At 38.3% G+C, this 255,257-nt stretch overlaps 6 protein-coding genes and 1 long non-coding RNA gene across 17 annotated transcripts; 5 read left to right on the top strand and 2 right to left on the bottom strand.

Annotated features, from left to right (window-relative positions):
• The first annotated feature begins 28,210 nt into the window (after nt 1-28,210).
• Nucleotides 28,211-44,074, top strand: LOC108274537 (uncharacterized). Its single transcript, XR_001814490.3, has 4 exons — nt 28,211-28,542; nt 37,730-37,812; nt 38,856-38,999; nt 43,741-44,074. It is a non-coding gene; the product is annotated as an uncharacterized LOC108274537 (long non-coding RNA).
• Nucleotides 44,075-57,835: 13,761 nt separating this feature from the next.
• Nucleotides 57,836-83,669, top strand: ush1c (Usher syndrome 1C). 3 transcript variants are annotated; one of them, XM_053685959.1, is made up of 21 exons: nt 57,836-58,010; nt 61,676-61,743; nt 62,927-63,070; nt 65,400-65,538; nt 67,133-67,241; nt 67,402-67,426; nt 68,911-68,968; nt 69,065-69,168; nt 70,441-70,525; nt 70,633-70,692; nt 70,815-70,871; nt 72,138-72,280; nt 72,659-72,724; nt 72,808-72,947; nt 73,250-73,296; nt 80,018-80,059; nt 80,665-80,718; nt 80,980-81,079; nt 81,217-81,326; nt 81,883-81,938; nt 82,287-83,399. In XM_053685959.1, exons 1-21 carry the CDS (start codon nt 57,975-57,977, stop codon nt 82,399-82,401), a joined length of 1,758 nt encoding a protein of 585 aa, XP_053541934.1. In that variant the 5' UTR covers nt 57,836-57,974; the 3' UTR covers nt 82,402-83,399. The 3 variants fall into 3 exon arrangements, with proteins under 3 accessions (XP_053541934.1, XP_053541933.1, XP_017340099.2); XM_017484610.3 differs by lacking the exon at nt 82,287-83,399 and adding an exon at nt 83,416-83,669 and having other exon boundaries at nt 57,844-58,010; XM_053685958.1 differs by lacking the exons at nt 80,018-80,059; nt 80,665-80,718; nt 80,980-81,079; ... (1 more) ...; nt 81,883-81,938; nt 82,287-83,399 and adding exons at nt 73,540-73,589; nt 73,843-73,871.
• LOC108274437 (harmonin) lies at nt 73,596-74,564 on the top strand. Its single transcript, XM_053685960.1, has 2 exons — nt 73,596-74,010; nt 74,183-74,564. Exons 1-2 carry the CDS (start codon nt 73,876-73,878, stop codon nt 74,318-74,320), a joined length of 273 nt encoding a protein of 90 aa, XP_053541935.1. The 5' UTR covers nt 73,596-73,875; the 3' UTR covers nt 74,321-74,564.
• Nucleotides 83,670-85,972: 2,303 nt separating the features above from the next.
• Nucleotides 85,973-142,885, top strand: abcc8 (ATP-binding cassette, sub-family C (CFTR/MRP), member 8). Of its 4 annotated transcripts, XM_017485444.3 has the most exons (41): nt 85,973-86,171; nt 89,339-89,501; nt 90,430-90,571; nt 91,135-91,256; nt 92,756-92,922; nt 96,371-96,613; nt 97,908-98,096; nt 99,619-99,783; nt 101,221-101,376; nt 104,674-104,808; nt 105,633-105,795; nt 105,888-105,928; nt 106,428-106,573; nt 108,394-108,502; nt 108,618-108,734; nt 109,604-109,676; nt 109,951-110,056; nt 111,136-111,201; nt 113,505-113,537; nt 115,073-115,102; nt 116,208-116,306; nt 117,222-117,306; nt 119,118-119,198; nt 119,729-119,866; nt 120,293-120,418; nt 121,636-121,732; nt 126,638-126,885; nt 129,663-129,829; nt 132,138-132,207; nt 134,849-135,006; nt 135,364-135,456; nt 135,598-135,700; nt 136,120-136,233; nt 138,461-138,581; nt 138,841-138,971; nt 139,161-139,239; nt 139,345-139,453; nt 140,028-140,131; nt 140,737-140,870; nt 141,916-141,978; nt 142,614-142,885. In XM_017485444.3, exons 1-41 carry the CDS (start codon nt 86,151-86,153, stop codon nt 142,749-142,751), a joined length of 4,845 nt encoding a protein of 1,614 aa, XP_017340933.1. In that variant the 5' UTR covers nt 85,973-86,150; the 3' UTR covers nt 142,752-142,885. The 4 variants fall into 4 exon arrangements, with proteins under 4 accessions (XP_017340933.1, XP_017340937.1, XP_047016127.1 ...); XM_017485448.3 differs by lacking the exon at nt 111,136-111,201; XM_047160171.2 differs by lacking the exons at nt 111,136-111,201; nt 113,505-113,537; nt 115,073-115,102.
• A 718-nt stretch (nt 142,886-143,603) lies between these two features.
• On the top strand, nt 143,604-147,371 carry kcnj11 (potassium inwardly rectifying channel subfamily J member 11). Its single transcript, XM_017485450.3, has one exon. It carries the CDS (start codon nt 144,275-144,277, stop codon nt 145,421-145,423), a length of 1,149 nt encoding a protein of 382 aa, XP_017340939.1. The 5' UTR covers nt 143,604-144,274; the 3' UTR covers nt 145,424-147,371.
• An 828-nt stretch (nt 147,372-148,199) lies between these two features.
• Nucleotides 148,200-194,943, bottom strand: mob2a (MOB kinase activator 2a). 4 transcript variants are annotated; one of them, XM_017485453.3, is made up of 5 exons: nt 194,477-194,943; nt 154,480-154,640; nt 152,903-152,996; nt 151,499-151,623; nt 148,200-149,591 (listed from the first exon to the last, which is right to left on the bottom strand). In XM_017485453.3, exons 1-5 carry the CDS (start codon nt 194,491-194,493, stop codon nt 149,317-149,319), a joined length of 672 nt encoding a protein of 223 aa, XP_017340942.1. In that variant the 5' UTR covers nt 194,494-194,943; the 3' UTR covers nt 148,200-149,316. The 4 variants fall into 4 exon arrangements, with proteins under 4 accessions (XP_017340942.1, XP_017340943.1, XP_017340941.1 ...); XM_017485454.2 differs by lacking the exon at nt 194,477-194,943 and adding an exon at nt 173,433-173,711; XM_017485452.3 differs by lacking the exon at nt 194,477-194,943 and adding an exon at nt 170,297-170,654.
• Nucleotides 194,944-204,194: 9,251 nt separating this feature from the next.
• Nucleotides 204,195-249,176, bottom strand: dusp8a (dual specificity phosphatase 8a). Of its 3 annotated transcripts, none has more exons than XM_017485456.3 (7): nt 248,636-249,176; nt 239,372-239,730; nt 231,183-231,321; nt 208,808-208,974; nt 208,369-208,528; nt 207,965-208,088; nt 204,195-207,763 (listed from the first exon to the last, which is right to left on the bottom strand). In XM_017485456.3, the coding sequence occupies exons 2-7, from the start codon at nt 239,600-239,602 to the stop codon at nt 206,707-206,709; spliced, it is 1,878 nt and encodes a 625-aa protein (XP_017340945.1). In that variant the 5' UTR covers nt 239,603-239,730; nt 248,636-249,176; the 3' UTR covers nt 204,195-206,706. The 3 variants fall into 3 exon arrangements, with proteins under 3 accessions (XP_017340945.1, XP_017340946.1, XP_017340948.1); XM_017485457.3 differs by having other exon boundaries at nt 248,825-249,176; XM_017485459.3 differs by lacking the exons at nt 231,183-231,321; nt 239,372-239,730; nt 248,636-249,176 and adding an exon at nt 213,354-214,300.
• Nucleotides 249,177-255,257: the final 6,081 nt, after the last annotated feature.

Below are 255,257 nucleotides of genomic sequence, written 5' to 3'. Positions count from 1 at the left end.
AGAATGTCCTTAACGTCATCATTCCATTAGCATGGATGCTAAAAATTCATCCCTGTTACTTTAACTCTGTTACTAATTAAAGTGCAAAATGCGATCTTTTGTTTGCAATTGAAATTAGATATTGTTGCCTGGTGTGGATTAAAATGTTTTTTAAATGATTAAATACATGAATTAAATTATACAAAGTACAATTTTATTTGTTGCAAGCACTAAATAGCACCAAACCCACAGAATCACCCACGTGTATCAGTTTTACTATGTAACTACAGCAACAAGAACAAAACTGAAGCAAGACAACAAGCTATAACCCAAGGAAAACAAGAGAAAAATAGTTTAAAGTTCTCTCAGACTCCAGACATAATCAAAAAGGATGGCCAATCAATCAGGCCAAATTAGAACAGGTATATCAGGAAGGACTGGAGGCAAGTGGTTTTACTAAGAGCAAAAACAATGCTGCCAAAAGATATGCAAGAGATTGGAGAAAGTTATAAAGGGAGACAGTGGATATAGAAGTTTTTAAAGATTAATTATACTGCCTTAAGAAATGACTCAAATTCCAATTACTGTCACCCTTCACGAAAATTATATATGCAAAAGAGAATATATTAAAACTGTATATAGTTTAGGTCCATTTGTCACCTTATACAGTCCTGTCTGAAAGTTTTGGAATGGCAAGCCTAGTTCTTTTGTTTTTGCTATACACTGAAGACATTTGGGTTTTATATCAAAAGATCAATATGAGATGATAGAATTTCTTGTCCTGATATTTACATCTAGATGTGTTAAATAATTTAGAACATGGCACCTTTTGTTTCAACCCACCCATTTTTCAAGTGAACTAAAATATAGGAATAGTAATAAGTTTCTTGTTGCTCTGGTGTGACCTGTTAGATGGATTGTTTAAAAAAAAATATATATATATATATATATATATATATATATATATATATATATATATATATATATATATATATATATATATATAATTATAGTTATTATAATTATAGTCTTGAATGTCTACTCTTGGTTTGAGCCCTGGCTTTTGCCTGTGAAGACTGCATTTGTTGTTAAAAAGGATAATCCAACCTGAAGACCAGTAAGCTGTCTATGGGAGAAAAGCAAACCATTTGAAGCTGAGAAAAGAGGGAACACCATTGGTTAGAGGCATTCCACAATTGGGCATAGGGAAATCAAGAATTTGGAATGTCCTTAAAAATAAGGAAAGCACTGGTGTCCTAACAACCAAACATTGAGCAAGTCGGCCAAGGAAAACAACAGCACTTCATGACAGAAACATTGTGAGAGCTGTGAAGAAAAACACAAAAACACAAACCACTCATCAGCAGTAAGAATCTGAAGGTCAAATTGGAATTTGCAAAAAATACAGAGATTAATTTTTTATCCACAAATTGTGGATAAAAAAGGATCTGCTCATGATACGAATCATACAAGCTCATCAGTCAAGCATGCTTGAGGTAGTGTCATGGCTTGGGCTTGCATAGCTGCTTCTGGAACAGGCTCATTAAACTTTATTGATGATGTATCTCATGATGGTAGCAACAGAATGAATTCAGAAGTCTACAGAAATATTCTGTCTTCCAATTCACACAAAATGGATCCAATCTAATTGGGAGGAACTTCATCATGATGCAAGATAATGATGCACAACACACTGCCAACACAATATCTGGGAGAAAAAATGGAAGGTTTTAGATTGTCCAAGTCAATCACCAGAACCAAAATTGAGCATGCATTTCACCTCCTGAAGAGGAGACTGAAGGGAGAAATCCCACCCAAAACAAGAAACTGAAGGAAGCTGTGGTACAAGTCTGAAAAGCATCGCAAAAGAAGAATGCAAAAGTTTGCAAGCAGTTGCAAGCAAGGGATATGCTACCCAATATTAAGTTCTATTTACTTTAATTTACTTTAAGAACGTCTGTTCCTATACTTTTGCTAATCGAAAGATTTCAAATTGCCAGTTGTTATAATAAATAGTTAATTGGCAGTGCACATGTGTGTGTAAAAGGCATATCTTTAGAGACACTGCCTTTTGGACCATGGAAAAAATCCAATCAACTCGGCCAATATCTCAGAAAAAGTCAATTGTAGACCTCCACAAGTCCAGTTCCATCTTAGGAGCAATTTCCAAACAACTGAAGGTATAATCTACTGAAGGCATGGCATCAAGGTTTAAATGGAGCACAAGATAACAACAACTCCTGTTGAAGGAGTTCTAAGCATCAAGTTCCAAAGTATGTACATCCTCCATTAACAGTGTCCTACATCTCCATGGCCTCCATGGTCATGCAAGGAAAAAGCCCCTACTCCAAGACTGGTATAAAAAAAGTGTTTGCAGATGATCACTTGAACGAATGCCTAGCCTTTTGGAGGAGTGTTCTGTGTGATCTAGATTAAAACTATTGCTATGGAATTTATATTTCATTCTGTAAGAATATTACAAACTCCAAATTTTCTAAACCATTAAATGATTCCATTACTTTTTGAAATGTATGTAATGGTCTCTTGAATTTTAAATATTGTTAAACCACATTGCTGTTGAATTATTTTGATCAGGAAAATTCAATCTTTTATTCAGAAAGTGTTGATTAATTTTCTAAATCAGCATTTACAATATTGCTGGCTCTAATTCAAAAGCTTTATATTAAATATTTATATAAATGTTAATTGTTAAATATTAATGTGCTCATTATAATACCTTATCCTTTCTATAGTAACTGCTCATTGTGCCACATAATCTAAAGCTAATATTTGTGATTGTAGAAATGTGTTGTTATTAATAAATATGTATAATTGTTGATATTGTACCATAATGTAAGGAGGCATTTATTTAACATTTATTGAAGGAGTCTTTAGTGTCAGCACTTTATAACAGTTACTAAACAGATACTTATTCTTTTCTGCCCGAGAATATTTCAGGACAGAAGACATTATCCAGTTTCTTTGTAACATGACCAGCACCTTTTTTTGTCTTATTCACTTCAATAGAGAGAAAAAAGAGAGAGGTTGGGGAGGGAATAACTGTTTTTAGCTGTAACTTTATTGATAACAAAAACAAACTTGTCTCATGGGCGTTCCATAACATTATATGTATGTGTCATTCTACATTAAAAAAAAAATAATTAATTACTGGCGAGTTTGGGCATGCAGTTATTGTAAAATAATGAAAGCCTCCACTTCATATCAGGCTGCATTACATTGTGTCACCCTGAAAGTGACCTTCATTCACCCCGCTCTGCTTTTGAGCATTCATCCAATTAGTGCCAAATATCAATAACTGGCTGTTATAACCATGATTCTTTGTAGCCATGAGTTATCAGGCCTCACACTTATCAGGACACACACTGATTAGAGATGCAGTAAGTGATAAAGCAGTGGCCCTCTTCACCCATGATACTTAAGATAATATACTTCTGTAACACTTGCCCTGAGTGTCCCAACCGTTTCTCCCAGAAGATCCCTATCTTGTTTCAGACATGGCCCATGTTTCCTTGGTCTCCCTGGATGGGATGATGGACATGAGGGACTGGCCAGCCCCTTGGGGCCCATTGGGTCTGGGGGGAAGAAAGGAGAACACCCAGCTTATGGTCAGCCCTAGGTCACCAAGACCTGCACCCCTGACTTGACCTCTGGTCCTTTAAACACGTTTATAATCACCTTGTCCAGATTTATGTAAGTGTAACAAATTGTACACCCAATGCAGGGACACAGCTTTGATGGCTTGTTCTTAGTTAATCTCAGACTTAAAACATTGATAATTGGACTTAGTATACCCGAGATCACATTTCACACAAAGGGTTTATTGCAAAAGCAATGTTATGCACAGCAAGAGCTGTGTGTATGTGTGTGTGAATGTGTGTGTGTGTGTGTGTGTGTGTGTGTGTGTGTGTGTGTGTGTGTGTGTGTGTGTGTGTGTGTGCATATTTGTCTGTCTTGTGGTATGCACAATTGTGTTTTCCAGAAGACCTGAGAGACAAAGTTTGTCAAACCTTGCTGTAGACCTCCTTATAGACCACCACCTGCCTTTTGTCCATGTTTTGTCTTTTAGCTGGAGAAGTGTGTCTCCGGGTGCAGCTGTCTAAAGATTTCCAGCATTTTTAACCAGTCTTTTTTTTTTTTTTTTTTTTTTTTTTTTTTTTTTTGCATTGCGGACACTTTCATGTTTACATTTTTTGGACTATTTTCAAAATGAGGTCATATATAAAGAAATAGAGGGGAACATCTGAGACAACTGAAATTCATGGACAGTATATCATGATACATGTTATGCTTGAATTAATGCCTTCTTTTAAGTAAAATAGTAAAACAAATTGAAATCTTGGCATTACAATTTTCTAAGTTGTGGGGTTTTTTTTATGTCTGTTTGTTTTTTACAAGTTAACATCATAAATGTTCCTTTTACATACCATTGACCAAATATGAGAATTTTTACACCAAAGTGGAAAAGTTGCTGCTTTGACCTTATGAAAAGTGTTGAGCTCAATATTGCAAAATCACAGATTTATCAGATGAAATTATACTATATTTCTCAAGCTCTGTGCTTGAATAGCCTGGACTCCAGATTACATTACAGTTATGCTCTAGACAATAATGAAAAGGGCATGAGCTCTGTAGTGGCGTAAGGATTACTGGTCCAAACCCAGATTTGTGTTTATGCTGTTCAAGAGTCAGTCAGAGGAGCTGTTTAACTTGCCTAACCTCTGCTCTGAAGGCTTGCACTGCAGAGGCCTCTGCTCACCATGTCTGCCCTGGCTAAAGGAGTCACAGGATTGTCTTTACTTATTGATAATCTGGTATGACTCATAGTGGCTAGACATCTCTCGTCTTAATGCTATCCAAACATACCCGGGTTAGACTGAGAGGCTTTGCTGTTTCTCCCCACGGGATGTATTTTTCTGTCCAATCAGAAGATTCTGTCATTGGGTTTGAATGGGTTTAGCCAGCTTCTATTTGGGCATAGATTTTTTTTTTTAATTATTTGTCTAGCGTCTGTATTGCCTTATTACTATGGTGGTGATACTGATTACTTCTACCTGCGACTGCACAATTTCCAGTACTATGCACCCATGGTAATTAACTCTTTAAAGTTCCAAGTTATTATTCAGTTATTCATCTTAAAGCATTTTATTCAGTATCTACTGTGGATTATTCATTAACAACAGTGAAGTAGTTATGCCTGAAAGTCACTGATACTGTAGTACATTTATTAAGAAAATTCAGATTAATTTTCTCTCAAAGTTCACTCACATTCACAGTTTAACCTTTTGAAAGCATTTGAGCCATATAAATATGTGACAGTAATTTGTCTTCTTGGGGTTATTATTTCATTTGTTGAACTATTTTTGTCAACGTTGATTGCAGGCATCAGCGAGTGTTTGAGCGTGTAAATTCTCAGTACGCCGGCGTCAGAATGTGGCCTTTTCTATTTTAATACCACCTCTCGCTGTGAGAGTCAGAAAACAAAATTTAGCTCATGCGTAAGCAGAGGCCTTTGGATCCCCTCGGTGTTCAGTGATGGTGGAAAGCATGAACAGTAGTTTTTTGTTTTTTTTATGGGCCAGTTTAAATTTAAATCTAAAATTAAATTGAAATGATTGTCATATTAAATGTGTGTGGTGTTGATTCTCTAAATAAAAAACTTTTTCTAATTCTTTTCAATGATTAGGCTCAATATGTTTAAAAGAAACTGGCACAATTAGAGAATGAGAGATTATATTTTAATAAGACCCTATATGCTGTCTTTTGTTTGTACCTTGTAACTTAGGGCACAGATTAATGGCAATATGATGAAAACTTATAATAATGGTAAATTATGGGAGTACAGTTTTTATTTCTTTGTCAAGTTGACAGAATTCTGTTGTACTGTGCAACAAATTGTGCACTACAGTATATGAAAAGATATATACTTATCGAGTCAGGGTCGAGGCCATGACAGAGTGCGAGAGGCCGCGCAGGGCTTACAAGCGCAGCTGGTAAATACATCAGTGCGCCTTTGCTTTTACCAGGACCAGCAGCTGTCTGGTAGCTATGAGCAGTAACGTCACTGGCACAACTTAGCACGATCCGTCGGCCTGCTAATTGCTGCCCAAAGTGGGTAATGAGACGAGCAAAGGAAAATACAAAAGGAGATCATAACACAAAAAGCTGGAAAGGTGATCCCTCTGTCAAACGTCATAGGCAGTACCTGACACCTTTGCTAGAATGATCTGCACTGGACTAACTACGTTATTGGGTTCTTTACTGTTGTATAAGGGGAGTTGGAGTGTGCCCTTCAAACTATTTATTTGGCTTTTGTAGTTCTGGTAAAGTTGTTGTTAAAGTGCTGTGAATGAGATGTGTTACGCCTTGTTGACACCCAGCATGTGTGTAGGGGTATTCTCTATGTGTGTGTGTGTGTGTGTGTGTGTGTGTGTGTGTGTGTGTGTGTGTGTGTGTGTGTGCGCGTGTGTGTTCTGGCCAGAGCACATTTGTCCTAGGCATTGCGATTAAAAAGAAACCCCCTGGAACTCTAGCCCTGAATAAAGAGACAAATATAGCATGCTGCGTTTGAGTATGTGTAACATAATCATGTGTTTTATGAAGCATAAATTAAAGAATACTAAATCACAATTGTTGTTGTTGATGTTGGCAATGAGGTTGATAAGGATGAAACTACAAAATCTCTTTTAGAGTTGAGATGCTGAGGAACCAGACATGGATGTTTTCTGAGCAGTGTCAGTTCCTCTAGAAACATTTCAGTGAAATCCCTAAAATCTCATATCTAATAAAAAAGAAGAAGAAGAAGAAGAAGAAAATGAGATATCAAGTCTGCATTCTGGTACAATATTCAGATATGAAAGTCATAGGTTTGATGAATTCTGAGACTTATATTTGCATTTATTCATTTGGCTGAAGCTTTTTTCCAAACTGAGCTTAACGGTTAAGGGCCTCACTAAGATTGGTGGTACTAAGATTCGAATTCTCAACTTTCCATTCAGTAGTACCAAGCCCTAACTAACCAAGTAGTTGATGGTTAACAGCTGACAACCATCTGATTACAAATGCAGAGCCTTAACCACTGGAGCCACCACTGTAAGACTTGTTCTTGTTAATACAATAAATACTAGCACTTGCTTTTGCCCACTACCAGTCCATATGTGTATGTGATAGTATCTGGATGAAGTGTTGGCTGTGAAAATGATCAGGAGGTTCCAGCAACCTGATGCTGAATAAAATGTGTGCCATGCCACGTGCCTGAAGCTACACAGCAGGAGAGTGTAGCAGTGAGTACCCCAGGGCTGGTGTGAATGCTTGGGATGCAATGCTGTGGCATGGTTGGCCAGCACACCAGCTTGGGTTTCAGGTTGCTCTCCTCTCCTGTCAGGAGTAGTAATGATCCTGACACCATGCGAAAGTCAGCATAGCTTTCTTTAAAGTCTGTGTGACAACAGGCGTTCTCGATCTTTCGACCACACTTCTCATGTGTAGCAGTACAAGTATGAACAACCCAAACGTTTCCATTTTATCTGACTGATTTCACAATGTATCAAACCTTAGACTATGAATAAGTATCAAGTCTCACCCTTGTCTTCATTTAAGCTGCTATTAGTATTCGTAGCTCACTTTAATAAAACCATGTAAAAGTTGTGAATGAAACAAAGTCAACATTTGGTGTGATGACCCTTTGCTTAAAAAAAAGTAGTTTCAGGTACAATTAGTGCAGTTTTATAAGTAAATGAGCTGTAAGTGTTATTGAGCATTTTGCAGAACTAGCCACAGTTCTTTTGGAGACTTTAACTGTTGCACTTGCTTCTTATTTTTGCAGCAAAATGCAGCAGCTTTCATTATGTTTTTTGTCTGATAAGTGGTCTCTTGCATAATACGCTGCTTTCTTTACTGACATACAAACATTTTGGTAACATTTAATTTTGTGCTGGAAAACTAATGTTTGGAAATCTACAATGTATGTGTACCGACTCAATAATGCAGAAGTTTGTACTAAAAAAAAAGGGTTCCTAAGACTTTTGCACAGTACTGTAGGTGTGCAACAATTATTGGCACCCCTATGAATTCATATGAGAAAAATATATTTAAAGTATATTTCCATATATTATACATATTCCATATATGTATAAAACCACAAAACTACAATCTGAAGTCACCTACATCACCACAAGTTGTTTGGAAGGGTTTCAAGAAAAAAGCCTCTACTCTCATCCAAAAACAAACTCAAGTGTCTTCAGTTTTCCATACACTACTGGAACTTCAAATGGGATCAGGTTCTATGGTCAGATGAAACCAAAATAGAGCTTTTTTGGCAATAAACACCAGAGGTGGTTTTGGCGCACACAGAGAGGTAGCCATATGGAAAAGTACCTCATGCCCATGGTTAAATATGATGGTGGCTCTTTAATGTTTTGGGGCTGTTTTTCTGCCAGAGGACCTGGACATTTTGTTTGAATACATGGCATCATGGACTATATCATATATCAACAGATATTAAATGAACACCTGACTGTCTCTGCCAGAAAGATTCAAATGGGCCGTGGTTGGATCTTCAGCAGACGATGATCCAAAACATACATCAAAATCAACACAAAAATGGTTTACTGACCACAAAATCACGGTCTTGCCATGGCCATCCCAGTCCCCTGACTTGAAATCCCATAGAAAACCTGTGGGGTGAACTGAAGAGGAGAGTCCACCAGCGTGGACCTCGAAATTTGAAGTATCTGGAGCGATTCTGTATGGAGGAACGGTCTCAGATCGCTTGCCATGTATTCTCCAACCTCATCAGTCATTATAGGAGAAGACTCAGAGCTGTTATCTTGGCAAAGAGAGTTAGCCCAAAGTATTGACTGGGCAGTGGGTGTGCAATAATTGCTTCACACCTATATTTAACAAATATATATATTTTTTATGAACCTGTGCAATTTTTTTTTTCAGATAGTCTTTAAGAATTACGATTAAGGTTACGATGGATTTTAACAGGAAACATGGCATCACAAACGACACTGTTGCCAAACTTATTAACAAATTCAAAAAGCCTGGAACTCTGGCATACACAGTCTCCTATGTATACAGACTTTTGGCACACCCTGTATTTTTCATTCTTGAAATCAAAGCTCAAATCAAAGAAATCAAAGAAATCAGAGCCCCGCTGATGACATCCCTACATAAAAAATAACGCATGGCCAGGATTTAGTAACAGTGAACATCCGAGTACTATAGTTTACAATAACTAGATAAAATAGATGATATAGTAATGGTAAGAGCTCTAATCTAATGTTCTTTACTATAAAGTCAGTTCACTCTGACAGTTCTGAAAATTATGCAAGTTTTTTTTAATAAAGACATGTTTTCAGTTTTGAGACTGATTAAAAGATAAGCTTCAAAAAGATCTCAACATGAGTTCATATTTAATAGCAATAGAGTAGATATCATTACTACTTCACCTATTTTATCTAGTTATTGAAAATTAAATAACTGAAATGTTTATTCAATTAATTAATTGAAGGAAAAAGATGCTGCATACAGTAATTAATTACAGTGGCCATGACTTAATGATCTCATTCCACATCCCAGGAAGTGGTGGGGGTCTTCTGCTGTGTCTATAGTGGAGGGTTTGACTCAGACCACATATGTGTGTGTGTGTGTGTGTGTGTGTGTGTGTGTGTGTGTGTGTGTCTGTGTGTGTGTGTGTGTGTGTGTGTGTGTGTGTGTGTGTGTGTGTGTGTGTGTGTGAGTGAGCGAGAGAGAGACAGAGAGAGAAATTGGGTGCCATGGCCTGGCTCCCCCCATAAACACTTTGAAGAAGAGCTCTTTAAAACAACAGGAGCAGTCATTAAGGCACACCTTTACCCCAGCCCACCCAGTCTCAATTCTCTGTGTGTGTCACTCACATTAACGTGTCCTCTGAGTTTTCTAATTAGTTATGAAACATAACATCAACTATAAACATTTTCTAGTTCACTCAGTAGTATTCATATTTTTATATGATTATGTAAAAAAAACCCACAAGCCTTCATTTAATCTTTTAAAATAAATGTGAAAAAAAAATACTAATGAGAGTCAGATTACACTACAGGTTATGTACAGGGTCAGGCAAAGTGCGCATCCATGTGCATTCGTAAATATGTACGTGTATGTGTGTGAGTTCGGGGGTACTCTCTGTGTGGTCTGTTTGAGTCTCATCATTCCCAAAGCCATGGGACCTCCAACACTCTTTGGATCAGCTCCGTCAGTGAACCCCAAATGGAGCAATATATTACCACACATTTTTACCAATTATACCTACATTATCTACATGCTGGACAGAGGCACTGCAGCTGCTGCTGGGGTGTCCATCACTTAGTTAGAGCAGCCTAACTGTTTAAGAGGGAGTTAGTGTTATGGCTGAGTAGTTCTCCAGTTATTTGTTTCTTTTGTCATCTTTTGCCTCTGCAGTAGACCATTTCATGAAAGTTTTAACTCTGCATTTATGTATCCTTAGCTAGTGAGCTCTTGACAATTTTAGACACTACTATATTGCTCTATATACTCTTCCAAAATAATTTCGTTTGGCTGTCCCTAGCCGTGGTGGCCCTTGTCAGAACATCACTGATGCTTTAGCGCCTGGGGCAGGATCACAGCTCAACAACGTTATCTTAGTCTTGTGGCTTTGATCTCTCTGTGTTGGCTCGCATCCTGGGGCAGGAGTTCCAGGAGGACACACACAGGCACAGCCGTGTGACAACAGGTCGTTAAGACACTTGCCCAGAGTTTGGGACTGTTATGGTGATGGGGGTGGCAGGTGTGAAAACCAAGCAGAAGACAAACCGACTTCTCCCAAATTTAGCTGAGATTTAGGAGGGGGGCTCCAAAATAGTGTATCTTGCATCCTGAAACCTCCCCTGCTTTGTGGCTTTTGTCTTGGTGGTCCTTTTCGCTACATTTCTGTCACATGCAAATGGTCAATGTTTGAGGTGCATGGTGGCCCAAATGTTGTGTATCCTCAGTGAATGTGACATGTCACCAATGCTGCAAGCTTGTCATCAAGCTGTCACTCCTTTGAGAACCAGAAAAGAGGAATTATTTTCAAGAAATGCCGTGGAATACGTTAAATACAGGGTGTCCCAAAAGTCTCCAGGAAATGATAAGTTTTTAGCAAAATGTCTTAGTTTAAAAGTGACAAAAGAAGAACGTATTGATATCATTTTCATGGCTGGATCAGGAAGCTGTCGCAAGCTTGGGGTGGACTTTAACCCTAAACATAGTAAGCACCTCACCCGAGGGGCTACAGACATCAAGTCAGAAAAGGAAGCATTATCACAGAACCTCATGGATTTTTATTTTATTTCCCTCTTTGGTCTGATGAACTGTTCTGGTCTAGTGAACTGATTAAAAAAAAGTCATGATGAAAGCTAGAATGTTGAAAGACAAATGGACAAAGAATTATGTATTCAGACGTATCTCATCTGTACAGAGTCCACGACTCTAATCAGAAGTGGGAACCTGAAGCTCCACTACAAAACAAAATGCAACAATTTCAAACTGGCTTATTCATAACCATGAACTAATCATTAATGGTTAAGTGTTAAATAGCATTTGTCTCTTCTTAGTTGCTTATCTGGACTGTAAAAAAGTAATTTTATGAAATTTTATTTGAACACAAAACTGTATGTCCTGTATTCAGTATGTTTGTTACCTAAACAATTTAGAGCATTACCATATTAAAGCTAAAGGCTATCAGGTCCTGGTGTAAAAACAGAAGGCGTTGCTTGCTAATTATACTCATTTAAGGTAATTAGTGAGGGTGCAACATGCCTTTATTCTCTGCTTCTCAATAGGCAGTATTTAAGTACTATATTGAGGTGTTGCTGCCACACAAAAGACCCAGGACCCCCTGCCTCTCGACAGACCCCCAGCCAGGGAGATGCTTTGTAAAACCTAGTGATTTAGACCGGTCAGATTCATGCCATTAGTTTATATTTAGCTCCAAAACAGTAGCCTTGCAATAGCCTACATTATATTACATTTTGTTTGTTTATTTGTTTGTTACAGCAGAATTGTGTATTGACTCCTCTATGATTAGTGTCTTATTATGTTTGATTCAACACCGAATGGTTTCTGTAAGCTTTAATGTTGTATATGTTATATATAATGTCTTGTGCATTTGGTTGTAAACTGAGAACGCACACAGTTAACAGTCCCAGCTTTGTGTCTCCTAAATCACCTCCATTTTACCTCTTAATTCCTCAGGTTCCTCCTCTTGCCCTTTCTGTGTCCATTTGACTGAGTTACTACCCAAATATCATAATGCTAATGCGAAGCATGGCTGTGACGAAGGTGCTGGAATGTGCTGTCTGTGGACACTTAAGTGCTTACCTTGGTGTTTATAGCCAGGGTGATGCAGTTCTGTTCCTAACGGGAGGTGCCAGGAGCCCTGTAACACTGCTGGATAGAGTTACACAAGAGCATGCTCTGAGACCTTGACCGTGGAGACCATGGTGAGAAGAAAAGTTATGATATGAAATAGCTGCAGACCATAACAGTCTTTTTTTATATACATTGAGAATTGGATAATGGGGAAAGGTCATGAGTCTGTCCATGCAGACTGTATCACGAGGCATGATATTTATTTTATTTATTAAAAATAATTTCTTATGTAATGGATGTCCAAATGTGTCATGTCATACACATGACTCCACATTATTTTTCAGCTACATTATTCTGTTCCCTGCAATTGTTTTGTGTGCTACTGAAGAAACATGGAGCACATATGGAAATTTGACCTCCTTCATGTCTGGGGCATCTGGCATCTTTGAACTACAGCATCCTCTCATATCTGCCTTCATGTCAGAGTCGCCATTATTGAAAGTTTTGGTGTACGTGCACAGCGTTATGGCATATGTCCTATCAGCACCTGCGCTCTCTGCCAAGTTTCTCCAACTGGCTTCGGTCAAATAGGCATTTTAAAGTCCTCCGTCCACCCTGCTACATTAAAGTAAAACCCCTGAACTCTAGAAGCACCATTGGGGCTCTGAGAGACGAAATTGGAACCTTTGTTTTTTCAAAACAAAATTATCTAGAAAGGGGGGAAAAGAGTGGATTGGAAATGATGTTATTAACATGTTGTGCTGGAGAGCTGGAGAACATGCAACCATAGAAGGAGGGTTAGTGTAAGGGGCTTTAGGCTTTGGCCGTGAGGCATATTGGGTTCTTTGGCAGAACTACTCTGTTTCCTATGACACCACCATTTGGCTTGTCTCATGCTCTCTCCATTTCGCATAAAATGCCATGCAAAGTATCTCATCACAGCAGCTTCCCAGCAGTCCCATGCTTCAAAACATTCTCCTTCTCTCATCAAGTTTTTTAATTATCATTTCAGGATCTTTTCAAATATGTAAACATACTCCAATGCCTTCAGTTAGATCGGATGTCTTACAGCACTGAGAAACATTTTAGGTTCCTCTGTTTTTATTGGTCATTTCATGCCCATGCCAGGTGCGAGTATAGCTCTCGTTCCAGGTCTGGATCTATTCCCAAGTGCTGGGCCTTAAAACAAGTATACTATACTGGGCTTAAAACCCACACAAAATTTGCTTCCCGTGCCACGGCCTTTAAAGAACTATACCAAGTAATCCCAACTCCCACAGCCTTGTGAAACATTAAAGCACAGGCGCCACCCTGCCTGTCCTGCACTTAATTCAGGCACTGTGCCAGCCCCAGGGTGGGAGGTCCAAAGCACTGGCACTGAGTTTGGAAAATAGGAGTGTGATGTGCTAAAAGAGGGGAGTGTGAGCCCGAGAGGTGATCAGGCCCGAATGACTAGAGATAGTGAGAAGGTGTGCAAACCCCCACCTTGACCCTTAGCCCATTGTTTTTTCTTATACAGTGATCAGTGATTAGCTCTAGGACCCTAAGGCCCTGTTTACACTAGTGCATTTTCATTTTAAAACGCATAACTTTTGCTATGGTTACGCCTGTTGTCTACACTTCTCCAGCGTTTTCGACCCTCGAAAACAGACTTTTGCAAACACTGAAGACCCAGCTTTAGTTTGAAAACTCCGCGCTCATGTTTCAGTGTAAATAGACCAAAACGAAGACTTTTGAAAACTAAGGCGTGCCTTCGCCCACATTCGCTTCCTGATTGGGTGTTCTGGATCATTGCATATCCTTCCCTGATTCGTCAAGCCCCTACCATATGACCATTACGCTACCTTGATCGTATACAACAACATGGAGACTGAACCGCAAGCTTTGCTGGCTTTGTTGTCATTCTTAGCAGCCACTGTGCTGTTAAATTCTGTATTTTATAATACGGCAGCTGCCTACATGCACAAGAGGTGAGCTATGATTAGAGCAATCGGCAACAAATCTCATTTCAAGCGGTGTAAGCCCTACATGGAACGCTGGTTTGTTGTGATTGCCGGTAACTAGCAACCAACTTCCTGTTTACACTTGTACGTGCATGCCCAGTGTGCATGAATGGTCATGAAACATGCGTATTCCGTCGTGTTGTGTGGACAGAGATCGTTTCTGAAACACAGTGGAAATGCCAGTGTTGACGAGGATCGTTTTCATTTTAAAATGAAAAGGCACTAGTTTAAACAGGGCCTAAAGCACAAGTTCAGGGATAAAGCAGTGGCAAGGCATGTAACAGTATTAGTAGTCACACTGTCTTAAAGACAGAAGAATTTATTTTCTAATAAATTCCTTTTATTTAATCATGCACAGATTTCATGGTACTTTGCTAATGACATCTCCCATTGCAATAATTAGGAAAGGAGCTGTGAACTTCTGACAGTGGGCTGTCAATGCTCTGCACAATCCCATCCATGCTACATTCATATGGTCCATTATCATGTGGGATCATCACTGCCCTCTCCTGCCTCATGGCCTCCAAACACAGGCATCTGTAGGGTACTGGTGGTCTTTTATCTGTACTGAAGGTAAAAATTCTGAAATGATCCAATAATAAAATACATGCAATAGAACAAAACATTTCTAATTAGAAAATTACATTCTATTGGAATTATTGCAGGTTAAATCTAGAACCGTAAAAGTTTCTTCAGCATGTCCCTGTGCAGAAACCATATACGATCCTAAAAGCTTGGCATTCTGCGAGAACCCTTAGGATCTATTTAAAATCCTAAAACAACTAGTGACTGTTAGGGCCTGTTCACACTGGGACGATTTTCGCAGCGTGTTTTTTTGTGTTCACACCCAGGCGTTAAACGTGAGATGCGCTGTGCTGAATGAAAGTGCAGATTCACTCCCTGACAATAGATGGCGCTAACTGAAAAGCAGAAATACCCCGGTACACAAGGTGGCACTGCACAACGTTCTGTCTCTGGCACCTACTTATCACTGAGAAGAAGAGAGATAATATTTACTTCTTTAAGCCACTCACACAGTTTTTGCAAACTGGTTAAAGCACGTATGCACTTTTGTGAAATGGAAGATATTTGGTCACTGCAACAAATACTTCTTTAAAGTTAAATCCTTAAAGTTCTCATTTTAACAATATACTCTTTTTAAATAAGTAATGATTTGAATTATATCAAAGTCATAGCAGTAGCATTCACATACTTATGGGAAGAAATTATTTTATTTTTTAAATCTAATTTTCTTTGTGAGCGGGTGGGTATAATAAGGCAACTATTGTTGTGAGCAAAAATGTTAATGTTCCTGCAAACTGATGAAGGGCTGAATATGAATAGTCTTTTTTCTGGTCAATATACAAAATATAATTATGCAGTAATGGGGCACTTCGCTATTTGAATAAGAGGTCAGGAATACTTAAAATAAATACAATAGACTATCAATTATCATTTGCATATTTGCATTGAAGAGACAAAGAAACAAACGATGCTATTTAGTGTAGAAAACAACACTGAAAGTATTAAATGGTTCATTTAGAATATGCTTGCATTTCATTGTCGTCAAAAAAATAGCCACAACATAATAAATACTACAAAAGAAGGATTTATTAGCAGTGAGTATATTATTTCGGGTATGTCACTTATACACTCTCACTAAAATGGTGGGTGCTTGCATCTTCTTCGTCTTCTTTTTCGGATTCTTCTTCGTCTGTAAGACAGTTTTGTTCTTGAGCGCCATCAAGTCTCATTTTTATGTAACTTCAGCAGTTCCGGGCGCTTGAACAAAAGCACGAATCTCATTGGTCGGCCAGTTTTTGATGCGGCGCGTCAAAAAAAAACGAACCCCGTGATGTTAAAATTTCTTTTTACGCTTTGACGCCTGGGTGTGAACACTCTTATTGACAGCCATGGAGCATTAAATGGACCGTTCCCGGTGTGAACAAGGCTTTAGAGAACCCTTAAGTTCTGTTTATGATTCAAAAACAGCTTATCAGTATGAGAGGTCCTTTAGGTTCTACAGCAAATTATCACTCTGAGAGAACTAATAAATTATGTTTATACATTTAAAACAATTAGTCACTCTAGGATAACTCTGAATTGTAATACACTGCAAAGTACCAAAAGTCAAATACTAGCTATTTAATACAAAGAATTAGCCCATTCTCACAGGCGTATGCTGGATAACAAAGCAGTACAGTTAAATCTCAGTGGACTTTACAGCTCTGAATCGATCTGTCTGGCTGGCTAAACTGTAGCTGGTATCAGATTTTATAATTTAAAAAAAAATCACTGTATATCTCTGCATTTTCTGTGCTCGTAAAGAGCGTGGAATTGTGACCTTGGCCATTCCACTGAAGGAATCAGAGCAAGTGTGAATAATTGCACAGTATCCAGGTGTATTTAGTCAGTGTGGCAGACAGGGTTGTAAATTGGTTGGTCTGGACGGTGGGGCATGCTTTGCTGTGTCCTAAGAACCATATAAAAATTGGATAAAATATCCAGATGTTGGACCATGAGAAGAAAAATAAACTTGTGCCTATACTGGATACACTTTTGCCTTTGGCTTCTTTTTAACATTATTCAAAGAACATTCAAAGAGCATTTTGCAATGTGGATTTTGTACTATGTCTAATTTTCAAGAAGTCCCATGTTAGGCACAATTAAAATCCAAAACGCACAGATTTGAGAAGATGAGGGACCATTGGAAGATTATTTATATATTTTGTTTACATGACTTTAATATAACTACTGCATACATTCTAAATTATATTAAACTTTAAGTAACATTATTTGCTTCTAAGTATTGCCATTGACTTAAACATGATTATCAAACTACTATTAATAAATAACTTAGTTACTATATTACTATACATCTGAACTAGCAGTTAGTACAAGCTGCTAGAATTCATTTCACTAAGATGACTTTATGGATCCAGACATTTTGTTATTTACTTATTGTTTTGACTTCACGTTTAAGACATACCACTATGGTATCTTTTTAGCAAAGGTACTCCCAACACCAATTATTCATTTTTAACAATTATTAGTCAAAATAATAGTCAATAGTCCAAGGTATCAAGTTACACCAACTCAATTATTCATTCTAATCATCCATGTCATCAGCTGGATATTGTTTTCCATAAAAGTGTTCAGGGATTCCATTAGCCTTGTGAGTCAAACTTCACTCATTATTCTATATATGCTCAATCAGTGTGTTTGCGTAAAAACACAACACTTGTGGGGTAGTTTTTTGTCATTTTCCTAATTGTTGAAACAAAATATAAAAATGTCTGTGAATTATAGCTTTGAAAATCTTGATGAGATGGTAATACAGGTACTTGAGTTCATTTTGTTGTTATTCTTGGCAGCAAATTCATAAATGTATAGTACTCAGAAAAATGCAATTAGTACATATTAAGTACATAGATATTTGTTTTATTCATTTGGCACAGTAACAACACTGTTATTGAGATATTTTCCATTGATAAAAGATGAAATTACTTAATTACTTAAAATACTGCTTAATCTTTGTCTTTTTTATTTACACTATTTACTTTGAGCCTCCTCCATAAATGTAACACAACAATGCAATCATAATTTAATTCATTTAAATTCATTCAGTAAAGGTTATTCTTGCTCTCAACAATTGTTCTAATGGTGAGTGCTGCTTTCAGATTCTACACTCGAAATGATCTTCTATTGTCAATTCATTACTTTCTCATGAAGCACAACTGAAGTAGTCTACCACATTGAGCTCTTTCTAAACAAATCAGTGACCCTGATTAGTGTACCCTCAGTAGCTTAGAAGAGTGTTCCCTGTGGGAGTTTATGTCCTAAGGCCTTCCCAATCCCAAAACAGCTGAATGGAGACAGCACAGATACACTTGAATCTCTTAGCGCTGATCTAAGCACAGTATATCTTATGGTGGGTTTTTAGGATCTGGGCTGCAGAGCTGACTCTTGATCAGTGTGTAAGTGTAGTGTAAGGGGGCTCAGAGTTGACATGTTGTTCCTGCCTGGGTGTTAATCACGCTGGACTGTCCCCACTCTACCCAGGCTCTACAGGGGGTACGAGGAGCATTCGTGGAGGGTGGGGGGCTTCAATAAGGTGGAGTTAGATGTGCTTTCCAGATGATCTAGGGGGTTTCTCCCACTGTTGTGTTGTTGTTCTTACTTGACATGGTGTAATTCATGCTAAACGTATTCTGTCAGCACAGGCAACATAGTAAATTATCTGGAAAATATCTAGGTAATAGATTAGTCTGTTCAGTATTGTTATTATTCATTGATCACCTACATGTGTAGGCCTCTCCTTCACCCTTCACCTGGATTGTGCATTGTACTTTGTTTCTCACTGGAAGACACTGTGACCTTCCTGGACAGGTTATCCTGGAACAGGAAAAGAAAGCAGGTGGCCTGACCACTGACTGACCATCTGCAAAACACATATTTGGCACAATATAAGTAATGCAGTCCAGATTTACTATGACACAGATGTAAAGATATACTCTTCAATAGCTTTACGGTGTCATATATACAGTATGTTTTCATTTATACCACGGCACTTCTGAATTCTCTATACTGATTGGTCAGAAGGTATTGATTAATTTTTCGATAACAACATAGCTCTGCAACGTTTATAACAATGTGCTCGTTTTAAAGTTAAAGTTTCTACAGTAACCACTTGCATAATGGACACACCACAAACATGGAATAAAATCATGCGTACTATAACTGTTGATATGGTGAGAGGTTTATTTAGCATTTTTGGAAGGGTCTACAGTGTCTTTTAACAGTCAGAAGTAAAACTATAACTAAGTTTTCTGACACAGGAAGGTTTTTAGGATGTATGGCTTTTTGTGTTTTTTTAGTCACATAAGCTGCGTTTTTTGAACTTATTAACTTCAAGGGAGAGGTGAAAAAAGACAGCCTGGAGTGGGAACGACTGCTTATGAGCTGCTATAACGCATGAATAAAGTAACAGGGGCAAACTTGTTTTGTTGATGTTCCACAACGTTAAATGTAAATATATTTAGCACAAATAAATCATGACATGTCGTTCTTCGATAAATTAAAAACGCTAATTTGCACAAAATTGCTGTGGTACATGAGGACACTTTGGAATATGCTGTTATTGGAAAATAATCAACTGTGTTGTAGTAACACTAGCTCTGCATCACATCATAATGATTATTTCCTATATCAGCATGCCCTGTTTGTTTTGTTCCTAAGAATTTTAAAGTCTGCATTATGATGTTTAACTCTTAAGTTCTGATTGATTAGATTGACCTGTATTGCTTTTTTAATAACAGCACATATATTTAACTCTGATATACGTATGATGAAAGGCAAGGAATAAAACACAAATGGACCTGAGATTATAGGAAAATAATCAACAAAAAGGGTGGTGTGATGCAGCCATACGTGAAGCTAAAAATTTGGATGTACTCATAGAGTTTCCCATTAATAATTTTACAGATATTCATTTGAATGCCATAAATGCTCGTTGTAGTTTAATATAAAATCCTCTCAAACTCTAATGCTATGAAGTTTAATAAACATGTCCCCGCATTTAATATTGCTATAATTTATGCAAGAAATCATATTTTGTAACTAGAAAATTAATAATTATTAATTATATACTGGCTATGTTAGTGTTTTACTTTTACTGCCTATTACAGGTGTACTTTTTTTTTGGGGGGGGGGGGGGGGGGGGGGTGGAAGAGCTGAAATTGGCACTCTTTGCCTTTAAATTGTACTTTTGCTTCCTGTGTCTCGACCTCCAGGTCCCTGATCCACAACTGCAATGTATTTTGTGTGACTAACAGCTGTAATTCCCCAATTATCACGCTGTGTTGTCCAACTGCGCACAGGTTCAGTTACCAGGAGGCTGCAGCCAAGAGCTGAACCTCTGGGTGGATCTCCCACCAGGACGAGCCAGGCTTCCTCATAGCTTCTGTTCTCTGCCTGGTGCTCTGCTCTGCTTTATATGGATTCTTCAACCACATGTCCAGATACAAGTGAGATAATACTATGAGAGCTACAGTATGTGGGGTACTGTAACTCATTGCTTATGATCTTACACTTATTTTTTAGTGAAACATCCTATGTCAAATATTAGCACTCTCTTTAAATATGAATCGTCAGTCCCCTAGATCATCAATTGTGGATGTATAAGATGTAGATGTCTGCAATACATTACGTACATCTGCCTGATCTTTACCTCTGATACCATTAAAGGTCTATAAATTGGAACAGATAATTAGAATTCTTAAAAAGAAAATTTGATGTCCATTGGTGTGTTCTTTTACTGCATTAATGCTTATTGTTACATTATTATTCAGTTATTTATTTAAAGCACATTAAATCACATTAATAAACTATGTTATCAAATAAAACAAATGCGGAAATTAATCTATGAAGTTCTGAGGGGTGATGAATATAAGTCTGGTATTTGATAAGCCCTGAAAAGAATTATATAAATAAAAAGGCAAAAGCAAATTAGGATTATATAAATGTTTCGAAAACTCTGGCCTATATTATTGTGTGTTACAATAATGATTTAGTTTTGATTTCTGATTCAGTTTTAAAAGAACTTGTGTATTTGTACTATATAAAGCAATATAGTTTACTGAAGATCTTTTTTATTCAAAAATGAATGAATTCTGCATTAAGTGGTTGTTCTAGTTTATTACTGGACATGTCTGGCCATTAATCTGCTAATAAGACCTTTAAAGGAGCAAACCCAGAAAACGACACCCCTCACCCTTTCCCTTAACTTTAGACCCCTCATTCTCAGTTGTCCCCTGGGCATGATGAGAACCATGACATTACACAGCCTTCTCTCTAATTAACCAGTGACTTTCTCCAGGACATCAATCTGAGTCATTGTAGCTCAAAACAAAAAAGCCAAAGATCCTATTAACTGTCAACGGCAAGGCTGCCCTTGGCCCTGAGCGGCTAGACACAGGAGAGCAAAATGCAGTTGAACCTGTTGAAAACACTATTTACACTGCCAGCCTGCTACATATGGCTATTCCATTTTTAAGCAGGACTCTTTTAACACTTGGAAGGAAGGTGTGAAAGAAAAGTTACCTTCGGAGGTACGGGACACGTTATAAATAGGTCCCAGGGGTCTGTTTCCATATGATGCGGCCCAAGCCCTTATTGCTTTGGCATAGAATTTTGATGCATCTTTGTAGATAGGGGTCTGTAGTGAGCTGTGGAAGCAGACCTTTTAAAGTGCATGGACATGACTATAGCCTCAGCATCATTCCAATATTTTATCAAGCCTCACTGAAGTGCAGGATTGTTAGTGAATCAGAATGTGATTGGGGCTAAAGCACCAAGGCTTTATATGTGCAAATTAATCTTGTGCATTCTGAGTGTCATTTTTTTTCTTGCTATATATACACACAGTAATTCTGCTTGGTCTGATCTAATTAAGGTCTGTGTTTCAAGTTGACCAAAAAAAGGAGGGTTTCGAATTAACCTGGCTTCACATTATTCAGGTAAGCAACTAGGATCAAAGTAAACCTTTGATATTCAAGAGCTTGATTGATAGTGATGCACTAAAATAACAGCAGTCCCCCAGTCCTCACAAAGCATAGATATCAGTAGCCACTGAAGCGCATTCAGAGTGATGGCAGCGATGAAGTGAGGGGTCGTTCGTCCTGTCAGGACTTAGACCAAGGATGAAAATCCTTGTAATCTAGCCAATAGCTTAGCATCACCAGGCTTCAGGTTTGTGGTTATGAAGAGAATTAATGAGATGTTTAAGAGCTGCATTGAGCTTAACAGATCTTCAGTTCATCTTCATGCGTATGAATTTCTGAAAATACTGCTTAAATGTTAGAGCTCTGATGACAGGTATGCCTACCATCTAGAATGTGGGTGTAAATGAAAACCATTTTCCTCCAGGAGGAGTTCTGATACCTGAGTGTCTGGCTGTTGCTATGCTCCTTTCTGTCTCTCACTGTTATGAATGTTTATCTTTAGGTAAGCGTAGTCGTACCAAGTCTTAAGAATGAAAATGGATACAGCAGGATGATCATGGTCACTATTTATTCAACTGCTGTGCCCTAACCTTATGCCTGTGACTGGGTCTTGACATGATCCATGCTAATACTGACAAATGACCCTCTGACTAGGAAGTGTGCAAACCACTGATATGGGGATAGTGTGGCACCTATAAACCTGAACCAACTATACTTTGGCCAGAGAGAGTACAGAGCGCATTTTCCTAATCGAAAAATTACACTCCATGTTTATCTCTAATGTAGTAACTTAAAGTCTCAATTCATAAATGTAGACAGAAATATATGTTTAGACTACTCTGCATTAAAAGCGAATAATAAAGTAATAAAATGGTGGGAAAGTCAGTGTCTCCCTGTGATTAAGCTGTAATGCCATTGGAGTGAGAGCAACATGGGCCTGATAACAACTTGATGAAACTCATATCATATCATTGTCAGTGATGGTGCTGTTTCAGCTGTCACGCTGAATCATGCTTAAAATCACCAGTTATTGTCATTATTACCCAAAGGATTATATACGTCCTGTATTTATCACTGTAAAATTATATCATCTTTCAAGAATAAAGCTGTTATAACTTTGGAAATAGGCTTTTAGAAAACTGGCTGGGTGGCACAGTGTTTTGCCTTGGAAGATTTCTCTCAGATCAAGTGTATGCAAGAAGCATTGGCTTCCAAAATGGCGAAGGGCTGTCTCCAAGTTCTGGGCTAATGTGCATGCTATCTTCATATGCACACTGTATATAAGGAAACTTTCAGTCAGTTAAAAGCACATATGGATCATTTAGCATGATTGCATTGTAGTTGTGCAGGCGACACTCTTCTTAGAGTGATTTTAAATAGAGGCAAAGAATGTGCATGGGCAGACCTAAGGCCTTATATTCTCAGCATTAAATCTGCTTTGTGAAATGTTACCATGGCAGCTGGACAACCTGAGTATGTTGTAAGTAATGACTCTTCATGCAAGTAGCTATCAACTGTCCCATAAATTTACAACATTAAATGACCTTTGCCAAAACAGAAGAACAAAGCATTCATTACACACTTCTGTCCTTCAGCTGGTCACAGGAATAGCTTTGGCATATCAACTGTAACCTTCGAAGTAGTTTAAGGACAAGCCATCTACAGTATGGTGTCCTCAAGAACAGAGCATGTTTCCAGAAAACATAAGTCATAGTAGTGTTACTGTAATAGTGTAGTAGTGAGTAAATGGAAAAGCCCTGCTTATGGTAAATATACAGACTAGTGCCTCAGAACACCAAATGGCAAAATCTGTTTGTTGATTCAAAGAGTGGCATTTGTCCTTTCTCAACCTTTTCTTTATGTTTATCATTTATTTGAGTATAATTGTGCATGTTGGCCTCAAGCCCCTCATAAGGCCCTCTCTTCCTGAATCATTAGTATTGAGTTTCCCAGTCCAGCTTCCTTAATGGAGCCCCGGTTTCGGCCAGCACTCTGTGTGATGTTGGAGAAGGACCAGATGGGCCGTCTAAAGCACACTTCTGTATTTCCCTGTTCCCTAAAACCTCCATATCCAACTCATAGTGACAGACTCTGTCATAGGCTGTCAGCACTGACAGTGGTTTAATTGCACACATCATCAGACACACATACAGAGAGCAGGGGACCATGGTGACCTCCCACAAATGGAACTGTGATTCGGCCTCTAAAATGTATCAACAAATTCATTGCTGCAAAACAGATGGGCACTTTTGTAGCATATTCAGGGCATATACTTTACAGTCGCTCCAGAGCTAAGAAATGTATATACTAGTCATTAGAAAGATGGTGAAAACTAGCTAGGTTTTGCTTCATTTTGCCAACTCTGGATTTAGCCAACAGTTGCCAACTGAGGATGTTTTAGATTTTTGTCAACTCAGTTTTTCAAATTTAACAAGGAGTTAAATTAGTTTTGTTTTATTGATTTTTTTTATATTTAAAATGATTGAATTATTTCTAATTCTATAAAATGTATAATCTATTCCAAGACCTGTAGAATCATGTGTAACATCCAAAATAACCAAAGCAGCTTTTTGTAATAATTTCCCACAAACTGGTTCTGCAAACATCAAAATCCTTCCCATTCACACAGATCATTATTGCCAGTTTCCCTGTCAAAGAAGTTAGTTAAGGTGATCCACACTCAAAGCAACTTCTTGTGTGGGTGTGTAAGAGGTGGCAGGTCACTTCCTCCTGAGGTAAATGAGGGACAAATGTCATGCTCTCTGGTTCCTGTCACATGGTCAATCAGTGTCTTTTCCTTCCCTTGACGCTGCATGTGCCAACTCTCTATTGCTAACTGCTGCTCATGCTGGTGTCATTAAAGAGCCTCCACCTGATTCTGACATTAGGAGGAGTTTCCCACACCTCCCCCTTGAGCAGATCTGCAAATAACCCCAATCAGACATTTTTAGGGCCTGGGAAGAGGGCATTCGACAGTTAGGTCATCGTTGAGGGAAGGTTTCTCAGCTGCCTCAAATGTAAATACAGTTATTAATCATATTGAAATGTACACTGAATCTATATCAGAGTATTATTCATTTGCTATATTTAAGAGGAGTGCAAGTAATAAAATGTTGGCATTGCCAACATTGTATGACTTTCTATAGCTATGGGTCCATTAAGTCCGTTTGGCTTCTAAGGCCAAACAGACTTCATATAGAATCATAATTAACTTTTTTACACTATCTGTTGTTACCCTGATGAGTATGGGTTCCCTTCTGAGTCTGGTTCCTCTCAAGGTTTCTTCCTCTTAACATCTTAGGGAGTTCTTCCTTGCCACCATCGCCACCGGCTTGCTCAATTGGTATAAATTATCTGTAAATATCTGTATACCGTGTTTATATATTTCTGTAAAGCTGCTTTGAGACAATGTCTTGTAAAAAGCGCTATACAAATAAAATTGAATTGAATTGAATTGAATTAAGTAGTATCAAAGGAGATAGAACATTTATTAAAATGTTCACCTTTTTCAGGAAGAAATGTAGTGTTTGATATCACTTATATCATTGGGCATCTTTTACATAAGCTTTTCATTTATACTGTGCAGTCAGAGCTGGATGGACCGGAGGCTCAGTAGATTTATGGAAGGTTTAGCAGCAGCGGGCCTTGTCCAGCTGCTGTTATAGTCACGGGAATCAGAGGGAGCAGTGCACTCCTCTGTCTTAAACAATGGAGCAATGAGTGCCAGGGAAAAAGATAGACAGAGAGAGAGAGAGAAAGAGAGAGAGAGGGGTGCTGGGATCATGAGGCTGCACTAAGGGTAAGAGTCCAAGGTTCTGTAGCGTCTGTGGAGTAGATCAGGCCTGCTCAGGGCGGGAGAGCTCTGCCCTTATCGTTATCATTTAGGCAGGTGCAGGTTGTGTGTGTATGTGTACTGGTGTAACGATTTGAGACATTGTCCTTAATGTTGTTCTCAAAGTATTGAGTATTTCTCTTGATGTGGTTCCTACAGATTCTTTTTTATTTTGTTTTCTGATTGGGTAACATTAAATTGTGAAGAACCTCACTTATACTTTCTCAGGGTGCATCTTATATTAATATTTATTTAATTTACTGAAGTATAAGGCAAAGTAATACATTAAGCATGTGATATCAAAAAGGGCACGTTGAAGAAGTCCATTGTAAAATTACTAACATATTCTCTGCATGGTCACATATAAAAATTTCAACAATAAATTATCCTTTTTCTGTTTCTTTACAGAGACACTTTTGGGAACTTTCTAGAAAATTCTTGTACAATCCACAATATCCTCTTTATAATTCTTGGCTCTGGTTTGGTGCAGATCCAAGCACAATTCCCTGATGTTATTTATTTTGGTTGGCATGCAAACCAACATTTTTGTTGCTATTTTCATGGTCAAGGGTGGAGGAGCTCCAAAGGAGATGTTACATTCAAAATCAGCAGATGTAGGACACATTTTGGTCCAAAAGAAAAAGCATATGCCATCATCTCCCAAGATCCTCTTTTACCGCAGACACAGTGATAAGGCAGCGTTATCTTTTTTTTCCTGAGCCATTTTCTAAAACCCAGTTTCATGGATGATCACTACATGTCATCCCTCTCCAGCATAAAAAATCGACTTCACCTGATTGCTAACTAAATACAACAGTTTTAATTGTTTTATCACTAAGATATGAACAAACAAATCAGCTGTGATTACTGAAGGTAAAATTCCCAACCAAAATAAGTTAGTATTTGTATTAAGTAGTACATTTATGTTGAAGTAAAGGAACATAAATAGTGACAGGATTTATAATGCTGTTCATGAGGTCAAGAAAACATCTTATCTCTGCATCTGGGCAGTTTTTGATGAAAATAGGTTTGAAAATCTCACTGTCAGCAGACTTTTAATGCCACACCCCCTTTCGCACCACTCCACTCATGTCAGCGCAGTGTATTTATTTATGATCACAAAATATATATTTTGTGTGTGTGTGTGTGGATATATATATATATATATACACACACATAGAGAGAGAGAGAGAGAGTGATAGATAGATATATTTGCCAATTCTAACTATGAGTGCTGCATATCAAGGCTTCCTATATACAGCAAATATCTCAAAAGTAAAACCCTATAAACAACCAGGAACCACCAGGAACCTTTTTTTTTCCAGCAACATCCTGCATGATCTGTATGAATGTAAGCACATAGGCTGGAGAGAACATGCTGAGGATTGACTTGGGACTTTGTACACTGGAATTTTTTTTTTTTTTCTCTACTAATAAAAAAACATTAGGTTTTAAAGAATTTTTTTTTCTCTACTAATCACTAATCACTAATCATCTGATCATGGGTTTCATGATCAGATGTTTTCTTATTCTGACTGTAAACAATGCTAAAATTGATTTTCCTGTTTTAAGCCATACATTTCCTTTAAAAAAATATTTTACTACAAAGTTTGTTTGAAAGAAATATCCTGCATTTATTATAACTTTTAGCAAAGACAGAGATAATAAACTTCAATGGGCTAACACTGCTTCGGCGTTTCTTAATGACATGATGACAATGGGTGTGCCCTATAACATCACAGAAATTGAGGAAGTGCCAGGATGTATACGAGTGACATGGGGCCATGCTCTGGCTTGTCCTGCTGCAGATCCTGGAATGGTGTTTACTGTTCAAAGCCAACTGGGCCTTCCAGTTCTCGGCCACTTGATCGTGTTCAGCACAGCACAGCTCCCCCCCTTCAACACAGCACTGTTCCTCATTGGCCACTTGTGTCGTCACGGAGACAACAGCTGTCTCTGGGATGAAGAAGCTACTTTTGGGGTGCCAGCCAGTCTGACTGCCTGCAACTGGAGAATCCCAAAGTCCCTCATGGCCTTCAAAACACACGCTCACAGGAGAGCATTTGGCCTGTAGAGAGAACAGTGCCCTCTAGAGGCCTGACAAATACCTTCTCCTAGTACAACTGCAGATAATCCTAACCCAGATACTGGTCTACTGACCAATTTAAGGGTTATAGATACTTTATAAGTAAACCATATCAATCATATATTCCCAATTTATAGTCAGTATAGCATTATGGGTTCAATACCAGTCTAGTTGCATTTATATTTATTACATTTGGCAGACACCCTTATCCAGAGCAATTTACATTGATCTCATTTATACAAGTAAGCAGTTGATGGTTAAGCTTCTTGATCAAGGGCCCAGCAGTGGTGGTGCTGGGATTTGAACTCATAACCTACTGGTCAGAACTATATCTCCTATGTGTGTGTCTGTGTCAGTTTGTCCATGTGTGTGTGTGTGTGTGTGTGTGTGTGTGTGTGTGTGTGTGTGTGTGTGTGTGTGTGTGTGTGTGTGTCTATCTATTCTGTGAGACAGTTGAGCTGCCCATCATACTCTATGTAGAAGACCTTTCCCTAAGCTGCACCTGCTGCTTGCCCAGCACATTGGCCCAGCCGACTGGTCCAGGCTCTGTATAAGAGTCGGAGTCGGCACAGCCGCCCCACTGGGCTGATACACCCTGGCCTACAGCATAAGAGGACGCCAGCTTTCACAAAACCATGGATGTATGGACAGAATATTGAGGATTACACTTGGAGTAGGAGGAAAGACAGGAAGAAAGGCCTGAGAGTCTGTGTTTGGCCTCTGACCTGGATCAGCAGTCCACCTGGATTGTATTGTTTTCAAGAAGTATGTTAGAAGAATTGTATAGTATTATTGCTAATGGATGTTCAACTAAAGCTTATGATTGGTGTTGTTAAAATATTATATCTTATTAGTAGTTAGTAGTATATCTTACTAGTATTAACAATTAAATATAGTTATCTTGCTATGTTTTATTGTTGTTGTTTTTTTGTTTGTTTGTTTTTTGCTGATACAGTTTTAAAGCAATGGACGTTTAGACGTAAAGTTTCAGGTCTCTGGGAACTTAGCAACTGCATTTACCGATATCACTGTACATATAATATTTATGGCTAACACTGTATCCTTGTGTCAGCAGAGCTTTTTTTTTCTTCTTTCTATCTCCATCATCACAGAATATACTTCTATGAAGACAACCAGACATTTAAATATGGACATAATAATATAGTTATAATATCTTGATAGTGTTAAGATAATGTCACAATATTTTTCCCTCTTCCTAGAAGTCAGCAGCCAGAGCAGGCAGGGCAGGTTATATAAAAATAGACAAATGGTTTAGGTTTCAGTCCAGGTCATCATGAGACAGATCTCCAGTAAAGAATGCAGAGCCATTGCAGAGGAGAAATAGTTTGTGCTGCAATGTCACTGTAGGCCTGAAACATGCTATGACGCTGTATTCACTTCACCTCTTCAGACATACTTGGATAGGATTCTCTCTCTGTATTTCTCTCTCTCTCTCTCTCTCTCTCTCTCTCTCTCTCTCTCTCTCTCTCTCTCTCTCTCTCTGTTGATTGACAGACAGGGCAGGTGTGGGTTGTCCCACAATCCCCTGATCTCCCCACCTGTTCACCGCACGCTCCCTTCAGCCCTTGACCAGATGACCAACTTTTATTTTTTACCCAGAAGCCTACAGCAGCAACTGTGGCCCTTCATAAATAATGACTCGTCCAAACACACCCTACCTAACACAGACTCTCTCTGTATGAACTGTTAACCAAAGGTTACTGGTGTAAACCCTGCTCATGACCTCTGACTCCTGACATCATATTTTATCTCATTGAAATACATTGGGTATGAGCATGGCTAAAAAAACATCTAGAAAGAGTGAGTCATAAACATCAATTCTTCTTTCTATGCATATTCACAGATTATCTCCAATATAACATTTAGAATCATTTAAATTTGCATGTAATAAATGAGCTACATTTAATATGAATGAACAAATAGCCTAATGTGGGTAATTGCTTTGTAAGTGAATATTTGACCCCACTTTAATTACCTTTCCTCACCACTGTAATTACCTTTCTCGTCAATTAGCTTAATGAAAGTCATAAAATGGCATATTATATTTGTCATATTTTGACTAACTAACCTGAAAACCAAGCATAATAACTCTTTCGATAAGGCAATTTAGAGACGAGACAAGATATGATAACACAATTTAGTCAGACATTACTCACTGTAACATTGATATAGCAACAATTAACAATTAATCCCTATATATTTCTACTTATTTAATTGGGAGGACAGACATCTTAATAGATCATCAACAACATATTAATAGCCTAAATAATCACCACTCAAATCACAAATATTTGAAATGTACTAGGTATGAATCATGATACAGTATTAGGACTGTAGTATGGGACTAGTATGTTAAGAATGTCCTGCGTGTGGCACTTCTTATAGTCATGCTGTCTGCCTATGAATTTAAGTACACAGTGTGTGTCTGAGTGTAAAATCGAGGTTAGGAGATAAATTTGGGTTCCCCTAAATAAACAATAGAAAACTATGAAAGCAGATCTTTGCAAACATACCAGTGCCAGTTGGAGTCATGTTTGGCCCTCTGAGGGTGGCCTCATTATGATTTGAGAACTAAACTGGAAAGAATGTCTCTGTTGAACAAGCCAGTTTCCTCACCGTGCAAAATCAAGTGAGGTAATTCGCACTTTAACAAGCGATGACACTATGCACAAAGTATGAGAACAGTCATGGCCACTATCGATGACAGGCAAAAAAGATTTTTACCCTTAGATTACAGACAGTGCTGTTCACACATTTTAAAGATGCACTGATGCTCCGAACACAAGATCCTTTTTTATTTATGTCAAAAGAATCCAGCAGATTTGTCTTTTTACTATAGGGCCATCACTGTAATTTTAGAAGGTGAGGAGTTCATGAGACATTCAGTCAGGCAACAGCACAGCGCCGGCTGCATGCAGTCTCTCTGAATCTATGCTCAGCTTTTGAGTCAAGACTCATTCATGATGATATATTATACATCATCCATCTATAACAGTGCAGTCATTCGCTTAGTCATTTACATTCACTCATACTGAAACTGATGATGGATTTGAAAGAGTATAATTTGACCTTATTCAAACACTTAATCAAACAAAAATCCAAACAGATAATGTAAAAGTCTGCCAACTGTTAAAATACATCTGAAATCAAACATGTCATTTTTATGATTAAGTGCTCTTAGATGACTGATTCCAATTATATAAATTGAAGTTCAGATCAAATTTGTTAAGACACTGCAAAAGCCACATTTAAGACAGAGACTTTCTCAGTTCCATAAAGAAACAAATAATAACTGTGCTAGTTAGCAACTCAACAATTCATGTCTGAGAGTAAAGGGTAATGTGGTTCTTTTATCCACAGTGTTTGCATGCTAAGCTAGCTAAACTCATTAAAGACACATTTAAACACAAATTCAAAGTGATCATTTATAAGTATGCCAATTGTTAAAGTGCCCATAGAAGGACATTTTTTCCTCTCATTTTTATGGTTAGGCGTCTTTTATAGCTATTTCCAATTATATGAATGTTTGGTTCCACACTTTTAGACTAATCATGCTCAAAATCACAGGATAAATTGGTAAGGGTCATTCCATCTCAAGTGGTCCAATACAGGCTGCTTAACTGTTTTTAATTTTCCTCTTTTTTTTTTTTTCTTTTTTTTCTTTTTTTTTTTTTTTGAGTGATTACCTCTGTGTATTGGCATTGCAAAACCACCAGTTGTTTAATTAATTATTTTATTTTGCTTGGTGTACCTATGACGGCCATCTTTGTGTCATGGCACCCACCAACTTTTGGCTATACAGCTATTTATGGAAACCTCAATATCTCAGCCCAGTTTGGTCCTAGCTCCTCAGAACAAAAACTGATCTCTAGAGCACATTACAAATACATGTACATGTACATTTATAAACATTTTGCACATTCATGTTCCTTTCACTTAGAACTTAAGTCCAAATGTAATGCTCAGGTTTGCTCACAGTTCCACATTTAGGGTCAATTTTTAATGTGAAGGGTTCGAGTCTCAGTCTTAATTTTTTTTACCTAAGTATGGTACACAACATTTCAGGTTTGAGACTTTTCTTTTTTTTTATGGATGTGAGAAAGTGCATTAAAAAAAAAAAATTTCCTCACTTTCTGGTTGAATATCTCTGCGGGGTGACCAGATACGAACCTGAACTTTTCACAGAAAATCTGCTGTAAAAATTGTGGATTTGAATTTGGAAGTAAACTCTGCATGACAGTGGACCTTGATTTGATGAATCAGCCTGATTTACTGAGCTGTAGTAACTTGCTGTTTTTATCAGGTGAAACAATACCATTGCTCTGTTTATGACACTGTTCACTTGTAAAACACCCAACTGAACACTGTACCCTTCCATATTGATAAAATCCATTCACACATACCAACTGTACACCTGTACCAACATGATAGATCAGACAGTTTTAGCTACTGTTAAATAAAAATACAAATCAATACTCCTATACTGAAATCACACCCATGTGTATATAATTATTGCAAACTACTTTATTAACATTTGGCTAGCCACATAGCTATTTGGGACAATAGACCAAGTCCAGATTGTAGAAATATGGGCATATTTGGATTTTACAGAATTTCTCAAGAAAACTTTGACCAAACATTTGTCAAATCATTTCCAAGCAAATAGAAAGTCCTTATGTGTTATCACTGACAGACACGGTGGAATTTCATAATTTCATATTTATATATAATCATAAATTCTGGAATTGTTCATGTAGAGATTTCAGTAGTTTATTGGGTGTTAAAAACAATTAAGAAATTTGTCTACATTTAATGGCTTAAAACATGCGTATATATTTATATTATGTACTTACCTAATAAACCAAAGTGACCTTTTTGATTCTTTTGTATTACTTGGGTTACTCTTGTGTTATAATGTGTGGCCATGAGAGAACAGTAGATACTTACTGGAAATGTGTATACTAATGTTTTACTGGTATGAGCACTGAGAGTGTATGACTCTGCCTCTATCTGGGTTTGAAGTCTGAGTGTGCCATGTTGGAATTCTATTCTTTCAACATGCCACAAAGCCTCACTACACACGGATTATCCAGCCAGTTTGAAAAAGATGTGTGAAATTGTGATGAGCACGGAAATAATAGAGGAAAGTGTGTGTGTGGAGGGAGGAGGGGGGTCTTGGTGTGGGTGTGTGCATGCATGTGTAACGTATGCCGGGTGTCGCACGCTAGTGTGTAAGTTGATATGTAAGTGTGTGTATGCCAGTGTCATAGGTGTAATGGTAGAGCTTCAGCATGTTCCTCTTATTCCCAAGGCTTTATTGAAAGATGCATCATAAAATATTTTTGCTGATTAGTTCTACTTTTAATTTTGTTTTTAGAAGGAAAAAAATGAAGAAAAAAATCCAATTTTACACAGTGAAATGACATGAGAGCTCATTGGTTGAGTTAGATCAATTAAATGTATTTCATATTGCCTATTGCCAAGCAGCCTTGATCAATTTAACCAATAATAAATATAAGATCAGTGTGAGGATAGGCACAGGAATATTATTATGTATGAATGATTTATAGGAATAATTTTAGGATCTTTCTGGAACAATATTTATTTTGAGTATTTGTCTAAAGTAATGTGCATTTTTGTTGACCATGTTTGTACTGCATTTGTGATTATTATCTTAACTTACTAATAAAGAAGAAGTTTATAGGAGTGTGGTGGGCAGCTAATATTAAATAATCAGGCTATATACCATATAAAACACCTCCAAACTATTGGAACAGACAATTAATTTGTTTGTGCTTTACACCAAAGACATTTTGATTTGAGATCAAAAAATGGATATGAGTTTGAGATTTCAGTTTTATTTCCTTGTATTTACTTCTAGATTTGTTCTAAAACATGAAACATAAATTATCCATCCATCTTCTATACCACTTATGCTTTTCAGCATCACAGTGAACCTGGAGCCTGTCCCAGGGAGCATCGGGCACAAGGCGGGGTACACCTTGAGCAGGGTGCAAATCCATCACAGGGCACACTCCCATACACACTCACACACCACGGACACTTTGTATGTCTTTGGACTGGGGGAGGAAACTGGAGTACCCTTAGGAAAAACGGGGAGAACACGCAAACTCCACACACAGGGCCACGGTGGGAATCAAACCCCCAACCCTGGCGGTGTGAGGCGAACGTGCTAACCACTAAGCCACTGTGCGCCCTGAAACATAAATTATGTAAAACGTAATTTAAAGTAAATAACACTTAATATTTGTTTGCATATCCCTTGCTTGCAATAACTACATCAACCCAGAGACTAACTGACATCACCAAATTGTTGGTTTCTTCTTTTGTGATGCTTTTCCAGGCTTGTACTTCCACTTTTTCCCCCTGAAAAAGTCATTTGTTGAGTCCACAGTGTGTTTTGGATCATTGTCTTGTTGCTTGTTAAAGTTCCTACTGATTAATTCGGATGCATTTCTTTGTAAATTGGGAGACAAAATGTCCCTGTAAACTTCTGAATTCATTCTGCTGCTACCATCATGAGTTACATCATCAGTAAAGAATAATAAGTCTGTTACAGAAGCAGCCATGCAAGCCCAAGCCATGACACTACCTCCACCATGTTTCACAGATGAGCTTATATGTTTTGGATCATGAGCAGACCCTTTCATTATCCACACTTGTTTCTGTCATCAGCTATTGTTTTTTTTGGCTGACCCATTCGGTGTCTGTTTCTCAGTACACCAGTGGTTTCATTTTTTTCAAGACATTCCAAACTGCTTCTGCAATGCCTCTGATTGATTTTCCCTCTTTTCATAGCTTCAAAATGACTAGCTTTTCTCTCATCTTATCTCTGATCTTCATGTTTGCTTATCCTTTTTAAAAACAAATGCAAACTTCACAGTTGAACCTGAAGGCTAAAACCAAGAGTAGATGTTCAGAGCTATTTATTGTTTAAACAATCACTTTAACAGGGAACACCTATGTAACAAGAAACACCTGTCAGTCCTATATTCCTATATGGTTTATATATTTTTGTTCACCTACAAATTGGGTGGTGTGATACAAAATGTTTGATGTCATTTAACACATCTACATGTAAATACCAGGAAATAAAAGCTGAAATTCTCATATTCATCTTTTGATCGCAAACCCAAATGTCTTCCATCTACAGCAAAAACAAATCAACTGGCCTTGCTATTTCAGTAGTTTCTGAAGGGAGTGTATATGCCTTAAAATGTAATGAGATTTTGTTGCACAGAGAAAAAAACATGTTAATATTTTAGAAGCACAAATCTTAGGATGTTACAGTAAAGTGGTATGGTGACTATGGCATGCTGTGATCATTTCATCAAAAATAATGGCTTACTGCTACTTTATGCCTTACTGGTATGGTTGAGTCCTGATATAGACTGACAATTGGGAACTTAAAAATGTGAAATCCAAGCTATCAATCTATTTATGATTAACCGAGAGGTTTTCTGTCAAGAGACATTTATTTACATTGAAAGAAGGAGTCTCCAGTTTTCTTAAGTTTTCTGCCACTGGAAAGTCTTCAGTATGGAGGACTTTGTGCTTTGAGTTTCTAGGTAGAGACAGAGAAAAAAGGCTGCTGAGGGAATGACAGTTTATAGCTGCCATAATGGAAGTGATGACTAACTTGTTTACATTAAATATTGGGTTGTACAGTTATTCCTCATTAATTGTTCACCTTATTTCTTCATTATAGATCAAATGCAAGTGTGTAGACTAATTATGGAGCAAATAATCTGGTACGTCACACTACAGTTTACAAGAGCAATGCACAATGTAATGTACTCTTACTTCTTTTTATCCTTGACTTACAGTATATACTTGACCTTTTATCTTTGACTTTGTCTGTTCTGTGACCCTTTTTTATATTTTCTTATGTTACTGGGCACATATATTAAAAAGCAAAGTGAACGCCTTCATGAACTATCATTTGTCATATCATTATAAGGTCTACATAAAGTATACATCCAGATATTTTATTTGAATTTATTTTTTTTATTTTTTATTTTTTTTGCTTTTGTGAAAGAAACATTTGCAGAGCTCCAAAGCTGCGCTGTTGACAGATCATCGTTTAATTAAAGGAAAGCTTGTGAGATTCCATGTGACCATAAATACATGTCAAATACAGGATGTCCTGTAAATATAACTTTACTCTTACACCTTATTGCAGGAAGATCTGAGGGCTTCTTGCACAGCTGGGCTTCTCGAGAGTGGCTATTCGACAGGCATCTAATTGGGCTGCTGTGTGAACAATCCTCAAGTGACTTTTAATCAGGACATGTTCAGCTTATTTCCTCATTACAGATAGTAGATAAATGATAAATGCAATCCAATTAAAAGTGACTGTGCTTACTATAGAAGGTTTAAAAAATATATATTTAGCAATAGCAAATATCCTTCATTGATTAAGGGACATGCTGTAGTGTGACCCGTTGGATCGGCAGGATTAATTGTATGTGTATTTTCCTTGGTGAACCTGTCAGGAGCAGTGTTTTGATCAGAGAGGCAGATTAAAGGATTGCAGTGGAATGTAAACTCTAATTGGCCCTGCAGCAGGAGGGTGAGAAAAGTCTCTGGACAACAACTGACTATATCTGAGTTGAAAGTAAAATTAAATGCTGTATTATAGATACTTTGTAGGGAAGAATTATCTTCAGAAGTATCTTGGCCTGGATGTAAATAAAGAAAAATGTGTATTAGCTCATTAACATTCCAACTTCAAATTGTTGTATTGTGTTTTGTGTTCCTATTCAATGAATGCATGCATGCACATAGACATGCACCCACACACACATACACACACTCACACACCATGAGGAGCTGATGCAAGTTGTTTTATTTCAAAAAACTGTCAGCAACCACTAGCAAATCCAGTTGAACATCTGTACCTTCTCAAACATGGCTATACTTTTTTCTTGGTCAATAAGTCTCTCTCTCTCTCTCTCTCTCTCTCTCTCTCTCTCTCTCTCTCTCTCTCTCTCTCTCCATCCAGTGGTCTTCTGATGGGCCAACACAGCTTTCATTTCAAAAAGCTGGTGAAAATGGTCCCATGGTCTACAGCTGGTCCAGAGGACCTTACTTTGAAATCAGAGCCGGCTTTCGAGTTGTTTGCATACCACATGTAAGCAATGTGCTGGTTCGAGGAACCGCATTAATTAATGGACAGGATCATGCCGGTCCCTCCAAGAGACACAGTCTCTCACTTGACTTCCACTTTCTGTGACTGAACACATATAAGAAAAATCTTGATGTTGACTGTCTAACCATTCCTATAGGCAACGTTTATTTTTTAACCATATGAAGACACACAATGTAACATTTAATTTGTGTAAATGTCATCTATTTTTGTGTTGAGGAGTGTTCTGGATGCAACTGTAGTCTGATTACAAATGTATCCCTTGATCTAACCAACAGTAGCCCCTGTGAATCAGAAGTGAGTGTATTCAAGGTGTGGATCCTGTTTCCCATCCCAGCCTCCTCTGGAGTTCCTCTAACAAATGGGGCTTCACTCTTAACCATGTATTAGTAGCTCATTATCATCCAGCTGAGAGCCCTTCACACTCTGACTTTTTCACTTCTGAATATCTGGGACATACCACTTATTATACCCACCACCCTTATATCCCATAAACACTGTAGTTGCTCAGTGTCAGGAGAATTGGAGGTCCTGCTCTAACAGGCTGAGTGTGATATCCAACAGTTCTCTCTCTTCTTTCCTCTCTACCCCCCAGAATGATGCTAGAGTATTAAGCAATTCATTCCTTTCTGTGGTTCTCTTAAAGCATATTTTTCACCTATTATTTAAATTCCTTTACCATGGTTGTGCAGAGAGGATATCTCTAATCTGAATAGTACAGTATATTCACGTTTCTTTCTTATTCTCTTCTTCTCTGTTTAGGACAGATGCCGAATGTCTGAAGTGTCACAATACTTCCCAGCCATCTCTCATTATCCCATGCAGATGTTAAACAGCCAGCCAGTGTGAGTATTAAATGGCCTCAAATCTAATCGATATCAAAACCCTATTAAGACTCAAGGGAAACCCTAAGCCCTATGCTAGCTCTCAGATTTCACCCACTCGTAAAACTCTAGATTTTTTCTTTCTCAAAAGCCAGTGTTGCACAGATCACACGCTGTCCTGACTTCAAAGCTGACTTGGCATCAGAGGGCTATGCTTCCACGGCCTCAGAAGGTCTCAGTTCCACCTATTCTCTCTGTGTTAGCATCCCTAGATAGTCTGGCTGGTCTGTGTTTGAAGTGTATAATCAAGTGAATCACGCATTAGCTTTTATCTCACCGTGAGGCCCTTCGTTTTGGGCCCCTGAAACAAAAGCATTAATAAAACACGTTGGCAAACAGTGTGTCCAACATGGAAAAGTGATCCTGGACTGGTATTACTAAGGCATGGTTAAGGGGAATTGAAAGATTAAATAATGGTTGTGTCCACAATGACTTTAAAGCAGTTAATCCTCTCCATCTGGGTCTGGCAATTGTTTGATATTTATGGTTGATCATCAGGCTTAATTGGTTTGTTATTCTTTATGAATGGCATATGAATGGAAGGTAGTGGAGTGTTTAGTTTTCATTCAGGTCCTTTATTGTTCACACCATGATACTGGTTTCATCTTGTGGGGGTCCCCCAACCCATTTTCTGGTACTTTTTTATTAGAGGGAATTGTATAGGTCTGTCAGAGGGTCATTTAGAGCAGACATTTTAAGCTGGATGGTAATGCTCAGTGTGTTTCAGCGTTAGAGAGGATTACTGATATATTAGATCAGAGAGAGTTTCTCACAGCAGAACAGAACTCAGTTTATATCTGTATGAAATATGAGTATATGCCTCCTTCCAGCTTGCTTCTTTTAACACAGCTAGATCTGGAATGTGTTAATTAACCATTGTTGTGATTGACCTTTCTCTGGCTTAGTTCATGGTTGAATCCAACATTCATATAGTATTTAATGGATCTACAAAGCAGTCCACACAGCATTCTTAAGACTTTTTCCTGTATGACTCTTGATTCCAGGGTATTGCTCTGAGTGCGTCACCGCATGTGTCTCATGGCTGATGGCTCTGCAAGACTCCACCTTTAGCCCATTTATGTGATGGATGGGTTTATGGCTCTATTCTTGTCTTCAGTGTCAGTAGGAATCCAACCATGCAGAACTTAGTAAGTGACCTTTCTTTATCTCTCTCTCTGTTTGTTTGTTTTTTAAATGGGTGACTCGTATAAGATGGCAGAGTATAAGATGACCCGCTATATTCAGTATCTTTTTAAATAGCCTTTTGGCATATTAGTCTGGTAGACGATCCAGCAAATATAATAGTGTGCCTGCTCATCTTTATTGCTAAACATTGTATATGGAGGTTGTGTCATGCTTGTACTGTATAATACTTAAAGAAATCTTGCATCGCTGTTGTCATCATTAAGGAGAAAAAAATCCAGAAAACTGTGTTTATCTACATGCATTTGATACATGAGATTCTGAGGTATGTGTTTTTATGCTTTCATGTATTTTTGTCCATCTCTCTGTACTTCATAACCTTACAGGCACATCACTCTGTAGTAGAATAAAAACTGACCACCAGAGGGCTCTGTGCAGCATCAGCGGCCTATACGCCAATGTTTCTGAGAACAATGCTGAATATTCCATCTCCAGTTTTCAGTTAAAATAAAATCAACAACGTGATAATAGCAGTGTGCAGGCTTAACCTGGGAGTCTACCCAAACATCCCAAGCATTAAGAACCCACATGCATTCACATCCACAAACAAAACTATGAGCCATAATCAATAAAAACAACTTGATCCCAGAGCCATGCAGTCTTCAAACAAGTGCTGACAGCCCTCACTGCATGTTCAAGACTTTAAAATGGGTTTTAATGTTGGTGGAGTATTAACCATGTGGGATAGAGATAGGTGACATGGGACATAGCTGGCCCTATCTGTAGCTTGTGTTCAGTGAGATCTACGCTGTGTTAACCTGCTACAAGTTACTGGCCATGCAGGCTTAACGACCACCGGGGCCTGTGTAATGCTAAGCAATGGTAATAATAATAATAATAATAATAATAATAATAATAATAATAATAATAATAATAATAATAGTAATAATAATAATAACAATAACAATAATAATAATAATAATAATAATAATAATAATAATAATAATAATAATAATAATAAACTGATTAATTTATGTAGCACATTTCCATTTCAATTTTTTTTCCATTTTAAACAAATCATTAAGATAAAACCAATTGACACTATTCATTAATGAACGATAAGTTTATGAAAATGTGGAGTGCACCCCATATTAAGGTCCCTCTCTAATAGTATATATTATCATAAAATTCATTTTTACTTTCAGTTCCATCCTTTACACATGACCATATATAATATTGCACATGTATTGTACATTATATGTTCTGGTAGGCTATAGAAGGATGATGTGAAGCTGCTGTGTGCCAGCATGGAGGAACTTGGCCCCTCTCTGCAGTCATCACAACCCCTCCATGCTCTTTGTCTGCCATTAAATCTCTGAGGCTAAAATCGTCACAGTATGCTTTTCCTCTATTCGTTTGGCTCTCTCTCTTTGCTTGTGCCAAGCAGCTAAACACCAGTGAAGCCTCAGTCAGAACAGCCAGTCCGCCCAACAGCAGCTTAAGGCAGTGGGCTCACAGCTGCCCGAGTGTCTTGTAAAACACAATACAACACTGAACAAATGCACCAGAAAAGGAATGTGAAATGATAAACACAAGGGTAAAATTAGATTTGGTTGTGAATTGCTTAAACTATATAAAGTACTGTTTAAATGTTCAGTGCTGAAGAGCTTAAAATCAGTGTTCTCTTTAATAAAAAAAAAAGAACATTTTGTTGCAGATACATAAACAGATTCTATGCTACTTATTAGGATTCAAAACATTTGAAGGAAGCTGTTAAAAAAACGTTTGCAAAATAGTGTAGCAAAGGTTGTTTTTTTTCTATGTGAATTGTGCTACCAAAAATTACTACACAAAAATATATCATTATAACAAATGAACTCAGCTTGTGTACTGTATTATGTTTGTTAATAGCAAAACCCCTTAAATGTGTTGTAGCATGTATGTGAAAACATTAACAGAATTTATATACCTGCCATTAATGTGTAAATGATTAACCGACATATCATGGATCAAATGATCAATGTGTAAATGATTAAACAGACTTATTCTGCATTCTCAAATATTCTCATGATATTAAACCTACATCATGTATATTGTTACATATCTCACAGTTGTATCAAGCCCAAAATTGTATTTATGTAATACAGATAAACAGTTGACTATAATGCAGTTATTAATACACCCATAGTAATAAACAATGGATAATAGCTATGAAACGTGAAACCAGTAATGATATATACTATGAAAATGCATGGCATTTTATACACTGCAATGTTTATTATGCATTATGAATTGTTTAAAAAATGTAAACAGTTACTATAGCCTTCCTGTCTGGCCAGTCTCCTCTAAGCTCTCTGTCATTAACAAAGCATTTGTGCCCACAGAATTGCCACTCATTGGATATTGTTTGTTTTTCACACCAGTCTGTGTACCCTCTAGAGATCAACTGTTTCTGAAATAGTCAAACCATCCTGTCTAACACCAAAAGCCATGCCACGGTTAAAGTCACTGAGATCACATTTTTCCCCCATTCTGATGTTTGATGTGAACATTAACTCTTGATCTGTTACTGCACTATTTTATGCATTGTGCCGCTGTCACAAGATTGGCTGATATTTGCACACACTAACCGTCCACTTTAATAGGAACACTTATACTTCTGCTCATTCACACAATTATCCAATCAGCTAATCATGTTGCAGCAGCACAGTTTTACAGATTTTTTTTTTTTTTTTTTTTTTACCATGCCATGACAATTATATTCATTTTCTTATGTTTTTATTATACATGTTCTATGTGTAATGCATAGATACATATGACAGTATGACAAATCTCTGCTTCTCTGGCACCTGTAGCAATGAGCTGTCCTCTGCTGCGCGGGCAATTAGAAATGCTGGTTAAGCATAGAGTCTCCAGGGAGAGCCGCAGGCACTGTAAAGCCTCTCAGTGAACTCACACACTCACATGCATCCAGCCTGACGCCCCCATTTGCCAGTAATCCTTCACAGTTCAGGCAATGTAGGCGTTGCACGCGAAAGCCTCGACACCCCATGCCAACCACCTTTAACACCACTGACCTAAAAGCATGACAGACACACATGTGCATGGATACACACACACACACACACACACACACACACACACACACACACACAAACACACACACACACACACACCACATCACCCCGTACACATGCAGGCCTTGTGTGGAGGATTTCTCTTCATCTCTCTTTTTTTCCCCTCTTTTTCATGGGGGCATCTTTTTTTTTTCATTTGCTCTACAACATTTGTTCATGCAGCTGAACATGTGCAGCACAATTTCTTGATTCTTCCAGGGGCAGACAGCTGCAGTGCAAATTACACTAAAGCCGTTTGCTTTGGGAGGATTAGGGCCATACAGTGTGTGTGGAGTGGAGGCAGGGGGTTCAGGCTTCCCCATGGGCCATATTAACCCCATCCGGACCAAAAAACACAACAAAACTCATGCACACTCAGCACCCTCACTGAACACTGGAACAGGGCATGAGACTCCTACTGACCCTAATAAAGACAAGAGAATAGCCTAGATATCAATAAGTCACTCTAAAATATTAAAGGAAGTAAAAATCATGATCAAACTGATTTCCTGTGACGAGATATATGGAAATGTGCTCTCAAATACGTCTTATCAGTGATTTTTAACTATAAGTTTATACTGTATGGGTTTCCTGGCCTTGGAAGGGCAAATTCTAAGCCACCAATCCACCCCACCCTTGAACATGAATCATTTTAGCACCGAAAATATATTGATTTCCACAGGAAGACGTTAAAACCCCCTGAAAAATTGTGTCTGTAATATGACGCCTTGCAGCAGAGTGAAGGGATTTTCGTTGTACTAAGAGACTCTTGTGTGTATGGCTCTTGCTCCCCCTTCAATTTCGTCAAATTGGCAAACTGTGCCAAGTAAGGAGCCTTTTATTTTGGCTTCTCGTGACTGATGCAGGGCCAGGAGTCTTATCCGACTGGGCAAGGAGTATGATACATTTGTTCTGTTGACAGACTTCGATTAGACCTTCACTGACCTGAAAAACATGAAGAACGTGCTAAATTCCCTTTGATTCCATGTTAAATGGCTTGAGTTTGATCAGAAACAGGGTAACAGATCAACCATTTACAAAATGGTTACACAGTTCCTGATTACAGAGCATAGAATTTTATAGAAAGTATCGAACAACAAATCGGTTTTAGAATAAAGAATACATAAATGATATCACTATTGCCAATGTTGAAGAGGTTTTAAAGCATTTGTAGTATGCTTTCAAACAATTTGATATGTTTCCATAATTTTTACCAGGGGATATAACTCAGTCAGGAAGAATTCTGACAGAGCACCATGTCATTGCATTTGTATGCCAATTTGGGTTTCTTCCTCTTACTAAGACTGAAGGAATTTGCTTCTCACCTTTTGTAAAGGCCGTTTTTTTTTTTTTTGTTTTTTTTTTTTTTTTTAGAAAAGTAGTGTTAACAGACAGATTCCATGTGTTTTAGGGTCTGGGGCCACGATTCCATGCTTTACTAAGAAATCTTATTAGACCAGATGAGGTAGAGAATGGTTAGTGCCATTAATCAGCTGTTTTCATTTCTGTCAGATTAACAAAGGTCAGTTCACATATTCTAGTAAACCTTTTAAATATGTTTCTATTTTTCCAGACATTGTGTAAGCAGGTTGAGACACTTGTTTCCCTTCTGTGAATCTCTCTCTGTTAGAGTCAGCTTGATGAATCACTACAAAACAACACTTTTCAAGAGGCTTACTGAAGATGTGTAGACAACACTTGACCTGGGCTCAAGCAGTGCGAAACCTTACACCACCTCTCTGGTGAAATGGAACCTGTTAGTACCCCACATCTGGGTCATGGCAAGTGTAGGTGGTGTGTATAGAAGTTCATGTTTGTGGTCATGTGAATATGTGTGTGTGTGTGTGTGTGTGTTAAACCTGTATCACCTCAGTGATTAGAAAACCATCTGCAAGTATCTAGGTGTCATTATCTCTTTGTGGGACTGTGTAGACATACGAGTGTCTTTATGAACGCCCACACACGCTGACAGCTTGCTCATATTTATTTTGCTGTGCAGTGCTGTGTTTTCGGATGCCTTTCTTCATCATCTATGCTGGGATCCTTATGGATTTGCTGTCAGGGCTCGGGAATGGGCAATATTTTGGGGAACTGAAATAAGTAAAATACATAATGCAGAAACACACAATAAATGCTATTTTGTAATTTTGTCTTTCCTGAGTATGAAAGACAGTATGTAATTTGTAGTCAGAATGCATTTGTGTTTTGTATTTTTGTACTTTTACAATACAGAAAATGCAGAAAATACAGAAAAAGTTTGATGGCATCGTTTAATTGACGCTCATGCGAGTCTGGTAGATTTTAGATCAGGTAATCACAATCACAAGAACTGCTCTATAGCTACAAACTTTGTGCAGCACCATAAACTTATCTCTGAAGGCAGTACTTTCCATTTGTGAGCAAGTCAAGAACAGCACAGCAGCTTCCAAATGTCAAGAAGGAAATGGAGACATGTGCTGACTTATTTGTTTCTACTGAGCATGTTGGAAAATCCTTAACTGCTGTTGTTTGATATTTACTATATTTTAGTGTATTAAAAAAATTACCATGATCAGTAATTCAATTAATTCAATTTCGTTGTGTATTGGCTTTAACGAAAGACATTATCACAAAAACTTTACAGAAATTCAGGTCTAGATCTACTTTCCAAATGAGCGAGCCAGAGAAAGAAACTTTGACAGGAATCAAACTCAAAATGTAACCCATATCTCCCAACTGACACCAGATAGTGAGAGTTAGTGATAATGAGAGTAATTGCAGGATATGTAATACAAGGGAAAAAATTGCTGATATCACTAAAAGATTAAAACAGAATATTAGGCATAAACATAATGTGAATAGGAGTCTTAGCTCTAAGACAGGTTTTTAGTGGACTATAGTACATGCCATTTTGAAAAGTGCAAATCTCTAGGGAAATATTATCCATTGAAGCATGAAGGTGAGTCATAAATGCAAATCAGGCCAGTTATTAATAGTGTACATACAGTTTGACAGGCACCAATATATAACACCTTAAATAACTGGGGGGAAAATGATGGTAATAACAAAATGTCCTAGTTTACCAAAACTCCCTATGCACAGTAAACATCACACCTGTACTTTTATTTAAAAGAGGAGCTGTTAGCAGATTGCATGACTAAAGAAGAAGATTTTTACGCTAGATGTAAAGATTGAGACTGTATCTGATCACCAAACCCAAACGTAGGAAAAAGTAGATTATTTTCATTATTCTAGGATACAGGATACCCTGTAGAAGCTGCACATTTTGATCATTGCAAATATGATGGATCATGATATACTGTAACTTTGCTTAGGTACTGTGAGGTGAGACTATTCAGTGCTTTAAGGGTTGGTTACAGTATTTTGTCGTGCAAAGTGAAACTTTACTGGGACCCAGTGTAGTGTTTATTAGATAGAGGGAATATGATCAAGACATTGCATTAGTTCAACCTAGAGGTCATAAAGGCATAGATAATTTTTTCTGTTATGTAACAACATAATATTTCTTAGCTTAGCAAAGTTTCTGATATGCAAAATGGTTATTCTAATAATATTATCTATGTACATGAGAGTCAAACATGAGACTGGAGTCAATATGAATGTTCTCCAAGCCTCATTGTATGAAGTCTGGTGTTGTGAGTGAGACTTCTTTTAGTGAAGGAAGGACATTGCCATTGACCTTTACTGATAGGTGTCAGGCTGGTTTTCAGAGTGAGACACAGCGGCTGAGGGAAGCCAAACATTTCCTAACAAAGCCCCTCCACTGGGGAATTCAGCCTCGGGAGCAGCTGCAGAAACAAGAGCCCTACCTGCAGATGCACAGAACTCAATCTAGGAAGGAGCTAGCTTCTAATCCTTGAATGTTCCTTGGAGAATTGTCAACAACTTCAAACAGCACTACAAAAACCGAGGCCAGGATTTTATGTCTGGGACTTTCATTGCCAAGATTTTTTAAGGACATGCAGATGCTTATGCAGTACAATGGAAGGCACAATGTGTTAAAATTGTTCCTGATACTGAGGACCACTGCCTATGTTTTTTTTTCTTCTTCTAATTCTGTATAATATACTGTAGACATTCCTATAAGAGCCATAACACAATTGTAAGCAGCTCAATTTATTTTCCCAAATAGCGCTTCTTAAATGATGAGCCTGAAGAGTATTAATATCATAAGCCACTTGTAGAGTCACAATCTTGCTAGTATTTGCATAAATATTGAGTATTGTATGCATGTCAGGATAATGATAACCTGCCTAAACATATTGAACCTCTACACACAGCTTTAATCCTCTTGTTTAGTTTCAGTTTGTGAGCAATTTTAACATTTTTTAAATTCCCAAATTTTCTTAAATTGCTATCGTTTATGAGCAATATAACCAATATCTATGGAAACAAACACACACTTTCGTAGTCATGGCGATCATAGATGTCAATAAAATCTCAGCCCTTAAACACAAGTGCTATAGTATAAATATTATTTTCAAAAATGAAATGATATGATTATGAAGTCATCTACAAAAAAAAAGTATTGCTCCGCAATTTACCCTAAATGGGTCATTTTGGCTCAAACAGTACATCAGGGTTAATGAAGGGTAGAGAGTCTTCTGCTGAGGAACGGTTAGTGGTTTATGGTGTTGGAGGTGTGTGGTGTGTGGCGTGAAGCGTGCCATGGACAGGGCTGCAGTATCCGTGGCGACCGCAGAAATGACAGCTGCAGGTGCCGACACAGGGCCTGGAGGAGAGCGGACGGCCCAGTGGCAACTGTTGGCCTAATGCTGCTGGGATAAATAATAAAACAACTGTTAGATAAGGACTCCTATTCAAGTGAAAAAGACAGGGAGAGAAGAGGAGAGATGGGGGAGGTGAATGAAAGGCATAACCCATGGCAGAACCCTAAATCCGATCATCGCCCTTTGGCAAGAGATATCATGGTTGAGGTTTAATTAAACAGATGTTGCGATGAATATTTCAACTTGGGAGAAACTAGATATGGAGCGAGGTGATGTAATTTACAGAGGGATCAGTAAATAAGGCCCAGAGCACGTGTGGATGGGGTGCTGAAGCTGTGGTAGTGTCATGCTCCTCAGTGACCCCGTGTCTGTGTGTGTGTGTGTGTGTGTGTGTGTGTGTGTGTGTGTGTGTGTGTGTGTGTGTGTGTGTGTGTGTGTGTGTGTGTGTGTGTGTGTGTGTGTGTGCATGTGTATGTGTGTAGAGTTCCACTAAGAGATACATAAAACTCTCTTAATGACAGGTATTGTACAATTTTCTGTAATTCAACACATATTGAATATCAAAAATGATAAATTAAATTTATTTTGTAAATATGTAAAAAAATAAAATAAATAAATAAATCCATAATTCTCATAATTTTAATACAAGCTGATATTACAGGTGACTGTTGTGCTGAAAATGGAATGGACAGAGAGAGATTTATGTAAGTGTGTAAGTGAAACATTTGAAAAAAGGAGTTTATGTAAGATTAAATATTTATATATCATACTACATGATAGGTGACATCACATTTGCTTTTTGAGTGAGGAAGGGACACACACACACACACACACACACACAGAGAGAGAGAGAGAGAGAGAGAGAGAGAGAGAGAGAGAGAGAGAGAGAGAGAGAGAGAGAGAGAGAGAGAGAGAGAGAGAGTCTAATTATTATTATCTTTGTTGGCTATATCAGCTGCCGTGTATTGATGTAAGTTAATAATGCTATGTCTAATACCATAATGCCATCTGACCCAAACCCAAACCTTAACCATAGTCCAATATTTGTTCAGGTCATCATGCAGACTTTTGGTCCCCACAAAATAGCAAATACATGTCCAGACAAATACTAACACCATCGCCCTCTCCTGGTACTGAAATTGTAATACATGCCAAGTTTGTCTCCTGTATTAAATTCAGTGTATGTAATTCATATAAATTATGAAATTATACTTTTACTATTATTACTACTTCTTCTACTTCTATTAGTAATAATATTACTACTATTAATACTGCTAATTCTACTAATACTACTATTACTACTTCAGTGCTACTTTTACTGCTACCGCTACTGCTGCTAATAGTAGATCTACTGCTGCTACCAGTACTACTACTAGGGAGAAGACCATGGAAATTTTTAAAAAAGCATTCAAACCATGTTAATGCCAATTCCATTAAATACAGTAGTCAGAAGGTACTTAAGTGCTGGTGTAATATGACCCTGTGGTGTGGTGCATGCCAGAATTCTAGCAGTATCATTCTAAACCTGTTGTAAATTTATAACACAGCTCTATGGCAGGGTAAGAGAATCCTGTCTAGTCAAGTGAACTAAGAGAAAATTCAGCACAGTAAACCTAAGTCACCAGTGTTTATTTAACATGCACCTAAGCAAATTTCAGGTTAAACTTAGGGTTAGGGTTATGATGCTCCACTTCTGGACATGAATGCTGCTCAGTGTAATTAGTGCTGCTTTTGAAAAGGTTTCATACTTTATTTGATAATGAGCAAGGTTTGCATGGAATGCAGATACGTGATCTTATATCAGCACTCCCACTGTGAGATGTTTTGTGGCCTCAAATGTTGTGTGCTGCTCTTAAAACAGTCTTGTAATGCATCTCTTAATATCTAGCCAACATGGACTGTTCAGCACCAGCTCAGACTGATGTGCTTTCTCCTTCTCCTCTGGGTTTCTTTACACGTTGGCCCAATATGCCTGGCATCTAGCGAGCTCAGCAAAGAAACTCTATCTGCTTTTTGCCTTGGGACTCTGGCCCTGAGTGTAACTTTCCCATTAACTAAAACAAATGCTACCATATTTTTAGCCTGTAATTACCCTGCCTCAGCATCCTGGCTCTCAGAAGAAGCATTTATATATATATATACCCTCCACTGTCACCCTGCTGGCTAACCCCCTACCGTTGCTTGGACACATCCAACCCTCCCTGTAACATGAATCTGGAGTAAGATCATTAAAATGAGGTGGGGGGTGATGCCGATGTCCCTGTGACGTGAGCTGCAATATAGAGGTGTGATTTTTCCACTTGGATCATATGAACATGTTTTAGGTATGATGATGACATATTGCGCGTCTGTTTTTTTTTGTTGTTGTTTTTTTTGTTTTGTTTTTTTTACGCAGCTATGTATGCATATTGCTTTTAAAATGATAAAAATAGACATGAATTCATCTACCATTGCTCATTTGCTTATTATAGTATGTAACATTACATCTCCAGTGTCAGAGAAGAAAGCCACATAAAAAGTGCTACGACTGCACAACAGATTCATTTTAGCTGCTTCAACACAGTGCGAGCGTGTCAACCGTGTCCACTCATCTCAGAATCCCTGTGATTAAAGGCATTCTCCGTCCCTTAGAGGCCTCTTGGCACTGACAAAAGCTGTCATTCCTTTGCGAGGTCGGAGTGTGCCAGCCAACAGCTGCAAGGCTCAAGCCTATCCAGCAGAACTGCCGCATGACCATTAGTGCAATCCCAGCAGCCGCTGGGCCACCGGGTGGCCAGCGCCATGCAAGTGTTAGGCTCAGGAGCCTGAGCCACCAGAGGCCCAAACTAGTCAATACCACCATTGTTTCATGATAGTACACCCAGCAACACACTGAGGTCCAACACATGGTGCAATATTAATTTCACCATCTTATCAAAGGCAAAGAAAACTCAGCGCACCCGTACTTACCATGATGTGATATTTAATTACATAGGGTGACCAAAGCTGGCTTGACAAAACAGAAATGATTGATGCAAGCTGTTGGATGAAGCTCTAATGAGTCAATTAAAGCACTAAATCCAAAATGATAGCCTGTCTGGTTATATAAGAATAAAAAATGAAGGTGTATGCATTTTTTTCAGAACTTGAGAAGGTTATCTGACCACTCCAGTTAACTAACACTGCCACAGTGTCAAGTGTAATACAAGTAAATGCCAATGAGTTGAAGGTCTGTTGATCTTTGACCCGAAACTGGCACGTGTGCAGTGCGTTATCAGAGCTTTTGTGGGCTAGTCACTGTGGACCTCTACAATAAAAGACTGGCATAAGTGACATAATTTCTTCAGTTATGATTTACAAAACATTGTCTTGACAGACATACCAAAGTAACTATGGTATAAGCTATAGTTTGAAAATTATAGTTTCTATTGTATTAGTTGTTGTTTTTTTTTCCATAAGGGTCACTTATGAACAACAGAAAAACACTTACTGAAACTTGCATGACCAGTATCCTACGCTGTGACTGAATTAATGCATTTTTATTATCACAATGGCAGTCAGAGCATTTACTTTGTCCTGCAGCGAGCTGGATGAGTGCTGATATTTAGAATGCCACCTGATATATCCAAGCTACCAGGAGCTGCTGTGGACGTGTCACTAAATACTGTAGCACATGTCTATTTACCGAGGTCTTAGTACACACGTCTCCCACTTCCTCCACCCATTGGGTTCTGACCTCAGAGAGAGATCGGGAAAATGCTTAATCAGTCGTCTAAAGATAACACAGTATGGGAAAATACATGAGCCTTTTTAAATGAGTGTTTCAATTTCCTTGTTATTTTGAGATAGGAGAAGTGATCATGTTACAAAAAGTAGTTCCAAGGTATCCTGTTTAAATTTAGCTGTAAAGGTCAACATGGTCTCATTTTTGTACATTTAATATTTAAATAATGTTTTTTTAAAATAATATAGTTTTTCCTAGTTTATTTATATTAAATCAAATTTAATCCAACCATATTCTTATTTCTGTTCATGAATGTTTTGAATGAATGTCTCATGAGCTCAAGTTCACTGAGCCATAAGACATTTTGGGAAGGCATCAAGTAAAGGTCTCATAAATAAACAATCATCTACTTTTGACTGGTGCAAACACAGCAAGTCATATTTAGCTTTATATATGTATAATTTTTTAAATAGAAACTATTTTGCTTTGATAGAAGGTGGTACATTAATCTGTGAGTGCTGTGAAGAGGGATGACTTTGGTGTAGAGGAGAGGAGTTTGAGAAATATTACTGCCTTTTGATCATTTCATTGAGACATGTTTAAAACTTTTATCGGAGTCACAGGCATTCATACATTCATAAATACATTGAATGAATTAATGACTTAGATGTAGGAAAATACTGGGAAAAAAATTTAATCTATGCACATTTACTGACACCTAGAGGCTAAATCCTGAATTGCAACAGCACACATTACTGTCATTAAAAATGGTCTTAAAATGAAACACGAGGGGAATCAGTTATGTTTTAATTAAAACTTAAACAACATAATATTGTCTATAATGTCTCCAATTTTGATAAATATTTTAGATCGATAGTGATAGTGCATGTGACTTAATTAACCGTGTTAACTATACAATAGTGTAGATTCTAAATTTTGGACTATAATAATACGAATGATCTGAATTTACTGCAGTTTTTTCCTTCCAGTGTAGTACGCTCTCTCTCTCTCTCTCTCTCTCTCTCTCTCTCTCTCTCTCTCTCTCTCTCTCTCTGTGTGTGTGTGTGTGTGTGTGTGTGTGTGTGTGTGTGTGTGTGTGCGTGTGTGTATGTGTGTGTGTTGATGTTGAGTTTATAGGATAGCATTACAGAGTGTAATCCTTCCCTGTGTACCCTGTGGGTCAATACCCACGACCTCCTCACCTCCCCCTAAAGCATTACACTACCAACAGCTGAATCAGCAGGGACAAACCTGGCTGCACTCCATGCAAAAATGAGCACTCCACTCATATACCCACACACATACACACACACACACACACACACACACACACACACACACACACACACACACACACACACAGTAGGCCTGATCTTCAATATGTGTGTCAGACTTTACATTTATTTCTGTATAAAAAAAAATTCTTAGGTGGAAACTGAAGCCAAGTTCAATGGGCTGCTACTGCAAAACAATTGTTCAGTGCAGCACTAAACACGCCACACATGCTCACAGAGAAACTGTGGGTGGTCTTTAGGCTTGTCATGGTGGAACAACTATGATAATTACATAGTCTAAATAGATTAAAATATGCTAGAGCAGACTCAGAAAAGATAGAGATACATTTTCAACACACATCGCAAAGACTAATGGGTGACTTTTTAAAAATGCATTACAGCCTTTTTATACCTTATTACTTTTACTTTAACATCTATCCATCCATCCATCTTCCATACCGCTTATCCTTCCTTCAGGGTCACGGGGAAACCTGGAGCCTATCCCAGGGAGCATCGGGCACAAAACACCTGGACAGGGTTTTTACTTTAACAATACATTTAGAAATTGTTCTCTATGCCAATTTTGACATTTGCGTGATAGAATTCTAAACTACATGCACATCTCCACTCGAGAATTATCATCCAGGAGCTAACCTGCTTGCATGTTCTATCAAATCCTTCTGCCTACTTGAATTTTAAATTAAATGTGCATTGTTATAATTGACTTGCCTATAATAAAACAATATTTTGTAACATGTTATGATGATATTTTTGTGAAATATTTTTGTGAAATGTGTCTTCACACATTTGTCTGGATTTCACAAAAATATCATCATAACATGTTACAAAATATTGTTTTATTATAGGCAGGTCAGTTATGGGGACAGTTAACAGTAGTTGTTAGTGTTATACAGTATACTTGATAAAACACAATGGCAGATGCTCCTAAAGTCCTGCATGGGTTTGGTGAACAAATTCAGTTAATACATATGCTAACAGACCTACACTGACACTCACTAAAATTAATTTCTGATATTGGTTATTAACAATTGAAATGATTAAAATATTTAACAGGAACTAAAATATATGCAATATATGTAAGCTGCAGGGACCAACCCAGACACTTTCACAGGCCCAGAATTAAACATGGTGGCTCAGCTGCTAGGTCACTATCAGCCAAGATCATAGATCAGTAAATTCATGATTAAAGCTAATGGTTTAAATATTCTCTTAATATTTAAGCAAGCACAAACACAATAAGAAAGGAGGCTCACAAGTCGCTCCATATCATGAACATGTAGTCAGACAAGTGTTGGTGAAGCTACTTGGCCAATGTAACTTGTCAAGGTTCATATTACATATGATTTACAATGGCTATGTTACACCTGTAATGACCTTTTCATAAAGCAGCACTAAGGGAGAGACAGACAGGAAACCCCAGCAGCACAGCAGTGGGAATCGAACCCCCAGCCCTGACGCTCTGAGGCAAACATGCTAACCAATAAGCCACCGTGCGCCCCTCATTTAGTGCCATGCTACTAAAATGTAATAAGGCTAGAGCTCAACACAACTGAGTCTGACATGCGCACAGACAAGAAGGAGATGGCTGTATGAGAGTAGATTCTTCACAAGGGGGCGCCGGAGACTCATTCACTCACATTCAGTAAACGCTTATGGCGGTGGAGCCGGAGTCTTTCACTGGATTTGAGGTGGAAATCAATCCTAGATTGGATGCCGGTCCATCACAGGGCACCACACACACATTCACACAACAGTGTTTTAAAAACAACAACAAAAAAGGCACCACACTGCACCACCTGATGCACTAACAGTAATCTCACCCTGAAGTTAAAATACACTCATAACCTTCCATTCTATAAAAAAAAAAGAAAGAAAAAAGTTAAATACCCAAATATGACACTTTCAATTAATCATACAATTCCTGTACATTTTATGTATAATATACAACATATTGTACAGCAAATAAAAAACACCACCAGCAGCAGCAACAACCAACAAAAGTAAAAGCTTTTGCCAAATGATAATAAACGTAAATGTAAACAGCCTTGTGGAAATGTTTGAATGCAGCACCACCCTGTGTCTACAAGGAGCAGGCAACTTTGGCATCTAATACATGGTCATTGTGATGCTTTGGCATTTCAAAAATTAAGATAAAAAAATCTGAAGCTAAATTGCATTAGTAAAATATTAATACATGCATATGCATAGAACACTGTGTGAATGGAGTGAAAGGAGAACAAATTGAATATAATAAAAAAAATTAAGCACATTCATAATAAACATCAGCAATCTGTATTCCATCCATCCATTTTCTATACCGCTTATCCTTCTGGGTCATGGGGAACCTGGAGCCTATCCCAGGAGGCATGGGGCACAAAGCAGGGTACACCCTGGACAGGGTGCCAGTCCATCGCAGGGCACAATCACACACAAATTCATACTGCAAACATTTTGGACATGTCAGTTAGCCTACTATGCATGTCTTTGGACTGATGGAGGAAACCAGAGTACCTGGAGGAAAGCAGCACGATGAATGGTGAAATCTCATTGTTGTGAAAATCACAAGTTTATCAGCATGATAATGAAAGCCACTGAACTCTTCACATGCATGTTTGAGCCACAAGGCAGAAGCATTTCCTGCTGAGCAAACAGTCAAGTGATGAATCTTAAGTTGATTACAACATAGCAAAGTTATAAAGCCCAGGATAAAACCTTCCTCTGTTTATGTAGGACTTTCTGTACTTAATATAAACGCTAATTCAATCAATTTCAATCACTCAATCAATTTTTATTTCTATAGCACATTTAAAAACAACACTTGTTGACCAAAGTGCTTCACATAATAGCATAAGCGGATCATATACATGTAAATGTAAAAAATACAATAAAAATATAATACATAAATAAAAATATATAAAATAACCCACATTAATCACAATTGAAAGCAAGTGAAAAAAGATCGACTGATGTACAGGACCTGATATGTATGTAGTGGTAGGCTGTTCCAAAGGCATGGAGCCACCACTGAAAAAGTCCAATCTCCCATTGGCTTAAGACGGGACATGGAAATTGTTAAAAGTAAACTCTGCGAATACCTTAATAGTCTAGATTTAGTGTGTAAATTAAAGGAACATCACATGTTCCTTCTCATACAAATGAGATCAGTCAGAGCCTGCTATGTGTTCTTATGAGACGAGCAAACATTTTACATCATTACATTGTTGAAATTAGCTTACTTATGTCAATAATCAGTTTGATTGTAGCATACTTTGAGGCTTCGTATCCTCGCCAAGGGCTTGTCGGGCAACGCAGTCATACGTCACCAGACTAATTTGCCTAATCTTCATGGTACTTTAGATCGTGATGGAAACACAGACAACAAAGGTCTGGAGGAACCAAATGTTCCCTTGAAAAAAGTTCCTGGGACTAATTGTTCCAGGTAATTTTGGTGGAAACACAGCTATAGTCTACAGTTAGTACCTCTATCAAATTGCTTAACGCAGTGGTCTCATCACATTTCAATAGGCAACATAAAAAAAAAATTCCAAAGAAACACCTGCACCTTTACACTTATTAAGAAATTCAAGTTGTATAAATCTGTAAACTGGAAGCACTTTAACTCTGCATGTATAATCATATCTTAGATTACTGTAGTTCAAAATAGCCATGACAATACACCATCATCAAGATTGCACAGGCTTGCACAAAACTTTACAGCCCATCTTGTTCATGTAATGCGCCAGTGAAATGAAATAATCTGCGAGTGCTTCTTGATTTATTGTTACTGAAATTTCTGACACAACATGGCCAAACATTTGTTCATTTTTGTTCCGCTAACGAAAATAGATCCCAAAGAAGCTGCACTGGCTAGCTTGCTGCCCACTGGGCCCACGTTGATTTGTACATTCTCTTTAAAGGTACATCTGGAGAAATTAGCTTTGCTTCTTCCTTTTCATCATCATCTGGCAAGCTTTGATATTGTAAGTCTAAAGTTATATTCATTAAAAATGTATCCTTTGTAATGTCCGCTGATGATGTCGCTAACTGTACTATACTCTAGTAATGGTTTCAGTTAACTGTTGCTAGAATTGTTGCTTGTTTTGCATGGCAAACATGGCACTGTGATACACACTGTGAAACGTCCCAGTATGGTTATAATAAATATAAGCACCCTTGGAACACTATTCAACCAATCACATTAGTGTACTGGAACTAGCTGTTGTATAAATAGGTATTATGTATAATAATTAATGGCATAAAATTAGATTTTATATAAAGGTTCTATGAAACACTATTTGGTTTCTTTTTATAGCTGGTTTACTGACCTTTTTTGTAATTGACAAATTTACCAACCTTTGATATATGTTGACAACAGAGTATAATACATATGGGTACTGCTAGATCATCCAGGAAAAGAGTCAGTGTGAGAGTTGAAATTTAATATCTGGTTTATCTATCTGGCTGAACGTAAAATACCAAAGCGCGGTTCAATTCTCCAATCTGGTCAGTAGGTGTGTGTTATTTTGTATAGCAACACTGCTCAGAAAGTAGTACCGGCTGTAACATGAACAACAGGTTTATATTAATGTGCTCCTTGTAAATTGTTATTGTTGCTATAGTACCAGTTCATTCATGGGGACTTATTCGGGAACTAATAAATAACTTTTTTGTTTGCTTGTTTTAAAAACGAATTGTTGTTTAACAATGTCATTTTTTTTTTTTTATAATTGTTGATGTGATGACGTATTTATTAGGAGACATTTATTTAACATTTACAGGAGGAGTCTCAGTTGTCAGCTCTTTGTAACAGTCATGGTGCTCTTCAAGGGAAAGTCTTCAGGATGAGAGAGAGAGAGAGAGAGAGAGAGAGAGAGAGAGAGAGAGAGAGAGAGAGAGAGAGACTATAACATAAGTGATAACAGGAACTAACTTGTCTCCTGGACGTTCCACAACATTAAGATTGTAGTTTACAAACACTGGGCTCGTGTGAAATGCATCCTTTTCCTGCAATTCTGCCTATATTTTACTCCACTCAGTATGAGACCTGAAACTGCAACCACCTCCCCATCACTTTCAGTGCTCCACCTCCTTCTAAACTTCATTTTAACCAGCTATGCCTAAACAGAGCCAAATTTCCCATGACCTTTACAAAGGGTAGCTTTTAATACACTCAGCGGCAGTCACCACCACGTCCTGTGCTAGACTTAGTTTCATAAAATTTCCATGGAGAGGTCCACAGAGCTCACCTCTCTAGGAGTAAACTGCACAAAATATATCCCAATGTTCCTGACGTGTGAAAAATGCAAACTTTCGCCCTGTAACCTGAGTCATATGTTTGCACTCTGTCCCAAACTGCAGAACTTTTGGAACTCTTTCTTTGAAACTATGTCCAACGTTCTTAAAATCAAATTGGATGCCTGTCCTTTAATTGCCATCTTTGGTGTTTCATCTCAGCGTCAGCCTCTGAACCATAAACAAGCTAGTGTTGTGGCCTTTGCATCGTTACTTGCTCGGCACAGAATATTGTTGGACCTCTAATCTTGAATATTGTTGGACCTCTAATCTTGGACCTCTCCACAACCCCCCTCTATATCAGTCTGGTTTAAAGACTTAATGTTCTTTTTTAAACTTGAAAAAATCAAGTACAACATCAGAGGCAGGGGTGACTCATTTTGGGGAAAATGGCAACAATTTATTACCTACTTCAATGATGTGCGCACCCTAGAGGTAGATTGAGGAGAGGTAGACGGTAAACACTAATCATCTTACCTTCTTTTTGTGTGTGTGTGTGTGGGGGGGGGGGGGGGGGGGGGGTTTCTGTGGTTGTTTTGTTGGGGTTGTCGGGTGTGGTGTTATAATGTGTAAAATGCAAATTTCCAATAAAAATTCTATGATTAAAAAAATAAATAAATAAATACACACAGCGGCTTTGCGTGATGAACAGCCCTGTGTGCAGTTATTCTTCATCAGGGAGTGAAAGCACAAGAGAACGCGCCCTCTGGCCGCTACACCTTCCGTCATTCAAACCATCGAGTGAAACACACGCAGACTCTCTCTCTCTCGCTCTCTCTCTCTCTCTCTCTCTCTCTCTCTCTCACACACACACACACACGGGGGAAAACAAGGGATTTTTAACATGGAGAGGAAAGTAGCTCGAGAATTTCGCCATAAGGTAAGTGTGTTAGTTGTTATTTGTATCCCCACACATATCAGAGTAATGTCTGCGGATGCGGGAAAGTGAGCGGTAGTCCTTTAAGAATGGCGGAAGACTAGCTGCGCACCTGATATAAGCTATCAAATGTTAAAAACGGGGTTAAAATTGGTTTCTGTCTCATAGTAGCCTACACAAAGGAACGCCTGTTCAAGTATCTTTACATTTAAGGTGTTTAATTTCTCTGATATGCCCTGGCTCACCTGTGAGTGTGTGGTTGAACTGAGTTACCTGTACACACCTGTACTTTACCTGAAGTTTAGAACAGACTCCCAACAGACGGCCAGTTAGTTATGGTTTATGGGGATAGCTTGATTATAAGCATTCACTAAACCTTTAGAAGGCTACTTGTAAAATGTTTCCTCTTAAAACAGATTGCTCTCTATATAAATTAAGCGATCTACACGTTCTATGAAGTTTAGGTCCTTTGGATTCTGTCTATTCAACATAACCATTTAAAGCTGATTTGTTAATTTAAAAACAAAACCAAATTTTGAACATGTAGTTAGACTTTCCATAACAGGAGGATATGCACAGAGGGTTTCTATTGTGAGCTCTGTGCAATGATCTATCATGTCCCATCTGCTGTGTGTGTATGTGAGTGAAAGGAGGGGGTGGGGGGATCACACAAAGGTCTCATCTTCAGCCTCCTGGATAGATGGATTTTCAGACAAGGCCAGCCAGGCGAACAGGATTGCTTCATTTTCTTTTTCACGATTCCTCTTTCTGAGTAGGCCTGGGACCTACCATAAACCTTTCTGTCTTAGTTTAATGTCTACATGCAGAGCCTCTTTTTTGTCAGCTGTTGTGAATTCATCATTGATTTCATCGGTTGTATCCCTAGAGTATTTTATTGAAGGACGTTGAGAACAGTAACGCAAAAATGATTCATGCTCGGAATTTCAGTTTTATTGGTTTATGGTGTCAAAGTCCAGGCTAAATGACACGTGGGGCTTGTATAATACATATTTATTACACCATCTGTCCTCTCCACCCAAACCAGATTTTATTATGTACAACTTACTCTAACCTAATCTATTCTCTTCTTCTCGATTGGATCTGTCAGCTTCGTCTAAATGTAGAAAAAGAATATATTTGATGACAAAGACATTTTGCTTAGGAAAACCTTTCCATACATTATTGGTCAAAGACTAATAGGATTTACAAAACATAATTCATTCATTCATTCATTCATTTTCAGTAAGTACTTTATTCTGGTCGGGGTCATGGTGGATCTAGAGCCTAACTACAGGGTACCAAATACAGGGTGTTAGGTAGGAAGACACCCTGAATGGAACACTAGTCATTTATACACTAGTCATATATATATATATATATATATATATATATATATATATATATATATATATATATATATATATATATATATATATATATATAATGTTAGTATTCACAGCGCTTCACTTTTTCAACATTTTGTTATGTTACAGCCTTATTCCAAAATGGATTAAATTCATTATTTTCCTCAAAATTCTACAAACAATACCCCATAATGACAACGTGAAAGAAGTTTGTTTGAATTCTTTGCAAATTTATTAAAAATAAAGAAACAAAAAAAGCACATGTACGTAAGTATTCACAGCCTTTGCCATGACACTCAAAATTGAGCTCAGGTCCAAAAGGCACCTGAAGGACTCTCAGCCCATGATGAAACAAAGATTGAACTCTTTGGCCTGAATGGCAAGCGCCATGTCTGGAGGAAACCAGGCACCAGTCATCACCTGGCCAATACCATTCCTACAGTGAGGCGTGGTGGTGGCAGCATCATGCTGTGGGGATGTTTTTCAGCGGCAGGAATTGGGAGACTAGTCAGGATCAAGGGAAAGATGAATGCAGCAATGTACAGAGACATCCTTGATTAAAACCTGCTCCAGAGCGCTCTGGACCTCAGACTGGGGCAAAGGTTCATCTTCCAACAGGACAACGAGCCTAAGCACACAGCCAAGATAACAAAGGAGTGGCTACAGGACAACTCTGTGAATGTCCTTGAGTGGCCCAGCCAGAGCCCAGACTTGAACCAGATTGAACATCTCTGGAGAGATATGAAAATGTCTGTGCACCGACGCTCCCCATCCATCCTGATGGAGCTTGAGAGGTCCTGCAAAGAAGAATGGGAGAAACTGCCCAAAAATAGGTGTGCCAAGCTTGTAGCATCATACTCAAAAAACTTGAGGCTGCAATTGGTGCCAAAGGTACTTCAACAAAGTACTGAGCAAAGCCTGTGAATACTTATGTACCTGTGCTTTTTTGTTTTTTTTATTTTTAATAAATTTGCAAAGATTTCAAACAAACTTCTTTCACGTTGTCATTATGGGGTATTGTTTGTAGAATTTTGAGGAAAATAATGAATTTAATCCATTTGGAATAAGGCTGTAACATAGCAAAATGTTGAAAAAGTGAAGCGCTGTGAATAATTTCCGAATGCACTGTATATGTTAGAGATGCACCGATACTAAATTTCTCAGCCGAAACTGATGACCGATTATTCAGACTTTTTATACCAGAAGTGAGCATCGAGTCTAATTTTTTCCCCCACACTACTCGCGCGCTGCTCATGGTGCTCCCACGCTGCTGCTCGCGCTGAATTAAAGGGCCAGTACACCATTGAAAGATTTCAATGAAGATGAGTTTACAAAAACGTATATCTTCCACAGAAAATATATTTGTAGAGTAGTGTATTTCATATCCAGTTAATGTTAATATATAAAAAAGTTTATATTATATATTACCAGTTTGATGTCAATGATGAAATAGAAATGCTTTTGTTTGTGGTGAGTGAATGTGAGACTAACAGGAGGTTTTGTCATCATTCCACACAAGAGACATCTTTACACACAGCATGAATTTGATGTGTTTTCCCCACCCTCTTTTGATTGACAGGATACAATCGGCCCTGATCATCGGATGTTTGTAAACTATCAGACGATAGCGGGAAAAATAGCCTTTATCGGCTGATACATCGGTGCATCTCTAATATATATATATATATATATATATATATATATATATATATATATATATATATATATATATATATACATAGTAATATATTCTGTAACGTTAACAGTGTTCAGGGGCAAAAAATGGTACATCTTGTATTTGACCCCTTTATGATGATACAATTATACAACCTTTAATATATACAAGAGGGAGACTAACAATATTATTATATGGACATCACTCTTATTCAAGGTTTTTAGTTCTGTGATATTATGTCTTATCTAAACGTTTGCCGTGATGTACCTTTGGCCTTGCGCGTTTGTGTAAAATGAGCCGCTCGGTGTGAGAACATGGAGCACAGGGGCATGAGCAGGTCTAGTGGAGCAGATCAGCACCCAACTATTTCCACCTGACCAAGAACAATAGCATGTGTCACATCAGTTCCCCAGGTCACTGAAACACACCTCCCACATCCAACAGCAAAAACCTTTCTCTTTGCTGTTGTGTCTTTCTGAGAGAGATGTGTGGCATCATTGACTGGCCAAAGCGTTTTCTTAAAATCTTTCTACAGCAGTTCAGTCACCACAAGGTGAGTATGCTTGTCCTTGCAGTGAGCCTGATTAATAGGAGCTTCCAGTGATTTTATGTGTTGTTGTTCTTTGCAGGTTGAGTTGCTGATTGATAATGAGGCAGAAAAGGATTACCTGTATGATGTTCTGCGCATGTATCATAAGTAAGTTTAATCTTGATCTAGTGTGTATTACTGATTGGGTGATTTGGTTTTTCTATCATTCATTGTGGATAGAAGACATGCTTTAACAAACACTAAAAAGTGCAGTCATGAAACGTTGTCATTTTGTTGCTATGAGAAAGGTGTAAATATTTTGTTCTTTTGTTGTTTCTCTATGGTTCAGGTTTGTCACTGTCACACACATAAAAAGTACACTTACGTCAAACCTCTGAACATCCTTTGACATGACAGTCAATTTTACTTGTTTGTATTTTCAAATGTATGCAAAAATATGTGGCTGTGAAAAAAAATCTAAGGCAAAACAGTATTTTACTTTTCATAGAAAACTTTTTTAATAGTTAATAATTCATGAAAATTTGTAGAACAATGGGGGAAAAAAACATTGTCACGTGCAGTTGAATTATATATTGGCTTTCTTTTTATCTTGAACAATAAGAACTGAATAGGTTTTTCCACTTGATCTTTGTGCAGTTGTGCTGTTGGACTGAAGGTTGTCCTATTGGATGGAGATCTGATAGTTTCCAATCTCCACTCGGTCACATGCAGCCATTCACAAAAGACCCTTTGCTGCTGATATTTGAGTCAGTAGTGAAATACCATTCATCAAAGTTTCATAGACTAGGGCAGAACACTAAAACCAAAAAGCATTATTTTTAACAGCTGCACCCAGTAAAAAATTTGGGAATTTATCATTAATATGTCTTACTTCATGCCATAATTCATTTGTGTTGGAAAAAGGCAAGAAAATATTTAATATAGAACATTAATAATGACACGATGGCTTGAATGACTGCTTTCAGTAATTTATATAGTCATATTTCTGAGATCATCAGTATTAAAGGCTATTAAACAGTACTGACTCAACAAGGTGGCTGTTTTCATATCTATCATTATGGGGGAGAATATTATTGAAGCAGTGGGCAGTGTACTCAATTAATTAATTTAAATTATGCCTCTGAACCACATCTGAATACAATTCCATTTAAAATGCTGATTTTTCCCATTATTTTTATTACGGAAACTGTTTTACAAATCAAAATGAGATCAATGTAGTTCACTCAAATGACTTGAAATGCTGCTTAATACTTGCTCTACTGTCTTTAAGCCTGTTCAGATCCAGGTTTGTGGAATAGTCTTTATTCCTCTGCTTTTTTTTTTTTTTTAGGTCTATGGACCTGACTGTCCTGGTGGGGGATTTGAAGCTGGTGATTAATGAACCGAACCGCCTGCCCCTGTTTGATGCCATCCGGCCTCTTATCCCTCTCAAACACCAGGTGGAGTATGACAACCTTACACCAAAGAGATCCAGGTGAGAAGATGACATAAATAAATAATTATAGACAAATGAAATGCTAACAAACAGAGAAAGAGAGAGAGGGAGGGGTGATCCACTCTGTCGTTGTGCAGGGGTAATGTAATTGCTCTCTCTCAGGCTCAGTGAACCATGTCAGAAGAATGCTGGTTATAAACCCCAGGAGTATAATCCAGTGTGACACACAGCTCTAATAGAGCAGAACCTGCCTGTTATCAACTGTAGTCAATACAATTATCCAAAATGTGCAGTCTAAGCTCTGAGATATAGTGATTCGAAATGCAACATAATGTTTGAGACCAGAATGTTTTGGTACAAAATTGTATGAACAGGAACCACACTAATAGTAAATAATTGATTTTTTTCCCTCAGTAATAAGAGTACATCAATTCACTCATAAATTTTACATGTTTATGTCTGCTGGGGCAGTCCAATCTTACCAAAATATAAATAGTAGACCCTCTAAGGATTATACGTCCTAAAGACTCCTTTACACTTGGCCGATTCATGGGTCTTAAGTATCAGGATTATATCTGAATGGAGAATATCCACATAACAATAAAATCATAAATGCATCCAAGACACATTATAAACAGATTTAAATCCTATTGCATAAAGTACTTCAGGAGGTGGCCTGAGACACGTTAGCCGCATGTTATACATTTGTGAATGTGTCTGCTTCTGCAAGACATATTTCACAATGAAAACCCTTCTAGTAGATACACATGCTCCAGTTGATCTGCATATTAATGAGAAATACAGTGTATCAGATTTCAGTCTGGACAACCGGAAATGAAGTGTAATTGCTACTGTTAAACTTGAATCAAGATACAGTCCAGATACAAGAATCAAGAAATGGCCATGTGTAAATGGGGTCAGTACTTCCTTTTTTCATAGAGATGCAGTGCAAACAGTGCTCTAGTGTGCATACTTAACCCTCATCTTACCAACATATTTAACATACAAGGACTACCGACTACCAAGAATAAACTACTGTAATAAACAACCATCATAGCAAAATGTTAACTCATTTCTTCTAAAACATTACTTGGTATGTAATTAATGTTATCTGGAAAAAAAACAACAACCACAGATTATTATTATTTTATGAAAGTTACAGTTAATTTGCATATTGTGTAAAATGAAAATATATATTTTCTTTAATACAAATTGCAGCTTTTATACCAAGTACAATCCACATTAGTACTTAAAAGCTTATTTACCATCCTTTGATTCTGGTATCATTTAGTTTTCAGTCATTTCAAGTAAACATTATTTGTGTTATTTTATATGGTAAAACCAACCAGGGTCATTTTGACCCCAATATAAAATAACTGAAATAAACCCACAGTCATTCAAACTTCAACATTATTTTTATTTTATTTGTCTTTCAATATAAAAGTAGATAGAGATCTTGGTCTCAGTATGACCCCCTGTCAAAATAAAGTTTGAAAAATGTAATTCAAATTTAAATTTTTCAATTTTACATGAAAATATTTTAAATGAATGGTGTTTACATTACTATGAACTATGAACACCACACGCTACAGGCAGTTATAGCACACGATTTGGCTCATGCTATGCTTAGGGTATACTGGCATGTGACAAGAGGAGCAAACATTTGCTACCTTCCTGTCTGTGTTTTGGGAGCAAAGACTGCACGTTTTTCAAGTAGATTTTCCAGTCGATCGTTGGATGTCCATAGCAGCAGGTGGAGTTTTCCTCACTCCCATGAAGGTCATTGCTGCTCAGATTGGGGCTTGGAGCATGGCAGTATCAGCTCTCCCCTTCATGTGTGGCATGACCAGGGCTTGCCCCAGCTGTCTCAGGTAGATCCGGCGATGTTGGCCACATTCTGAAACCTTCCAGTCTGGGAAGTTCCCCATCCAGATGATAAAGGCATCTGTGTCTGCTGCATCTGTGTCTGTCTCCTTCAAAATGACAGAGTGCCCCCCCCCCCCCCCCCCCCCCCCCCCCGATAGTTTGTGATACGTTACATTATGACCTATGGGAAACATGAACTCAGTAAATAGTTCCATTTATTAAAACTGCATCGGCGGAATTGAGTGCTTTCGACTCAGGTCCCACATGACCCCAAACCATTGGTATTTTTAAAAAGCACTAATTAAAACAGAAACTGATAACAATGATATGAAGTCATTAGGAACAAATTGATTGACAAAGTCATGAAAAATTGGAATGATAGAACAAAGCACCTGTGAGATATGACAAAAAGTACTCCTCAGGGGTCTGCGGGTACCCCAGTCAGTAGGATGAGGGTTAAAATAAATGCCTCTGGTGATGTGAATTTCCTGTGTGCATGCAGGAAGCTAAAGGAAGTGCGCTTGGACCGCACTCACCCTGAAGGCTTGGGTCTGAGTGTACGAGGTGGCCTAGAGTTTGGCTGTGGACTCTTCATCTCACAGATTGTAAAGGATGGACAGGCTGGAACTGTGGGCCTGCAGGTAAGCAAGAGAGAGAAAGTCAGAGAGATAAGAGAGAGGAAGAGAGAGGGAAAGCGAGAGCAAGAGAGAGAAAGAAGTGGTAGCACTAATATACAACCTCAATTCTGAAAAAGTTGGGACAGTTTTTGGAAAATGCATGGAAAAGCATGGAAAATGCAAAAAAAACAAACAAAAAATATCGTTTGAAAATTCAAGCCACCCTGTACTTTATTAACACATTATTTGATGTTTTACTTTGTGAATTTAATTTAGTTTTCATTTCAATTCTGATGACTGCAACACACACAAAGTTGGGACAAAATTTGAATGTTTATCACTGTGTAACATTACCTTTTCTTTTAATAACACTTATTAAGCGTTTGGGCACTGAAACACGAGTTGGTTAAGCAAGCGAGATTTTCCCACATTCATCCTTTATGTATTTCTTCAGCTGTGCAATTGTACAGGGCCTTCGTTGCCTTATTTTGCGCTTAATAGTGCACCACACATTCTCAATCGGAGACAGGTCAGGACTGCAGGCAGTTCATGCTAGCACCCGCACTCTCTGCTTACGCAACCATGTGCTTGTAATCCGGGCAGAATGTGGTTTGGCGTTGTCCTGCTCTGTATGGCAGCATATGTTGCTCCAAAATGTGTACATATCTTTCTGCATTAATGATGCCCTCACAGATGTGCAAGTTACCCATGCCATGGGCACTGACACACCCCCATACCATGATAGACGCTGACTTTTGAACCTGATGCTGATAACAGCTTGGATGGTCCTTTTCCTCTTTGGCCTGGAGGACACGACAGCTGTTTTGTCCAAAAACTATTTAAAATGTTGACTAGTTGGACCACAAATCACGATTCCACTGTGCTACTGTCCATCTCAGATGAGACCGAGCCCAGAGAAGTCGGTGGTGCTCCTGGACAGTGTTGATGTATGACCCTGCATTTGAACAATAGTAAATTGATAAGAAGCAAGAACAAATAATGCACAGATCCATCGTATTGATGTTAGGGCACCCTCACACCACTAGGTGGAGTAAAAAGCGATGCTTTGAATCAATTTAGCAAAACCCGCCCTTTCAGCAGTTTTCTCTTTTCATATATTTGCTGCATTTTGAAAGGGTCATATTCATGACTCTATGGAAGAGATTTATGAGTATGCCCAAATTCTATATTTTTACTTACAGAAGAAGAGAGAAAATAATCCACAGAAAAATATATCGATTCGTATGCTGGTACTTAAAAATGAGCTTTATTAAAATATTAATTAATGTCTGGGAAGGTTTACTCTACAATTGGAGGCATCTATCCACCGTTAGGATAGGGTTCAAGTAGTAAATAACTATTTCCTAAAGAATCATCTTTTAATAGGGATTTATACAGAACTGAGTTTTACTGTAATTTAAAGTTAGCTTAAGATCACTAAATGCACTAATATCATTGACAGAAATTTATGGAGAGCTCTTAAAAGAAGCCAGTTTAATGCAGAATGTGGATGGACAGACTGATAACTTGTTTAATTTTTAAATGCTAGATACTTCAATGACTAACCAAGAAAGAGAAACTCCAACATGGTAGTACTGTTATTATACTGTTTTGGCAGCTGGGGGATGAGATTGTGCGCATCAATGGCTATTCAATTTCCTCATGCATCCATGAAGAGGTTGTCAGCCTTATCAAGACTAAGAAGACTGTGTCACTTAAAGTCCGACGTGAGTCCGGATCCTGTCCTCTAATAATTTATAATTCATTAAAGAAAGATCAATGAATATTTGCACTTAAATATACAGTAGCATTTGGACTGATTCATTGTTTAGTTTATACTGAATTAAGTGAATGAATGCTTATCAGTTTACATGGTTTCATTTACAGATGTGGGAATGATTCCAGTAAAGAGGTAATTTTACATAATGTCAGCATATTTTACCATAATCATGTCTTAAAATTTTAATGCAGAATAGAGAGTACATTCTGTATTCATTACAGATGGATTGTAATTGGACAGGGATACAGTTTTTGTTGTTTTGCCTCTGTGCTTCAGCATGCTGGATAATTACTGAAGCAGTGGGTATGAGGTTAAAATGCTGCATGTCAGCTTTATTCAGTATCACTCAGGTGTATACTGGGTGAACCTTCTTTGAGTCCTTTTTTCTATATTCAGACACTTTTTTTTCCTGTAGTCATGTCTTTTGTAAGTGAAATGCTGGCTCAGTGGGTTTCACTTCTGATGACTAGTCTAGAATCATCCTTTTTCACTCATGAATAACTCTATAGCTTTTACAAATGATTTTTTTCTGCTGTCAAAACCTCTGAGGATGACAAATACATCAGTTCCCCTGGCAGCCATAGTATAAATGCCCATCTATACTTTTTTCACAGATGAGGTGGTATGATTTGGATTGTTCCTTTTTTTTGTTCATACCTTCTTCTTCCCACCCCTGTGGTAAAAATAAGCAAACCATGAACAAAAAGGCTCTTATTTCTTCATGTTCTACCCCATATGGACATACATTGTTTCACCATGGGGTAGGGGAACTACGTGGCACGTGGTAGCTCAGTTTGCATTGTACTTCTGATCGGAAGGTCATGAGTTAAAGACAAAAGACTACTGTTGGGCCCCTGAGCAAGGCCCTTAACCCTCAACTGCTCAGTTGTATAAAAGAGATAAATGTAAGTCGTTCTGGATAAGGGCGTCTGCCAAATACAGAAAATGTCAGATGTCACCCAGAAGATGATTTGTTCCCTTTTGAGTCTGGTTCCTCTCAAACCTTCTTTTCAAGTTGATAAATTGTCAAGAATTGAATTGAGTGCTGTTAAATTAAAACTGAAAGTCCGAATTTTCAACTTATGCACTATATGGCCAAAAGTATGTAGACACCTGACCATCACACTAATATGTGGGGCTTCCCCAAACTGTTGCCACACATATGTCTGCTGTTGCATTACAATTTCTCTTCACTGGAACTAAGTGGCCCAAACCTGTTCCAGCATGACAGTGCCCCTGTGCACAAAGTGAGCTACATGGTTTACCAAGGTTGAGTGGCCTGCACAGCTCCCTGACCTCAATACTACTGAACACCTTTTGGGATTAACTGGAATACCGACTGCACCCCAGGCCTCTTCACCAAACATCATCCGACCTCACTAATGTGGCTGAATGTGCAAATCCCCACAGCCACGCTCCAAAAACTGGTGGAAAGCCTTTGGTGGAATGGGATGATTAACAAACATTTGGCCATATAGTGTATTGTGTAGATATTCTCTGCTGGAGAACAGAACTAAAACAAATATTGTGCCCCTGTTTGATTATACTGAATTAAATGTAAAATATTAGACTTCTTGTTCAGTACTGAGATTAAAAATTCCCACTGTCTCTATCAGTTCCGCTGATGAACCTCTTAAATGGCAATTTGTGGATCAGTTTGTGTCTGAATCAGGGGTAAGTCTCAATCTCCATTAATACTTTATATCTCCATTAGTCGTTTATATCTCCTCCTCATTATGTTGTTACATAGTTATTACTCTTGACTCTCAGGAGAAGAAGAGCAGTGTTGCTGGCCTGGCCTCCATCGGAGGAAATGATATCAAGGAGAAAAAGGTGTTCCTCAGCCTGGTTGGCACCAAAGGCATGGGCATCAGGTGAAACAGAGTATTAAATGTATCCCAGTGTTTTTGATCTAGCTACAGGCCTACTGTAAAATTTATTTGTTCTATCATACTTGATGCAGTTTATCACCTAATCATTACAGGTTACAGAAACACTCCAGTATTTCCCCTACACCGAAGAAAAACAGAAAACATGTTTACTTAAAATTCACTTAGACAGTAGAAGTATCAACATCTACAGTTTATCTGTAGCAAATAAAACTACACTTTTCTGCTTTATCAGCTACTGCAGTGCTCAGACCTTACCCAAATAAAATTCATTTGGTGGAAAAGCCAGGCGAGACATGAAAGCTGCATTTTCGCCTGGTAGCAGTTAATTTTGCTTTGTGCCAATGTCATATAAGTGATTTTGCTAACTGTGTATATTGGCACCTCTGAGAATGGAAGTCTAAGGGCTGTTGTTGAATATGGAAATAAAAAAGTATGATATTGTAATATTTTCAGTGAAGGCCAAATTATAACTATATATGGATACCTAAATATTGATGTTATAAAAATATTATAAATATAATAAATATAATTTATTAGAATTTAATATAATAATCTTCTGATAATCTCTCATTTTAAAAGGAAAAAAATTCTAATGAAGACCTGTTTCATAATGGGTTTAGTTGTGGGTGATATAATGTGTCATCAGCACTATTTTTAATGCAGATTTTGTTAATAACTCATCATGCACAATAAGTAATGCTAGAAAGTGCAACGCATGTTCATGAAATTAATTAATTAATTAATAATTCATGAATAATAACAATGCATGTAATGTCTTGTAAATGCATTTTACCTGATATGAATGTGTTTATAGTTCATTATAATTATGAGCGTCGTAGAAAATGTTACCTTTGATACTATCTCAAGATAAGTCAGGACCATTAGATCTTACAGTTAAAAAGAGATTTTCATGGAACGTGGTGCAGGACACACCATTACAGAAGCACATCATAAAGATCTAAAATTAGTGCAGTTGTATCACATGCCAGTAGGTGGTTTGTCTAGACTAAATTGAGTAAACAGGGTTCACCCCCACCACCACATTGCAGGGAAAAATGTTCAGTAGACAGTGATTGATAGAAAGATGCTGGAATATTTATGTGAATGTGTTAGAGCAGAGAAAACATGAAACGTTGCACTTACATTGAAACGTTGAAGAGGATTTGCAGGTCTAGCATTAAAAGAGCATTTCTGTAACCAATATAGCGCGTGAAGCCAACTGACTACCAAATTCATTAATGCTGTTTGCTACAGTATCTCGAGTGGACCAACTCAAAAGCCAGGGATTTATATCAGCAATGTAAAGCCTGGCTCTCTGTCTGCAGAAGTGGGCCTTCAGGTGTGTGATCTAATCTCCTTGTTGCACAGAAACCTCTTTAGCACAACATTACTGATTTATTATCTAAACAGAGACATTGACATATTTATTGGTTTGTGGGGATGTAGGTTGGTGACCAGATTGTCGAGGTCAATGGGGTGGAGTTCAATAATGTGGACCACAAGGAGGTAAGTCTCATCAGCATCATATTGAAGTGTGCTTGTTTTTCATTTCTAAGTTGTACAAGTGCTAAACCAACAGACTTTTTGAAATGGGGATTTGATCAGAAAATATTATGTTGTATTTGTAGGCAGTTCGAGTGCTGAAGAGCAGCCGGAGTCTAACTATCACAGTCCTCACTGGAGCTGTAAGTTAGTGTAATTCTGTCCACCTCATTCACATTAGGCTCATGCAGTTCTCCGCAGTGCTCATTAGCACATAGCAAATGTGTAACTCACAGAGGAATCCATTCTGCAGTCATTCCCTAAGGCTTCTCTCAAGGACAGGAAATTAAAGTGTATGATAAGGTGGTTTCTTATTCTCCAAGATTCGAGTACACTGGTGACTATTAAATCTGAAGACAGTGTGACCATGAAATCTGGTCATTTTTTTCTTCATTTCCTGCCTCATGTGAGAACGATAAATTGAGATGTGTGATAAGGTTATAAGACCAGTGGAACACCAAGAATTATTGGTGCAATTTATCATGGCCTTCACTCTATTTGCGTTGATGGTTGATGTTGAGAAGTTTTTATATTTTTTTGTTATCTTTGTAATCTTCAGTGGTGTCTGATTTATTTTGTTATGAAATTCTGGAGATTATATTTTAACTTCTTTCAACAATATATTGGTCTGTTTTCACTTCGCTTAACAGTTTCCTATATTACCCACAATGCTGAGTGGTGCCAGTGAGATCTAGAACTTGCATCAAGTCTATCTAAAGAGAGCAGTGCAGCAGCACTTTAGCGTTTATTCAATGGTCATGCTGATACCACCGTCAAAGCTTCTCTTCTCATAGATCACTAAATAATGATCTGTGTCTCTGCTGTAACTCAACGCATCTGTGTCAGATATCTGCATTGCATTCTGGAACTTCTGAGTCGAGCATTTGCTTTCTTCACGACTTTTGCATTGGATTTCTCATAGATATGACATGGACATTACTTGACAAAAAGTTCTTGCACTTTTCTTTTTTAGTAGCTAACAGTGACATCTGACCATTATCCCTCATGATCGAGGCCGCTGAATTATTATTATTATTATTATTATTATTATTATTTGGGCTGGTAAATGTCATTGCAAGTACACTAGCATTGTGCCCCTGCGGCGGCAGACGTCAGTTGATGAGAATGATAAAAATATACAAATTGGCACCAGAACCACTTCAGCACATCACACATATTTCAATATAAACATATTTAATGTGTTTCGGGTGGACTTTTCCTTTAACATTAAAGTAGTAAATCAAACACTAACTTCAATAAATGTAAACTTCACTTCTGACTGACAGTTAAAATATTTAAAAATATAGTAGGTTCAAAAGATGAGGTTTATAATCAGTGTCTCTGTATGTGTGTACATGTTTGTGCAAGCCCTGAGAAGTTTTTTTTTTTTTTAAATGCATTTATTTCAGGGCAAAGAGTTGTTCATGACAGATGAGGAGAAGCTGGCAGTAGAAGCTCGGCGAGAGATTGAGCGCCAGGAGCTCATGCAGCAGAAAAGAGTGGCAATGGAGACCAACAAAATCATGAAAGAGCAGCAGGAGAAAGAGCGTCTGTCAGTCAGAAAGCTTGCTCATCGCATATAACCTATACAGCCCACACCAACACAACCTACTCTATCACGAACTGATGCCAGAACATTCACTTATATGACAAGAAAATGGATTTTCAAGTCAGATTTATGATTTGTGTATCTAGTTCTTTATAAAAGATTACAAGATCGTAATACATCTAGACAATGGATATATTAAATGCTTCATAATAATCACAGGACTTCACATTTATTAGATAATATATGGAGGTATAAATAATTCAGGAACCATCTGTGGCTTTAGAACACTGACGTGTGCATTTCATTTGCACATGCCTCGTTTTTGACAGACTCTTGGTTGGTAATCATTTCTTTTTTTTTCTTTTTTTTGTTCGCTTACAGGAGAAGAATGGAGATTTCGCAAAAGGCTGCAGAGGAAGAGGAACGATACAGAAATGAGATGGAAAAGTATGTCTGCTAAGTGTTAGGTTTAAGCAGAAGTCAGATGGACTGATTGAAGTTCTTGTTTCATGTGCATGTATATGTTTTAGGATTGAGGCTGAAGAGAAAAAGCATAACAGACAATGGGAGGAAGACTGGGGTTCCAGAGAGAAGTCCAAAAGTCCATCTCCTGTCCCTTCTCCTTCACCTCCATCACGTTCTCCAACTCCTTCGAAACCCAGGAGCTCAGGTATGATCATAGCATTGATACACTGCAGTATGCTGCGTTACCATGCATGAATGTGGAGAGTGAAGTCTTACTGAAACTGTCCTGTTCTTCACTGATGATAATATTCTCACAGCATAAGTCATCTAGACATCTACTTACCTATTTACTTTGCTTACCTTTTTTTACTCATCTGTCACATGACTGGATGTGCATTGCATTTTTATGAATGCAATTTCTTCCTCTTTTCTCTCTCTCTCTCTCTCTCTCTCTCTCTCTCTCTCTCTGTCTGTGTCTGCTGTGGTTTGCACTCCTGACCTGTACAGCTGCTGAAGCTAACACTGATGAAGATGAAGAAATAGAGGGCAGAGAAGTGAGTGGAGCTGAACTGTTCTCTAAGGGAAATCAATCTCTACATGGAAACGTTTTCCATTTTGACAACACTTTCCTTCACTTTCTCTTCTAATTATGCATCACAACGCATAAAAGGATGCAAGACTTTTACTTTCTTTCTATCTTTTTTTTTTGGTTGGGTCATTTAGGAAGCTGTTGAATTTAAGTTGCTCGGAACATGTCACTTCCTGTTTAACTCTTTTTAAAAACTTTGATCCCATAGATCGCAACTGGTTTTACCGCTATGAAGGAAAGTTGCCTACACTAAGAAAGGTACTCTGCGTGTTGGAATGGAGAGCAGTGTTTGATACAGTCCCTTAAATTTCAAATCAAAAATCTATTCAGAAATGAGTAATAAATTTAGTAACAGTAACATGATGAAGGCATTGCCCTGTAGTGTCATTGTGAAAACATCCTATGTAGTATCTGTTGTGTTTGGATGACAGCATGTGGATGGTATTTTGTGTGGTTTGCATAAAACCAAATTTGCGTGCAATATAGAAAAAAAATCATTGTAAATATTCAGAAAGGAAAAGAGACAAAGAAGAAGAAGAAGAAGATGTCCAAGACAGACACACTTCCAACAGAGAAAAGGAATAAGAAAGAAATGGAGTTTGAGCTGAAATTGGCCAAGGAAAAGGAAGAGATACATGAGCGAGAGAAACAGATGAAAATTAATCGGCTCTTGCAAGAGGTACAACCTACACTCAAGTGTAATTATAGTGTAATTACCAGAGTTTAATTTTGTTGTTATATTATCTCTGATATGATATGTCCCAAGGCCTGTTATGGAAACTGTAATAGGCAAAAACAGCATTTGTTATACAAAGAGAAGCCAGTGCAATGGTCTGTGCTGGTTTGGGCAGGTAACGGAGACCGAGCGGGAGGATTTGGAGGAGTCAGAGAAAGTGCAGTACTGGGTGGAGAGGCTCTGCCAGACTAGACTGGAGCAGATTTCCTCCGTGGAGAATGACTCTCCCGAGGTAAAAACGGAGTCCAGATGAAGATTTGCAGAGCTTGTGTTGGTCTCAAGTTTATGTTGTGTGAATTTTGCAGTTATTGTGTGTGAGTCTTATGAGTAGGTTGAGTTGGGGTTGCAGTGCTTTCTGTGTGGTTGAGTGGTTATGATTTTTAACCAAATGAGCTGTTTTGTGCAGATGAGTCCATCTCGGTCTCCTATGTCCACTGTGAAAAGATTCCCTGGAGGTTTTCAGCTTGCCACTACTGACCTGGACGATATCAACCTGGACGAGGTGGACCAGAGTCTAAGACAGCCTCTGAAAAAACTGGCCCCAACTTCACCCACCTCAAATCAGTTCCCACCACCTTTACCTTTCCCACTACCTCCACCTTCACCCCACTTCTATCGCAAATCTGTCCACCCTTCTCCATCCCCAAGGCCATCTCTCAATCCCTCCTATCCTCCCCCACCTTCACATCCAGCTCCACAGCGCCCACCTACTCCACCTTCTCCCAGAGTGCCTCCTGCTTCGATCAATCATGGACGGCCACCCCCTGCCATCCCCCGAGCTCAGAATCAGGCCCCCTGGTCTTCATCTTTCTCTCATCCTCCTCCTCCACCACCTCCACCTCCTCCTCCTCCTCCACCACCTCCTCCGCCACCTCCTCCACCTCAGCATTTAGATTACCAAACGTTCCCTCAAAGCTACCATCGACCCCACAGCCTCTCAGAACACAGGAACAAATGGGAGGACAATGGCTACAGGGAGCGAGGGGGCTACCATACAAACACTTCAAATGAGCCCTCCTACCGTGGCAGCGCACAGGTAGCAAATATTGGTTTAATTCATCAAACCAAAGTGTGAGCTCCAAAGAGCAAACCTAGCACCCTTTGTTTGACTGGATTGTAATCATGGGTGAGATTTGTGCGTTTGATTTGCTGGTTGCAGGTTAAAATTGTATGAGTTGGGGTAGAAAAATCTGGCATGTGGAGTTTGTCTGTCATAACAGTGGTGTTGATTTTTTTAATATTGCTGTGTGTGCTAAAAGGAAAAAAGATTGATCTGTTTAGAGGTGGACAAATCAGTAGCCTTGGTACCCAGGACAAGCGGATTTCATGTCTGGGTTATTTGTTCTGGGTTATTTTTTTGTGGTTGCCCATTTGACGAGAACTTTCAATAACCAGACAAAGTATGTTTTCATTTAGTGTGTAGGTTTAAAATAAGGCATCATACCTTGAACGTGTTACTATAAATCATGCCACCTGCTGCACTACACACATTGGCTGATGGCAGAGCAGTTTTTACTAGGTGGATTAATTAGTGTGAATGGGACGATAGTCGATCATTTCAGAATGTGGAAAACGTAGGTATGTGAGAGCACTGATAAAACCAAGCAAAATAAAATGCAGCCCAAAGCTGTCATGTAAGTCTCCTTCTAGCGCAACAAGCAGTAAACTCCTAGATAAACATTTCAAGAGAAAATAAAGACGGTAGCCTAATGCAAATAATATATTTTCTTGCAATGCAAGGAGAGAGTGCCAAGCACTTGGTGATTTTTTTTTTCAAGGCCTCATGATGCACTACATTAAATCGTAATTATCATGTCACATATCACGTTTATCATGCTTGGCCTAATGAATTTATGATTTGTCCACCCCTGTGTTGTATTCTAAAACTGGAATCCAGTGTTAACTTAAGTTCTGAAATTTAGATTTGACATTATGTTAATATTGTCTAGGTTATGAGAAACACTTCTAATGTTAGCAGAATATCAACCTCCATCAGTCCACTGGTGAGCTTCACCTTATACTTCCCTATTCCCATAGTAGGGCTGTGACGTGCCAGCTTTTGTTGTGTTATGTTGTTGCGATGAGAAACAGCTTGAGGGCGCTGTGGGATACAGAATTGTGATTGACCAGCAAGGGGAGAGGAGAAGGAGTGGATAATAAAGAGATGGGCTGTATCCGAAATCGCGTACCGTGACAGTACGTAATGCGTTCGATGATACTGTATGTACTAATCCTTATGTGTGTGTAGTATGACTACAATCCCTGTTTACTGTTTCTCACCTACTGAGAATTCAGGCATACTACTCCTCTGGCGTACTGCTTTTCGCCTACTGTGTAGTAGGGTAGTACTCGATTCTGGACACAGCCACTGAGTGAAACACAGCCGCATGTTTCTGTATTGTGTAATATACCACAAGCCTATAAAACTTTGTAAGAAATTCCAGTAGGATGCTAACCTAAATATGTTAAAAATCTAAATATGAAATAAAATGTAAAAAGTGCGGTAGGGTGACATGCCTGGAGATGGCTCCTGAGATTTGTAGTGTCTGCCCGTTTAACACTTTTTTCCCCCCACAAACCCGAGATATGGCTTCATCCAAATTTATTGGTTCACCTTTCTCGTTAGGCATGAATCCCAAATTTTCCCAGATCGCCGATATAACATTTTGTCTCCCAACAAGATCCATCGCTGCGACAGAACCCGAAGTGAAATCGCAGAATTCGCCTGACTGGATTTTGCCAAGCTCAAACAAACCTGTGCCAAACTAACAGACAACACCATATAAGGCGTTTGATTATGATTACGTAATTGTGTATTAATATAAAATCTCCTGCTATATGGTAGGCTATAAATACAAATTAATATTGCAACTGTTATTATTATTATTATTACACTTGTATACAAAACATTGTACTTTGTACTTGTCATAGTGCCCACTCAAGCAGAAACATTAACGTGCCGTGTGGTGCGACACTACCACAGGTGGCACTCCACCACCTATCATGGAGATCGTCACAGCCCTATCCCATAGTCCTGTTTGTCTTGTTTTTAAAGTGTGAATTGCATAGGTCAGAGATTACTTTGAATTGTGATTTTCACCACATGGTCATTCCGTAGCAAATAGCACCCAGTCCTCCTATTCGGAGGAGGCAAGTGAACCCAGTCATGTCAAAACCTGTCATGCTGCCCCAACCCAAGACCTCATACAGACCCGTATTACGGCCGGAGCCCACGGTAAGTCTGAGTATGTGTGTGCTTGTTGATAGAAATATCAAGGTGTTAGCTAATGTTTTTTGGTTAACTGGATATTATTGTGGAGATTGCTTTCCAATTCATGAGTGATGAAAGTGTGTCTGCTCGTGGTGTGTCACCTTAACTGCATGATTTATGAGGCCAGCATCTCAAAATGAGTATTTCTTCCTTGAGGGAAAACGAGAGAGATCAAAACCTGTTGTGCGCTAAATGAGACTTTGCATGCAATCTAAATGCTGTGATTGATAGACTTTTTAGATTCCGACCCAGTCGCCTCATCCACACCTCCCAGCCTCCCAGCCGTCTTTTAGTAAATCAGAGAAAAACACTACTTACTTTGCTCTGCCTCTATTCTGCCATGGGGCTTAGAGCTGTCACATATGAGTGGTTAGTTCACTCGAAGCTGACGGTTTGAATCACCTGGCCGCTGCTTCTCTTTGTTTGTGCTTGTCACATAAATGAAATAGGATTAAACAGACATGCAATACTTCCCAATTACAGTCCTACATGGTTTGATGTCTTCCCAGCTGTCAGTGTACTGATAGGCTTCACAAAGGGCTTGAGAATTAGTTGGATCAGGTATGAGTTCTAGAGAAAATGATACATTTTGCAGGCGCAGTATTAGATTTAAGAACCCCTGTCTAAGAGCCTATCACAAATTCTGTAATTTCAAAGTTAAAAAAAAAAACCTCTTTGGCATTTCCAGCTATTTTTATTTATTATATTTTCTACACTTAATGACATTGTATTAATGACAAGTATTTTTGACAAATGCATGTGTACATGTGAATGTAAATGTGTGTGAGAGAGAAATATCTGTGTTTGGTAATGCTGTTCTGCATCTGGTTCTACATTGTAGTCGCCACAGATGCTTAAGAGGATGGTGGTGTACAACACATCATTTAAGTCCAAGAAAAAACAAGTAATCAAAGACCAGTGACTGGTGCACTTTCCATATATCTGAGTGTTTCCTGTGTGCTGCTCTTTGGTGTCTGGGTGATCTGTATATATATGTCTTATTCTTAGATATTTTTATTTCTATTTTCCTTGGGAATAGAACATGGTCCCTTGTACAATCTTTTGATTCTGGTTTTCTTTTCACAGGAAGTTTCTCCTTGCCATTATTACCTCTGGATTGCTCATTATTGAGCTAGAGCTTCTTTGTGACAGTATATAGTGAAAGCACAATACAAATAATTATGTAATTAAATGTAATTAAATTACATTCTGGGGAATCTGCTTGAGGGCTTGTACAAGGGATGACTTATACCAACAGAGCTTTGACTCTTTCCTGCTCATCTCTTTTTTCCTTTCTTTATTACCCCCCCCCCCATTTTTTTTTGTATTTCTTACCTAACCACAGCTGAGCCTACACCATATTGCTAGGGTTAATAAAGTCCTCCATAGTGATGACCAGCGTGGCATTTACAAAGTGCAGACTCTGTGTTGTCTTAGCACACAAAGCTATAGACCAACTGATAAATTACAGCACTCAAACTGTGTCTTGGATCAGGCTCTTAAAGAAACCATTATCTTGTTAAACTTTATCTTTTTGAGCCTTGTAAAGATGTGCGAATCATAAACCCAAGTGTCTTTCTATCTACAGTATGGTGACACCGAGTTTCTTTAGTGTATTTTCTGTCTTTATTACAGAAATATCAAGTAAAGCTGAATATAAAGAGCGTCACTACTGCAACAGGTCTTACCTGAAGATGTATCAGTATCAGTACAGTATCTATTGGGATTTTTTTAAATGATCATATACTATATTTTTATATTAGCCTCCTTTATATGTGTAACTCAAGCACCTCAAGTTTGAAACACAAGTTTTTACTGTTGTTGCTTTAAAGCCTCTGTCCTCTTATTTTCACAATTACCTCCTAACTTTTAGCTTCAGCTTCTGTGTATCTTCAACTGAAAAAGAAATATTCTTTTTCAGTTAAGGCATTTCTGAATTTCCTGACTTCATCGTTTTCTGTTTTGAAGGTCTGTGTTTGTCTCTGTGTGTGTGTGTGTGTGGTGTGTGTGTGGTGTGTGGGTGGGTGTAATAAAACAGTTATAATCCTTCACTATGACAACATGTAAATGTTGCAGATTGCAGTATTCACTCTTTTTTTTTGATGAACATTTGTTACTGCCTTGTTTCCGTTTGTGTTCCGTATACCAGCACAAAGCTTCCAGTGATCCAACCAAATAAATTCCTTAAAACAAGACTAAATTCTTTAGTCTTGTTTTCCATTTTTGTCATATATATATCTATATAGAATGGAGACATGAATCATATGTATGTTCCACAGTTACTTGTTTATTATAAATTACAACCTGTTTATAATTGTTTTCAGTTTATAATCACTAGTCACGCTGATTTTTCTGATTTGGAAAATTAAGGGGTTGTCATTGGTGTTTCTTATTTACACTGACTTAACTAATGCTGTAATCTACAACAGGCAAAACTCGGAAATTGATTAAGGGGAACGAAATATGTTTAACTGTTAGCTTGACAGTTTGTGCAGCTGAAGCAGGTGAGGAATATTGATTAAGTGGGTGTAAGGCATGTAGTGTTCATGACATGTAAACTTTCAGAAATCCATTCACACTAGATTGTGTGCTGTCTACTAAGATGTGTCCTCAGTTCGCCTCATGACATAGAACAACCACAGAGACCTAAAATGTTTCTTCTATTATTTATTTAATCAGGGCTTCCAGAAATATGTGGATGACTTCGATCCCTATACAATGGTACAGTATAGCTTACATGTTCTGACTACTGTAAAATACTGAACTGTTGCTTTTAATCTCAAGATTATACTATCGCTGTACCTGCAATCTTCAGTTCTCTATTGGATTAGAAAATATTTTTCCAGGAACTATCATGGCTTAGAATTAGAATGAGTAATATTTGCTGAAATACATCCATAGCTTTATATTTAGAAGAAATGTCTTAAGGGTTTTAGTACCTTATACTGCCAATCTAGTATTTGGGATAGTATTGCACAGTGCTGCTGCTCAGCTTCCTCTTAAATTTATTATAGTGAAATTTAAAATGGCTGGAATCAAAACTTGTTGCAGTTGTTCTGGTATATCTAATATAATGAGGAGATTTGGCTATGTTTGCTATTTAATGCATTCTTCTAAGCAGCATAATGAAAGACATGAAATTAACCAGCTGTCGGATTATGTACACTTTCTAAAAATAAATAAATAAATAAAAACTAAGTGTGGAATCTGTTTGACACCAACTTCATTAGAGCCCATTTCTGGGCCACATAGTCATTACCCCATTGTTCTGTTGCTGTGACTTTTGGTACATGCTCTGTCAATACCATTTGTGTCTCACATTACAGTTCACCCCTGAGCAGATAGAGGGAAAAGATGTGCGGCTGCTGAGAATTAAGAAGGTAAACTTATATCCTTATCAGTTTGATGATTAGCATTGCAATTGTTTATTTAAACAAGCTTCAGTGTCTAGATTTTTTAAACTGTTACGCATTTCCACTAAGGCTAGCCATTATATGCTCTGGCTCCAATTTTCCAATTCAAGGGACTATTTAGAATAGTTGATGAACCAGAAGGAAGTCAGCAAACTATGCAGGGACATGTCCTTCTGAATCTGAAATCATTTTCTGCTTGGCTTTGTATGTTGTATGTATTTTGTGCAGGAGGGCCCACTGGATCTCGCTGTGGAAGGGGGAATAGACTCTCCACTGGGAAAACTTGTGGTTTCAACTGTTTATCAAGGAGGCTCAGCTGATAAGCATGGTGAGATGATTTAAATATCATTACTGCAGTAATCCGATCATCTTCAGGTCCTCATGCTGGTCATCAGATCTTGTTAAACATATGTACTCTATTCTTTGCTGTCACTAATTACTAATTTTTATGCATGGCTCTCTCAGGTGGAGTGGTGGCCGGTGATGAGATTATGGCAGTAAATGGAAAAATCCTGACAGATGTGACCCTGACTGAAGGACAGAACTCTCTAGCTCGGGCCTGGAACAGTGGAGGGGTCAGAACTTTCAAACTCACTGCTCTAGATAATACCCACAAGGGTATTTTGGTTACTTGTCTGGACGCAACATTTTTTGAGGCCAGCTGTGTGTTTATGGGAAACTTTGTACCAAACTGATTCAAAGGCCCTCCGCTGGTTGTAAACATATCCTTATATGAGGGATGAGTCAAATTGAACTCTCCTGGATAGGCTCCAGGCTCCCCACGAGCCTGTGTAGGATAAGCAGTACAGAAAATCAGTGGACGGATGGGTGTCCATTCTTGTGTTAGTTCAGTTGAAAGCAGGGGATTTGAGGCTTATTGAATTGGGTTTGAGGTGTTTTTTTTTCTGTTTATCATAATTGGAATTGATTTGAGTAGAAGAATAGAAGAAATCAGTAAGCTTCTCAATTTACTCTAAAGGATTGTGAGATATCAATTCATATTAATTTTCAATATAATTAAGATCACAATAGTATTTTTTCCAATGACAGTAACAAGTAAAGTATAAGTGTATATTACAAGTGTTTACTATTTGTGTGTGTGTGTGTGTGTGTGTGTGTGTGTGTCCTCAGGACTGGATTGACCTTGTGATAGCAGTTTCTGCACCAAAGGAATATGAAGATGAAGTGTATGTACCCTGTCTTTGTTATTTCTTCTTTCTCACGTCCCTACAAATGATTTTTATATGAGATCAAAAGCATCTAAATTTGCTCCATGAAGATTCATGAAAACATTTCAGCTCTTCTTTGAGCTAATTTAGCTTTTACTTTCTATTAGTTGATCTAATTGTTCCTCTTGGCAGCGTCTTCTATGTCGCCAAAATGTTTCAGTCATAGTCATGTCTGTTGATTAATCTGAATTTGCATCAGGAACAAGTGTTCACTGCTTTGTTTATTGTGTGATGTAAAGCAAGCTCTCTGTAGTGTTGATGTTGTCTGTGCTGAATGTGCACCTGTCCCCTGTGCAACGTGTCCAGCCCTAAAGCAGCATCAGTCAGTTCTACTGCAAACAGAAAGTTTTTCCAGGGCAGTGCCTCTGTGTACAGGCAGGGCTATGTGCTACAGATGAAAACACCTCACACCACACCCTGATCACCTACAGTACACTCTCCTGGGTAACCCCTTTGACCCCATTTAAATTAGAGTGAGCGTATGCATCATGTACATGTGACGGTCTCTCGGACAGTCAAGAGTACCACGTGAACCGTCAAATTAATTTTCAGCTCAAGATTTCATCGTTTGTTTATAAAGCAGAAATTATTAATGAAGCTTTCAGTCAGTGATATGCATTGTAAAGTGTGTGTGTGTGTGTGTGTGATCTAAAAGATCTACTCACATCTTTTAATTTATTCTACATGCTAAATGATGGAACTCAATGGTTCTGTGTCCCAGCCAGAACCTTTAGCAGTCCTTCTGATTGATGTTGTTCAACGGGACTGTTACATGTCATGACTCATACAGAAATGTTGGTGTTGATGGTTTGATCTCAGCCCCTGATGCAACATGTTGCTATTTATTCCCTCTAACCCTTTCATGCATAGTGATCACTACAGTGGACATATAGTCAAAAGCCATTTTCTGGCTATTGCAAAGATTTCAATAGAATAACTGCATAACAGCCACTAGAGTGGGCACTAATTCTTCATTTGAACACATGCAGTCCACTGGAGTGGACACTTCAGTAACTTTTTGAAGAATGTATGTAAAAGTAAAATGAAGGTAAAATAATTTTTGTGTGCCTAAAGAAGAGTAAAAACACAGAGAGAGAAAAAAAATCAGGATTTCATAATTCATGCATGAAAGGGTTAACACAAGAGAACACAAGAATGGTGAAATAATGTAGATTTATAAAAGTTGCGTGAAGGAATATGTACTAGAAATCAGAATATCTGTATCCGTTGACGTGTGATCTTATATGAGGATTCATTACATTTAGCAACATGCTTTGCTGTTGAAGTGTTTGTATCTTTGAATCATCTTTGGTGCCTCTGTTTTCAGAAGTCTCTATTTTCTTCAATTTTCTCTAAAAGTGTGTGAAAGAGTGAAAATTCCTCCTTGTTTATACCTAATATTAACTGTAATCTATTATCTGTTATTTTTTTGCAGGACATTCTTCTAAGATCCAACCTCCAGGAGATTCTTTGAAAATCCTTTCTCCTTTACAGAACTTTTTTACCCCAAGTAATTTTGTAAAACGTAAATATGTATTCATAAAATAATGCCATGTTAAATGCTTATAAAATGAAACAAATATATACTAATTAAGAAATCATGGCATGAAACATACTTGATCTTTTTTTCCATAACTAGTCATGCAAACTCAAGAGTATTTCTAAGGCCAATAAAATATGTATGTCCTATGATTGTGGTTTATCTGACTATTGTGTTGAAACACCTGGTTAAAGGGGCTGGACAAGGCCTCAGTGACTTGCATAGAATGTGATGTGGAAGATGTTTCCTGTGCTTGGTGTGAGCTATGTCCTGTGTCAGTAACTCACTCCACGTCACTGAGTTTGAGTAACTCTGAATTTCTGAAACCAGTTTTGTCTGAAACAGAGCCCGCTCTGTCAGATTTTTTTCTTTATTAGACAATACTCATCCTCATACTTTCTTCAGTACATTTTAGGGGGCTGAGATGAATAGTAGGAAGGCTACAACAAGCACAAATATGGTAGGTAGCATTGCAGTTCACCTTAGCTGAGATTAATCATACTTTAAGGATTATATTGATAATACCTTATCACAGCCACACCATCACAGGGCGAGAGTAGAGAGAGGGGGTTTTTGGGGGTGTTAGTGGGTGCATTTAATGATAATGAGTCTTTATTGATCACATATACATGTGCACAGTGAAATTCTTTTCTTTGCATACCCCAGCATGTCAGGAAGCAAACATAATACATGATACATGGCCATGATACATGAAGGTTAAGGACTTTGCTCAAGGGCCCAACATTGGCAGCTTGGCAGTGCTGGGGCTTGAACCCCCAACCTTCCAATCAGTAACCCAGAGCCTTAACTGCCAAGCCACCCCTGCCCCCATTTGTACCACCTACTGTGGGTATTAAAACTTTCTTCCTGTTTCTTTGTTCATTTGTTTACAATTAAATTCAGCGTGCCATGATTTGGATATTTCCTCTGTTGGACATCTATTAGACATTTACTTTAGATCAAGACATGGCTGCAAATCAGTACATGAGCATTTTGGGCTGAGGTTCTGTCCATTGATGGAAAGTCCACGTGCACTAGGACTAACTGTCAATCAACTCAACCCTTACCTGAAAATCATCAGCCACGCCCAGGTAATTACTGAAACAGCGCTTTAGTAATGGAGGAGGCGTGGCTTTCCTCCCTGTCTGTATTTCATATTGGGGCGGTCAAGGGATGAACTACCGACTAGAACCCAAAGACTCGAGAGGTGAACTAATAATTTCTGTTCCCGGGGAACAGACATGACAAATGTGACGTGACAAATGAAAGAATGACTCGTATCGGGAGATGACGTGAACTAACAGACTGCATAGCCTGAAGACCAGCTAAGCTGGACCAGCTAAACTTCCCATCAGTAATGAACGAACGATTCGAACCCCAAAACTCCAGACGAGAACTAATCATTTCTGTTTCCGGTACTGAACCTCTGGGAATGTTACAGCGCATGCGCGGTCAAAAATAAACGCATCACTCGCTGAGACAACTCGGCAAACTTTGGTCGCTTAGCTACTGGTTTTCCCAGTTTCTGCTAATTTAGCAGTGTTTATAATAATTAATACATTCAAATTAGATTTTTAGATTTAAAATATTGGGTGAGAGATTATTGCTAAGTAATCTCATTTTAATTTAAAAATAAAAATAAAAAACAACGTGAGAATGGATATTTTGGCGCTGGATCCTCTCACAAACTGTACAGCAGTCAGCCACTAGAGGGCGTCAGAGGTATTTAGCTTTGCTTTTCCAATCGTTGCTATTCTGTCCACTTATTTACAGTCAAAATGCTAATATATGAGGGTTTTTTTTTTTTTTTTTTTTTTTACATTAAAATAGTTTAGTATATTGATTTATAAAGCACATTTAAAACAACAGATGTTGAAAGCAAAGTGCTGTACAAGAAATATACAACAGAATTCAAACAAATTAAAAGAATAAACAAAACCAAAGAAAAGACCACTGTAGCCTATTCATTGCTACCTGAAGTTAGCTAGCTAACAAAACCAACAATAATAAAGGGTGGATCAATTAATATAAACATGGCAGTAGTAGTGTCAATATAAGGACAAAAGACAAAATGAATTGTAGCAGTATGATATGTAGGGCAGCAAGTAGCTATATCAGAGAAATGTGCAAAATATGCTAAATATACTGGTGCAGTATATCAGAAGATTGTCCGTGCGGTGAAAAATAGCAGCATGATATTAAACAACAGTAATATCAGCAAGAGTACATATGAAAGAAGCAGGTTATTATATAAGGTAAAAGTGCAATGCTATGTGTGTTTTTCAACATACAGTTCATTAACAGTTACAGTTCTGAGATACAGACAGAAGCAGCGTGGATTTCAGTGTAACAGTAACCTGTAACTTTCTGCCTCATGAGTTTATTCATGAGCCCTCGACTTTTTTTTTCAAACACCATGGCCAGCTCCAGCATGAACAAACAGTGACCATATGCCACAGTAAATCTGCTGCTCGTCCATCATTTCAGCGGTGCTCACCTTTTCCGGTGGATGAGGGAGAGTTTTACAGGTCGGACAGACATCATGTAGTTAAGCTTTGTGTTTTCACGCGCTCTTTACAGATCTGCTTTTAAAATCTACTCTGGAATAAACGTGAAGTTCCGCGATTAGGATGATTTCCCGCTACAGACCGGTACGTATTTACAGTGTCCATTAATATTGGCACCCTTGGTAAATATGAGCAAAGAAGGCTGTGATAAATTGTCTTTATTCTTTAACCTTTAGACACTATATGTCTAGATTTATGATGATGGAGTTATTTTGAGTTTGCTTGTGAGTAATCAATAGCAACACAGCACTATGTTTGTGATAAATCCACCCCCCCCTGCTGAAAACAACAACAACAGTAGAAACCCTCATAGAATTTCTAATGGATTGTAATGAGAATTGTTTTGGTTTTATTGGAAATTGTAAACGTCCCTGTGGCTTTCTACTGATAATTTGTTGCATTCTATTGGTGGCATGTTTATATCTAGTTTATACCATTAAGGACCAATGGTAATGGTTTTAATGGTTAGCTGATGGGTTGCAGTGGTATTTGTAGTGGAAACCATTAGAACCATCCCATTCTGTGATGGTTTCTATTGTTTTGTTTTTTCCAGCAGGGCTTTAAGTGTCAGAGCAACTTGTGACACTTACGCTCACTTATTGAGTACATTTACATTTCACAGTTCCCTCATTTAGCTGACTTACAGCTGAGACAGGCAGTCCCTCCAGGATTATGCGATTTTGTGAAAGCAGAAATTAATGCAAAGTCAAGGAAACTCTCTAATATTTTTTTTAAAAAAGTGCGTCAAACTTGAGTGCAGCTAAAAGGTCTTATTTACCAACAAACATTACTGTGAAAGACCATGCAAAACAATTTCATGCAACTGCAATTTCGCCAATTCAAGTAGTTTTCTGCAAAAAAGCATTTAAAAAACTGCTGTAGCAAGAAGAAGCTGTAGCAAAATCAAGCATTTTTGGCCACAACAATAAAAAAAAAAAAATCTGAAAAATCTTGTATGGGCTGGACAGGACACTGAAGAGATGCCTAGTTAAAGGACTTGCCCAAGGATAGAACAATGGCATGGCCATGCTGGTTTTTGAAGTCACAACCTTATGATCAGTAGCCCAATGCCTTAAGCACTGCACCGGCCACTTTTACACAGTTAATGTATTTAGATGTTTTAACTGCTTGATCCTGTGTGCTGGAGTTAGAAAGTTGCTGAACTCATTGTAAAACTGTAGTCATATGGACGAGTGCTCATGGGAAGGGAGTTGTGGTGCAATAATGCACTACCATCAGACTGTATAATCAATTCGGCACACCACAACAGTGTTGCTTTCCTCACTATGCTTCATTACACACATGCCTGAGTATGTGTATCTGTGTGAAACAATGACACAGAGAGAAACCAGAGTGAGATTCACAACAAACAAGAATGAATGTGGATCCAGAGAGCGTGTCAGAGCTCAAGGATGCTTCAGATGCTCTCTGAGTTTATAAGAGGCTCACAGTCATCTTCACCTGTGAATTCTAATTCGTTTTGCAGCCCAGTAAAGTTCCTGCTGGGATGACACAGAGCTCGTCATCCACCTGACCATAGAACCTGATCGTGTTAGAAGTTCCAGTAGTGTCTGGCAAACTGAAGACATGTGAGTTTGTTTTTGGATGAGAGTAGCAGCTTTTATCTTGAAACCCTTGCAAGCAACTTGTGGTGATGTAGGTGATTTCAGATTGTAGTTTTGAGACTTACTGACCTCATGACGCAACTAACTACTTATTTATATATATATGTGTGTGTGTGTGCGCATATATATATATATATATATATATATATATATATATATATATATATGGGGAAGACATTTCGCTAGGTATGGAGACATTTCCCCTATGTATGGATACTTCTGGGCCACCCTGTAAATACAAATACTACAGTAGCACTCTTGTCTTATAGCTGTATTGCACTGGCAGACAGATATAGCAACATAAGCAGCAAATGCCATTCATTCACCGAATGAGTCATCCCGAACAGAGTACACTGTGTGTGTGTGTGCGTGCGTGTGTGTGTGCGTGTGTGTGTGTGTGTGCGTGTGTGTGTGTGTGTGTGCGTGTGCGTGCGTGCGCGCGCGAGCGTGTGTGTGCGTGTGCGCGCGAGTGTGTGTGTGCGTGTGTGCGTGCGTGTGCGTACGTGTGTGTGAGAGAGAGAGAGTTACCAGACACCTCTACTCACCCTATACTGTTACTTATGGGGCTACCTGATAGTTATTCCTTTTTGTGTTAGTGTGTCTCTGTATGAACAATGGTTCCCATGGGTGGTTTTTAGGTGCAGGACTGTAAGTGACAGGAAGGACAAGAGGAATATGTATGTCTGTGCATTGATTTCTGCATGGATCCTGTAATCAAGTTAGGCATAGGCTGTAGAAATGTACTGTAAATTGGTTTTAACATCTTTGGTAAATCTATATAAGAATACCATAAAATCTGAGAAGGTTTGATATTAAAATGCATTATGTGGAGTTATGCATTATGGAATTACACATAATCCATGCATTATGGAGTTATGGATTGATTCACTATGGGATTATGTGGACCAGTCATTTAAGGGTTGCCAGTGTGGATCTCCTATTCTGCTGCATTCTGTGTGTCCTACTTCCCAATCTCAGGAAGGTTCCAGAGGGATTTGTGTAATACTTGTTTAATTTGCAGATAAGAATATTGTGGAAGGTTTTCTATTCAAACTGACGATCTTGTTTTGCCTGACACATAATGCATGATGTGTGAACTCTTTTATGATGCGGGTGCTGTGTGCTCTCCCTCCCCCTCTCCTTCAGCACATGCTCTCTCTCTCTCTCTTGCTCTCTCTCTCTCTCTCTCTCTCTCTCTTGCACTCACCCTCCCCCCTTTTAACTAGCCGTCCTTGTCATGTGAACACAGACAGATGCACACACGCTCAGGCACACAGCACAGATACCCTCACAAGGTCAGCTTTGAGCTCTATCTGAAAGGAGCTGTGACGTTTCTTTGTCCTCAGAAAGTGTGTATGAGCATCCGTATTTTTTCTTTTTGCACTGAGCTTGAACAGTTATTAAAGGGATGTTTTTGGGCTGTGCAGGTGCCTTGGAAATCCGATGCAGGCATGTCTTAGTGTGCATGCAGAACGTGAACTTACCTGCTTTCTGCTCTCCACCTGCAGCAAGGATGTAACTGCCTACGGATAAGATTCAACACCTCCTGAGCATCTCTCCTTTCCTCCTTCCCCTCCCTCTTCCTCTGGTTCTCTTCTCCCTCTCTTTCCTCTGCTGCTTTTGCAGAGCCCAGACTGCACCATGTCCCTGTCTTTCTGTGGCAGTGAGAACAACTCCATCGCCTACAATGTGGATCGTGGCGTGCTCAACAATGGATGCTTTCTCGATGCCCTCACTGTGGTGCCCCATGTCTTCCTGCTCTTCATCACCTTCCCCATCCTCTTTATTGGTAAGTGTCTCCAACAAATGAGCACCAACCTTCAGGCAACCTTCTGGTGTAAATTTATTTTAGTGATGCAGGATATTTCTTGCTGTATTACAATACCATAGGGATGCTATAAATGTTGTCTCTAAAATGAAAACATATAGAGCTCTATGTGGGACAGAGGGAAAAAGAAGTGTGAAAGTATTGTAGATTGTAGATATGTAACCTAGACAAGGCTTAAATGGCTTTAAATGTGGAATTTAGAGGACATAAGCTGAATGCATCACTGTGTAGGGCTAAGTTACAGTCTTCCCTTGTAACCACACCAGACATGGCATAGCATTATAGTCTCATACTGATCTCATGTCTTACAGTCGCAAATAATCAGTATAGCTAACAGATCTTCAGACAACAATGCCACAACCCAGCCAGACTGGGTTTTCTGTGTCAGTGTATTACAAGCTGTCCACAGTAATTCATCTCATTAATGAATAATTAATGTGGAATTATTCAGATGAGAGAGAAATGAGATGAGATGAAATGACAAGGGAAGCTCTTGGAGCCTGGAAGGCATTAGAAAGAGGAGTTTCAGTTACACAGATCTGCAAGATGGAGTTCTAGGCAATGAATTACTCTCTCTAGGATTAAACTCAGCTCTTCACCTGGGAAAGCCTCAGCCTCCCAGTTAGCATAATGATATTGGCAGGTAATTGGCCTTGGCACTAGAGTAAAGCATTGGCTCTCTAGTCAAACATTACCAAGGTAGTCAGCAGCCAAAATACTGTGAGCAATAAAGCTTTATTCTTCAGGAGTGCATCTGGATGTGATAAAGCTAAGTGACAGATGTTGTGCCCTTGTGTCTGCATAAGCCTGGCATTAATATGCTGGAAAGTCTGCAAATTGCTAAATGCTACACCAATAGGGAATCAATGTCCTGTGTATCTATTCATAGGTTGGGGCAGCCAGAGCTCCAAGGTTCACATCCATCACAGTACATGGCTTCATTTCCCTGGACACAACCTGCGCTGGATCCTCACCTTCATCCTTCTGTTTGTGCTGGTGTGTGAGATCGCAGAGGGCATTGTCTCTGATGGGTGGGTTTTAACTCCTGAACTCTTGCTTACAGTGAAGGAAATTTCGTATAAATCTGTAAGGATATGTCTAGCAAAAATCTATTGAGCCCATTGAACAACAATATTGACTGCTTTGTCCCTTCAAGCTAATCCCTATGCTCTCCACTCGAAATTAATTGAGGTGAAGCTGTTCAGCGTCAATCAGTATTTTCATTCAAGTGTAGGTGATCATATTGAGAGACACCAATTCATGAGAGTATGCATGTTAGAATGAAAATGTACATTAATTTTTAAATATGTTTTTAGGATTTGTCTGCCATATAGGTCCCTGTGAATTAGCTGTTAGCATAGAAACTATAAAGAACAAGTGTATTAATCTAAATCTAAAAGTGATTTGGCTTACAGTCCGAACTGCTGTCAGAGCTGCTGTTCTAGATTAATTGACACCTTCTGGCCAATCAGAATCAAGAATTAAACAATGCTGTGGTATGAACTGTTTCAACCCCTCTATGTATCTCCATATCTTGTCCTCTCTCTCTCTCTCTCTCTCTCTCTCTCTCTCTCTCTCTCTCTCTCACACACAGGTTTACACAGTCTCTTCATCTACATCTCTACATGCCTGCATCCTTGGCTTTCATGGCTGCTATCACTTCTATAATCTACTACCACAACATAGAGACCTCCAATTTTCCCAAGTTGTTGCTAGGTAGATACTTTGCTCACATAACACATTACACAAACAGAAACTGGAGAAAGAAAGAAAAAAACCCTCATTATTCACTATTCTCATTTTATGCTTGGTCAATTGGCTGTTGGCTTGACCTTATTGAACATGTGTAATGAGTTCATTATTACCACTTCAGGCCAAGGTTCAGCAAAGAATGACATCTAATGCTGTAAATACCAAGGGAATATATGGGTAGAGGATTATGAATGGCAGTATAAATATCAACATTGTGAAATATTTTTTTAGATATTTTTTAAATATGGATTAGCGTTATAGAAAATGGATGGATGAAAAAAATTTTGTTGTCATGACAACCACAACGACTGATAGATAGATTTATCACATTAGAGCAAATTCACAAAGCAGCATCTCCAGTAAGCACAAGCACACTGGATAATTAGGGTAATTAGATCAAATTTTCTACATTTGCAGGAAGTGATGTTTTACATTCTGTAATACGCTTTTACCTGTATGCACATGAGTCAACCCTTAAAGTGCACCTATTTTGGTTTTGAAACGTGCCTAATTTTGTTTTAAAGGTCTCATATAATAGATTTACATGCATCCAAGGTCAAAAAACACTTTAATGTTCTCATAATTTAAATTGCATCATTGACTTTTTTCCCCCAGTGTCAAAAACGACTCGTTCAATGATCCATTCTAAAGGATTCGTTCTAAACTCTTCCTTTCAGAGAGCATACTTTGCTCTGATTGGTCAGATGTCCCAGTCTGTTGCAATTGGTCTACCGCTGTCAGCGTGTTTCAAAAAGGAAATGCCCACTACCATAATGAGTTTCAGCTCTGTCTGTTTACGAGCGGCCGATGAAGACCAGAGGCGGGGCTTTTTGTTACAAACCTACTAAGGTTTGTGCAAGAAGTAAAGTCTGGAATCACTAAAGATTCGTTTCAGTTGTTCAGAATCGGTTCCTTCTTTTGGGAATCAATAACTCAGTTTGTCTTACGCATTTTGAAACTTTGCAGATTTTTACATTCACAAACAGCTATATAACACACTTAGATGAAAGGTAATATTTGAAAAACCATAATAGGTGCAGTTTAAACAATTCTGGAACATCTACGTGTTATCTGTGCAATTCCCCTATAATCTCTTTTAGTCAATATTGTATGTACAACAGTATTATTATCAGTAAGTTGTCACATCTGCCAAATGTGCGCATAGAGCATGTTGGCCTGTGTGTTTCATATCATGAATATAATGCCATGAAATGTGTGAGATGTGGCCCTCATTTAACAGACATCTGGAGAGCTCTCATGGTGAATGCACAGAGTGGGATGTATTAAATAGGTTTATAAATTCTTATTATAAACCTATTTTTAAGAATAGCTTTCTTATTATAAACCTACTCTTAAGTTATTATCCACTCATCTTACTTCCAGTGCTCTGAAGAAGTGTTTTCAAAGCTAACACTGATTATAAAAAGGCAGTAATTATTATTTATGGCTTAATCTGTTCACAGCGTTGCTTATTTATTGGACCTTGGCATTCATCACTAAAACTATCAAGTTTGCAAAGTACACAGAGCACGGCATTGGTATGAGACAGTTGCGCTATTGCTTGACCGGCCTCCTCGTCCTGCTCTACGGCCTGCTACTGGCTGTGGAGTTCAATGTCATACTGGGGCGGGTAAGTGACATGCTATTTGTGTGTGCTTGTAAAGAAGTTGTTGTGAGCAGTGATGGCTTGGTCATGAGAATGAATGGGTGAGCTAAAAACAAATGTGCTACCTATTATTGCCTATAAGTGGAGTCTTAAAGCACTGGGTCTCTTTGTATATAAAACTATTATGCAGACGCACAGGAACATGCACACATTCACTGAAAGATAATTAATAATAATAATAATAATAATAATAACTTTTAAGGTCAAGTTTTTCAAGCCCATAATCATGCTGTGTCATTGTTACTAGCAAACAGAAAAGCTGCTTCTGCTGTTAGCCAGCTCTTCTGTGATTAGAGACTATGCCCTCCATGCATTTACTTCTAGTTTCTCTTCCAAAGGCAAAAAAAAAAAAAAAAAATATCAAGAATGTAATTTACCTCTTTCATGATTATTACAATTTTATTTCACAAGATCCTTCTTAGTCTCTGCTGATAGTGTGTTATAAATGTATTCGCACCGCAAGTTTGAATAATTGAGCTACAATAGATTTGTGTAATCACCTGACAAATCTGTCAACAGTAGTCTGTGTGAACCTACAGTCTGGGCTACAAAGAAATCAGCCCCAGCACTTTACTTTATATGTGTGGGTTTTTTCAATGATGCCTGATATTATTATTATTCTTGGTTCCACAGTAAAAAGTAAATTAATTAATAAAAAAAAAAAATACATTTTAATATTCCACATCAAACCATTTGTTATCAGTAATAAGGATAGAGTTTATTTGGATGGATTTATAGTTTCTTGAAAGAGGGTATAAATAGGTGCTGCTAGTTCATTTATCCAGCCAACCCTTGTTGTGAAGATTTGTTCACCAGTATAGTGAATTTGACTTTTTACCTTGAAATTCAACATAAATAAATCTGTACTCCCATGTAGTTTTGTGATCTGATTGGTGTAATTGTACAGTTTTGCTTATGGCTGTTAATGATCCCTGTCATGGTACTAGTTATAAGCAGAAATTGTGCCTGTCGTCTAGCTTAAAGCTGGGGTCAGTGGGTTTTAACTCATCAGCATTTCAGCATATTATTCAGACACATTTCAAAGCATATCATTATATATTATGAATTATTCAGTGACTACACTGAAATGGATGGGAAATGTACACTTTTTAAAAAATAATTAAGAGTTCCCAGAACCACCTCTGAAATCGAAAGCATATGTTGTGTGGTTCTGCACATCGTTCTGTTCTCCACAGAGTTTATGTAGTTACAAAACTGACAAATGTGTGGTTGGACGCATAATTGGCTATTCTCACATCCTGGCAGCTGTCAAAAATTTGCTCAGAGGAAACACTCTAGTCTCCAGGTTCTGTAACAGGAGGGGAAATAGAATATATGGACCTCCAAGGACTTGGACACTCCTCTGTTTGCCTGTCAGTCCTGCTTTTCACACTAGAATTCAGGGGTGTCTATCCTAGACAGCACACAGGCATGTCTTTTGAGGACACGGATTTAAAGTGGCCATGCTAGGCAAGGGCTGTATTTGTGGTTTTGGATTTGAAAACAACTAGTTATAGTGCCCAAATTTGATGACTATATAGTATCACGTCTTATTTTTTTCTCTATTAGCTCAAGCTGTAGAAATTATTATTGTGTGATCTATGATGGCATTAATTGTCTATATGTAACTCAACTTGGACTGTGCCTTGATTAAGATCTGAGAGGGTGCTTCTGAAAAATGACTAGAACCAAAGAAATAAGCACTATAGTTGATGTTATACTGTATGTGTTCACACTTATATGAATGAGTGTGTATGTTTGTATGTGTGTGTATGTGTTCTGTATATGTATGTGTGTGTGTGTGTGTGTGTGTGTGTGTGTGTGTGTGTGGGTGTGTGTGTGGGTGTTCATATGAATTTCTTTTATCTCTCTCCAGAGTATATTTCAAAGGGTATGTTTATTCCTGTCAGATAGACATTGCCTGTGTTTACACTAAAATCTCGGTCCTTGCACATCTGTGTCCTCTCTGAGTGCAATCTAGCCTTTTGGCTTTTATCAACATCCTTTTTTCCTTTATCAACTCCAAGGATTCTCTGAGATTGCTCATTGCACTGATAAGTAAATGCTTCTCCTTGAAGCTTTTTCTTCTTCTTCTGGTATTAATGATGCACTGAAAGCTCTCTTGTGAATCTCAGCATTGAAGACACAATTACACGATTTGTCACTGTAAGTAATTACAGAGGTTATGCAGAAGTGTATTTGCTCTGGACCAATATTGGCAGATTGAGTCGATAGTTTCCAGCTCATCAAAAGTTCAAAATTTGCACAAAAGGCTTGATGGCATGTCTTAAAATGCGCAAATATCCCAAAATCGATATGCAGCTGTGGCAGTGCATACCTTATCTCAATAGAAATGAATAATTTTTAGTTAGTAACATGTTAGGCGTATGTTACTGGGGTTACGGTTAGGGTTAGATGTGTAGGCGTAGCATTACATACTTGCATTACAGTAATAATTGTCAATGGAAGGTCCTCACAAGGAATTGTGTGTTTAATAATCTACTGGCACAATCCAGGCAAGAGTAGGTCAATGAGAGAAATGTCAGCTACTTGAAAATTGTACTGTAACCTGCTAGTCTCTGACTGCTGCTAGCTAAAATCAGTGCTGCACACCAGAAAAGCAGAGACAACGGAGTTGTTTGATGGTAGATGTCTGCTATCTAGTAGTATAATCTTTTTTTTCCTCTTCTGGTTTCTTTCATTTCTCTGTGCATCAGTCTTTTATATCAACAGTAATCCAGGTTTGGTTAGTAGCAGTGAAGGGAACATAAACAAGCACCTCTGGTGATGTCATCCAAACATCTGTGCCTTGCTTTATTATCTCTGACATGGTTTGGTTTGTTGATGGTATGCATATTTAAAAGACATTATTTATGCTGCCTTTAGACACTCTCAGATGCTATGTGTCACGTATCGAGATTGAGGCAGAAGCAAGTGCAGATAATGACATTTATTTAAACAAACGTACTATGAAACAAAGACACTAAGACAACTTGGTATAACACTGTGGCATGAAACAAAACACCGAGACGTAAACGACAAGAGTCTAGGACAACGAAAGGCAAGCAAACAGTGCAGACAATGACTATATATACACACGAGTGCTCATTAACAAAATGTGAATCAGGTGCAAGTGGTCATGTGACAGCTAGTGCAGTGCAGTGGCTGATGGGAACTGGAGTCCAGAGTTTCTTGATACATGACACTATGTATTCTTCTGTTAAACACTGATATATAATATCAGGTTTGTGTGATATTGCATACTGTATAATTGACATATTCTCACAATGTACTGTAATTCTGATTACTTATTAGATATTTAATAACTTCAGACACTGGTATTTTTTTTCCTGCATGTCTTATATTTCCTGTGATGCAGACTGATGCTCTTTCTTTGTCTCTGTGTGTGCAGCGCTATATGTGTTTTGCCCATCCCACTGAGGTAAAGCCTCCTGAAGACCTTCAGGACCTGGGTGTGCGTTTTCTGCAGCCATTCGTCAATCTGCTCTCTAAGGGTACATACTGGTGGATGAACACTTTTATCACCTCTGCTCACAGACGTCCCATTGACCTGAAGGTCATCGGCAAACTGCCCATTGCCATGAGGGCACTCACTAATTATTTGAAACTGCGCAAGGCCTTTGAAGCTCAGAAGGTACCACAACTGCTGCCTGCATGTCTGTCATTAATATTGAGAGATTTATTAGGAGGATTGAACTTGAATGAGGGCCAATAGCTTATGCATGTCTTTGATAGTGGTAATAGATGTCAGATGATTCGGAGAGATCACACTATTAGCTTCTAGCTACCTGCTTGAAAGAAGAGGTTTGTATTTTCCAATTACGCTTCCTTCCGGGTGCTGGGAATGCAAGGATTTTCCACCGTAAATGTAGTGAGCTTTTAACTCTCAGTAGGGTGAAAGCACTCTCTGTCACTGTTTGTTATTGGTAATGGGCAGGGCTGTGTGTGTATGTTTATGTGGAAGGGAATTGCAGGTAAATAAATGTGACTGTGGTAATGTGTCAGTGCTCACATGGTGTGGGAGTAACGTGATGAGAGGCATGTCTCTGACTCGCCCCTCCCACATCCGGATTCAACTTGAGACACTGAACTATTTTATTTATTTCTTTATTTAAATAATTAACTGAAATATATTTTTATTTATCTTAATTCATGTTATTTAGTATCAACAATAAATTATTGAGTAACAAAAATGAAATAAAAGGTATTATTCCTTTCTTACATATAAACAATATGTAAAATTGGTGAAGAAAACATTTTTTGAGAGCATTAATAAATTATGATATAAAACAGCAGTAGCAAAAGATGATAAATATTATTAAATATTTTTGTAGAGCAAAATCCTTGTAGAAGCAATGAAACTTGCTTATGTTTGTGGTGGTACAACAGTACAACAATGTTTGTATATTTGTAGAAGAATATATTGATAAAGGAAATTGAAAATGTAAAACTAAAGAAATGTCATAACATAGTTCAACCAAATCATTAATTAATTTGTAGAGATTCATTTGTATTTTGAATGTGACTTTTATAATAATGACATGTAGAATGATAGTTACTTTTATAAAATAATGAGACCGTTATTCTGAAGTACAATACTGTACTGTAATATAGGCATGAGACAGCAGAGAAGTAAGGGTTGAATGATGTCATTTATTATTAACGCATAGTAATAAGTTTCTGTGAAATGAACAGCCTTCAGACACAAAAAAGCCTCCATATACAGGAATTTTATGTTATTAACTAAAACTGCTATGGTACTGCATTACCAGAAAATGACTTCCTTATGATTTACACATAAACCACCTTCACTCTGCAGAAGCATTTTGCTCTTTGTGTTTGATTACAGCTCTGTTAGAAGGTCTTCTGGGAGTGCCTATTCTGTCTCATTCTCTTTATGTCTATTTACCTGTCTTCCTCTGTAAAAGAGGCCTGATGGCCTTCAGCGGCAGGGACCTCAATGGATCTGGAGGGCTCTACGTGAGGCCTTTGGGAAACCCTTGATCCTGAGCATTACCTTCCGTTTCCTGGCTGACCTTCTGGGTTTTGCTGGGCCATTGTGCATCTCGGGTATTGTGCACCACATCAGCAAGAAGAACCACACCATCCAGGCACCGGTAAGAGCTTCTCAACGATATGTTCCGCAGATTGGCACGCAATAACCGCACTTACACATACTTACTTACTTTCATTTACATTGTTAATCAGTGTGCTGCAGTACTGCTAATTGGCCCTTTTCTTGCTGAATAACCTGTTCTTATTTCTTTTGCTGATTGTCCTGGTGCTGACTTCAGGGTCAAGCAACCCCCACCTTTGAGAGGGTCTTTGTAATTTTGATTAGATTGCAGCATCTGCTCTCATTCAGCTTGCGGAGATGCTTCAGTTCTGCATTTCACTTCCAGGACATCCTCTCCTCCGTCTTCATCAAATATTTACTGGATGAATAGAACGGTGGCAGGCTCTCGGATTTCTCCTTGTTAATGTACCCGATATAATATCATGATCAATCTAACATCAATAATCTCTCTCAAAGTCTCGACAAAGGTTATCTCTCCTGCAACTGTGATGTGATGGGGACAGTATCTTGCACAGTATACATGTTAGCTTCCTGTGCTCACCCATAGAATGGCTTTCACAGACTCGGTTCGTTACTGTAATAAACATTACACTAATGGTTTGGCAAATCTAAAACAATTAGAATAGTGACTCAGACAGATATACACCAAATGTGATTACTGTATTTTCTGAAGAATGATGTTCTATCATATGCATTTGTCTGGTGAGACATAGCAAAACAGGACAGGTCTGAATTATTAACGGCTCTATTTCCTAATTCAGTTGTGGTAACTCCTATTGTCTCCTTTGCGGTTGACTTCACCTTCCTTTGAATGTTTGATTATGGCTGCAGGCTGCAGGCCTTATATTAAGACCTTTTATTATATCTTTGCTAAATTGATCATATTTTGCATTTGAAGTGGTATAAATAAAACAATTTCTTTACATTAGGAAAGACACCCTAATGACAAAGACAGTGGCTAATACTTTGGCAAACCCTATTTTTAAGTACCCCCTGCCCTCTTAAGGGATTGACTAATTAAGGGATAAATAATTCTGTGAAAAGGACATTTAAGTGTTTGAACATGTGAATAGACCTAATTATGAAAAAGAGTAAATGATTTTCTGATTAACACTTTGCATGAGTGTATATATTACCTTTTTGGAAAATAGGTTTGAGTTTAGCCCCCTTTTACTTATTTTCTGCAGGTTTTCTTTCTTTTGCTATATCTAAAGCAGAAGTATAGAGTGCATTCAGTTTCAATTTTTATTCAGGTTCAGCCATTTTCTTTCTTTCAAGATTACTTTTAATGATTGTATATATGTGCAGTTTTATTTATTATTACTAAGCAAATAATAAAGAAAAATAAAATAAGATAAATAAATAAATAAATGCCTAATATTATGCATAATAAATAACATGTTATAGCAGTCATTGCATTCTCCACAAGGCCCTGATTGGCTGAATCTGTGTGTTTGAGTGGTATGTCTTTCTTCCTACTGCTTAAAACATGATGACCTTGAAATGCAAATAATGGCACCAGTACTCTCAACCTGAGATGTATGTATTTATTCTTTTTTCAGGCACAATTATTGGGGGTCTATTTCATCTCCTCGCAGGAGTTTCTTGCTAATGCCTATGTACTGGCTGTGTTACTGTTCTTCGCATTGCTTCTTCAGAGGACATTTCTACAAGCCTCCTATTATGCAGCGATACAAACTGGCATCAACCTGAGAGGAGCCATGCAGGTATATATAAACTTGTGTACATGCAAAACATGCAGTACATAAAATTTTATATCTAATTTAATATCTAGTAATCTTTCATATATTGTTTAGTAATGTACTTTTCAGGTAATGCTAGTAATGTATGGCCTACATTTTTGTGCAAATGTTTGTGCACCCGTGGAAAAAATTACATATTCTGTTGAAGGCAACACCTTGGCAACAAGTTATTTATTTTTTTAATAAAAATTTTATGCAAATGTTAATGCACATTAGAGTTACTTTATAGTAGTTACATAATAGTTACTTTATTATTTTTATATATTATGAGAGAGAAAGAGAGAGGGATTTACTTTTAAAAAATTTGGACACACTACTAAGTCAGAACTTAGAAATAGCCCCTTTGGCTCATATCCAAGCTTGCAAGAGCTTTTTGTTAGCCATCTGGTAGTCATTATATTCTTGTTATAGGAATTTGCAACCTCTATTCCTTGCACAACACTTCTAGTTCTGAGATATTCTTGGGCGTTCTTGCATGTACAGCAATATTAAAGATTTTCAATGATATTCAAGTTAGGGGACTGTGAAGGCAATTTCAACAGCTTCATCTTATCTTTCTTGAAGTAGATAATCATGAATTTTGATGTTTTCCTTTGCTCTTATATGGGAGTTTGGCTTTGCCCTTCTGGCCAACATATGGGCAGTTCCATCTGAATATTTTCTTGGTGTTCCCAATCTTGCTCGGATTTGAGCTGCCATTTCTTAATGACATTTCGGACAGTGGAAACTGTGAGCTGGATAGCTTTTTATAGTCTTCCTCTGGTTTGTAGGCATCAGTTGCGTTCATTTTTAGATTCTCAGTCAGTTGCTTAGAGGAGCTCATAGTTGTGGGTGTTTGAAGAGTCAGAGAATTTATTTATTGTACTCTGGAACTGTCATCAGCTGACAATTCCTAATTGCAATTCTTGACCTGCCTAACGAGTACTAATGAGACAGTTAAGACCTAACAAGTTAATTAAATTTGGAGACTTTCCAACTAGACAGGTGTTCATAATTTTGTACATGCCACAATTCCTTTTTTTTTTTAAAGGTTCATCAAATATAAAGTAACTGTGCATTAACATTTACAGAAAAATGATGTTTCTGAAATTAGGGCATACGTCATGGAAATGCTGTTTTTCTGAAATCGCAATTTTTTTTGTACAAAGAAAAATGTCACAATCAAAGATTTTTGCAACTTCTGAAGTCACCGCTTAAGGGACAACAGGTCTAGCATGTATTATATGGGCTTTTTTAATTTTAATTAATTTGTTTATGTAAGATGCCAACATAAACATTTAATGTATTCTTTCTGTATTTCTGTGTGTTTGTAAGCAGCTTCATATAAATAATAGACCACAGAGGTTGGATTTGCTCTTTATTTACTTACCTTTCCTGACTTTGTGGTCATGTCTTCGGCAGACGAAGATTTACAATAAGATCATGCGTCTGTGCACCTCCAACATGTCTATGGGGGAGATGACAGTGGGCCAAATCTGTAACCTAGTTGCAATAGACACCAACCAGTTGATGTGGTTCTTCTTCCTGTGTCCCAACCTGTGGGCCATGCCAGTACAGGTATGTGCAAAGTTCTCTTGCTTTGTATTTACTGGTTATTATTACTGTGTCATATCATGTGTTGCTGCATCTTAATATCCCCTCTATCAGGAGCAGTGAATGCATTTTCTTTTCCATTTCTATTTCATATTTCTATTCCATATTTCTATTCCATTTTGCTGTACATATGTTTCAAAGGTGGCAGAAAAAAATAGCTTTGCACAAAGAGGTATTCCCAATGCAATACACTCACTTGATAACATATTATTGCTGTATAATATACACTGGGGTATTACTCATTTACTGCTTTTGAGTCAACAAGCACAGTGTTGAAATCTTAATGTGTCTTAAGTGTTGGCTTTGTTCCAGTTAATAAAACAAATGACAGCTGGTTGTCTTCCTAATTTTCACTGCCAGTGAAAGGTCTTTGAACACCATAATATATTAACAGTTTAAAGATTCTAATATTTGGAAATATAACCAAGGAAGTCAATATAAGTCGATTGATAAATATTTATTATTACATAATTAGTGAATTGAGAAATTTTAGAAACTATTTTTTATTGGTATAATCTAGATTGTTTTATTTACTCAGAAAAGTCCCAAACTTATATCACTGTAATTAAGCACAAATATGTAGCCCACCACATATTTATTTCTTACAATTAATACTAGCCTTGTCTATGAGTCTTTTATTTATATGTTTAATGTTTTTGCCCTACAAGTGCTCCTGCCTTGAATTAAGCACTCCTTTAGTCCCATTATGATCTGGGAATGAGCACTTAATAAATTCCACAAAGATTAAGCTTTCCCTATTTAATTGCTATTCTGTGCCAATTTGTTTTGTCTCTTGATTTCCCATTTTTCAAGTCTAACATACCTACAAGTACATTCATACCTGTCAGTTGAGAGGTTTATATATGTTAATTTAAACCCATTATTAATTTGTTTATTTTTACGCAGTTTCCTTTTTTTCTAAGCAGAATTGTGCATTATCTTTGTTCTCCAGGCTTCTTGACTGCCTTTTTAGACAACAGACTTATAAGAGTGCTTCTGTTGACTCAGTCCTTCACTCTGACTTTGGGCTGATACTCTTATCACTTCTATACTCAGTGCCTCATTGAAATAGTTGACTTGGAGTTTTTCCTACATGGTATTGCCTTTACCGTTTTGAATTAGAAACATAAATGGCACACATCCCATATATTATGGAGAATTTGTCGCAGTGGTTTAATGAAATATCACTTAGCACTTTTCTTAATCTTTACTGTTTATGGCTGTCTTGAATGTTTGTCACACCTACCTCTCTTGAGGTTTCAATGATTTGAATTGCTACATACATCAGCAACACACTGGTTTATAGTCGTGCCCTCAAAGGCCTTTTAGCAATCAAATGTAATTTCTCCTAATCTGGTTTCTGCTGTGCCTCCACTGAGGTTTTCCAATGAGAAGTGACTGCATGCTATTTTTAATTTGAGTATAATTGTGTAAAAGTCTTACCATTTCCTCTTATTAAGCAATAAGTGGGAACGGTAGTTATGTCTTACCTCCCACTTTTATAACAAGTGACTGGTGATTCTTTCTCAAAGTAGGTTTTTAAAAACACATTCTAGACACAGTCATTGTATAAAAACAAAAAAACTCTCTTGTGCTTTTGGAGCTTTCATAGAATTGGGCAGTGGTGACTCAGTGGTTTAGGCATTGGGCTATTGATTGGAAGGTTGTGCATGTAAAAATTGGGCCCTTGAGCAAGACCAATTTTAGGCCCTTGAGCAAGACCCTTATCCCCTTTACTGTTCATTTGTATCAAGTCACTTAGAATGAAAGCATCAGCCAAATTAATAAATGTAAATTTAATAATCCTTAATTGAAATGTTTATATGCCTATATTTATAAGCATATATAAGCTGGAAGGCTTACAGCAAAGCTTCAATAAGTACCATTGATGTTAGGCAAACACAAACCACAATGTAAACAATCTGTTGTGGATAAAAAATGTCATAAAATAAACATAAGGGAGGTCCAGATCCAGATCCAGGTCCAGTAACGGTGAGAGAAGGGACTGACGACGGGCACCGGCACCTAGACATACAGAAGCGGTTATACCATATAGCAACATTTAGATGGTAACTGCATGTATTGATATTTAGAATGCATTAGAGTTTCATCAACATTGACTAAGTTCAAATACCTCCCTGGTGTATACCCCTGTCTCCCATTTCACTACTAATTCCACTACTAAATCATCTATGTAGATGATTTCAGCTAGCCTGCACCTGAACCCATAATGGAAAACCTGGAGCTGGTGATGTAATGGGGAAAAGGTGTTCTGTAATGCAATCATGTTGGCAGAGATCTTTCTGGGCCCATAAGTGCCACACCAGCTACTGCTTCATAATAACCTATTTTAACTAGCTGTCATTTATTCATTTATTAGTGTTACATCGCAGAACATAGTCCAGGGACATGAGGGCTGGTGATAATGAAATGATTGGGCTGCATCCTACAATCCATCCTAGTCATTAAGTACTTTAGTGTGCTTTAAAGAATGTATGGGAATGATTTCTACAGCTGAATGGAAAATGTACCACTTTTAAGGTTTTATTTGAAGTCTTGTTAATAAATTATTCATAATCCCTAACATGTACTTCACTATTTATTTTCTAAGTCTTTGTTAAGATATTCATGAGAATGAATATATTCATTAATTAATGCTATCAACTACAGTCCTAGGGAGACACTGCTTTTCAAAAATGTGGGTTTTATTATTAAATGTTATTTAAATTAAAACTTTATTGGAAAGTTTATACTCTTATACCTAAATATTAATTTAGTATATGAATGTATTTATGAATGTATAAACCTCTCACTACTTGCATGTAACTGATTCATTACTGAATCTCACACAGTATTGTAGAGTCCTCTGCCAGCTATTATCTCAAATAAAATAATATGTTGAAGAACACTGTGTATTTATGGTCTTATACTGTGCCATTTTTCATTTCACAGCAGTTATGGGGGTGGGAGGGTATCTCATGACATAGAACAAACAAAACATTACAGAGAACATCTAAAAAGTCTTTGGGGTATCATTTGATAGTAGTGAAAAATTGTGTCTTGTTTTTCTTCTTTTTTTTTCCTTTTGAAATGCTAAAAAATATGTGCACAATTAGTCATCCCATTTACTAAACTTTTCTTATAATTAAATATATCAGTAATATTGTTATATTGGAATCCTTGGAATTAATTGAATGTTTCCCAAATAAGCACTGAAAATGAACCAAAATGACTAAATTAGATTCTTTTACTCTGTGTTAGATTGTAGTGGGGGTGATTCTGCTCTACTACCTTCTGGGAATAAGTGCCTTGATCGGGGCAACCATCATTGCCCTCCTGGCTCCTGTGCAGTACTTTGTGGCTACCAAATTGTCCCAAACACAAAAAACTACCCTGGTGAGTTATTTCTACTGAGTTATCCAATTGATGCCATGTCCCATTTAAATAGCAAAGATTAAGAAAAAAGAATTAATTCAAATCTAAATAAAGATCTATCCTTTTCATATATATTTTATAGTATTATATTTTATCAGTAACTTAAATTATTCGGATTAGTTCAGTTCATGTAACTGAAGGATCTCTATAATGATTATGACTGATGTGAACAAGGTAAATTCATGATATGTTGCTGTCTACATAATGTACACACTGTTGTCTCAAGTGTTACATTGCCAGATAGCTTTGACGTTTATTTGATCTTTACAAACTGCTTGTAGATAATAAGTATGCTATATGCTCATAGAATTATAAATTCTTTATTCTAATATTTTGAGATACATGGATGTCCATGAGCTGTAAGCTGTAATCATCAAGATTAAAACAAACAAAAAAAGACTTGAAATTTTTCACTTTATGTGTAATGAATCTAGAATATATAAAAGTTCCACTTTTTGAATTAAATATGGGGGAAAAAACGGACTTTTCCACGATATTCTAATATCGTGATGCACCTGTACATAAGCCATTTCTACAGGCTATTTCATAGAGAAAGATGTAAAAGGTCAAATATGGAATAATCTTTCCAGATGCTGAAATCTGTAAACAATTTCAGTCCCAAATATGGCTTAAATCGAGACTCAGTAATAAATATGTTACCTCACCTCCCTATGTAAACATAATCGCGTATGAAAATCTGAAAATCTCAGTGTTTAGTTTATTTTACATCCACCATCCCATTTACAGTATAAATTATGAGCATGACTCTGATGCTCTCCCTGTAGGAGTACTCCAGTGAGCGGCTGAAAAAAACCAACGAGCTGTTACGTGGTATCAAGCTGCTGAAGCTCTACTCGTGGGAGCACATCTTCTGTTCCAGTGTGGAGGAGACCAGGGGAAAAGAGCTGACCAGCCTGCAGGCCTTTGCTGTCTACACCTCCATCTCTAGTAAGGAAGATATTTTCTACTGCAAATCCTACACATGTGCAGGCAAAATGGAAAACAAACCTCTCACTTATATTTTTAAATTTATTTTTCAGTATTCATGAATGCAGCTATACCAATTGCAGCAGTTCTTACTGTAAGTATGACTCTCTGGAAAGTGCTGGATACTGGCAGAGTGTCAAATGTATTTGATTCAATGTTTATGACTGGTTTATACCCAAAGCACCTAGAAACATTATTTGTAATTTATCAAAGAAAAATGTCGTTGTTGTTATTGTGGTGATTTCTGTAAGGGGTTGTTTATATAACTTTTATGTAGAGAATCTCTACAGTCAATTGAAAACAGTCAACCAAGCATCTAAAAAAATTATAATATTAAGAACAATGTATCTTTACAGTGTTATAAAGCAGTATGCGTTACAGCATTTGGGGGAGGGGGGGATCCTTACATAAACCAGTGTGAAACAGCCTCTGGGGCATCATTTGGTAGCAGTGAAAAATGTTATGTGTTTTAGTTAGTTCCTGAAATAATTTGTAGTTGCAGGCATATAAACAAAAACATTAAATATTTATAATGTGTGTGTGTGCGTGCGTGTGTGTGTGTATGTGTGTGTGTGTGTGCACATTGCTCACAGACATTTGTGGTCCATGTGCACCTGTCTGATGATGCAGATTTATCCCCAGCTGTAGCATTCGCCTCGCTCTCCCTTTTCCACATCCTGGTCACACCTCTCTTCCTCCTGTCCAGTGTGGTTCGCTCCACGGTCAAAGCCCTTGTCAGGTTTGTCACTGATTGCCAGCCTACTACCATATATTGCTACTATAGCTGGCCTCGAAGAATCTTTTACTGTGTTCCAAGTAGCAAGTTTTAAAAATGAACCATATTTGGTTCCTGATATTACATCTGTCTGTGATGAAAATGGTTTTGCTTTCAAAACCTCAGGTTGTGAGGGAAAGGTCTATTCATGCAAGAGAAGTAGACCAGAAACATTCGTCTCTGTACATGTATTGCACCCACAAAAAAAAAAGTAATTCTGCTTCTAAAAGGTCATTTTATAAACTTAAAGAGTCTGCAATCAATCTTGTAGCATTATTAATCAATTCTAGCATTGATAAATGCTGAATAAACAGCTCTGAGGCTCTAGATTTACAATATACAGGGAGCCGGCGTGGGTTAAGATCAACTGGTCAAGCCATTTTCCTTTGGCAATGTCCAATAAATCCTGTCAGCTTCAGTGGAGTGCTGAATATGCATTGCTTTGAGGCCACAGGTGCACTCTAAATAGAGAAATGGAAACTTCATGCAGTGCCTCATGAAAGCAAAGGATGTAGAAAATGCTTAGACCATAAATGACATATTTGTAGCACACTGTTGCTGTTTTGAGAAAGCAAAAATATTAAAAAGAAAAAAACGTGCATGTCCTAGGACGGGTTTGTAGCACCAGTGGTTACATATCATTTAAAGAACTTCTAATTGATGGACAGAATTTAACCTGACCTAACCCTTTGATAATATATATATAGTGGTAATCAAATTGTGGAGATCTTTTTCTGTTGGGGGATACAGGGAAACTGGTTTTAGATATTATTTAGGTTTGGTAATAAATATGACATTTTTAAATATATTAAAACAATGTATACATGATTTTTACTACTTATAGATGCATTTAAATGAATAGGCCTATCGGCTGTTATTTTAGCACTAGGCAGAATACAGTAAGAAGTAGACCATGCCTATTTGCCTAAAAAGATCATATATACAACAATTGTATTACAATCAGTGAAAGATTTATGGATGTTCATAATCATAAACACCATGATGCTCACACTGAACAGTCTTTCAACGCACTTTTGGCTTTATATAGTATACAGTTGGGGAAGAGTAATGATATATAATCCCACTATCCGGTGTCACCCAGAAGATTTGCGATCTGGTTCCTCTCACTATTTCTTCCTCATGCAGTCTCAGGGAGTTTTTCCTTTTTGCTGTCACCTCTGGATAGTTCATTAATCTAAATTTACATCTACATTCTCTACATCTGTAAAGCTGCTTTGTGACAGTGTATATAAATAAAATGTAGTTGAATTGAACCGCATGTTAGAAACTAAAAATCTGATTTAACTGCAAAAGCAAAAATAGAAGCAATCAGTATAAGAACATCTTTCTTGTATATGGATTCATAGCACTTTTTTTCGATTTATGTTTAATGTATGCACATCTATGTAGGTTTGTTGTGGAGAAGTGTATGGGGGGAAGATTCTATATAGTGCTTTGAATCCCAGTGCTGTTGAAATATCTTTTAAAGAAATTGCTGTCTTTCTTTTACTCATCAGGCTAATGAAATAATAATGTGTCATTTGCCTCCCTCGTTCTCTGCTTGTCAGTTGTGCTGAGAAAGGGTTTATTAAATTACACTATTATTTTGAAGGGCTGGCACTAAGAGGAGCTGTAAGTCCTACATGGGCGAGATATATACAAAAATGTAAAAGAGAGGACATTGTGATGTACTGTTGAGGAACTATGCATCCTTATTTTCTAAATTAATTGATTATAAGAGAACAGGACCACATTAACTCTCTTGAAATACTTGTTTGGCTTAGTGTGCAGAAGCTAAGTGAGTTCTTCTCCAGTGATGAGATCGGAGAAGAGCAAGAGCCTAAGGCCACCATTCCAGCGGTCTCCACCAACCACAGCAATTACCAAGCCCTTGTGAGGAGTCACTCTAATTCGTTCCCTGTCCTTCATTCTCCCACTTTATATATAAACACTTTAAAAGACTCAGAGTAGTCCTTGCTGTGTCTAAATGCCATGTCTGTGTTCATAGCCACTGAAAGTTGTGAACCGTAAGCATCCAGTGAGGGATGAGTGGAACAGCTTTGGGCTAAAGAGTGAGCAGTACATTGAAGCAGCAGCAGTGGAGGATGAAGATATCTGCATCAAAGTAAGCCAGATGGATTGCTGGGATTTTTTAGATCATCATTCATGAAGCATTTGTTTTCAGTGATATTAATTTCCACTGATATGCCATTTGACTCAAAGAGTTTGTGTTAAATGTCTTCATATAGAACTATATTTGAGCAGTTTCCATATAACAACACTACATAGGCCTATTAAACATTGAATATTTTTGTCACTGCTGAAGCAGAGATAGACATTGCATTTGTAGCATTTGACTTTTCACAACTAGTTTTTTTTAACACTACTTTTATTTAATGGATTGAATTTTCAGCTTTTTCACATTTCAAATTGGTCTATGCTTACTTTCTTTCAAAGTCAATAAAGAAATATTTTAGTTGGAGGAGGGAATTTTCACATTTTCTATAAATGTGTGTGCTAAAACTCATCATCACTGTTATCTATAGGAATAGGAATGGCTATTGAACATTTATGTGTCCTTTATCTGAACAAAATACATGCACAGCTTTATGTGAGGTAGTCATATCACCTCCAATGCAAATCAACAGAAGATTTTTTTCTGGGAAATTCACTTGCCAAATTGGGTAATGTGGATCATTTATTGTATGTTATTGTATGAAAGAGGAGGACTGTGCAGATTTTCTTTAAAGCCACAAAAAATCCACAAATACTCTAAATAGTATGTTACCATATGACAATGTCCAAGTTAAAACCCTTGTTTTATATGGTTTGTCTGTTTGAAGTATATAAAATAAAATGACTTAATCGATGTCACAATTGCATGAATACCCCACTACAATTTACATACTATGTGTTATGCAAACATCCTTTGTATAAATTATTACATAAGAATTTTGGAGTTGAGGGTAATTTGTTGTGTGACGATTTTGACAGATAAACAATGGATATTTCAGCTGGACTGATGGAGCACCCACACTCTCCAGTGTGAACATAAAGATTCCATTCGGTGAGTTTCCAAAAATGTCTATAAAATTGCAGTACATCATGATAATGGGTCAATTGTATGTTCTTTTTCCTTATTTGTTTGTGTGTGTATGTGTGTGTGTGTGTGTGTGTGCGCGCCCACGCTTGTGCATGTGCGTGTTCGGGGAGGGGTGGGTGGATGTGTATGTGTGTGCTTTTGTGTGCACGTGTGTGTGTGTGTGTGTGTGTGTGTGTGTGTGTGTGTGTGTGTATGTGTGTGTGTGTGTGTGTGTGTGTGTGTGTGTGTTTCCCACCAGGTCAGCTGACTATGATAGTGGGTCAGGTGGGCTGTGGAAAATCTTCTCTGTTACTGGCTGCACTGGGAGAGATGCAAAGGATCTCTGGCACTGTGACGTGGAACAGGTACATATGCAGCACCTACAGTAGTGCATGTCAAACACATCTTGCAACAAATCAACGTTTATTACATCCTTTTGACTTTTTGCCTATTTTTGTTACTGCCCTTCTCAAACATGACTCTTAAATAACAGGGCTGAAATTGGTCTTGACTCTGCAAATGTTTAACTGAGTGCAGCTCACTGAGAATAGAAAGGTAGGCTTTAAATAAATTCGCAAAGCTCTGGTAATTGAAAAGTTGGAATTGATGGATCATTCGATGGATCGTTCATTCAGTTGAATGTGGGTGCATTTATTTATGTGTTCACTTAGAAATGAGAAATTGTGTATGCATCATTAGCTGCACCTGAATTTAAAGCAAGTTCATGTATACATTATATTTTGTGCAATATTTTATTTCTTCCGATATAGCTATCTAAAACCTGAGCTTGTGATTTATTTGCTGATATTTTATTCTGCAGAGATCTGCAAAAACACGAGATAAATATGTTTACACTGCAAGAAATTATATATATATATATATATATATATATATATATATATATATATATATATATATAAAGACAAAATATTTAGAAAACAGTATAATGTATGTATGCCCTATCTACTACTTCTCATTATGACATGATAATCAAATCAAAAAGATCTAAACCTTGTTCTACTGTCAAATGAATTTGCTTTTTTTTTTTTAAAATAAAAGCTTAAAGTAAGCAAATAATAAAAATTTACAATAATAATGTGAAGCTGTAAATGAGGAAAGCATGTAAATAGGTTTAAAAGTCCTTTTTTGTTTTACAGTAATCTCATAATGAGAAATATTAGATAACACTATATTCAGTGCATCTGTAACTCTGTACCTCACATTTTTAGTTTATAATGCAAACTACAAAATCAGGATAAAACTGGAGATTGTTTTTGCTGGACTTTTGAAGACCAACAGTTTACCAGTCTCTGTAATTGCAATACCCTAAAATGCTTTTTAGAGGAGATTTTGTATTCAAAATAGTAACTGATTATAATTGTTTGTGTGTGCTTATGTGACTTTGTGGCCCGTGTTATATTGGTGTGTTTTTATATTTCAAAAGGAAATGGTCTTCAGATGGTTGCAGGGGACAATCTGTGAATCTGGGATGTAGCAGGAAACCTTCCATGTCTGTCTACATCATTGTTCAAAGTTTATTTTCTGAACTTTCTTTTAATTGTGATAGATTGCCTCAGTCTCATTTCTCGTCTGTAAAGCAACATAATGATGGCACTATAAAGATGAAAGTTTACTGGCATATCTTTTCTGCTAAATGCTGCTTAACAAAGGTTAATCATTTAAATGTGTTTACAGCTAAGCATGTCTACCTAAATTTGCAGTGTTTTACTGTTTTTGTGAGTGTTTAGGAAGATACATGATTCTGACTTTGAAGTTAAATCCATCTTTCTTGCTTTATATCAGTTTGAATGAGGAGCATTATTAAATTTGTTCATTAAATGTTAATTAATTAATAGTATCCTTAAAGTCAACAACAAAGTTTTCTTTTCATATAGTGTAGATGAGAATTCAGAGCAGAGTTAAACAGAGACATTGCTTCTCTTGAGGACTGAATTACCTATGGGCAAAATTATGAACTACACTCAGGCCTGGGCATTAGGGGCTGTAGATTTTTTCTTTAACCCCAAATAATTCTCCACTTGGAGTGGTTTGTTACTACATAACTTGAACGTCAGTAAAAGAAGACCGCAGTGTTGTAATTTTGTATCTTCAGTGAACAGAGTGTTGTATATTATCTTCAGTGAACGGAGGCAATACCAGTCAGACAGGGTTTCATACTCGTGTCTTATTGGTTGCTTAATTCTGCCAAATGATAGCTCACATAGTCAGTTAGTGTGGGAAAATAGATATATGCCGATTTTTTTTACCAGTAAAGGGGTTGAAACTGAAACACTAACATACTCTCATGCTGAGCACGAAAACAAGATGTGTAAATGTCTATATGAGTTTCAGTTTATATGAACATTATATGAGTTTCAGTTTATATGAACATGATACTGTGTGAGCAGAGCATAAGGACGGCTAATGTACTTTACATGGCACTACAGCAGCTAAACCCATACAATGATAGCTTAGTTGTGCCTCCCCTTGGCTAGTAACAGCAAACTAGCCTGGTCACATGTTAGATAGCCAGAAAGTTTTATATTTTATCGGTCTGGTAGTCCTGCAAACAGTGATAACACCTGAGGCAAGTTTTATAATATAAAAAAACTTTTTGACCAACTTTCAAATTTTTTATGCAATTAGCCCTCACATGCAAGAAAAAAATATGGAAACAGTCTGTTTAGAAGTCTATTAAGAATGTGGGCTCAGCTTACGCACCTGACTACACTTACAGTGCTGTGAAATAGTATTTGCCTCCATCCTGATTTCCTCAGTTTTTGTGTATATCTCAAATATATTGTTTCAGAAATTAAAACAAAATCTAAGATAAAACAAAGGCAACCTGAGTAACCTGAATAAAATCGCAGGCACACATTACAATTTCATGACCTCGTGTTAATATCTTGTGGCTACATAAAGTTGTGTAAACGTTTAATGTCAGAGAACAAAACAAAAAGCCAAATGCAAAATAATGGGAAATGCCGGATCAAGTGCTATTTCATTAGCTGCTGAATAATAAGGGTGGAAGCCATGTTATTACCTTAAATCAAATCTGCATTGTGATTGATGTGAGAATTTATACTAGCATTATTCATGCAGCAGTATATTGTCAGGATACTAGATTATTCAAATATTAGATTTTTTCTAATAAATTTGAGTCTTTTCTAATTTTTTTATTTATAAAAAATTATTTATTTATATACATTATAATACATTTAACAGCAAAGAAAAAATGCTATTTGCTTCATTAGTCCACATTTTCTATTAAAATACCCTGTATTGGACACAAGAAAAAAACTGGCAACCTTGGATTATTTGCATAATCTGAATGGGGGTTCCCAGAAAATCGATTTAATTAGCTGTGTAACCAGACTCTGAATACACATAACATAACTAGGTTTTATGCCACCAACTATGAAATAGGCCCAACATGTGGAATCAGTAAACGTTCACATGAAGTAGTGTTTATGATACTAATTACTGTTCATGTTATTTACGATCATTTATCAGAGAAACAAACCTTTTCAACTAGGACCTGCATTTCCTCTAATTCACTGAATTCAAATTGTTGATGACCTAAAAATATAAAAACTTGTTATATTTATATATTTGAGCTCATAGCTTTAATTGTCCATAATATCTGTAACCACCCACATGGAGGCTGAAAGTTTTTTGGGTGTTAACAATTTGGAGCTATTCATTCAATTAGAACTAAACAGAAGCCATTCATCTCCTCCACAATAATTATAATTATTGATGTGATTACTTATAATGTGTGCTGAAAATGTTTCTCATTTAATCTCATTACAGTATTCCAAAGCTGGATTCAGAGGGAGATGAAAGGTACACATCCTGTATTCATTTGCTAACAAATACTGTATATGATAAATGTTTTTGTGTATGTTTTTCCTGGCGTAGGGTTTAATTTCAGTTGATATATACTATGACAGCGCTGCTTTCCTGTGTTTTTACATGTGTGTGTGTATGTACTTGAGCATTATGCGCTGCAGCACGTTTCTCTCTGGTGGGTCATGGAGGGTTGTAATCTTCTCTCTTTGATTGCCTCTGCTGGTCTCTGTAATAACCTGGCTAAGTCCCAAATCTAGTACCACTCAAGCAGTGTGCTCAGCTGCAGTCTTACTCTCACCTCCTCCTCTCCTGTCTATTCAACAATACAATGGAGTATTTTGGAAAAGCTGGGTTAGTAACGCTCCTAAGTCTTGGAGAATATAATAGAACATTTTTACATTTTCTGTTATTTCTGAAAGCTACAGCCTTTCCTGAATTTTTGCGAATTGCAAACCTAATTTTTTTTTCAGTTTGACTGCAGCGATATTTTGACAGCCGATATCTGATAATTAGGCCTTTGTCCATTTCACCACAGCACATCGATATACCACAACTTGATCAAAGCGTAACATTCTCTGTGTGAGGAAATCACAATTAGCTAGCAAGGTTTTACATTTCTGTAGGCAGACTGACTGCTTTTAACCACCATTTTTTAAAATGATACCTTACCCAGCATGATCTTTGTAGAAACATAGCCAAGTAAAGGTTAATAGTAAATAAATCCACTTCCATGTTGTTTTGGTTAAATATATTTATGGTTTCTTAATGTATTGTAACATTGAGGAAGAATACATGTTGGCCAAAACTGACATCTGGCAAGTTTTTTCCAGACCACCACAATTTATTCATTCATTAGCTGAATTAGTTAGTTATTTTATAACCTCATGAAATTGGTGTACCACTAACATGACCTTGCTCATAGATTTTTTAATATAGTGCTGCTGTATTGATATAAAGTGCTACAGATAGTAGGCCTTTAAATGGGTTAAAGAACTGCCAAAGAGCTTTGAAAATAGACTGCTAGGTTTTTTATTCATCATACCCTCTATGACCCTAACCTGAGACTGTACTCATCGTCTTTCAACAAGTACTGTGTGTGTGTGACTGTGTGTGTGTGTGTGTGTGTGTGTGTGTGTGTGTGTATGTATGCGTGTGCCCTGTGCCTCTTTGAAAATACTAAGCAGCAGCCGGCTGTTTCTGGCTGTATGACATTTTAAGGCTCTAGGGTTTGCAAACGAGGACACCTCTCAAACGAAACATTTTCCATGATGTGGATCTAAACCTAATTTCAAATCACACCTGAAATCAGATTTCAGCTTACCAAAACCTTAATACCTTAAACCTTAAACCTTAATTTCAATGTTGTGATTTACGATAAATTATCGTGAACAGTATACTGTACTTTTCTCATCTTAGCCTTATTGATGAGTCACTCAGACAAATTCGGGCATAATTATATATTTGTGTGTGTGTGTGTGTGTGTGTGTGTGTGTGTGTGTGTGTGTGTGTGCGCACACTTTTATTTTTAGTCCAGATGTGCCCGGTGATGAAGAATTCCGGTATGTATACACACATTCTCACAGATAAACACAAAAGAAATGTATAAATAAGATGTGATTTTATTTACAGTAGTTTTGAGTATCAGCCATAGATGTAGATTTGGGGGTTGAAGTGTTTCTTCCATTGCCCTTTTACTATACTGTTATGATTGACTATGGGTGTTCAGTTTGGCCTTACTTTTTTATATTCTTGTAAAAAATGACAGTTTATATTTATATATTATATTATAGACTTTCTTTGCATTCATGTACAGAAGACAACTGAAAAACAGCCTAGAGCCTGTTTTCATTTTAGGGTTAGGTCATATACCACAGGTAGCATTGCCACCATACAATTCCAGGGCTCCCAATTTGATCCTGATCTCAAGTTACTGTCTGTGTCTAGTTTTGCATGTACTTCCTTGTCAGTGTGGGTTTCCTCTGAGTTCTCCGGTTTCCCCAAAAACAAACCAGGTGAATTTGGCTACACTAATCTGTCCCTATGTGTGAATGTGTGAGAGCATAGTGCCAGGGATGGACTGTCATCCCATCCAGGGTGTGTCCACACCTCATGCCAGTGTTCCCAGGATTAGCTCTGGATCCAACGCAACCATGACCAGGATAAAATAGTTACTGAAGATATATGAAAGAATCAATCAATTAATCAATCAACCCACCAATCATTGAAGTACTATTATATTTAACCTGAATTGAAACCTACACCTCTGGCATCAGCAGAATGGCAGTATGATAATTATTCATGAGACATATCCACTCATTCCATAATAACAAATATGCTGCCCAGTAAGAATTTATTCATGTATATTTAGAATTTAAAAAGCAGCATTTAAATTACAATATTTACTCATTTAAAATTTAATTGTTTACCAAACAGCTAATCCTAGCCTAATACATGAACAGAATATTGAAGGGTTTGGATCAGGCTAATCTGCATTGACTCATGATAAACATACATTACTAAAATAAGAGTCCCATTGCACATGTGCAGGCTGATGTTGGCAGAGTAGCTTCTCTCTCTCTCTCTCTCTCTCTCTCTCTCTCTCTCTCTCTCTCTCGCGCGCGCGCTCTCTCTTTCTCTCTCTCCCTCTCTATCTCTCTCTAACAGGAAAAGATGTGCTGTTGCATATGCTTCCCAGAAGCCCTGGCTTCTTAATGCCTCTGTGGTAGAGAACATCACTTTTGAAATGCCTCTGATCAAACAAAGGTATAACTTGCATTAATCTCTTGTGGCAGTCAGTCATTTTATTTGTTCAAGTTTTGCTGGTGGAAGCTTTCATTTACCCTCCTCAGAGTCTCTGTTCCTCATTTTATAGTTCACAAGGTCATAATGACATTTGGATTATGCTGGTGCATTCGAGTGCTTAGTGATGCCTCTGTGTTTTGTTCTGTAGATTTCAGACCCGGCTTTGTATCATGAATGCCTTAAGAACACAAATTGACACACCATATGTTGCTGTTTATCCATCTGGGTACCGCTGGCAGGGTTTTCTCTTATCAGTCCTCCAAATGTTGTTTTTGAATGACTCGTTCAGTTTTATTATGGTGCTGTCACTAGTCTGTGTTTTTAATGGACTGTCTTTCAAAAGACATTAAGCAACTTCCGGCCTTCTGTTACTGTGGTGAAATTAAGCTAAAATGAGCTAAAGTGTTTACCATGTCTTTCCTTCTCTCTCTTTCCCTCTTTCTCTGTCAGTCTGTCTCTCTTTTTATTATTTGGTATAGGTCACTCTGGCTCATTTCTAGTTCATCTGTAAATTGCTTTAACAATCATGCAATCATGATTCAGAAATGCCTCCCCCTTCCATCTCTCTTGCTCTTTCAGTAAATATGCTGGCCTGCGTGCACCTAAAAGAAGTGACAAAATCAGTCTGTCTTTAGGAGTGGCACAGTTTAATATGCTAGAATGGATGATTTAGATCAAGACATTTTCTTGTTATTATCAACAGTTTGATGCTAGTGTTTTTTATTTGTTCGTTATTATCATATTTAATAGTAAGGTGGAAAATTTCATACTACTCATCAGTCAACAAAGCATCATATTGAAGAAAATAGGAATGACTTTTTCGTGAATAAATACTGTGTTGTGCGGACAGCAGCACTGAGTGTGTTGTTTGTACAGGTATAAGACAGTGATCGAGGCATGCTCCCTTCAGCCAGATATCGACATCCTACCACAGGGTGACCAGACGGAGATTGGTGAAAGGGTGAGTGTGCTGTTAATCACAACACTCTGCTACACCCCCCACAGTAAACCATAAAGACTCAGATATAATGCAAACTTTTTGTGACAGTCAGCGTACTTTCCTAGTAGAAAATGTAATGTACAATCATAATATTGTGCACTTAAGTGTTGCAGTCTCACGTTGTGTGAAAGCTTATATCGATTGGTTTTCAGTAATCATCTGCCCTTTGTAGCTACATTCAGAGTTTTTATTTACCACAGCTGTAAGTCTTCTCGGATATGTCTGTATCTCGGCTATGCCCATTTTTCTTGGGAAAATTGTTCAGATTCTCTCAAAATCGAAAAAGACCATGTTTCAAGTCTTGCCACAGATTCTCAATCGGATTGAGGTCTGAGTTTTGACTAGACCATTCTAACACATCTAGGTTCTTGGTTTTGAACCACTTCAATGTAGTTTTGGTTGTATACTTAGGGTCATTGTCCTGTTGGAAGATGAACCTCTGCTCTGGTATCAAGTCTCATGCAGAGTGGAACAGGTTTTTTACTAGGATTTTCCTGTATTTGGCTCCATTCTTCTTGCCCTTAACCTTGACCAGTTTGTCAGTGCCTGCTGATGACAAGACAACATCATGCTACCATCACCATGCTTCACTATGGGGATGGTGATCTTAGGGTGATGGACTAGCATTGGGGTTCCTCCAAACTTTGTTAAGTTAAATTTTGGTCTCATCAGACCATAGAACCTTTTTGTTTGCTAAGACTCCAGGATACATTTTGGCAAATACCAAATGGGATTTCATACAACTTTATTCATGAATGGCTTTCTTCTTAGCACTCTTCCATAAATGCCAGCTTTGGGCAGTGTCCAGGCTATTGTCCTGTGAACAGCTTCTCATATCTGAACCGTGAATCTCTCTCTTCTTCAGAGTCTCCAACAATATTGATTTTTTTAAATGTAGTTTTTTTAAGGAACTTTTTTATTTTCTTTCTATATTTGCCTGCAAAATTTGGTAAGGAGCACATTTAAAAAATACAGTTATAAAAATCTCTCACAGTAAATGTCAGGCTTTTATCCAATGTGTAGTGGAATGGAGATAATCAGTTCAGTATGTAAAAGGATACCGGCTGTCAGATTTTCCATGATGCCCCTGTAATCAATGCAATTTTTTCACTTTTGGGTGTAACTGCACTTTAATATATAAAAAGAAAATGTATAATAAAAAATATCAAATGTCATTGTTCCATATGAAGGGATTTCCTATGCTGCCAGACACTGAAAAAAAAAGTTAAGTACATTATATGGCCAAATGTTTGTGGACACCTGGCCAGTTCTTCCGCAAACTGTTGCCATAAATTTGGAAACACACAGTTGTATAGGATGTCTTTGTATGTTGGAGTATTACAATGCTTCTGTGCACAAAGCAATGTCCACAAAGACACTTGGTGTAGAAAATCTCAAGTGCTCTGTACAGACCCCTGCCCTCAACTCTACTGAACAACTTTGAACTGGAAAGCAGACAGTACCCTAGGTCTCACACCCGACATCAGTACTTGACCTTGCTAATACTCTTGTGGCTGAATGGGCACAAATCCCCACAGCCACTCTCAAAAATCTATTGGAAAGCCTTCCCAGAAGGGTGGAGGTTATTATAACAGCAAAGGGGGACTAAATCTGAAATGATATGTTCAAAAAGCAGATATAGGTGTTATTGGTATATATGTATAGGTAGATATAGGTTTCTCTTACTTTGGCCATATAGTGTACATTACAGCAGCGTGTCATACATTATGTCTCATTCTTTCTCTTGATGAACCCCTTTCTTCTCTTATCAGGGAATCATTCTCTCAGGAGGCCAGAGGCAGCGTATCAGTGTGGCCCGTGCCCTTTATCAGACCACCAATGTAGTCTTCCTGGTGAGTCCAAACATCATTCCATATACTCTAGCGTTAGTACAGACAGCTGCATACACAATGAAATTAGAATAGATGAATCAATAATAACAAAATGACCCTTTGCACACTAAAATGTTTCTACTTTGAAACCTCTCTGAAAGGGGGAATCTGGATACCATTTTTTAGCTGTCACACTTTTTTTTACGCTGCCTCCCAGATTCTTGGATGTAGTGCTGTCCTATTTATTACTGACTGTTCTGAATCCTGTAATTAATTAATTATTAAACATAATTGAAAGTCACCAATACACTCTTCAAAAAAAAAAGTTTCTCAAGGGTTTCTTTAAGTTGTGTTTTTAACTTGATACAGTGGATTTATTCTCTGATAATGAAATGCAATGCCTTTAAGGTATCTCCAGAGGGACAACCTGAAGAACCCTATAGGGTACTGGTTTTACCCCAAAACCAGTTAAAGTACAGTATGCAAATCTGCTTAAGGGATTTAAATTTGATGTTAGGCTGGATTTCAATCCTTTGCCATATTTTTTGCAGGACGACCCATTCTCAGCGCTGGACATCCATCTGAGTGATCACCTGATGCAGGAGGGTATTCTGAAACTGCTCCGAGAGGAGAAGAGGACCGTGGTGCTGGTCACACACAAACTGCAGTACCTGCCTCATGCAGACTGGGTATTGTCATCTTTTTATCTTTGATAATGGATGAAAACATCTTGCTTTTATTTAGTGGTTTATTTTTCTCTGGTTGGCATTTTCAAGCTTGGATTGCATCTTTCCAACTGTTTGTTTTATAAAGTTCCAGACTGATAGATTAGAGGCAACACACTCTTGCTCAGTGACTAGCATAATGAAAGGCTTGCCCCTACACTTATCGCCCTCCTTGTTGTGCCAGTGACGGATGGCAGCTATGGCTGTTTACTCCTCCAGCAATGCGTATTACTCAGCTTTTAATTCGACACAGCAGACACCCCTTCTGTTTTATATACGGCTGCAGTACATCAATCACATCCTTTCCCATCTCTTATATATGGAATAGTAAGACTATCTGATTGGAAGCAATGTGCTTATAGGTTGGATATTTGCTTGGAATGTTGATAGATCATTGCGATGAAGGATGGTACGATCCAGACAGAGGGCACGCTGAAAGACATCCATAAATCTGAGCCGGAACTGTTTGAGCAATGGAAAGCCCTCATGAATCGCCAGGACCAGGAATTTGAGAAGGTACAGCCCACAGAGGGAGCAACTGCACCATCCTAGATGAGGAAAGCAAGACGATTTTATTATATTGGACATTTGTTTTTCAACCCTAATGCACAAGTCTTTTCTATTCAGTCAGCACGGCTTTCTTATTAAAGTTGGATTTTATTAACGAGAAGCTTATAATGGGTGTAGATACCTTCTAATGATATCTTCAGTTATGATCGTACATAAGAGGAGGCACTGAGAGGGTAGTGCTCCCCATGTTGCTTATTGTGGCACCTCAAAATACATTTCCAAATTAAAGAAAAACTTTATAATATCATTATTTCAGAAAGGTAGTTTTCCTGACAGACGAGTGTAATTTCAGACCTTTATGCACACAGTTACCTAGCTTGTAATATTGAATACTCTCAGATAATAAACTTGGAGATAACACCAGTTTAGAAATACCAGAGGTATGGAGACAACAAAAGGCATAGACATTGACTAAGTTACATGCGCCAAGGTATTCAGGAACATCATCATCAGTTGTTAGTGGACCTCTGTTGCCTATTGGACTACTGCAATTCTGTTGCTTTCAAATATATATTGGGCTTCACTGATTATAGCCAATGCAATAAATTGAATTCTCAAATCTGATTCGTCAAAAGGTGTTCATTAATGTTCCACAACATTTAACAGTAGTTTCAGCTGGAAGACAAAATCACAGGTTTATATTAATGTGGACATTCTAATGTATTATCATTCTATAGTAACAGCTAATTCCTAGAAACTTGTATGGAAGATACTTCACATAAATTATTTTTTTTTAAATGTGTAAGTCTTTATATGGTGACATTTGATGACATTATATGGTGACATTTATTTAGCATTTTTGGAAGGGGTCTCCAGTGTCTGCAACAGTCAGAGGGTAAGGCTCTTCCATTAAGTTTTCTGACACAGCAAAATATTTAGGACGGAAGGCCTTGCTTCTCAGCAACATTTTTTGTCTTATTACCTTCAAGAGAGAGAAAAGGGTGCTGGTGATTGAATGACTATTTAAAGCTGCTGTAACATAAGTGAGAACAAGAACTAACTCTAATACTAACTCTGTCTCTAATCTTGTCTGCCCTACCAAGAAGCCCAAGTATCCCCCCAATTCCAAATATTATAGTTCTGCTCTTGTCTAGTAATGGTGTCTCTGCATTGTGCAAATTGTCTACTTCATTAGTGAATAAGCATACCTGGCTGTGTTTTAGGAGACCGTAGCAGAGGGTATGACAGTATTGGAAAGGAAGAACCTGAGAAGGGCCATGTACTCCAGAGAAGCAGTGAAGACAGAGGAAGAAGAGGAAGGTAGGCGGAAACACACTATAAAGTCTGGACTGGCATATTTCTGTTGAACATTTCTCCATCTCTGTGCTGTCAGTGTGTGTTGTTTGCGTTTATGTATGGTTTGGTTAAAATGGCATTGTAGTAAGATTGCCTGCTATACAAAGAGCCTCAGTTTAAATGGTCTGAAGAGACAGTTTGCTTTCATGTTGTGACATCTTTATTTAAAGACATCCTCTCTACCTTACAGCCTGTTAAAGTTTGCCCAATTTCCACATGCCCTTCTGAACTGGCATCTGCCATTCCTGTTGTCACTCAGTATTGTGTTTTTGCCCTCTGTGAGGATAATGAGCGTTGTGACCCATCTTTAGATCAAGGATGGATGTTCTTGGGCGACTGCCGGACGCCTGGCATTCGGCCCAGCTATAGTAATGGTATAGTCACAAATGTCAGTGTCATAAAAAAAAAAAGACCAGAGCAACCTTTCACAGCATTGAAAAGCTGGCAGTGATTTGTCATATTCTGCTCAGTCTCCATTCCATGGCCAGTTTTTCTCCTTTCTCAAGTGCAAAAATTAATTCTTATGCAGTGAAAATATTTTGAATAAAGGAATATGTATCTAATAGACCCATGTATGTTGCGTTCATTCGTTTTTGGTTTCAAAATTGAAAAATAAAATACAAATAAAGACATGTTCATTAATTTTCTGTTTTACTATTGACAATTATATTACTAATTAACTATGTTTAAAACCCATTTTTGCTCAAAAATGCAAAATATTTCAAATATGCCTCGTTTATAGTTTCTTGCCTTCTTATTCTTTGAATTGGAGATATTTCGATTTATGGCATCTTTGCAAAATAGTCTGACACAGTAGCACAACGCAATTGCCTAAGGGACCGTCTGGCAATTCCACCCACTGAGTTAAAATGTCGACGTTAGCCAAGCATTAATTAAAATGACAAAAGTTTTAACATACAAAAGTCATTTAAAAACACACATGGTTACATTCTAAAGGCTGTAGCAGGATCACAATGAGATTCACCTCATCTAAATGTTTTAGAGATATAATTCCCCTAAATGTTTTTTTTTTTTCACATTTCAAAAGTTGTAATAGGTTCCTAATGGCCAGAATGTACTACAGGCGAGATTTTGCCAATACCTCCCTTTATACAAATACTCAGATACTCAACTATTTTAATAGGTCAGGCACCTCATTGTGACTTTGCTACTGCTACTTAGAATGTAAAATGGGTCTTTTTTAAATGACTTTTGTATGTTAATAGTTCTAAGTAATTTTAATTAATGCATGGACAATGTTGATGTTTGGGGCTGGGGGCTGGATCTGGGCATGGGAAGGGGTGGGCTGAGCCCACCCAAACGTCTGTCTTGCCCACTCAATCAGAACATAGGCAAAGACAACATTATTTTTATTTATTTATTTATTTATTTATTTATTTATTTTACAATTCGTGTATTGGTTAAAAGTAATTTGAGACAGGCTGTGTGTTCAGAAGTTTGAGGAAGGGCAGTGTACTGCCACAAGCAATCACAAAATAATGCCAGAAAATTGTAGTATCTTTCTATGTTTTTATTGACTGAAAGCAACTGCGCATTCTACACTCACGAGGCGGCTTCAGTCTGCCCAACTTCTTTAGCTGGCAAGAACCGGGCCTGTTGACATTTTAACTCAGTTGGTGGAATTGCCAGATGGTACCTAAGGCAACTTGCGATGTGATACGGGTCAGAACATTCTCAGGTGTAAATATGCAGCTCTAATACACGCTGGCATTTTTGAGTAAATATTTTATGTCCGTATATAATACCTGAATGTTATTAAAACTAAAAGTGGTATTGATATCTGTGTAAGACTGTCGCCTCTATAGAACAAGGGCAAGGGAAAGTAAATATCCAGCGAATATCGAACCTAAAACTAGCTTTATCGCAGTGAAAAACTTGGCTAATTTTCCGTGGACATGTCATCTTCCCTTACTGTAAACTTCTTACTGCTTTTGAAAAGCAGGTAATGAACTTCTCAGAGTGAAGGATGTTTGACAAAGCCTCTGATATATTCTGCTCGTTTTTCAGTGAGTTAAATCATTCTCAGGTTATGTGAAGATGCCACAAAACGGAATAATTCCAACTAAAAAAAATAAGACGGGAAGAATGTATAAATGAGGCATATTTTAAATCTGTTGCATTTTTTAGCATAAATTGGGTTTAAACATAGTTAATTAGTAATGAAATAGTCACTATTAAAACAAAAAAAATAATGAACGCGTTGTCATTTAAATATAGTTTTTCAATTTTGAAATCAAAAACAAATGAACACAGCGTACACGGACCCTAATATTTCTTATTATGAGATTATTCAACAAATATAAGATTAATAATCCTAATTATTTAGACATTTTACTAATTTCAAGCTTGGCATTGTCTTGTTCTATCTGTAGATAATTTTGCTTCTTTCTAGAAATAAATGCTTGAAATAAGCTAAATTATCTACCAATAGAGCAACCGTGAAATTAGTAGGGATAATAACTAGAAATTTGTGTAATAATGAGGAATAAAGATAAATTTGCCTTTACTCAAAATATTTCCATTTGCTTAGCTTTTCCAGTATTGCAAACAGCTATTTTTGGTCTTCTAGACTTTTACACACAGAAAACACACTTTTGGTTAAAGGTCCCTGTTGCATTGGGGTAAATAAACCCCAGACAGGCATTACAATTGGGACATTATTTATTTTCATCATTGTGGGTGAACTAGTGGAACTAATTTGACTTAATTCAGACATATAAAGTCAGAACTTCCTCATTTTTCACCTCAGTGCATTGAAAGCTTGTCTTTTGTTAGCAACAAGCTAACCAGGTAATGTTTATGAGTGAGCTTTAACATTCATGATATGTTTACCTTCTGAAAATACAGCATTATTTTGGCCAACTAATTCTGTATGTCTGTATGTTTATTATTCTAAATCAAATATAAATTGTAATTGAATTAAGAAGTTGATAAATTGCACTTCATTTACTGTTGATCAAGTGAGCAGCTATGTTGATATGATGTCATATACTGATCTCAGGCTTGAGGATCTCTCCAAACTTTCCAAGTAAGAATTTCAAATTGAGGGACAGTTTGCCAAATCTTGCACTGAGCAATGGTGCATTGAACAGAACTGTAAGGCTGTAAATGATAATTTTTCCTGCAAATCTACACACTATGCTGCTGTCAAATTAAGCCTAGATAAAAAAGCATAAAGGTCAGCTGAATAGGACAGCCTTTATCTTCACTGCGCAAAGTGCTGCTTTCCCAGTCGAACGCAACAAGTGTGATGGCACCACATTATTTGTTCTGGGACTAGATAAAGAAAGTGGACTCTTCATTACATGGCAGACTGCATTAACTGATGTTCCTCTTATATGCTGCTCATGTGGAGTGTTATCAAGGCTGTGTTCTCTGTCTCTGTCTGATGAATGTCGCTGGTTCTCTGGTCTATGTGTCCCTGCAGCACTGGGGATTGCACTCACAGGTGTGGGTGGACAGTGGCTTGGTAACTGTGAATCGTGTAAAGCTTGTGTTACATGGTGGTGTGTGATCTGTCACTGCTCTTGGCTGCATGCCTCCACTCATGTACAATAAAACAGTTCCTATAATAATACACCTTCAGCATGAGCATTAAAAGCTACCTGCTTTTGTGCCACACTGTGTTTGATTATCTCTGTTTCTTGTTATCTTTATGCTTCTTCATATCTATCTCTATGCATTTTTTCTCTCTGTTTCCCTCCCACTCCAGTCCCAGCACTCTCTCCTATACACATAAAATTACAGCATGAGGTTGCGTCTAATTTTAGAATTGGGAGCAGTTGGAAAACCTTAATGTGAGCTCTGGAAATCTGTGTAGGCGCTCCTCCCAGAGAAACGTAAATCAACATTATATATCTGTCATGGATATAATGCGGACCCTGTCCTATTCTGTCTCACATTTTAAAGCTCTATTTACCCTCTGTTGTTCATATTCTTATTTTTCCTCTGTTATATATTGCCAGATTTTAAGCCTGTATCCTGATCTCCATTGTTTGTTTTTTTTCTCTCCTCATTACTTCATTACCCATTTATATCACTAACCTGGCAGTTTGATTCATATACTGTATCACTGCATCAGGGGTCTGGGCCTTTATGTTGTATAGGTGATGTAGAGAGTAATAATGTACTCAGTGCTGTGTATTTACAGCTTTGCAGTAGTGTGTGTGATATTTATGTTGTAAAGAGTATGTCCTGTTACTGCATAATATAAGCAGCTGACTGCTTACAAGTGACAGAATCTTCATGCAGATGACAGGTAACAATAATAATAATAATAATAATAATAATAATAATAATAATAATGATAATACATTTTGTTTTGCATCCAAAATCCAAAGGTCAAGAAGTTCAAAAAGTTATTTAAAAGTGTCAAATATAAAACAAAGTATTATCAATAAATCAATCAGTTAACTATGAAATTTATTACTAATTATAAAATATGCTTTTAAGAAGAAAAAATACCCAAGAACTATACGCATACCCAGTTTAACAACTATTTTAAAAACACATACAGTATAACGCTTACATTACTAAACTGCACTGGAAAATTATTCCAAAATTTTGGAGCATTTCTGTATCATCATTCATCAGGTCAAGATTCTGTTGAAGTTGCATGAGAGCCGGCCAAGAACAAAACCATGCTGCACTTTTTGATACTCTAAAAAGTGCATAGAATTTCAGTAGTTTTCATCACTGAATTAATAACTGCTTGTAGAAACTCCTTCTAGCAAAGCTTGCACACCCTTGCTGTATTTGCTTAATATCATCCAGTGGCAGCCAATGCTTTTCATCTTGAACACAAAACAAGCAGTTTGTCCCTCATCTCATGTTGTTGTGTACTTGCAGAGGAGACGGTGGAGAGTGATGATGAGGATAACCTGTCACAGGCAATGAGGCACAGAACCACCATCCCTTGGCGTTCATGTGGGAAGTACCTGAGCTCAGCTGGTCTGCTGCTGCTGCCCTTATTGCTGCTGTCCCAGCTCCTCAAACACACGTTCATGGTGTCCATCGATGTCTGGCTTGCTCACTGGACCTCCGACGTCATCCATGCTAAGATCAACGCTGTTCGACACAACTGCACATTGGTGCAGGTACAGAATAATCTCTCACTAGCATATTTTATTCATGTGTTGATATTTTCAAAAGCATTTCCATACCATTGTGTACCTTTCCACTGAAAAACTATAATAAATATGTACCTCCCCTAGGTTGGTTGATTTTGGTCATGTAGATTTATACTTGGGGTAATTTTTTTTACATAGCCCTAAATTCATATAATAATCTATTAATAACATTGTAATCCCATATGCAGAAGTAAATGTAAACTGTCTTCCATAAATTCTGGGTTATTCCATCAGTCATAAACATCACTACAGCAGTCCTTATAAAAAAATTAAAAAATTGACAAAATCTTTTCAAGCTATAGCAGTATGACTGTGTGTTACTGTGTCATTAACACATTAGAGTCACAGCAGGTGGGAAGGTGTTATCTGAGAGAGCGAGAGAGGTATTCAAGCTGTGCTCTGAGATGTGCCAGATACTGATCTCACATCATGTGCTGTAACAGGATACTTATTACAGCGAGTACAGCCCTGTCTGCGCTATTCTAAATGTGTCTGTGTGTGTGTGTGTGTAATTCAATCTCAAACTTCCCTAATCCACAATTTGGTACTTTGATAAAGAAAACTAAAGTGTGTAAGTCCACCAGTGCAGTGTTCTGTTATCCCTCAGGCTTTTCACCATAGATGTTCAGTGCGAACAGCCACAGCTAATCATTCTGATTTATGGTCTGCAAAGCAATGTGCAGTAAGAGAAAACAGGACAGGGATTAAACTAATGGGTAAACAAACGCTTCTATAAATTAGACTGTCAGATGTTTCATATGAAAATTGTAAATTGCATTTTGTTTGTATGCGCATTGTTAGGAACTGCTAAAAATACATAAAAATGTCTTTTGATACTCAACAAAGAAGTTTAACACATTTGCTTAAATGTTAATGAAATACACCTGCATATACCTGACTAGTGTTTATTCAATCCATGACTAAAAATTAAATGACATCACATTTTAAAATGTTGATCTTACTGAACTCTGGTCTCTATTTAAGGTGCTGGTTCATATTAGACATTGTGGACTTACTTTTTACTCATTGGTGTTATAAACAGTGGTAAATGCAGCTTATATATATATATATATATATATATATATATATATATATATATATATATATATATATATATATATATATATATATATAATGTGTGTGTGTGTATATATATGTATGTATGTATGTAATACAATTTAGTTACTTGGTTAGTGTTATGCTGTATTAATGAGGAAGTTAAGTAAGGAATATAACATGACAGGTCATACTGTTACACTAAACTAATCCACGTCAGGGTGGTAGGATACCCCAAAGTCTATTATTTTCTTAAAAGGGCACAGTCAAAAGTATGCAATTTCATTTATACCACATCAGTTGGTCCGTGATTACAGGGAGATTTTTTTCATTATTAATGAATGACCGCAATTTTTAACTGGTTATAGTTACACTGAATGTTATTGAATGTCCACAAGACAAGTTACTTCCTGTTATCGCTTACATTGTAGCATCTGTAAACACAACTGTCTTCCACTCACCAGGCACTCCTGTGTTATCTGTCTTGAACTTAATACGAGAACAATATTACATTGAAACCAGAAAATGTAAACACCTCTCTTCTGAAGACTTCTCATGTTGGGAAATGTATTGATTGTTACAGTGCAGACGCCTGAGACTACTTTCATAAATGTTACATAGACATAGTTTTTTTTTTCTTTGTCAAACAACAATTAAAAAAAAAAATCTGCTTATTATTAGCCATAGATTATGTGTAGCATCCACCTGTGTACCATGTGTACCTGTGAATAAGCTATTGTTCTAGGAAGAATAACATATTAGTATGAGTGCATTAGACCTGTGATTTATGTTATAGCCAGAACTATTGGCTATAGCATAATATAAATATAAAGCATCACCAATATATATATATATATATATATATATATATATATATATATATATATATATATATATATATATATATATATATATATTTGTTAAATAGTATTTATAGGGCTGATAATGAGAGAAAATGTTAAGAGAACATGAGAGTGATGTAGTAGAATAGTATTACTCTGTAATAATGGTTTAAACGTTAAAAAAAAAAAAAAGTGTCAGCAATGGCAGTACAGAGAGCGATGTATAGTTTTATTGAAAGCAAAGCAATAATGACTCTGTAGAGGATTAACCTAATGATCCTCGGACCCACAACACCATGATCCAGCCAAAGCCCCCAAACAAATCAATGCTTATATTTACTTATGCCTAATACAAATTTTGTATTTTAAATTAATACACGTTCTAGAACTCATCCCTGCATGCGGAGTAGAATTTGCAGATGTGGGTGACATTTTAGGGTGGTTTATTGATTTATTTATTTTTCATTTGTCTCGTATTTTACTTGTGGTTTTTCATTAGAATGCATTGTAAGGCCTAAGTAAATATAAGCATTGATTTGTTTTGGGGCTTTGGCTGGATCATTAGTGTTGTGGGTCCGAGGATCATTAGGTTAATCCTCTACAGAGTCATTATTGCTTTGCTTTCAATAAAACTATACATAGCTCTCTCTACTGCCATTGCTAAAACTGTTTCTTTTTTATGTTTAAACCATTATTACAGAGTAATGCTATTCTACTACATCACTCTCATGTTCTCTTAACATTCTCTCTCATTCTCAGCCCTATCACACACACACACACACACACACACACACACACACATTTGTAAGAAAAAAACAAACAGATTGTATGTGCTGTTGATTTCAGGATTGTGGGTTCAGTCACTCGTCGTATCTGCTGATGTTCAGTGTGCTGTGCTGCCTGGGCATTGCGCTGTGTTTGGTCACGTCTGTGGCTGTGGAGTGGACAGGGCTGAGTGTGGCCAAAGAGCTACACCATAACCTGCTTAATAACATCATACTCGCCCCCATGAGGTATGAATCTCCTCTGTTATTATTACTTTGTTTAAGCTCTTTGTGTGTCAATGTGTTAATGTGTTTCTTTGCTGTGTGTTTCTTTGCTGTGTGTGTGTGTGTGTGTGTGTGTGTGTGTGAGAGAGAGAGAGAGAGAGAGAGAGAGAGAGAGAGAGAAAGAGAGAAAGAGAAGATGACAATAAAACCATTAACTGGTTATACAGTCAGGCTCCACTGAGCTATTAGCCTGATGACTGATGTGTCCCATCTGTCTGAGCTCGGGACAGCAAACAGTGCTTTTGCTTTTAGTTCCATGGCAACAGCACAGGGCTGGTGGCTAATGAGGAGAGTAATTACACACTGTGTGTGGTCAGTTGACAGATGATCTCTGACCCACTCACCCCTCATATTGTTCAGAGCCGTTGGACGTTAACCCAAGACATTATTGCACTGTAAATAAGGTACATGGATGTCATTACTCAAATCTGGTTTCAGAATCTAAAAATTTTGTTTAGAATACAAAGCACCTACCCTTGTTTTATTGTCTAATTTCACATGGACACTGTAAATTTGTACCTTCTAAGAACTGCTGCTGTAATCATAGACTGTCCCATGCTCATCCCCTTACTCCTATTCACAATAACCTTTCCATCACATTGAGTACAGCTTACCTTTACTCTTCTACATCTGTATACTGTAATGATTTATCAATACGATCCCAAATCCGAAAAAGTTGGGACAGTATGGAAAATGCAAAAATCAAACAAACAAAAAGAGTCATTTGAAAATTCAAGTCACCCTGTACTATATTGAAAACACATTATTAACACATTAGTTGATGTTTTACATTGTGAATTTAATTTAGTTTTCAAATCTGATGACTTCAACACACTCCAAAAAAAGTTGGGACAGTCGACTGTTTATTACTGTGTAACATCACCTTTTCTTTTAATAACACTTATTAAGCGTTTGGGTGCTGAAACACGAGTTGGTTAAGTTTAGCAGCAGAATTTTCTCCCATTCATTCATTATGTATATCTTCAGCTGTGCAATTGTACGGGGCCTTCGTTGCCTTATTTTACGCTTCATAATGTGCCACATATTCTCAATCAGAGACAGGTCAGGACTGCAGACAGGCCATGGTAGCACCCACACTTTCTGCTTACGCAACCATGTGCTTGTAATCCGGGCAGAATGTGGTTTGGCGTTGTCCTGCTCTTGATGGCAGCATATGTTGCTCCAAAATGTGTACATATCTTTCTGCATTAATGATGCCCTCACAGATGTGCAAGCAACCCATGCCATGGGCACTGACACACACCCATACCATGACAGACGGTGGTTTTTGGACCAGTGATAACAGCTTGGATGGTCCATCCTTGGCTTGGAGAACAAGACAGTGTTTTGTCCAAAAACTATTTGAAATGTTGACTCGTTGGACCACAAAACACGATTCCACTGTGCTACTGTCCATCTCAGATGAGACCGAGCCCACAGAAGTTGGCCGTGCTTCTGGACAGTGTTCATGTATGGCTTCTGCTTTGCATAGTAAAGTCTTAACTGGCATCTGTGGATGCAGCGGCGCATGGTGTTGAGCCCATGTCAGGATATCCATTACAGACTCATGACTGTTTTTAAGACAGTGACGTCTGAGGGATCGGAGATCACGCGCATTCAGAAGTGGTTTTCAGCTTTGCCCTTTACGCACAGAGATTTGACCAGATTTCTTGAAACTTTTAATTATATTGTGCACTGTAGAAGGTGAAATGCCCAAAATCCTACCGATTTGTCTTTGGGTAATGTTGTTCTCAAAGTGTTGGATTATTCGCTGACGCATCTGTTGGCAGATAGGCGAGCCTTGACCCATCCTTGCTCTTGAAGGACTAGGCCTTTTTTGGAGGCTCCTTATATACTATGATTAGACGATTGCCTCACCTATTTCACATCAACTTCTTATTTCAACTTGTCTCATTGCTCTTAGTCCTGAATTGCCCCCGTCCCAACTTTTTTGGAACGTGTTGCATGTGTCAATTTTAAAATAAACATTTATCTTCAAAAAACTATGCAGTGGATTAAGTAAAACACAAAATACCTTGTCTGTATATGTTTTTTGTTTAAATACAAGTCAAAGTACAAATCACTCCTCTTTGTTTTCATTAGCGTTTTCCATACTGTCCAAACTTTTTCGGAATTGGGGTTGTAATTTACTACAATGATTTATCGGGTGTCACCCAGAATTAAATATCTTGAAATCGAACATTCAACTGGAAACACTATTTGCAGGTTATATTTGTGTCTTCTGAACGATGGTTTGCACTTTTTTGACCAGACTCTTTGAGACAACTCCTTTGGGAAGCCTTCTGAACCGATTCTCTGCTGACACAAACACAATAGACCAGGTATGTTTCTGGGTCACTGCCCCTGAGAGACCTTTTCTCATCAAATATCACGCTGACCTTTTCTACCCAAAGCCCTCTGCCCTTCCTCAGAGAGGTACAATGATAAAAGCTGATGATTAATGATAAATGATAAAGTATGATGATAAAAGATTCAGTATTTCACAGTCATTTAGGTCATTTTTGCTAATATGACAAATAATATTTCCCTGTTTTAAAAAATATTTTTACATTTTTTTTTTTTTTTTTTTAAATAATTTCCTGTAGCAGTAATCCTTTGAAAGAATTTATATTTCTCTGTTTTGACTGTAATTGTAATGCTGTTGGTAAACTGAAGCATGTATTTTGTTTACTGATGGTGTATTTAGTGAATTTATAAAATAAAAAGTCTACAATTGAGAAACACTGCAACACTGACATAATAGTGTGTGGTGCTGGTACTCGTAGTGATCCTGGAATTTGTAAGCACAGTGTCAATTACTGTCCCATTTTATTAGACAGAACCACCCTGGTGGTCCACCTTGTAGTTAATATTTGTTTTCATGTACAGTTTGTGTTGATCTTACTTAAGACATTCAGCAACGTCTGTTAATCACCTCAGGACTGCTGTTAGTTGGATATTTTTGGTTAGAGGCTATACTCAAACCAGCAGTGACATTAAGATGGTTAGAAATCTCTGCAATGCTGCTGTTTTCCAAACACACACACACACACACACACACACACACACACACACAAACACACACTGCCATTAATGCAGTTCCCTCCAAAAGTATTGGAACAGGAAGGCCACTTCTTTTGTTTTTGCTATGCACTGAAGACATCTGGGTTTGAGATCAAAATATACAAGATGATAGATCTGAATTTCAGCTTTCATTTCCTGATATTTACAGCTAGATGTCTTAAACAACTTAGAACATGGCAGTCAATTTTTAGGTGAGCAAAAGTACTGGAACAGCAAATTAAAGTAAATCATAATAATGACTTCATATTTTGTTGCACATCCCTTGCAAATACTCAAGCTGGTGACCCAATGACATCACCAACTGTTGCATTCTTCTTTTGTGATGCTTTTCCAGGTTTTATACCACAGCGTCTTTCAGTTGTTTTTTTTTGTTTTTGTTTTGGCTGGGTTTCTCCCTTCAGTCCCCTCTTCAAGAGGTGAAATGCTGCTCGACTAGGTTAAGGTCTGGTGATTGACTTGGCCCATCTGAAACCTTCCACTTTTTTCTCCTGAAGTCCTTTGTTGTATTGGCGGTGTGTTTTGGGTTATTTTCTTGCTGCATGATGAAGTTCCTCCAAATTATATATACTAATAATTAGGCAGACCGAATGTTTCTGTGGACTTCTGAATTGATTCTACTGCTACCATCAAAAGTTACATCATTAATAAAGATTAGTGAGCCTGTTACAGAAGCAGCCATTCAAGCCCAAGCCATGACACTCCCTCCACCATGTTTGACAGATGAACGTGTATGTTTTGGATCATGAGCAGATCCTTTCCTTCACTTTGATAGAGCTTAATCTTGGTTCCAGAACTTTTGTGGCTCATCGCTGTATTTCTTTGGAAATTCCAATCAGGCTTTCTGATGATGAGTGGTTTGAATCTTTTTGCATGGCCTATATTTCGGCTCTTGAAGTCTTCTTTGAATGGTGGATTGTGACACCTTCATCCCTGCCCTGTGAAAGTTGGTGATGTCTGACTGTTGTTTTTAGATTTATCTTCACAGCTCTTACAATGTTTCTGTCATCAACTGCTGCTGTTTTCCTTGGCCGACCTGTTCCATCTCTCCTTGTTAGTATAACAGTGGTTTCTTTCTTTTTGAGGACATTCCAAATTGGCTATGCACAATACTTGTGGAATGGCTCTGATTGAAAAATGAGTGGGTTTAAACAAAAGGTGCCATGTTCTAAGTTGTTTAACACATCTAGATATAAATATCAGGATATGAGAGCTGAATTTCTGATCTGTCATCTCATATTAATCTTTTAATTTCAAACACAAATGTATTCAGTGCATTGGAATGACTACAAAAACATAACTGTGTAACTTCTCCCATGTTCTTTTGTTTGTTTATGCTGTTAATGACTTGTGAGTTGCATCAATCTTACATGTAACTGGAAAAGAGGGAGAATGTTTCTATATTGATCACTTTTTCAATATATATTTATCATATTTGTTATTAACAGTAAAACAAAAGTTCTTTACAAATTCATTTTATATCAAAAGTACAATCCAGATCATATGTTTTGTGCCACTTGGAAGTCTGAAAGTCTATTTTGATGCAGCCCATGGCCTGACTGATGGCTATTGAAAATGTTACATTATTATATGTTTTTGTATTTTTGTTTTCATTGTTTTAGTAGCAATTTTAGGAAATTAGTCAGACGGTCTTTTGTTGCAAGTAAAATTACACTTCTTTTAACAACATCTGCATCAAATTTACACTGGCAAAAGCTGATTCTCATTCCAGCTGGAACTCAGTTGCACATAAAATGGCAGATTATGTGATTTCTCAGTGACCTTGCTGCACTCAAACATTTCGAATAAACAAGAAAATGACTGTGATTAATGTATATGCTTTTTGTGTCTTTCTTTCACCTTTTCCCTATCGCCAATCTCTCTCCCTATCTCACTCTCCAGCATATTCCTACTACCTTGGAGTGTTTGATTCGCTCCACATTGCTGTGTGTGTCTGCGCTCGGTGTTATCTCATATGTCACACCTGTTTTCCTCATCGCTCTCACTCCACTTGCCATTGCCTGCTACTTCATCCAGAAATACTTCAGAGTGGCGTTCAAGTATGAGAAGCACTGCCTTTCCCGTGGGATAGTCAGTATATTTATAGACATAGAAAGAAATGAAATATCAAGCTATTTGATGTTATCATTGACTCTTAATACAAATGAGATTATTTACTAAACTGATAATATAAAAGATACATATATGTACTTGGTAATGTTCATATGTTCAATATGCCAATTTCAATTTAAATTCAATTTAGTTTTATAAAATATAAGTTTAAGATATGATCATGTTGGATGAGATATTAAGTATTGACAGTTGTTTAATGATGACCTCTGTGTGTGTGTGTGTGTGTGTGTGTGTGTGTGTGTGTGTGTGTGTGTGTGTGTGTGTGTGTGTGTGTGTGTGTTCAGAGATCTGCATCAGCTTGAGGACAGTACCCAGCTTCCTTTACTCTCTCACTTCTCTGAGACAGTAGAGGGTCTCACCACCATCCGGGCCTTCAGGTGAGGGTCCATTCCGGTGAGCTTACTACCGACAGAAGTGTTCATTTCAATGAAATCAAATTGCCATTGTTGGTAAAAAACATTATCTAAACAGTGAACAATATAACTTACAACAATAATTCGTATATTTGTATGATATAGGTATGAAGCCAGATTTCAGCAGAGACTTCTGGAGCTCACGGATGCTAATAATGTCGCATCTCTCTTCCTCACTGCTGCCAACCGTTGGCTGGAGGTCCGCATGGTTAGTATCCCTACTCACACTCAAAGCCAGCAGTAGCTTCAGCAAACATATTATCTTTCAGTAATATCTTCCAAAGAGAAAACCCTGTTCCTTAACCTTCACTTGCTTCTGTTAGTCCATATATAACCAGTGATTGTTCTGTTGTGTATTGTCTGAGTACATACAGTAAATCATATATAGTACAGCTCATTCATGCAGTGGTTTCTAGTTTTAAATATATACTTTGGTATTATTTATACACCACTCTGTGATGTCTGAATTTCTAGTATAGAATAAAATATATAAAATATATTTACAGGACATGGAATGTTCAGAACTGCACACACACACACACACACACACACACACACACACACACATATGTGTGTCTCAAGCTGTTACTGCTTCTTTTCTTTCTCTGTCTACACTATCTCTATCAGGAGTATATTGGAGCCTGCATTGTCCTTGTAGCTGCAGTGGCCTCCATCACCAACAATCTTTACAACCATCTGTCCACTGGCCTGGTGGGGCTGGGACTGACCTATGCTCTGATGGTATACACACACACACACACACACACACACACACAGGCACAAACACAAAAGTTTGTCTTACTAAGGACCATCCTCTGCCATAATTATTAAAGCAGTGAAATATGCCTTTTACACAAAAAACTAGGGTTGTTTTTTTAACACTACAGCTTTCCTCATGAGGATCCTTTCAAGTCCTCTCAAGGAAAACTTTCAGATATTTCTAAACTTGCAGGGAAATTTGGTTTCTAACCCTAACCCTATTTTTTTTTCAGTAAATATATTTCCACTGAGGTTATTCACATGTAATTTTCATCAGACATCAGTATTAACTCAAGAAATTCAGAAATATAAAGAATTCACAACATTAAAGTCCATAAATAAAGTTATGTGTAATAAAGTGGAATGAGACAGGAAAAAAGTATTGAACATCCTAAGATAAAGCAGTTCTCCACGGCAAGGTAAGGCAAGGAACCAGCTGAAATCCATAAGTAATTATACCTTAATATCATCTGGGTTAGTAAATTAATGGTCTATAAAAGGGCTTTTCATAACCAAGGTATCACACAAGAAACATCTCATGATGGGTAAAAGCAAAGAGCTCTCCAAAGACCTTCGCAACCTTAATGTTGCAAAACATATTGATGGAATCGGATACAGACGTATTTCAAAACTTCTGAATCCTCCAGTAAACACCACTGGGGCCATTATCCACAAGTGAAAGCAACATCACTCCATCATCAACCAGCCACGCACAGGAACTCCTCACATGATTTCTAACCAGGGAATCAGAAGAAAAGTCAGAAGAGTAGCCCAAGAGCCAAGAAAGATTCGGAAAGACCTCCAGAAACACTTGGAGGCATCATCACAGAGAAAACAATAGGCAATGCACTCCACTGCTTACGCTCACCCTGCAAGACTCCATTACTAAAGAAAAGGCATGTCGAAGCTTGTTTAAAGTTTGATAAAAGTCATTTGGACAAGCCTATGATATACTGGGAGAGTGTAGTCTGGTCAGAAGAGAGCAAAATTGAACTTTTTGGCTCTCATACTACACACTATGTTTGGAGAAGAAATGGCACTGCACATCACCCTAAAAACACTATACCAACAGTGAAGTTTGGAGCTGGAAGCGTCATGGTGTGGGGCTGTTTTTCATCACATGGTACTGGCAGACTTCATATAATTGCAGGAACGATGAATGGAGCCCTTTACCGGGAGATTCTTGAGAAGAATTTGCTGCTATCCACCAGGATGATGAAGATGAGACGTGGGTGGAGCTTCCAGCAGGACAATGATCCAAAGCATACAGCAACGGAAACTCTCAACTGGTTTCAGAGGAAAAAAAATCAAGGTGTTAGAAGGGCCCAGTCGATCACCTGACTTGTATCCAATTGAACAAGATTTAAAGACAATTTGTTTAGAAGAATGGGCCAAAATCACACCTGAACACTGCGCCAATTAATTTCTTCATACAGGAAGGATGTTGAAGCTGTCATTACAAACAAAGGCTTCTCCACTAAGTATTAAATAAATTTCAGTTAGTGTGTTCAATACATTTTTCCTGTGTCATTCCGCTTTATTACACATAACTTCATTTATGGACTTTAATGTTTGGATTTCTTTATATGTGTGGATTTCTTGAGTTAATACCAAAGTCCAGTGAAATTCCAATTGAATAGCCTCATTGGAAATATATTTACTGAAAAAAATGTTGATGTGTTCAATACTTATTTCCCCCATTGTATGAGAGTGAGGAATGTGAGGAAGCTGGATCCACCATCTGCTACTGGGAATTTAAAATCCTGTTTTTGTACAATAGCAACACTCAGCAGGAGAGTAAGTGCACTCTGGGAATATTTTGAATTCAGCAGCCTTACCCAATAAAGGTGCCTTATTAGAAACCATGCAGTTCTAATAATAGCATACTGTTGCAGTGCCAAAACCAATAGGAAAAACATCCTATCAAGTTGAAAGCAGACACCCACAGGCTTATAAAGTAAACAAAAATGACTCAAACTATGAAAACCTTTACTAAAATACATAAGGACTAAATGTCTTTAAAAAGAAATACTCATAGCAACTAACAAAACCGAAAACATTTGAATAAAAACTGAAAATGAAAATTAAAATCAATTATGAAAAAATTTAAACTATAATGATCAGTCATCAGCACTGTGATGAAATTATTTTTGGACACTTAGATTTGGACAACAGTCCATTCAATCCTTGCCTCTATATGTGTTGTCAGGTATCGAACTACCTTAACTGGATGGTGCGTAACTTGGCTGATATAGAGGTCCAATTAGGAGCGGTGAAAAGAATAAACAACCTGCTGAAGACCGAGCCAGAGAACTATGAGGGGCTACTCTGTGAGTGGAAAGCCTTCAGATGGGGAAGGGTCACTGATGCTGACCCACATCGACATCTTACACACAGGATACAAACATTAGCTGTTATTCACTACATCTCTGCAGGAATGCTTTTACTAGCCTTAATGCATACCACAGCTTCACTCTCCTGTGAGGTTTAATGCACTGTCTGTCTCCAACCTACTTTCTCTTTTTATTAATTTTTTTTTCATCTTGCTATCTTGTCTCTGCCTCCTCCTTCTCCTCCCCCCTCTCTCAGCTTCATCTCAGGTCCCTGAGGGCTGGCCACAGCACGGTGAGATTCACATCCAGAACTTGAGTGTAAGGTACGACAGCACACTGAAGCCGGTCCTAAAGCATGCCAATGCCAACATCAGACCAGGACAAAAGGTACAAACAAACCTCTCTGGATCAAATACCTGCACAAACACGGGGACAAGCACGGGACTCAAAGTTAATCCTTGTTCAAATTTAGCCTAGCCTCTGCCTCATCACAAATAGAGTTGTTGTTAACTGTGCACAGTGTGCGTGTGTGTGTACATGATTAAGAATTCAACTTCCTGTGCGTCTGTACTGTAGGTCGGCATCTGTGGCAGGACAGGAAGTGGAAAGTCGTCTTTCTCCTTAGCTTTCTTCCGTATGGTGGATGCCTTTGAGGGTACAATTTTAAAACTAATATTGTTCACTGTTGTTATTGTTGTTGTTGTTGTTTTGTTTTTACCATCACCATAGTCTTCACTCTTTCTATGCTTTCTTTTAAAAGGACGGATAATCATAGATGATATTGACATAGCAAAGCTGCCTCTTCAGACACTGCGGAGCCGTTTATCTATCATCCTTCAAGATCCCATTCTCTTTAGTGGAACAATACGGTTAGAACCCATTTTTCATGGAATGAGACTAAATGATTCACATTAATGAATGTATAATTCAGTTGAATTTCTAATTTTGGTCACAGTGAATGCAAATTGATATCCTTTAATCATTCTCATTCAAGCCATATATGGACACATTTAGTGTATTTAGTCATATGTCCTTGTCCTTCAAATGACACAGTTCCATTTAGTACTGCTCTACTTCTGTGAACAATGCCAAACCCGCGGTTAAGCCATATGCCGTCGAAGGTTGGAGTCTCTGTGATGATCTTAGATGCATTAACAGTGAACAGGAACGACAGCAGGTATACGTCAATAACCACACCCCAGGCAGTCTGCTACAAAATTACATCTTCTCCTTAAAGTACTTAATCCTCCGACTGCTTCATCATGCTGCTTTTTGGTCAGTAGTGTTGTTAGGGAGCTTCGCACAAGAGGCTTTGATTCTCCTTCCTTCTTAAAACATTAAGTACTGAAGACCTAGAAAGAAAACAGGAAATCAGGCAAATTTATCTTGAACATTACTCTGAACTTTCTAATAAAATGCTCTAAACATCATTATTGTATTCAGTTTTAATCTAGACCCAGAGATGAAGGCTACAGACAGCATGCTTTGGGAAGCTCTGGAAATTGCCCAACTCAAACCACTAGTGCAAACCCTGCATGGAGGACTTGGTAAGTGAGATCGAAATTAATCTGAAAAGACAAATTCAGATACAACTTTTTCTATCTTTACTCTAGAGAGCTTAGGCTAGCCAATGTACAAACAGTAAAGCTTTTTGAGAAAAAGTCCACTGAAGATCTAAGGGGAGCCAGTTAACCTTTAAAACTTGTTTTAACATTTTCCTTATTTTTATTGCCATTATCTATTCTTTTAACTTTGTCTGTGGCCCTAATGGTGATTAGACTATACACTCTATACTATACACAGGGAGCAAAATATCCATAAGATCATCCTGCACATTTACTGTGAAATATCTGGATAACCAGCAGGATTATTAAAAATCATATCCTATCTTCAAGTCTGAAATTTTTTAAAAGTTCCTCATAAATACTGCCCCGTATCTTAGAACAAAATCATCTGTGTTTGATTAAGGCAGCACAAAATGGTCTCTCCTGAAATGGGCACGTGTCACGCCTTACCATACCTTGCAAATAGTCCCAGCTTAGCATCACCCACAAAAACAAAAACAAAAGAACAACAAAATCTCTTCAGAGAGCAGAGATAACAGCAGATATAAATCCTAAACTTGTCCTTTTGCTTTTTCGCTCCATTTTAGATGCCATGGTGACGGAAGGTGGGGAGAATTTCAGTCAGGGACAACGTCAGCTGTTCTGCCTGGCCCGAGCTTTTGTGCGCAAAAGCAGTATTCTGATTATGGATGAGGCCACTGCCTCCATAGACATGGCCACAGTAAGACACAGATAATGGAAGAGATTACATTCTTTTCTATATTTAGTCCATTGATATTTATAACCCCAATTCCATAAACGTTGCGACACTGTGTAAAATGTCAATAAAAACAGAATGCAATGATTTGCAAATCTCATAAACCCATATGTTATTCACAATAGAACATATGAAACATTTCAAATGTTTAAACTGAGGAAATGTACCATTTTAAGGAAAAAATACGGTAATTTTAAATTTGATGGCTGCAACCCTTCTCAGTTGAGACGGGGGCAACAATAGGCTGGAAAAGTTGGTGTTACTAAAAAGAAACAGCTGGAGGAACATTTTGCAACTGATTACGTTAATTGGCAACAGGTCAGTGACCTGATTGGGAATAAAAAGACTATCTTAGAGAGGCAGAGTCTTTCAGAAATAAATATGGGATGGAATCTGGATGGAAGCAGATGTTGCTCTAAAACCTGTATATACCTTTCAGCATTGATGCCTTTCCAGATGTGGAAACTGCCCATTCCAACCCAACCTCTAGCTATTTCTTTTTAGTAACACTTACTGTTCCAGCCTTTTGTTGCCTCGTCCCAACTTTTTTGAGACGTGTTGCAGCCATCAAATTCAAAATTACCTCATTTTTTCCTTAAAATGGTACATTTCCTCAGTTTAAACTTTTGAAATGTTTCATATGTTCTATTGTGAATAACATATGGCTTTATGAGATTTGCAAATCCTTGCTTTCTGTTTTTATTTATGTATTTATGTATCATCTCTATAGTTATGTTCCTGTGGCTACAACGGTATAATTCAATTGATTTCTCTGTCACTCATTTTCAAATTCAGTATTTGTCATGAGTTAAGTATTCTGATGGCAAATAGAGCTGGAGAAATTTAAATCATGGCCTTAATATATTCATTTGTGGCCACACTTCATCAAAAAAATAACCATGTTGAGCTGTCAAACTAGGATCAGTACAATTCAACATTCCATTTGTGTGTATACACAACACTGGGCATGTGCACTGTCCCTCATTTTGAGCATTTGAACCTGTTTCAGGAGAGTATTCTACAGAAAGTTGTAATGACGGCCTTCGCTGACAGAACGGTGGTCATTATAGCGGTGAGTAAGCGCCAATAAAGCCCTACACAACTTACACTGCATTTCTGATAAGCTATAATGAAAGGACTGCATGATGTATACAAATGTGCCAACATGGGTAACAAGAAATTCCTATCAAGCAGAGAAAAAACTGGATTTTACAAAAAAAAAACAAGAATATGTCGGTGTACATATCGGCTCTGTGCTAACATTAAAAATTAACATTACAAATGATAAACAGCACAACATTCAACACTGCACTTTTACCAACCAGAGACCACAGTCCTACCTTCTGGGTTTCTGTTGGCTTACAAAACTGAGGTTTGCGAATTCACAGGTCAGAGTTCACCCAGATAAAGTTGTTATGAAATTAGCTTCCACCAGGTGAATTTTGCTGATGTTTGGTATGACTGCTTCTATATCTGAGAAAGCAGAAAAGCATAGTTTTAAGTGTCTCCTTTATCACTATAGTATAGTAGGGGGTCAAAAATCAGATATGCTCCAGCTAAACCATAAATTCTAGCACATCTCTCTATCTATCTATATTTGTATGTATGTATATATGTGTGTGTGTGTGTGTGTGTGTGTGTATGTGTGTGTGTGTGTACTGCATGGATCAGTTTCAGCTGACTTGTGCATGCTTTTGATCTCTGCAGCATCGAGTGCACACCATCCTGAACGCAGATCTGGTGATGGTGATGAAAAGGGGGGAGATTCTGGAGTTTGATAAACCCAAGGTCCTTCTCAGTACAGAGGGAAGCGCTTTCGCCTCTTTTGTTCGGGCAGACAAATGACTATTGATGACCTTTTCTTTAAAGTACAATTGTTCTATGTATTATTGTTTTATTTTTTACCATGTAACATATTTGTAAATATGATATATAATACAATAAAGGACGACTACTTGTATGTGTAATATATACACACACATGCATATTCTGAATTCCATTTGTTATATTTCTTCATATAAAGGAAACTATCTAATAACAGTTGTGTCCTTTATAATTGCATTGACATTTTAAAAAGGAAACAGTTCAAATGTGACAAGTTGTTCATTGCAGAAACACAGCTGAAATACTGTAAACCACAATGTTTTTACAAATAACATTTAAAAAAAAAAAATCATGAGACATTGATTTAAAAAGTAAGTCATCTTCAAATAAAACAAAATGAGCAAATAAAAGGAAACACAGACACAGTGAAGAAATGATCAAGATACTAAAATGTACCAAATGTAGAGCAAGCTGATGCAATATGCATTACTGAAGGCTCCATCTGGAGAAAATCAGAAAAGAGGAGTTCTGAGAGATTTGACTGGGGATGTGAGGGGATAGCATTCCTTAGTCAAATTAAATAAATAATCATTGTAAATTCCTCTTTTCCACCCTCTTTGGATTAAAGTTAGGTGATATCAGTATATCATTATTTCAGATTTACACATCAAGATTTTTTTAATGTCAAACTAAATTAAGAATAAGGCAATGTACATTTTTAGTACAACGTGATCTGGTGTTCTAGCTTTAAAACAGATACAATAAGCAGTACTGACCTATTAACACGCCTGGCATTTAAAATCTTGTAGGATTGCTTTAATAGATAACAAGGGTTCCATAAAACTGTAAGGGGGGGATGATCCCAAGGTTCCTGTTTTGCTGTCTCAGCATGGAGAGAACATGGACCTAACTGCGTCTTCAACAACAGTCCAGTCCACTGCAGAATGTCCTTGTGCGTACACGCGTCTCGTTTCTCCTCAGCACTGTTCTCAGCTGTGTTGAATTATTCACTGAAGAGTATGAGTTTGACCCTCCACTCGGTGAGGTCAGTTTGAGAAGGCCACTGGAAATTAGCGCTCATCCGGGACTTAAAGGAGACATGAGCACACGGGTCTCGTGGTTAGTTCCCGAGCTCTTACACATACTTATCCAGAACATCGCCAAATGGAAGCTAAAGGATGCTGGACAGAAATATCTTGTTTGGAGTGATGGGCAGCAGCAGCTGAGACACTGAAGGTCTGCGCCTGGCCGCTTAACGAGCCCCGGTGTCGCGCGCATACTTTCTCTGAGCACAGGAAACGATGTCATGGGACGAGAGTGTTTTCAGATCCATTTTAATCTTATTTGGTAGGACAAAAACGCCACGGAGTGTTTCGAAAAGTTCTTCTTTGAGATGTTTTATAGAATGCCATTTTTGACGTGTGACTGGACTGTAAACATCGTGTCCAATCTGGCAACCCAACATCCTCGTGCCCATTGAACGCTGAGCCGTGTGCGCTTGGCAATCACCGAGGAAAGTGTGGAGGCTGTAGTATGGGACAGCAATGTTGTCCAGGGAAGGTGTTATTCCTGACGATTATGTCCTGACCCGGTTGGCGGAGGACGTCCTGCAACCCAAATTCAAGACTAAACAGAGGAAGTCGCGCTTTGTGGACAAGAACGGCACGTGCAACGTAGCGCACACGAACATCCGCGAACAGGGCCGCTTCCTGCAGGACGTGTTCACCACGCTGGTGGATCTAAAATGGCTTTACACGCTGATTATCTTCACCATGTCTTTCCTGTGCACTTGGTTCCTGTTTGGCATGATCTGGTGGCTCGTTGCTTTCGCACACGGTGACCTGGACACGAACGCGGACGGATTTGTTCCGTGCGTCACCCAAATACACTCGTTCTCCTCGGCGTTCTTGTTCTCCATCGAAGTTCAGGTGACGATAGGATTCGGAGGGCGCATGATTACGGAGGAGTGCGTGTCCGCAGTTATAGTGTTGATCGTACAGAACATTGTAGGCCTGGTGATTAACGCGATCATGCTGGGCTGCATCTTTATGAAGACTGCGCAAGCGCGCCGCCGCGCTGAGACCCTGATCTTCAGCAAGCACGCGGTGATCTCGCTGAGGAACGGCAAGTTGTGCCTCATGGTGCGCATCGGCGACCTGCGCAAGAGCATGATCATCAGCGCCACAGTGCACATGCAGCTGGTGCGCCGCAACACCACGGACGAGGGCGAAGTGATTCCGCTGGAGCAGACCGACATCCAGACTGACAACCCGGTGGGCGGAAGCAGCATCTTCCTCGTGTCTCCGCTCGTCATCAGCCACGTGATTGACAAGAGCAGCCCCATGTACGAGCTGTCAGCTGAAGACTTGCAGCGCGAAAACATCGAGGTGGTGGTGGTGTTGGAGGGCGTGGTGGAGACCACCGGCATCACCACACAGGCGCGCACATCCTACGTGTCTGAGGAGATCCTGTGGGGTCAGCGCTTCGTGCCCACTGTGTCCGAGGACGACGGCATGTACGCCGTGGATTACTCCAAATTCGGCAAAACGGTGAAGGTTCCCACGCCGATCTGCAGTGCCCGGAAGTTGGACGAGGAAGACGGCGTGGTTTGGTTTAAACCGCGAGACCTCACATCCGCCAGAGGTTCTGTGCGAAGGCGAGTAAAGCGGCAAGCGACCCATCACGATGCGTGAACCTTACTGTCATGGGGAAAATTCCTTTTTAGATAGGGATACTGCGTGCACTTCATCTATATCCTATAGATTAAATCAGCTTGAAACTGATTCTATATGTTCTTTAAAGTTTTGAATTGGCTTTTTTTTTAATGCTGATGAAATGTAGGCATGCAATAAATAAATTTAGCCCGTGTGAAGTGTTAATACATACAGTGCCCTCCACTAATATTGGCACCCTTGGTAAATATGAGCAAGGAAGGCCGTGAAAAATTGTCTTTAACCTTTTGATATTTTGTTTAAAAAAAAAAATCACAAAAATACTCTCGTGGATATCAAAGAATTGCAAACAAAACAGGTTTATAAAAAATATATATAGCTTTGTTAAATATAGGTATGTAACAATTATTGTGGCACCCACAACACGTGTCAATGACCACAACACTTCTCAAAAAAGTTGGGACGGGGCAACAAAATGCTGGAAAAGTAAGTGTTAATAAAAAGAATTCATATGAGAGAAATAGTATATTTATATTCCCATAGATATTTAACTTTTTTGTACACTTCACTGACTAGGAACAGGAAATTGTTCAACCATGGTTTCCTGTTTCACAGGGGTATAAACATGAGGTAACAAAAAAAAGGCCAAATTCCCTTAGTCATTCATCACAATGGGGAAGACCAAGGAATATACCTGTGACCTGCAGCAAAAGGTTGTTGAGCTTCACAAAATGGGAAGTGGCTATAAGAAAGCAAAAGCATTGAAAATACCCATTTCCACCATCAGGACAATAATTAAGACGTTCCAGTCAACTGGAAAGGTTATGAATCAACCTGGAATTGGACGCGTGTCTATATTGTCTCAACGCACTGTGAAGAGGATGGTTCAAGTGTCCAAAAAACAAGGATCACAGCTGGAGAATTACAGAATTTAGTTGCGTCTTGGGGTCAGAAAGTCTCCAAAACTACAATTTGAAGTCACCTACATCACCACAAGTTATTTGGAAGGGTTTCAAGAAAAACGCCTCTACTCATCCAAAAACAAACTCAAGCGTCTTCAGTTTTCCAGACACTACTGGAACTTCAAATGGAATCGGGTTCTATAGTCAGATGAAACCAAAATAAAGCTTTTTTGGCAATAAACACCAGAGGTGGTTTTAATGCACACAGAGAGGTAGCCATATGGAAAAGTACCTCATGCCCACGGTTAAATATGGTGGTGGCTCTTTAATGTTTTGGGGCTGTTTTTCTGCCAGAGGACCTGGACATTTTGTTTGAATACATGGCATCATGGACTATATCATATATCAACAGATATTAAATGAAAACCTGATTGCCTATGCCAGAAAGCTTAAAATGGGCCGTGGTTGGATCTTCAGCAGGACAATGATCCAAAACATACATCAAAATCAACACAAAAATGGTTTACTGACCACAAAAATCAAGGTCCTGCCATGGCCATCCGAGTCCTCTGACTTGGAATCCCACAGAAAACCTGTGGGGTGAACTGAAGAGGAGAGTGCTCTAGCATGGAACTCAAAATTTGAAGGATCTGGAGAGATTCTGTATGGAGGAATGGTCTCAGATCCTTTGCCAACCTGATCAGGCATTATAGGAGAAGACTCAGAGCTGTTATTTTGGCAAAGGGAGGTAGCCCAAAGTATTAACTAAAAGAATGCCAATAATTGTTGCACAGCTATATTTAACAAAGATTTTTATTTATTTATTTTTTGGATAAAGCTGTGTTGTGTTTGTTTAAAATATTTTCAGTTTTCTTTGCTCATATTTACCAAGGGTGCCAATATTAGTGGAGGGCACTGTATGTGCCAAAACATAACCTATTTGTCAATTAAATAAATACAGACATGCATGGTATTTTTCTCAGGGGATCTAACGATCACATTTTGCTATAGAAAAATGTCCCTCCACACTGGCCTTGGCATGCAAATAAACTGGATTGTTTTCATGACCTATAGTGCTCCTGTCCATTTATAAACATTATCACAGCGAAGAACAGACATGTGAACTCCTGTAAAGCCTACAGCACTGTTTAGTCAGTCCAAATTACATAGATTAAACTACAATTCCAGCAGCAACTGAAGCTCTAGCCCCACTAATCAAACATTTATTCCCTAATTAAAATGGAAGTATATAAAAAATAATAAACAAACAAACAAAAACACACACACACACACACACAACACCTCCGCTCTAATCATCTAGGCTTGGTAGAGTACACATCACGTTGAAACATCAATTAAGATGATCCTAAATTTTCATATACTGTTAATAAATTAATAACACCTTAGACATTCTTTATATTTTTAAATTCTGTCTTATGTTGACATTTACGTCTCTTGCATTAGCATCAAGAAAAAAAAAAATTCATTTTACAATTATTTTTTTTTTTTGCATGTTGTTAAAGAAAGGAACACTAAACATACCATATTCATATACAACAGATTGGAGGCATCTGGAAACAGACCTCTGTGTGCATCAAAAAATGTTTTCAAGTCTCAAAAAATGGAAAAAACCCACAAGCCATTTTCCTTATAAAATTGCACAACAGTGTGAATTATACATGAATTATACATTTATTACTAGTTTACTGCCCTTTACTGTCCATATTTAATTTTCCAAAATCTTTCAGCTAATTACTTTTGGAAATGTCTTTGCTTTACTGTATTTATTTACATGCACTTAAGACTTTTCATGACCATATGATAAAAGACTAGCAGAGCCTCATTTGCTTTTACAGAGAATTGATTGGAGAAATGATGGGACAAACCCACTTGAATCAGGTTGGCATTTTCATGTTTTATTAGATTATAATTTGCAGAGCTTAAAATAATAAATTGCTTTAACTTAGATCATTAAAATACATCAAATGAAAGCCAGAACTTAAAACCCTGCAAATAAACAGTCAAAATAAATAAAATGAAGGGGAAAAAAATTCCCCTCCATGGAGGCGCTATTTTGACGTAACCCACCTGCGATTTCGTTATATAGTTATAATCTGTTTTAATAAAAATGCAAGCAGAATGTGCATGTGCTACACACGTGTAGGCTGATATAATTTTAATAACCTCTGATAGCATAGATAAGAAGATAAAAATAAAAACCCTGGAGGATGCATCCTCTGTATGATACAGCATATCGATTGCCACAATAATGGTGAACTCTGTGTTGAGGTTTTCTGTGCAGGCCAGAAATGGACTGTACCATCGACATGCACATCAACAGTCTCACCGATAGCAACATTCTACAGCATTAAGCTGGACATTCATTTCTGCTGTTTAATTATTGCATGACCTCTCAAAACTTAAAAACACAAACAAACAAACAAACAAAAAACACCAGGAGGAAACTGATCCAAGAATGTGAGAATAAAAGAGAAGGAGGATACAGGGATAAGTACATGAACAAAGAACTGGTCACAATGTGGATCCAGGTCCCAGTCATGAAGTATTAAGGTCAGTACAGCTGGCACCATTTTATAATTCGTCCCTCCACATGGGGGCACTGGGGTACAAGAAATTTCTTTACAACAGTATAATATCAGGGGACTACGCTTTAGTCTCATGTAGCAGACATTAAGGGCCAAAGCAGAACCCTTGTAGAACATCACATCATTCAAGAATGTGAGCAGAAATAAATACAAATAAACAAAACATAAAAGCAAACAAAAAAAAAAACAAGAAAAAATTTTTCTTATTTAGACTGCAAAGAAGGCAGGTGGGCCCCCCACTAGTGCGTGCTGAAGGGAGGCACTGCCGTCCCCTCTTTCCCCCTTTGACTAGTTCTTATGGTGGTTAAATAGTCAAAGGGTGTGAGAGTTCTGCGAGCAGTCCCAGCCTTCCTGAGGGCCCGCACTCTCAACTCGTCCTCCTCTTCCTCACTTGGGGTCTCATGGCTCATCTCTCAGTCACGTGGTTCTGTTGGGGGGAGAAGGGCAGGGGAGTGCACAGCACCTCTGACAGGTCGTCCATGATGCACGTCTCTTTAGTGTCGACCAGATTGAATTCCCTCACAAAGACGATGAAATGTGCATACAGAGTGTTTAAGTGTCCATGTAGATCTAAAGCCACCGTCTCCTTAAAGTGCGCCCAGTAGATGTGTGCCAGCACATGGAACAGGTACCGGCAGATCTTCTTCACCAGAGACTCGAATGAGTTGGGGAACTCTTTACCTACAGGAAGGGGACATTGCAGAGGACACATTTCTCTCTCAGTCTAGGCATAGGAGGAATTAATATTGTATTTAGACATTAGACAAACAGTGTTAATTACTACAGGTGGTGAGTGTAATTACAAGCTGCTGGTGTTCTCATTCAGTTATAGCCACAAACTATGGAGATATTTCCTTTGTAAAAAAAAAAAAAAAAAAAAAAAAAAAAGTACTTTAAAAAAAAATGCAAAAAAGAGATTTTAGTTTTCATACATCATAAATCCATACTTGTTACTGTGGATTGTAACCCATGACTGCAATTCTCATATTATATCACAAAAAAATCCAAATATAGGTTTTACAATGTACAAATCATCATGTACATACTCAACATTTCCATCTGTTAATTAATGCTACCAAAGCTTTAGTGCCTCAACTGAAATCTCATTCAGTCCATCCAGGATTTTGTGATCACAGTAATTAATGCAAAATCAATTTTTCAAAATTTCCACGGATTTGGGTAAAGATGAGTCATGTGACATCATTGCACATTCAGCCAAAGCCCTCTGTGATTCATGTGCATCGAACATGAGTACAGCTAAAAAGATCCAATTTTCCAACAAAACATCACTGTGAAAAAACTATTTCAGCAATTTCATCAATTCAAGTGGTTTTCTGCATTTCTGGCCACGACAATCAAGGGGAAAAAAGCGAAATCCTGCATGGACTGACTAGTGTAACATTAAGGGGCAGGACCAGGTGGATGGCTTCTGTAAGATGAGGGGCGGGGCTGAAGAAAGAAGTTTTTTTTACCCTGTTTTGTCCTACATCAGTTGCAGTACATAGTGTTTGCATAATATTTTTCTCAGGGGATTCAATATTCACATAGTAGTTTGCTATAGATAAATGTCCCTCCACACTGGCCTTGGCATGCAAATAAACTGGAGAGTTTTCATGACCTATAGTTCTCATGTCCATCTTACACATTAACCCAGTGAAGGACAGAGACATGTGAACTCCTCTAAAGCTTACAGCACTGTTTAGTCAGTCCAAATGACGTTGATTAAACTACAATTCCAGCAGTGACTGAAGCTCTAGCCCCACTAATCAAACATTTTTATTCCATAATTAAAATGGAAGTATAAAAAAAATCTTCTAGGCTTGGTAGAGTGAACATCACAGTGAACATTCTCCATCAATTAAGATGATCCTAAAGTTTCATATACTGTTTAAAAACAAAAAAACTTTTTTTATTTATAAATATGTCTTATGTTGACATTTGTCCCCGCTCCCATGCATTAATATGTCAAAACATTCAGTTAATAAAGTTCTGTTTTTGTTTGCATATTAAAGAAAGCAACACCACTGCAGTAGTTAGTGTTTGTTTTCATATTGTTAGTTCTCACATTAATTTGTATCATTTGTATTTACTACCTTTAAATCACTTTACTTACTACCTTTAACACTAATGGTCTCAGTGGTCTCCCCAAAGAGGAAGGCTGTGGGGCGGCGTAGTACTTTGGATGTATTCTTTATTGGACAACTGAAGCATCAGTATTCTTATAGTAATAATAAAAAGCTGCTCTCAAAAACAACAAAAAAGACCTTAAACTTGCAACAAGGATATAAAGTAATTAATAATAATAATCACAAGAGGCAGTCATCCAAAATGAGTTGCCGTTTTACAAAACTGACTACGCAACTACGGATTTATGATTAATACATTTAACACAGGCACTGTATTCATATATGATAAAAAGGTCCCAATGCAGAATCTCTAAAGCTAGAGGATACTGCCCTTTACTCTCATCAAACACTAGGAGGTGCTACTTTTCCAAGACTGGAATAGACAGGAGAGGGGAGAAAACAAAAACAAAACAAAAAAATTATTCTAGTCATGACCACAAGACGGCACTGATGTCCACTCACCATATTTTGTTGGGAAGATTTCATCATCCGTCACAAGTTTCTGTACTAAACTCATGACAAAGTCGACATACTGAGGTGCTGTACACTTGCTCTTCTTCCCTCTCTCATCGTACCAGTAGTATATCCTGTACGGGAAAGAGGCAACACAAGGGACTTACTTGAGCAGAGCAATAGGACCCAAAATAACTCTGCATCAATGTGTATAAGGAGGCATGAAGTGGGAATAAACACAGCCTCTAAAGTCTGATAATCCCCAAATCCCTAAAACAGATGCGTAGCTGATGATGCTACAGCAAACACTGACCACTACGCAGACTGGGCATTAAAAATGCAGTCTGCTAGGGCAAGAGAAAGTTCAACTGAAATAATTATCAGCACTTAAGGGGAGTTGGTAATGCATAAACATTGCCCTCAGTCTGAGACCTGCTGAACAGGCTGAACTGCTGGCTTAATGCCAGAAACAAACACAACAAGTGTTAAAACACAGCAGTACCTTCATGAATGTTCAGTAAAATGTCATTCATTTGACCAGGAAAGAGATACAAAAAAATTCCCCTATAGTTATTAACTAATTATGTTCAAGTGTAACTGTATTACAAACCACTGACAGTAAGTGACTGGTGTTTGAGATTTTGTTTTGAGTAAATTCTTTGCTAGCTAGCAGCGGCAGAGTTTCCTGATGGGCTGAGGGTGAAGCAGGATTTCTGTGAAAGATCAGGTTCTACAGGGTCAAGGTGTGGTGATTAATCATCTTTACCTGCCATACAGGTACAGGCTCAACACACAAAGCCTTAAACTCTACCACACAGTACACAAAGCCTTTAACCCTAACAGCCTCGTTCCAGCCAGACAGGGCTGACAAGTTAGGTGATGAATTTGAATGGGGGAAAAATCCAGCAAAATGTCAAGCTTTGCAGTTTACTGACATTTTTAGTGCAGAACATTTTCTCCACACACAAAAAAACATTCCTTAAGTGATGTTCCAACATAAAGAATCAAAGACGATGATGATGATTATCTGGGTTTTTGATCTCAGCTTAGCCATAACGATGTTGGCGAAGGCTGTACGCATTGGAATCCGGCTCCCCACCTATCATCACCTGAACAATCAAGGAAAACATGTGACTTCACACAAAACCTGCCACATCTAGTTTTGCCTTGAGATGTGCAAAAGTGTATTTTTAGAAAATGTTCTGTTACAAGAATAGCACCCCCCCCCACAGAATTTTGAAAGTGGTGACTTATACTGTACATCCAGACCTCCTAATGACTTCCAAACCTAATGTCTCGATATACAGAATCAGAATCCTCATCTGCCTACACATGAAGTTTAATAACTAAGAACAGGAGTCAATCATGAATCATGCGACACTACTGATCAAAGTAAAGGTTTCAGGTACTCACGTGTTACACGCTGTCATGGCTTGACATGTGTCACCAGTGCAAAACTCTGAGATTGTGCTATACTGCAGGTTGATGAGATTGAAGAATGTTGTTGCTGTGGAAGACAAAATTGAGAGTTGTATGTAAAACAAGGAAGACCTTGTAACTGCCAAATAGCATAATGCTGTTTAGAATTTACACTTGGTCCAAAAGTATAGCTAAGTCTTTCTACTTGGCCACCATCTTGAGATCATACTCAGGCAGTTGTTTTTCTAGTCATACCAGACAAGACCAGGCTACTCTCTTATTGAATACAGAGACACCCATAAAACCCAAAACATTTTAAACATGGATTTTATACCACTGGTGAAATCTGACAGAACAATATAAATAATTTGTAGTGTTTGACTCTAATAACAGCAAAAACATTTTCCAGGTTGCTCCAGTTACTGCACATGCACATTTCTCCACAACAAACAGCAAGCAGATGCTCGACTCCTTGAACTTTATTTACGACTGTTTCTACTGTAACGATCAGCCCAGGAAAGTTGTTAAACCTCAAATCCCTACATATACATGACACCCTATGAGGTGCACTATATGGCCAAATGGAAGCCACTTTGTGGCTTGGTTAGTTCAGCTAACCTGCATTTTAATGTTTGTTTCTATTACAGTTCATAAACATTGGTCATGGTCAGGATTTAAGCCAAAATGCAATAGCCAAAGTGCTGCCATTACATAGACTATATTTTATGGGATAGGAGCTCATGTGTGCTTGGATGTGCTCTGCTTTTACAGATATATCCATGTAGCTAATTCACAATAAACCATATGCCTCTGTATTATCATCATATCAAGCTGACAGCTTAGTTCTGATGACTGGCTACTCCTTTGGGCATGGAAAGAAAATGACAGGATAATGTGTCAATTATGAAAAGGTTCAGAATATTGTTCCAAAACCAGTCTGGCCTGTCGCAAATACAGCCATGCCTTATGTCTGAACAGGCATCAGTGTGGGAATTTGACAGACCTGCCACTTTTCGTTATATCTCTCCCAACAAGGCGACTGGTTCTTATTTTTTATTGAGGACATCCACCATGCTGAGCATTACATGCTACCCAATTCATATTTCAAGCAGTGGCCTGTCTCCATAAAAATCTGTCTGGACATCATGGAATATATTGCATAAAATATGATTTGCAATGTTGTTGAAGCTACTTAGCTGTAATATTCCCTGAGGCTCCGAATAAATTTTGCACATAAAAGCATGAAAAAGCTGAGCTTATCGGAAAGGTGTGAACATAGGGAACATTTTACATGATTCATTTCCTGTTTATCAAAAGCTACCAAGGAAGCGTCAATTACTGATGAAATATTTTCACTTCAGAGAAGTAACTTTGCTCAAAGTGCACTACCTGAGGGAAAACAAACCCAACAACTAGATTATACAATAATCTTGCTTCCCAGAAAGCTGTTTGCTGGTTAACTCAGCCAAATAAAGCCTCAACAAGACAAACAAACATTCCTGACGACTTTAACATGAGAAACTGAATGGGATCTGTTTATATAGTAGATCAGAAAGGTGGGGTTTACTCACTGTTGCTGGCCAGCCATTCATTAAGATCTATCTCTCTGGGCAACACCACTAGGTCTTTGAGGTCAAAGTCCACCACCCGTACTTTAGTGTACTCCGGCTCCAGATAGTGCTTCTTCTCCTCAGCAGGAGGCTTCTTTCCATTAGGCTTTGTTTTGGACTTCCTGGAAAACACAAGATTTTTTAAAAAAAATTAACAAATAGATAGAAGATAATGGAACTACATAATGCACCCCCAAACCTTATTTGGCTTCCAGAGGCATCTACAATTAGAGGAAAGTGCATTCCATGCTATTTGAAGCTCAAGTATGAAAACAGCTTTATGCTTCCAGAACTAGTTTTAAAGCATAATGTTAAAACCACACAGTCATGACAGTTCCCAGCCATAAACCCAAGGGAAGGCTGGTGAATAAGTGTCCTATGAAAAGGTGTTAACAGGCTAATAAAGCAAAAGCAGACATATAGCATTATACAGAAACATGTAAAGAACCAAGAAAACAAATGATCACTAAACAATTTGTCTCAACAAATAGTACTCTTTAAGCAGTTTTCTGTTTTTAACGTACTAATCATTCCCAAGGCTTTTCTCTTTTTGACCTCATTTTCCATTTCTTTGGGCAACACAGTCAAACATTTGTTGCAGAAAAGGAAGTTCAGTGTTCACTGTAATTATCTACCGCTCCCCTTGTTGACCTTAATTTCTGGCTTTTCAATGTGTAAACGCCTATTTGCCAAACCAGTCCTGCCTCCTACTCTTCCTCCCCTTCCAGTCTGCCCCAGAAATAACACTTATAATTAAAAGTCTGCAAATGGCGTATTGATGTGGTGGCCAACACAAACGAACTCTGAAGAAGTTAGCTTTACTTATATTAGGACTCTACTGTAGACTGGACAGGCTTTTAGTAGTGCAGAAGGAGTTTCTTGTGTGTTCTGATGGACTGAGATAATCCACTCTCTCTAGTCTGTTAACACTCCTAAAACAAGTTGACATCACCTGCTATGATGCTGAATCAGACTATGCGTTCTGTGGCAGGCTGATAGACTGGTGCATACTGCTTATAGCTACTGAAACACAAGAAGTCTCTTCCTGTCTCCCTTGGACCAGCTCAGTATACAGAAATCAAACCCTTGACCATTAGTATGGCTGATCTCACATCAGTCAGGACAACTTCCAGTGAAGGGCAGGAAGACAACTGTCGTGTGCCCGGAATCGCTGAGCCAGAGTTTCTAAATGATCAGCACAGCTGAGGAAACAGTAAAGATAACCTAGCAGACGTTACAAATTTTGTAACAAAAGCTAATGAGCATGCATGGTGCAACCACCACCCCAGCTGGAATTCTGATAAATGAGCCAGTTTTGCAATGATAATGTCTCCTGGGAAAGAAAAAAAACAACAACACTAAACTGTCCATAAAGCGTCTTACAGTGATCCTATGAAAATACTATCCCTCTGTACCAGCAACAAAAACACTCCTCGCAACCGTGTTCCCTGGACAGACAAAAGCCAAGGCTATGTGACTACACATGGTTCTCTGGTCAAACCCCTCTAGTCTGGACTATGAGCAATAATACAATACCTTTTATGGCAAAGAAATGTTAAGAGCATATTTGAATAAGAAACAAGCAAGGACAATAACAGTTGCCAGTTAGATGCTTTCATTCTCCTAAAATAACTAGCTAATGTCTTAAGAATTTGCCTTGCTCCATGTAATTGACACACAGAACTGCTTCCCAGAAGAAAAGAAAAAAAAAGGGAAACGGTTAAATAAAACAATGTGTATTACAAAATCCAATAATGGCGCCTGTTGGCGGCACAAACTGTTCCGTCCTCACTGAAAACATGAAGTGGTCATGCATACAAACCACATTTTTCCAGCAATCATATTTGCTTGTGCCGTGTATGTGTGTGTGTGTGTGAGAATGCATGAGACTGCTTCGTTTATGAAGAGGTTTCTAGAAAAGAGATGCGCATACCATGTATACGGAAATGTTCAGGAGTGTTACAGAAACGAAACTAGAAAACCAGGGTGAATGTCATTTGTTTATACAATCGGAATATTAAGCACAATTGAGTTTTAAACCTTCTATCCAAATCTCACTGCAAAATTTCACAGACAGTGAAGCTGAACAATACTCTACCCAGTCTCAAAGACAAATGACAGGAGATGAGCAGCAACTTCTCTGGCACCATATGGTTGGCATTAAATTAAGCAACGGAACAGGCACAGCCCAATCATAACAGCAAACAAGCTGTCTTTAAATCTATTTGGGACATCTGCTGCGTTTATCAGGATATGATGGCTATCAAAGGAAAAACATGGCTTATGAACAGTTGTTTTTTTTCTTTTAAAACAAAGCTAGCAGGCTCTTAACGCAGAGGTTAAATTACATTAATCAAATTAACCACGTTATGCAAAGTCTTGAGCATTCAAACCTATATTCAAAACTATTTGCACAGACCTCACTACTCCATTTACATAATAACGAAACTTTTCTTTGTCTAGAGCACTACAAGTGTGTGAACAGCAGTGAAAACATCGATAGTGTGCGTGGCCCCAAAAATTTTTAAAAAAAAAAAAAAAAAAAAAAAAAAAAAAAATATATTCTTTAGTATTGATGTCGGGGGTCAATGCAAGTCATGGTTGAACTGCCTCCAGTAAAAGAAGGTAGTAAAACCATACTACATTACACTACCCCTGCAGAAATGGTTTATGGGTTATCAATACAGACAAGCTATACAGACGTAACCTTACCTGGAGTTCAAAGGATTTCTAAGAACCGAAGCACAATGAATCATCCTTAAGTTTAACAAACAACCTGCACTTCCGCCTGCTGTCACTTTAGACAAGCATTCAGGACTCCATGGTTCTCAGTGTAAACAATTTTAACTTTAACTACATTTTTAATAAAAACCAGGAAGTTATGTTAATGAGACATTGTTTCAAATCTACCCCCATGAATTTTACGACTGCTCCTCCAACTTAGCAGCTTTCAGGAACACACACCTGTGTGTGAACAATAAACACAAGACAAAGTGAAAGTGCGATAATGCATTGTGCATTTATGACCAGAGTGAAGGTGCCATGCAGAGTAGTTTACTATAAAAATCAAGTTTACCCAAATAAAAACAAGTTATCTTTCAGAACCAGCATCGTGAAATAAATGCACGTTGGAGTAGTTTTATTTCTCCTTTCAGTAATCTTTTTTTAAGTTGCAGGCAACACGATATGATCACACTAGCTTTTACCCCTGATGAACAGTGTGTGCGCGCGCGCGCTTACTGTGCCACTAAGATGTAAATGCGCGTGCACGCACACGATCTTACTATCGCAAAAAAACAATCAGGGGGAAAAGAAGCTACTTTAAAAGGGTTAAAAAAATATTAAAAGAAATGGAAAACGTTGATCTCCTTTCCCACCAACGCTGATCCCAGTCTCAGCAAACACACTACTGCATTGAATATTAAGTTGCAATAGTGTTTTGCCATGCTTTTAGTACAACATTATTATTTTTATAGAGAGAGAAGTACTCTACCTTAGGACCTTGCCTACGGCTTGAAGGACCATTTTGTAATTTAATCCGCTTTTTGAGGTTTTCTGAGAGTGCATATCCAGTATGCCACGATTACAGATCAGACCTGGACTCAAAACTCAGAAACTCGTTCCCGCTGCGCCGCAGTCTCGCGCGTCCTGCTCTCTCCGCCGCTTTCACGCGGGCACAAAAGTTTGGAGTCAGTCAAAGCACCGCCCAGTCAAAGGACCAATGAGGAGACGAGATGGGCGGGGCTTAGTCTAGTCACCAAGCCGTTTGGTACACTTCAAGGATTCTCCAAAAAAAAAAATAATAATAATACTCCAAAAAAAATTCTTCTGCATCCAGTCATCCCTCAAAAATGCATTCACACACACACACTTTTTAAACATTGATATTATGCAAGTATGCATCATATTTACTCGTTGGAACCCACAGAAGCAAAACCATTCATACTATATTAAATGATTTAAACCATTTTTCAATTTTGCATTCTTTAGGCATTAAATTAGGAAATAAACAACTTCCTATAAAGAAACATCACTGTGACTGGTTATTTATTTGAGTAATTATAAATAACTACTACAAAATAAGACAATATACCTAGTAGGTAAAAGTGGTGTAGACATCACAAATATATATATATTTTTAATTATTTTTTTCCATTTACAGACCACCAGAGCTCTAAGTGTTTTACAGTATATACCACTACTGTAGCATACAGTACAATGTGACCAAATCCTACTGTACAACTGTAGCCTATATACAGTATATATCTGGTAAAACAACCCATTAGAGTATCATTCACCAAAATATTTTTGCATCCAACATTGATTAAGCTTCATACCTCATTTCATAGTTTAAAAAAAAAAAAAAAAAAAAAAAAAAAAAAAAAAACAACTTCCTATGGAGATTCCTTATAGTTGGATCAATATGCAGTCAATACACAGCTTTTTATTTAAAAGAATTTTAGTCAAACAAATGCTTATTCATGCTGCCTTTAATCATCATTTTATTAATAAACAAAGTAATAAAAGCATTAAAATATTGCTCTAGGGAAAGCACAGGGATAGAGGGTTGCTGTAAAAGGCATCTGATCGCTGTGGTCAAGGATCAAGCCGATAGAAAAGGCTTTGAACATAGCAGGCATCAGCACTCACAAACCCAGTGTCTCCCGGTGAAGTATTTTCAAAAACTATGGTTCAAAAGCATGTTCAGACAACTGAAACAACAATCATGACAGTGAACCTTGCCTGAAGCCTTACTCCACAAATGCCTGTCCAAGGCAAAGGAGGAAGCATGTCTTTACTCGACTCTGATGGGGAAGATTAAAGTGAAAAAGAAAGAGGCTTTAACATTAGACACTAATTGTGGAACATTTAAGACATTATTAAACTTAAGTGATCAAGCAGAATGGAAAAGAAGTAAACAGTACCTTTGCTTATTATTGGGATGGGAACATCAAGGGTATATCTTTTGTACCACAAGTGTGTATCTTTCTCATGGTAAAGTGAATATAGCAAAACTTTAGAAATGCTTCAGGAAACATAATTTTGCCCTTAAGGACCACTTCAGTACCATTAATTAGCTTTCAGAGTAATACTTTAAAAAGCACGATACTTTAAAAGATACACAGTACAAGATACACAAGATGTACCCTTGAGGATTTTCATAGGTACAGTGTATCTGAATCAACTGAAACGTCGATTCATTGTACTGCTGCATGTTAAATTTTGTTCTGCTGAAAGTACACAGAGCTATGACAATCTGAGGTAGACAGTTTGCTCTAGTTCTTCCAGATAAAGATGAACTCAGAACTTCCCATTAATGATTTGAAACCATATATAAAAATTCCCTCTTGTCATCACAGGTTGAGGCTTTATCTTTAGTCATGTTATTCAACACGAACACCAAAGTTCATGGCATTTGATGGGCAAGAGTGTTCCCTGAACCTGTTCTCTTATTTCAAATAGACCTTTTGGGGATTTTATTGATTATAAGTGTGACTGCTTACATTAATTGGGAATAACTGTTAGTATGTTGTGTATTTGGGAATTTTAAAGCTTGTTAACCAAGACAGTGTACACTTGTGCCACTTCTGTTCTCTGGAACAAGTATGAATTTATTTTTTTGCTCTCAATAAAAACTAGCTAGCTAACAGTAAATCCCCAAATGAAAGCTAAGATATAAAAGTTAACATATAAAAACCTCAAAGCAAGATAGTCAGTCACTGCTGGCATGCTTGGTTACAATTCAATAATATAATTAGTTATTTTTTTGTGGGACAGGGGGCGTTTATACCATCAGAAGATGATATTGGTTGTAGTTATTATACTGTGATTATTTTCCTGCTACTTCCTGAAGTAGTTCTAGTTCAAAGTCAGTTGAGACTATGGCACAGCTATAAATTCATTTTAAAACTAAAATACCATACATCTCCGTGTCCTTTGGGCAGAGCCGAATTCTGATGCTTTATCAATACACAAAATCTTATTCTCTAACGCACAAAAGTGTCGCGTGAAAAATGTTACTTTCCAAATCTTGTCCCGTCACTGTAGGCTAAGAATAGAAAATCCCTCCAGGCAGTTTTAACAGTGTGTGAGAATTTTTGACATCAATGGAATCTAATGAAATTACAGCTGAACACACACGAGAATTTACATTTACTTACTCACTCACCATTTATTCACGAAGTGATTCACTATGTGAACAAACTGACAACAAACTAAGCTGCACTTCTCATGTCATAACAGTTTCCTGGAAGTTTTAAAGGTTTTCATTTTGAAATGCGGAACTGCGGTCAGTGACGTGATAAATGATGCAGCGATGAAGGTCATTCCATAAACAAAATCTCGGCTAAGTCACAGTTTGTGAAGCACGAGGCCAGAACAGAAACACGCTGTGCACAGATTAATTTAAGGGACACCATTTACACCACTGACGTGACATCACTGAAAAATGAACCATAATTACAGGATGTTTGAGTGGCAGCTTGAGAAAGCCCTTCACATGGTGAAACTGACCCGTTCTATTATTTCAATTTAGGAACACTACAGGTTTCCTGACAAGAAATATGCTCATATCTCAACAAGTTCTAACATTTTAAAACCTGGTTAACCCGAAAAGACAGAAAAGTGTATTTAAAGATTTTATTCCAACGCCACTGAAAGAGACACATGCTCTGACGGTCAAAAAGCAAACACGATTCAGTAATTCCAGTTGCAGTTAATCTGATATGTAATCAATATACAAATTAGAAACAGGACAAAGAAAAATGTGATCTTTATAATGACTATTATTTTTAGCCTACTGACTGATGTAAATATAATGTCTATGCAGAAGTCACTCCATGTTTAAAAGAGCAAACAGTTCTAGATTATTAAAAATTACATTAAATGTTATAAATATTTCAAGAGAGAACTGTTATCTCCATTATCTCAGTTGGAATGATTTTAACCTGATTTAATAATTTCCTGAGCTGACATTACTGCCCTCCTACCTCTGCATTACTTAGAGGAAAAATTGCATTAGTGACACTTTATCAAAGATTAAGTTTTCTGATGGGAAATGAGCCATCACTTTGGTCATCAGCCTCATTGAAATTATTCTGTTTCATCACTTGACTGATTACGGTTCACTCATATCAGTGCAGAAATAAGTTCTGTTGAGTCTCCATATTTTGATCAGGCTATTCAAACATTTTAAAACTGAGTAGCTTGTGTAAGGGCTCTTCCCCATTTTGATGATGCAGACACTGTGATAGTCAGTATATGATTACTAAAACTGAGCTGATGTTCATTAGGCTTATGTTCATTTTGCTATGGTGTGGTGGTCACCACCATGAAGGATGGTGAACTAATAATGCAGGAAGAAAGTTTAGGCAAAGATGATTTAAATTTAAATTAAATTAACATTTACATACAATAAAAAGTAAATTAAACATATATAAACATTGTTTAGGTTATATTTATGGTTTCTTAATGTTGAAGTCATTATATGGTTTGGGGGCAGAAAAACCCAAATGTTGTCAAAGCTTGATTTTCATGTTTGGCAGAATTCAGCCACAGTGACATCAGGTGGATTTTCCCCCAGACAGACACGTTTTTAACCTGTGTGAGATGACATAAAATTTGTTCATGCAACCTCATTACACAATCATGAGGAGTAGCCTTAACATTCTAGCCGTTTTACACAGTATACACGCATGATTTATGCTCAACAGCCCGACATATTTTTAACACTCTTACATTAGTCATTGTATTCCATTGTACAATTCTATTATGCATTCAATGAGGTATTCAACATCACATCTGAAAACATTTCACAGAAGTACACTCTACCAAATGGCAACCATGGCTAGTCTCTCATAACAAATGTGTTATTTTATTGCTAATACTAAGAGCATAAAACAAAAACAATGGGAATCAGATTTAACAGTACATCTGTCTCTTTAAAATTTCACTTAACAGCACATTGTGGAAGGAAAAGGCCCAACAGAAGTTTACTGTTGACAATTAAAGCAATCTAAGTTTGTGCAAAGAAGATGGTGTTTAAACCAACACAATGCAAAGAGCAATGGGGGAAAAAAAAAAAAAAAAAAAAAAAAAAAAAAGACAGCCATATAGCTACCCCCTCTCCCTTTGTGTGTGTGTGTATGCAAAATTGGTCTGTCTCTCTGCCTTGCTGCCCTGGAGCTCTGCTGGAAGGCGGCCATGGTTAAACCAGTCCTGTATCTATGTCTGCATTCCAGGAGAGGTTAGGGCCTGCAGGCAACAGCACGCTCTGTTGCCTGCTAACAAAACACACATACAAAATGAAAGTCAGACAGACAGCTGGACAGATGTGTTTCAATTGCAACTATCTTGGCATCAGTATCTTGTTATGGATCCAAGTAATCAGTGTTTTCAGAACAAGCCTGATCAAGCTGCATCTAAATGTTTCCCCCCCCACTTTGGGGAAGCAGATGTGCTCGGTGCAAAACCAACAACATAGAAGAAGAGACCTGTTTTGGCATGTTCACAGAGCTGTGCCACACTCCCCGCATTCCTATGGTTGAAGACTATCTGCATGGCACAGGGCTGCACCTGGGGCAAACATCTCCACCATCCGCCTACAGCCCTCACTACAACATCTGCTTCATTAGCAGCTCATGTGACCATGTTATTGGTGAAAGAATGATTTGACACCAGATTTGGTGTGAAGTAAAATTCTGAAGATTTGGAAATTAAACAATGCTCCACCTTCCATCCATAGTGACTTTAAACTGAAAGCACAATCTCTATTTGCTCATCTCTCGGCCTTGTAGAGTACACAGTTACAAAATCAACAACTGCAGCAATTACACAGCTCGCATTAAGGGAGAACACCAGTGTTTCCCCCAGTGTTTTCCATCTATATACACACACACACACACACACTAGTACTAGTAATAACTTCTTACTGCTTTACTGCTATTTTGGATGGTTTCACTTACATAAGAACATCTATGGTAGGAAATTCTCTCATGTCTCTCTCATCCCACGACATTTATTGTTAGTGTAGGTCTAATGGTTATAGTCTTGAATTGTGCATCCAACAACTGCCTTTAGACTTCCATTTTAAGGGAGCATAATAAATAGGCTTTTTTACTCAGTAAATGTGACAAAAGTATAGCTGTGATAAATAAGCCACTCTACAGTTGCAGTGAAGAGAGATTAGATTTAAAAATGCTGGAGTACTCCAACACAGCTAGATTTTTTTCACACAGTTTAACAGTCTGGTTTGTAAACCTGTACAGCTCTACTGTACACTTTACTCAGGACAAACAGCAAGCAAATATGCATGAGTGGAAGGATAGTTCATTTAGCACAGGGTGCCAGCAAGGTGAATTAAAGTCACATCAGCGCCCCAGCGTGGAGGACACAAATACACCACACTGCTGACTGGTTGAGGCTCCAGCATGAAGCCACACTACACACCAAGCCTGCACACAGATCTCCATCTAATCATGGCTCATTGCATTAAAACATAACAGGTTTCTCACATATAGCCCATTCAGAGGATTCATACAGCACAGGGAGTACAAAAAAACAAAAGCAGAACACTGCTCAGAAGTCATTTCTCCATAGCGGGACGTCTCTAAACCCCTGCCCTACAGGTAAACCTCTGATCAAGAGAACTAATCTGTAACTGCTCTGCATCAGTTCTAATCTATATCTACGAGATAATTTCAGCTCCAACTTCAAAAATACACCATGCTGCCTCCTAGTGGCTGCTGCTGAAAAACAAATACATTACAAAAACCATTGAAATGGAATAATCTCCAACTAAGTAACTTTTTTTTGTTGAAAAAGTTAGACTAAAAGGTTCATGTAAGAATTTGCATATAACAATTTCCTCCTAAATTTGAAATTATATGTATAAGCAAAAACACCTATTCCACTTTCTGACCACTATTTATTCCAGGCTTAAAGCAAACAGAGGCATTGGTTAAACAAAGTGAATCGTTCCTCATCATTAGGTGAAAGAGTACACACGATACGGGCTGTGCTGTAAACACAAGCATTCATAACATGAGGGCCAAAAGGAGCTGAACTCGGGCCTTGAGCGAGTGAGTGATGTGAAAGGAAGGACAGAGAAAGACTTTGTGTGTATGAAGGGACAGAGCTCTACCACAGACCACAGTTGGCCATATCTTTACAAGACTGAGTGAGAGGAAGGAGAGAGGCCAGGAAATCAGAGCCAAGTGTAGCGCACACAAAGAGAGTGAGAGAGATTGATGACTATGGTCAGTTTTGTTGTCTACAATAAACTGCACCAAACCTCAGAGACCTTGGAAGGCTTTGTGAAAGCTAAAGAGATGTTGTTCTTAACAACTGTAGTAGCTATGCAAATAAAACCATGTGCAAAATAATCTCTGGGATTGCATGATGCTGGATAAATTAGGAAACACGTTTTTTTTTTGGCTTATGATTCAGAACATTTCTCACTCAACGTTCCTTGAGCAATTTTGTACGGAACAACATGGATATTAATTCAATTCTTACATTACTATAGCAGACTGTGGTACATTGTTCTAGTCAAAAGTTTGTAACAGACTGGCTAAAATTGGTGATGTTTCTGTTCTTTCTGCTGAGAGCAGCTCACAAACCACTAGAGGACAAAAAACTGGTCTTGATAAATGCATAATCTCTCCCTGGTAAGTATTTAGCCAAGACTACGAGTGCAGCCCTTCACACTTCCCATTCATTCATTTCATACATTTTGAAAATTGTTTACATTCACATTTGTATATTATACACATGCATTTGTAATTTTCTATATGTATATTATATTTTTGGAGCATTTAACAAAAAAAAAAAAAAAAAGAAAAGAAAAGAAAAGAAAAAAAAAAAAAAAAAAAAAAAAAAAAAAAAAAACCTCAGACGGTTGTTGTTTGTCCCCTTTTTGTTCTGTAGACTTGCCATGTTTCTGGTGATGGGTCATGTGGTACAACAAAAATAAGGGCTATTATGTAAGGGTTAGCCAAGGACAAATGCTGCAGAATTTACCCCGTCATTTATTATTAGAATTGCACTGAGAAACAAATCAAGACAGCAATTTTTCTTTTTCAAACTGTTTTTCTGTGCAGCACAAATATGTATGAGAGCAGAATATTATGCAGCAAAAACAAAGCTGATAAGTGAACTTGAACCAGAACAGAACATTTTTATACCTCAAGTAATTTCATTTGTCAGAACTTTAAATCAGACTTCAAGATCTGTAAATCACAGGTCACAGTTGTTTTTAGCAAAAATATTTCTGTTCATGAAAGCATTTTCCCACCCAAATTTAGTCCTGCAGGAGAGGAGGAGGCAGGATGAAGTTTATTAAGCTCAATAATCTCTGTTTATGAATGATTTATCATCTACAAAACCCCCTGAAGGGAGGTCACTAACCAAAAACCAAGCTTCAGTGGTACAGCCTGGTTCCCTCCATTTTGGGGAGGTTTTCACACATTCCTCAGCGCACTGCAGAGTTGATAATTACACGTTGCTCACCAAAAACAAGATCAGCACATTTGGGTTGAAGAAGCCAGGGATACCAAGCACACTCGAATGTTTACACCAAACACAGCTAAATACTTGGGAACATTAGTCACTTATCAGCCATTGCCAAACACTAGTGAACAAAACAACTGACTCTCTCTGCTTATTGCTGCTGAGATGCATAGAAAAACAGGTACGCCATGATGGGTGGGTGGACTTTTAGGCATGCATCTGGAATGGCTGCTGAAACCACAAGAGTGGCCTGGTTCAGGTGAGGCTCGTGGAAAGTATGTTGTGTTTGTAAGCAGCTTACAGAGCCGCTAGGAGACAGGACACAGGAGAGTAAATCATAGTGAGTCTCTGCAGAACAGCAAGTCCATAACAACAGCATGTCATGCTATACACCCCAATCCCAGTGAGGCAAAGCCAAGGCCAAAAGAAAGCAACCTCTAATGAGGAGATTAAAAGAGAAAATATCATTTCAATTAAATAAGAGGGCAGTTTTGGCTGTGTTCAACACTTAAATCAAACAAACTAAGTTAGGGCTGTTGATTAATCAAAAGGCTGTTAAGAATTAAGTCAACTACATAAAAAAGTATCATCCAGACCTCTATTAAGGTAATTTAAAGTATCATAATTTTAACATTTATGCCAGAGTGCAGTGTAATTACTGATCACTTGATTCAGAAATAATTTACACAAAACAGAAGCTGAGAGACTTGAAGTGGGAGCATTTTACAAAGATAATGGCATGCATTGCCTGTACTGTGATGCTGTGCTGAAATATTAATAAATAACCAAGTAAACAAAATAAATATAGGTTGACAAACTTGCAGTTATGCACAAATGCCACTGCGCCAGCACCTGAACATGCCAACCTGCTTAAATAAAAACCAGTAGGTCTGTGTTTTCAGTTAAACAAAGCTACAAGATGGCGAGTCCAAGTTAGCCTACACATGTTAACTTCCTCCAGATTCTCTGGTTTCCTCACACCTCCCATAAACATGCCAGCAAGTGTATCAGCTTCTTTAAGGTGAACCAACTACTACAAATGTGTGCATGCATGGTGCTCTATGATGGACCAACATCCTATCAGGGATGAATCAGAATCAGAATAAAGCACTTCCTGAAGATGAAGGAAAGAATGTTAAAATAAAGTTATACTTCAGCTGTGATTTAAAAAAAAAAAAAAAAAAAAAGTGTCATTCTCCTTTAAAGACAGTTTTCAATAAATGGATGCCTGAGGGAAAAATATGCATTTTGTATTATCTGTATAGAGCTTACATTCTGCCTTGTGTTTTTCAACTATTCATCAGAATTCCTTACATACTGCAACCCTGGTGAGAATAGGAGAAATTTGCTAATTGTGTGTTATTACAGTGAATAAGCAAACTCATCAACTGGGACTGAACAGTATGTGGAAAAAATCAACGGTGCAGTACAGAGACCAGCCTATATACTCAATAAGCTGTGCACAATCTGTCCTGTAAAGCTTCCTAACTCATCAATTTACTTAATTTAGTGTCACAGAGATTTGGTGTCCTGTGACCTGTATGCAGGAACATGCTTCAGTGAGCAATACCATGTCCTTCCTTGCACTTCTCCTCAACTTACAAGTCGCTTCATGATAGAGAGAGAGATATATATATATATATATATATATATATATATATATAGAAAAGCCTGGCAACACAAAAAAAGGAAGATCATTTCTACTTTGAATGTCACTTAACCTAGAAGAGAACAACAAGATGGTTTCTTTAGGATTCTGGCCATAAGCTCTGCAATATTCCCAGTAACAAATAAAGGAGGCACATCTGCCAAGCTCTGAGGTAATCAGGCAGATATGTGCTGGCAGGGCCAGAGAGGGAGAGAGCTCTTTTCTCTGCTGCCAGGCACCAATTGAATGGACTGACCTTGGGAGCTGACGCTGAGTGAGTGTGCAGTATTCCTGTTTGCGTTACATCGCGTGCTTACTGCAGCACGGAATGCAGAGGTACAGAGATAAACAGAAACACACACGATCAACAGCACAACAGACACAGGGGGTCTATTACACAACTCCCCTGACTGGGAGACAAACTGAGAGGAAAGTCCTGGGGAATACGGATCACCTAGTGATGCAATTTAACATTAACAACTGCAGCCCGGCTTATATATCGAAAAGTCTAACTTTGAGATGTACACTTCGTATGAGGAATAATCACATCCACATACAGAAGTCCTTCATAAGTTAACAGACTTTTCCCACACGTTTTTTTTCTACTCCACGGCTCCCCCTAACGGCTTAAACATTCTCACCTACAGCTACAAATATATTACATGATGAATATAGTGACACTATATGCAAGTCGTCATTAAAGTAATCTAATGTAACATCTCATTATTTTACTTTGGGTTTTTTTTTTTTTAGTACTACACAATGACCTTGTTGGCTTAAATATCAGGTATTAGATTAAATGGATGCACTCAAAATAGTAAGCATATACCCCCCACCCCCCACCCCCCCAAAAAAAGGAATACAATGATGGTCTCTGAACCACAGCAAATTGATCAGTCATTCTGTAAAATCAGATATTATAATTTTTTCTTATTATTATTATTATACCACATCAAATTTTTCATTTTGACACACTGCATCCTGTCTAAATTGTCCTTCAGGCTATTTATTATTAGCATAAAAATGTATGGAATCTGTTATAATAAAATAGCAGAAAATGCTATTCATTTGTAAAAGGAAGGTAACAGAGCTTATAAAACCCCTTCATCGGTTGATTCAGCAAATAGTTCTCATCATGTAAATGTTGATGCAAAGGACAAATCAAAGTCTAGCAAAGGGTTTTGTTTTTTTTTATTCCACCTTGAGAGATGACGATCACCACAGAATTGCTGAAGCTAGGAGGAATTCAGACAACCAGGAGCTGAAGCACAGCGGACAAAACGGAGGCTCAGTCAGATGACAAAGCTGATACAGCTGCTTGTTGCCCCAAAAACAGGTTAAGCACTTTAAATGTACCGTTACATCCGACTGTAATGCCTTCGAGTCACACATGTTTATGCAGTTGCTTATTTTAAAAAGATGGTAGTGATTGCAGCAGGACTAAATCATAACTCACCCAATTCTTTGTTTACATTATTCCAAACAGGAAATGGTTTTGGGATGGTGTAAGTACAGTGCGTTGTAGTAATGTAACATCCTTCTCGATGGCTGTTTATACTAAAAGAAGTTAACAGTTCATTTCTGACTACTGTTTGAGTTTTCCATTCATTGATTTCTTTATTGACTCGTGTGTCTGTGTACATACGAGATGCTTAATCAGGATTCAGCAAGCTCCTGATTATGCCTTCATAAAAACAATGAAGGTAAAATAGAAAGGAAGAGAATTTGAAATAAACTAATACACTGAATGACATAATGAACAAATAAACAGGACTGCCCAGATCCTTATTTTGAAAGCCTGCTAACTCTGCAGTCTGTCTGACAGTGGTGATAAGGAGTACTCACTTTAGCACTCAAAGTAATCTAGGGTCCCAATGCAAGGTATCTCTGCTGAGGAGGGCAGAACACAACTCACAGCAAGCACACAAAGGCCAGGCTGTTCCTCCGAATGTGTGTATGAAAAAGGAAAGGAGGTATGAATCACTACAGTCTGATGCATTTAACCAGATACAGATGTGACTCTTTACTCTTGGCGAGTATCATCAAGAATCTTGGAGCTGCAGCAAACAGTTATATATAGAACCTTCCTGCAGTGGGTATAAAACCTCAACCACATGTGAAAGGAAAAATCCTGTTTTATCCACACACACCACATATGAGCACATGCTTGCATTGGCCTGATAACACTTTGCAAACTTATTATAATAGACTCCAAGCAGAAGCACAGAGCTGCTACTATCCTCCAACAGGATGAAATGTGCCCTTGGTACTAAAGGGTGGAGGAGCTAAATGACAACACCATGTCCAAACAAGCAAGCACTGCCCTCAACTTAACCCAAAAAAAAAAAAAAAAAAAAAAAAAAAAAAAAAAAAAAAGGGAAAAACAAAAAGCCATATCATGGCCTGCGCTGACACAAAACTCTGGCGAACTGCCATGTTAACTCAAACCCAAGGTCCCTGGACACCCTGTATACTCAAATGTCTATTACCACACAACACCAAGACCAGCAGCACTGGAGGAGAGAGAAGCAGATCAGAACTATACTACTAAGAGAGAGGAAACTTAACATGCCTGCAGGCTTAAAGTAAACAGCAAGAGAAAGAGGTGGAAAAATCTGGTACCTATAAAAGAAGCAGTCGCAACACACTAGAACCCCCATGCAGCTGGTGTTGCGGTCAGTCTCAGCTGAGGTCCAAAAAGTCCTCCCCTTATTTCCTTGCGCTCGCCCTCCAGATGCGGGAGACTACAGGTGAGGGAGAGGGCCGTTACAGCTTTGGCATGGCTGCCTGCAAAGTTCTGCAGTGGCAATCTGGCCACGTCACTCCCGCTCCCGATCCCAGCACAGAGGGAGGCAGCGCTGGCTTCTGACGGTTTCCCGCTGGCACAACTCAGTCAGCAAACAAACAGCAGAGTCCGCAGTAGGCGAGCACAGCCGGCCTCGCACGATCACTCAGCAATTGTGTGTTCCGCGCTGCTGCTATTGCCAGCCTCATGCTCTCTCTTGCTCCCTCCCTCCCTCCCTCCCTCTTACCCCCCCCCCCTTGACTCTGCCTCAGTCTCTTAGCATATCTCCCTCTCTTAGAATCTCTACATGTTTGTCAGTATCTCTCCACCTCCCACCCTCTTCCTGTCTGCTCCTCTCTCCACATCTTTCTCTCTCTCACTGGCTTGGACACTTGAGGCGGGACCATTAGGTTGGCAAATAACATTTGCAGCAAACTGCTGACTTGTCACTGCAGAAAGAGCTCAGGCCAGACATTTGACTGAATTTGATGGTCTTTTATGGTGCTTATTCAGATTCTAACTAAGGCAAATTTCAAAGTTCACACAAATATTAAAAGCAAGAACAAACATTAAAAGCAAGAATTAAACATTTGCATACACTAACAATAGCTATATGTATGAAGTCATATGTATCTGTGCTAACTGAAATGAAAAGTCACAAAATGCAGCAATACAATATACATAGAAACTTTAGTCCAAATTGAATATCTAAACATTGATGCATCTGTTAAAAACATGCCTACTTGCATCTTACAGCAGTGATGCAGCAGTCTCCAGAGATATCCTAGCTTGACTACAGAGAAAACCTCCTCTAGATGGGTCTTGAAGGTGCAAATAATTTCAAAAGGACATCTATCAGGTGCAACCCATGACAGAAATAAAAATAAAAAATAAAAAGTATAGATGCACTATGATCTCTAATTAGACACTGAACATACAAAACTACTGAGGGTTAACAAATATCCCTCTTTTTATTTTTTCCCCTAATAAAAGAAACTACATAGGCATTTGCACCCAAATGTCATCATATTCTTTTCTATTCTCAAGTCACTAAAAGGAGCATTAACTGCAAAAGCTTGCTTCTTAATAGATTAACCGTTTAGTATTGATTCAATTTCGAATGCAGGGGAGAGTGGGGTGAGTTTTAACTATCATTTGCTCTAATCAGCAACAAGCTACAGCGGTGACACTCACTCTGCACATGGCATGAAGGTAGAATGTTTATTAATGTGCTCGTTTTGTTTGCAAATTAAACCAAAATTTAGTTTTGTCAAGCCAATGGTGAGTTGACCATCAGTTAGCATGATTGACAATGTTTTTATCTCAGATTTCAAGATGGTTAAAAGCATGGGGTTTAGTTGCAACAGGGTTACCAAGAGTAATTTAAAAAAAATTAAAAAAAAAAAAATAAATAAATAAATAAATAAATAAATAAATTAAAAAAACCACACACACCACAAAGGTTTCCTTCTTGGAACATGTCATGCAACAAGGATGACCCAATCCTATCAGCAGTTATTATGCGATTGACTATATTTGTGCATCACACTGTGCCGAACCTTTATGCACTCACTTAAGAATATCTTTTAGCAAAGTGTTTCATCTGGTGCAAACCCTGTATCGCTACACAAGAGTTCTTTACTATATAATAAAATAATTGGTTTAATTTTTTTTTTATGTCTCCCACAGAGTATGTGATTGTGCCCTTCAATGGGTTGGTAAACCATTCAGGGTGTCCCCCACCTTGTGCTCCAAGTTCCCTAAAATAGGCTTCAGGCTCCCCTGTGTAGGATGAGCGATACTGAAGATGGATAGACGGACAGACGGATGAATGGATGGATGGCTCTCCCACAGTATTAAATTTACTAGACGTTAGAATTGACCCTGCCCATCACGTGTCAAATGGAGCAAATGTTATAATGCCCCCACTCTCTCTTACTGGTCTCATTACATGTTCACAAGGAAACAAAAAAAGCCTGGAGGACAGCAAAATCTCCCAGGAGAACATGTAGAAAACGAGTAACACGCATTTGAAAGACTCTCCCCCTTCACTGCAGAGCAGGCATGATTACAGCTTCCTGCTGCTACGGCCTGGAGATTAGAGCTGGGGATGACATCACCGTCTGAACAGCAGCATTTTCTTGCAACCGATAAACCACTTTACAGATACAAAGAGATGTGTGCGCTAATAATACACAGACATCTTGAGCCCAATACACTGAGGATTTTTTTTAAACAACTGAAACCAGACAGCTTTATTATAGCTCACAGGGACAGTACAATTGGAGCTGAAACAAGAACACTACTAGGATAAAGTTTTTTATTATTTTTATTCTGACCAGGTGATGTGAAGCATCAACAAGACTGTGTTCTTAAATAAGAAGGGAAAAGAAATACAGAGGATAGTGCAGTAGAGCAACAGCAAGTGACTTGTGTTTTAAACGTCCGAGAATGAATGGCCTTAAAATCGGTTTGACTTTCAGACAAGAAAACCTGAGAGAAACATAATGAATGGGTGGATAGGAGGATGCTAAAGGCTCCTTTCTGCACATTTTCCATTTAATTTCAAAAGGGAAAAAAAAAACCAACAACTCAGAACAGGAGTTTATGACAATTATTCAGTCACCACAAACTAGCAGTTCAGTCAACTGCGCGTTCAAGTGCACAAACAGGAATAATTAAGTTAAGTCTATTAAGGACACGTATATTTTTAAAACTCAACATAATTAATACTTTTCCGCGCTGTAATAATTACTTAAGTCATTTACAAATGAAGCTACTTGTCTGTTTACTTCGACACGCGCGTGAACGCTGCAAACGCAACACATACCGCCGAGTGAACGCGCCACGTTCTCATTTATAAAAACACACAACGAATCAAAAGTTTATATATTTATTTATTAAAAACAACAACGTGACAGTGCCCTTGTGTGACTGCTCAAACGCGTGAATGAATAAGAGGACGTGTCTTACCTATTCAAAGTGTACGAGCCGTTTCGTTTAAACCTCATGATGAAGTACGGTGGCAGCACGCGCTGATGTCCGCGACGCTCGGGGTCTCGCTTTGTTTCTCCGCGCAGCCGAGTAGCTTGTTCGCGGTTAGCGGACAAAACAAAGAGCAGCCAGGCTTTTGTGCAGCCTCTCTTTCCATGTGAGGGGCCAAGACCGCCTACCCTGATCGCCGTCCTTCCGCAGGGAAGGGTTACACCGAGTCTGGAGAAGACTGGGCTCTCAGAAGGGCGGGGAAAAAGTCTAGGGCTTCGTCCCTAACCGCAATAAGAAGTAGACAAAATAGGACGCTACCGACGCTCGCGCTCTCACAGGTGGTCATAATAAAGGTGGCGTATTATTTTGAGACATACTTCAATTATTTGTAGGATGCCTAACATTTAATGTGGGTGAAAATAAATATTTCTAGAAAAAAAAGGCCTAGCTTAGTGGTTAGCATGCTTGCCACGCACCCACAAGGTTTTGGGTTCAAATCCTGTCTCCACCCAGCATGCAGACTTTGGGGGTTTCATCTGGGTACTACGATTTCCTCCCACAGTCTAAAGGCATGTTGTAGGCTGATTGTGAATGTGTGCATCTGAAATAATATAAATAATAAATATTATTACGGTTAGGTAAAAATATATATATATATATATATATATATATATATATATATATATATATATATATATATATATATATATATATATATATATATATATGGATCTTCTAACAAAACGATATGGATTTGGGAAATCCTCGAATCGATTCTTAATGCGCATGCTTTTCTTGAGAGGATGTGAATATTATCTGTAGTTCGCCTCTCATCCTGAACATCTTTCATGTTTTGAATTTTGAAAACGGTTTTATATCTTAAACATGTTTCAAGTTGTTAGTGTATTTCACTGTTGAACATTTACAATGTTTTAATTTGTTTATAGTAATGTGTATTGTGCAGTTTGTGCTTACCTCATGTGCACTGTATGCACATATTTATGATTTCTTGTTACAATGTTTGTTACTCAAAGTAAAAAGTAATTAAACATAATTGTGTGAGCCCTATTGTTAAAGTAAATGTGTATTTCAGTAATATAGATAAATAGGAGGGTTTCAATTACCAGCATTTATATTAGAATATGGATGCAATGTCTGCAAAACTAACATTTTAAATGTAATATTGATAACTAATCGATATTGAATCAAATCAAAACCGTGTAAATAAGAATTGAATCGCCAAATTGGTTGCAATACCATCCATCCATCTTCTATACTGCTTAATACTTTTCAGGGTCACGGGGAAACCTGGAGCCTATCCCAGGGAGCATCAGGCACAAGGCAGGGTACACCCTGGACAGAGTGCCAATCCATCACAGGGCACAATCACATACACATTCACACACCCATTCATACACTATGGACACTTTGGACATGCCAATCAGCCTACCATGCATGTCTTTGGACTGGGGGAGGAAATCGGAGTACCCGGAGGAAACCCATGCAGCAAGCAAACTCCGCACACACAGGGCCATGGTGGGAATCGAACCCCCGACCCTGGAGGTGTGAGGCAAACGTGCTAACAACTAAGCCACCGTAATAATTTGCATTATGCATGTAGACTTGTGGGATGCCCTGGATTTTGAGATTCACTTATATTATTTGAATACGGTTATTTTGTGAAAATAAATATTTCTGAGACCTGATACAAAAAGAACATACAATGTGATACAATTTGAAACTTACTTATGAAGTACTGAGGCTAGGCTATGCAGTGAGTACCAGATGTTGCATACTATCGCAAGGCAATTTTACACTGTGTGATTTCAGCTGTGTTTAAGATTATTACTTGTCACACAGCATGAAATGATCCCAACAATTCTTGGCCTGGATTCTGTAACAGACTGTGTGATAACATGTCCTCCATTTCAGATTATGCGATAAAGATCCTCTAAAGATAGACTGACTGTTAAAGCAAATTACCACAAGTCTTCAAAGTGAGCTTGTGGTAATAAGGATGTTTCTCTGCACATTAGCATGCTTTATTTTCATTCATGTATCACCACTGCCAATACCATATTTGTATGGCAGAACTTTGTCATCACACTAAACTGGCCAGCAGTGAGCATGTCACATTATGCATTCTAATACCGCCAATCTCAATTCACAACCGTTTACTATTTGCTATCTTCGTCTGCGACAGCAAAATCAGGCTAAAAACAGTGTATACCCAGATTTAATATGCCTTTTATGCTGTATAATGCCAAATGCTGTGATAATAACAATACACCAGGCCAAGATAATATAATGTGCATTTAGATAACACAAATCACTTCCAAGACAAGTGAGATGCAGAAGGTGAAAGACACACCAAGCCAAGTGTCTGCCATGAGTCAATTTAGTGCTTATGATGCATCCTGCACTGCTGGCACTATTTGGCCCAACGGAGCATGTTGAATCAGAGCCTAACTATTCTTTACAGGAGAAGGGAAACCAAAAACAGCAAAGCAAGCAGAAGACACTATCCAGAGGGCACATGACCCAGAGTATTTCAGTTTTCAACTTCTATCAATCTAATCATTATTTCTCCACTTCATACAGTGCGTAATCTTTGGTAGCTAGCTATATTTCTGCATCAAAATGGCCAAGCAGATTCATAGTAGTGTGAAACTGGTATCCAAAGAAAATCTGCTCCTAGCCAAAAATATTGTAAGATGTGTGTATTTCATTCAAACTCTCCTGACCCTCTAAATCCTACTCGTACTGTATATTACATTATGATTGGATGATATGAATCAGAATAGGAATATCTTGCCACTGATGGAATCCAGAGCTTTTATTCTGTTCTTTAATGCTATTCTTTAACCATAATCAACAGTCATTTTGGCATTCTTCCCCATGTTACAGAAACTAGAAAAAGACCAGAAGAAGTCAGGCGTGCTTTTTGGTTCATTCATGTGGAGGACTGACTGCAGATGATAAATGACTCTCTCTCGCTCTCGCTCTCTCTGTTCACCAGCTCCTGAGCCGTTCATTAGAACTTCAGCTCGCTGGCTGGCCTTTTGCTATTGATCTGCTAATGCAGACAGGGAGGTTATGCAATCCCCACTGAGGCCCAGCAGTTATATACCAGGGCCCTGGCTGCAGCAGGAACACACTGTGCTAGGACATATTTGTTGAAAACAGCATAAAGTGTGTTCACACACCATATTCAGTTCTCCTCGCTCATCTCATATGAGCTGTGAATCTTAATGAGAGTGTCTGTTTGCAGATGGTCCTATAACTTTGCACACGAAGAAAATCTGAGGCTGAAAGGTCAATATGCACATACATGGGAGGAGGATTAATTTCAGTAAACACAGCATAATTTTTTTTAATTTTATTTTAAAGCACATTGTGCTAATACATGAAGGCATTAAGCTTCTATAGTAATTTCTGCATAGAAAATGGTTAAAAAGTGCCTCTGTGACTTTGGGTAGTTGTCTCTTTTGCTAGTATCTATTTTAAACCCATTGTGTTTTTGAATGTGTTGATAAGGCAATATATTCACTGTATTTATAGAATATATTTATATATATATATATACACACACACACACACACACACACATACACACACACACACACACACATATCCTATGAGCAAAATGCTCTTTAGCTCCAATCTGAACTTAACCTGCGTCTCCAAACATATTTCGCTTTTTTTTTCCAGAGCTTAAGGCTTCGAGCCTATCAGAGATAGCCCTTGGTGAAATGCTTGCCAAAAAGCTACAACACAGGTATGTGTGTCTGACAAGAACCATCCATAAAAAAAGGTTAGATGGTAAGAGCTGGGTACTGGAACATGATGTAGAGCCATGTCTGGAACTCAATAGAGATGAAAGTCTGAATGTTCCAACTTACATATATTAAAGTCTCCAGCTCTCAAGAGACCAAAAGCTATGCAAACTTTCAAAGACAATATGCAAATAATAATAATAATAATAATAATTTTTAAAAGCTAGACTGTATTAATATATATTTTTTGTTGTTTAGGCTTTTGTTGCCCATTCCCTTCAGCATGTGCTGTGAGTGGAGAAGCACAGAGCAGGTTTAACACAGACCATGTGGTACGAGTGACGTGACTGGAGCCTGAAACATGACAGACCCCATGATGCACATTCTGCCTACATAATCAAATCAATCAGCAGCAGTGAGACCAGACAATGGACAGAGCTGCCACTTCTACATCACTGCCTTTATTTACAATATGTTTTTTTTTTTTTTTTTTTGCTGTTTTCTTTATCTGTTCCAGACTCTGGGACTGTGGAGATGTTGGAGTTTGCTGCTCAGGACATGAATATGATACAATATCCAGAATACAGATAGAAATGGAATGCACAAGAGGCTGAGGCAGAAACAGGACAGGAGTCATGAATCATAATTACCTAGTCCAAATCCGAGCAAAGATTCCTTTAGAGTTTTGCACATCTGCAGTCTTGAGAAGTCCAAACATCATAAACTACGTGGCTCTGACTAACATACTTATGTAACTGCATGATTTACGTAAACAAATGTGGGCTTTTCTAAATAAGGTTGTGTGTGTTGGTATTCAGTACAGAGGGTTGAGGTCTTGGAGCTGCAAAGTTGCACCTATGGGAGACTGCACAGTGTCACTGTACTGAACTGTACTCCCTTTTCTCTTCTGTCTCCATGTCTCTATTAAGACAAATCCTGTTTGAGAATTCCTTAGATTAATCTAAAATATATCTGAATATCCTGTTTATACGGGGCACACGGTGGCTTAGTGGTTAGCACGTTCGCCTCACACCTCCAGGGTCCGATCCCCGCCAGGGCCACGTGTGTGCGGAGTTTGCATGTTCTCCCCGTGCCGCGGGGGTTTCCTCCGGGTACTCTGGTTTCCTCCCCTAGTGCAAAGACATGCATGGTAGGCTGATTGGCATGTCTAAAGTGTCCATAGTGTATGAATGTTTGTGTGAGTGTGTATGTGAGTGTGCCCTGCGATGGACTGACACCCTGTCCAGGGTGTACCCCGCCTTGTGCCCGATGCTCCCTGGGATAGGTTCCAGGTTCCTCCGCGACCCTGAAGAAGGAGTAAGCGGTAGAAGATGGATGGATGGATATCCTGTTTATACTCCAAATGTACATTCAATAAGTCATGATGAGAATGTCATATTCCTAAACAGCCTCTGGTAGTATTCTATTGAATAACAACTAATTATAAACTCAATTAGTATGGTCCTCTATATATTATGACTTAAGAATAAAAACAAACGTTTGTATTTACGTTAAGATTGTTATAATCATGTTTGAGTAAATATCTGGGGGAAAAAGATTATTTTAACTGCAGTAAAACCAGTTATTGGTAGTAGGCTCAGATTGTTCAACCCAAGTGTATGAGGGCAAAAGTTGTGCCAGGACAGTGCAAGACTGTAACACTACTGCCCTCTAATGAATATTTGAGAATATACATGCTCATTTGACATAAGGATGGGACAATATTGTATACCAGCATATTTAAGGAATATTACATACTTTGAGCTAGTAGTGGATATCACCCATATATTTCTATCCATCTATTGAATATTATATATATATATATATATATATATATATATATATATATATATATATATATATATATATATATATATATATATATATGTGTGTGTGTGTGTGTGTGTGTGTGTGTGTGTGTGTGTGTGTATGAATGGCTAAAAGTTAGTTTAGTCCATGATACATCCATTCAGTCACTGTGACTCAGAGAAAATATTAATTACCTGATTATGTATTTATATTTCCAAATAACTATTCAGAACAGTCATCACCAAATCACTGTCCTGCTGAAAAATCTACTCTACTTCATCTGGAACCTAAATCTAATCTGTATGAACATCTCTATGTTTCCCTGTTCCATTTTTGTTCTGCACTCTTGGGAGAACAGTCTGTATTTGGTCCTCTGAGATCTAGGTGGCCACATCTGTAGATGTCAAACATAAAACAGCGCAGAGCATCAACTCCACTGCAGACAGCTGCTTCCTTTCCTACACAACACTGAGACGGAGGTACAGTATTACGTTCTATACACAATTCCCCTCGGTTTGCCTCACATCACCCTCACTGGGACAAACCGATCCTTAAAGAAAGCACCACACAACTACACAGGAAGTTAACTATCTTACATTTATTATTTTTTTTTTTTTTAAACCACTTTAATAGGAACAACTGCAATTATCCAATAAGCCAATCATGCAGGCAGATAGACACATATATAGACAGACAGACAGACAGACAGATAGACAGACAGACAGATAGGACAGATAGACAGACAGATAGTCAGATAGATAGACAGACAGATTCAGCCAAATGACACGCCCTGTAGATGCCTTTCCAACGACCGATGCTGTCTGTGATACAACGCTGTTTAAGTTAGTTTAAGGATCATAAAAGAAGTTTATACTATAATTATTTTATGGTTGGTTTACTGTCATTGTACCTTTTACCTTTCAAAAGCCTTGAAAAAAAAATTAAATAAATAAATAAATAAAAAACACACTACAGTAATGATGAAAGATAATGAAATCTTTGTGATTTCATGTTAGCACATTTCTGGTTGAATGAGTTTTCAGGTTTGATTTTAGGAGTATGGGATAGGGACAGGCCCATTTTTATTAGACTGTAAATCCATACAGTAATCAGCCCAAATACAGCAAATAAGCAATTACTGCCAGCACTGACTTCAAATAAAAACTGCTCTAGAGCTTTAAATTGCTAATTAGTAGTAATACTGTCTGCTAGCTGATATACAGGACAGCTATATGGCTATAGTAGTTGACTTCCCATCTCTTTTTTTTCTCCACTCCCTTTCTATGGATGTGTACAAGACTTCCTGCTTTTCTTTTCTGGCTGCATTTTTTGCTCTCTTTCAAGGCCTGAACATTCATTAGTAACATCCAAGCAACCAACCCTTAATTCAATTCAGTGGCCTACTGTACAGTGCAGTACACTGAATAGCCTTTATTTGTATTGGATAGTCCTTGCTGAAAGAGAAAATAAGACTTGATGAAACAGGGCCAAAAGCATAATACACTGAGGCGGTCTTTAGACTGTACATATGAAAGCTATGAAGACAAAGATTTCATGGTCGTGCCCCTCTTACACCCATTTCATCAGCTTTAAAAGCACCCATAAATGTGTAAATACACTATTGAGCATTTAAACAATAAAACTGCTTAATATGTTTTATTGCCTAAGAAACTAAAAGTGGCATACAGGAACATCATAAATAATGCAAGGATTTGCACTTGAACAGGATGCATGTTGTCCTGCAAACCCTTCACCCAATTACTATAGTGAAGCAAAGACTAAGCGTTCAACCAATTAATTTTCTACTGGCTAGATGAAAAATGTTGTTTTCAGTGGAAAAATGTGCGGCAAAAAATGTAACACTAAAGGCAAGTGACCAGAAAAAAAAAACCCAAAGCACTCAAGACTGAAAATCAAGTGCTTTTTATACTGTTGCATAAAAATTTATTTATCTTTTTATGCTTTTGAAAAAACATTATTCAATGAATTTTTAATTAGAAAACCTACAAGATGATAACCTTTCAGTAGGATGGTACTTCACAAACCAAGACAAAAATAAATAAAACAAGTAACAAAATACTATTACACATGATCTGTACAGTGATCAGGGTGTTTTTAAAAAGGACTGAATTTCTGAAATGAGTCCTAGTCTAATTCCCCTACAGAGCTGGACTATTCAAGGATTTCAAAGCATTTTTCCTTCTTTTAATACACCTGACCTCAACCATTTTGTTTGAGCAGGGAAAACACAAAGATGTGCACTATATGACTAGTGATAACCTCCTAATTCAATACTATGTTTGCCTACTTTTAAAATTTTCACTTATACATTTATTCATTTGGAGGAGCTTTATGAGAAGCAATTCAGTCCAAGGATACAGCTGAGCAGGTGCTCAAAGTCCCAACAGTGACTCTGTGCCAGACATTGGATCTCACTCACAGCATTTCAGTCAATAGTGCAGAAAGGTATCTGCTGAGATAACACTGCCCTCACTGCCCTTGTTTTAAAGGATTTTTGCTTTTTTTCCTGCCAAGAGCTCTCTGTTTTTTCAGTCTAAGATTTCACCAATCCCAACACTATATGCACCTTAATCCTGTATTATATTAGATGCTAGTGACGAAAACCATGGCTTTAGGTGTACATCTAGTTCTGTACACAAGACTAGTCCATACCACTTGCATATTTAACCCAAAAGTGCATATATAACAAACCACCAAGTTCAATGTTAACTACAACAATAATAATAATAATAATAATAATAATAATAATAATAATAATAAAAACAACAACAACAACAACAACAACAACAACAACAAGAAGAACAATAATAATAATAATAATAATAATGATATCATCCACGTAAGATAATATTATTGGACTACAAAACTTTGGAAATTCCTGCAATATATTAATAAGCATTGTACCAAATCACATTTCTTATGTGTTCTGTCAGCATCCTGAAGATTCCAGATAAGGTTTCTGTGGGTGTTTGATAAGAAAAATATGTTTAATTTAATATCAAATCATTAACTGTGACAGATTTACCAGTTTAAATATATTGCAAGTCATATCACAATCACAAAGGTCAAGTCAAGTGGCTTTGTCATTTCAACCATACACAGCTAGTGCAGTACAGAATGAAACAAAACAACGCTCCTCCAGGACCTTGGTGCTACATAAAACAACACAGGACTACAGGAGACTGCACAGAACTAAATAAGACCTACACATTTTTACAAAATGTGTGCAAACAGCACAAGACAGTACAGTAACTACTAAAACAGGACAACAGGTCTGTGTATTGCCGACAATTCTAATGTGGAAGTATCAGATATAACAGTTAGTGCAAAAGAATAACAATACAATAAAAAAAATTTTTAAAAAGACTGAATGAATGTAAACATAACATGCTATGACATTGTATTCAGTAGATAAGCTTATACCAAATATGGACAAAGCAAATATTTCAGTAGTAGCCACTTAAAGAGTCTAGTGGTGACAAGAAATTAAATACGGTATTTTTATAAATACAGTAGCAGCAAAAATGCAGGTAGTCAATACAGAAACGTGCAAAAATGGCAAGGGGAGTGGGATTGTGTTCGTGTGTGAGAGAGTCCAGTCTCTGGGTACTGAGGAGTCTGATGGCTTGTGGGAAGAAACTGCTACACAGTCTGGCCGCAACGGCCCGATAATAACATGGTCTAATATCATGTGGCCCTACAAGACACAAAAAGAAACTGCTGATAATGAAACTGTGATAAAGAATTGCTCCACTGAATTAGAGGAAGTTGGTTACAGGATGTTTTGTTCAAACAATTCTCACACAAAGCGTACACACATCAGTAACAAGGGAAGAGAAAAAAAAAGGCTATAGATGTAAAGCTCTCTTTCTTTCAGCCATTAAATGAAAAATAAATAATGCAGTGAGGTGACGGAGTTCTGAGGTTCAGTGAAGCTCCTCGAATATGAAGCTGCAAATGCCAGAACAGCAACAAAAAACAAAACAAAAAAAAAACCAGAACTTTCTCAAGCAATTCAAACAAATAATCATGAAAATCATAAAACAGTAGCCCAAGCATGAAGCACAGCATTTGTCTCATCCAACAGCAGGTGTGTCTGTGGATGTGTTGACACCATTTGCTGCTAAAACGAGAACAGTTCTGCGTATTTCACCACTTTGCTTTCGGTTCAAGAAAGTAGCTCTGGAAATCACTGCAGGCTTTATGCAGCTCTGATCACACACCATCAGTGCAGGAATGGAAACCAACAGGAATGTATGATGATAATGCTATGTTATATCTAGTCTTAGAAGAGGATCGCCAAGCAGACTGCATTTCCAATCTAATGACAATGTCCAGAGAAGCTGGTGTCAAGATCATGAGTATAACGTCTGCATTCATTACTCTTCATTTTGATCATGTCTTTTGACTGCAGTTATTATATTATATTAGTCAGCATTCAAGTCAGTTAATATCCAAAAGTCAATATTTAAAACATACATCAAATGTACAGTGCTGTGAAAAAGTATTTGCCCCCAGCCTGATTTCTTATTTCTTTGTGTATCTCTTATCTTGTCTGTAGATCTTCAGACGAAATACAATACAAAACAAAGGCAACCTGAGTGAACACACAATACAGTTTTTATTTCTTTATTTTTTATTGAAGCAAAAATGTTATCTAACACCTGTGTGAAAAACTAATTGCCCCTTAAACGTAAAATCTGGTTTTGCCACCTTTAGCATCACTTAATGCAACAAAGCTCTTCCGATAACTGGAGATTAATCTTTCACTTACTTCTAGGACTAGGACTAGGACTTACTCATATGCTTTGGATCGTGGTCTTGTTGCATAATCCAGTTGCGCTTGAGTTTCAACAGACTGAAGACCTGACATTCTCCTTTAGGATTTCCTGGTAGACGGCAGAATTCATGTTTCCCTCAATTACTGCAAGCTGCCCAGGCCCTGAAGCAGCAAAGCATCCCCACACCATCACACTTCCACCACTATGCTTGACTGTAGGTATGATGATATTTTTTGTGGAATTCTGTGGTTTTACACCAGATGTAACAGGACCCCTGTCTTCCCAAAAATTCCACCTTCAACTCATCAATCCACAGAACAGTCTCTAAAATGTTTTGAAGATCATCAAGGTGTGTTTTGGAAAAATTCAGATGAGCCTTAATGTTCTTCTGGGTTAGCAGTACTTTTCGCCTCACCACACTTCCATGCATGGAATTTTTGCCCAGTGTCTTTCTGATAGTGGAGTCATGAACAGTGACCTTTATTGTTGCAAGAGAGGCCTGTAGGTCCTTTGATGTTGTCCTTGGCTCTTATGTGACTTCCTGGATGAGTAGTTGTTGTGCTCTTGGAGGAATTTTGGAAGGTCGGCCACTTCTGGGAAGGTTCACTACTGTGCAGAGTTTTTCCATTTGGAGATAACGGCTCTCACTTTGGTTCTTTGGAGTCCCAGAGCCTTTGAAATAGCTTTGTAACCCTTCCCAGACTGATGTATTTCAATCACCTTCTTCCTCATCATTTCTGGAATTTCCTTCAATTTTGGCATAGTGTGTTACCGGGTAAGACCTTTTAACCAACATTATGCTGTTGAAAAAATTCTATTTAAGTGTTGATTTGATTGAACAGTGTTTGGAGTAATCAGGCCCTGTTGTATCTAGTCCAGCTGAACCCCATTATGAATGCAGTTTCATAGATTTGGGGAATTAGTGACTACGGGGGCAAATACATTTTCACAAAGGCCCAGTTGGTATTGGATAAACTTGCTACAATAAATAACATTATCATTTAAAAACTGTATTTTGTGTTTACTCAGGTTGCCTTTGTTTCATCTTAGATTTTGTTTTCATTTTTGAAACAATTTAGTCTGAAATATTCCCAAAAACAAAAGAAATCAAAAAAGAAAATACTTTTTCACAACACTGTATAATATACAAATGCTTATAAATAAGCACATAGTACAAAACACTGCTCATAAATCAGTCTGATCTCTTATCTAAATTTCACACAGTGCTCAAGCTGCCAGAAGTCCTTGTCACTATTCAGGTCTTGACCAGTGCACCATGCCATTACATCACTTCAGTACACCATCTAAACCTCTCAACAGTTACTGCCGGCCAGTGATTACACAGTGAGAGTCAAACACAACGTTCTAAACTCCATTACTCCTTTGAAGCATCAATAACTCCTCAGTGTTTAGACACACTCTTCCTTAATAGGTTTCTGAGCATGAGTTGAACTCAATCTAGGACCCCAGAGAGGAAATCTCTAGGTGTTTCATGGTTCTCTCTGCCAAAACAGAACCAAAAGTCTGATGACCTCTTATAAATATATCTGGCCCACATGAAATGTCCCGGTATAGACATTGGAAAACTTGGACTCTAAATCCAATTATTTGTGTCAAACATTTCTTATTACATACATTAATCTAAATTTAACCTTAAACCTAACATCTTAAAAAATAGAGCAGAACCATTGGCCTGAAACATCAGCAGAGAGCCTCTGCTGCTCCCCAGAGTTCGCTGACAGCAGGAAATCCAGCAGACGTACAGGGAGATGATTAAGTATCCACTCTTTAAACTCTTTAATCTAAACATGTGCTCTTACATGTTCCACAGATCAGGTTCCAACATGGACTGCAACGTGTAAAGGCTTTCTACATTGCTGCAAGCAGTATGAGTGGGGACGGAAGTGGATAGAATCTGCCGCCAATGCAGCTATATCTAGCCAAGTAAACATGGAGGAAATGGGATATACAACACAACCCTAGATTAAACAGCAGAATCAACTGCAGTGCATCTAATGCTAAATTTAGTTTTGGGGCACACCCAGGCATCATGACGTTGTGGCTCAGTGGTCATGGGTGCTTTCAAATGTAGCATTAATCCATTTGAATCGAACCCTGGTGCATTTTCCCTCTTGGTGCAGTTCATTCTAGTAGGTGAGAACAAATAATTTGGTGCACAACAAAATAAATAAATCTGACAAACAAAAAAGAGAAACATGTAACATACAAAATGTAAACTAGTTATTAAAAATAAGTTATCTAATCTTTTATTTAAAACTGGCTTCATGTTCTCCATGCACGGGTGATTTGTGTGACTTCTATGCACACTGGGCAAAGATTTGTCAGTGACTTAAACCGTCACTGTACTTCTGACCAATCAATGAAGAGCTTTAGAAGTAAGTTTTCAGCCCAACACACCTAAGTTAACATTTTCTGCATGTTGTTTAATTGAATTGTGTGCAGTGTGAAAGCAAACTAAATCAAATAGGAAATGAACCAAAAGTATCAATTATGCTCAGAGTCAGACAAGGAAAACGGACTAAAAAAAAAAAAAAAGACCGAAAGTGCCCTAAAACTCTGAACTAGCAATCAGACAGCCAGAAAGCCACTGTGAGGCCCTTAGCCCTCAAATACTCAGGTCAACTGCATGTCACTTAAAGTGAAAGGAAATGATTCTCAACCCCAGTTCTGAAGCTCATTTACATACAGCTCATTTGTTCTCCTGAATCAGCTCTCAATGGACTTGATAATCAGTTAATAAGCTGAGCAAGGCAAGTTTCAGACTACAGCAGTGAAAATGAAATTTGTCTGAGGTCTCAGGTTTGGAACTGAGAACCACAGATGTAGTCTGGGGTGGTGTTTGTGCCTCACTGTTCCAGGGTCTAGAGTTTAGAGCTCCAGTTATTATCTGTGCAAAGTTTCACATGTTCTTTCCATGTGCACGTGTTTTCAGCCACATTAAAAAAAAATGCTGGCTGGTGGACTGCATACACTAAAATTCCTGTTAGATGTGAATAAGTGTGTGAGCGTGTGTGATACAAGGACTGGTGTCCAGTCCAGTATGTATTTTCACCTTGTGCGCAGTTAAGTTCCAGATCAACTGAGACTCCAACCAGAATACAGCAGTTACTGAAGAAGTGTAAATGAATGCTATAGACTGCGCGTATATAACAAAACTGCAAGTTGTAGTTGGTAGATAGCTGATTTTTTTTCTAGGTTCTGAAAGCATTATAATGTTTTAAAAGCTGCCTTTTACAGTTTTAAGAGCAGACAAGCTCTTGCTTGAACAGAATCATATTGATTTCTAAATGGATAGATAATGATATGCTTCCTTGCTCCATTCCTGCTTTTTTACTTGCATAATGGTGATCAGTGGGACCTTGTTCTACCTTTAGAGAGAAGAAGAGCATGCAAACTTCACAACATGAGGTTTCCATGCTAACAGAACAGTGACATTTTTAGAAAAGCTCTTCATCTCCCTCCACTGGCTTCCTGTAGCCACCCACATCAAATTCAAGGCCTTGATGCTCACCTACAAGACCTTGTCTGGAACAGCACCCTCCTACCGCAACTCTCTCCTGAAGGTTTATGTTCCCTCACACAATCTGCGATCGATTAATGACCGAGGTTTAGTAGTACCTATTCAGCGTGGCTCAAGGTCCCTTTCCAGAACCTTCATACTAACTGTTCCTCAGTGGTGGAATGAACTTCCAACCTCAATCCGGACCGCAGAATCTCTCACCATCTTCAAAAAACAGCTAAAGACCCACCTCTTCTGTGAACACCTAACCAACCCATAAAAACATGAATAAATAAATAAATAAATAAAATAATTTGCACTTACACCTCTACTCTGCACACTTTGCTTTTTCTGGAACTCAATTAATGGATCTTTTATGGTGGCACTACTTGTATTGTTCTCTGCTTGATATATCGCTTTGCTTATATTTTCTCATTTGTAAGTCGCTTTGGATAAAAGTGTCTGCTAAATGAATAAATGTAATGTAAAATGTAAGAGCTGAATCATGGTGTAAATACTGTGAAGATGAAAGACAAGGCAGAAGAAATCTGTTTTCTGACCAGGATTGTGTGTTCTACTGTTAAAGTCAACTAGACACCAAATACATAAAAGGGAAAAGCTCTTTGATAGCAGCCAATATATTGACTGCATTTGCTAGATTTTCACTTATTTGTTGTTTGGCCAGATTATTTTATCCCAAGTGAAGTGAAGTAAAATATAAATGTCAGAATAAAACCCAGTATTAGTAATCTTGCTCAAAAGGTCCAACAGTGGATCTGTAACAGTTAAATCTGACATTTGAATGTACAGGCACAAACACCGCAGCACAAAAATGTGCAAACACTTTGGTATATTTGCAGACACAGATGATAAATCAAAGCTCTCTCATTATCAAGCTGAGCCATGTCCGACATAAACGCAGAATCAATACAAGCTTATAATTCATTCATTCATTCATCCATCCATCCATCCATCTTTGATTACTGCTTTATCCTGATCAGAGCTGAAGTGCAAACAGCTCACAAACACTGACCGCGAGGCGGTTATACACCCGGTTCCCAGTCCAACACAGGGCAATGTGCACGTACACGTTTATTCACAGGGTCAATTTACCATACCAGCATATTTTTGAGAGGTGGGAGGAAACCAGAGAGCACAGGGGAAACCCACGCAGACATGAAGAACACTCAAAACTGCATAGAAAAACTTACTTGAGCTCAGGATCAAACCGGAGACCTTGGAGTTGTGAAGTGGCAACGTTACCCGCCACCCACAAGCTTTATAACACAGCCTAGTGGACATAATAGAAAAATTACAGACAAAGACAATGACAGCAAGAATCTTTAAATAGTTTCTTCAAAGCATTTCCAGCAAACATGTATTGTAGACCAGAGAGTTTTAAGCCAAGGTCAAATACTGAACCAGTAGATTCACTGCATTCACTGACTTGTCAGCTTGTAGAAAAATAAAAGAGGATGCTAATATGTAATAGGGCAGACTCTTTGCACAGACGACCTTTCCCAATACTGAATTGAACAAATTACTGTAACAGAAAAAGTAAACAATCTCAACACCAACAGTGACTTCAAGCTGCAGTGTCTGAACAGAGGCCTGTTGACAATAAGCACTTCATAATTTATACGCTCAAGAACAATAGGACCACACGGGCCGTCAGTGCAATAAAACAGGCTTTTAGATCCTAATTTATCCATTTGCGAGTAACAGTTATACTGCTGCTCTTACACTCAAGCTGCTCTTAGTTTAAAGAGGCCATTGTGGTTAAACAGTCAAGCTACAGAGCAAACTGAACTGCACCTTAAACAGCTGTTATATTCTGCAACATTGGCAGGTTCTCCTACAGCAGTAGATGGTTGTGATGGTCAGTTATTAGACAGGGCTTCAGATATTGTCAACATGACACTGAACGAACAATATACTGAAAATTAAGGCCACTTGTGATACAGGCTTCATGTAAGAACACGGAGCTCAGTATTTTCAAGTTTTGCTTGTTTTTTGAATCTGCTGGCACTGCAAGTTCCCTACTGAGCAGTTTTGTATGAAATAGCAAACTCTGGATGAGAACAGCAATGCCAAGGAAAACATGTACAGAGTGCAAGGACAGGACAACACCTCTGCTGCAGTAGAACGTTAAACACTGCAGTCCATCCGAAATGTTCCCTCCACCCACTCCAGGCCAGAAAAAAACAAAAACAAATCCAAAGAGTTTTTCTAAAGTGATAAAGCCCACTTTATTTATGCAAAATACCTAAAAAGACACTCAATCTGTACCTAATATAATATATTATATATAAGTATATTATGATACAAGTATATTATGAGGCTCAAGAATATTGTTTAACTGGCTTGTTAAGCTTGCTTAGACTTGACACAGTAAAATTGCACTATATTTGACACAGTCGCACTGACGCAGCGCCCTGACGTAATTCTAGACCATCAAAACCGATGAGTCAGATTAGCTTTCAGACCTTCAGGGAAAAAGCAGAGTACTTCTACATCAATAATCGACTGTCCATCAGCAATATTCTATTCATATAAGACATTAGGTATTGTTAGGCTGAAGTAAAAAGCATCTTGATTCATTAAACAGAACACAGTCTTTCCTTAACAAATACCATGGCCATTGAATGAATTGACATGGTGCCCTTAAGGTACCGTTTTGAGAACAATAGTGTTCCTCCACCCAATGAAGAGTGTTTCCTTCCCCTAGCCTCGACATCACCTCTTTTATTTTTGTCTACATGCTGAACTGCTGTGCTCTGTTAAACATGCAGCAGAAGCGTCAAGCACTCTTGTTCAAGCACATTGCATTAGCAAGTTTCACAAACTGATTACCATATATTTATTCTCACTAAATGCTTATTCTGTTTTCAAATGAGGTATAGGATTAGTCAAACAGTTGCAAAACCACTAGGTTGTTGTTTCTGTAGATGAAAAGTGCAAGGTATTTAAGCAGATAAGCAGACCTTGAATTTTCACCACTAAATGCACTGTAGGCTGCAGCACACAGGAGATGAGTGTGTACTGGCATAAGAATGTGGATGTATGACTATTACGGCAGCTGGATGATTAAATAAACCCATGAGAATCCTTAACAATACCTGACCTTGCCGTTATCAAAAGAGGTTGATGCCACCACTTTTCACATCTCAGCTTTTTTTTTGAAAGACCTGCATAGAAGACTGGACAGATTTTTTTAAATGAATTTCTGATAAACATCCCAGTACATGTGAAATTACACAGTGCAACAAACATCCAGTGGAATACATTACACAATTAAGCCCTGCAGCAGAATTCGACCTTTTCCGATTGGATGTTGTGGCATAACTTTCATCAGCATGCAAACGTCTAAGTATATTACTGTCCTGCAGCTTTAGTATGTAATGTGCTCCCTTTAAAACAAACAAATGATTAGATGGCACAGCAGGCCTGCGCTGATCCTAAATAATATTGCTAATAATGGATAATAATAATTTGCCAATGGGTTTACATTTCATATGGAGGATGAGTTCAGCAGGATTTCAGTGCTGCTTCTTAATTAGTGAAAAGTAAGAAATAGCTGCCTAATATCCTAACCTACAAATGGGGCACAAATACATCAGAGCACATACGGAAATGTGTGTAAGGGCTCTTTCTCCACCCTTCTTTATTTTGGCAAAGTGTCAGACAAACCCAAGTAAATCACAGCTATTCCGTCTCATCCAAAAAGCATGGACTCAGATGGAGTCAAATTATTAACATGGCATAATGTTTAGGCTCAAAATCTTTTAGATTCGGCTTTTTAAAGACACCTATAAATAAGGTTGCACCACATGACTACATTCCGATTATAAAATGTAAAATGACTATGTTCAGCACAATGGTGCTGACACTTAAAACACTTTCTCATGTCACGACTTTTAGTTTAGCTGAGCTTGCAGCAATCACAGCACCGACTCGAAGACAAATATCCTCATGTCTTACAGTGACATAGCATAAATTTGTAATAGCCTCTAGCCCACTCTAACATGAACATCCATTGTTTCAAAGCAGGGGATTAAACATCTGTCCTCTGGGTAGAAACAGATGAGCAGAAAAAGACACTTTTTCATCCATGTATCCACCCAGTGATGTAACACCCTGTGTAGGCTTCTCCAAAGCAGATCATACAGTTAGCATAATATGTTTCTGAAACTTGGTACGTGTGATACCAAAAAAGACACGAAAACAGCCATCGTGGCCACATCCTGCGCAGATGATACAAGAGAATGTAATCATATGGAAAAAATAAATCACTAAAAAAAACAACACACACAAACAAGTGAGATATGTACACTGTTCATATCAAAATAACATTTGAATAAGGCAAAGGCTAAAACATTGAGTCAGAGAGAATCATCATTTGTTCCACCTGTTTGCGATTATGCACTTGGTTAACTTATTTGTGTACTTCAACCTTCTTGTGATTAGGATTATGTGGGCTACTAAGGTCATGTACAAACAGCCCATTGACACAAGAACTATATAACCAGCTAAATATTTCTCTCTCTTCATTAAACAGATTTTTTAAAACTATTAAACAGATATTAAACAGACTGTTCAAATAGATGGAATTTGATCATGCACTTTTATATGAATAAAGTCAGCCAACTTTTCTCCAACATGCCTGTGCATTATCAAAAGCATCAGTAATAGCCAGGCTCTTATATGATGATCAAGCGATCTGACATCCTATACCTCTATAGCGGTGCTGTGAAGCGATACAGTCACCTCAGGAGAGAGACTAATTCCATCACAACATTAAAATGAAGCCTGAGAAGTACAGTAAGACTAACATCACAGGGTCTCATGCCTATAATACGGTATGATTTTTCCAGAAATAGTTACACAATGCCACATGATCACAAAATGTCTTGATAGCTTTGCAACCTCTGCTATTTCAAAATATTAAGCCATTTTGTGAGTAAGAGGACAGTCAGCAACACACACTCTTACTTTCATACACGTTTAATCAACTTCACAACTTTACATTCCATTATATCAATTGTAGTTACATCTTAATCAGTCAACAGAAAGAAGTGTCATTATTATATTAAACATTTCCAGTAAACAGCTTTTTAAGATTTCAGTGCTTTGTTCACTAAGACACTATATAGGTCAAACAGTGTAAATGTTCTGTATTGGGATATTTCCATGATAGTGCCACCCCAATGACAAAGATATTTACTTTAAAACCACACTTTATTAATTTTCCCAAAATATTTTTTTTAATAAATTTTTTTGTTTGTTTGTTTTTTTTAAAAATACACTGTACCTTTTCCATACTTTCAAAGAAAAATAGCTTTAAATGTAAAGAGTAAAGACTTTTTGTTCAAAAATGATATAATTGAGGTAGTTTTCTCAGGAGCATATTACAGGAACACTGGTGCAATGAAGGAATACACCCTGAATGGAACATCAGTCCAACAAAGGTCACCATGTGCATCTAGGGACAATTTAGCATAGCCAATCCACCTAGTTAGTTAAAGACTATGGTTAAAGGCTGAGGGTTACTGATCAGAAGGTCAGGAGTTCAAGCCCCAGCACTGCCAAGCTTCCACTGTTGGGCGCTTAGGTAAGGCCCTTAACCCTCAATTGCTCAGCTGTATAAATGAGAAAAATGTAAGTCGCTCTGGATAAGGGCAATAATGCCAAAAGCCATAAAATGTAAAATGTAAATGTAAATATGGAAACCGGACAACCCAGATGAAACCCAAACGGACCATGAGAGGAACGTGCACAGAAACTCTGGACAGACCATAACCAGAGCTCTGGCTCAAACCAGGGACCCTGGAGCTGCAGGGTGCCAACTCTACCTGCTGCACCACTGTGCTGTCAGTCAGTCACAAGCTGCATTTAAACATAATTCCACTTCAACTACAAAACCAAGCTAGCTAACTAACAAAGAAAGATTCTTCACAACAAAGGCATACATAATACATGGCTCAAGCTTGAGGCAGTCAATAGTTAGGAAATATAGACTGTTGTGGCATCTGAAACTGAATTATATGTCTCTTCAACAGGGTTGTCAAAGCATTAATCACTTCATAATTCACACCTTAACTAATGTCTTATGTGTATTCTTTGTGTCACCTAGACAAAGCTATACACTGCAACACGCATCATTTATTGTGATATCATAACATGATATTTTTGACCAGAAAATATTTGCTACTCCTGAGCAGCACGGTTTAGTGTTTCTCTGCTCAAACACACCAATCAAACCCACTGCAAGGTTGAAATTATAGTGTTAGAGTGGCTAACCTTTTCAGTCCACGATATGGCAGAAATACAGGATGTAATGATACGTGAATGTACCACAGTAAATGATATGTGAAACAATGTTCAGCTTTGCCATTTGGAATGAAAATGTTTGCTAATCCTGATCAGCACTATTTAGTATTCCCTACTGAAACACAGGTAAACACCTTGATTTAAATGATAGATTATATTTTTTTCAGACATGGAAAATGTTAAAACATGAGACACACTTCCATCACCTAGACAAAACTCTAATGTAAACAGCCAGAAAATGTTCCAGCATGTAGCTTTCAAAACGAGAAGGGATATAATCGGACACGTTTATGAATGACGCCTGGTGTTATTGAATTTACAACTAATTCAATCCATAAGAAGTGGTGTCACATTTGGCTGTAAAAATAAATAAATAAATAAATAAATAAATAAATAAATAAATAAATAACTCTAAAAAGTAACAGCTTTTGCATTTCTCTAAGCATTATATCCAGCTATCTGCACTCTATAATTATTGTGTTTAAAGCCGGATGTCCTGCAGAAATAGTATGTCAACATAGTACGGCATGTTCTATGTTCTACTCCAGGCTATTCATTGCTTCTTGGTAAACAAATGCAAGTCCAGAGTTTGTGTGTTTGTTTGTTTGTTTGTTTGTTTAAATAAATAAATAAATAACCAGTTTGTCATCAGGACAGGTGAATAACTTTCACGAGTTAATTGAGAATATAGTTTACGCGACTCTGTTTGACTTGTATCGTTGCCAGTAATTAGCTTCTTATCTCCAGCCGTCGGAAACACAATGAGACGTGATGAGCAGTGAATATTCAACTCACCCCATTAGCCAGTCCATGTTGCTGGTGATGCCAGCGGGAGATGTCCAGCCGAGGTCCCGTTAAGCCGTGCGTTATCTTATAAGACACCTCACACCGGCTGAGTGTGCACTTGTCCTCACTGCGTCCCAACACTTGCAAGATGTCACTCTATGTCAATTCAGAGCACGATCAAGCCGAGGGAGAGATGTGACAGTGTAGATCCAAGAAAGCGGATGGGATGAGAATCAGGCTGCATGGACTTAGGAAGTGAAAGACGCCGAAATCGCCGCGGCTAGAAAATGAAAGCCGATTTGCGATAACCCATAAGTGACAAAACTAGTGTGAAGTGTTTGCAAGGGTGCCGGTGTGTCTGCGTGCTGCTGTCCCGTATGCTAGCGTCAACTCCCGAGCCTCTGCCGCTGCAGTAACATTTTCAGCCCCTCTGCTTCACAGGGAATCCGGAAGTAACCACGACACCGACCCTGTCACTAACCGATCCGCGTCCCCTGCCCGATTTGCACCGCGCATGCGCACTATTTCCACACATGCGCACGCGGGTCTCGTAGTGACAGCTCTTCATTCGCGTGCTTGAATCTCAGTTAGTGTAGGAACCGGATCCGTACCCCGAACGCGTAACTCACGATGGGGATGCTGAATTTTTGAAAGTGTAGAAACTGACCCAAAACAAAAAGTCACTTATGTGCCTATTGTTGCTGTTTTAGTAATTACTGTACTGTCCTGTGTTGTTTGCACGTGCACTTCATGTAGAAATGTGTAGGTCTTATTTAGTTCTGTGTCGTCTCATGTGGTTAGTGTGTTGTTTTGTGTAGCGACATGGTCCTAGAGGAACGTTGTTTCGTTTCACTGTGTACAGTACCAGCTGTATATGGTTGAAATGACAGTAAAGCCACTTGACTTGTCTGATTTCTCATGGTGGTGTATATACAGTATGATACATGACTACAAATGAACATGAGGACGGTCAGTTGTAGTCATGTATCATACTGTATGTACACTACCATGAGAGAATAGGCAAGTCAAGTGGCTTTATTGTCAAATGAACAAGAAGACAGCAGTGTTGAAATTTTGTATCTTCAGTGAACAGAGGCAAGACCTGTCAGAAAGTGTTTACAGGAAAATATGTGGAAATACTCGTTTCTTACTGGCTGACAGCTCTCAAGTCTGCCAAAAGCTAGCTCACCTAGTCAGTTAGTATGAACAGAAAATAGATAAGTTGATTTTAACCAATAAAGAGGTGAATCAGGAAGACTAACATCCTCTGATGCTGAGCAGGAAAACAAGGTGTGTAAATTTCTATATGAGTTCCAAATTATGAACATGATATGAGCAGAGCATAAGGAAATATAATGTACTTTACATGGCACTGTAGCAGCTAAACCCATACACTGACAGTTATGCCTCCCCTTAGCTAGCGACACCAAACTAGCCTAGTCTCATGTTAGATAGCAAAAAGTTTGATATTTTTAAAGGTCTGGTAGGTCTGTAAACAGTGAAAACACCAGAGGCAAGTTTTATGATGAATCCAACTTTTTGTCCAATTTTCAAGTTTTTTAAGCAATTAGCCCTCACATGCAAAACAACAACAACAACACAAATGCATAGAAACAGTCTATTTAGAAGTACATTTAAAAAGTTTTTTTGATGGAGAAGAATCTGGGCTCAGCACCAGATGATTAACAGTCTAGCTAACGCCCCTGGCTGTGATGCCTGTCCATTGCAAGTCACCACTTATTCACAGTTAGACAAGGATGAATTACATTCATGCCCAACAAAGCCAGAGCCGCGACTCTTAATAACTGTCCAGAGTCAAAGGGTCAAAAAGTCTCCCTGAAAAAAAAAACCCTGAAGAAATTGCTTACATATTAACGTTGATGATTTTTATATATCTGAATCCTGATTGTTTTTGTTATTTTAAGTGTCATCTAACATCATGTCCTACCAGCAGTCAGGGAGGAGTCCATCTCTGCACTTAGGCACAGTTTATTTAAGCTAATTTAGCTATTTTAGCTACTGCCTTTTTTTTGGAGTTTGGTAGAAACCAGAGAACCCAGAGGAGCCTGAATGTCATGGAAGAACATGCAGCTCTGGAACTGTGAGGTGGTAACTCTACCCCATGCACCACTACACCACCCACAACTGAGGCTACAAAATGTAATTTCAAATTGGTAATTTAAAAAAAAATTAAACACTTTCTAAATGTTAAAGACTACAAATGTCGTTTTCTTATTGCAGGATTGTATTTAGAAATGCTCTGGATGAATTAACAAATCTTAGTACAGTGGTGAGGATGTCCACATGGGACTAAAATCTTCTCAGAGTTGTCCAGAGGAAAGAAAATGATTACAGAGTAACAACTACGAAAGATCAAATTATCCTAAGGTACCATGCAAAGCTAACGCTGTCCTAATAGTGCGTACGTTTAAACAAACTTTGTATAAAAATGGGGGAAATAATAACTAAATTAATGCCTGATTGGACAGATAACGTTTGCTAAGTCACGTGCTCCATTGACTACAAGTGAAAAATATAACCACAAGATGGCGCTGTAGCCGAATTCAAACGGCTGCATGATAAACTGAACTGCATACTGTAATAGACAAAGATATATCATAGTTCTTTGACACTGTGGAGTAGAATATCAAACTACAAGTATAATGTAGAAATACTGGCTATATTTTAGACTGGTCCTTTCAGTTCAGCTATAACTTTTTTATTTTGTAATATTTTTGGAAGACTATGTACATGATTTGATTATGTGATTTGGTGGCACTTTGGGGCTCACAATAGGTACTGAATTTATTTAGGAAAGGACACATCTGTCATTAGTTTTTCCTCCAGTGCGTTCCTATTTAAGTGTTTTATATATATATATAAGTAGTATGTCTTAATATTGATCTAGGCTTAAGATGTTTAGTATTTAGCCTTCACCTATGAGGGGTAGCATATTCAGTAGCGTATGATCTGTTACAGCAAAGTTCTGTAAAGAGAGGTGAATTATGGAATCTCCACTCAGATTTGAATCCAATTTCTATAACAAACACTGTGAGAGGATGTTACATGGGGAGCTTACACACTACAGCCAAGACCCCTTCACATTTCTGCCATATGGGATATGGTAGCAGAGCATGAAGTCCACTATCCCCAACCTGATCAGAGAGGGCGTAAGCCCCAACTCTTTCTCCTGATTTCATCTCATCACATTTTCACTTTAGAAACATTGATTGAACTTCAAGAAGCCATTTGCATTGTTAGTTGTGTAGTGCACTTGAATATCTCTGTATTTGCCTAATGCTTTTGACAATATATTACTTCTCGCTCCAGATAAACTGTTACAATTTAATTGCTGTCTTATATTTGTTGTGTTATTTTTATGTATGCATGATAGACTGAGCACAAAAGCTGTTACATAACATTTTTATGAGTGTTTATTCTTCTGCTACTTTTTAAATTGTCAGTCTGAAAAAGCCGTAACTAAACCCAAAAACCACATTTTGTAAGTAACATGTTATCAGTATATTTTGTATATTAAGTACTGTATATGACTGATTATTTCATAATCTGATTAATCCCAAAGATAATGTTTAAACTAATACTACTAAATAACAGCATATCGTATTTCTGCATGACTAAGAGTAAGTGATAGAGGGCACCATCAGCCCAGTAACAGTAAAGTCATTTTGTTTCATTGCAGATTAATGTGATGCTAATCTAATTAATTTATGATACATAACAAATTAAGCAAATAATAACCATAAAAGGACAATACTAAGAATGTACTGAGGTGTGATAGCCATTGCTGTTATTTTAATTCAGCCAGCTAAGTTCTTCATAATATGCACGGATTACACAAAAATAATCGTTGATAGAACAACAGATGAGATTTTATGTAAAACACTTCCATGAGATTTGGGCCAACACAATGCCTACAACAAGCCCTGTTGTTTTTATCTTTAATTAATAAATTGTTTCAAGCACTCACCATTTTCAGAGAGTCAATTTGAGGAGAGAGTCAACAAGAAAAAGAGCAGATGTAGCTCTGATGTAACAACACTGAAAGTTTCCATATATAAACACTGGGAATCAAGATGAGCCTGGAACACAACATGTCTACGGCTGGGAACAATCACGAACACACACCACACGCACACGCACACACAAACACTCAGACACACACATACACACACACACACTCACACAGACACACACACACACACACGCACACACACACACTTACTTGCCATTATTAATACATCTAATACATGCTGAAATACACCTAAAACTAACCCAAATATTAATCTCAATAACCAAAAGGAAATAATTTAGCATTACCATTTGGCTCTTTTTGCAAAAAAAGGAGTTTTCCTCATGGGAATGAGCCAAAAGGTCAACACTGTCATATTCCTATCCTTGTGGAGACATTTGGTCCCACCAAGATATAAAAAACATACCAACACACACAGAAAGTATGGCATTATTATTTCAATGTCTTAACAAGTGACAAACATTAATGATCTTAAAGTAAAATATGCAAAATAAATAAATAAATAAAATAAAAAATTTAAGCAGCCTGAGAACACATCAGAGATGAACTCAGTGCCTGACTGATGCCAGTGGGGATTTTGGTGCTGAAATAGCTGACAAACAGAGGAATCTGTTGTGTTTCAATGATAGTGTATCATCATGCAGTCATAGTCAGCTGCTCTTCAGTTATCATAGATTTACACAAGCATTAGTCATCGTTATCTCTCCATAAAAACATCTATACAGGAGCAAACGGAAAGTATACAGATGTTTTATATAGAGGTTAGACAGTGCATTATATAGGACATATGGGGGTTAGACATGAGGGTAGACAGTGGTGGAAAAAAAGATAAGTGAATGGGCTAGGCTGTGACAAAATCTTACTCAGGTAGCAAGTCAGTAAATCAAAAAGTATAGCAATTAAGTAAAACGGAAATAATGTATGTAAGTAATGTAATAATGAAAATTCAGAATATTCAGATTCAGATACTCAGTTACTATTAAGAGATGTACGAAAGTTAATGTTAGGGTTACCTTTTCTTAATTAAATCCAACACTTGAACAAGGTCATGTTTTCATTTTACTTTTGATTTTTGTCAAATCCATCCATCCATCCATCCATCTTATTGCCCTCATGGTGGAAATGGGCATTTTCAGTGCTTGTGCTATTTTCTTATAGCCACTTCCCATTTTGTGAAGCTCAACAACCTTTTGCCACACATCACAGCTATAACCCTTGGTCTTACCAATTGTTATGAATGATTAAGGGAATGTTGCCTGTGTTACCTCACATTTCTACCCCTGTGAAACAGGAAGCCATGGTTGAACAATTTCCTGTTCCTAGTCACGTTTTACTGAGCATCTTGGAGAATCTGACACAGTTCTTGTTGAGACTTTGACTGTTGCACTTGCTTTTTATCACAGCAAAACCCAGTAGCCTTCATTAAGTTTTTGTCTGAAAAGTGTCTCTTATGTAACAAGATGCTTTCTTTATTGATATGCAAACATTTTTTTCTGTAAGATCTTTGGGGAAAGTAATGTTTGGAAATCTAAAATGTTTTTGTATGGACTCAATATTGCTGAATTCATTATATATGCAGTGGGGGAAGTATTGGACAACATCACAACATTAAAGTCCATAAATAAAGTTATGTGTAATAAAGTGGAATGTGTAACACAGGAAAAAAGTATTGAACATGCTAAGAACAAGCAGTTCTCCAAGGCAAGGTAAAGCAAAGAACCATCAGAAATCCACAAGTAATTATACCCCATATCTGTACAAATTAATATCAGCTGGGTTAGTAAATTGGTGGTCTATAAAAAGGCTTTTCGTTACCAAGGTGTCACACAAGAAACATCTCATGATGGGTAAAAGCAAAGAGCTCTCCCAAGACCTTCACAACCTTATTGTTGCAAAACATATTGATGGAATCAGATACAGACGTATTTCAAAACATCTGAATCCTCCAGTAAACACCACTGGGGCCATTATCCACAAGTGAAAGCAACATCACTCCGTCATCAACCAGCCACGCACAGGAGCTCCTTGCAAGAATAGTCAGAAGAGTAGCCCAAGAGCCAGGAACCACTCAGAAAGAGCTCCAGAAACACATGAAGACAGCAGGTGCCATCATCACAGAGAAAACAATAAGCAATGCACTCCACTGCTCATGCAGGCATGTCGAAGCTTGTTTAAAGTTTGATAAAAGTCATTTGGACAAGCCTATGAAATACTGGGAGAGTGTAGTCTGGTCAGAAGAGAGCAAATTTAACTTTTTGGCTCTCATACTACGCACCATGTTTGGAGAACAAATGGCACTGCACATCACCCTAAAAACACTATACCAACAGTGAAGTTTGGAGGTGGAAGCATCATGGTGTGGGGCTGTTTTTCATCGCATGGTACTGGCAGACTTCATATAATTGAAGGAACGATGGATGGATCATTTACCGGGAGATTCTTGAGAAGAATCTGCTGCCATCCACCAGGATGATGAAGATGAGACATGGGTGGACCTTCCAGCAGGACAACGATCCAAAGCATACAGCAAAGGAAACTCTCAATTGGTTTCAGAGAAAAAAATATCAAGGCGTTAGAATTGCCCAGTCGATCACCTGACTTTAATCTAATTTAACAAGATTTTAAGACAATACGTTTAGAAGAATGGTCCAAAATCACACCTGAATACTGCGGCCGATTCATTTCTTCATACAGGAAGGGTCTTGAAGCTGTCATTACAAACAAAGGCTTCTCCACTAAGTATTAAATAAATTTCAGTTAGAGTGTTCAATACATTTTTCCTGTGTCATTCCACTTTATTACACATAACTTCATTTATGGACTTTAATGTTTGGATTTCTTGAGTTAAAACCAAAATCTGGTGAAAATTTCATGTGAATAACCTCATTGGAAATATATTTACTGAAAAAAAATGTTGACGCGTTCAATACTTATTTCCCCCACTGTATATATATATATAGTTTTTTTTTTTTTTTAAATAATTGAGTAGGAGTACAAGTATTAATTTTTATTATTATCAGGTAAAGTACAAATCCCCTAAAATTATACTTGATTAGAAAAACGAGCAGAATTATTCTCTAGATCTAAGACCAGATGAGCGAGACAAGGGTTTGTTTAGGGAACTAAAGAAGGCAAGGAGTGAGATAAAGATCCCTAGCACAGAGGGAAAACAAAAAAAGAATTCCATAGTGGGAAGAGGGGAATTTCTCCCTCCACTTTCCCACCAGACTGAGAGTGCGCCTGTACACACAGTAGGCTTACTCACTGCTGGGCATCACCTTGACCTCCAGCTCTCACTGCACTGTTTGTTTGTGTCTGTCATCTTGTGGCATTCACCAGTGTAACAGTGCCCTTTGCCACAGATTTACTTCATCTTTACTTTCAGTAGAGACCTTTATTAAAAATAAAAATAAAAATGAAGCAACGTGCAGAGGTGAGACATAACAGTACAATTACTTTGTTACTGTACTTAAGTATCTGTATATCTCTATATTCATATATTTTAATGTCATGAGGTGTCTGTACCATTACACAGATTCAAAGAGTTAATCTAAATGACTATAAAATGCAAACTTTCACATATGTGACAACAGGAATGAGGTCTAATACCCATCACTCTAATCAATCTGTTGCTATACACCAATCAGCCATAACATTAAAACCACCTGCCTAATATTGCGTAGGTCCCACTTCTGCCGCCAAAACGGCTCTGACCCCTGGAGGCATGGACACTACAAGACCTCTGAAGGTGTGCTGTGATATCTGGCACTGAAATGTTAGCAGCAGACCCTTTAAGTCCTCTAAGTTGTGAGGTGGGGCCTCCATGGATCAGACCTGTTTGTCCAGCACATCCCACAGATGCTTGATCGGATTGAGTTTGGAGCAATTTTTGCAGAGTGGCAGGGCACAGTATCCTGCTGAAAGTGGCCACTGCCATTAGGGAATACCGTTGCCATGTAGGTGTGTACCTGGTCTGCAACAATGTTTAGGTAGGTGGTACGTGTCAAAGTAACATCCACATGAATGCCAGAACCCAATTTTAGCCAGCAGAACATTGCCAAGAGCATCACACTGGCTCTGCCGACTTGCTTTCTTTGCATGGTGCGTCCTGGTCCTATCTCTTCTCCAGGTAAGCGATGCACATGCACCCAGACGTCCACATGTTGTAAAAGAAAATGTGATTCCATTGCTCCATGGTCCAGTTTTGATGCTCATGTGACCATTGTAGGTGCTTTCGGCAGTGGACGGGGTCAGCATGGGCACTCTGACCAGTCTGCATCTACACAGCCCCATATGCAGCATGCTGCAATACACTGTGGCCTGACACCTTTGTATCATAGTCAGCATTAACTTTTTCAGCAATTTGTGCTATAGAAGCTCTTCCATGGGATCGGACCAGACAAGCTAGCCTTCACTCCCCACATGCATCAATGAGCCTTGGGCGCCCATGACCCTGTTGCCCGTTCACCATTTGTCCTTCCTTGAGCCGCATTTGGTAGGTACTAACCACTGTATACCAGGAACACTCCACAAAACCTGCTGTTTTGGAGACGCTCTGACCCAGTTGTCTAGCCATCACAATTTGGCCTTTGTCAAAGTCACTCAAATCCTTACACTTTCCCATTCTTCCTGCTTCAAACACATCAACTTTGAGAACTGACTATTCACTTGCTGCCTAATATATCCCACCCCTTGACAGGTGCCACTTTAACAAGATAATCAATGTTATTCACTTCACCTGTCAGTGGTTTTAATGTTATGGCTGATCTGATTACTCCAAAGACTTAGAGCTCTTTCTTCAGAGCTCCTTTTTCAGTGTCATTCCCTTCCCTCTACAGCAATAACAATAATATTTACAGCTAATATAATATTTATAACTAAAAAGGGTAGATAATTCTCCTTTAAATGATGATTCAATGTTAGTGAAAGTATAGGAAGTATCTGACACACAAAACATATTCCTATCAGTGGAGTTTAAGCCCATTCACGTATGAGCTTTGGTACATAATTGTAAGGATAATCTGAAGGCAATGCTTAAGCTCTCACCTTGGCAGGAACAGTTGAAGATTAGCCAGTTAAGCCTCAGCCATCTGATTTACCCAGTCACACACTTGCTCCTGGTCTTATCCAGGTAACCAGAACCAAACCCTTGTTGCGTTATCTCTGCAGAACACAGTTGTTTTTTATTAACATGCAGTTAAAGAGTTTCAACACGAGTTGAAATTCTTGAATTTTGGAAATTGGATAGAAACCTAAAGCAAAATAAGCTGAAGAAATGTTTTAATATCTGAATCAAGAACGGCTGTAGCAGATCAGTCAGTTTTATCTACAGACTGCAGTACTGCAGACTCCTGTATACTATACTATAATAACATACTAGACATATTCCCTTGATTGTGGATTTTAATGTCATCATTTATTTGACTTCAATCACTTGGCTCCTTCTAAAAGCTGCAACAAAAGGGTATTTTATCTGATAATATTTTGAATATACAGTAATTCATTTAATATTTCTTATGATGAAATTATGATAAGTTCTAGTAATTTTTTATTTATTTTTATTTTATTTTTTTTACAACTTTCAAGCTTGAAATTGTCTAATGGCAGAGGATGCTGCTTATTTCAAGAATGTTTTTTGAGATGTTAAGTATGGATAAAGGAGGCACTGACACCAGCTCATATTTTATGATGTTTGTATTTTTGTTTCATCTTCACAAAACAGGTACAGGGGAGGAAAAAGCCATTGAATAGAACCTGAGGTATTTTGCGTCAAGCAGCCTAAGGTATTAGGATTTTCTCTGAAAAAGTTCCCTATTTCAATTATTCTTCTAGATACGTTGCTATTTACACAACATAATAATAATAATAATAATAATAATAATAATAATAATAATAATAATGTTGCCAACAATTAAACAGTTTCAGCAAAAAGGACAGCCTGCATCTTTTCATTACATGTCTTAAATAATAACAATATGTTTAAAAATATAGAGGTGATGAAATAAAAGGAAATACAGGCAATGTGTAACACAAGGAAAGAAAAAGAACAAACAGCAGCAAAAGTACAAGGACAAGGGTTTGCTATACAGAGTAGCTAACTGAGAATACATCCAATCCATAAATAAATAACCAATCATCCCACAGCAAAGGGGCAACACCATCCACATGTACAGACATGAGAGACTCTTTCAGTGGGATTTCCTTAAACCTTTGGAACACATAAGAAAAAAGAGAGAGTTAATTACATAGAAAAATTGCATGTGGGTGTGGAAAAAAGAGTGAGTGAGAGAGAGAGAGAGAGAGAGAGAGAGAGAGAAGACAGCAAATAAGAGAAAGAGTGAGAGGATGAGAGTTGTGCAGGTACCCAGAGCTCAGAGAGGGGACTTGTGTGCACTTCACCTGAGCTGAACTGGAGCATCATGTGCCATCATTCTACTACACCACATCAATGTTGCCTCCATTTAACCCAACACAAACCTTTCCAAAAGTAAAGATAAATAGAATATATGACTGGTAGGCACAGCTAATGAATTGAGTTAATACCATAATTTGGAACATAACTTCTAAGTTCATTTTAATATCTCCTGCAGACAAAAGAGTGAAGGAAAACAAGATCGACCTTGTTCAAAAATACTCATCTGTTTGATGGTTTGGGTTCAAAAAGTTCCACTGTCATTAGTCACTCACACTTCATCCATAAACAGGCCCAAGCTCACAATAAATAACATAAATATTAAAAAAAAAAAAGGAGGGGAGGAAGGGGGGGAGAGGGATTGGGGGGTGGGGGGGGTGGGGGGGTGTTGGACAAACATTAATCCATTAGAGTCTCTCAACATTTTCACGTATGTGCTTATAGATAAAACAGGTCCATTCCTTAAAATGATAATCATTTTGAGAAGCCAGGATATCATATGGATCATTTCTTATTATTTTAGATTATACATGCTTTACAGGGTTATTTTATTTCAGAGCAAAAAGGATGGACAGATACTAAACTGAAACAGTGCCAGCATGTAAAAGTTCAGGACAGGTGTCGTGTAATGCATCAGGGTTTGTAAAAGATTTGTGGTACCCTTATGATGAGATGTTTCATAATCTCTTTCTTAAAGCAACAGAAAGTGCATTACAAAATACCAGATAAATTCATTTTAACAATCACTCTCCCTTACAGTTGAAAATAAAGACATAAGATGAAGAAAAGAGCATATATTGCTTGTAGTTGTGTATCAGTTTTGTGAATGAGTTCATAAATACCTTGTAGTCAAAAACTGAGGTCAACACCAAAAAAAAAAGAAGGATCCACAATCATTATATTATTTCTCATTACCAGAATGAACAGATAAAATAAATTAAAACTATAATTGAGAACCAAAAAATGTAAAATGTCCATTAAGAGCTATGCATGGTGTGTTTAATATTCATCTGTAGGGAAACCAGCAGCCTCGTATACGGCAGCATGCTCGGTGTGAGAAAGGTGGGTGGTAGTTCTTTTCATGCCCACCCGTAGTACATTGTGTGGGGGCTGAAATCAGGGAAAAGGTAAAGAACAAACACAGAGAAGAAAAAACAGTAGGCACTGCAGGAAAACTTCCACAATGCTTTTTTTTCATAACGTCCCTGCATCCTCCTCCAGGATTATTTACTGGCATTCAGGAGCAGGGGGGAACAAAAGCAGTGCACAAAGAAGCCTTCATCTGTTCAGTACAAGTCTATGCCAGGGCTTCAAGTGTGTCGGTAGAGGTCCCTTGAGCTGTGGATGTGTGAGTCCACCGAGTCTGTGTGAGAGTAATACCAGATGCAAGTGTGACCAGAGGACACTGAGCCATGCTTTAATCTCAATACACTGTGAGGCTGGTAAAGCTTTTTGTTGGAGACAGAAGTGTCATGTACACTAAGGGTTGGATTCTGCAATCAAATACAACAGTTCTGTTCTTATTCCTCCCAAATTGTTCTGGGATGGTGATGGCTTATAAACAGCGAAGACAGCCTAAAGTCTGCCTGCATCCAGCTCAACTGGCTTGGAGTCTCAGAGACAAACACAAAAAACCATAATTGATTTCTCACAATCCTACACACTAAAACAAATGCTCCTAAAGTCAGGAACTGGTCAGCCATTGCTGTTCTGTCACTCAGTCCTCCCTCAACTGTAAGTGGCACCTGAACACCTCTATGCCCACCAGTGCATCTGTCAGGACACCTCAATGATCTCCATACTGCCTGAGAAGCTGGACTGTTTACCAATCTTGCCAAGCTCCTCCCTTGAACGTGTATCCGAGATTCCATCTTCAAACTCCATCTGACAACTGCGTCGCTTGAACTGTTTGTCGGTACCAGCAGCAGAGCCAGATGTATCCTCATGCCAGCTCGCTCGGGACTCCCGTACCTCTCCCGCCTTCTGACGTAACCGGACAGCCTCACATGGCCCTGGGAGTGCACTGCATCCCAGTGGAGCAAAATGTACTGACGCTGACCCACTTCCTGTGCTAGTCAGTGACTCGTAGAACCATGGGGCATCGCCTGTTGGTGTGACTGGTGTGGTAGCCTGTGAAGTGTCCCGGTGTTTGGTCCACATGGGACCAGTGCCAGCTACAGGCAGGCCAAGTAGCATTGCGGACTTCAGGTTCTCATCCAAGCTTGGGCTCTTGTGTCCGGACAGCGAACGACCAAAGCTCAGGCTCAGAGACTGCACAGGTGAGCTGGCTCCACTGTGCTTATTTTTCCTGCGCAAGCGAACCTTTGCACTGCTTTCAGCCACCGGGCTTGGCGAATCGGATGAGCTGGGGCTGTCTGAACATGGAGACAACTGGCACACACCATTTGAGGACCCTGGACTGGGGCTGTCCAGTTTGCAGAGCTTGGGGACATCCTCAACATGAATGGGAGTGAGGTGGGGACACTGATTGGGTGTGTAGACGGACTTGATGTCTAAAGAGAAGGATCGCTTGAGGCGATTGGTGTCCAGGATGCGCTCAGCTGACAGATTGAGACCATTGAAGCCCTGCTGGAGTGACGAAGGAGATGGCAGCTTGGTCTCCATCTCTGAGATCTCTGACTCACCATCTAGTCGAGTTTTCTCAGGTTTCAATGTGGTTTCTCTTTTTGGTTCCTCTGCCTTGCTGGGCTGCTCATTCTTCTCCTGACCCGAAGACAGTGCCTTCAGCAGACGGAGACCCTTCTCAAACTCAAGAAGCTGGCCCAGGAAGTTAAAGTTTGGTGATATTGAAGGTCTGCGATCTTTAACAAACCTAGTACAAGAGAGAGAAGAACTTTACTATTTCCATTTGCACATGGATAAAGTGCAAACCTTTCGTCAAAAACTTAGGGTCCAGGCATTACCGTTTACATATCTCTATGTGAGTCAGTTCTCTGACTAAGGAAACATCTAATATTACACCATCTCTTAAATAACATGCCATTTAAGCTGCAGAGTGTCAGAGGTAGTATACCTGTATGCCTCATCCGATGACAAGCCCATTGTCTTCATGATGTAAGCAATGGCAATAGTGGCAGACCTGGAGATGCCAGCTAAACAATGGACAATGACTCTGCAGTTGGAAACCTTAGCTTTGTCTGAAAAGGTGGACGAAAACAAACATGAGTGACAAACACAAAAGACAACCAAACACTATACTGACAGGCTAAAGGAAAAGTACATCTAATCTGCAGAAAAACCTCTCCAAAACAATCATGTTCTTCCGGGTACATCCTCAGGGCAAGCTGCTCAATTTTCTGGTCAGCTCCCCACATTCTAGACAAGATCTTTTTCCAAAATCAGTTTTATAACAGTACTCCTAACCCTAGATGAAATAGATCCTAAGCATATAAATCCCAACTATGTGCAGAACCTTACCGATGAACTCATTCGTTTTGTCCAACCAGGGTAAGAGTTTCTCACAATAGTTGTCATTGACAGGAATGCGCATGAAGTGGCTCTCAGAGATGAACTCAGGTTTTGGACATGTGTTGCTGGCATTAAGCACGTATGTGATGCCATTCTGGGCCATCAGATCCTGGAACAATAAAAATATGGCAGCATTGCCCAGTATATAATGTTAAAAACCACATAAGACAAATTCTTGATCAATGCTAAGATGGCACATCAAACAACTGGTCTTGTAGTTAGAAGTTCAGGCAACTAGTGGTGTAAGACTTCATGAGTTAAATAACTGAAGCCCCTCAAATCAGTGGCAAAATATTTCAAATCATAAATTCAGACTAGAAGACTGTTCAATAACTTGTATAGGTGAAAACTTCCACAGTCTCCCCACAACACTAATGCTCTGACTCACCTTGTTAAGCACATCTTTCTGAGAGCCTAGATACAGATGGGGCAGGATGCGTGTGGGGCCCACATTGGCCACAGGCAGACAGGGTTGAGACAGGCTCATGGGTAGTGTGGTCACTGGCTTCCCTTCGCACAGACCTGGGAAGCAGGAGGAGAATGCTGCAAAGCCACCTGTCAAGAAATAGAGTGCAAGAGAGGAAAAAAAAAAACAGGTCAGGAACATGGTGACCTGACTAAAAACAAGTCATGATTGATGTAAAACTATTAGAAGGAGCTGAGAAGGTTGGAACATTTTGAGACTTCTATTAAATACTGTCAGTGTTGAAAGGTATATTGACAGTAATACTGCTTCTATAGCAACACTTAAAACAACAACGTAATCTGTTAAGTGTGATGTGACTCAAAAAGAGTTTTAGTATAAGTAAGCAAAAGCACCATGCAATGAATGATCAAGACACAACATTCCACCTGTATAACTTGGACACCAAACTAGCACATTATGATTAAATTCATGCAGTTCTCATAAAGGACATATTGAATGCTCTGATCACATGAATGAGTAAAAAATGGTGGTGTCTCTTTAAGAGCCAGGCGGTCCCAGTTGTCTCTCTCGCAGCTCGGTTTCCTGAATGACCTAATATCCTCTACTGAACAATCACGTCAGGCGTGGAGAATGAGGGAAGCTACAGGTGTAGGCTATGCACTGAGGCCCCTGATTCAGAAGTGGCTGCAGATACAGTGCCCTTGACAGCCACACACACACATACAGCAGATGCACAGACATTGTACACACATGCAAATGTTTTAAGGTTGCTTAATGCATTCTGGCACTGGATGGAGGGATTAAAAGGAAAGCATTTGTGTGATTAAAGGAAAGCATGAGCCTAATCTCAGAGGAGGTGCATGAGAATCTGGGACATGTTAACCCTGGGAGTGTAAGCACATTAGCACACACACACACACACATACACACACAGACACACACAGACACACACACACACACACACACACACACACACACACACACACACACACACACACACACAGAGCCAGAGAACCATGACATCACTGTGTCTGCACAGCCAGGAAACAGAGCAAAGTGCAAAAGCCATAGTACAGAGAAAAAAGGGAGGGGAGAGAGAGGGAGGAGGGAGAGAACTACAGAGAAGTAAAATGAGTCAAGGCAAATAAAGCCAGAGCTGATAAGCAGGTTTTTAACAAAGAGTCAGCATGGAGTGGCAGAGTATGACATCATCTAGACTTAACACTCGACTGACTAACCGCAGTTCAACAAACAGTAGCCAACAGCCGCGGGCATTTCCAGCTAACGGCCACGCCGAGCACCTGTCTCCCCCACTCTGTATCCAGACTCCTGTTTCTGATATATAGTTTTGATGCCTGGCCCTTTACGACATTGAGTGGCAGCCTGTCTGTTTCCAGCTATTAATGGCAACTGCTGGGTCGATGACATCAGCACAACAGAAGGGGGGTTTCGCATGTCAGGCAGAACAAGGCAGGCCTTGGCGGCTCGATTTGCTCTTGAAAGCCCTGCTGAGGTCTTGTATGCCTGCTGCCCAAATTTTTCATGACCCCCACCCTCTGTTGATCCTCCTGTTCACCTTTGCACCCCAATCCGGTCCCTCCCCCCTAATTCACTCATGTTCATAACCACAACTGCCAGGAGGGTGAGATGACCTCATCGCTTGCATGGGCTGGTCGCTATGTCAACATTTGTCATTAATACCCCTGAGCATGGACTTTCATCCCTCCCCCATTTGGCAAATACTCTGCTGCGAGCTAATAACAGTTTCAATCATCTCAGAATCTAAAACTGTGAAGCAAGGATGTAGAATGTTCCTCCAAAGTAGGAATGTAACATTCCTCATCCTCCTACACACAGAGAAACAGCCTTCAGTCTGAGAGCAGGATGTGTAAGTCCATATCGCAGATCAGGAACATAGAGCACAGAACGGGGAAACGGCAGGAAACAGGAAGGATCTCTTTGAAAGAGAGCTCCAATGACCTTCTTCCTCACTTTTACAGCTCATGTCTGATCTCCTACTTTGAGTCATTCTTAGATGAGCTTTAAATAGCAACCTAAAGAGCAACATGTTCCTGGAGAAAGAAAAAATAACCCTGAAAAACATTCAGCTCCAAAGACACTTGAGCTATTGGAAAAGCCAAACAAAGGAAAATACCATGCATGTTGAAGGCAATGGTGGCAAGTGTTTGAGATCATAGGGATCCCAATTGCGACACAGTGGTTGCTCGGCCTACATTTAATAATTACAATAAATGGCTTCAGAGTGGTGCTATGGTCTAAGCATTCACCCTATCATTGGGGCATTAAGAACACCATAATCGTCTATGGCCAGGAGTCCAAGAGGATAATTGGTCCTGGTCTCTGGGTTTTAAGGCTGGCTTCTTTCTATACATATTGGCCTTCACTTTTTTAGCTTGCTGGTGCATGGCAGGGCTCGACTGTACACTAGCGCCTTATCATAATTACCTGGTTATGCATGCAGGATGATGATGCTCCTAACTTATTTGCCCACATCATCTCTAGTCATTCTGGGAAAACCCAAGCAGTCCCACAGTGGCATATTCCATGAATAAGCCATCATCCACATATTACACATTGGGAAAACACATTACACATACACAGAAAAAAAAACAAAAAAACAAAAACAAACACTCACTCACTATTCTAATTCCACCCAGACACCCCACTTTCCACAGGTGACATCATTTTTGTCATGTGTATGCATGATTTAATTGTGTACAAGGCAGGGGTGGGGGCTGTAGAGTGATATACGCCAGCACTGGGCCTAAACTGGGCTCCAGCTGAGCTGAGAGCCATTCACACACACTTCCTCTCCACCCTCTGTCTGTCTCTGCCAACTTCTCTCTCGAGTGCCCATCAGTCCATGGCATTTTAGGCTGCACTGTGTTAATTACAGGCAGGTGCAGGGGTTTCTATACCACTGCAGTAGTAATACAGTAGACAAATATTTATCCCGATATGCGAGTTCTTTCAATTTTCCACATTTATCATTTTCTGAGCATTGCGTAAACATTTTAAGGGCCTTTTAATATACATTAAGGGCAAATTCAAGGGAAAATACAACAGCAAATATGAATATGAGTAAATCTAACCAATAATCATAACACAAATAGATGTTATCCTTTGTTAAAATAACATAGAGTGTAAAGGAAGCATTTACACACAGAGTGCATTAACCCTGGTGCCTGACATCAGTCCACTCACCCCACGGCACAAGACCTCCAACACTAGAAGCCTTTCAGTGTGTATCTTTTCAGGCAAACTCTAAAGGCCTTTCCTCACACACACACTCCCATTCACCAGCCCCAATCCAAAAGCATTGATGGAGCTGAATGGAGCTCACAGAGACACACAGAGACACACAGAGACACACACACACACACACACACACACACACACACACACACACACACACTCACCCCCACCCCCTGCTCTTCAGCCTCCAGATGCAGAAGACATGACGCCATTGAGAAGCAGCCTCCATCTGTCCCTCTCCATCTCCATGCGCGCATACACACACACACACGCACGCACACGCACGCACACACTCTTCATTTCCATCTCAATGAGGCCTGTATGACATCATAGCACACATGCATGCCGCACAATGAGGAACATTAAGAGCAGCAGGGTTCGCCTCTGGTGTTCCGTGTCATGCTTCACAGATTAGGAGAGTATAAAGTCCCAAGGCCCTATATAACCAAGCCATTAACTGTTAGTTCTATTACTATTATGGCTGCTCTTCCTAAAAGCAATCCAGCCACCTTACGTGTAACAAACCTCAAATAAAAGTGAATGACTTGATAACAGCAACCGTTTAACCGTCTCTCTGTGACAAAGCACAATGCAAATACAGTGAGTCATATAGGCATACATGCTGCTGTTTGCACAAAGACACACACACACACGCGCACACACACACACTCACATTTGCACATATGTCATAGTGCAAGACACATTGCACGAGGTGTCCTTATCCAGTTGGTGATAGTTTATCAGCATACGTAATTTATCCACTGTGGCTGTTTGGTTAAAGGCCAAGTAGACAGCACACTGTATACAACTTTATCTGTGTAGCATTAAAACCTGGACAACTGTCATTTGATCAAAGAATAAAAAGCATTTTCATGATTTTAAAGGAAAAAAGAAAGAATATAAAAAAAAGAAAAAATATATATAAGAAAAAGAATGAGCAGGTAAATGAAAGAGCATAATAAAGAAAGAAATAAGGAAAGAAAAATGAAGAATGAAAGGAAAAAAGACTAATATTATAGAAGGAAAACAAAAACAAATAAATAAACAAATAAATAAATGGACAAAGTAAAAGAAAGAAAAAAGCAAGCAAGGAAAAAACAGAATATGACAAAACAAAAAATATAAGTAAGGAACAGTAAACAATGAATTTAAAAAGGAATGACAACAAAGGTGTGAGGAGATCAGACAAGGGGGTGTAAAGCCGGTCAGCTCCAGTGTGCCCCATACACACCTCGCAGTTCCCGAGCCTCCTTCATCCTGCGGACTCTGATCTTCAGCCTCATGCCGGTGTGAGGAGGGGGGGAGCAGAAACACTCCTCAGGAGAGGATATGACCACTTCCAGAGACATGCACTCCTCTACACTCCAATCTCACCAAAGTACAGCAGCTCACCACATACAAGGCATGAGAGAGAAACAGGAGACTCCTCGCAAATCCGTGCAAAAAAAAAAAAAAAAGTGGGAACGCAGGTTTGTATGCTGACTTAGCAGGGAGATGGAGGAGAAGAGTGTATCAGCTGGAGGAGAATCAATCTTCTGATAGCGGGTCCTCAGTGTCGACACACACAGCGGATCATTCAGCAATCGTCCTCTGTGTGGCAACTGAAAGTGGAGCTCCCTATTGTTGTACAGCCTGCACTCGCTCACTCAATCGCTCACTCGCTCTCATCAACTGACTTTCCCCTCCTTCCATCCCTCCCTCTCTCTCTCTCTCTCCCTCTCTCGCTCTCTCTCCTCCCTGTGACCTAAGAGTGAATGAGCTCATGTGCTATGAGCACAGGCTTCTCTCTCTCTCTCTCTATTTCGCTCTCTCTGAGCATAATCCTGGCTCATGCATGAGGCATGTAAACCACATTCCTTACTCACCCAGCAAATATGCAGCCACCTTAGAGGCCCCCTTTCAGAAAAACTCACTTCTCATCACAGACCAACAAGCTGTACTAGTCGCGTTCAAATTCTGGAGCACAAGAGAAGTCAAGATTTTTAACAGCACCAGATTCTCACTAATCGTCTGGACTCCATAAAACGCAATGCTAAGGCTGTACTGATTTGAGGGAAGTAATTCCCAGCTGCAGCCTGCGCTCATCCACTTCATCCGTGCCAGAAAAATGACACTTCTTTATTTCCTTTGGCTAGAATGAATGTTGTTTCCGTCACCCTTGCTCTTTTCCAAGAAACTATTACAGTATATTAGCTAGTTCCTGCTATTCCACCAGTTCAATTTAGCATCGTGGGAGCTCGAGTTTACATGCTGATTAAGGTTGATCTTCATTGTCTTAGCCTGCTTGGATGATATTATGAAAGGTCTATTTGCAACTGGAATGGATTACAAGCCACTAAAAACTGCCCAGAGAGATGCTATCATTTGTACTTGGCAAACGCTTTAAATAGGGAGGCTAGTCATTCTTTCCATGTGACCAATTTGCAGAAACAGCCGCAATCCATGCAATGCGCTTTCAAGAACGGCAGTCGTGCGTCAGCGCACTTCTGCGAGAAACCTCCCTTTTAATATAAGCAGTTAAGGGAGTGAAGGAGGCAACACCATTTACAACACGCAGCTAATCTGTTTGTTGTCTGACATCAGCCCTGCATGTTGGCCTAGTAAAAGAATGATGGAAGCATATGGCAGTGTACTGAGGCAGACACAATGCCGCAAGCTTCCTTGGCTCATATCCGGCCCCCCACGCGATGCTCAATTATCCACAGACGCAGAATTGACTATCATCGCATTGGTATGTTGTGATACTTAATGATCATGCACAGGATATGCATTTACTGGTTATTCCTATGGGACATTTTAATGTTACGCTTGATGCCCATCCTGGATAGTCATCAGCTGAACATCATGCCCTCTGATGCTTTTCACTTTAGTCTGTGCATACTACCTGCAAACATCACAGAGGAAGCAGAGTTGAGGTTTGGGAGCCATACTAGACCACAGCAACATTTCAAAAGCATTAAATGATTGTTGGCTGCAAACATGGGCCTCCTGCTGGTGTGTGTGTGTGTGTGTGACTCATAGACTGTAATTGCAATAGGATGTTATGGTGCATGGTAATGCATTGTGATGGCCTGCTTTAGAGACATGTGTGTGTGTGGGTGGGGGGATGTTCAGTGTTGATACTGCCGGTTGTGAGCACATCCCATATGTGATTGGCGGGCGGACTGGAAGATGACGTAATGGCAGTGGAGGCCCCAGCTGTCATGCCTGAGGTGTGAGCTAGTCTCCAGCAGGGGAGCAAAAACTCATGCCTTCCTAGCGGCTCCCATCACTCAATGTGAGCCTCAAGGGGTGTGTACAGGGTGTGTGCACCTGTTCCTCTGTGTGTCTGTGCTCATGTATGTTGTATGTGAATATCATACCAACCCCAAGAAATAAGAACCAGCTGCTGGCTGCACCAACTGAATGTAATCTCTATCGTTATCTCGAACGCAAGCCAAGTTGAAAGTCAATGACCACTATGTTTGAGTTTACAAACTACTATATATATATATATATATATATATATATATATATATATATATATATATATATATATATATATATATACACACATACATACATACACACACACACGTTTGCGCCAAGTGAAATTGTTCTAACATAGCCTTAAGTTATAACTTAAAATTTGCACCCATTCTCTAGTGGAGGCAACGTTTACCATTAATAACTCATTGTTTCTGTTCAAAGCGAACAATGCGGCAGAGTAATTTATATTTACAAATTCGTTTTGTTATCTTTTTAGTTTGTTAAGATGATTTTCCTCATGTGGATCTAGTTTATGATCACTGTACATGGACATCTCACAGGAATACAATGTACCAGTAGGGTTTTTAAGAATACTAAAAAAAAATGTATCATCCTGCATAGCATGCTCTTTCCTTGGGTAATGCAAAATATCTCCAAATTGAGATATTCTTCTCTTAAATGTATGGTTTAGGACTAATTTTTCACCCTGACCTATGTTCAGGTGGTGCAACTGTCTACAGACTACTAGGCATATACAAAAAAAATGTTGTTCATTGCTATCAGCAATGCAAGGAAACATCAGTTATTGGAGGAAACCTTTTGAGGAGCCATTTATATAACCTAGAGCACAGTGGGGCAAGAATACTCTCATTTTCAGAGCCCTGTAGGATCCACCACACAGGATCACAGCTTAAACCAATAATATACCGTGGAACTGCACTTCAACGTCTGGCTGCCTTATGTACACAAAGACGTGAGCGGGCTGCCAGATGAAGTCATGGAAAGAGAGAAACAGGAGCTTTGTGTGCGTGTAGTAGACAGAGGGCTATCATTTTTCTTCCTCCAAACTGACGTAGAGATTCAGTGCATGACAGAGCTATCAGATAAAAAAAAAAAAAGCAAAAAAAAGAGCTTTGGTGCACAGTTCCTTTTTAAACAAAAATGGCAGTTTAAAGTCAACATCCTGAAGCTGTACAGGCGACCACCTGCTAACAGCATTCAATCTAGGACACGTGCCTGAACAAATGCACTATTTTTATTTGCCAATTCTTTCATCATCTTACTCATCTTCAAACTGATCATCTGCAACATTTAAAATGCCAATCAGTCCCTCTCGGGCATATGATACTAGTAATATGCATATTAGTAACAGCATGAGGTCACTCCGCTTACGTTTGACATTAGGACTGCATTTTAAAAATGCTCCACACATGCTTCTAATTGATTAAATACTAGACAAAGGCCAAAATCATGCCAACAAACGACAACTGGTGAAATGAAAAAGTGATGCCAAGTTGCTCCATGTCAGAGCGCTTAAAACTAGATATCAAATTTTATCCTGATTTTCCTTACACTGTAAAAGTGATGCAGAAATTTCTCCCAGACAGATGGCCTGTCTGTCAAGTTACATCCTAATGACCTGAAGAACACTGCTCAGGCAAACTGGAGCTGACAGCAGAATTACTCCCTGCATCCTCGTCTGCTATCAGCTCCTCGTTAATTAGCCACCCGTCACTCTGTTCTCGCTTAGATGCCAGCCCACCGCCAAGACCAGTGATGTGGTCTCAAATCCATCCATCCATTTTCCATACTGCTTATCCTTCACAGTGTCACGGGGGAGCCAGGAGCCTATCCCAGGGAACTCTGGGCACAAGGGGGTACGACACCCTGGACACCCATTACAGGGCACAATCGCACACACTTTCACACACTACGGATAATTTGAACATGCCATTCAATCTACAACGCATGTCTTTGGACTGGGGGAGGAAGCTAGAGTACCCAGAGGAAACTCCTGAAGCATGGGGAGAACATGCAAACTCCACACACACAGGGCGGAGACGGGATTCAGACCCCCAACCCCAGACGTGCGAGGTAAACGTGCCACCGTGCACGTTTAGTCCCCCGCTTTCCCCCTTAATTCCCCATCCGTCCCCCCCAATTTTCCCTGACAATTCATACCAACTACCTAGGTCTCCCCTATCACAGAACAGCTACCAGCTGGGGAGGGTAACACATGCTTCCTCTGAGACATTTGAAGCCAGCCATACAAATTTTTTTTCGCGCTGCTGTTCATGCGGCACGACGGGGCACACAGAGAGGAAAGAGCTATCTGCCCTCTGTCCCCTTACATGAATTCACAAACACTCATGACTGGGTGTTGTGTCATTGTGACTGACAGGGGAGAGAGAGTATGATATCCCCCCCACCCCGTTTTGCACCCTTGTTTTCCGGTATCATAGGGCTTCGAACTCTGTGACTAGTGATCTCTAGTGCCACTAATCCCACTTAAATACTGTGAGCCTCATACAGATAAGAAGGTCTGTCATTGGCTATGCAACTGTCTGTGTGAGAATTAAAACTAATGTCCAAGAACACCAGGTGCATTTCAGATTTAATAAATATTTCCAGGTTTCTTATTAGAAGAAGCAATTTAATTTTTGCGTGCAGAAGCAGCAGCTACTCGAGCAGCACAGTTTACACACTCACTGCATATCTTGTGTACATCCGGAAGATATAAAAGCAACATTAATTGGATAACACATCAGAGCCAAAACAGCACAGTCCTCCAGGTTTCCAAGTGGAACTGTCAAATGTTTAGTGATTTCATGCACAGTGATGTTAAACACACTGACGAGCTCGATTTCTCTTCAAGACCTTCCACTGCCATCATGGGCTTGTCTCGAGTTGAAAATTCTGACTTTACATTTAAAAGTATTTACTAATCTAGAAAATCCAGGAAACTGGTACGCGAAACAGTGTTTTCGGTAGGTTTGAAAGCTACATTAAGGTTTTTGAACATTTAAACACTAACTGTAATAGGAAAACCAGTTAGTATTATTACTTAATAATAGTCTAGAATAGTACACACGTATGCATCTTGAGACACAATGATAGTTTGTTTAGCGAAGGTAGATGGATATATTTATTGCTGGACTATGCTAATGTATGTGCAGAGTGTCAGGATAGTTAAAAAGACTAAAATAACAACATGTGTGCTATTAATTTAATTGTGGCTTGTCTGAACGTGACGTGAGTAAGATTTGAAAATATTAGCACACAAACCCCATCTTTGATATTTCTAATATTAATCTGTAAAATAAATGAATGAAACAAAAGAGATTGTGAGTTGCTCTAGGACCCCATTTGTAAATCAGCTGACCCCATATGGGGTAGAAACCCCTAGTTTGGGATCTCCTTTGGGAGTTGATAAGTTGTTTCACTGCATTCCTTGCAGTAGGTGCAAGAATTGTTAAGCTGCATGTTGTCTGCATAGCCATGAAAGTTGAAACCATGCTCATTAACAAGCAACTATGAGGAAAATTAAAGTTGCTCCAACATAGACCACTGAGGTACTTCATGAAAAATAAACTCTTCATTTTTTAAAATCTCAGGCCAGCTGTCAAATATCAGCTGCGAGACTGCTTGAATAACATAAAAATGCAGTTATAAAAGAGTGCAGTAATAATTTGCAATCTTTATGTAGTACATTATATGTATATAATGTATATATACTTTATAGTACATTATATATTACATTCAGTTGAAAAACTGAAATGAATGGAAAATGCTTCACAAAAAAAAGATTAGAAGGTAAAAACAAAGTATTTCTGATACAGCACATTAAAGAACTGATGTACCATTGCTAATGAACTGCCCATAAAGCTGTCAGACTACAATTCATGACAAATATGAACAAAATATTAACAAAATAAAACAAGCTAACTAAGAATTGGTTATGTATTTTTAAAATCTGGATTCAGACAAAATGTCTTATGTTGAACAAAAACATAATCAGTGTTATGATTAGTGCATGGGCTGTCCTGTTTACTCATAACATGACCCACTAGTCACACATTTGCACAGTTCTTATCTGTCTATCTCCAGAGCCTTGAAATTCATGGAGTGACTATTTGTGGCAGTTGATGTCTTCAACCGAATTACTAACCCTTCTGTATATTTTTAGCTAGTTCCCAAAAAAGGACCGGGTGAACGAAAATTACAGTTCCCAGTTCAGCTCAGACTGCTTCAAGCTATCTCTCTAAAAAAAGAATATGAGCATTCACTGCGCAAGCTGTCATACAGTTCCGTGGTTGCTAAAACCTCAGACAAGCTGTACCTGTGACTACTAGTCACTGTTACACATCAGCACTCCTATGTGTCATACAGTAACACTTGATGTGTGAGTCATAAGTAAGTTCCTCATTTTCATTTAGAAACACCCAAAACAGTAGCTCATATACAGTATAATGACTTTGACAAGTAATCATGAAAGGTACAATATAGATCAACAATTTACTCTGTGTTAATAATAATGGATAATAATGAATAAAATTAATTTTATAGATTATAAAAACCATATAAAAAGAAGCCTGGAAAAGCAATGAAATGTAATGTAGACTTTAAAACGATGAATGGTAGTAGCATAATAACTAACACCAAATGATAACACCAAAAAAAACCCCAATAGAAACCCCCTCCCCCAAAAAACCCCAAAAAGACTGAATTTTAAAACGGCTTATGGATGTACATTTTGATGAGTAAGCTTAACGTACATCTCCAAACATGTTAAACACTGTAAGAAATGTAACCAGTTCTTTTGCTTTTTGTTCATGGGACCATGTGTTTGAAGATCGTGATCATAAATGTGACGCATATCCAGTTAATACGAAGGGGCTGTTTTGTACTGGCGGTAACTTGCCTATGCTGTTTTTGGGTAAGACACTGAACAGTGAACATTACAAAAACCCAGATTAAAGAAAACAAAATCATAAATCAGCATCTTGGCATTGTACAGCATGAGGTAAGGTCTGTAGCTCACAATGTGTCTAAAGAGAAGAAACTGTTGTTTAAGTAACACTGTCAATATGAGAATTAAAAATGAGGTCAGAATCAAGAATAACAGTCAGGCTTTGCAATTTAAATTGACTAACTATTTCCAGGGTTCCTAGGGGTTTTTTTTTTTTTTTTGGTCTTGTGTTGTTGTTTTCAGTAGTCAATTTGTGCCCTCATATTTCTAGGAAATCATGCTGTTTAACAACACTCATTCAATTAGATGCAACAGGTCTAAAGCTGTGTCTTGTCTGAATAAACATGAAAGTGGACCCCATGTGCATTAATAAATAGTAAATAATAGGAAAATAAAAGCTGCCCACGCATAGACCCTTGAGGTACTCCATAAAAAAAGCTCATGTTTTATATTTACATATCTGCCAAGGGGAAGAAAACACTGTTTATTGGTTAGGAATATGTAAAAATCAAACCGGTTTTAAAGTCTGTCTAACATTATATTAGATCTGTAGAGTCACAACACTAAAGGTGTTTTATTAAAGACAATATTACTGTGTTTGTGTTTGGTGGACAGTACTCCAATAATTTATTAATCAAATAAATGCGGGACTTAATGATAATCATGAGATTTAATACACAGTTGATAGAAAAAAAGTTTTTATTTGCATGATCAGTAAAAATATTGCAGTGCCCCTATAATAGAGGCCACTAGAATTTCTAAGGATTCTATATATATGGTATACTTTATTTTTTCTCTCAAACTTCTGAGAGAAAGCCGAGTGAAACAGGATATATTCTGAAAAGAAAAAATGTATGGCTGGACTTTCATCTCAACCAGCAGGATTTGATTGTATTGTAAAAAGTGGGCATTCCAAAAAACACCCAAAAAACGTGTCATGATATTACTGACAAACACCAGAAGATGATTAAATGTGGGACAAAGACACTGACGGAAAACCAAGAATTTTTTTTTTTATCATTTTAGTATTTATATATATATATATATATATATATATATATATATATATATATATATATATATATATAATATACATATATACATATACATACACACACACACACACACACACACACGAGAGATTCTTGGAGATTAAATATCTACTTTTATGAGTTTGACCTGTGGCATGCTGATTAAAACCAAGAGAATGCAAAACATTAAGGTTTAATCTGTTATCATAAAACTTGGAAGTTAAAAGAACCTTGTCATTGCTAGTGACATGCGAGCTTTGGTGGCTGATAAATAATTAATATTGGTATTGATGGCTGACTCTACAATAGGAGTGCTAGGGTAACAATAATCAAATAATTGATTAATAAACAATAATCTTTGTTTTGTTGTGCGTGTGTGTTTTTTTAATAGTAGCATAGCCAGGAATTAATTTCTGAGGGAAGATGAGGAAACACACTAAGTAAAATCACAATATGATCTGTGTGATTAAACTGACAATTGTGACAAGCTCTTTGCATTTTGGGAATGCCAGACAGTAGTAGAAGTAGTGATGGCATGAATTTGTCATTTCATCATTTAAAGCATCCCAATCAACCAGCCCTGCCATATTTATAAATTTGCCATAAAATACATTTTATGACAGTTACATTGAAATTGATATAAATAACAACTTATAAACCATATCAACCAGTCTTCTTCTTGTGCAGGAATGCTCAGAGTGTAGCCAGTTGGATAGTAGCTTTCAAAAAGAAAGGAATAATGCATGATCCTAACTGGTTAATAATGTTTCTCACCATAGTAGCCAATAAGGAGGAATCATAATAATGATGTCACTGACTTTGAAGTGTTATTATAGCTATAAGATATTATAGCGACACATACATAATCAGCTAAATCAGTTAAACATAGCAAAATATTTAGTTTTATATTCAGTAAAGACAGCAGAGCTAATAAATTTAAATATGAAATTCATTTTTTATGTTTAAATTTATTAGCTCCGAGAGTCCATTGAGTTAAGCAAATCACTACGAACAAGCAGCAGGGGTGGCTCTACGGTTAAGGCTCTGAGTTACTGATCAAAAGGTCGGGGTTCAAGCCCGGCACTGCCAAGCTGCCACTGTTGGGCCCTTGAGCAAGGCCCTTAACCCTCTCTGCTCCAGGGGTGCCATATCATGTCTGACCCTGTGCTCGGACCCAAACTTCCTTACAAGCTGGGATATGTGAAGAAAAGAATTTCACTGTGCTGTAGTGTATATGTGATAAATAAAGGCTTCTTCTTCTTCAACTGGAGCACAAAGGTGACGATGACATCACTGAGAGGTGAACACGCCACACTTGTTAACAGAGGTCACATGATAGCACAGTCCTTTTCTGGCCTAATGTAGACACGTTACTGACACTATTATAAAAGCTCATAGTTAAGCTTGCAAATCACAGCTTGATAAAAACATTTAAAATATTATGTTACACTTTTTTAAAGAATATTTGATCATTTGTCCTTTAGAAATTTAGTCGACACATGCACTGAATTCTTCACTGAAGAATGTATTTACGCTTGTTTTTCAGCTTGGTCGCTCCTGAGGACCTTGGCTCAATTATTGGTTTGAAGTTGAAGTCTAGCAGCAAGGAGAGCGAGACGTCCTGCTACCACTAGAGAGCCATGATGTCATGTGTAGCAGAAGACAAGTCTCCAGAGCATTACACAACTGGGAGGATGTGCAAGCTGAGGGGAGGAGGAATGCTATCGGGAAGACTCTAAATGATGACAAAGTCTGCATTCTTCACACAGGGGCCTTGGGCCAGAGTGGAAAGTCCAAATTTAGCTGAGGATGGAATGGAAAGATCTCTTATCAGGAAATGAGTGTGGGGTTACATCAACAGTGCAGTGTGTGTCAGTACCAGCTAATGCATGTATGTGTGCACAAGTGTGTATTCCTGTGTTTTGTTGTACTTTTCCTGGAATTCACTGAGTGTTTGAAGATTTGTTTGACTTCCTAACAATGTTGCTGTGATACAACTGCAGCTTTAAGAGGCAGGTAAACAAGAAGTTGCAAAATGTGGTATCTAATCTTTTTTTTTTTTTTTTTTAAAATACCCCAACCTGTATGTAAATATTCTCATTAATAATTTACAGCCCTAAAATTTAATCTGCTGAGCTCCAAATAGCTAAAAAAAAAAAAAATTTTTTTTTTTTTTTTTTTTTTTTTTTTAAATAAAGACATATACACAACCTAAACTCGATCAAAGCAAAAGCTTTCAAATATACAAGAACTCAGCTCGTTTCTACAAAAAGAATTCTAAAGACGTGGGGAGCCAGGACAGCTTGCTGCTATACTGAATCAGAGCCAAGTTTTCTTCTGCAGAAGTAAAGCAAGAGGCCGATTAACAGTGATTTCACCCTTCTATATGCCTTAGAAAGTGGAAAAAGGGCCAGTGTGTGCTCACACAGCTCTCTACCTGCTGGAATTTTCATGAAAGGCAGTCGCACAGGAAAAGAAGAGCCAAATTTGGCAAAATGGAGAAAAATGGAAGCGCTCTGAACGCAAGAGAAGAAAGCAGTGGAAAAGAGAGGAGTGCGGTGGGTTCACGTCATGCTGAAAGAATTTGGCAGCACCAGCTGCTCTGACATTTATTTAGTTCTTTATTTAGTTTCTGGGAATTGACATAGGACATATAATTTGAGGCCAATGAGCGTGCAGAGAAAAAACTAAAAAAACCCAAGAAAACACAAGGGCAAATATAGGGCGAGGACTGGACATTTCTGTACACCACTAACTGCGTGCATCCCGTGTGTGTTTTAGTGTGCATGTGTAAATGTATGCATGAAGAATAAAAACTCAGTGTAGGGACCGATTGAAAGGTCATGTACCCTTTGACCTTTGCAGACTTTTCGGCAGACTGAGTGAACGTGTGTAAGGAAAACCAGCTGAGAACACTCTAGGGCACAAACTGGCCATCAGGCGCCAGATGTGATGACCACAGAAACCTGGACTAAAAATAGAGCAGTGTTTTCAGCACAGAAAGAGAGAGCGAGAGTGTGTGTGTGTGTGTGTGTGTGTGTGTGTGTGTGTGTGTGTGTGTGTGTGCGCGCGCGTGTGTTCACAATAACACAGCATGAGCGCCTCTCGGGAGCTTACCTCACCACCCTAATGGCACCAGTGGCTCCTTCTCAATGAAATCATTGAACGGACCACACAGCACTGGGGCAGTAATGGATACTGGCTTATGCAGACACAGGAAGTCAGGGAGAGAGACAGAGGTCTAGTAACTTCCCTTCCAACAAGAGCACTTGAGCAAAGCTTTAAAGCCCAAACTGGATCAGGGATCCCACTACTGCGATAATTTAGTTTACGCTGAACTAAATCATGCTGCATTATTGTTAAAATCATACCCGATTCAGTCCTAACCTACTCAAGACTGCCTAAAATAACTAAAGGACACAGATCAATGCCTAAAACAACATCTGTTGTAAAGCTTTTCCCCCCACTGCATAAATTACCAGAAATTCTGGCACCTGAAAGCATAACCCATTATTTTTGATTGGCCACCAACAGAAGTTAATGCACTTGTGTGTAAGGCTAGCAGTGGTGCTCCTTGCTGATAGTGATTCAGCATCACTAACCACGCAACACAGAATAAAAAAAAAGAGAGAATAAGAAAGAAAAAACAACAACTCATTATTAGGTTCACTGCTGTTGTTTGTGCCATAAAAATGCTATAAAAGCTCTCAATGTTTGCTTCTCAAGCTGAGTAAATGACTCATTTTTAAAGAACTATAAAAGCACCATGATTTTCATAGTACAAATACACAACAGTGGGTTTCTTTTGGATTTTATCATATTCTTATTATATTTTTCTTATTACTATTTCATCTTTTGGAATCTTTTCTATCATTTTAAATGTTGGCTAAATGCACACAGGAACTAAAGCTGTGAGAGTTTCAGGTGATAAACAGTCTCCGCTCTGTAGGACTGGTCTGAGAAATTCTCATTTGCATAGAATTGATAAATCTCTGTCTAAATGTCACTTGCTTCCTTTGTACTCACCCCTGCCTCTGCATCACACATTTACATAGAAGTCGCCTGTTGTTTTGATGCTTGCTAGTGTGAAAGCAGGGTTACTGTTGCTGTTGCCAGTGATCTAGTTGTTTCTTAAGTTGGTGGAAAATAAACAGTCCCAGGATCTGCTGGTTCCTGTTTGGGCCTGTTCTTGTTTTTGAATGTGCTGTGATGTAACACCTACGTATGAAGGGTTCACTTGACACACATTGACCTGGATACTGTGGCATAAAAAGTCTGTTAGGATTCGCATTGTTTTACAGAGTATAACCACAGAGTCACCTCATGTGCAAAACGCACACAGTTAAGCTAGAAACAGCCTGTTAAAGGTGTAGTGGAATGACACAAAATTGCATTCAAAATAAAAAGAGAAGAGTGAAAGACAGAGAGGGAGGAGAAAAATAAAATAACGGTCCAGATTTAACACTGTGAAAAATCTGCTTTCAACTTGAATCATATATAATCTTCAGTCATCTCTCCATGTCATCTTCTTCCTTCTGTTAACCATTAAGTGGGTAATGTTAAGGGGGTAACATCAGGAGGATCTGCTGTAATGCAGAAACATCGCAAACCCGCCGCAGACCGAATACAACATGGGCACAAGAGTCAAAAACAGTAGCCATACAACTCTGTATATGACAATACTGCCAAAGCCTAGTTAAATGTCACACACACACACACTGTACACACACTGTACACACACTGTACACACACTGTACACACACTGTACACACGCTGTACACACGCTGTACACACACACTGTACACACACTCGCTGCACACACGCTGTACACACACACACCCCAGCAGAGTCCAGCTCCTGCTGTCCAGGGACATAAACACAGGCAGATGGTAACAGAGTGGTGGAGATTAAAAACAGTCAATGCACATCTGTAGGATATAGACACCTACACTTGCAGAGACAAACAGAACTACATACACATACACACACAAACACACACAGGACCTCAATGGAAGGTCACACAGATTTAATTAAATTCCTTCTGAGCAAGATGTGAAAGTGCAGGACTGTGATCTCCAGTGTGTACAGTGTGAGTATGGATATGCATTCACGTGTGTGTGTGTGTGTGTGTGTGTGTGTGTGTGTGTGTGTGTGTGTGTGTGTGTGTCTATTATTACTACATTGTAAAAACAACAAAAAGTGCAACATGGGAGATACATTCCAGCAGCAGCAGCAGATTTAAAAAGAAGTTTTATCAGTCAGGCAGGAAATAACATGCCAATTCCACAGTCAGTTTTACTGTGGCTAGTTACTAGCCTGAGAGGAGAGTTCAGCTACTCAGGCCTCGCAAGACCTCAACTGCAGCCAAAGTGCACAACTGGAAACCATCAGTGCTGTCAAAAATTTTATGCCAACGTTTATTCTGCAATTTATCACCTTCAAGTCAAACATAAAATGTAAAGTCAAGTTACACTGCAATTAGATAAATGCTAGTTAAACTCATCTGCAATATTTAGCTACACACAAGTCATTCTAAAACAAAATGTACTTTTAATTCATAGGGTTGTTTTTTTTCGTTTTTTTTTTTTTTTTTACTGAAAGTGAAAGTTTTCCCCAAACAAGTAGCTTTCATTTCGAACACAGGAGAAGCAGCAAGGAGCTCTGCCTATTTGGGAAGTTTCCTGTGTAAAGCTCCCATAAAGGTGCTTGAGAGGATGCAATTTAAAGGAATTTAAATATACACTAGTCTTGATTTATTTAGAATATTCAAAACTTCCTCATCTCCTAATCTCATTGCAAGACATTGTGCTTTGACATGGGTGGGGTTTGACATGACTTACAGTACACTGTACAAAGTTTCAGTTTAGTGTAGTGTAATGTAGAAGTGCAATCTTATATAAACAACCACTGGCGGTATAAAAGCAAGCCAGCAGCTCCCTGATATGATGACTGTTTACCAGCTTTCTGTTGTGGATGAGCTGTTTTGTTTATTAGCTCTCTCATCATGCATTATTACATTATTACGCCTACATGTGTTCAGTGTGTGTCCAATCCAGATACATAAGAGGGTTTGTGTTTTAATCTATTTCCTGCATATGTATGTACACTAGGAATGTAAATATGCATCCAAATATACATAAATGAGTCCATTTAAACAGATAATGTTCTTCAATTCACCTTTTCACCACTCACGAGAGGAAAACAGATTCAACACTTTCTCTATATTCTAATGTATTAATGAAGATGATGACCAATCCATCAGGAGGTAGCTGCTCCCCAGACTCCACACAGGATAATTCATCAGCTAGCAGGCCTGTGTGAACTATGGTGTTGGCAGCAGAAAAAAGCAGAGAGACTGTTCTGTCTTCACACACACTTGTGTGTGCTCTATGACGCGAGTTCATTCCAGCAGGTGTGTGTCTGGAGCTGTGATGCAGATACAGGCCACAGTACTGGTCAAGCTAGGTCTGGCCAGCAGACATGGTGAGAGCCATGGCTGAACATTAACAAAGCAGCAACATATTTGAGCAATAAAATCAAGAATTTGTGCTCTTTTGGTTCATAACAGCAAGAATCTCAACAGTCATGACCTATTCCTCGAGTTCTGATGAATAGCCCAGTCTGGTGGGCGAGACGGTGGCTAAAAACAACAGGGCTGCCAGAAGGAGCTCTATGAGAACCATGTTGTTTCCACATAATATTAATACGGAGCATACACAAGCCCACAAACAGTGGACTGAACCCATTCCCGGGGATTACATCATCTTTCCTTTCAAGCTCACATCAAAGATGATCAAGAGGTGTTCATGATGTGTGCAGCCTTAACATGGCCCTAATGAAATCAGCATGCTCCCACTGAGTCTAGCTTTTAACAGTGTTGGGAGGGTTGGGGGGCTTTAGAGAAGATAAATGGCCAATAACCAGGGCACATCCTGTTTAGTCCAGTCAAGGGGCTTCCCTCCTCATGAGCACACCATCATACAAAACCAAGACAGTTTAAAGTAGTTAACGGGCTGCCCTCTTCTCCATACTCCCCCAATATGCCCACAGCTGTAAGCCAACTGAGTCTCACATCAACTTCCATTGACCTCATTTTTTCCCCGGAGGCTTCCGTGGCGCCCTGTCCTGCTGGCTCCCACTTCTGGAGATTATCGTTCTCTGTTGGCATGGAAACAGCGGCCATTGGAATGGAATAAGTGCAATTCCACTCTGTACTGTGTCTTATTGTAGACTGGAGACACACAGCATGGGAATAAAACAGGATAGAGATTGAGAAAGAGCAGGCTTAGGGTATTAAGCATGGCAAATTAAGAATCGGTGAGTTTCAGGGAGCTTTGTGAAAAGAACTGCATGTGTATCATTACGGCTGACTGACTTCCGAGACATAATCCCCAAACTGAGAATGACTGAGCACACATAACCAAAGATTAATGCAGGAGCAGCTTTGCAATTTCCAAAATTTCTTAAATCCTGACTGAAACAGCTTTGGGTTATTTTTCCAGTGTTGATGTATTTGGAGCAAGGTTTGGAGAAATGTAAAATGGTCTGTATAGCATTTAAAAAAAAACAAAACAAAAAAAACCCTTAGCGGTTTCTCATTTACCCATTCACACACATACACACACACAACAATGGTAGCAGAGCTGCCATGCTAGGTGCTAACTTGCCATCGGGAGCAACTTGGGGTTCAGTGTCTTGCCCAAGGACACTTCGGCATGTGGAGTCATGTGGGCTGGGAATCGAACCGCCAACCCTATGATTAGTGGACAACCCGCTCTACCACCTGAGCCACAGCCACCCCAGGCAAATTAGAAATTAGAAAGGCAAAAGCCATTCTAATTTAGGTTTCATACAGCTCAGTACATTTGAAAATTCACGACTGTGGCACAGTACATTTCCATATCTCCCAAATCAGACAATTATAGTAGAACAAAGTGACCTTTTTCAGTCCTGGCAGGCCAGAATCCAGCACAGTTTAATCATTTGTTGATACTAAACATGATCGTTAACTAGTGACTTTGAGTGGGAAACTGCCAAACTGCAATGAACAGTGCCCATCCAGCATCGTCCGTGTTTGGACAGCATTGACTGGCAGAAATATTCTGTGTGGCTGATAGTGATGGGCGATATGGGCTTAAAACTATATCAGAATATTTTGTGGTATTTATTGCGATAACGAGATCAGTGACAATATAAATATCGCACAATTCACCACCGTTTTTGTCTACAAGTGACAGCTGCATGCAGTCTTGAGAGCCTCAGAAACATTGATCTAAAACTAAAACTGATTTTCTGTAACCGAACCAGTTCCAGATTGTAGAGGTAGCTCCTGGTTTAGCGATAAACTCCTCCTCAGCTTCACGTCCGCCTTCCGCCGTGCTTGTTTTCGCTCTGCACGTGAGCTGCGAATGGGTCGCAGACCATTGCACACAGAAATACATAATCACCAAAGCTTTATCATTATTATTATCGCGGGAAGACTTATTCTTGTTGGGAGAATTACTACCGCTATATCACAAACGATAAGATATCGTCCATCCCTAGTGGCTGTCCACTCATTTCCAATTATAAACTTGGCCATCAGCTCTGGCCAATACCTCCCACTTTGCTAGCAAACTTATTTGACACTGAAGCAGAAAGTTAGCAAAATATGGTCAACTTTCTCAGATAATAAAGAAATCCCCATCAATGTTATCAATCAGTGAACTACGTATGAGCCTGATTTCACTGTTATTGTTAAACTGAACAAATGTAAACATGCTGGTAAAGGGAAGTTGAACAAAGTACTAAATGCAAGGGGCACCAATAATTTTGACATATGTGTTTTTTTTTTTAAAACAAATATGCCTTGATAATCTCAATAAATGGACTTTAATCAAAGGTGCATTTCTCTCATCTTTTCAGTATGAAATTAATCTAATTAAGTGCAAAGACATTTCTTCATAACCCTAATTCTGCAGTTGATTATAAATACATGAGATCAATTGGTGCTGTTGTTATGGTGTGTCACCGTGTGTAAACTGATAGTACCATAATAAATAATGCTATTTTGTTCCAATGAAGTTTGGAATGTTTAATAGATTACACTGTTAGATGGTTAAAACTAAAACACTGCAGTTTCAGAATCTGTGTGATGAAATATAAAGTTGTCAGATTCCAGTATAATTCTAACCATCCATCCATCCATCCATCTTCAACCGCTTACCCATAAATCTTTATTAGCTGCACTACACTGAAGCCTGTTTGCGGAGCCCGTTCTTTCTGAAGTGACTCCATTTGACATATTGAGGTACCAGGAGCAGGCCTCTAGGTCAGTGTGTATTCTTAGATAGTGCTGACATCAGAAGTGTCATGTCATACTAGTGTTACTAGATGAACCACAGAAAGTTCAAAGGGTGAAAGCAAGGGCACTCCTTTCTATCAAATACATGTTAGGAATAATTACTAAGGCCTCAAATCAGTCACCCATGTGTGAAGGCTGTGTGCACAAGAACAGTGAGGGGAGGGTAGAGATGGACAGCCAAAGTGCAGAGAGCTACAGGAAGTGATAAAATAAGAGAACTGAATGAGAATACTTGAGGACTTCATGTACAAAAAGTAAGAAAAAAAAAAACATAAAGTGTGTGGTGAAAAGAAAGAGAGTGTACAAGTCTAGTCTATAAACGATGATGCAAGTAGCACCCTCTGTTGGTAAAGCTGCTCCATACTGTTGTCATTTAGGTACACAAAAACAGCTCAGGTACTATTAAATAAATACCAATAAAAATAAACTTCTAATAAAACTAAAAAATCTGCATTGCTGCATCCTTACCTGTAAGCAGGGACACTTTGTGGAATGTCCCATCCAGCTTGCTCAGGAGAATGTGGACAAAGCCATCTTTGGAAAGTTGACCAGCGTCCTTAGTGCTCTGGTCGTACACCACCACCTCATGTCTCCTGCTCAGATCAACCTGCACATACGTACGCACACAAAGGGTATTAAAGAGAAGTGCCAAAAAATTCAAACAGGAACAATAAAAAACAGAAGCAAGGGCTGGAAAAAAGTAAAGCCACCTTCATCTGTGGTATAATCTCAGTATGTTGATTATTCACAATAGTGCTGCAAATGAGAGCGCTAACAATCTACAGTATTGCATTCAGTAAGCATGCTGAGGTTCCAAATAAGTATGGGTGAGCTCATAAAATAATGAGAATAATAATGATTCTGGTCAAATTAATACAAGCCAATATTTCACCGTAACATGACAGGTTCATCCGTTGGTTCTAATATACAGCAAGCCGTGCAATATACTATTTTTGTCCATAACATGCAGCCCTACTCTGAGGAATGGGAGTATGCACTATAATTAGGTTCTAATGCTAATATTAAACATAATACTAATTAGAAGGCAAGGGAGTAGTGTTGGACTATTAAATATGATTGCAGAGATGCAAGTGTGGCAACTATGTTGCATGCACAAATACACATTATATGTGCCTGTGCCTGTGTGCATATTATATATGCGCGTGTGTGTGTGTGTGTGTGTGTGTGTGTGTGTGTGTGTGTGTGTGTGTGTGTGTGTGTGTGTGGTGCAGTGCTAGCACTAAGCTGTGTGTGTGGCTGCACGCTAACCCGGTTGCCTCGATGTTGTCAGGCAGATTTTAAATCACATGACCGTCAAGCGGCGCTGCTGTAGAGTGACTCAGTATAATAGAGGAAGAGGAGAATAACTCAGCGAGAGGACAGGTGAGGAAGGCAATGTGTAGATGAATAATAATAATAATAATAATAATAATAATAATAATAACAACAACAACAATAATAATAACAACAATAATACATTTATATAGAACCTTTATCAAACCCAAGGGCACTTTACCATTTCAGAAAAGAAGCACACAAAATACAAAATATTGATAAAACAGAAACAAGCAAACAAACGGAATAGACTAGGTGAAGAAGGGCAAAGAGAGACAGGTGATGAATAAGCAATGAAAGAAAGGGTGGTAAATGAGGAGTGCAGCATACTGAATCTTAATTTCTAGTGCACTTTGAAAATGTACTGAAGTGTGGTCCACGTCCATGTATATATCCTCGGCTTCAGCGTAGCTGTAATAATCAACTGACACCCAGTCACGCTCGCTAACAAATCACTGTGAGGGTGTGTCTAACTAGCAAATAACAACTGAGTGTGTGCTTGTGTTTACAGAGCAGCCTTACTAGCTGCAGATTGGCAAAGCGCCCCTGGGTGACATCATCAGCCCAAGGTCAGGCACAGGTAACAGATTTCCTAGTTGCTCTTGCTTAACCACATAGCCGTGACTACAGAAGGCATAATAAAAGTACCATACGACATAGTTTACACGTCATATCTCTCATCACTATGAACTATCTAAGGGAGTGAAGATAAAATCTGTGGATTAAATGGAACAGGTTTCAAAATTTAAATAACATTGTGTAATATTGAAAGATATTAGAAGACTTTGTGCTACACCTATTTGTCATCTCTTCACACTTCTACTCTTCCACCTCCCCACTGGCTGAACAAGGTGTTCCACCTTAATTGGATGAGAGCTAAATCGGCTGGGCGACATCATCACCTGGGGGATTACAGTCTCTCTGTGTGGCCTGGCCTCCTGCCTGATCCTGGTTTACATAAGCAAAAAGTAAACCCTTACTGAAATGCTTATCTAAAATGTCTAAAAGTTATTGGAGTATTTTGTCAAACCACAAAATGAACAACCCCAGTGTTTCACATACTGAGAATTACTGCATTACATATAATGACATCTCTTTATTTAATCTGGCATTTACAGTGATTAACTAGCTCACTCCTTCCTTATGACACACCCTGTAATGCTGCTTTCTCACACAGAGCAGTCTATTGACCTTAGTACAATTTGTTCATTATACATCTAACCAATTCTACAGAATGCTAACATAATCCCTACATTTATGATAGCAGGCAACTGCCATCAAAAGGACATGTGAGGACGTATCAGCCATGCGTGCTCCTTCAGCAAACAGGTCCAAAAAATGGCCTCACTCTGCAGGAGAGATGTGTGCATTATTCAGAGAGCTTCCCTGAAAACAAGCTCACATCACACAGGTCACAGCCTCTGGCTCTCCGCTGCTATCAGCCCTGACCATCAGCTGTGCAGCAAGACACAAGAGTACAACACACACTGCACTACCACAGCCATGGAGAATCCACAATAGCACAAACCTGGGACGTACAACAAGCATATAAAAAAGGGTTCTCAAGATGACCAGCCTCATCAGTAAGTGTGGAATATTACACACTGGAGATAAAGGAACAAACCACAAATAAAATAATTTTTTTTGTTGCTTAAGTCCATTTAAGAAGTCTAAGACTTTCTTATTTGCCTGAAGTATGCTAACCATTAGCATGTTTGCCTTGCACCTCTGAGGTTAGGGGTTCGATTCCTGCCTCTGCCCTGTGTGCACAGAGCTTGCATGTTCTCCCCGTGCTTCGGGGGTTTCCTCGGGGTACTTCAGTTTCCTACCCCAATCCAAAGACACGAGTTGAAGGCTGATTGGCATTCCCAAAATGCCCGTAACATGTAAATGTGTGTGCGATTGTAGACGATACACAGATAGATTACACCGATGGATGTATGAATGGGTAGATAGATACAAAGATAGATAAGCAGAGGATAATTATGTAATGACACTGCTGGTATAACACTTTTTATTAACAATATAGCTTTCCCCCCCATTTATTTATTTATTTATTTATTTATTTATTTATATTAAAAATATTGGGAAACAGATCCATTCTCACTTCAATCCCCCCAATGAGCATGGAGCGGGTAAGCGGCATGCTACTGGTAAGCTTCAGTAAGCAATAATTCAACTGACTGTTTTTCGCCAACGTGATCCATTTTATATTACAATTGCTTGCGTAGTTGCAATGACAGCACTATTAAAAGACAAATGTGCCTTCTAAATATGAGACCTGCTAGTGTTAGGATAATGACAGCATTAAGACATATTGTCAAGCAGGCAGCCCACACAAACTGAGCAATTTGCCTCTCATAGAGCATGTTTGTTACATTTTAACTTGTTCACAGCCCCTATCTCCTCCCTCTGCAGTGCACTCTGAGGACAGGTCAGCAAATCCTAACCAGCAAAACAGGTGTCAAACTTCATCTCAGAGGCAGAAACAGTAGTCTATCATCACAGCTGGTGATTTGGCCATGAGTGTTTGCTTTAAAACATATTCATAAAAAATTTTCCATTACAGGATAGTAAGCATACCTAACAAGCTCTCCCTCTCTTTACCTCCCTCTCTCCTTCTGTCGAGCTACACATGATTTTATGGAGATGCCAGTGATCCTGATCCTTTCTGCTCTCTGGACCTGCCTGATCCATCCTGATGCCCTACCTCTGGATGGAGCCCTCATCAACTGGAGGCTACATTCTGCTACTGAGGACGACCCTAAGCAGTGCAGCCTGGAGACTGCTGAGGATGGTGCTGCCTGAAGTACCATGGAAATGGTTTTGGACCTCAATTTCACATGAACAGTTGCACTGTGGTGCTGGAACTACAGCTGCTGCTGTGGCCTTAGGACTGGATTAAATTTGAAACCAAAGTCTTGTATTGATTTATGACAAGAGGGGAATTTATTTAGCTTTTTCTGCAACCGAGTGACTGCTAAAAGCAAGTAAAGTCGTTGCGTGGTATTTAGACAATATTTGTATGTATATTTTAAATAACGGAATTTAACGTCGTTTTATCCTGAAGCCAGTGTCAATAGCATGGAGTCAAGATATGATTTTGACAATAAAACCAAAAGAAGTATAATTTTAAGTTTCTGAGAGTGCTTTCACAGTCCATTTGCTGAGTCCAAATCAAAGTGAAACTAATATTTTTGGTTCAATCACTGCTTCTTTTGGTTTGCACTGCGCAGAATTAAATGGACCAAAAGCCACACAAAAAAAGTAATAATTGAGGAGCATGCATGGCTGAAAAAATATTCATAAAACACAGCAACAGATAATTACTTTAAATAGTTAGCTTAAAATAATGTTGTGGATCCGTTTTGTCTAGAGCACATGGTATTTCTGAAGCTCTACTGTACATCTCTGTCCCTTGGCTCTGCAGCTCAGTTTAGCAGGTTTGTGACTCAGTCCTTTTACAGTCGAACTGCTTTCAAATCAAACTTAGAAGCAGGCCAGGACCACCTTGCATAGACAGTCTAGGATCACTTGTTTTGCTGTGTTCTCACCTGGCTCCAGGGGAAACACACATGGCTCCAAATCCAATACAGTAAACACTGCATATGTGAGATTACCCCCATTTGTGATTTATGGCATTGCTTAAATCAATTCTCTATAGCCCTATGCCCCACAACATCCTTGTTTTAGTATTCCAATTTTAGCATTTTGGTGGCTGGAACCATATTTGCATTTAGGCATATGGTGAAGGAAATGGTTATAATGACACCAGGATATCAAACAGAAAAGAGTAAGGTACTGCTTGTCTCTGAAAAACACATTACAAGCATTTTTGTTCCAGAGATATTAATTTGCAGGCAATAATGATGCATGTTACTACTCATTAGTTTCCTGTATGCATTCCTCAGCCAAAAACCTTTTCCTCATACGCTATAGTCACTGTCTCCTCCAGGCCATCCTCTCAGTCTGTCCTCACCATGGGCAACCACTGAACCATCTGTCAATAGCAACTCAATGGAACATTTGGCAGCAGGGATTAGCATAAGCCTAGAAATGGCCTCGTTTGTCACTGCATATAAAGTCTTATTATTGCCCTTTAATACATGCCTGGTCTAGCTACAGTACTGTACTCAACAATGACCCAGTTCAGAATCAGAATTTCTTTATTTGCTAAATGTATAGACAAATTGACAATCAGTGTGAGAATATTTACCAGTATCCAACAGTACAAAACCCATACACCATATTGTCTACTTATAACATATACTGTAACTATAACTATCACAAAGAGTGATAACAAAATATCAAGTGTAATGTGTGTTATACCACGTATGATGCTAGCAGGGAATTGGACTATTACATATTGTAATCTATTAAATACCATAATGCAACACATTATAAAGAGATAAATGCAGAGTAAGTAAGCATATAGCACATAAATACCAGGTCCAGTTGGTCAGTAACACTTATTCATCATTTTATTCTGGGGACAAAACATGGGAATGTTGTTTTCAGTGACTCTTGCTTTGCTTGTTGTGCTGAAACATCCCTGTGGGTAAAGAGCTGTTCTGATGGCATGATGTGGGAAATGTCTCACTTGAAACCTCTTTCTGAAAAGAGTTTATGAACCAGGCGATATCCTGGGTGTGTGGGACCAATGGTGATCTTCTCATGTCTCTTCCTAGCCCTGGTGTCATGCAGCTTCCGAAATTGTGCCAACCAGCCATGAGACAAATTGAGGTTCAGTTAAACCATTACATTTCAAAAGTGGACTGGATGAGAAACAGTTTTATGATTACTCAGCAGAAATGACATATGACTGGTTGGGGGATTTTGATCTGTCATAAGAAGAATAAGTGTTGTTTTTTTTAAACAACAGTACTGATAATCTCCTGTTTTAGACTGTTGAAAGGGGGTTTTTTTTAAAGGAAATTTTTATGATGACAAGGTTGGCACTCAAGGAAATCTAACCACATCTTAGACTATTTTTGTGTGTTGACCTACAGGGTTTTTTTTCTGAGCACTAATGGAGCACAAACTCTCTTCATTGCCCATGAGGCCTACAAGGGTTGTGTCATCTACAAAATAGATAAATATAAAGGAGGGACAGTCACTGGTATACAATGAGTACAGAATAAAAAAAAGAGAGAAGAGGTAGATAGATAGTCAACTGTCCCAGCCTATCACTAATTCACTCAGAAGTTCACAAACTAGAGGCTACACTCTTATAAAATGGTTTTATCTCATATCCTTAGCTCTTCACTTTGTCCCTTCATGGCACCATTAAAGGCTACATGTAAAAGCCTATAACAGATGATTTAGAAGGATTACCCATATAAAAACCAAACAAACCCTTTTTTCCAAAGTGCAACATAAGAGCATGAACAGCCAGATGCTTGAGGACAAACTGATGACTAAGGTTGCCTGCATCCTCTAGTGCAGGGGTACTCAAACCCCACTACTCTAGTGATGATTTGCATGGCATGCTGTAGTAGATCACTAAGAGGGCCAGCAGTGAACTAATAATGAAGGAATAGCTGCTAGGCAAATTAAGAAATGTTTGCCACAGATAAAATCCAAAATTATGTCAAGCATTGCCAAGAGGGATGTCACTACTATCTATGCGTAGATGAATGCAGCTCATCCATTAATGCCCTCTTTCACATCCTTCCTTTATGCACCCTTACAAAGAACTACAGTGGTGGACCTTGCTTGCTTTGCTTTCACATTAAGGCCACTGCCCCAGGCCCTGCCAGGAGTCTTGGGCAGTGTTTGCATGTAGAGGAGGCTTGATCAGGAGCCTGAGCTGACTGTACAGACACACTGCACGTGCCTAGCCTGCGCTTTGTCAGTGGCCACACAAAAAAGGATGATGTCATGCTTAGCCAATAACAAAGACTCTCTAGTGTCCACCCGGTCCTGCCTCTCCGCTACACATGGTTTGCTCCAACTTTATCCAGACCATGTATTAATCACAGGCATTATCCTTTTTACTGAGGGATATAATACAGCTCCAGTGCATAGCCAGCAAGAATGAGCAAAAGATCCAGAAGCTGGGCTACATTGACTTGCCCTGTTAATGGAAGTTCCATCAGCAGATGTGACCCAAAGACACAGTTTGCTCCCTTTTGGGAACCAAATGCCAAACAAAATCCCAGTAACGGCACACTACAATAACGGACCAAACCAGATCTCTGATCCAAATCATGTTATTTTCAAAATATGAAAGCTTCACAAACTGAAGATGAGGTGAAAGGGGTATTATAATGTTTAGCACTGAATAATGAATGAGAAATAAATTTGGTTCAGTCCATCAAACATGTTAAAATCCAACTATTCTACAGTCTAACGATCCTGTCTCTGAAATTTCTGGCAAGGTATCCATTTGCGTCAGTGATGAGATCTGAGATCAAGAGGAACCACAAAAAAGAATATAAGAATACCAGAGAAGCACGAAGTAGACTGCATGCATGGCAGGTCAGGCATTCATACCTGAAATTCAATATAAGGAAACAGAAAAATTTGTTTTACGAACTGCCAATCAAACAGACATGTCACACCTGCACCATATTACCGTCTGTGTCATACAGGGTCACATACCACATAAATATCCATGGATGAGTCCAGTGGATGTTACCATGCATATTAATCCCTTGAGGAAAAGATTTTCCTATCATACTATTAATTGCATGTTTAATCAATATTTGTACATATATTTGTGGCAGAGAGAGCTCATTACACCAAGTGTACTTATTGTTTGGGCAGTCTTTTTGATGTGCTTCATTTGGGTTTACCCAGCTACCTCATTCAGTTCCACCATGCGAGTGACAATAAGTCATGCTAGTTTGAAGAGATGGAAAAAATGATGTCATCTTCAATGCAGATGTCATGGAAAGTACAAGCATCCAATTTCTGCATCACTGATATGCAATAAACTTACAAGTGGTCATCCAAATATAGTGTGCTCGGAAGATCAAGTGCAGCCTCTACACAGATGACCAGTCCTCTCATCACCTCTCAAACTGCTTGCTGAGTATTACGCTTAATTAACCAAACTTCTTACAAGAGGCAGTGTCAAATACTGTATGTGCATAAGAATTTGGTCATGTCCCATTGCAAGTGGGTGCCACAATGATGGCGCTTTCATGGCTGTTCACAAGTAAATATTAACTTGATGTAATACTGTAAAGTTAAAAAGTCAATTAGTTCATAAAATGAAACCGTAAATGTACTCTTCAAAAAGAAGGAACGCTTTCGTAATAAAACATATTCAACCAAAACGCTGTGCACTTCTCAAATTTATAGGCATTGCAGTGTACCTTGACCTTGCCGTTGGGCTGCAGGAGCTCAGTGATGGAAACCTTGTCCTGCTGCAGTCTCCTCTTGACAAGTTTGGAGCAGCAGACATTGACAGCTCCGTGCACGTGCGAAGCATTGTATTCAGAGAAGGTGCGGCTGTCAATGACAAGCAGGCGACCGGCCCCACGCTGCAGAAGCCCTGCCAGGCGCTTAATGTCCATGGCACTGCGACGGCTCTTCTCCCCTGCCATGAAGGAGCCGCTCCAGATAGGGCTCACTCACCCGAGGAGGACCACACCACAGGTGCACACTAGGTAGGGGCTGAAGGGGTCAGATCAGCCAAGTAGTGTCAAGACAGACCTCAAGACTGCCATGTTTCCTGAGGAGAGAGGAGGGAAATTTTAATTAGTAAAACAAAACAAGACTTAAGCAATGCTACATGCACTGCTGATTACTAGTTCCATGAGTAGAATACTTTTGCTTGTCATCATCAGAGCACACTGACAACATTGTGATCATGAGGCATGCAGCAAGAGTACTCATCAAGTGAGAGATTTTACTCTATAGTGCTGTCAGTGTGATGTTCGCTGTCAGAATTAGAATAGCTTTTGTTCACTCATGAAACAGGAACCAGGCCGAGGTGGCCTAAATTAAGCTCAGAGAATTTTAAAGCCAGCACACTCTATGATGAGCATGCTACACTGTTACAATAACAGGTTCATCAGCTTCTCCAAGTGCCTCCACTCATTTCTTATTTATTTATTGCTCTTTTAATGCAATGTCAGCATCAATGGCTATTTTCATGGAAAGATAGATAGGTAAAACAGGACATTAAGTAAATTCTTACAGTTTTACCTCCACTCATTTCATCTCTCTTATAATAATGCCATTCCTTAACATGGTAGCAGTACTTGCATAGAAACTAGACAGAGTAAGTACAAATAATGCACACGCAGACACACACTATTGTATATAAAATGTTATAGATTTATCAAGTACAAATTATAGAAGATACATCACAATTTTTTTTTATTAGGATGTAACAGATCAGTTTGTTTACCACTGGAGCTCACTGTTTGCCAGTGGACATACGACATCACAAACATTGGTGAGCCACACACATTATGTCTAGGGTTATGTCTGAGTTACATGACTATAAAATATCAATAGTACAATATATTTAAATCAGGATACCCACAATGTGTAGCATAAAACATTTTTAAAACAGGGCATTTAAAACATTATTGTTAGACATTATATGCTTTTTGCTGGCACTAGGAAAAAGCAAAACCACCCTAAAATAAACTGAAGTAGCTTTCAACAACCAAACAATTAACCTGTAATGATAACCAAAAATAATACCACAAGCCTGTAGATCACAGCCAGGCTAATGGCCGTTTACAAAGCAGGCTACTTAAACCCCACAAGATGTCACCAACCCTGAAGAAATCCTGTGATGCTAAATAGGAGGGTTAAAAAAATTACCATAATTCACTAATGAGCCAATGCCACCAGTGGTACCAATCTTGGCTGGTTTAATTGATTTCTTATGTTCTTCTACACAAAGGCAAATTTGGTTAGCTAATTCATTTACCTACTTTTTGAGTCTCACAGCTCATAATCTCAAAATATATATGTTGATTTGCTCTAAGTAAAATGAGTCCTAACCAGTTGGCTGTAGTAGCATTTATGCAACCCACCACTTGTCTGGGGTCATGCTGTCTAATCACCAGGTATAATCATGTTTGCCTTTCCTGGAGGATCCACCAGCACTCTTCCAACTCCTCATGACATCACTTCAGTGGTTAAGATGTTGGACAACTGATCGGAGGTCGCTCTGGATAAGGGCATCTGCCAAATGCCATCAACGTAATGTAATGTAAAAGCGCACTTATGTTTTCTGAGTGATCCTGTCCAATTCCCAAGAAAGGTGGTAAAAGGTAACCTCTAATTCATTATGTGGCTATTATTCACAAATTTCTAAATTGAATAAGCACAAAAACAAGATACAGTGGTCAATTGTGTGTGTATTTTTGTGAAGGAGGAGGTAGCAGAGCTAGATTAGAACGAGATTAGAACTAGATGAAGGTTTCCTTGCAATCGCTCAGGCAGTGAAAATTCATGGTACTTTGGGAGACCTGATTTCACCTCTAATAAATATAATCCCACCCAACTCATTTGGACTAAATAAAACACAAGGTAAGAAAAGAACTAGAAAAAAAAAACAACAACATTGTTCTTTCTTTGGCAGGTCATGGCAAATTCATCATGCAACCCTGATAACTAATAGTAGAAGAAAATTATGAAAATATGTTTTCAGGGGATTTAAGGAATATTTAGGATCTAGCCATATAACTGTAGGGAGTTAAATTACACCCTTAATAAAACCACAGATATCAAAACCAATCATATTAAAGCTGCAACAACTAGTCGATAAAATCTATAATAATAGATTATAAAAATTGTTGTCGATTTATCTCATTATTGATTTGTTGGTCTGCGCACGGCCTGAGGCACGTCTACTAATTTTTGCGTTACGTCTGTTCCGAAAACACACGTCAAAAATATGGCAGAGAGTACAGGCCAAGACAACATGTGCCCCAAATGACGTACTACACACTATGAACGTACCGTCTAGTGCAGCGAATTTTAGAAAGGTATGGAACACTAGCGTTTTTTTAATAACCGGAAGTATAAGCCGTTATATAATCCCAGTCAGTGGCACATGACGGCAAACACACAAGCATTAGCAGAATATCCAGGGTCAATGGAAATTAATTTCTTCAGTTTACTGTTTGTCAACGTTACCGTTTATGCTCAACATGACCTCAATCACCATCAGACGGAGGCATAATCATCATGTGACAGCGGAAAAAAGCATGTGACCTAATTCCTCTAAGGCATGGAAGCATTTTAGATTACATACCGCAAAGAAGCCGGTATCCTGTAAAGTTTACACAGCGGAGCTTATTTGGCCCTGAAGCACGACAGTGATGCATGTGCACAAACTTATGTTTATATCCAAAATGCTACATGGTATGCAAGGGGTTGGGGAAATTGTTGCTTAAAAGGTTTAGTTTAATTCAAGTTTATTTTCATTATATTCTGTATTTGCATGCTTACAGTATTACTTCTGTTGTTTTTTATAACGGGAACGATCCATTTGTAAAGAGGACGCAGTGATCAACAGTGGGAGCATAAGTAATATTTTTAATGTCAAAGTAAAAAGCTACAATCAAAGTATTGTACAAACAAAGTAAACATAAGTAAAACAATATGGTTAAAGGCATTGAGTAACAAACCATAAAGTGAAGTGAAAGTGAGGGTTTTTTAAAAATTATTATTAATATAGGACTGTATTTTTTCGGAACAGAAGTAACACAAAAATGAGTAAAGGTGCCTCGTGATTTCATCAAAATTTCATGACGGATCTGCTACTAAGTCTTGCAACTGTTGGTGTCAAAGTGCATGCTTCTACAATCAGAAAGAGATTGCACAAAATTGACCTGTATGGGAGGCGTGCCAGGAAAAAGCTTTACAAGAGTACAGTTTGCCGATGAGCATATACTCAAAGATTAGGCCTTTTGGAATACTGTGCTCTGGACAGATGAATCAATGAAAGAGTTGTTTGTCCACAGTAACAGCAGACAAAAGGCAGCTTTTCAGCAGAAGCACCTCACACAAACTGTGAAGTGCGGTGGTGGAAATGTTAGAGTTTGGGGTTACTTTGCTGCCTCAGGGACTGGACAGCCTGCATTCATTGATTCAACTATGAATTCTTCATCATATCAGAGAGTGCTTGAAGACAATATGAGGCCATCTGTCCAAAAGTTTAAGTTGAACTGAAAGTGGACATAATAATGATCCTAAGCACATCAGCAAATCTACCAAGTAACGTCTCAAAGAGAAGAAATGGAGGGTTATGGAAAGGCCTCGTGAAAGCCCAGATTTGAATCCCATCGAAATGTTGAGTGGGGATTAGAAATGGGTAGTAAATGCAAGAAAGCCCTCAAACATCTTGTAACTGAAAGAATATTTCATAAAAGAGTGGTCAAAAATTCTAGCAGGGCTGGAGGACAATTATGCAAAACGCCTACAAGAAGTTATTTCTGATAAAGAGGGCAATACTAGCTTCTGAGGCCCAGGGTGTACTTACTTTTTCCACAGAAGAATCTCACCACCTGATATTTCTGTTGAATAAAATGATTGAAAAAGCAAATTTTCCTTGTGGTTTTGTTCAAGTATATCAACTTCACTAATAGGCATTTGATCAAAGATGATCAAATATGTAAAAAAAAAAAAAAAAAAAAAACCAAGACAAAAAAAAAAACACGTAAATAAAAACAAAGAAAAAAGGCCAACAATTTCCATGGGGTGCACTTATTTTTTCACATGCCTGTGTGTGTGTGTGTGGGTATATGTGTGTGTATACACACACACACACACACACACACACACACACACACACACACACACATACATACATACATACAGGTGCTGCTGCGAGAAGTCAGACTTTCCCACTTCCTAAATCCCAGTTTAACCCCTGCCTGCCACCTAATGTGGCCTTCAATCAGGAAGAGCACTTGCCTGCCATGTTGCGCTCATTTCTCATCTAACACTCCAGTCATGAAAAATACATGCCCTTGGCTAGCTCTGCCCTTCTCTCCCTTCCAAACAGAGACTTAAACACAGGTAGAGAGAAAGTGAAAAGAGGTAAACTTTCGTTGGCATCAGGCAGAAATTTCACATGCACACAAACACAGACACAAAAGACTGATTGGAACTAAAATAATCACAAACAACTACTGCTGGCTTCTTCACACTTTAAACATTTCCTCAAGGGAGCAAAACATAGCTCCTGAGTCATAGTACAGCAGATCAGTGTGTGTGTTTTTGAGCCTCATTGAGCAGCAGGACAAGGCAGGCATGTCTGACAAAAACAAGCACTTTAGTGCAATTGAGCTGCTGGCTAAGCAAAAGCTATGGTCAAGTCGAGGAGCTTCATGTCCAGATCAGCATCGTAGCAGAACACAAACATTCATTCTCTCTCTCTCTCTCTCTCTCTCTCTCTCTCTCTCTCTCTCTCTCTCTCTCTGCAGAGTTGTATGATGGGATGGTGCAGCAAGGATATCTGTGATGCCATGGATAGTGTGACAGAGTGGATAAGAGAAAGATTGCTTTGATAAATCAATGCCGCATAGAGACAGCACAAAGTATAAAGTTATGCGACTAGAAATATGTCCACACACTTACAAAACACCCATAAGTGCAATCAATAACAACAAATACCAAAAATAGATAGATAGATAGATAGATAGATCGTACATAATCACAGAGCTTGAATTAGGACGAGTTTCCTTTTTAATATCAATTACTTTACCATTAAACCTTTATATAGATATATGTAGCCCTTAATAATTATTCTCCATATCCTAATCCAAAAAAGCGCAGCATAGGAACCTCTGCTTCCGATGACTGTAAACAAGTGCCATGCTATAATCCCAGTCTCCTCTCTCCTGATCTGCAGCAGCACACAGAACTGCCTAGTAACCAGACTCACAAAAACAGCATCAATATGGATGCACACGCTGCGCCACTCACATCGATCAGCCATCTGCGGCGTCTGATTCAAACAAATCAGCCACATACACATACACAGAGATCAATTCTTCAGACACACTGCAATATTTACTCATAAATGACATGCCATCAGGAGAGAAATCCTACCAGTCTTCCTCTCGTCATCACACGGATGATGTGCATCCTCGCTCCAGCCTATAGTCCATTCTGGCACCGCTGGCTTTCTGTTCATTGGATCAATGCATAGAGAAGCACACTTGCAGTGTATGTGTATGTGTGTCTGTGAATACACGCTGGAGTCGGCGGGATGTGAAGGAGCTGCCACTGCATGCATCTAATGGCGCTGCCTCTGCTTGACAACACAGCCGGTGTGAGGAGGAAAAGGAGTAAGGGGGGGCTCAGCTCTAGGCAGGGCTGTGCACTGCAGTTCAGGATGTGAGGGAGCAGGAAGAGAGATGCGTTCTCTCGCACACACAGCTCATGGACTGCATTTTTAACCAGAGACACACTAACAAACAGGGATGAACTTCATTATTTGGCATTATCACAGTCACATCTCCTAGCTTCAATTGCTGGCCAAGATATAACTTGTAATGTTCATAGCATCAGTGCTGCTGCTGAAAGACTTGGGTAAAAGCTGGTGCAGATGCTGAGATACTGATTGACTGAGATTTTCCCATTGCTATGGCAACAGAGCAAACTCAAAACAGTGACTGGGCACAGAGCAAAGGTGCAGCTTACTCTGGCATCACAAAAAGCAACAAAGCATCCAAAGAAGCTGTTATATTGATCATTAGGAATTTACTGATATTTATGAATACTTTGTCTCTTCCAAGGATTACAGTAGAACACACTTATCACATCTTGAGCACAAAAAAGAGCTCTTGCAATTTTTGCAACAAACCTCCAACTCAGTGAGAAATGCAGGTCTCTGTTAATAATTAAAGCAGTGATGAAACATGCTACAAAACTGCTTATGTTAAGATGAAAGCAACTGCAATTCAACGTTGTCCTGGAACAACTGGCCTTAAAGCAAGTCAGAAACTTTAGATCTAATGTTCGAGAGAAATTTCAAATGATGCTCTCCATCATCCATATATCTTCTATACCGCTTTATCCTTTTCAGGGTCACGGGGAAACCTGGAGCCTATCCCAGGAAGCATCGGGCACAAGGCGGGGTACACCCTGGACAGGGTGCCAATCCATCGCAGGGCACAATCACATACACATTCACAAATAATGCTCTCCTACCTTAAAATTAGATAGATAGATAGATAGATAGATAGATAGATAGATAGATAGATAGATAAGTGAGCATTTGGCGACAACCAGATTAATCATTTCTATAATTGTATGTGAACAAACTACCTTTTTTTTAAATAAACAGTCATCTGAAGACTAAACTCTTTTCAGTTATTCAGATTGCTAGTCCGAAGAATGAAAATGTTATATATTTCTGTCCTGCATTGCTAATACTGACACCACACACCGCAGAACCATGCTTTCTGAATGTAAAATTAAATCTAGATACTAAACTATGCCCAAAAGCAGGCAGAGATCATGCATCTAAAATAACAAAGGCAAAAGGCATCGTTTTATTCTAGCTATCCAACAACTCACTAGAATCCCAGACTAGAATATTACTGTCATTTAACGGTTTATGTTTCCATATATACCTAAAGACATACAGAGAAATATAAACTTTAGTGTGAAAATATTTCCCCCTGAAGCAAAGTAAGACAATGTATTCCCACAGGCCAAGCTGATTAAAACGCACATCAAGTATAGTGGGAATATGAACATGGTTATGCAGCCCACAAATTTAACCACTCATGACTAAAAGGACAGAAGCCCAAACACCATAATGACTATTATATAACGTTATATTCGATTATAGACCCAGTGACCCAGGAAAAAGCTGCATTGGCAAATAGCACTGAGTTTTCAATCAAGACTTCCTCACGACTAATGGGCTGAGGTGTAAAAATGGATAGAGATTACATAGACCTATTATTTTGACACACTTTTTTTAGTAAGGTAGTAGGGTATGCAGTTCGGGATGTAACCAGATTGCAGGAAACTGCTGACACACATTCTTGTGGAGGACATCCGTTTGTATACATACACTCAGGATCCAATTCATGAGGTACCACGAACACATTTCTATGCATTATAAACACAATCTATCAGGTTCATCAACCAATAAGTGCACTGTATAAGGCTACAATTACTAGACTAGAAAGCCTTTTACTATTCACAATTTGTCAACCCCATTCATCTGTGAAAATATGCATGCGGTGAAGCAAGAGGAGTGATGGGTGGACAAAACATTCACTTAAGCTATGTTCACATTAATCCGGATAAATTTGAAAAGCATCTTTTTCTCTATGCTTTGGCTCTATGTGCACACCAAGACAGTGTTTTTGTCGAGCGAAAAAACTAAGCTTTTTGAAAACGCTCTCCAAAGTGGATATATTTGAAAACACTGTTTTCGTGTTGTAGTCTGAACTGAGAAAACGAGGATATTCAAAAACGATTACATATTTTTTGTCATGTGATGCAGTCATATGGCCCATTCAACTCAAAATAAACAAGATGGTGGACGATGATGTACTGCAGTTGTTGTGCCTGCTATCCAGTTTGATAGCTGTGTTAAGATTAATGTTACTTTGTACAACCTTCAGATTCACTTTCACATAAACGCCTGACGGAAATTACACGAGCCAAAGCTTCTTACGTCTTTACGCATGCGCGGTATAGGGATGTAAGTGTTTTCTGCCGTTTCAGTGTGGACGAGCAACGTTCGGAAAACGTTTGAAAATGCCAGTGTAGACGGAGAGCGTTTTAAACCGAAAATGCAGTTTTCAGATCTATCCGGATTATCTATCCGTCACCTCAAAAGGATCATTTTTTGTCACTGATATCTCTCCATGCATAATCACAGTTGTTTGTTGTCTGAGAAACCATCAGGGAACTGGCTGATAGTTTTACCGAGCCCCTTTGTACCATCAGAATGAAGGATTTGCCTTTCCTGTGTCATGACACTCCAACAACGATGGACATAACTTTAATGACTTCTCTGTTTGCACTGATAGCTGGTGTGAAGTAAGAAGTGAATTGTGGAGACATACCATATGGGATACCATCTGTACGCTCTGAACTCTGTAACTTTTTGTGAATGAACAAAATGTTTTGACAAAGGCAGTTGCTTCATTTTGAACATCTACATCTACTGGCTTCACCTCCTACAGCTTCAGATGCACTTTGCTTGCATACACACACACACACACACACACACACACACACACACACACACACACATATATACATACATATACATACATACATATATGTATACACATATACACACACACACACATATACATATATATATATATATATATATATATATATATATATATATATATATATATACACACACATACATACATACACACACATACATATACAGATTATTCGACTGGATTTAGCATTATTACCATGTAATATATATATATATATATATATATATATATATATATATATATATATATATATATATATATAATATTGTATTGCATGGTATGAATACATGTATATGTTGATATGGATGTGATTATGCATCCCTATGCAGCCAGAGTGGAATTTGACAGCTGCTTCTCATGAATGGTATCAAACAGAAGAGGAAAAGAGCAACTTACCGCTAAGATAACACCACAGATCGGTCAGTTTGTCATGATTAGACATGCTTAGACATCCATTTTCATTTCTCCGACTGCACACAGCGCGTTTAGAATGAAGACCCCAATGGAAGCAGCGCGAGCCTGAATGATATGCCGCATGCGCATTTGATGCGTTGTTATATGTGTCAAACGCGTTGTTATACGTACCCTACAGTCCCCGGTCTCCCCGAAAGCACGTTATTCTCTTCAACTCGTCTCCATAAGACACTGAAGCCGCTCGCCATTAACACGCAGTGTTTACTGATCCAGCCAGCTTGTGGACGAGCTCACACACTAGTGTCACTGAGCACTGAGCATGCGGATAAAAAAAACAACAACACGACTGACTCCTGCAGTGTATTTCATTCTCGTGCCTTGTAATTTAAGTCGGCGAGTATGACTAGTGTCTGGTCATTTAAAGTAATCTGTAAATTACAATCTATTAACCATTCGGGTTTAAAACACACACACACAGACACACACAGAGAAAGAGAAAGTGCACTTTGGCACTAAAAATTAACTAAGGATGAGGTCATGATTCAGAAGGGGGAAAAATGTAGCTGACGTCACTTTCATCCAATAGGAAGCCAAGGCTCAGGTTAAGTTGACGTCAGCGTCGTGATCGGTAGATTAAAGGGCCACAGGGATTTAAAAGAGCAGCGCGGCGGAAAGCCGGTAGCGCGCTCCTGTAGGTTTCACAGTGCACATGGACACTCAGAGCCAGACGCCTCATAAGGATAAGAAACCCTATCAATAAATACTGATTACTACAGAGCATTTATAGAGCAATGCCCCGTACTGTTAATGCGTCATAAACGGTAGTCTTTATACTTTATTCCCAGAAAATAAACTGTGCTATTGAAAGTCAGACAGTGCCATCTTGAGGTGAACTGGAGGGGTGGGGTGGGGGGTGAGGGGGTGGGGGACAGGATGCCATGATGTAGGCGTGGTTAAGGGAAAATAAAAGATGAAGTCTGATTGGCCTAATCGACTATGCGCTCGTCAATCACAAGAGGCTTTTCAAAATAAGAGTCTCAATATACTCTTGAAAGTATTTAATGAATTTATTAGTTCTGTTTTATTTTTTAAAATTTGGGCCACATTGTAATTCTGCAGCGGTGCTCTATATTATTAGGTTTGGTCAGCTTAATACTGCACCGTTAAATATTTCAATGAAAAAATATAATTAACATAAAATGTTTAATTACAGTCATTGGAAAATACTGTAGCCTATAATTTAGCAATAGCGTAAGTTTTATGAATGAATGAATAGTAATGTGGTGTATTAGCGGTTTTATATGCGACATAATGTGTCATAGGGAACAATCAAATTCTCATGACGTTTTGAATAATTATAGAGACATGATTAAAGTTTATATTATAATAGTTGTTTGTATTAAAGTTTATACGTGTTAGGAAAATCAATGCTTAAAATGTCAGCTATCAGAATCGTATCAGAATTTAGTAACTGTGGATATTAACACCACTTGAAAGAAAAAAAAATCAATACTTTATGGTTCTTCCGTCATGTAAGGTTTTGATTATTCACTCAGTGAACTGTTGATGATAAACAGTGGTAATTTATTAACCTATAGAATCTATAATGCCATTCTTTTATAACATGACAATCAACTTGGAAAAACTCTTGGGAAAAAAGCTGGATTTTAAAGAAGTAACGAGACACAGAAGACTCTTAACTTAGAGCGCCCTCTACTAATATTGGCACCCTTGATAAATATGAGCAAAGAAGGGTGTGAAAAATTGTCTCCATTGTTGAATCTTTTGATCTTTTGTTAAAAAAAAAAAAATCACAATAAAAGTAATCCACTGCAGATTACTAATTACTACTTTAAAATTGTAATCTGATTACATTACTGATTACTGCATGTAAAAAGTAATCAGATTACTAATTACTTTACTTTCAAGTTATTTTCAAACCATATCAAACCTACAAAAATACAGTATGAAGTGAAACTCGTAGTTCTTTCAGTAATTTTAGCACACGTCAATGTATGCCATGATAAAAAAAAAAGTTGGATTTATCATAAAATTTGCCTCGGGTGTTGTCACTATTTGTTGAACTACCAGTCCAATAAAATATCAAAATTTTCTAACTTGGCTAGTTTGGTGTTGCTAGCCAAGGAGAGGCAGAGCTAAACTGTCCTTGTATGGGTTTAGCTGTTACAGTGCCATGTAATGTACATTATCTTTCCTTATGCTCTTCTCATAGCATGTTCACGTAAACTGGAACTCATATAGACATTTACACACCTTGTTTTCCTGCTCAGCATCAGAGGATGTTACTGTTTTAGTTTCAGCCCATTTACTAGTTAAAAAAAAGGCATATATCTATTTTTCCTCACACTGTGAGTTAGTGTTTGGCAGAATTGAGAGACTGTCAGCCGATACGACACGAGTGTTTCCACCTATTTTCCTGTAAACTGTCTGATTGGTCTTGCTTCCGTTCACCGAAGATATAAAATTACAGGCTGTTTTCTTTTACTGACGTCAGTTATGTAGTGACAAACCACTCCAAGTAGAGAATTATTCAAGGTAGGAAAAAAAATCTTCGGGGCTACAACCCCTAATGCCCATGTCAGGTTATGCCCCTGGCAGCCACGCGAAACGTGATTTATTTAAAGAAAAACATTTTACTGAATATCGTTTTCTTAACAATACATTTGTAATGCAAATAACATATTTTTATTGACATCAGTAACTGTAATGAAATTGCATACATTTAAAATGCAATGCGTTACAATACTGCTTAACAGGAAAAAGTCATTATATTACAGTAACGCCTTAATTTGTTACTTTGTGCATTGCAATATCCCAGTCTAAACAAAACATACCAGCTGAATATTAATTTCAAAGCCTGACTGGAATATCATCACCAGCTGTGGTATGAGCTTTGTTTTTTTTCTGTGATCGTACATGCAGTATGAAATATGCCCATCTTTGTTGAAATCTGTCACATCTTTATTAAATTATGCAGGTTTCATTTAAAATTTTATTTCTATAGATTTTAACAGTGGATATTGTCGCAAATTTACCTTTACAGAAATCCAGAGGTAATACATTTTTTTTCCACGCAAAAAATGGTGTTTATTGCAGGAGAGGTGCCTCGAAAGTGAAGTGAAAGTGCGCCACCATGTGGCATGTGGAATGCAATGGCGGAATGGACACAATATCTGCGACCCAGTGCAAGCGTGACGCAGCACAGACGACCACTGATAAGCAGTTTACCTGGACATTATGGATAAATTCAACATTTTAAGGTCACTCGCGTAAAAATCGTGTGTCTTTTCCCACTACACTATAAAAGGCTATTTCTTATTAAGACACCGTGTTTTCTTTATTCAATTATTAATTAATTAATTAATTCATCCACTATACAGTAAGAGATTAATGCTATAGTCAGGGGCGCGCTGGATCCGGAGCCAATCCAAGCAAGAGCTCTGTGTGCTTATGCTTTTACTTTGTGTCTGAAGAAATAGTCCGTCTTCTTTGACCGAATTACACGCACGTATAGAGCTGTCCATTAATTATGGGCCATCCCACCGAACCATATCATCGGTGCCATTGTTGCAACTCTTCCAAATTACACTTCATATATATATATATATATATATATATATATATATATATATATATATATATATATATACACACACACACACACACACACACACACACACACACACACACACACACACATATATATATATATATATATATATATATATATATATATATATATATATATATATATATACACATTCAACACTGAATCTAACAATACACATATTTAACTATTCAAAATGTCCATCTCAAGTAACTTCCATCCATCTTCTATACTGCTTATCCTTTTCAGGGTCACGGGGAACCTGGAGCCTATCCCAGGGAGCATGGGGCATGAGGTGGGGTACACCTTGGACAGGGTGCCAATCCATCACACACACAATCACATACACATTCACACACTACGGACACTTTGGACTCGCCAATCAGCCTACCATGCATATCTTTGGACTGGGGGAGGAAACTGGAGCAGAGAGAGAGCATGCAAACTCCGCACACACAGCAGCGGGAATTGAACCACTGACCCTGGAGGTGTGAGGCAAACATGCTAACCACTATGCACCCTCATCTCAAGTAACTTTTACTTATCTTTTTTAATTTTTTTACAAGGTTTCTAAGATGCTTGTCTTTTACCATTTTAAATGCATGTGTAAAAGCTTCTGAACTAATTCCTTTGTTTTCCCCTCAAGAAAGTGTTTATTTTAAATAAATGGTTGGTTACATGTTGAAATAATTGATATTTGTGACTAGAAAATCACTATATATGCCTGCAAGTTGTATTTTTATAAACAAACAAACAAACAAACAAATAAATAACATACATACATACATACATACATAAATGTCAAGTAATTTTTTCCTTTTAAAGGAGATCCCAACCTCAAGTTCATTTTTTTAATCATATAATTAATTAAACAATTAGATATATGATAGAACGAACATAATAAAAAAATAAATAAATAGTGGTTTAACTTTATTTTTAAAAAAATAACAGTTTATTAACAGGAATGAACATTAGGTAATGACATTGTGTCCGTATGTGCGAGCACATGAGTGTGAGTGTGTATGTATGTGTGTTTTTATGTGTGTGTGAGTGTGCATGGCCGTGCGTGCATGTTGTGTGTGAGAAAGTTATAACTATTGTAGATTTATGCAGTATAGTTTATGGAAATGATATATTTAGATGAACATTATACATATGTAGCCCATTGTGTGACCTTTATGTATTGAGACAGGACAGATTAGTGTACAAGCATCAGGAGCAACATCTTTGAGAACTGTTATGATGGCAGATGTAGGTTCAAGCTCTTGTGATCCCTGGAGACTGGATAAATATTTCATTTACTAGTTTCATAAATAGTAGTTTTGCTCATATGGCTCATATATTTCCATCCAATTTCTTATTAATGATTAAAGCTATATAGAGTGGAAGGAGGAAGCAAAGTCAATTCTTTTGTTTTTGATATACATTTAGGTTTCAGATCAAAAGCTGAATATGATACGAAAGATCAGAATTTCAGCTTTGATTTCCTGATATTTACAAATGTTAAACTATTTAGAACCTGCCACATTTGATTTCAGACCACCCGATGTTTAAGTGAGCAAAAGTATGTGAACAGACAGTCATAAAATAAAGCACTGGCTCTCAACTGGTTTTTCAACAGGACCCACATTTTATGTTGGACATCAACTCATGACCAAACACAACACTAAAGTTGTTTATCAAATGGAAGCATAATAATGTTATTAACATAGATAATATTGATCCATTTCATTGGCATATTGTTATTATTATTGTTATTATTATTATTATTATTATTATTATTATTATTATGATTATCATGAAATAATTCTTAAATAAACACATGATTATGTACTAAACTGTACTGTCATTGATTGGTTTTGGATAAAAACACATTGCATATCCTTGTCAGAAATGCGCAACAATTGAGTTATACTTTTATTATAATTGATTAAGCATAACTCGCATTCTGTGGCAAATTTTCCGTATTACCTGTGGCTTGTGAAGTAATTCGAAGACTGACTACTCATTACATTTGAACTACTGAACTACTCATTACATTTGTTAATTATATTTTATTTTTTATTTATTATTATTGTTAGTGGCAGTGGTAGAAACGTATTGTTATTTATAACAAAAACAACAACAATAATATTAATAATAATAATATCATATTATATATATATATATATATATATATATATATATATATATATATATATATATATATATATATATATATATATATATATAACATTGATTACTATGACAAGAGGGGCACATTTACATTTTGAGACAAAAGTGGCACTCACCACTCAAATCTCGCTCCGACATGAAATTTCTCTGTAATGTACGTACATTCTAAAAAGTAATTCAGAGGACCTATTGCCATAGTTAACCATGCACCAGATTAACCCATGGACCCTGGAGCTGTTAAACACAGTGTCTAACAGCTCCAGGGTCCATGGGTTAATCCGGTGCACGGTTTATTGTCTATGTTTTACATATTCTCAGATGGGTTTTATCCAGTTTCTTTTAACTTCTTCTCATTACGCAGATTGACTAAGCTAAATTGCCCTTGGTGTGAATGAGTATATTGTGATCTAAAATGGAGTCCCATCCAGAGTATATTCTCACCTCACTCTGTTTCTGAGATAAATAAAATCTAGGATAATCCCTGACCAGGATTGTCAATTGTAACAAACCTACTGCAGACAGACAAATTCCAGTTTGTGGCCACAAATCATTTAAAGGTTGGAAGTAATAAAGTCTATGTATAAACCCAAAAGTGAGCTGGGGCTGAGTAAGTACCTGATTACACAGATCAGCCATGCATGTCTACAGAAGATACAAGTAATATTTAACCCAGTGGTCTTCATTGGCATATTTACAAAGTGAGAATAAATAAACCTTTCTATAATTAGAAAAAACTACACGCAGAATTTGATGTCATGATATTCCAGGTTGTACAAAGGCAGATATACCAGACTTTCTCAT

Source organism: Ictalurus punctatus, chromosome 14 (assembly GCF_001660625.3).
Source record: "Ictalurus punctatus breed USDA103 chromosome 14, Coco_2.0, whole genome shotgun sequence".
In the NCBI taxonomy this organism is placed as follows: domain Eukaryota; kingdom Metazoa; phylum Chordata; class Actinopteri; order Siluriformes; family Ictaluridae; genus Ictalurus; species Ictalurus punctatus.
Note: the sequence above shows the minus strand (reverse complement) of the source record. Positions and strands in the feature narration are given on the sequence as shown.

Excerpts from the sequence above, each read along its gene's own strand:
- ush1c (XM_053685959.1), top strand. The coding sequence starts at position 57,975 with ATGGAGAGGAAAGTAGCTCGAGAATTTCGCCATAAG. Across the intron at positions 65,539-67,132 it reads CTGGAACTGTGGGCCTGCAG|CTGGGGGATGAGATTGTGCG; the intron begins GTAAGCAAGAGA and ends CTGTTTTGGCAG. Across the intron at positions 72,948-73,249 it reads TTCGAAACCCAGGAGCTCAG|CTGCTGAAGCTAACACTGAT; the intron begins GTATGATCATAG and ends TGACCTGTACAG.
- LOC108274437 (XM_053685960.1), top strand. The coding sequence starts at position 73,876 with ATGTCCAAGACAGACACACTTCCAACAGAGAAAAGGAATAAGAAAGAA. Across the intron at positions 74,011-74,182 it reads TTAATCGGCTCTTGCAAGAG|GTAACGGAGACCGAGCGGGA; the intron begins GTACAACCTACA and ends TGGTTTGGGCAG.
- abcc8 (XM_017485444.3), top strand. The coding sequence starts at position 86,151 with ATGATTTCCCGCTACAGACCG. Across the intron at positions 105,796-105,887 it reads TGTCTACACCTCCATCTCTA|TATTCATGAATGCAGCTATA; the intron begins GTAAGGAAGATA and ends TTTATTTTTCAG. Across the intron at positions 109,677-109,950 it reads GAACATAAAGATTCCATTCG|GTCAGCTGACTATGATAGTG; the intron begins GTGAGTTTCCAA and ends GTTTCCCACCAG.
- kcnj11 (XM_017485450.3), top strand. The coding sequence starts at position 144,275 with ATGTTGTCCAGGGAAGGTGTTATTCCTGACGATTATGTCCTGACCCGG.
- mob2a (XM_017485451.3), bottom strand. The coding sequence starts at position 158,085 with ATGCACTCTCAGAAAACCTCAAAAAGCGGATTAAATTACAAAATGGTC. Across the intron at positions 151,624-152,902 it reads GCCATGACAGCGTGTAACAC|GATATACTACTGGTACGATG; the intron begins GTGAGTACCTGA and ends TTTCCCGTACAG. Across the intron at positions 149,592-151,498 it reads AATCTTCCCAACAAAATATG|GTAAAGAGTTCCCCAACTCA; the intron begins GTGAGTGGACAT and ends CCCTTCCTGTAG.
- dusp8a (XM_017485456.3), bottom strand. The coding sequence starts at position 239,602 with ATGGCAGGGGAGAAGAGCCGTCGCAGTGCCATGGACATTAAGCGCCTG. Across the intron at positions 208,975-231,182 it reads CAAAGTGTCCCTGCTTACAG|GTGGCTTTGCAGCATTCTCC; the intron begins GTAAGGATGCAG and ends ATTTCTTGACAG. Across the intron at positions 207,764-207,964 it reads TCATCGGATGAGGCATACAG|GTTTGTTAAAGATCGCAGAC; the intron begins GTATACTACCTC and ends CTCTTGTACTAG.